Source organism: Onychostoma macrolepis, chromosome 06 (genome assembly GCF_012432095.1).
Source record: "Onychostoma macrolepis isolate SWU-2019 chromosome 06, ASM1243209v1, whole genome shotgun sequence".
Lineage (NCBI taxonomy): Eukaryota > Metazoa > Chordata > Actinopteri > Cypriniformes > Cyprinidae > Onychostoma > Onychostoma macrolepis.
In genome coordinates, this window is record NC_081160.1 from 22,050,916 (window position 1) to 22,339,273 (window position 288,358).

The following is a 288,358-nucleotide window of genomic DNA, read 5'->3' on the forward strand; positions in this document are numbered from 1 at the left end:
CAACTGATCCTCGACTGCCATTGAGTTCTAGCGGCTCTAGCGCGGATGAATCTAATGTTTTGAGGATTCTTCTTGAAGAGCTGTTAGTCACCGCGCCGGTGTGGATGTTTACTGTACTTCGCAATCACAAATTAGTCTATGTCTTGGAATATATGACCCAAATAAGAATTTTCACCGGATATCGTCAACTAAACAAATAAGTTACAAGTAGAGGTCGACTGATTCATCGGTTTTGGCGATTAATCGGCACCGATAGTTGATCTGCGGAACTATCAGTTATCGGCAAAAAACCATGTCGATATTTTTCCGTGTTGCGTCTGTTGCTGGACTGGCTGAGAATGGTCTGCTGTCATTATACAGTATGAGAGCGGCCTCTAGAGGCAAAAATCACTGACAGCACATGTTGTTTGTTTTGACATGTGACACTGCGCTTTGCACAGAGCGGGAAACTTCAAATGCGCATTTAAATGCAGCCGACAGAAAATTCTGCCACGGAACAGAGCGCCATTCACATAGCTTTCCATTAAATAATATTATATTTGTCCCAAATCATTGTTAATTTACATAATAACTTCACCCTAGGCTATAAATTATGTATTGTGCAATTTTCAGGAAAACGTTTGTCTTTCTGTGGCTCTAATACAGTCTGTATGCTTCATATAGAGCTGTAATACAGATTGCGCAGTCTCTTTCCGTTTGCACTGTTTTTTTTTTAAACACTGAACTTCAAATTCATTTATGCCACATTGTTCATTCTTGAAACAAACTTATGTCCGTTTGGTGATTAAATAAACAGTTTTAGACCGCTGCTTGAATTGAACGTGACGAGGCCGGTTGTGTGTGACACCTGGGACTTCTCCAAGACACAGCCCTGCGCTTTTGCACAGTGTGTCACTTGCATATTTTTTTTTTTTATATTTTGATTAGATAATCATGCAGTGTTCTAAAATAGCAGCAAATAAAATGTGAGAGTATACATACAATATCAATAACTTCTGCATGTAATTTTAATTGGCTATCTTTAAGCATGACTGTTGAAATTAAATGGTAATACTTAAGAGTCAATTTGTAACATTAATAAAAGCTGTAGAAGGTTTCGTGATTAGCAGTAAATCGCCATCACCTGCTTTCAGATGGAGCGGCAGTTAAAACACAGAGCTGTAGTTCACTGACAAGCTATGCTAAACCACGTTCAAACACAAAGGTGATTCATCTTTGATTATGGACGCGATATTGCCTAGCTTGTCAGTGAACTGCGGCTTTGTGTATTAACTGCCACTCCATCTGAAAGCAGGTGATGGCGATTTACTGCTAATCACAAAACCAGCTTTACTGACGAGATGCGCATGATAATCAAATACGATTAATTGCACAGCAATTAATCAAAATGTCTTCTGATTTTTCGAGAAATGTATTTAGTAACAGTAACAAAGATCTCACCTGGTGCACACAAATGTTACACTTGTCACAAAAGACCATGTCATTGCCCTCCTCGCTGTCAGGTGAGCGACATACATCACAGATGACATCCTCATCGTACTCTATTCCCAACCCTTCCTCAGTCTCGATGGCGTGGTTCATGTTGTCATGGCACTGTCTCTCCAGTGCCTCCATCACCCGCTCCATCGTCAGCTCATCCACCGGCCCGTCACCTGAATGTACCATACAAAAAGTATTTTATCGCCTGAAGCACATCATGAGACCAAATCTTATATGGAAGCATTTCTTCTCACTTACCCATCATCCCAAGTTCTGCATTGAGCTGCTGGAGCCAGTATAGGTCCATATCGTCCAGGTCGTATCTACACATAGCCTCCGCCAGCTCCTTGATGTTAACGTAACCCGTCTCCGTAGAGTCCTGACTCCAGCATTGAATATATTTCCTTGGTTTAGTGAAGAGAACCTCCTTTGGCTTCTCTGCTATTATCCTACACACACACAAAAAAAAACTTTAGTCACATGCAAGATGGTACATGTCCAAAAACCTGTTTTTATTCAAAGTGACATACCTCACAGAGGGCTGAGGGATAGTGTCTGGACTAGCGAGTACTTGTACACCCTTTTCCCATTCCTGCTTCCATGTATCCGCCAACAGGTAATAATCGTCAGGAGAAATATGGTGAGAGTCTGGAAGCTTCATGGCACTGATCAAGTCTTTTCTGAACACCTACAAGGGAGAAATAAACTTAATGAGAGATACAACCAATTTTATTGTAGAAATATGTCATTCATAGGGCTGGTGGTAAAAGTCGAGAAGGTGTTTTCTATTGCAATTACCTCTGCTGGTTTCTTCTGAGCAGAGGCGGGGGTACCTGGTTTGCTTCCATACTTGTTAGAGGAAAAGGATGTCGAGGGACCTTTATGATACAACAACAGAGTGAGAATCTTAAATGTAGATTTAGAATTTAAGTCGTCTCATTTTACTTACTCTCATTGTCTGAACTGTCACTGCTGCTTGAAGTCCTGAGTCGTTTCATCCTGACGTATCCTGCAGTGAAAGTCAGAGAAGTACAGCTTTAATATATCTTCGACTAAACCATGTTCCGCTTAAACCATTAGGTACAATGCCTTCACCTACACTGAAACAACAGAGCTGTTTTCACATAACAGAAAAAAAAGAAATATCAAAAAGCAGTGATTTGCAAGTACTACTAGCTAAATAGTAGGGAAAAGTTAGTAATGCATCTTGGCTGATACTAGACTCACCAAGACTACATTTATTTTATCAAAAATGGTCAAAACAGTAATATTGTGAAATAAATAAATAAATAAATAAATATATATATATATATATATATATATATATACACACACACACACATATATATAAAATATTCAATTTTATTAATTATATTAAACCTATTTTCTATTTTAATCATTTTAAAAACGTGGTTCTATGGTTCTATAATCCTATGGTGGAAAAACTGATTTTTTTTTTTTTTTTTTTTAAATCATCCATTACTCCAGTCTTCAGTGTCACATGATTCTTCAGAAATCATTTTAATATGCTGATTTGGTGATCAAGAAACATATCAACGTTGAGAACATTTGTGCTGTTACTTTTTTAGCTGGAAATTTTCTTTTAGGATTCTTTGATTAATAAAAAGTTCAAAAGAACAGCATTTATTTGTAGTAGTATGACAAAACATTTCTGCTTCCTTTCTGAATAAAGTATTAATTTCTTTAAAAAAATTCCTACTGACCCCAAACCTTTGAATGGTAGTATAGATATTGCTCTTTATTTCCATGCATTGTTATTTTGTTGTATATCAAAGAAAATAATATAAATCCAAGAAAATAATATAATTCTACTTTGCATTTTACTCTTTAAAAAAGAAAAGAAAAATTTATATAGATTTTTTGGATAGTTGTTAAAACGGTTACTATTGACCAATATAAAGCCCCTTTCACACTGCACGTCGGTCCCGGAAAATTGCCGGAGTGTCTTCTGCGTGAACGCAAACACGTGCCGGTGTTGTGCCCAATTTTGACCCCCGCCGGATTATTACCCCCCTAATATTGGTAGGTTTAGGGTTAGGTGTGGGGGAGGGGTTAGGATTAGGCAATCAGGTAGTGATTTCAACGAGAGGGGGTAATAATTTGGCAGGGGTCGAAAATGGGCACAACACTGGGATTAATTCCGGGATCGATCCTGGGTTGGGGACCTAGTAACATTGCCAGGTTCTGAGCGCTGTGTGAACAAAAGCTGGATCAATGCCGTAAAGGGTGTGTCGTAGTGATGACGCACTTTATCGTGCGACTGTTTTACCGGTTGTTTTGAAGGCAGATCAACAGTCACACGACGAAAAATGTGTAAACTGAAATGAAGCAGCGATCAGGGAGCTCCTCACTATTCGCGCTGAAGCTGAAATCGTTCGCCAATTTAGTGAAATGGTGCACGGCGCATTATACACGTCACGTGTCTTTACGGGTTGTGTGTGAACGCACGCACAGATTCCGGAAAATCACTGGCAGTGTGAAAGAACCAAAATCAGACCATCCCGGGACAAATCACGGGATATGTTTTCTGTGTATTTTCCGGAATGGCTGTGTGAAAGAGGCTTAAGATTATTAGAGGTTTATATTGCATATCATTACTAAATAGCAATGTGGCATTATAAATTTGATGGGTTTTAACATGTTCAAAGGTAAATTAAAGTACCATGCAAATACGACACATGAACATGGTAATCATTCAGCACCCTGAAATAGATGTTATTACCATAGAGGGCAGCTTTAACGGATTTCCTTTCACTGAGCAGTTTTTCACTCACCATAAATTCAAAGAGCATGCTACTGTTTTCCTCCACTGTGCTTCTTCTGCCTCTCGCTCATGCCTGAAAACAAAGAACAAGACTTGAAAAGTGAACACATACTCTTCACAATCTAAATAAAAATGTGGGGCGGTAAAACAGGCGGGGGAGGGTAAGAGTACTGATAGACAGCCAGCAAAGCCTGCACTGTGATTTATTATGCACCAATACCTGACTGAGAGGCCTCCTTAAATAAATATTAACCAAGCTCACTAGGTGCAATTGCAGCCAAACCACACATATGAAACTATGTACAGACACATCTTAAAAGGACAACTTATAAGCAAGGCAAATTATTACACGGGAGGATATTTCTGTTTAGATTAATTCACTCACTACCAATTCAAACAATACCTCCTTAGTGAGTTAGGGAAGAAGGATTCATGATTTGCATACACTATAGTTTAAAAGTTTGGGGTCAATGACTTGTTTTTGATAATTTATAGTTTCACTCCCAAAAAAACAAGAAAAAAAAAGCATGCAAATGATCTAAAGAGTGTGTAAACTTTTATTTTCAATATTACTAATAATATGAAATGTTTCTTGAGCACCCATTTTTTAAATTTATGCCATTTACAAAAAGTAAACTGGATGCGTGTAAATTCTGTGCAGATTCAACTATTAGACAACCAATGATTTGCTTTTGAGGAGCAGTTGTATTTTTGTCTAAACACTTCACTTGGTTAACAAAATTCTAGTGTGATCCTTTCATTATCATACTGGTACGGATCACTAGTACCGTACAAAACAAGTATTTTATAAATGAGATAAACTCTATAATTCAAGTTTTAGACTCCATGCTCATTATGCCTGCTGCAAACTGCAATGTCTCCAGACTAAGTAAACAGAAAAAGCACTCAGTGTGCCTCTTCAATGCTCCATGAAGGACTTTTGACGTGGATCTAAAGCCACATTTGTGACAGTAACAGACCGGCTTTCAAACCCACAGAGGAACATCTGCTTCTGACACACACACACTCTCCCATTCGCATAGTGCGAATGTTTTAAAAAGGAAGCACTGATGAGACTGAAAAGATTGGTGTGACTTGCTCACCACATTCTTAATTAGGAGTTTGGCGTATCTATCATAATATAAAAGAATTAGTAGTGTAGTGTCACAAAAGATGCACCAAATCCACTTAGAATGAGTCAGCATTGTATGATTGACTCCTGTCTGTAAATAAAACTGTCAATCATGACCAATTAAAAATGTAATAGAGGGCTTTTCTCAAATTTGCAAAATTTTAAGTCAAACGACACATTTGTTGAAAGGGGAGGCTATCTGATCTGGGTGGCCTTGCTTTGTGGTACAAAATGGCATGACAAAATGACAGTCCTAAAACCAACCCCCACTCCTACTGCGCCATAATAAAGCACAATGCTCTGCCCAGACAGACCACCCCACACCCCAACACTAACAGATCAGCGGCTGCTGAGAGCTACTTCAACCCCACACCCACCTCACACTGGCCTAGTGTGCCAACAACACATCCTATTTACTGACTCTATTAGAAATGCACTGCAGAAATCATCTTTGAAATTAAATTTCTCTCCTCTTTTGTGTTGAAATGACCATTAAGAATTATACAGATTAAAGTAGTGGTGCTTTGCTAGTGAACAAGCATTTTAGAAGATGTTGCTGTTGACTTTCATGCACTGACTTTTATTTTTCCTTCATTTCCTGCTTTCAAAGACTGACTGCACTGAACCAACAGTTGGAGTACAGACAGAGAAATATTTCATGGATCTGCTCAAAGCATACATCTCTTCACTAAACTAATCTGTATTATGAGACTGGGAGAAGCACTAAACAAAATATCTCTGCATGACCAAAATTAACTAGGCATCTTGTTTGTGAACAATATGAACAAATTGGGAGATTTTATTTGTGAATGAGAAAATGCTGACGGACCGGCTAAGAAAGAATATTTCATTTGTTCATTTTGTCAGTTGAGTCAGTCCATATGACCATACACAATAAAATTGTGATGCTACTTTCTTAAAAATAAAGGTTCCTTTCTTTTTCCTTTTTCTTTTTTTAGAAGAACTTGGGTTCCACAAAGACCCTTTCAGAGAACAGTTCTTAAAAGAATTTTTTTTTTCTTAAGATGCTTCCATGTTATCAAAATTTTACCGGCCAAAATGTCCGTTATCTTTTGTCAAAGTTTAGTGATTTATTATAGCACATCTCCTAAAGAAAAATCTTTTATACCAAGCAGCTTTCTGTTGGTTAACAGAATGAATCCAGCTGATTTTCCTGAACCTGTTGTAACATCAGCGTGGAGAAATCTTTCACTGGATTCAAATTGAAATGACTGAATTTCACTCACAAACATTTGTTGAACAACAGTAAATGTGACATCTTTAGTGTGTGGAGAGCGTTTTGATGAATCTAAATAACCTTTTTACCCATTGAACCATATTTAACTATTAATTTGTGAAAGTGAAAGAGTAAAACCCTTAATTAATTTAGGCTATTAATTTTTGTCTGTAACTTGATAAAAGTCCAGTTCAAAAGTTAACAAGAAAATGTTGTATTTGTATAACGATGACACCTACATAAATGTTCACTGAACGATTGTATAAACAAATCTTTTAGTAAAATAATTCAAAAGACTCGATTCACTGAAAGCAAAATCCCTCCATCTAGTGCCCAAACTACTTCACACTGGCCTAGTGTACTAGCAAACCTTTATTTACGGACTATTAGAAGCACTATATAACTGACCTATGCAAAGTTACGAAAACCCCAACATTTGATAATAAGTATCTTAAATATTCACAATTTATTCTATACTCCAATTAACCATACACTAAAAGCGTGCAGATTAAAGCCTGAGGCCAGGGATTTCGCGGGAAGCAGTGGGGGGGAACGGAAGCTCTAAGAGGGCATTCCCGCATTCCAACAACAGCACTTCCGCTCCAAACTTCGTTGCACTGTACTCCTACTGCTTCACAATTAAACTGATTTCGTGTCATTTATTCGTTTGCTTTTTTCACAGTACACACCACTTATACGTTTTGTCGGCTGAATCATTCCCTGCGCTAATGATTTTCCGAACGAGGAAGATTTCACAAAACAAAGTTGATTCATTACACGGCTAATATTCATAACACAAAAAGTGGGCGACAAAATCCAGCGAATAAATATCGAAGTGTAATTATGCAACAACCCAGTACCCATTCACCAAATGCTCATCGCCTCTTTGTAAAGCTAAAACATGATGCAACGAAAAGAAACGTTTAACGACCCCTTGTGTTGTTATGACGGTTTCCCACTCAGTTATTATTCCCATGCTGAGTGAACAGATGAACTCTGCAAGTTCACACAGCTAAATAAAGAACGGAAGGGTAAACAAAGCAATGCTTTACTGTAAAGTCTCACTAAACAGCACTAACGTTACCGTGTCTGTGTGCGAGCACGCTGGTGTCCTCCATTGCTGTACGCGCGAGGGTTTCTGACGGCCTTGGCGCCAAACTCGAGCCGCCCTACATGACGAACCCTCTCCAGTCACTACAATACCTTCTCCTGCTATAATAGCACTTCCTGTGGCTACATAACAACATTCTGTACGTGATCGCAAACTTTAACGCGAGGATAATGTGATCGCTGCTACCAATATTGTCCCAGTTGTCTAATATGAACGTAAACCCCTGCTCGTAAAGGATCTGTAGGAAGCAGGAGGCCTGGATAACTGGCACACTGAGCCCCGTGTGAGGAAGACACGAGCAGTATTGTTCGTGCTGCACCCTTAACGTTACCTCACATCCACAAATCCAGTGTTTCTGGACGATCGCACAAGGCGATAGACTCCGCAAGGCCGTCTTCAAGTCAGCAGTCCAGAGATGTTGTAAATATTCGTATTTTCGTTGTTTTTCTTTTCTGTCCCACTGTCAATATCCCAAAAGCAGAAATCACCCTCTCACCACGACACAACAGCTCTATTGTACTACCAGACCGCTGGGTCCTAAACTCCGCCCAATTCATGGCCTACTGAGCGCCAGTGGAAACTGGAGTATTTAGCATACTTCTTTTCAGTGGTGGTTAAATATTCTTTAGTTGCCACTATGGAGGGCTGTGATGTAGGCTAGTTAATTATTACGTTTTTATAGCATATGGGCCATTCTACAGAACTGGTGCAAACTGCTGTCCCATAACCAAAAAACACATTTAAAAAGCATTTAAGTATTAAAATCTTAGATGTTTACTAAGATAACTTATAAGGATGTGGAAATAATTTTTGTATTTTTTTCCATTGTTGTTTTTAAAAGTATCTTTTTGATTCTTTTAAAAAGTGAAGTTCAAAAAAATATTCATTTTATATTTTCTTCTAAATTGTGACCCTGGACCACAAAACCAGTCATAAGTGTCAATTTTTCAAAATTGAGATTTATACATCATCTGAAAGCTGAATAAATTGTTAGAATAGGACAATATTTGGCCAAGACACAACTATTTGAAAATCTGGAATCTGAGGGTGCAAAAAAATCAACACATTGAGAAAATCACCTTTAAATTGTTCCAAATGAAGTTCTTAGCAATGCATATTACTAATCAAAAATTAAGTTTGAATATATTTACGGTAAGAAATTTACAAAATATCTTCATGGAGAATGATCTTTACTTAACATTCTAATGATTTTTGGCATAAAAGAAAAATGGATCATTTTGACGCATACAATGTATTTTTGGCTATTGCTACAAATATACCCCAACGACTTAAGACTGGTTTTGTGGTCCAGGGTCACAATTATGAAACTTGAATGTGTGTTTTAATTTCACTACCAACACAGTCCATGTTTTAGTCCATTGGCTAAGACTGATTTTAACCACACGTTTATGGTCAGAAAATATTTATGTCACTCTCTCTCATAGCAACATGGTGAGTAGATAGGTCCCATCATTTTGAGGTAAATGTGTTAAAAATATGAAAAATCTGTGTGTAACTTTACGAACATCACTATCGAGCACCTTTTTTTCTGCAATTAAGCACACTTTTTTGTATTATTATACAGAATTTGTATGCATGAACAATTTGCTTGAAATGTCAAAATAATTAAATATAATATGCCTATGCATATATATATATATATATATATATATATATATATATATATATCTCATGTTTATTTACTCATTTGTGCACATTCATTGTACTTAATAAAATAAGGTCTGTGACAAGGGTCATATGACAAATATAAATGTTACTAGCAAGAATTACTACTTGTACTAGTTCTTAGTTAGCAACTTGTGTAATTCATGCTGTAGAACAAAACACCAAAGTCTTAAGTAATCCTCACTACATAACCAAGCCAAATTAGCCTTCCAGGTTGCCCTTCAAACTGTTGTCATGTTTCTGACATTATGTAACACTACGTAACCAGATTTTATAGTAATCTCTTTCTATAATCAAATATGTACTCAACTCACAAAACTATTTGCACCAGTTGATATTCGTCTTAATACATTAGTGTAGAAAGATGCAGTCTATCTTTGTGTCTATTTGCAGATAAAAAGAGATGACGCATAACTTTTGACTAAAATGAATGTATTGACAAATCACAGCTTATATTCAACTCTACAAAATTGTCTCGTACAAATCAGAACAATTTAGAAATAAAAAAAGTACACGGTGATTCTCTCAAATGTACAAACATTTTTTGGTCACAGGCAAGTTGTGCTCGCTAAAACGTTCCTACAAAAATAGAGCAGTGTAAAGGAGACAGCTAAAGCTCCTTTTAGTAGTACATTCAACATATCAGATGGAACTTTTTACATTCTTATTTGAACAGTGTTACCTTAAAAACTTATATGGATGACTAATGTTATTGTTTATAATAATAAAAAAAAAAAATACTGAAAAAACATAGAAAATACAATTTGGAGACAAGTCAAAAGCCATGTTAACAAGAAAAGAAATTAAACACATGGCTATATGAGTAAATATATATTTCTTTTAAATATAAAAACCTGATTCAACAGTTCATGTTTTCTGGCATTTGACAAATATTTTTTTTACAGCTATTATACACAAACTAAATGACTATACAATATGTAATAAAAACATGTATACAAGCAAAGGAGAATAAAACACAATTTCCAGCTATACATTTAGGGAAAAAACAATTCAATAAATATCTATATAATCAAATTCATTATTTTCAGCATAAGTGATAAATTGTCCACAGCAATGTTTGATTAGACTAAAGTTCCAGTTCTTGATTTTGTTCTCCATCTAAAGGCACTTGCCTTCATGACTGGTTCCAAATACCCTAACTGACTATATGCCATGTTTCATTGGCATGAAAATGTAAAATTTTTAGATCACAGAGCAAATCTGTCTGTTAAAATAGTGGTTATAAACCCCTAAAAGTGTTGAGATATCAGTGGCTTCGCATATGTAATTCCAATTCACTGAAATGACAAAACCAAACAAATATAAACCCACATTAATTTGAGGTGCTCCTCTGCGCCAGTTTCACAGTCCCATCTGCATGTCAGCAAAGTTGAAAAAGTTGTCGACATCACGCGAGGACGTATTTTTGCTCTCAGAAACAAACAGCTGCAGGAAAAGCAGCAGATAGAATGAGAAGCGTTAGATGATCAGAGCAAATCCTCAATAGATAGACTTGAGAAGTAATAGCTTCCTCTTATATTTACCTTAGTCCCATTGAACACTTCATCGGCAAAGGATCGACACGCCTCCACCACACCATCTCCATTCAGCTCGAGAGCTACCACTGGACCTGCAGGAACACAGATCAGTGTGTTATAAGAGACATAAATATTTGCAACTTTTTACAAGAGGCTGTACATGTTCTTATTTGGTATAACACAATGCATGACGGCACCTTTGGTGATCCACTCAGTGAGGTTTTCTGCGTTATTCTGGAACACTCGGTTCACATCCTCAGGGCGCATGGAAACCTCTTTGGTCTGAATGAGGACAAAGCCTTTGGTGGTCGCCTGCATTTAGGTGGATACAAAAAATGAATGTCACAAAATGAAAGGTTTTTGCAAATCAGCTTGGTTATGCACTGGTGAACAGACCGGAATTTATGTGTGTGTTTTAAATTGAGAACCATAAAAATAAAACTAAATTATCATCAATATAAAGTGATTGATTTCTATGTGAAGTCAGTAACAATAAGTTGAAACACATGGTACTTGTCTGTTTCTGTCACTCAATTTAAGAGATGCATACAAAATAAAACCAAGTTATGAGTAAGCCTGAGAAAAAAGGTATAGCTTTTAATTGATGCTTTAAAGATGCTTAATGTAGGAGAAGCTCAAGTAGTTAAGGGTAGTGTGTTCCAAAGTTTTGGAGCATAGACTGAAAAAGACCTGTCTCCTTTTGTTTTCAAACGAGATTTCGGGACATTTAATAATAGCTGGACTGAAGATCTAAGTGATCTCTGAGGAGAATAAAAACGTAAAAGTTCTGATATATAAATAGGGGCAAGTCCAAGTAGAGCTTTAAACACGTAAATTAAAACCTTAAAATCAATTCTTTGTTTCAAAGGGAGCCAATGGAGAGAAGCCTGTATAGGTGAAATACGTTCCCTCTTTTTTGTCCCAGTCAGGAAACGAGCTGCAGCATTTTGGACTATCTGTAATTGTGAAGTGATGACTGACTGATTCCAGCATACAAGGCGTTGCAGTAATCAAGCCTTGAGAAGATAAAAGCGTGAATAACGGTCTCCAAATCCCTAAAAGTAAGAAGGGGCTTTAACTTGCGAAGTCGCTTTAGCTGGAAAAAGCTGGCCCTGACCACTGAATTTATTTGTTTGTCAAACTTCAGATCAGAATCAAAGATGACCCCCAGATTTTTAACATAGGAGTGATTGTTTGACTGAAGATGTCTCAAGAAAGCACTGTATTTGTCAATCTGCGTTTTGGAGCCAAACAGGATAAACTCGGTCTTATTTTTATTCAACTGAAGAAAATTCTCATCCATCCATTCTTTAATATCCTTTAGACATGCTAGCAGAGAAAAAACAATCACTACTAGAATCTAAATGGTAAATATCATCTGCATAGATGTGATAGGAGATCTTATGACGCTCAAAGATTGAGCGCAGTGGAAGCATGTAAAGGCAAAATAAAACTGGACCCAGAATCGAACCCTGTGGCACCCCACAGGTGATTGGCACAGGGGATGATGAAAATTCTCCAATTTCTACAGATATACTCCTATTTGAAAGATAAGACTCAAACCAGTCTAAGGCAGCATCACAGATGCCTACCTCGTGATTTAATCTTTTTAAAAGAATGCAATGGTCCACAGTGTCAAAGGCTGTGCTTAAATCCAACAGAACAAGGACTGCACAGTTTCCAAGTCAACTGACAACAAGATATAATTTGTCACTCTTAATAGAGCAGACTCAGTACTGTGCTTAGCCTTAGCAAGATGTTGTCAGAAATAAAAATCGGTGGAAGTTGGTTTAAAACCACTTTTTCCAAAACTTTCAGCAAAAAAGGCAACTTAAAAATGGGTCTAGCAAGGGGTGAACCACAGCATGTTTTAAACAGGATGGAACAGTGCTGCTATGCAGAGAGGCATTTATAATGGAAAGTACACTAGATAAAACAACATCCAATACCTCCTTAAATAGGATAGCAGGAATAGTATCAAGAGAAAAAGTGGTTAATTTCATATTAGAAATCATAGCCAGGAAATCAGAGTGAGATATAGTCTGAAAAACAGACAGACTAGAAGAACTAATCTGTAAATTATAACAACTTTTGGATGAAGATAATAAAATCTGAGACCTAATACCAGAGAGCAAGGATAGTTTAGGTAAAATATATTGCTGTAGTTTAAAGCCACATGAAATCAGCATTTCTTTTTATTGCACATTGTTGTGTTAATGTGAATGATGTGCTATGATATTAATGTTTCCTGTTTTACCATTCTAAAATGATTTTAGAATATAATACTTCATGGATGTAAATGTTTTTAATAATGGGCTCTAAACAAAATGCAGGAATGAACACAAAATCAGTGGTTCTTTCAGGTACACGATTATTATAATTTTTCTTGCATTCTGCATAAAAGTGTTTCATATTTATAACATTTGGATTCATGGCAAGAAGCCACAGAGCAAATTCATTTGAATTGGATTTGTTAACTATGGCTGAAGCTATTATACTGTGAATTGTCAAATCAGACCCTTACAACCATGCACCCTTCCTGTTTAGCCCATCCTGCTTTTGGTAACAAAATAATAGAACAAACAATAAAGGTGCCCACAAACGAAGATATTTTCAGACAGTCAGTCACTTCCTTAACTTCTGCAAGTAAGTGCACTAGAACTGATATAGAGCCTTTTTTGGAGTCAAAAGGTTAATCATACGCAGGCAACATCTGTAGCGAAAAAAAAAAAAAAGATAAATGTTACAAATTTAAGTGAAGTTGGAAATAGTATGCATCCCCTTTTCTATTTATATAGGTGGAGAGACTGACGAAAGCTGATTTCATTTCCCAATTAACATGAAAAACTTGCTGTGAACAACGTTTTTCAATTAGACGCTAAACTGAGTAATAAACACACAGCTTTTCTTTAGAAATGCCACATTAGGAAATGCTGACTCATTCTGAATAACTTTCCTGGTTGAGAAACCTCAAGCTTGTAACACAAATAAGTTTCAGAGATGAGCAAATATGCTACACATGATCAGTTTCTGGATCACCCATTGTCGCAACCATGAATGACAATTCTACAGCATCAACTCTATCAAACGAGTTCTAACCTCATCAATAAGCTTGCGTGCGTTAGCAGTGGTGTAGTCTCCAGCGAAAAAGACAAACAGGCAGGACTCTTCGCTCTCGGTACGTCGCCCGCCTTTGGTCAGGGGCACTATGCTCCGACTTGCTTCAGTAGAGATTCTCACAGACTTGAATTCTGACTCGGGATCTGGTAGAGGCACACCCTCCAGGACAACTGCATCTTCTGGTAGGAGACTCCAATTGGTTTCTCCAGAGACAGGTGTGAAGTCATGAATATTGCTCCAGTTGTTGTTAAAGATGCTGAGGCCCGCATCTTTAAAGTGGAAAGCCAGCTCGGGGTAGTAATACTGGTAGCAGCCAAACTTCATACCCGTTGAAGACTCAATGATGGGTTGGGTGGCGCAGCACAAAAAGACATCCATTTTCTTGCAGTCTCTGGTGCGGAACTGCTGGCAGGCCACCACACACTTGATATCTTTGCAGTCCCTGAAGAACACGCTGCCTTTGATTGGACCTAACATAATGCGGCAGTTCACGCAGTCGTCAATGGTAATAGTCGCCGAATGGTCGAATACGTAGATGTTACAGTTCTCACAATCCTGAATGACAAACTGCTGGCCATTGAGTTTGCCTGGCAACCGGCCCACTGTCTCATTCTTGAGGCCTGTCAGCATGAAGTCTTTTGGGTCAACCTGAAAAAAAATGTGCAAACATGTTAATAAATGGAGAACTTATAAAAGCAAAAAAAAACATTATCAGCTATCTTTGCTCTCTGTCCACTCACACTCTTGTAACAGGACGTTCCCTCCCTCAAAATGTGTGTTTATTAGTTAGAGACATTATGCTTTTGTCCAAAAAAAAAAGCTAATTCTGTTGTAGTTAACTATACTTTAGAATAAACCTTAAGTATTAACACTATAAGCCTACTGTATCATATTTGATACAATAATTTCTAAGGCCTCTAAATGATCAGCATGATCAAAACTTTGCTAAAAAACACAATATTCTACATGCCTTCTGACCTCTCATTGATAGTTCACACTTTTTTACGGTGGCCGAGAGAGCTCAACATGCTGCAAATAGAAAAAAAACACCTGCAAATTAAGAAAACAACTATCAATTTGACAACATGCGCTGTAAATGCTCACAACACAACCAAACACGCTACAAATAAAATTCTTTAATTGGTTGTGTTGCAAGCATTTGCAGCACCTGCTGTCAAATTGATGAAGATGTTTTCTTGATTTGCTGGTGCCTTTGCTATTTGCACGTGTTTTCTGAAGTTGTACCGCATTGAGCTCTCTCGGCCCCCGTACTTTTTAGCAAGTAAAATAATTAATTTTTTAGTAATATTCTTAAATTCTCCACCTTCAGGTTGTGGTACATAAGTATTTTTGCTTTAAAATTTTTAATGATTTTTATAATGAAACATGAGAATAGCTTTTCTATTGTTATTAATGTTTCAAGATGAACATAAGGGACCGCAGCAACTTTGTTTACTTGATTATCAATACATCAAATTTTGAAAAAACTTGTTAAAATGTAAGTATCAAATGTGATACAACAGGCTTCTGAGGAACATTTTGTTTATCTTACAATCATCATTGTATTGCATTGCATTTTATGTTGCATTATATTATATTCCCACTAAAATTAAAACTACAGAGCTCTGAACATAAATCTAAGCATTTCAAAATTATCTTACTAAGACGTATTATTGGGAGATAAAGTGTATAAATATTAGTTGTCACTCTAAAAAATGCTGGGTTAAATACAACCCAGCGCTGGGTAAAATATGGACGAACCCAGCGATAAGGTTGTTTAGACCCAGCAGTTGGGTTACTGCCCAGAAGGTTGGGTTAAACATTTAACCCAACTGTTGGTTGAAAACAACCCAGCATGTGTTCTGTCCAATATTTCCCCAGCACTGGGTTGTATTTAACCCAGAATTTTTTAGAGTGTATGCATTTCATGTAAGTATTCTGTTATCTTGTTATAAAATTCTTGTTGATTTACATTACAAGCTATCAGAATTTCATCTTACTTTTTGGCCACATAAATAACAACATCTGCACCCAATTGCATAATTTTGCTAGTTTGGGTTTCCAAATAAAATGCTTTTTCCCCCTCCTCCTTGAGCTCCATATTTTCACTATACTATATGAGCCATAAAAGCCTGCTGTATCAAATATGGTACAAAACATAAAACACATCTGCAACCTTTTTGAGATTTTTCTTGTAAATTTTATATAGTTAAAAAACTAACTAAAAAAAAAAAAAATCTATTTTATATGTCAGGCTTTACAAGGTTACACTTCAACAAGAAACTCATTCTGCATTGTTTGAGACACAAATTATACCTCAAATCATGCAGCATGTTGTTAAATAAATTTTAATCAGGCAGAAGATAAAACACAGAATGGAAACAACAACATAGATTTAAACTGACGAAGGCACCTGTTCTGTATCTGGGGACAGACTATTACAGAAATCAAGAGCTCTTTTGACTTGGGTCAGTATGTAACCACCTAACAACCACTTAAAACACCCTAACAATCACACAGCAACTCCCTTACAAAAAAGAACTCTTGAGTTTACAGAATTTAAGTATTGTGATGAAATGGAAGTAGCAACAAATCTTTTCTACTGCATTGTGACATATTAGAGTGTAGAGGGTTGTAGAAAAAAATGTAAGGCAGGAGGCTTGTTCTATGCATCGCCTGTCATTCTAATAAAATCTATATCATGTATTTAGAAAACATATATGGCAAATTTTCACTTCAAGCCAAAATTTAACCACGGACCTAAAACAGTTATAGAAAATTCCCCAAGGAACACATTGTTTGAAAATACTAATTCCCAGTCAGGTTTTAGGACTAAAAACTGAACAGAGAGCTCTATCAATTTTGAGTAGTTTTATATAAATACTATATGTGACCCTGGACCACAAAACCAGTCATAAGGGTAAATTTTTTGAAACAGATTTATACATCAATGCTTAATAAATAAGCTTTCCATTGATGTATAACCATATATGTTAGGATAGGACAATATGTGGCCGAGACACAACTATTTAAAAAACTGGAATCTGAGGGTGCAAAGAAATTAAAATATTGAGAAAATTGCCTCAATGGAAACTATCCAAAATGAAGTTCTTAGCAATACATATTACTAATCAAAAATTAAGTTTTGATATATTTATAGTAGGAAATGTACAAAATATCTTTACTTAATATCCTAATGATTTTTGGCATAAAAGAAAAATTTATAATTTTGACCCATACAATGCATTGTTGGCTACTGCTACAAATATTCCCATGCTACTTATGACTGGTTTTGTGGTCCAGGGTTTCAAATAAAAATATTTTAAAATTGATCTTGTGGGGCCAATTGGAAGTTTGCTGAGGCCCTCTAGTGGGCCTTGACCCCTGCCGGTTGAGAACTACTATAGATCAGACACTGCCTTTGACAGACCATAAGGCAAAACACAAACTGACAAACTGTTGGACAGTGACTTGTCTCGTGAATTCATTGCCTTTCAATCTGCACTTGAAAGCATCGACCAGGGCAATATTTAAACATAAAATATTTATACTTCCGGACACTTAAATGCTCAAAGCTTTGTAATGGGGTTGCGGTCGGAGGGGCAGACAGACACTCCCACCCTTATTACTCACTCTCTTCCTCTCTCTGATACAGTGTCATACATGTTGATGGCGACACCACTTATGTGCTAATCCTTAACACAGCGTTATCTGTCCAAGCGCCAGGCAAACAAGTTACGTGCCCTGACATTAAGCCGATAATAAGCTCGGTCTATAATTTACCATAGCATTTGAAAACCTATAACGTTAACCGCCGAGACACTCGTATCGATGGTCAGTCGAAAGCAGCAGAGGAAAACACTGAGAAACACCACACAAGAGGGGCCAAACCCTTCGCTAGCGTGATTGCGCATGTTGTGAACTGCATAAAATGGGCTTAATGTGAATTGAGCTAACGCACATAACAATAGCTATTTCTGACTAGAGTTCATTCTGTATCATTCCTAAAACAATTATGCAACACAATACACTGTTTAGTACAGTCTAGTGCACAAAAACGGGTTTAATATACTGTTTAGTACAGTCTAGTGCACAAAAACGGGTTATAATGCAGCGTCGTACCTTTTCTCGTTTGTCCCAGCTGTATTGCTTGGGAGCCTCCTGGTTGCTGTTGCTGCCCAGCGCAGTGTTGTTGGTTTCTGGGAGGTCATTGCCCGTAGCGCTCTCGTCCCCATCGGGCAAAGCAGAGTCATTTTTAGGAGATTTTCTCCTCGATTTTTTGGAGAAGAAGCACCCCATTTATGGACGATGGGTCGTGATATGTCAGCGCGCCCCTCCTGTTGTAAATGCCACGCGTTTCTGAAATAGTCTCGATCGGCCGCAGTAGCGCTGCTTCTCTCTCGCCCTCCCCAGAGAGTAATCAAGAACACGCAACCTGCGCTCTTCCCGTTTCCTTGACCCTCGAGTCAGCCAATCACTACAGCGCACCGCGTTACCAGGGAACAGCGAAACAAAGCTGAGCCGTATATCCACGAAGTCAATCGAAGTAGTAGGTGGGGGATGTTAGTAATATTTGACCCCTTCCATTTGCAAATAAAGCATTTTGTTCGTGTGTTGTGTAAACTCATCTTGGCATGTGAATTATAATATAAGGAATTGCTATGATGTTTAAGTGCTTTTTTTAAAAAAAAAATAGAAAAAAAAGAAAAGAAAGGTAAGTTAACATTGCAGCTAGTTGAGTGAATTGTTCAGAAATGCAGTAAGAGGCTAAATGTTTGTGTGTGTTTCATATCATTTCCATTGAGGAATTCTACATTACATAATTAGCACTCGTTTAAAAAAAATCATATTACTGGGAAAATAAAATGTATGTGGAAGTAGCCTACAGATTTCAGTTACTCGCATATGTGTTAGCCAAGAAAAACTGAAAGATTTTAGTAAAGTTATGTAAACCAAAATTTTTTCTTCTGTGAAATGTGGTTTGACAGAGCAAAATTTTAATCTCACTTAAAAGATTAACATAAAAATCATTTGGGCTTTATGGTGTGTGTCTCATCACTTACACATATATTTTTATTAAAGATGTCATATGATGTTGCTAAAAAGAACGTTATTTGGTGTAATGCAATGTGTTTACGCGGTTTGAGGTTCAAAAAACACATTATTTTCCACATACTGTACATTGTTGCTACTCTATGCTCCGCCTTTCTGAAACGCGCCGATTTTTACAAAGCTCATCGTTCTGAGAAGCGAGGTGTGCTCTGATTGGCCAGCTATCCAGTGCGTTGTGATTGGCAGAATACCTCAAGCGTGTGACGGAAATGTTAAGCCCCTTACCATGTTGTGATGCCATGTCCCAGAAAACAACAAACCCCACTATAAACGAGGCATTTGTTGCATTCGGTTAACACGCTCAAAACTGTGGAGATGATCGTGGACTTCAGGAGAAACCCCCCCTGCTCTAACCCCACTCACCATCATGAACAGCACTGTGACTGCAGTGGAGTTATTCAGATTCCTGGGCACCACAATTTCTCAGGACCTGAAGTGGGACAATCACATTGAGTCCATTGTGAAAAAGGCCCAGCAGAGGTTGTATTTCCTTCGCCAACTGAGGAAGTTTAACCTGCCACAGGAGCTGCTGAAACAGTTCTACTCCGGCATCATTGAATCCACCCTCTGCATGTCAATAACTGTCTGGTTCAGCTCAGCTACCAAATCTGACCTCAGAAGACTACGGAGGGTAGTCCGGAGTGCTGAGCGAATCATTGGTACAACCCTCGTGATGGTCCTCACTGCAGAACACAAGATCCAGGGGGTGTGGTTGGATCTAGATCCAACTCCTCCCACCTTACATTTACCTAAACCTACCCGTCTCCACCCACTGATCCCTAAACCTACCCATCTCCACCCCTAAACCTACCCGTCTCCACCCCCTGATCCCTAAACCTACCCATCTCCACCCCTAAACCTACCAATCTCCACCCCCTGGATGTGGATCCAACCCCGCCCCCTGGATCTTTTGTTCTGCTGTGAGGGGCTACTTCAACCCTCCCCACTCTCCAAGAACTGTACTCATCCAGAGAGAGCAAAAGGGCTGGCAAAATCACTCTGGACCCCTCACATCCAGCACACTCTCTCTTTGAACTGTTGCAGTCTGGTCGACGCTACAGAGCTCTGAGCACCAGAACGACCAGACACAGAAATAGTTTCTGCCCTCAGGCAATCCATCTCATGAACACTTGATAATAAACATGGATCACACAACACTATTATACATTTTATATTTATTTAACACATACTTTTACATTTCAAATATCATACATAATTGTCTACATTATATATTGTGTTTTTGCCATTTTGTACATTGTCTATTTTGTATATTTGTATATTATTCTTTTTATTATCTGTCCTGTCACTGTCATTTTGTTGCACTGTGGAGCTCCTGTCACTATAACAAATTCCTCATATGTGTAAACATACCTGGCAATAAAGCTCATTCTCATAATTACTGATTATAATGACTCATACGGTCTTTTTAAGCATTGCGCCGCGTAAACATAACACCATGTCTGCATTTGTGATCATAGAAACGACAAACAAGCACTACACTGCTCAAAACTCGCAGTAGCAAATTCTTTAAATATCAAAACGTACTTACAGGCTGTGAGTCAGAAGCACCAGACTGTCCTTGCTACGTTGGAACTGCCCCACTTTATAGTGTTCACAGCTATACATAGTGTACATCGAGATATTCTTTTATAAAAGTTAAGACTCGACCATGCCTTCCTAAAATGGCTCATTCAAACACACCCCACATGTCTATGTAACAATGTGGAAATATTTGCTTAATGCCGCCCAAATGTTCACGCAAAGAAAAAGGGTGTGATTTCAGTAACCACTGTAGTGTTGATGCAGCCATGTCCAGTAGCCCCTCACTGCAGATAGAGCCCTGCACGGGCCTCAAATTTAGGCCCTAGCCAGGCCCTGGCCCGAGATGCTCAGGCCCTAGCCCTGCCCGTGTCCGACAGCTTATCAGAATTACCGGCCCGAGTCTGACCCGAGCTCGGCGAACAGTATCCAGTGGGCAAGGCAGAGAGATAATCCAGGGAACACGGGCTAGAATCCAATAGGGGTGCAAACAGTGTCCAAACGGCAAGGCAAGGGTTAATCCAGGGACATGGGCTAGAACAAACACGGGAAACCACAATCCAAAACAGGCAGGGGAAAACTAACAGGGGCTCTGTAGAGTTGCTACAGCTAGGGGAGCGGTAAACGCATACAATACTCAGCAGTGAAGGAAACAAAGTCCAGGGTTTATATAGAGTGTGTGATTAGTGAGAGCTGTGTGATCAGTGCCTTCAGCTGTGTGTGCAATCAGTGCAATGGATGATGGGAAATGAAGTCCAGTGTTATGTATGGTGTGAGTCAATGTGGTGAGCGAGTGACCTCTGGTGGAGGGTGAATGGAAGTGCAGACCAGATTCGTGACGGTAAGAGTAAGACATTTTCGGAACTGTAAAGGGTCTACTTCTATTTGTGTGCACTCACAATATCAACAAAACGTCTTGCTTTTAAGAAAACTATATGCTTTCTGCCGTCTCGTCTTGAACAGGAGCGCTTCACAAAAATGAACCGAAAGTCAGCGAATACATGCCTCACAGACATGATAAATATATCTATAGAAAGCTTTAAATTACTACTTAACGAAATAAATCAAATCGAAAACAAAAACTCATTCATTATAATCACAATCGGTGAAGATGCACTTCTCTCTAAAGGCGCGTCTAATGAGGAGATGAATCCACACTGATGCAACACTAACACAGAAAACACTAGTTTATTAGTAAATAATTCAAATATCTCCTTACTATTTCCCTCAGACACATTCATGGTAATTACTTTTGCTGGGGCTTTACGGCAAGCCTTATTGCTTTATTGCGCGATCGCTGCTGCGGGACATTAAACACCGTCGAGCCGCTCTTCACAGTCGAGGCACGGTCTCGTGTTGTTTCCACCAGCGCGGCAATTTCTTTTCATCACTAATTGATGATAATAATAATAATTCCTTACATTTATATAGCGCTTTTCTAAGCACTTGGCTTAGACATTGATGGATGTCTAAAATATAAAAATAAGGAGAAAACTAAAGCCCGGCCCTAGGGACCTAAAAAAGTCGAAATGCAGGGCTCTAACTGCAGAACAAAGATCCAGGGGGCGGAGTTGGATCCACATCTAGGGGGTGGTGATGGGTGGGTTTAGGGGTGGTGATGGGTAGGTTTAGGTAAATGTAAGGTGGGAGGAGTTGGATCTCGTGTGTGTGTGTGTGTGTGTGTGTGTGTGTGTGTGTGTGTGTGTGTGTGTGGGGAACAGGGTCACATCTCAGCGGAGTGTACAGCCCGTTAGAAATTGTCTTAATCGCGGCTTGTGTACTGCAAATACATACGAGCATCATCACTGGTGTCTGTCATGCGACTCTGTTCCCCTCTCGGGCTTGAACTGATGGTAAAACTAACTTGAAAGCTGAAGCTGGCAATTATGGTAAGGGGTATTACATTTCTGACACGTGCTTGTGGTGTTCGGCCAATCACAATGCACTGGGTCAGTTGGCCAATCAGAGCAGACTGCACTTGTTGGAAGGAGGGGCTTTGTAGAAAACGACTGAGAGAGGTGGGGCATAGAGGACCTACAATAATGTACAGTATTTGAAAAATAATGTGTTTTTTGAACATTAAAGCATGTCAACATATTCTGTTACACCAAATATACACAATAATAATCTTTAAAATAGCATCATATGACCCCTTTAACCACTGATTTCTAGAAAGTACTTTCGCTTTCACAACGAAACACACAGCGTTTCCACGACATGGCGGCGGCAACAACAATACTACAGCGAGAATAAAAGTTATGTCTTCTTTCATTACATGTATGTTTGGGCGGTGTTATGCAAATCTTCCCACACCGTGACGTAGACATGTGGGGGCGTGTTTGAATGAGCCGTTTTAGGAAGGCATGGCAGAGTCTTAACTTTTATAAAGAATATCTCTTTGGGTTTGAGACTTTAATCTTTGCAACTTCACAGATCTTATCTATGCACAAACAGCTTGTAACACTCCAAAGGAAAACATGAAATCGCATCATATGACCCCTTTACATATAGGCCTACATGTGACATACAAAGCAAGCGCATTAGTATTGCACTTGGCTGTTCAACTGTTGTGTAACAAGCAACATACATATAATGTTCTTTGGTAAACTGAATGCATGAACTCATCTGTGTGATGGAACATGTCAACTGATAACAAATTATAATTACTGATAATTAAATAAATAGCATTTGATAATACATAATAATATGCAGACTTTAGAAATAATAAAAAAAATTCAGGAAGCAGAAAGAAAGCTTTCAGAACTGATTGTCAAAAAGCTGCTGTCTAAAGCACTGTGACAAAATTCTGGAAACTTTTTCTAAACTGACCTACACTTGCAAACTCTGCGTAAGTGTAAATGACTTTTGAATCTAAAAAGTGTGATTCTTTTTGGGTTATATAATCATTACTGTACTACAAAGATAGTTTTAAACATGTACTTCTCAGAACCAGAAAATGATGACTTTCCATTTCTCATATAGCAAAGGAAGTGTGATAGTATGCAGAAGAGCAAAAAGGAAATCTAAAATTCCTGTTTGTTTCCATCAACATGACAGATAGACCTTTGGACTGCTAGACTGTAGGGTTTCACATTTTTCAAAACTCAGAAAACTTAGAAAATAACTACTTTGCTTCAAATGTTTGTATCCCCATTTAAATTTAAACACGTCAGATATCTACATCACCTCTTAAAATTGCCATGTCCACAAACTTGAGACAAACAAATATTTAATTAATTTAATTGTCAATAATTACAAACCAGACTATATCACATACTTAGTGACAGCTCATACATTTTGACCTCCTGGGGTATAAAATCAACATTTTCTATAGGTTAAGCACCTCCTTCACTGTTCATTTGTTGAAAATGTTTTTTTTTGAAACACATCATTAAAGAGCTGTTTTGTATGATATCCATGGAATGTACTAGTAGCAATAGAGTGAGAGTATTGGTGTGCGTGTCTCTTTAAGAGCTTGAGCCGCGGTCTGGTCTGATACCTCTCATTACTGCCTCCGACTCTACCTGACGCAGCTGAAGCAGTGAGTGAGGAAACCCGCCACCAGCATCCTGCACCATGGAGGCGGCCACAGCACCAAAGCCATGGACATCATATGCACTCGGAGGACACAGCTCAGTGTTTCCTATTTTAACATTCATTTTAAGCCAGTGTTGTCGGATAAGAGCAGATGACGGCGGCATGGAGGAACTTGCCACGGAGAAAGAGGCAGAGGAAAGTCACAGGCAGGACAGCGTGAATTTACTTACATTCATTTTGCTTTTGACACTCACTATCCTCACAATATGGCTCTTCAAACACAGAAGAGTGCGCTTCCTGCACGAAACGGGACTGGCTATGATATACGGTAAGATATGAGTCTCTTTAACATTGCGAAATGCGACCGCCGAGCTCGACAGCAGCATTTTTGGCCCGTAGTACCTTGTCATCAGAGCTGAATCATTTTTAGTCGCCTGTTTTTGCGCATTGTCTGTCTATATAGGCAGGTCATTAGGTATTGAGACACAGCCATCATGTAAACCCTTAGCTAAGCCTCATGTGAATGAGACCGTGTAGCATGCTAGCTTGAACGAGTGCTAATGCAAACCTTGTGCATCGAATGTCATTGTATTTCAGTGTGGTTTTTAAATGGCTGTTGTATAGATTGATATTCTTGGATGCACCGTAATAGCTGACACGTGTATTAGCCCATATGCAACCCACAGTTTTTATATTGCATAATGTCTTATGTGTGTGTGGAATTTTACACCATAACTCAGCCAATCATGCACTCAGACACTGGAGTTTCGTTTCTTATTGTGTTTCTGTTATTCCTCCTGTTGAGTTCCTCATACTAGCTTTGAATAGTGTGACAGCTTTTGTGTTTCAGGTTGGGCCAGTCTACTACAGTAACATGATGTTATGTCTTCTGCATCAAGAGTCCTCCTCAAACCGTTGATAAGCTCTACTTTAAAGGAATAGTTAAAAAAAAAATGCATTTACTCCTGCTGTGGAACACAACATTTTGAATAATTATACTGATTGCTTTCCAGTGCACTTGCAGTTAATGGCAACTTTTAAGCTTATAAAAAGCCCACTAAAGCATTTTAAAAATGTTAAATTGTATATTCACTGTATTCACTGTATTCCAGGTCTTTTGAAGCCATTTTTTCAAATTTAAGTCATTATTCACTGAAAACATTGACATCGTCCCTAGTGTTCATGAGGGAACGAGTGATCACTGCACTTTTGAATCTGAAGCATAAATTGCTCTTTTGAATCTTCAGTTGGTTTATCCAGTACAAACAATCTAGTTGCACTGTTCATCAGATTGTTGGAAGGAAAGGTTATCATTGCAACACTTATGACAATTATTTTTATGATACTTTTATGGCATTCTTTTTGAAGCTTTTACACCTCTCTCCACATTCATTGTAATTGCATGGACAAAAAGAGCAGTGCAATTAATCAAAATGTCTTCTTTTGTGTTACACAGAAGAAAAAACGTATGGGTTTGGAATAATATGAGGGCGATTAAATGATGACACAATGCCGTTTTTATTGATGTACTAATTCATTAAGTGTGAAAAATCAAAGGCCTTCAACAAGGTCAGCAAACATCTGTGTCTTCACATGTGTCATGTCTTCAGAGAAAATGAGAGCTCTCTCATCGGTGGTTGCTCTGAAGTTCAAAAGCATTGCTTGGACACGAGGAAAAGACTGGGTTGAAACAAGCTAGCTGCTATTTGGTTTCACACCGTTTCAGTAAATATTGATTAGATTAATATGACAGGCATCACCATGTTCATGCATCTAAATTGTTGACCCTGGGGTCTTTTTTGTGACTGAGCACATACCTGTTTGACATATTGAGCAGCAGGTATGGTTTAAAATGCATGGCTTAAAATGCAATGTTGGTGAAGAACCACATTCAGCAAGTTTACTTTTGCTATTAAATAACAGCATTTACAACAGTTCACCAAAAGTCTTGGGGACTTCCAATTCATTTTGCTGGATTCTGTGGAATTAATAATAGGGGATTTTATACTAAATACAGTAGACAGTGTTTTGTGGTCTGTGTGACGTTTAAACAGAAGTACATACACTACCATTTAACAGTTTGGAGTCAGTATGATTATTTTTAAGGAAATTAATACTTTTATTCAGCGGGGACACATTCGATTGATAATATGACAGTGAAGATGTTTAAAATGTTGCAAATGACTTCTATTTAAAATGAATGCTTCTCGTTTTTCGAACTTGATGTTCGAAAAAGAATCATGAAAAATTATCATGATTTCCTCAAAAATATTAAACTGCACACCTGGGGGGTATTCCAGAAAGCAGGTTATGTGACATACCTGGGTAAGTATGAGGATAAGTGAGAGGTTAACCTCAGCTTTCGGTTCCAAAATCGGAGGTTACTTTCAGGGTATGTAAGTAACCATAGAAACTTGCTCTCTGAAGATGTTTCAGGGTTAGTTCACTTCAGCACTATCAGCGCAAACGTGATCTATTAACAAGCCTTCAGTGGGTGTGACAGATAGCGCACAGCATTATATATTATTACAATATAGTTATGTAATATAGCCTACAAATTAATAAATATATAAATATATAAAAATAGCACGAATTCCGAGTATGTGTCACCATACTTGGCCGTATGTCACGTGTATAAATATATAAAATTATAGTTGTATGATATGTTAATTATAAAGCTCTAATATAAGTAATAAATAAGGTAATATTACTCTAATATGGTTATTATATTTATTTTATTGGCATAATATAACAGTTATCTGTATAGATTATAAAACACTTATGACAAGGTAATGTTTAATTTATTATATCGTATATATATATTTATTACATTTTATATGATCATCTCACACATGGATCGGCATTTTCTATAATGTATTTCTATAATAAAAATACATATCTGATATGACTTAATATATAATTATCATCAAACAAACAATATAATTCTCAAGAATTAAACAGGGAAAAAAAGACATGATTGCACAACCATCAATTAGTTGGCGATATGCACAAAGCATATAAACATCCATTGAACAAAAGAAGAAAGATACAGCATGGTGCGCTTTTTCTTAGCGTCTGTTTCCATAGTGACTCGTCGATTTGTCGCTCTGATGAGAATGGTCAAAACGAGAGGTGATTCACACCGCTCGTCTGTATGTTGCTCTGCATAAAATTGAACGATACACAACACAGTAACGATTTTATATATAAAATAAAATGGGGATGCACCGATAGGATTTTTTTTGGCCGTTGCCGATTTTAACAAACAGCTACTGGCCGATACTGATACCGATATTGGTCAGTTGCATAAAGCTGGGATTAAAAACAGAAAAAAAAAAAAATTAATCGACTGGTTCTCTCCAGGCGGAATCGGTATTTGAACATATCTGTTCCTGCTAGGGTGTGCGATAAAGATATCTCTATTTTCTGGGATTGTGTTATTGTGCTGATATCTTAATAGGACTACCGTGGACAGCTGACTCCTAAAGTTTTTGATATTTTTCATATTCTGTGTGGTGGTCAGTTCACCGCAGTGATGGAAATTAATTTTAATTTAACTTAACTTAAGTTTAAATTGATTTTTACCTTTTATGGGAATTTTACCTTTTATAAAGCCATTTCTTTCTTTTTTTTATAAATGTGTGCATCACCTTTTTAGTCAAATTCTTACATTTATTCAGTCAATTAGTATAATAAGACATTTGGGCTGTTACCAACAAATGAAATCAGTATCAACAAAAATCATCTTTGCAATGCATAGGAAACACAGAAGCTGCATCTGAAGTGGAATAGATATATTTACCCACTGTTTAGTGCAGCTCTGAGGGACATGGAATGCTTTAACCTGCAGTTATAAATGAATAAATCATGTTTTGACACCCAGAACGTTGAATACTGATATTTGAAATTATTTAAAAAATAAAAAGAATACTTTAAATGTGAAATTAAAACCGCCAGCAGGTGGCATCAAGTCACTGTTAATGAGTGAGTCATTGCGACTGAACCAAATCATTTGAACGGTTGATTCATTCAGGAAAGAAACTCCATCATGTTGCTCAGAGACACAAAACAGTGCTGTGGCTGTGTTTGGAGTTATTTTTGTTGGTGAAATAGAGCAAAAACAGGCAATATTGTGTCTTAAACGTAAGTCTCTTAATATGAACTTCTTTGAACTGTTCTAAAATCACATAATCATGATGATTTTTGGACCAAAAAAATCATGTGATATTAACTATACAAAATGATATAAATATATAGACTACATTTTCTGCCCCCATATCTTGAAGTTTCTGTTCATTCTTCATGCATTTTAATACTGAATCATGCAGTGAAAACGCACTCGCACGTGCAATAGTCTGGACTTCTTTACGTAATGTATGCGTGCACTCTGTGTCTTTTGTTTGATTTTTGCAATATAAGTTACTCGATAATGGCAAATCGCACATCGTATTATTATTACTGATATAGCCTATGTGAAGGTTGATGTTACGTATTAATCTGTTAATGAAGCAAAATATATTTCGTGTGTAACGTTAGGCCTCTTCCTTTTTTATGTAGCCTATTTTATTCTGTTTTGTCACAGACGCATTTCACATATATTTTGTACAGATTTTATTTTGTTTTGGCAAGTATTTAATTATCCTGCAACAGACATGCAGCTCATTGTCTCCATGCAGTTAATTAGTAGACCATCAGTATCGGCCCTTTTCATGCTATTTCCAATATGCCGATGGCTCTAAATTATTAAAAAATCTGCCGATACATCGGTGCATCCCTAACATAAATTGTACACAAACCTGTATTTTACCGAAGAAATGCATCAATTCAATGGCGCTTAGAAGTGCTCTCTCCAGAAGAGAAGGCAAAATCCCTGCGATAAATAACTCAAATGCTGGGTTACGTCTGAACCAGGATCTGAGTAACACAAAAACTGCCCAAACATTGGGTTGTTATGTCAGACGTAGGAGATGGGTAACACTAAAAAAACTACCCAAACATTGGGTTGTTACATTTGACCCAGGAGCTGGGTAACACAAAAACTACCCAAAAACCGAAAAATAACACCCCTAAAAAATAACCCAGTGCATATTAAAATGATTGCTGAAGGATCATGTGACACTGAAGACTGGAATAATGGCTGCTGACAGTTCAGCTTTGCCATCACAGGAATAAATGATATTTAAAGTATATTAAAACAGAAACTTTTTAAAATTGTAATAATACTTAACAGTATTTCTAGCTTTACTGTATTTTTCATCAAATAAATGCAGTCTTGGTTTGCATAAGAGACCTTTAATTCAAAAGCATTAAAAAATCTTACCAGATCCAAATTAGGGCTTGCAAAATTTCAAAATTGCTGGTAGCCCTTTGGGCAGGTACTCTTCAGGTTCTCTCTTTTTTTTTTTTAAAGAAAATCAGATAAGTCTAAATGCCAATCAAAAACATTTGCAATACACAAATATCAACAAATATCAATGAAATAATTTTATTTCACTATTTACAGGGTATCTGTAGAAATTTTTAAAAATCACTTTAAGGCAATTTATGAACCTTTTTAAGAGCTGCACAAGTAAAATGAACACTATATGGTTACAATATCTATGGTAACATTTTAAGCCATAAAATGACATGATTTACAGTTTAGATACAAGTTTTCACACAAACAAAATCTTATAAAATGGCATTTCAGCTTTTAAACCATTTTATGAAAAGGGAAAAGTCAAACATATTATTATATTAATTTAAAACATAAATATTATTGTCTTAATTGTTTAGATTTTTAGAAGGCACATTAACTTTTACATTTACAACTCTGTTTGCTGCATAAAAACATGGGTCTATATTCGCATTGATCTGAACATAACATAGGCACACTGGAAATGCAAATTCACTCTCTGCCACGAGGTGGCGCTTTAGGAGCAAATATAGCAGCTTCTCCGGTAACGGCTGTACACAAAGCAGCACCGCACTCATATACGCTTATCAGGCATTATAGGCAAGATGAAATTAAATTACCAACGACATTTCTGAGGACAGACGGTTCCCCTCAGAGACACATTCACATAAAGACATCTGTGCTGCGTTTTGACTTTGAATAAATATGAGCGCTGCACATTTCAATGACATTGCCTTTTGAAGTTTAATCCAGCTGTATCGCGGCTCTTGTCTTTTCGTCCCCAAATGTAGGACTTAAGTAAATTGAGAGTTTTTAAGGACCCGCGGGAGCCCTGTATTTAAGGTAGCCCGTCGGGCAGAGCAGTGATACATTTTGGTAGCCTGACTGGAAAACGCAAAAGTCCCGAGACGTCGGGCTAGCGATTTTGTGAGCCCTGCAAATGTTTGAATGGAATTGTCCTTAAAATTTTTTTATATTTGCTGATCCCCTTTTTAAGCAATACATGTATGACAAGGCTATTCTGTTTCTGCTAGTTTTTTTTTTTATTTGTTTGTTTGTTTTTTCCCCCAGAAAAAAATGCTTCTAAACCCTCTTGTTTCTGAATTAGATTATTTGTTTTCATTACACATTATTACTTTTGACAGCCTGGTCCAAGTCATGTCTGGTCTGTCTCTTTCCACACCCTCAAAAGGGATCTTTTATATTCCTATCCATCAAACGCTCCATCAGAGCTTTCTCTAGTGTGTAATTAGCTTTGATAGTATGCATTAGCTTCCTTCCTATTAATCTGCCCCATTCTACTCTTTGCACGTCTTTTTAGGATGAATTGCACTCAATCACAAAGCAGATTCGACTTCAGCTGTTGCATTGAACAAAATAGTTCTCAAAAATAGTAATTTGGCTCAAAATAGTATTTTTTTCTATGTTGAATCAAGGTAGACATGCTTTGGCTCTCAGAACAGAGACACCTGCTCACTGGCTGGACAGATGGTAACGTTACAGTTGTCTACTTGGGTGTGTTTGGTTTTCTAATCTGTATTTCCTACTGTGTATTACAGCATTTGGCTGTCAGGGGCTTTCTGCTCTCCTACCCCTCCTGGAGAACAGGAGAAGCTCCATGTAATGTGTTGTAATCGTATTTTGGTTTGGTGAACTGTGACACATGCAACAGTGCAGGGGAAGACAAACACTAAGCTGCATTAGCTGGATTCTGATTGGACGGGAGATATCCGAGGTCATTCATTGTCTTCGCCGAATTCTAAATGTAATGCTAACCCAATTACTAATGCCCTGCATATGCTCATTTAAGCTTTGCTACACTGCATGTGTGTGTTGTTTTGTCTTTCAATTGTAAACTCACTCTTCCGTATGTTGAGTTTAGTTCTGGAAGTCGTACTCTGGCTTGTCTACATGCCGATGGCCACTGTAGCTTTCGGGATTTATGTGTTGTTACATTGACTGACTGACACACGCACACACACGTTCTGAATTACCCCTCCCCTATGTGCATTCATGCCTCTCCCCTCTAATTCAGTTTCACTGCAGACATTAGGCTTGTTGACACTGAAATAGGAGATGCTTTAGGAGATGATTTCTTGCTTAAGAAAACATGATTGAACATCTTACACCAATATTAATTTCTTCTCTTTCCAGTCACCTGAGTTGTTAATGCCTTGTGACTTATGACTCTGAAACTACAAGAAAATGATGTCATGTGTATATTATTAATATTATTATTGTCATAAACCGATGCAGTTTTAACCAAAACATTTTTTTGTACTTTTGACAAAATATACAAGAATAAGGACGAATGACGTTTGTCTACACAGGTTTGCAACAGACATGTGAACTCTGGGTTAACATGGTTTAGCACCGTGAACTCTTCTTCTCATAAGTGCGCACAGTCAAATAAAACATTCGGGCAACGGGAAGTGGTGCAATTCTGAAAATAGTGTGAAAAATTTAGTTCTGAAAATTTATTTCATGAAGCTAAAGAATTTTTCAAAGTTACTTTAACTGTTTAGCAGCATTTAAAAAAAAATATTCTGGACCAAATAAACTGGATTTTGTTCCTGTTCCTTATATTGTTCAGCAAAGTAATGTTTTTACTATCCTTGAACTGTTTGAGGGGCAGTAGTGTCTACCACCAGCAGGGATAACTGCTAAGCTAACTGCATGCTAACCTGTCAACCCTTGACTCCCTGGATCCTGGCTCTGGATTGTGAATCTGTTTACATACAGAGTGTATTTTCTAATATGTCTGGTTTAGAGATTTGGGCACAGAATTGATTCTGTGTATCCTTGGATGTTAATTAATTGAAATTGTGACCAATTTAATTTTGCTTTGTACCATTTTTTTTTTTTTTCCCTTTTAGCTAAATCTGACGTTAAGATTTTTGCTGCCTGTGAACAAAGCCAAGTTATTATTAGCTTTACAGGTGCTGGTCATATAATTAGAATATCATCAAAAAGTTGATTTATTTAACTAATTCCATTCAAAAAGTGAAACCTGTATATTATATTCATTCATTACACACACAGACTGATATATTTCAAATGTTTATTTCTTTTAATTTTGATGATTAGAGCTTACAGCTCATGAAAGTCAAAAATCAGTATCTCAAAATATTAGAATATTTACATTTGAGTTTGAATAAATGACCATCCCTACAGTATAAATTCTGGGTATCTCTTGTTCTTTGAAACCACAATAATGGGGAAGACTGCTGACTTGGCAATGATCCAGAAGACGAACATTGACACCCTCCACAAAGAGGGTAAGTCACAGAAGGTCATTACTGAAAGGTGTGGCTGTTTACAGAGTGCTGTATCAAAGCATATTAAATGCAAAGTTGACTGGAAGGAAGAATTTGGGTAGGAAAAGGTGCACAAGCAACAGGGATGACCGCAAGCTTGAGAATACAGTCAAGCAAAACCGATTCAAACACTTGTGAGAGCTTCACAAGGAGTGAACTGAAGCTGGAGTCAGTGCATCAAGAGTCACCACGCTCAGACGTCTTCAGGAAAAGGGCTACCAAGCCACTTCTGAACCAGAGACAACGTCAGAAGCATCTCACCTGGGCTGTGGAGAAAAAGAACTGGACTGTTGCTCAGTGGTCCAAAGTCCTCTTTTCAGATGAAAGTAAATTTTACATTTCATTTGGAAATCAAGGTCCCAGAGTCTGAAGGAAGAGTGGAGAGGCACAGAATCCATGTTGCTTGAAGTCCAGTGTGAAGTTTCCACAGTCTGTGATGATTTGGGCTGCCATGTCATCTGCTGGTGTTGGTCCACTGTGTTTTCTGAAGTCCACAGTCAATCAGCAGGATCAGCAGATTTCTGTTGAATGTACTCAAATAAAGTTAAATATGTTAAATATGCTGCTGTCCACACACTCCCAGAATAAATGTGCAAAAACTTTGGGTGAATCCCATTTCTCTGTCGTACCCCTTCCCCTTCCCCTACCCCTTCGTCTTACCCCTAGCCCTTGTCCCTCGAAACCGAGTGGTAAGCGCTAGGGGTGAACACATACCCCTATGAAATGAGACACCACTTGGTTACGGTTACGTCATCATACACCGTCGCTAGCTGGCTGCTACGTCACCAGAGCCGACAAGTGTTGATCACAAACTTTGGATCGTTTTACAAACTTGTTAAAACTGTAGACATGCATGGAGTCCATTCAAGGCTAGTCTGCGGGACTGTTGTGCAACTCAGCAATGTAATGTTAGCGTAGCAAACTAGCGATTTTTTTTTTTTTTTTTTTTTTTTTTTAAACATTTCAATTAAGAACATGGTTGCAAATATATATGTACAGGACTGTCTAGAGCACAAAACAAGACTGTCGTAATTTTTAAATAAATTATTTAAGCCGAAAATACTTGAATACTTGATGATCTGGCCGCCATTGTTGCCGGTTGCGCAGTGTGTTCTGGGTACCCCTTGGTTTCAAGTAAGCTCGCGAAAATGCTTGGTTTTAAGGGGTATCTACCACTTCCCCTATGCCCTACCCCTCGATCAAAACGAGAAATGGGATAGCCCTTACTCTCACGTGAACGCGCAAAACTAAGGGGAAGGGCTAAGGGGTAAGACAGAGAAATGGGATTCACCCTTTATCTTTAGGGTATGTATTTGACTCCATAGAAATCTGCAGATTTTCCCTATGAAATCAGTACTGCCTAGACCTAGCGTTTATTTAAAGTAGCATCATTTACCTGATTTTAGCAGGAGGTTGTGCGATTATGGTGTTTTTTCCTCTGTTCTTGTTTCTGTAGCCCATGCTGTGTGTGCTGTTGACTTCCTCTGGCACTTCATTAGTATGGAAATACCCTCCAACAGATTTGACACAGCAGGCTCTCATCTCTACTCCTGTCATCACACAGAATCCAATCTGCTTATACTGTGTTTTTAAGGAAAGAAGTGTAATTTCTGTGCCACAGCAAAAATGGATTGTTTCCAAACAAGTTTCCGTTTTTCACAAAAGTGTATGTATTAAATGAGTATGTGACTGGTTTATCTTCTTTGTGTCGAACAGGTCTGTTGGTGGGTGTTATTTTGCGGTATGGCATTCCCTCCACCAGTTACCATAATAAAACTCCTCCGAGTTGCACCCTGCAGGAGGGTCCTGTCAGCACGGTGCTCCTCAACGTTAGCGGAAAGTTATTTGAGTACACACTCAAGGGGGAGATCAACCTTCAAGAAATCCACAGTGTGGAGCAGAATGACATGTTGCGCAAGGTATGTCAGCACCCGCATACATACACACACATATACAAACGCTTCTGATAAACCTGCAGCAGAGGTTTGTCAGAGAAAGACATTTCATTTTGAGGTGTAATTTCTGTCACCTGTTCAGCAGGGTTGTTGTTATCTAAAACTAAATCCAATACAATTATTTATGTTAGTTGACGTAAAATAAAATATTAATATTAAATTGAAACACCTAAGCTAAAAACTGGAATGAAAATGAATGAAAACTAAATAAAAAATATTTAAAGATAATAATAAAAATACACAAACAGCACATAAAATGACTAAAAAAAATATATATAAAAATAAATGCAACATCAAAATATCAATAAATACTATAATAATATAGTATTTTAGTAAATTAGTAGATGTTTTAGACTTTGCATTCCAAGGCAGTAGCAAGGTCCAGTCTTTAAGACTAAGAATATTTGTTTTAGATTTTTTTTGTCCTCATCCATTAACTTAAAGGGATAGTTCACCCAAAATTTTTAATTCTATTATCATTTACTCTCCTTCAAGTTGTTCCAAATCTGTATGAGCTTCTTTCTAGGGCTGCCCCCTAATAGTTGACTAACCGTTAGTCGACCAGAAGAGGCTTGGTCGACCAAAATTTAATTAGTCGCTTAGTCGCAGAAAAAAAAAATAAATAAATAAATTCCACAGGCGAAGTCATGCAGTCCATGATGGACAGATCTGTAATGGCTGGTCTATTTGGTAATACAATACGTCGGGCAGGACATCCGCTCGACTTTCATTCATCGACCTCAAATATGGCTTGTCATCTGAAATATGTAAGTATTAGCAACTTTACATGGCCGCTCAATCTAATGTTAACCTAGAGAACCTGTGCGCTGCTCAAGTGTCTGTGCGGAGTGTGGAAGCTGAACAGTAGTGCTCACTTAACTTGCTCTTAAAATACTCTGCCATTTTTGATCATACAGATAAGAATAATACATCTTTCGAATCTTTAAAGACTCTACGTTTATTTGTGTGCACTAACAATAACATCAAAACATTGTGCTTTTGTAAAATAATTAAAGCAAACAGGATGCGCTTTCTGCCGTCTCGGGGTCTATGAACTTGAGCGCAAAACTCTGTGTTAATCTTTACCGAAAACAAAAAAGCACTAGTTTATCAATGAATTATTAAAATGTTAATGCAGCCTCCTTACTGTTTTTCCCTGACACATTCATAATCATTACTTCTGTCGGTGTGCTGTGGCAAACTTTATGCGTGTGCTTGAGTGCTTTATAGGCTATGAAGGCAATTAAAGGCTTGATATTATGATTTAAATGGTTTATTATTAAACATGCGATTAGTTGACTAATGCTTAAAATGACCGACTACTAGTCGACCAGAAAAATCTTTAGTCGCTGCTACTTTCTTCTGTTGAGCACAATTTCTTTTGAAGAATGTGGGTAACTAAATAGTTTCTGGTCCCCATTGTCTTCCATAGTATTTTTTCTATAATATGGAAGTCAGTAGGAACCAAAAACATTTGTTGCCCACATTCTTCAAAATATCAGAAGAAACTCAGAAGTTATAAATTATGAAATTAAATTATAAATATCCCCTGCTACTGATCTGAACAGCAAACAGACAGCAAAGATAAAAACTGTAAATTAGTCATTTGAAAGCCTATCATTTGATTATGACACCTCATCCTCCTCCTAATTTTTGTTTAAACTAAAAAAGACAAGCCCCAACAATGTTTCACCACAACTTCCTTTTTTAATAGAAAATACATCAACACAGGATTAGACAGGAAACTATTCATGAGGTCTTTAACAAGATTAATAACATTTATTTTAAAAGATTTACACGTTTTGTCTATTACAAGCTTTTGTTTGTAACAATTAAATGTTTTTCTTCCAGTTGACCTTTGACCCAGAGGTGTTCTTCAACATTCTGCTACCTCCCATCATATTCCACGCCGGATATAGCCTCAAAAAGGTATTAATGATATTGTGAACTTGGATTTACCTTTACTCAGTTTTAGCTTTCATTTTGCTTGTTTAGTAGAGCGTTCATCCATAAAGGTGCTTCTTTACATTTATGTAATTTTGAGATATGATCTAGTCTGATGCAACCTGATCTCTGTTCTCATCGTTTTGCTTCAGTGGAAGGTTAACCGTAGAAGAGAGATGAGATGCAGACCAGATACACATGATCAAGAGTGTCTTAAGAGCTGATCAAACTTCACTTATATTACACTGCCACCTTTCAAATTGTGTTATAGTTAAGTTAATGTGTATTTAACATGGCAAGTCCGATTGTGACCTTTGGGTATAATTTATAAAGCCAGGTTTGATATTAGTGTTTACTAGCGTTATTGTTCCTCGTGACCTGTAATTCAGTTGCTTACAGTGTTACTTTGGGCTATTTTTAGAGGAATTACAGTGCATTTTGGCAGTAAACAGTATCGGCACAAATACAAACACATTGAAGTAGTGTACAGAGACATTGCTTATTATTCTGCTTATTGTTTTTACACTTATTTGAAATCTTTGAAGTCATAGTTTATCCAAAAAGAGATATTTTTGTTTTGTTGGCTGGGTGTTCGACACCCAAGTACACAATAGTATAACGTATTGAACACAGTGTACTTCTATTCTTCATCCTTTTCATTTGTGTCAAAATAACTAAAGTGTCAACTCTTTGATGTAATAAGGGCTTTTAGTCAAAGACATCACTGAAGTACTGTGCCATGTAGACTGCAATGCATAATTTCACCAGTTGCACAGAACAGAATCTAATGTAACAGAATGTCCATACATTATCTACTCAATACCCTTTTTTGGTTGATTTTACTGCAGTGTTTATCAGGTGGATATCATGTTTATCACTCCTGGATTCCAGATTGTGCTGAATGTGCAGGGAGGCCCTGAGGAAGTGAGAGGAACGGGTTTCTGCTAGCTGAGTGTGTTTGACACGCAAGGCTACGTTGTTTCCTCTCTTTGTACCACATTAGACTTTGTTTTGATGATCCTTACAGAATGAAGGAAAAGTATGCTGCTCAGAGATTGTATGAATTTTGGCAGTAATTCAAATTAAAATGTTTACTGCACCAAAATTTCACACCAAGCTTTCGTCTTGGATTGAACAGGCCTTATAGGGATAGTTCACCGAAAAAATACAATTTTGTCATAATTTTCTCACTTTCAAGTTTTATGACGGACAGACTTTCTTCTGTGGAGCATAAAACAACATATTCTGGGAAATGTCTGTGTTTTTTTTGTCCATACAATGGAAGACAGTGGTAACCAAAACTGTTTGGTTACCATTCAAAATATCTTGGGAAAACAGCATGAGGGTGAATAATGATGACATAATGTTAATTTTTGTCTAAACTAAATATTTTACCCTTTAAAACACCACAAAATCTGCGCCCAGAGAAAACTCCCTTGAATTTCCAAGAATTGCAATTTCTGTTTTTCATAAAATTCAACAAAACCTTCATACATTGTGTATTTATTATTTTACCAAAATTATTTGTTTTCTTCTGTCGATATAAGTATAATGCTCTGTTCCACTTAACAGAATAAAGTATTAAATACATTCTGCCAGTATGTATTTTAAAAAGACTTTTCCCCCCTTAAAATCAGCACAAAAATGTGGAAAAATAGATTAGATAGATAAACACATTGGAATGAAAGTGTAAACACAGGCTAAAAAACTCTCCGGGTTATGAACAACAATGTCTATAGTAGAGATGTCAACTAAAATACAAAACGGATGAGCACTTGCATTAGATTTATGACCATTTAAGAACACCTCTTCTTTACCTTTCTAAGTTTCATTTACCTCACAGTACTACTGATCTTCTCTTTCTCGGTATGATAATGGTTTCATTTCCTGAATATATGCAAAGAACTGCTTTCGTAATTTATTTCATATTTGCGTTCCCAAGCAGTTTATTTTGGGTAGTAACAAGGTTTCATTCTGTAAATTGACTGCATTTCTATCTTGGTGATTACTATCAGGTCCCATCTACTCCATGCACAGCCACAGAAAGGCCACAGTCAGAAAGCAGGGCAGGAGTTTACAAGAGCTGCAACAGAAGAAGCCCTTTTGACAGTGAAAGAGAGAGAGGTTTAACATCAAATCATTTTGTAGTTGCTGCGCTTTGTAGCAACAGAGTGACTCAGCATATTGCGACTGATACTCACATAGGAAAAAATCTCTGTCTTGCTCTGTAAGCAAGCAAGGATAGAAAAATAGAAGAATAAGAATGACAGTGTGTCAGGCCAAGTGTCAAGATGAAGACTAATAGTCTTATGACATTTTAAATCATGTGGAAGAAAGTCAGATTTATTTATTTAACCTTTGATTTCTCTGGATAATTTGTGTTCTATGAGTGCTGCTTTTGGGGGTCAGTAAGATATGTGTGTGGGTTTTTTCAATATATAATAAATTTTTTTCCTTCCAAATAAATGAATACTTTTATTCAGTAAGGAGTAAGGACACATTAAATTGACCTGAAGTCTCAGTAAAGACATTTATAATGTTACAAAATAAAACTCTATTTAATCTAAATTCCATTCTTTTTAACTTTCTATTCATTAAAGAATCCTGAAAGAAAATTGTATTACAGTTTCCACAAAAATATTAAGCACTACTGTTTTCAACATTGATAAGAAAAGTTTCTCGAGCACCAAATCATTACATCAGAATGATTTCTGAAGGATCATGTGACATGGAAGACTGCTAAAAATGTTAAGGTTTCACAATATTATCGTTTTTACTATTTCTTTAAATGCAGCTTTTGCTGATATAGTATTTATTATATAAAAATACATACAACAGAGACTGAAATGTTTTCTCAGTACAAGGATAGTTTTCCACTTCTTTGTTGTTTTGTTTAAAATGCTCTTAACATGCTCTTCCTTGTTCCTCCAGAGACACTTCTTCAGAAACCTAGGATCCATCATAACTTATGCGTTCCTGGGCACTGCCATTTCCTGTTTTGTCATTGGGTAAGTCCCTAAGGTTCATAATATTCCCACAGACCATGGAATATTTTACATACAGACAGTGGATCAGCCATGACATGCCTCAGAATCCTTTTACAAATTTTATAGAAGAAACAGAGCTATACTAAGGAGTGACTTTTGATTATGATTTAAGTGAACTTACGTGCTGTAACTGGCCACCTTTTTTTTTTTTTGTTGTAAGTCTATACGCTTTCTAACCTAAACTATTAAAAAAGTTATTTGTGTGCTAACCAATAACATACAAGAGCCTGGTTCAGGCACTTAGTGGAATTTATGGCACCAGTAATCAGCCACCATCAGATTCATTTCTTCATTTTCTGTCGTCTGAGCTCCACCTTCACACTTAGCACCTTGAGCACACATTTTGTCCGGTGATGCAAAAAGGTTTTTGAGTGTTAAAAGTCAAACATGTTTAAAAACTGGTTTAATATCAGCAGGTTCATTTGTCACATTACACAGTGAAAAGTCAACTTGCATTGCATTGTGGGATACAATATTCCAGCAGTGTGCTTTGTTGTATACTCCACATTTTGGAAAATGTAGTTGGATACCTGTTTGTTTCATACATACAAGGAAAATTTCAGTACCAAGCAAATAGTATGAATAGTATTGTAATGTGCCATTATAAACCTAGCTTCCCTTTGAGTTGTGGTCTTATAAGCCTATTTAAAAAATTTTTTTTTTTGTTTGTTTAAGAAACCTCATGTATGGCGTGGTGAAACTGATGCAGGTTTTGGGTCAACTCACTGACAAGTTCTACTACACAGACTGCCTCTTCTTTGGTGCCGTAATATCTGCCACGGATCCAGGTACTTCATCTCTCTCTTCCTCCATTTTTGTCTTTGTTCTCTTTTTAGGTAAAATAAACTTGCTGTTAAATCTTAGCATCTTTTATATGAACTGACTAGCAAGTTGTGCATTACCATTCATGATTTCAATACGCTATGTTGCTGATTTGTGTGTGTGTGATTTTTAGTCACAGTGCTTGCGATCTTTAATGAGCTTCATGCTGATGGTGATCTCTATGCACTGCTGTTTGGAGAGAGTGTCATGAACGATGCAGTCGCCATAGTCCTTTCATCGTAAGTTCCAATTTCAAACAGTATCACTTTCTTGTTCCCTTTCTGTTGCTGCAAAAAAAGGTTAAAATCACATGTTTTGTCAGCGGCAGTTGGCGGGATTTCCCTGGATGCACAGAGGGGGTGCTGGGGGCATTTTCACTGTAATGCTGAATAGTAAAAATTAATGATGCTGCAACTCCAGTTGTGTTTCAGAACAGCACTCTGACTCAGAACAGCACTCTTACTCCCCCTTTTGGACACAATGTGCTGATCGTTTCTGATTTTCATTTTCGGGAGCACTTACAAAATTTGTCAGTATAGTCAGATTATCACAGCAAACTGTATTGTTTAGTCTTTGGTTGGAAAAAAACAAACATGCATATAAAATTAAAAATAATAAATACATATAATGCATACATAATAAAATAAAATAAAATAATGTGCATTTTTAAGTAATCTGTGTAATCAGATCAGTCAGTTAATTTAATGATTTGGATTATTTTGTCTTTGGTTTGCAGATCTATTGTGGCGTATCAGCCTGCAGGAGCCAACACACACACATTTGATGCCTCTGCCTTCTTCAAATCGGTGGGCGTCTTCTTGGGCATCTTCAGTGGCTCTTTTGCTATGGGTGCAGTCACTGGAGTAGTCACTGCCCTCATATCCTTTTGCAGGTTGTCATGAAATCAGTCTAAATATATTTAGGTTTATGCAAATAAGTTGTGTTGATGCCCTTTTGGTTACATTGTGATGTTGATTCTTTTACCCATTTGTAAAATTAGTAATACTGTAGAATTATCCTCTAAACAGTGACTGATTTCTGTCAAGAGTGCCTAGTAAATACAGTTTGTATATACATTGTCTGTATATTCATTCACAGCTGTTTTCGATTTTGATAATATTTCTAGAGAACTAATTCGGCATATTTGAATTATTTCTGAAGAATCATGACGCCCAATAACTAGAGAAATGACTGTTGAAAATTCAGCTTTTTGTCATTCATTTTAAAATATATTAAAATAGAAAACAGCTATTTTAAATTGATAATTTTTCACAATATTACTGTTACTGTAATACCCCCCCCCTCTCCAAACCTTTAAGTGGTAGTGTATAGAGGTCTTCACTGGTCCACTTGGATCCGCAAACCCGAGGTCCGACCCGAGACCCGAACTGGTTCGGGTCCAAAACGTCTACGAGTGCCTCGGACACAGGTCGGGTTCAGTATTGGTAACCTCGGGTCTCGGGTAATTAAAATAAATATGCTTTTCCCAAATGGACCCTCAAAGATATAAAGTAATAGGCTAATAAATAAGTCAATAAATTGAATGAAAGTAATGGAGCAGTGGCCAAATCAGTCAGCAGTACACCGGTATTTTTCCGGACCAATGCGGGACTGCAGGCTATGCACACGTCAATGCCGTTCACGTTCGGGTCCAGTCGGATTCTAAAATAAATGCGGTCGGGTCGGACCTTGGTCTAATTTCACCGGGTCTGTCTCTGGTCGGGTTTATCTTTTAAAAAAAAATTATTTATGCACGTTGGGTTCGGGTTTTAGGACCCGAGAAGACCTCTAGTAGTGTACATCTTTAGTAATTTTTATCTTTTTTGATTAGCTATCTGATTATTTAGATATCAGATATCTGATTATCCGATATGTGGTTTAAATTCTTAACTTTATCCACGTGACAAAATTCACCAAGCTACACTGTTTCCCTCTGCTGGAGACGGCTCTGTTCTTCCTCATGTCTTGGAGTACTTTTCTACTGGCTGAAGCTTGTGGATTCACAGGTGGGTGTTTTGTGTGGGTTGGTAATGAAAGCATAGTGGACAATCTGCTGGGTAACCCAGAGGTCAAACTATAATATAATAAAGTATAATACGAAGCTGCAGCTGCTTCCTCTCTAGGAACAACACAACATTTCTTACTATTTAAATATTAACTGCAATAATAGTATCATTTTCTGATGTTTCGAAAATCATCTTTTAAGGTTTAATGTGCTTTATTAGCATGACAAAAATTTTACATTCATGTTCATGCCAAATCCTTTGCATACAAATATGCAAATAAAATTCAAAAACTTAAAACTTCCTCCATATTGCTGTACCTGGGTAGGCCATGTTGCTGAATGATAACATCCTTGATGTGTAAATGTGTTCAGTTATTTGCACTTACCATCTGGTTCTTTCAATAGTCACCTCCAACCTGTACTGAAATTGCATCCCATCCCCCACTTGAAAGAAAAAAGGCACATATGATGCTGATACCCTTTACTATTTTAGGTGTTGTCGCTGTGCTGTTTTGTGGAATCACACAGGCCCATTATACCTACAACAATCTCTCTGAGGAATCAACCAAACGCACTAAACAGGTAAAATATATGGACCTTTGTCTCTTAGTTGCTTTCAGAGCAGCTGGGGTAAAACCAGAGTGAAATGAACTGTGACGAAGTTTAGAAAAAGTAAGGTATATAGAAAAAAAGGATTTTTTCTTGGGGGTGGGAGGGGAGCTCTGCATATTCTACTTCAAAAGATGCTTTGATGCAGGGGGGCCACAAGTCGAGGGATAGCGCTAAGTGAATTCCCAGCACCCCTGTGGTGTCGTCAGAGCGGTGCAATGTGTGATAAAGTGAAGTGGGGTGCATACAGTAATTATGACACCCCTGTGGCACTGGATTTCTTTCCAGGGGGCCGGACTCGCTATTATCAAAGCTCCTCTGTCTGTAGAGAGAAGGGTTAGAAGTTATAGTCACAGGAATTGAATATATATCAGCCTAAGCCTTATATTTAACATATGTTACAGAAGCCGTTGTAGAGTATAGAGATGTGAAGCATGTATTTCTAGTACACTTCGGACTTGATTTTGAAAATGTGTCATTTTGCTTTTGTGAATGTTGTTTCAGCTGTTTTGTTGACCAAATGTGCTGTTGTCAGATGCATATGGCTTCATGTGTGGCATGTTTCTTTGCTGTTGCAGTTGTTTGAGGTGCTGCACTTCCTAGCAGAGAACTTCATCTTCTCATACATGGGCCTGGCGCTCTTCACCTTTCAGAATCACGTCTTCAGCCCCATTTTCATATTTGGAGCCTTTGTATCCTTGTATTTCAGTTGAAATGAAAGTTTCACATTGCAGCTTTTACAAGAGGAGGTGGTAATGTGCATTAACCTCGGTCAGATAGTAAGAGCTTGACAGCATTTTAGAGAAAATGTACCTGCGAGCCAAATCATTTTAAATGCACAAAAACATGGAAAAGTTCATGGCTGTTTTATCTTTTTGTTTTATGTCATTTATGACCACTAGGAGGCATTGTATTAGTTTTAAAGGAATAGCAAGTTACTATTCTGTTGTATTTTTTTAGATTCTGACACTCTTTCAAAAAGGATGAAAACACCATAAAAGTGGTCAATATGACTTGTGTGCCATGTTACAAGTTTTGTGAAAACCATACAACACTGTAATTTTAAATGCCAAATTCCAATGTAATTTTACATAATTGTCCTTCAGCATTATCTGTGGTTTGAAACTTTTAACCATCAATTTAAAGCAGCATAATCTACAATAATGTTTAAAAGTTTGAGGTCGGTAAGATTTTTTGATGTTTTTGACTGTCTCTTATGCTCAACAAGGCTGCTTTTATCTGATGAAAAATACAGTACAAACAGTAATATTGTGAAATATTATAACAATTTAAAAGAACTGTTTTTTTATTTTAGTATATTTTAAAATGTATTCATGTGATGACAGCTGAATTTCAGCAGCCATTACTCCAGTCTTCAGTGTAAGATGATCCTCCAGAAATCATAGAAGCTCAAGAAACTCGTTATCAATGTCGAAAATGGCTGTGCTGCTTAAAAATATTTTTTCTCAGGATTCGTTGAATAGTAAGTTCAAAAGAACAGTGTTTAGGTGAAATTTAAATCTTTACTGTCACTTGATTAAGTGTTAATGCATCCAACCCTTTTGAACATTAGTGTAGGTCTAAATTTCCATGAACTTAATATATCATATGTGAGAAGATTTTTCTTAAACATTTTGACTACTAGATATCCATCTTTATCGGCCGGGCCTTGAACATCTATCCTTTGTCTTTCCTGATTAACCTGGGCCGAAGACACAAAATCAGGGGAAACTTTCAGCACATGATGATGTTTGCAGGTATGGTGGTGAGCACACCTGGCTTACTTGCTCTTCTCTGATGCTTCCGTGACATTAAAGATACAGAACCATTTAATAAATACAATGAAGTAGAATATAAACCAGTGCAATCAGTTTTGTAGCGTCCTTTAGTGTCAGAGTCTTTGATGTGAACTCTCTGTAGATTTCAGCACCCTGCTGAAGCTTATCAAGATCTAAATTAAGAGTGAAATGAGGCATCAGAATCAGAACATCTCTAATAACAGCTCTTGATGTGGAGCAGCTCCCTCCAGACCAGCAACACCACCCAGTTAAAAGGGCAGCAAAGTGCAGAGCCCCTAAAACACAACTGATCAAGTGTGATGGCTGTTTGCCTGCTTAAGTGCACTTCCATTCTATTTGTAGCAGGGCTGTCATTCTTACTAAAATCTATTGTGACTGCTGTGTGTGTGTTTGTGCTCTGCAGGGCTGCGAGGGGCAATGGCATTTGCTCTGGCTATCCGTGACACCGCCACATACGCGCGGCAGATGATGTTCACCACGACCCTGCTCATTGTGTTCTTCACAGTTTGGGTGTTTGGAGGAGGCACCACGCCAATGCTGTCCTGGCTACATATCAGGTCAGAGTTCAAGAGACTTGATCAGTGCCCTATCTGACCCATTTTTAAGAGTGAGAGGGATTTTGGAACATTTTTCATGCACAGGAAGTTGTTTTGCAGGAACATTTAAGAATTTAGGGTCAGATTTACTTACAGCTTGCACCAGAGCAAACCGTCTTTTGGAGTTATAATAGTACTGTCAGGATTTACTAAAGACACAGTGAAGAATTAGCGCTGGAAAGGCGTGGACACAGTTATTTTTGCGCCTGACCTTAGTGAATATGCATTTGTAGGAGTTTCCCTTTCAGGCGCAAAATTTATGGGAGGAGAGTATTAAAATGAAACGTTTGCGCTCATCAGATTACTGGTATTTGCGCCAATATTTAACGCTCAAGCAGGCGGTAATTTGCGCTGCTCTTTGTAGATTGAGCTGCTGGTCCTTATGTCAGTAAATCATGCGCAGAATTTTCCCCTCCCATCGGCGCTTTTATGGAATTGTGCTCTAATGCTAATTTGCCCTGTTTAGTAAATCTGTCCCTTTGTGTTTGCATACAGGATGTTAAAGCCTACACTGTCCTTAGAGAAAAAATGGCAACTGTGGTTGCCAGAATATTTCTGTAAAAATACAGTGAAAATGTAAACAAAATGGACCAATAATGAAGAAAGTTTACAAAGAAAATTAAAATTTAAACCAGTAAATCCAACAGTCCTTTTCTGCTGAATTAGGCCACACTGCTACTAAAATCTGTTTTGTACTTTAAACATATACTGACAACCACCATGATCACACACATGGTAAAAAGAAAGCTACATGATGAATCAAAGTTCATCAGAAAAAGCTTTTCCACAAGTAAATACTAATGTAGAAGGTGCACACAGTGTCATAAACACAAATACAAAACACCATCATGGTAACAATAATGCAATAAACAGTAATTAGCATGTGTTGTAACACAAAACCCTAATATACATAACTGATAACAAACTATTAAGAAACAATTTATTTAAATGAAATACAATCAAATGTGAGAATCCTGGGAATGCTAGTTTATAGTTTTTAATTGTAAATTAGAAGATGACTTATTTTTTTTTAGTCCCAAAAACTGTATATTTAACAGTATTTTACTGTAAAATTGCATTAAATGCAAGGTTACATCTAATACAATTTCTCAACATATGTAGTAAGGGAACTACCTTTAACCAGTTAACAGGTTTTTACTTGTAGCATGTTTTTCAGTTTAATGTTAGATGGACTTGGATAACAGACTCTCCTGCAGGTGGCAGAAAAGCTCAGCATAAACATGCTTATTCATTTTATTAATCAAGCAGATTTTGACAAATGAGGTTGCATTTGATTTTCCTTAGTAAGACCGCTTATGACCGATTTGTGGCATCATAGAGGGTTTAAAAGGCATTAGAGTGGTGGCTGTTTTCACACGTTGTTTGTTTGTCAACAGTGCGCTCTTCCCTTTTGGCTTGTTCTGAGGTGAAATGTTCTCAGAAAATGAACCACTCAAAAGCAGATGGGAAAGGAGCTGGGCTTGTTTTTGTCGCCAAGAGCCAGTGTTTGTCTGGCTGTCCTCAGCAGGGGCTGGCTGATACAGCGCCATCAATAAGTGCTGCTAGTTTGTCAGAATAAAGAGGATTATTGAGGACCAATGCTGATGGCAGCTGCTGTAGAATGAGATTGAGAAGCTCAGGTTATTATCTGCAAAACTGCTGTGCACTCAGTGAATCGCAGATATGCGTAGGGTGACCACAGCAGGGTAAATAACACGAGGGCAAGAATCTAATCAGCGTTAAAAACAGTATTTCTGTAAATGAGTTGCTTTTGTCTGATAATGCCAACAAATCAGGGAGATATGGGTTTAATTTATTTTCCAAACTCTACCTAAATGGCTTTGAGAGCTAATGACTGGCCTTATGTAGGCTGACTGGAATTAAGACCGGATAGGAGTAAGAATAGATTGCGTTCATAACTGTAATTGTCTTGAGTCTCCTGCTGCTACATAACGCTCTTAATGGAGGCTTTTTTTTGATGCATCATGATCACAATGTACTAACACCTTTAAAAAAAAGATATCAGATATAAATGCATGAGGAAGTTTTTATAGTAGGATTTCTTTAAATGGATAGTTCTGCCTAATATTTAAATTCTGTCATTTATACGCTGCAAGAACATGATTGAGTGGTTGTTGTTGTTGTTTTTTTTTTTTGCATTGCATTGCATTGCAACCAGTGTTGTTATTGTTAACACACTATAAAGAATCACTTTTTAATGAAGCTGAAATAAAATATAAATATTAGATGGCCTGGCAATTAACCGAAATAAACTAATATTACTAAAACTATAAAATAACAATTCATTTAAAATATAAATAAATAAATAAATAAAACTTAAACTAAAATTAAATAAACTTTAAAATATAAAATTGAAAGAGTTTTAAAATCTTTATAAATATTGTATACTTACTGTAAATAAGTGTGAAAATAACACTGGTTGAGACATCTATAGGAGATACTTTACCCAAAGAAATGCTTCTCCTTGCACATGTACAGTATTTATCTGAAGCATTCGTATAGTTTGTATAGTTTGTATAGGTACTTTTTATAGATAGTATATTTATAGTCAAAATCTATCAGTAGGATAGCTGTGTATAGGTTTATATTGTCTTACTCCTTTGTTGTATGCCTGTATTTATGTAGCACCGTGGTCCTGTGAGGCACGACATTTCGTTCCACTGTATGCCCCCGCATGTAGCGGAATGACAATAAAGCTCAACTTGACTTGACTTGAAGTACATGGCAATAATCGGCAAAAATTAGAAAAGTGCAACATGAAAGTAGACCATATAGTCTACATCTCAAATCCCTATTTGTGTTTTTGCCACTTGAGAATGACTAGGTTTGTGTGGCATACCAGTAAACCAGCAAATATTTACAGAGAGAGTCATAATGTAACATCAAAAAAGAAAAGGTAACTAACTATCAGAGCTGTCTAATGAAAGCAAAAGCATGTAAAATTAATAATAATGCAAGCAAAAAAGTCTGTGTTTATGCATATTAGGCTGCTGCTAGACACGGCTGTCGAGGTTAAGTATGGCATTACTTTGCATACATGAATTTGACATCAAGGCACCAGATCTAGAACCGAACCAAAGCCAAAGTTTTACTGTCCAGCCAACCATAAAAAAAATGGAAGTTGTATAAACAGTCAAACATTTTAAACTGTTCATGTTCTGTGTTCAAACACTTTCATAAATAGCCTACTGTGAAACTGCTGAAGTGCTCAATACCACAATGATAGCATTAGCAAAAAGAGTGCATCCAGTGGTCCATCATGGTGACAGAACAGAGTAGCCTTGTTTGTGTGTGGTTTCTACAAATAATTGGGTTAGGGATTTGAATAAATTGCGATTATCATCAGACTTACTGATGATAAAATGGGTGAAAAATTCCATATACCTTTTATATATATATTATTATAAAATATTTGACACAGCATGCAAGTGGACATATGCAAAGCCGAGATGTAAGCGTTTCTTCAGTGCGAAAATGTAATGGATGCTGATATTGATCGTTTCCCGTTTCTTTCTGAAAGGCCTTTAATTTCCCTTTGTATGCATACAGTGGGTGGTTGCTGTACAGCAGTATAGTGGAATTAATTGTTAATTGGCACAGGTTGAGTAGCAAATGTATGTTGTTGCTTCATGTTAACTGACAATACAACACAACTGAACATTTTTACAAAGCGGCAATACAAAGTATTAAATCATCTTCACTTAGTGTAAGAGCATAGCAACTTTAGTTTCATGAATTTTGCATGTAGGACAATAATAAGACAATTAAACAGGCGGATCCAAGAGACAATTTGGGTTTCTCTTATTTTAAATTCTGCACAGCAAGAGTAACAATCCTTTGGTCACATGGTGCATTAGTGTATTAACAGTAGTGATTTTTCTGCCAGCTGTGTTTCCTGAGCATTTAGGGATTCCACCGCTGGCTTTTTGTTGTTCTACTTTTTAACTAAATTTGATGGAAGTTATTCTCTCTCATTCTCTGAAGGGTTACCATTTCCATAAATGCACTACAGTTGACCCCCTAGACTAGCTCACGCTACATTTTTCCATATTGAGTGAGGGCTGCTCTCCAATACACACTATTCTTAACTCAACTGTGGTTGTCTCCTGCTTTGGGCAAATGCAGACTAATCAATGTGCAATTAAAATAAGCAATCAGATAACTCATTGAAAACAAAATGTGCAAAGCTACTGTACTTAAGTGTGGATGAAAGAATAGGCTCATGTTTAGCTCAGAGAAACAGATGGGGTGCCACTGCTTTTATTCAAGCCAACCAGGTCACCTGAGATTAAAGAGAGGCTTTTGCATAGCTCCCTTTTGAAACTGGAATCGATGGTGTACTTTAGGCATTTGTCAATGTAATGTCTGAGTGCTAGGCAAAAAACACATCAGAATGCAAAGCATGGCTACTTTCACATCCACATTTAGTGCTGTTTTTCATAAAGGTATTCATGTGGACATTGTATTACTTTGCTATTGATTGATTGATTTATTTTAATATTTCAATTTTAATTATTTAATGTTTAATTCAACATTCAGTTCAATGTTCATTTATTTTTTGTATTTAATTTTTAATGTTATTTTAATTTTAGTTTTTTATAAACATTTTTTATTTAATGTTATTCTTATTTTAACAAACTGCTGTATGTACAGTTTTATGACAGTTTTGAAATGGCCTGACAGTGGTTGGAGGCTGTCTGTTGCTCAAGACCTAAGCCAGACGATTCTCTTCAGCATTGGTTTAGACTTTCTTCCTCTGTGCTGGCCATTTCTGCCTTTTCTAGAACAGTCCCGGGAGGTTCCACTTACTCTATAAACATTGAGCTCAGCGCACAGAGAGCCAATTCAGAGCAGGAACGTGAAGCCCCAAACATACTTTATGTATCAGAAAGGAAATGTCTGTTTTGCAGAAAGAGTTTAAATGTCTTTTGTCCTACATAATTTGACGACTTCTGTCTCTGTTCGGCAAATGCCTAGGAGGAGCATTTTAACCATTACATCACTCTTTTGTAAATGATAATTTCCTCTTTTAATTAATTTTTTATGTGTTTTCATATGTAGTTATGTATCAAGAAACACAAATACCAATACATAGACACACAGACCAATCTTTGCAGGCAGAGAAACCTCAGAGTTTGAAGTGTTTTCTCAGTAGAAGCTATGTATGCAGGGCTGGTCTCAAGAGTTCTGTGTTGTGCTCAGGGTTGGAGAGACGTCTGCTGCAGAGAAGGAGAGGCTGCGTAGACTGTGGAATTACGTCAGGTGATGATGGACTTTGAACTCTTGTACAGGTGGTGGTGACCTTTTGACTTCACCTGGTAAAATGCACTTTAAAAGCAGTTGTTTGCGTGGGTGTTTGACGCTGTAATGTCTGGGCTTCTGCTTTAATCAAGCACATATCTCTTGATTGCTTAAAGGTGCAATAGGAGATCTCGGAAAATGCTAACTTTAGCCTGATAGCACTGAAAGCGAACGTCCCACCCTCCCTGCAATTGCCGTCCAAAGCCACGCCCCCTGAACGCATATGCTCTCAAAGACCAGAATACCAGAGACGACACACTACAATAGGCTACATCAACGGTTTCCAATTACAGTCCTCGCGCCCTCCCCGCTCTGCACATTTCATATGTGTATCTTATCACGTCCGTCGGTTGTTCTATTCGACCGCCATAAGTGCCCTGCGAAGTGGACCTCACCGGATATTCTGCCATGATTCCAGTTCAAAGCGAGTGTATATGTTCCATACAAAGGGCATTAAAGTGTGCGAGACCTGAATTTAAATTGTATTTATTTACAGAGGTATATTATGTCAGACTTTACACTTCTCTAGTAAATTTAGTCTGTGTGTGGAGACGCTGCGCAGCGCAAATCCATGAGTGAATGTTCTGAAGTGAAATAAACTTCAACGGATTTCCCCTGCTCAGGCAGTAATGTTAGGGAGCAATGAACACTGTGTAGGGAGCATGTCAGTCGGAACACAGTCCTACACCTTCCACAGAGTATATAAATACATTTAGACCACTTAACTTAATGATTGCTATCAGGATGTGAAGAGACTTTCAACCAGAATAACAAAAAAAGACAATCACCTATTGCACCTTTAAGACTCTATTGTACTCCATTTCTACAGTATTCCTGCGAAATCTTTTCTGCTTCTGTTCCTATCCTGTTTTATTTTACAGTGATGTACACAAATTAATATTCCTATCTGATTTTGGACACAGTGGCCTGAAAATATAAATGAAAATATCTGAAGAAATTCTTTTTATTAGAATATTTTTTTTGTATTTGGTTACAGATTGTAGAAATGTATATTTTCTAATTGTAGCTTTTGTTTGTTTTTCTTCACAAGATTCTCTCCACACACAAAGGGTTTATACGGTATTTTTTTTTCTTTCTTCTTTTTAGGCCTGAAAACAAAAATGGTGGCTGGAATTTCAGTGCAAACTATTCTATTCTATTTCTTAATCTAATAGATTTTCTGCTTTATTTTATTTTATTTTATTTCTAATCCTTCACTGCTGTACTCCTGCAAAAATCATCTTCTCTACTCAGTATAAATCATTACAGCACCCCTTTATAGGCAGTTAACTTCCTTTGCACACTCAAATGTTTGTTCTCAGTGGTTAGTCTCCATGATGTGCCAGTGCATTTCTTCCAGGGCTGTATTTAAAACTGGTGGGAGTCACTTTGAAAGAATGTGTGTGCGCTGTCGCTCCTGTTTTCATATTGGGGGTGCTAAAGGAAATCTGTACACAAAGCTCACTGGCAAAGACTCGACATCCTCCTGGCTGAAGACTGCAGATGAGTAATACCAAGGCATCAAAAGAAAGATTAGTCTTTCGAAATTAATAAGCTTCCTCTTATTCCTGTATTCAAAACAGTCTGCTGCCCTTGGCTTGCTTGGCTTCAGTACATTTAGCAACCGCACACACAGGCTGACAGCGAGAGCTTCTATGTCCGTCTTACAGGAAGGAAATGTTCGGTATCCACCACGCTTATATGCTTTCTGCACAGGCTTGTGCATACTGTGTAGACTGTGGTTAGGAGTGACGCTTTGCACTCTTTTTCAATTTTTGCTTGGATTTTTTTGTCATAACTGGCTCCTCTGACCTCTGTGTGACCCTTTAATGTAGCCCGCCCTCCAGCTGCAGTAGCCTGATGTTTATATTATTTAACTCCAAGATATTCTTCGATTTCCTGGTTTGTTTTGTCTCTTGCCTTTCCTCCACTGAGCACCTCAATTTTATTCCTTTTCAGGTTGCAGGTCTTTAGCACAAATAAATAAATAAATAAATAAATACAGATCTTTAGCTTCAAACATTCCTTCAACAAAGTTCAAGCTCCTTCCTTCCCCACAGTTTCCCATTTCCCAGTGTAACAAGTGTGTAAGCAAATCTTCCCTGATCTGTAACCCAGAGCTGTAAGTCCTGTTTGGACAACTTGGGCACCCTTTCTATAAACCACTGGGGATGAAAACTCTCTTTTTTTTGGTTTGTTTTACAGACAGTTCTCCTCTAGACATGATAGAAACAACAGCAGTTTGTAAAGACACCCGGTCTGTCACCCAGAAATGAAACACTGGTATTGGCAGAATTATGTTCACTTTTTTTTTTTTTTTTTTTTTCACCCACGTTTTGAGAGAAAAATATTCCTCGCTGACTGTAAAAAGATAAGATGTTCAGTAAAGTTTTAACTGCTTGTCATTGCAAAGACCGATAAGTCAGCTCTTTCTGGTTTTCATTGGCACTTGTCCACATGGGCCGCACTAGAGGCTCAGAACGCCTGAGCATCTGCTAACCCTCAAGCTCTGTCTGACTTCACAATGAAGTCTCTGTTGATCCTTTGGGTTCAAAAGCCAGCGGCCGCATCATATCCACTGTTTTAATTGAGAGGGAGAATGAAAGACGAGCCATAGGATCAAAGATCAGTAATTGTACTTAAAGGCCAAAGTGAAAGTTCACCTAGTGTATCACTTATCTCAGCAAAATCTCACCCTCTGAGCTCTAAAGGTCTGCTGGGTTCTCCTCGTATTTCAGCCAGTCAAGCGAATGGGAGAACATGTCTGGCTCTCCACACAAGGTTGGTCTCGGATCCAGATGGAAGACTGATCCACTTTGCAGTTTTTTTTTCTGGCCAAGAACTATTCACTTACACAGGAAAAGACAGTTTTGATATTAAAGGGATAGTTCACCCAAAAATGAAAATTCTGTCATTAATAACTCACTCTCATGTTGTTCCAAACCCGTAAGACCTTCTTTCATCTTCAGAACAAAAATTAAGATATTATAGACATAGCTTTCTGACGTGACATCAATCTTTTATACTACATTCGACTTAAAAGTGTAAGTAAAAGTAACATCAGTCATAAAGTGCATTTAAACTTTATGTTGTGTATTCTGTATTATGTACATTCCTGCCATGTATTTAATGTGTCAAAGATATTTTCGGTATTTTGTTCATCTTTTGTTCATTTTGTTTTCTACGTGCTATTTTGTGGTCGTTTTATTTAAATTGGATAATGTCAAAAACTAGAAGTTTAGGCCTGTGACCAGCTGTAGAAGACAAATGAGTGGAATTGCCTTTAGACCTTATGATTTATTTCTGTATCTACTTCTCAGTGGAAACCTTGCCATGCTGCTGTAGGCATGTTGTGTGAAATGAGATTGTAACATGATCAATATAGCTCTGCTTGAGTCCATTTCGCCTGCTTATCTTTTCTTTGTGCTGCTGCCATTTGTGGTCTTTGCTAAAAGGTTGTGGTACATATTTGGCTGCATATGCACTGTGGGATAAAAGTTCATGTCATAGATGCACACAGGCAGACTGATGCGCAATTTCTCTCTTTCAGAGTTGGAGTGGACCCTGACCAAGATCTTCAGCCATGTGGGGACAGCTTCCAGGTTCTTCAGGGAGTAAGTCTCAATATGTTTCTGTCCTCCTGCCAATGAAGCTTTTACCAAGTATTCTATTTTTGCTACAGACATGAGTGATGCTTAAAACTGTACAACAAAGGAAAAGTGTGCTAGTACTTAAATGATCAGTCTTATAATGTTCTCTAGACATACATTAAAGGAAGAATTTTGCAATGCCTTAGAAACCACCCAGGAACACCCAAGTATCGTGCTTTTGCACTAACAATTATCAGTAACATTTCTTTCAGAAAATGTGAAACTCTTCTGAATTGCTGCTACATCATCCTGTTCCTTTCACTCTTAAGACCTCATATGTAGCTACCCAAAAACCACACACAAATTCATTCTTCCGGTTTTTGGCCTCTAAAAAAAGGTGCACGCTTGCCTAAGATTCATTTGTGGAGCGATCTTTCGCAAGATAAATTAGACCTCTTCAAAAGTGGCCATTTAAACGACCTTGATGCCTCTTAGCTGTTTGCATGTTGTTTGAAACCCGTGGGTGTGTTTTTGAAGTACGAATACATGCACCAATACGGAGATACAAGTTGCTTTTTATATCATGAATTGTTACTGAAATTAGAATGGCAAAGCTAATTAGGAACAGACACCTTGGAAACTAATGACATTTCTGCTCTGTTCATCCTGGTTTAAACTAGTTCCATTATAGGCCAACGACAGAAATCGGATCAGTAGGACTCAGTTTTAGAAGATAACGCAAACTTCATGCACTGGTGGTGATATGAGCACTAAGGACCTCAAAACTGTGCTAGTACTTTGGTACAGAGTTGATGCTGAAAAAATAAAGATGTTGACGAGTGCTTGTGCTTATGACTGACCATATATTGTCACAGTTGGTTTATAGATGTATGAAATAAACAATCTGGGCCAGATTCACAAGTCTTCCTAAAGGGATACAGGGCTCTAGACTCATTTTTCCCACTGCTCACTCTTTTGCGACTAACTTTCTCAGTTGGTCGCACGAGCACATAATTTGGTCGCTATTTTTATTTTTTTTTGCTACAACATTTGATTAATCAATGCATGCTGATTAACTTTTATCATAGTTTATAGTTATATGGTAACGAAAGGGTTCGACATTCAACCCTTTTTCATCAGTGTTATTTGTGATTTAAATTTTGTGAACAGGAATTCCTCTTCATGCGCTTTCACTTTCAAATTCGTGATCTTGGTGTCACGTTTTACAAGAAAAGATAATTGTCTGTTTTGCTTATATCTATACACCTTTCACATTTTAAGACTAAAACAAAAGATGGATTCATTGTTATTCTTAACTAAAAAGCGCAACAACAATAAAACAGTAGGCTACAATGACTAACTAGCTTACGTAACCTTTATTAACAAAAAAACGAATAAGACAATGCATGGCATAGGATACATCACATGCTGTATTATATAGGCTACCGACTAATAATTTACAGAATGCTTAAGCACTGAGGAGTCAAATAAATAATAATAATAATAAAAATTAAGGAAAGCCTCCATACCGTGATGTGAAGACTGGTTGTCGCTGACAGGACTTGGACAGCATGCTTTTTTCCACAAGAATACCAACATGTTCACCTTCTCTGGTTTAAGAAGCGGTCTTTCATTTTAGTTTGAAAACCAAATCCTCCGATGCGCTCCATCCATGGCGCGCACCTTCGCGCTTGTGCCAACGCAGCGAGTATAAACCAGGCTCTACACCTGAAGCGCTCGCGCTGAAAGCACCTCTCTTCACGTGATCAGTGAAATCTGACTGCTGCTACAATGTGCCGCGGCTCTGCAGCGCACGCTGTATGAAGCAGACGCTTTGGAGCAGCTTAGACCATGCACTCGCACAAGTGTGACCACGTCTAATATTTACTCGCACATTCTCAAAAATTGGTCGCTGTCAGATAGTAAATTGTTGAACAGCCATTAGTGTGTTTCTGGGAAGTCGTTATTACCTGAAGAGAACGTGCTTAGAAGGTGAGGGGATCCACCTGGTCTCTTAAAGGTCTCTCTCTCTCTCTCTCTCCCCCCCCCCTCCCTCTCTCCCTCTCTCTCTCTCTCTCTCTCTCCCTTTTGATAACTCGTTTCCATCTGGAACACAAGCATCTGATAGTTACAAGTGTACTAGATTAAAAAAGTAAAACTTGGTATAAGCAATATATAGTCTATGTAACTTGTAATGCTTAATGTTTGAAACAACCCAGTAAATTAAACTTGGTGCCCTTTGGAAAGTAAAACAGTAACTTTCAGAGGTTATTTACAATGATGTAAAAAAGAAAAAGAAAAAAAGAATTCATGAGTTTAAAATACATTAACCTAAGAGGACTACAGTATACTGCAAATATGCACACTATGCAATATATATCTATTATAAGTTAGAAAATTAGAAGAAAATAATTTAGAAGAATTTTATTTGTAGGAATTCTTAATGTTTCAAATCCAGACCCTGATTTGTTAAAAGCAAAATTTGTGCATGCAGTTAATAAAAATAGATTATTATATTAATCAACAATGTTGTGGAAGAAATTGTATGATTTATGTCTTTATTACATTCCATTTTTTGTATTTAATTAGTTAATATTTTTATTTTTTATCAAGTAGTGTATTCACTAGCATATTACTTGTTGCCTTCATATCAAAATTGTGCAAATTTACTGAATTTCTTTGGTATAATGACAACCCTAAATCACATGTGTACAGTTTTACTTTTGTTAAAGTACACTTCTTGTCTTTGTCACGCATCTTATCATATTAACAGTGGTCCACACTATAGTGTTAACGCTAAAGGAATATAGCAAGCTTAGGGTAGGTTGCAGTATAGTGTTACTGTGAGCTTGTTTGTGATGCCGTTAATCTGTAATCTCTTTAAGTGCATTGAAACTGATGTTGAAGCTGAACTCGTGAGATTAGATGAACTGGGATAAATGTACTGGCAAGAGGTTTTACTACATGTACAAAGTCAGTAGATAAATATGGATGAATATTGAGTGTGTGCACTGTTATTTATGATAAACGGTTAAGTATCATGTTCCGTTCCACCCATTCAAAAGTTTGCAGACCATTTCTCCATATTGCCTGGTATTTATGTGGCCAGTAGTGGATTAACATTTGATAACACTAAAGGTGCAAACAGTACACATTTCGTAATATAATATAATGTAATATATTATATTATAATATGATATAATACAATACGATAAAATAAGATAATATAAGATGCAGTATCTCACAGAAGTGAGTACACCCCTCACATTTTTGTAAATATTTTATGTCTTTTCATGTGACAACACTGAAGAAATGACACTTTGTTACAATGTAGTGCACAGCTTGTATAACAGTGTTAATTTGCCCTCCCCTAAAAATAACTCAACACACAGCCATTAATGACTAAACAGCTGGCCACAAAAGTGAGTACAGCCCTAAGTGAAAATGTCCAAATTGGGTCCAATTAGCCATTTTCTCTCCCCAGTGTCATGTGACTCGTTAGTGTTACAAGGTCTCAGGTGTGAATGCGGAGCAGGTGTGTTACATTTGGTGTTATCACTCTCACTCTCTCATACTGGTCACTGGAAGTTCAACATGGCACCTCATGGCAAAGAACTCTCTGAGGATCTGAAAAAAAAGAATTGTTGCTCTACATAAAGATGGCGTAGGCTATAAGAAGATTGCCAAGACCCTGAAACTGAGCTGCAGCACGGTGGCCAAGACCATACAGCGGTTTAAAAGGACAGGTTCCACTCAGAACAGGCCTCGCCATGGTCGACCAAAGAAGTTGAGTGCATGTGCTCAGCGTCATATCCAGAGGTTGTGTTTGGGAAATATATGTATGAGTGCTGCCAGCATTGCTGCAGAGGTTGAAGGGGTGGGGGGGTCAGCCTGTCAGTGCTCAGACCATACGACGCACACTGCATCAAATTGGTCTGCATGGCTGTTGTCCCAGAAGGAAGCCTCTTCCAAAGATGATGCACAAGAAAGCCCGCAAACAGTTTGCTGAAGACAAGCAGACTAAGGACATGGATTACTGGAACCATGTCCTGTGGTCTGATGAGACCAAGATAAACTTATTTGGTTCAGATGGTGTCAAGCGTGTGTGGCGGCAACCAGGTGAGGAGTACAAAGACAAGTGTGTCTTGCCTACAGTCAAGCATAGTGGTGGGAGTATCATGGTCTGGGGCTGCATGAGTGCTGCTGGCACTGGGGAGCTACAGTTCATTGAGGGAACCATGAATGCCAACATGTACTGTGACATACTGAAGCAGAGCATGATCCCCTCCCTTCGGAGATTGGGCCGCAGGGCAGTATTCCAACATGACCCCAAACACACCTCCAAGACGACCACTGCCTTGCTAAAGAAGCTGAGGGTAAAGGTGATGGACTGGCCAAGCATGAGCATCTGTGGGGCATCCTCAAACGAAAGGTGGAGGAGCGCAAGTGTCTAACCTCCACCAGCGTCGTCATGGAGGAGTGGAAGATGACTCCAGTGGCAACCTGTGAAGCTCTGGTGAACAGTGCAGTGCTGGAAAATAATGGTGGCCATACAAAATATTGACACTTTGGGCCCAATTTGGAGATTTTCACTTAGGGGTGTACTCACTTTTCTGGCCAGCGGTTTAGACATTAATGGCTGTGTGCTGAGTTATTTAGAGGGGACAGCAAATTTACACTGTTATACAAGCTGTACACTCACTACTTTACATTGTAGCAAAGTGTCATTTCTTCAGTGTTGTCACATGAAAAGATCTAAAATATTTATAAAAATGTGAGGGGTGTACTCACTTCTGTGAAAAAAAAAAATGACACAATGCATTGAGTAAAAGGCAGACTTTTGACATTTAAAGTATCAGGTTTTGACAAACTCCAAACTGACAAACTCGATTGCAACATGCATTGTTGTTTGCTGTTCGCTACTGATGGAGTGATGTTCAGTCATACTGACTTCTAATGTCATTTTTAACATCTGTTCAGTTATTTACTTGTCTGCCACAATAATGATTTGTGCTTTAAATTATCTTAATTATTCAATATTTGCTAAAGTATATTATTTATTTATATGTATGTATGTATATATGTATATGTGTATGTGAAAAAGTTTGCATAACCCTGCTGTAAATTAAACAAATCACACTTACTTCCTCTTTCTCTCCTCAGGATGGAACCCAGTCAGAAGGACAGAGCAAGACCAAGCAAGAGAGCGCCTGGCTTTTTAGACTTTGGTATACTTTTGACCACAAGTATCCTTTTCAGCATGCCATTCACAACAACATACACTTGCACACTTTTGTGGTTTCGTCATTAGGATCTCAAGCACGGTTGAGCATTACTTCTCTTTCACAGTTGCTCTTCCGTGAGCCTAGCCAGTGAGATTACTTAGGCTCCATGCAAATGACTAGGAAAAAACATCTGCTCCCACACCACAGACAATGCCAAAAGAGAGAGACACATTGATGAAACCCACTAAAGCGGATCTAGATGAATTTAAATGCGGAGTGAGAGTGAGGAAAGGATGAATAATTCTGAGATTTCATAGGATAGCTGGTTTTGATCAGTGTTTGAGTTCCTCTGAGGCCTTAACTGAGCCTCTAAACCCCAGAACTGACAAACATCACCCTCCTTATGCAACTCCCACTCCAAAAAAAGCTCCAGTCTGAGCTCTGCACCTCAATACGAGCCGCTGGAAATGTCATTACTGCACAGAAAGTCAAATGAAATGGCTGCAGTCCGTTTTCACAAAGCCTACAAGTCCTGAATGAAGCAATCAATGATTCTTGAGCTCTTAACAGGGCCTGTCCACTGCAATTATTTATTTATTTATTTTTTTTACTGTAGCCATACCTTTTCAGCGAGACGGTTGTGGGTGGTGAGAGAAACAGAATGGCAAAGAAAGGGGTTTTATTTAGCTCACGGATGCTAGAAATAATGCTTAAAGGTGAAAGTAGCAGACACACACACATTTTCACACACACTTCTCAGTCCGCTTCCTGCACAGCTGTGTCTAGCCAGCTCCACATGTGGTGACTCACAGGTCCTCAGAGCTTATGTCAGATGTTTATTAGGAATCTTAGCTTGCGATTTTTCTCTGCGCCCACAGCCATGCTTGTCAGCTTACAAGTGTGCTGCCTTATTGTCACAACAACCTACCCAACAACATTCACTTCCTTTTGCACAGGCCCTCGGGAGTGAATTAAAGTGTGCTTTCCAAAAGGCCAGCTGCCTGTTTTATTTCTCTTTGTGTGCCAGACCATGCTATTGGACATCCTACAGAGATATTTTCAGTCTATACCTCTCTCTAACTCTTCAGGGGACATCCATATTATACGCTTCCAAATCCATCACGGGGTGTTCTTGGTTTCAAGCCATCGACACTTTACTGCCTCCTTCTCTATTTTTATCCCTGTCTGTCAAAAATAAAAAACCTCAGTATTGCTGCCAAATGCGTACTAGCTGTCCTGCTTAGAACTGTGCGCTGGACACTGAGTGAACTATTTAAGGGGATGATGATCTGTTTACTCCATGATTATGTGGCTGAGACTCAATCATATCTGTTCCTAGATGAGCGCTTGCTGCTGCCATGCTGAATTTTTGGAGCTTCCATTATAAGCAATGCTATTTTTGAATGGTTTGAATTGATTGGCTGTTTTGAAATGTTTGACTTGGATGAATGTCGGAAGTCTTGCAGTCATTGTTGATTTGTGGCTGTTATGAATTAACTAGTTTAGCCATAAAAGATTTCATCATTTACTTTACCAGAGTGCTTTGAGACTGTCCAAGCTGCTCTTTTGCATACAGTTAAAGTTAATAGAACTGGGTCTATGAAAAGTTTTTGGAATTGGTAGAGAATATAGGGTATTATAGGGTATGATTGGCTAATGTGAGTACTGCATGACGTTGACTTTACCATACCTGCAAGATTTCAATTGTTTTTGGAATTGAAAGTAAATGTAGTAACATTTTTCAACCATATTTCAGTCCAGTGTGACGCATCTTCCTGGTTCACATCTGTTTCCCTTAACACAAGTACAGTTACCTAAAACCTATCCTGACCCATAGCGGTCCCCCTTTGACCTCTACTCTGCCGGCCTGCTGCGGTCCTCTGGCTCGTTGTCTGACCAGCCCCCAGGCCTATGAGGTAAGACCACATACGCACACGCAGTTATTAAATCAGTCAGTTTGCTAGATATATTAAAAAAAATAATAATAATTATCAAAAATATTAAAAAGGAATCAATGAAATTTGGGGAAATATTATATATTTATATAATTTATTTTTGTTTAATTGATTTTATTATGTTTTATATAAAATAAATTATTTTTGAACTATTTATTTATGAAATGGATGTTTATTCATCTTTTCAAATTGTAATATATCTGTTTATTTAGTATCTTTCAAATTTTAATAGATTTATATTAATTTATAAATTATTGTAATTATAATATATATAATATAATATAATTTTCTATATAAGATCAATTATATTTGAACAATTATTTATGAAATAGGTTTATATCTGTATTTATTATCTTTAAAATTTATTTATATATATATATAATAAAATGAAAATCAATTAAATATAAAATGAATATAAATATAATAATAATAATAATTTTAATTAATTGATTTTTAATATATACCGCCTTAATTCAAAATATCCACTAACAAGGTAGATCCAAACTGATACATTTTAGAATTAACCCAATGCCTATATTATCAAAACGGTCCCTTATTTGCTAGTAGATTGGTCATTACTTCAAACTGCACTTTGCCATGTTTCTAAGGAAGTAACTTATTCTGAGTTCCTCAACAGCTAGCTTTGGTTTCCATAGCTTGCTTTTTAATGTTGTTGCTGCTCTGTGAAACCCCGTTTGAAAAGAAAAGAGAGAAAGACAGACACACAAAAGCACTGAGGCTTTTAGACTGGACACAGACCCGAAGGAAGACGCATTCAGTGTGCGCCTGGTCACAAAAGGGCCTTTCATGATGCCACTCTGATGATGGTGAGCCCGAGAGGCGTTCCAGTATCTCAAGCATGGAGAACACAGTTATTCACAGCGGTCACAGGCCCATTCACTCCTGCAAATTCCCCTATTCATCACAATGTTAGTACTGTAGCTCAGCCTGCTTGGCTGTGCTCACAAACATCTTACAGTCTTACATTGTGCTGTTGGGTCACAATGAGCTAAATGTCCTGCAGAACTGCTTGACCGCCCACCTCTCTCCCATGTAACACAATTATGCCCCTCATAGCCGTAGCATATGGTATGGTGTGAATACGAGCAAAGAGTTTTTGTAGACCTATAATGAAAATGGTTCTTCCCTCAGAACATGAGTCATGATGTTTGTGTTACATACATCCTTTTAAACTGGGTCAGTTCATCTAAATACCCCGGTTTGTCTGTCTTTATATATTTCTATTCCTCTCTTTCTGTCTTGATTGTTTTCTCTAGGTCCTCCTAATACCCGCCATGTGTATCTAAGTTCACTGTCTCTTTTTTTTTTTTTTTTTAATTTGAATTGCATTTTTTTTGTTTTGTTTTGCTCTTTTTATTTCACCCCAGCTCTCCCTCTCTGTTCCACAGTCTATGTCTAGATTTCATTTTCATATTCACTTCCTCCATCAGTTTTATTAGTCGCTGGCTTGTTAAATCTGAAAAATATATATTTTTTTGTTGATTTATTGTCTTAACTTATGCTTAATTTTTTGCGTTTAATTTTGCTGCCAGTTTTTCTTTGGTTGTTATTTATTTCCTCTGGTTAAATCCATTTTGTATGGTTTCAAATGTGAATAACAGGTTTTTTCATTCGTGCAGTTTCCTCTGTTTAAAGGTCTTTTGTGTTGAACTTTTGTTTTGTTTGTTTTGTTCCTATATCACTTTATTTTGAAGAGCACTTGGGCAGAATAGTTCTCTTAATGATAATGGTTCATTTATGGAGGTTAAGTATGGGATAAAGTACTGTTTGCCAGTCATTGATGCAAAATATGCAACACTTACTGTTGTTCTGTTCCTGTGTTTTGATTAGGCAAGAATTGTTTCCAAGAGTGATTTTTACTGTTGATTTGGCTTCTTATGGAACAGTTTTCAGTGGTGAAGCAAAAATACACAGAATAATGGTCCATACTAGTGTAGGGTTCTTGCATGTTTTAAAAAGTACTAAAAAAGTCCAAAAAAATTTGCCCTTCCAAAAATTGAGGCTTTAAAACGTAAAGGTAAATTCGTAAAGTCAAGTATTAAATGTTCCAATATAAATATCTAAATATCCTTAAGTCAAGATACATTTACAGTTGCAAATTAAAGATATTAAGTTGTTTTGAGAAATTGAACAAAATTAAATGATTTTTCTCTTTGAATAATGCTCTTGTTTAATCAAATGTTTTGATCAATTTCTAATAAAACAAATAAATGTATGCTGATATAAGAATCTTTAGACATTTGTACTCAAATTAAAGTAAGGAATTAAAGTAATAAGAAATTAAAGTAGTTTTTTCAAATTAAAGTTGTATTTTCGAACTTTAAAGCGTTGCTAATACAAGACAAAACCTTTATAAAACCTGTAAAACCCTGTTTTATATATATATATATATATATATATATATATATATATATATATATATATATATATATAAAACAGGGTTTTACAGGTTTTATAAAGGTTTTGTCTATATATCTAGAGCCTTTGAGAGCTTAAACAGGTGATTTTCATGGGCTAAATCACACCACCTCAAACCATTAACATGGAACAGGCATTATTTAGATCCTTCTCAAAGGATTTAGCAGCAGCTATATGTGAAGCTAACTGTTGCGTAACAGAGTTTAGTTTGTTTGATCTGTTGGCACACAGTGTAATCCTCTGGTGTAATTGTGCCTCAGTGAAAACCCCCTTCAGTAGCACCCAGTGATTCTATGAAGTACCACTAAACCCAGTGATCTGTGAATGGCAAGCCTTGACTGTGGGAGATGCTTTATTGCAGAATGTTTGTCACATATGCATCGTGTGAACAGAGTTTTGCTTTTTTGCAGACATTGCTTATGCCGCCTTCAAGTCCACCTGGGAAGCTCCTACATTTGTGTTTTATTATTGCGATGACTCTGTTCAGATCAGAAATATATGGAAGCCCGTTTCCGCCACTGAATAAAAATTTAAAAAGATTATTGCGACTTTTTATCTCACAACACAACTTTTTTTCACATAATTGAGAGATATAAACTCACAATTGCAAGTTATAAAGTCAGAATTGCGAGAGAAACTCGCAATGTTTTTTTTCTCGCAATTGTGAGTTTATATCTTGCACTTCCGACTTTCCTTCTCAGAATTGTGAGATATAAACTCGCAATTGCGAGCTATAAAGTCCAATTTTGAGGGGGAAAAAAGACTATCTTCTCAGAATTGCGAGTTTGTATCATGCAATTCTGAGAAAAAAAGTACGAATTGTGAGAGAAAAAGTCGCAACTACTTTTTTAAAATGTATTATTATTTTTTTTTATTCAACGGTCTTCCATAGAAACAAGATAGTATAAACTTAAAAATTTTAAAAATCTACAGCAAAAGATCTTTTTTTTTTTTCTGCGCAGAAAGCTCAAGTAAATGTCAGTCACTTTTACAAAACTGACATGATTCATGCTTGATGTCTTATAAATAAATTATTTTCACGAAGCAAACCTAACATGTGAGTCATTAGCTTACTTAACATCAGTTGTTTATGAGCTCTGTTGTATATAGTAATTATTAATAATGCAGTAAATATAGCCAAAATGTAAAGGGTGTGTATTATTTTTCGACAATTAAACATTACACTTTTTTTTTTTTTTTTTAAATCTCAAGAAAATCTTAATTTTTCAATTTTTTCTTATTAATGTATCTAATCTATTTTAAGAAATTGTTTTTTTTTAACTAAAGACTTTTTCTTTCTTCTATTTTTGCACTTACATTACATTTACGAGGCTTTCTATCCCCCCCCCCCCTATTTTTTTAGATCTTTTTTTCTTTTGTTTCTAAATCTCAAGACATACCTTGTCAAAAATATTTGCTACCGTCTACACGGCCGTTCTAATATTACAGTTTTACCATTTGAATATTGTTGAGAATACTGTTTCTCCCTTTCTAATCATGACTTAGTTGGTCATTCATGTACACATAACTTGTCATACAATATTCCCATTGACACTTGAAGGCTGCATTACACACAGGTAAGTGTTAATTTTATCTTTGCACAAGGACATAAGTGTATTTTTCTTTTTATTCTGTCGTCTTGTGACTCCACAGTGTCCCTCATGAACCTTTGTGCTGAGCTTGAACAGTGTTTGTGCGTATGTGTGTGTTGAAGCATCCCGTCCTCCTCCCTTCATGTCCGACTTGTCACTGTGCTCCGCAGAACCATGAGCCGCTGCGAGACAATGACTCAGACCTCATCCTGAACGAAGGAGACCTGACGCTGACCTATGGTGACACAGCCATCACAGCCAATGGGGCCTCGTCCTCCTCTGGCCCCGAAGGATCAGGCGGCAGCTGGGGTGTGAACGGCAAACGCAGCGACAGCACGTCAGAGGATGCTCTGGAGCGAGAACTGGACACGCGTGAACATGAGCTCTTGAGCCGCGGCACACGTCTCGTTTTCCCCATGGAGGACCACGCTTGACCCCGCCTCCCAAACCTTAAACCACGCCTCCCTGCGCTCCATACCTCCACTTTTCTTGCACATTAATCCATCGGACCACCCACGACCCCTCCAAAGATCTCATGCAGGGGGTCTTAACACTCAAGGGAACCGAAAGATGGAGATCAGGAGGGTTTATTCTCAGAGAAACGGAGGCGACATAATTGATGCTGTGGCAGACTCGATTCTGAGTCTGCTCCTGAAAATGTGATTTGTGGAAGAAAAAATATAAAAAACTGTATATCAGACAGCTTTGGACACTGATTGTCCTTATGATGAGGGATTGATACTGAATGGTCTCTGCTGCCCTAAACATTCACATTCATACAGTCTCTCACACACACACACTGCCCGCCTCATATTAACATTTTAGCTTAATCATTTTTTGTTTTCTGTTAGCATTGCTGCTACAAACTGGAAATATGATTGACAAATATGATTGAGCCAGTATTTTAGTTTTGTATGAACAGCCAGTATTTAATTTGCATTTAAATGCTCGTCTTTCCCATCAGGCGAATAAGCAAGCAGCTCATAATGTTTGTAAATATTCCATGGCAGTGGTGCTTGTGAAAGCTCACAAACACAATGGCAACATTGACATGAGTGCATGCTCATCTCATGACTGCATACGGGAACCTTGTAATACTTAACTCTAGTGAGTTGGAGTTTACACTTCCTGCAGTATCTTGGTTGTATGAACGCCAAATTGACGTGCCGGTCGCTGTAAATATGAATGTTGATCTGCACAGCCGTGAGACTTTTTTTTTTTTTTTTTTGAACAGCTGGATGCAACCAGAGTGTATGAGCCGTGCACTTTAGCTGCAGCTGAGCTGCAGTCCTTGCATGTTTTGCTTTATTATATTAGCATATTAACCACTTGCACACTCGCAGCCAGAATTTGAGATGCAGAACGGTGTAATTATCAAGGAGTCTTCAGATCTGCATCAAACATTCCTTTTGCGCCTCCTCAAATTAGAATGTTCTTGAAGGTGGATTTTTCCACGTGTACGAGTTGCTGCTATATAGCAGTCGGCGATTCTGAAATCAGGAATCTGGTGTGTTGACCCGGCTGTTTGTGTGTTCATACAGTAACCGGGTGGCCTTGTGCCAGTAACCGCCAATGCGCATTCCTTCCATCCTCCATGTCTAGAAATGAATCATGTTAATGAATGCAAGTCTAAAGTCCGAGAGTTTAGTAAATAACTAACTTACAGATGTTGGAAATAAGTCATCATTCATTCCGATTTATACTCGACACAATAAACTAACTTTGCACTCTTTCCATTCAGTAACCTTTACAACGGTCTGCACTTGCGCCTGTCTGTTTGCTTGAGGTGTGCGAGGAAATGCATCACTTCAGCGTAAACTAGTTCAACATCTGATCAGAACATAAATGTGAATCAAGGAGATTTGCACTATTTATGTGGAGTTTCGGCTAGCACATGAGCCTTGCGGGCTTCATGGCAATCGCGGTTTGAGGTGCAGAACCTTAAACTGGCTGTAGCAAAAGACTGAATTCACATGTAATCCGGCTAAGAAGTCACTCCTCCTCTGAATGACTCTTTCAACCTGTCTGATAGCTTTTTTTTTTCTGAACATACTATGGTGGACTTGTGTGTACCTTCAGGATATGTATCTCCCTCCTGTAGCATTCATCTTTTACTTGCTGTTCTGCATGTCAGTATATAAACAAACAACAAAAATCCATAATCAAGCTGCTGTTTTTTTGTCTGTGATGTATGAAACACCAAAACACTCAGTTTTCCCATTTGAATCCCTATTAAGATTCACTCAGCCTGTTAAATAATGTGGGAAAAAAACTGTGGTATGGATTGTAGTTTATCAATTGTACGTTTACAAAAAAAAAAAGCCAATGTATCAGTGGGCTACAGTAGCAATACCCAAGTAAGGTATTTGATTTATTTTATATGTCATTAAATAATAAGAATAATAAAACGAGAAAACTAGTGTTTACAACAAAAAGTATACAAGCTTTATTTATAAATAACAGATTTGTTCATTTATTAATTAATTCTGATGGTAATTCTGATGGTAACTTTCGAGTAAATGTTGTTTAAAATGACAAAACAACGTTAACATAATGATAATAGTGTCAATGTTGTAAAAGCGCAAAAACACCTGTGTCCTCATGATTGTGTGTTTTAGTTTTAGATGAGGCGTTCTGCCTATTTAACTATTCAAATTGCAATCCTATCCTCTTCATACACAAATGACCACAACATTTTGCACAGTTTAACAGCCCAGTGCAGACTTCGTACGAAAAGAACAAACTGGTGATGTCCAGGGGAAACTGGGAAATCTCACACCAGTGGGAGTGTTCAGACTTGGGGAGAGAAATCAGGATTCTTTCTCCACCTTTTACTCTAGATCTTTAGTTCACTGAATTGCACTTTATGCTTCACAGAAGCTCTGCATTTGTGTTTTTTTTGGGCAGTACCACAGAAACTGGAGTGTCCTTGATGCATAATCCTCTTTTCATACATTGTTGATGAATACAGGAATACTTCATTATGAAATCCTCCCAGCGAACTGAACACTCAGTGGGATGTCTGTCTGTCTCCAGCATGTAAAGACTCGGTCTTGTATGTCTGATTATGGGCTGCTGGGGATTGGGCAGGGATTATTGCGGATGAAATCTGGAACGTGTTTCCACTCTTGTTATTGTTAGTCTTTTTTTTACAGGAGTCTTGTCAGTATCACTTGAGGTCGATGGGTTTGTGAGTGTTTCTCTTCTGTCGTCTACTCTGCACCCCGTGACGGCACTGTGAGGGAGATCTCGGGGTGCTGCCCCTCAGCTGCATCGGTGTCGTACCTTCTGGTGTAGCTTCATAGCAGGCTGTTCCCCCTCTGTCCTCCTGTTCCTCCAGCACATCAGGCTTCTACAGCAAAGAGGGAAACATAACTTAGTTTTTTTTTTTTTTTTTTAGCTTTGTTATTGATATGGACAGGAGATATTGGGATGTTTACTGAAAACAATGATTTTGTATAGAATGTCAACAAAGTGTAGTTATAAAAGTACAGTGTAATTTCTGCATTGCTAGTATTTGTCACAGTTTTTTAAATTGAAACAATGTGGTTCCTATAGGCCTACTCATACTGGAAGCAAATATTAGTTTAATAGTTATTAGTATAATATGAACAGCTATATTATTTTCTAGCATTTAAATTATTATAAATATATTTAAATATTTGTACATTTTTATTAACCCTCTAAGACAATGTATTATTATTATTATTATTATTATTGGTAGTATTATATTTTAAGTTACATTAATACAATAACGGTAATAATAATGTTAAATTATATAATTAATCTGATATTTATAATTAAATTAGATTAATTATATAATTAATAATATACTAATGTTGTTTCTATCACCCCCCCCAAAACAGATCAGAAGTCATTTTTGATTGTTATTATTGGATTAATAATTAATTAATTACAAGATTTTAGTTGTTGTGACACCCAAGCAATCAAAAGCTTTTCAAAAATATTATACAAGTCATATTTGAAAATAAGCTTGTGATGAGTCCTAGATCTCGGAGTTTCCCTTATCTGATATAATAATTAAATATTTTATTAATAATTAATTACTAGCTTTTTGTTGTCGTGACACCCAAGCAATCAAAAGCTTCTCAAAAATATACACAAGTCACATTTGAAAATAAGCCAGTGATGAGTTCTAGGTCTTGGAGGTTGCCTCATCTGGTACTGGGGGACACTTGAGGTCTGCACTGGTCAAGCCGTTTGCGTCTGCTGCAAACATGTCTAAGTGTAGTCATGGCAGAGCCCTCACAGATTGAGCTGGTCCCTCCAGGGACTAACCAAAACAAAGCAGTCCCTATTTAAGCCTGTTCCAACCACGTGTGGTAGGTCTGTTAGGTCACACCAGCCCCCCCCTCATCACATGACGCTGATAGCAATAACAAAGAAGCCTGTATCATGATCCATCGCTCTGTTATACAGCACCGTTTACATGAAATCAGACTCGAGCATGATGGCTAATTGATTTGATGCGTGCCGCTGTCGGATATTTTTACAGTACTGAGAGGATATTTATATGTTGTGCTGACTTGACTTACAGGATTTTTAACCATTATACCGGCTACAGCAAGAGTGAAACTGATCATTTTGCTGACCCAGGTCTGTTTGGAAATGACAAAATTGGGCCTCCATACAACTTCCACTTCCCTGAGTTGAAGAGGACAGTATTAACCCTATGACTTCACTGGCACCATGTACTATCGGTTTCAGACTGAATTGATGACACCGGCTAAACTCCTCTTCTATTGTCTCTAATTAATGTTCACAATCATTAAATGCTGAATATAGTGCACTGATTCTGCACTTTTGCCCTCGACAGTGTTTTTACAGTTACTGACTGAAATGGTACACTTTAATCCAAGGTCTTGTATGTTAACATTAGTTCTTAAAAATAGCTAATATAACAACAAACACTATATTTACAGCATTTATCTTGGTTAACATTTCTACATACACAAACATTAACACTAAACAATAGTATATTTATAAATGATCATTAATCTAGTTAAAACCTGTTGTTTATGATATATAATACATTACCTAATGTTAATAAATTGAACCACTGCTCAACAGTGTTCCCAATGGTAAAAAAATAAAATTTTGCACGTGAATCGATGATGTTGACACATTTTAGCTAAACGAGAAACTAACTGAAATCTATAACTTTCGTTGAACATTATAAAATCAAACTTGGTTCTCCGAAGAGAGATTGTATGTATCATTATACAGATCAGAAGTGACACCTTCAACCTTTGATATAAAGCTGTCAGTGACTCAGTGTATGTGCATGGCATTCACATATACTGCATAACAGCACACTGCCAATAAAATCAATTTAAATCTTTACAACTACAGTAGTTGCAGTGTTGCATAATCGATCTTGGACTCGCACTCCTCTTATCTAATGGGTAGAAGCATTAATGTATAGTCGTGCTAGATGAATGTAAAACTCACCCATCTAACAAATTTAAACTCGGAGCTAATCTAAAGCAGCCCGAACACATGCCCCATCTTATCATGGATCTGTTTGACCTAATAAAGAGTAGTAGAACACAGTGACCCTGTTACACATATTACATGTAAATATCATTAAATTATAATAAATGAAGGGCAATTCCCCTAAAAGTATATTATAAAGTATATATAATCCATAGTACTTTTCTTTTAGATTTAAAATCAGCTTTACAAAACAACACGTTAATTCTGTACTTATGTAACTGTATTTCCCTTAATAAAGTACTATATGCAGTACATCTTACAGTGATGGTATCAGATGTAATAGTATGGCACTTTAATATATATATATGGCTTTCAATGAATACTGTAATGCATATACTGATACTAATTCAGTTACCTTATAAAAATGTACAGTGGCAGTGCCATGATACAGTTCAAAAGTTTGGGGGTGGCAATTTTTTAAAAGAAGTCTCTTATGCTCATCAAAGCTGCATTTATTTGATCAAAATACAGTAAAAACAGTAATATTGTTAAGTATTATCACAATTTAAAAGCATTATTTTTCAGGAATAGGCATTAATCCAGTCCTTAGTGTCACACAATTCTTCAGAAATCATTCTGATTTGGTGCTCATGACACATTTATTATTATTATTATTATTATCAATGATTGAAACAGTTGTGCTGGGTAATACTTTTTTTAGAAAGTGTGATAGGTTTTTTTCAGGATTCTTTGATGAATAAAAAAGTTAAAAATAGCATTATAATAGCAAATAAGCATGAGTAGAAATACTTTTGTAACAATATAAATGCCTTTACTGTAACTTTTGATCAATTTAATTTGTCCTTGCTGAATAAAAGTAATTAATAATAATAAACTGACCCCAAACGTTTGACCAGAAATGCTATGGGGGTTACAATGGTTTCTTTGCCAAAAACCATATAACTTTTCTGTTGGTTTTAAAGGCATAGTTCACCAAAAAATAAAAATACTGCTATTTACTCAACTAAGTTCTGGGACCATAGTTAGTTGACACCAAGTCACATTTTTTGACCTTTTTGTTGACATTCAGACACGTACACATACCATAAACTCATGTTTTGGTGGTTTTAGGTCTTGTCCAGGTTCCTCTTCTGATAACCCAGCTGTCTCATGACCTCGCTGCAGTAGGCTTCAACCTGGTTCACCTGCTCCACGTTCAGCCTTTCCCTCCAGGCGTAAATAGCCTCTTTGGCATCTCTGGATGATATGAGGAAAGGTTTATCCGAGGAATAGCCGTGTCCGTGGGTCATGTTCACCACAAACTTCTCCATGGCCGGAGAAAGGGTGAGGTTGGAGAACCGATAGAGCCTCTGGAGCTCGCCAACGGGTCTGAGGACCAGGTCTTCGTATCTCAGCTGCATGTAGTTTCGCTTCACCCACGGAGGAGCGTTCATAACGAGCAACATGTCGTTGAGCCAGTTATCGCATATTAACTCCATCGCGCTCGAGACGTAGTTCTCTGCTCTATGGACCCTGTTGCTAGGCACCAGAAGGCGCTTGTATTTGTCGCTCTGCTTCTTGCTCCTCAGCACCTGTATGCTCTCCTTCACCAGAGCCAGTTTAGACTTCAGCCGAGAATTATGCACGGCTCGGGGGTCGCGAAACAACTGGACTATCTGGAGGTTGATGGCGGGGTCTCGCATGAGGGGAACCAGAACCGCCAAATCTAAAACCCGCACGTCTTTGATGACCATCACAGGGTACTTTTTGCACTCTTTCTCCAGCTCTTTGAGGTCTCTGGGGTGGCATTTGCTACACACGTCTCCTTGAACTAAACCAATTTCGTGTTTTTTATACGCTTTGCAGAGAGGCTCGGAGCAAATGACCTTGTTGGTTTTCCATCCGAAAATAAAAGAGGTGGTTACGTTGGACGAGCCTGCGTAGAGTTTTAACACTGAGAAATCACATCTAAACAGAGAGTTCATCATGTCTCTCACTGCACCTTGTAAACTGCCCGCATCCCCGGGATAAAGCGCCTGCCACATATTCCACATGGGCTCGTATAAATAAAACACATCAGGATGCTGATTAAATAATTCCCCTAAAAAAGAAGAGCCTGTCCTCCAGGTTGCGTGGAGGTATATGTGCGTTCTGGACTGACTCCTGTTGCCGGAGTCCTCCACCTCCGTTGAGTTGCCAGTCCTGGTGCTACTCCACAGGGCGATGGTGCTCTCCAGATCGGGACACTTTTGTTGCTGATATCCATCTTTAATGTGGGACGATTTGCTCCGGTAATCTAGTACGTAGGGAATTAAAAGAAGCGCCACGGAGTATCCTAGAATTAAGATGATGTATTTTTTCTGAAGCCTTCTCTTCATGGCCTCAGCGGAGTGAGAGACGCGGATCAAGGCGAACTGAGGCGCCTGCCTCGATGAATACTGTTAGATTACAGCAGTAAACTTTAGAGGGTGGAATCTTTTACAGCCGTAATGCCTCAAGTCCCGCCTCCTCTGCCAGGATTGGCTAGCGGGAATTGCTCACAAGAGGATTGTGATTGGATAGTTAGGAAGTCACTCATATAGCCTGAAGGGCGGGGGCGGGGGCGGGTGCGGGGAATTACGCCAACCTCGACTACCTACCAAAATATGAGCACAGTTTATTTTAATGTAAATTGCCCTTATGAAAAATAATCACTGTGCGATATAAATGTGCCATATTTTGATATTATCAAAAGGTAGGTTAACATACAGAAACACCAAACCATTGTTTGGGCAAGCTAAACAATGTAATTATTAAATAGATTAATTGTATAATAAATTGTATAAATATATAAACACATATGATAACTTGCCATTATAAAATGTGAACACAAGCAATAAAATCACTCTGCAGTGAGGTTCGAAAGTAGACCGAAAGGCACAGTTGAGATGAAGCGAGCATGCTATCTGATAATCTTTGCATTGCAGTTGCAAAATGTTACAGTTTTGTCCTGTCACATCAATTATATACATGTTTTATTTGTTTAGACTGTTCTATTAGTGCGTCTCTTCAGAACTTTTAGAAAATAATGCAATACTTTATGATAGAAAAAAAAAGTGCATGAAATATTTTTTGTTCACTGAATGTTTTTTCTGGACTTTTATGTGTAGGAAATTTGAAATGAGCACAAGTGTTTTGTCTGGCTTTGTTGTTTTGTTGTGTCTCGTCATGTTTGGAGAGGTTCGATAGGTGGCAGTAAAGCTCCCTCCGGCGTTATCATTGTTCACACGACACCACAAAAGTAGCATCCGAAGTGATGGAGGCGGCAACAGAGGAAATGATAATAAATGAATTAATGATAATAAAATAAACTCATTTAAACATTGCCCTAAATTCGACATCGGATTATATTCGACAGATATACGCATATTTTCGATTAATCTCTGACATGTAGCGAACACCCAAGTCATGGGTTTCTTGTTTTGCTAGCCGCAGCTGTTGAAACGGCTCGCCTCTGTCAGCATCACAAAAGCAGGTTTGTGCTTATATACAACTCTATCTATCTATCTATCTATCTATCTATCTATCTATCTATCTATCTATCTATCTATCTATCTATCTATCTATCTATCTATCTATCTATCTATCTATCTATCTATCTATCTATCTATCTATCTATCTGACTATCTATCTGACTATCTGTCTAACCTGTGACACAAAGCCAAGGCAGTCATTGTTTGCTTGTGTTTCAGTTGAACCTTGAATCATCAGAATGGCTCACTGGAGCAGGTTTGAGAAGGAGCTGGAGCTTGAGACCAGGAGACTCATCTCACATTATACTTCCATTCAGGATGAGGAAGATCAGAACTTCCAAATGGCTCTGAAATTTGCCTGGTCTAATTTCAAGTAAGTATTTTTCAAGTGAATTTATTCATCCATTTACTTATCACTTTAATGGCTAATGGTGGGGGAATGTGTATAAAAAATTTAAATGAGTTTGGAGCCCTATCATCGTTTTTCCTTTTGCAATTAATGTTTCATTTTTTGCACATAAAAACAAAAGAAAGCTGTCATATTTTCCCCCCTCTTGATAGGTTTCATCGTTTCCTTGATGCCAACAGACATAATGTACAGCGCTCCATTAATGGGTTAGTCTGAAGCTTTGAACAATTCTGGGCACTCTTTTGTGATATGCAGTTATTATAATATTTTTATTATAAATTATTCTGGTTTCTCTTTCTCCCAGGATTCATGAGAAACTTATGGTCCACTCTGACTTAAGTAAAGCAGAGAGTTGGTTACGGCTAACTGAAGAATTTCTCAGTTCTCCTCTTCCTAATACTGAGGGAACCAAGGTGGGATAACACTGACATCATTCAGACAATTCTTTGAACCCTACATGTGCTGAATGTCTCTATTACTCTGTCTGTTTTCAGACTGATGTCCACTATAGTGTGGTGGCTTTATTGCTCCATCTGTCTGACTCCCCATCCAACACAAACTACTGCGAAAGACCTAGACTGAAAGAAACGGGTTTGGCTTTTCTTTAGTGTCAACACAAGCATACTGTTGGATAATACTACTACTAATGTATCTACAAATTAATGTTTATTTCTACAGAGAAAGAAGACAAGTTTGATTGGGCCAAGTACCTTATGGAAGGAGAAGATATTGATACTGGACCCTTTCCAGACACTCCAGTGAGTGACCGATATCACACTATTAGAACAGATCTGGTCTAGCATCATATACTAAAAGGCTGGGCGATATGGCATATAAATGATTAGTTAATCATTTTCAGCTTATTAATCTAAATATTTATAATGGCTCTTTAATTAAATGGTTGATTTTTTTTTTTTTTAATCAGATGAGCCATGGTTTTGCCTTTTGAAGTAGATTTAAAATATTTAAAGCATACAAATTTTTGTATATTTATTTGAAGTAAAATACTGTCAAATTCTGCTTAAAATAACTAAGCCATTAAGTAAACATAAAGCAATGTTATTTTAGTATCACTGATATACTATTATAGTTTTTGATAACATTTTGAATGAGATTTATTTTATTTTAAACCTGTCTATAGTTTTTATTATTTTCTGTTTATTAGATTTAGTTTATTTTTAGTTGTTAAATGTAAAGTTAAACTAAACAAAAATGAGAAATGTTGCCTCGGCAACTCTTTTTATTTAACGTAACAAATTAAAAACAATGTTTTTAGTTAACTATAATAACTTAGAAAATTCTTCTGACAACGAAGAATTATATTTAATAATTTTAATTTATTTGCAGCAATGCAACAATACATAGTAATTACCAACAATATTCACCTGCATGTTTAATGAAATATTTTTACACAAATTTAAAAGGCCTGACTTGATCAATGTTATTCTATACTATATTGACTATAGTTAGCCATATTATCCATAACAGAGTACCACAGGTCATTTAATCTTTTGGCAGGAGTGGTCTGAGGATGAGAGTGAAGAAGAAGATAGCCAGCAGCCCCTGAGCAGAGAGGATTCTGGTATACAGGTGGACAGAACACCACAGGAGGACCACGAGCAGAATGACAAGACTGTCCAAGTCACCTGGACCGGTATGGGACAGTATCAGCACATTTTCTCATAGTAGCCCTCAGTTAATGAAGGTTGTTTTCAGGACTCCTACTTCTTACTGAGTCTTGTTTTTGTAGTGGGTGAGCCAGACTCCAGGGCTTGGTTGGAGCAGCATATTGTCACTTCGTATTGGGTTCCCAACTCTCCCCGCTTTCCACACAGCCTCCACCTGCACTCCAATCTCTACAATGTCTGGTAAGACATTTTTGCCTCTAATGTCTTGTTCGCTTTCTTCATCACAAGGCCATAAATTTGGACTTTTTGCCATGATTTTAGAAGCAAATACTGTTTAATTGAGAGTTCATTTGAGATTCGATGTTGTCATTTTGCATATCACTCTTTTTCTCTCCAGGGATCAGCACCTGTATAACACTGGGCCTCTCTACCTGCCTGAGGAGAAGTCTTTTGTTACTGAGACACAAGTGATTCGTGAAACTCTTTGGTATGATACATATACATATACATAAACACACACACACACACACACACACACACACACATATATATATATATATATATATATATATATATATATATATATAGATATAAAGAATTTAAAATGGGGGGGAAATATTATGAAATAAATATTTTTATCAAATACACATTGGACACAATTACTGGCACCCCTAGAAATTCTTATGAGTAAAATATCTCTGAAGTATATTCCCATTCATATTCACAATTTTGAGCACTCCAGGGTGATTATGAACATGAAATTATCCAGCCATGGCTTCCTGTTTCACAGAAATATAAATAGGAGGGAAAGCCCAAATTCCCTTAATCCATCCATCACAATGAGAAAAAACAAAGAATATACTTCTGATGTGCAGCAAAAGATAATTGAGCTTTACAAATTAGTGAAGTGGCTTTAAGAAAAGAGCTAGAGCAGTGAAAATGCCCATTTCCACCATCAGGGCAATAATTAAGAATTTCCAATCAACGTATAATGTTATGAAACTGCCTGGAAGAGAACGTGTCTATATTGTCCTGATGCATGGTGGGAAGGAGAATTTCAGTGGCTAAAGACTCTCCAAGGACCACAGCTGGAGAATTGCAGAAAGTAGTTGAATTTCTGGGTCAGAAAACCTTAAAAAAAAAATTGTCAAACAGCACCTACATCACATGTTGTTTGGGAGGGTTTCAAGAAAAATTCTCCGAGCTCATCCAAAATTAAACTCCGGCATATTCAGTTATCAGACACGACTGGAACTTCAAATGGGACTGGCTTCTCTGGTCAGATGAAACTAAAAAAATGAGCTTTTTAGCAGCAAACACTCAAGATGGGTTTGGTGAACACAGGGATAAAAAGTACCCCATGTGTACAATGAAATATAATGCTGTATTTTTGATGTTGTGGGCCTATATTTCTGCTGGAGGTCCTGGACATCTTGTTTAGACACATGGCATCATGGATTCTATGAAATACCAACAGATAAAACATCAATAAGTGACTGACTCTGTTAGACATCTTATAATGGGCCATGTTTGGATCTTCCAACCATACAATAATCCAAACACAAACCTCAAAAACAACACAAAATTTGGGTCACTGAGCACAAAACCAAGCTTCTGCTATGGCCAATCCAGTCCTCTGACCTGAACCCTATAGAAAATGAGTGGGGTGAACTGAAGAGAAGAAGCACCAACATGGAGCTGGGAATCTAAAGGGTCTGGAGTGATTCTGGATGAAGGAATGGTCTCTGATCTCTTGTCAGGTGTTCTCTAACCTCATCAGGCATTATAGGAGAAAATTTAGAGCTGTTAAACTGGCAAATGGAGGTTTCAAAAAGTATTGAATAAAAGGGTGCCGTTAATTGTGGCCAATGTGTATTAGAGAAAAACATTTATTTCATAATGATATTTCCCCCCATTTTAAATTCTTATTATCCAATGAAAGGTTAGATTTTTGTCAATTTTGTAAATAAAAGATCAAAAGGATTAACAATGCAGATTAATTTTCACAGCCTTCTTTGATCATATTTACCAAGGGTGCTGATATTTTTGGCCATGACTGTACATAAACACACACATACATACATACAAAAATGTTCTTACCAAAAGGAAAGTGCACTTGCTAAGTTTGTGAAGATTACATATGTGGATAGAGATTATAATGCAAGTTGAAACCTGCAGGGAATGAGCAGTTCTGGAATGGGTTTTGTTTTCTCAAGGTTACAGCTGCACTGGTTGCTAACACATGTATGTTTACTTACCCAGAAGAGAATGCATAACAAAGATGTTTGACTGCTCATATCAAGGTTTTTGCCGTAGGAAAGATCACGTGTTCTTTTCTGCCTCTCCTCAGGCTCTTCTCCGGTGTAAAGAAACTTTTCATTTTCCAGCACAATGATGGCAAGGTGACTGTGAGGAATGATGTGGTGGTCACACATCTAACTAATGTGAGTGGAGACTTTTTTTATGTCTGTATTTATAGGGATTAACTCAAACACAAACATTAATTAATAAAAATATTACAATACAAAAAAAAACAAATGACAAATATTGTGTGTGAGAGAATTTTTTTTTAACTTTACAATAAATCAGTTTTATTCAAAGATTTTATTATGAATACTTATGAAATTGTGCAACAGAGAACCAAATGATTGTTTCAAAGTGATTTTTTTTTTCTTTCTTTTTTTAATGAATGTATGTGTTTTTGTACAGAACTGTCTTCACTCTGTACTGGAGCACATAGCAGCCTATGGGCAGGCCGTTTCCCGACTGCAAAAGTTTATTGATGAAGTGACCGGCCACAGTGCAGAGCCCTGTCCTCCAGGTCTTAACTCTTCCTCCTCCTCATCCTCCAAGAAGAGCTCTGATCCTCCCTTTAGGACCTACCAAGCGTTTGTGTGGGCCCTGTATAAATACTTCACCAGCTTTAAAGAAGAGCTCAATAATATCGAGAAAGACATTATTGCCAAAGGTCGGTTTTTCTTTGTTCCTGCACTCTAAAAATATATATATATTTCAAAGTTGTAAATAAAACAAGTATGTATGTATGTTTCAAATGAACTGAAAGTATATGAAAGTATGTTTTACAAGAAAATACTATTTCAGTCTCTCGACTTCACAAATTCATGTTTAATTCAGTGTTACTTGGTGTTTCTTTGTAATTTTGTGAAATTTACTAGTGGTTTCTGAGTGAAGGTTGTTTTAAAATAAATCCTACACCATTTGTTTTCAATGTGTAAATGTATTCTCAGTTATGTTATAGTATTGATTCTGTGGTGATTCTTCATAGATGAGACAGTGACGCTGTCATCTGTGCTGGAACGGCTCAGTCCTCATCTGGCTCAGATCACCATGCTGCACAGGGTTTTCTGCACAGGAGTGGCTGATGTGCCGCCCGGAACGCCCAATGTATTACGAGCCTCACACTTACTCAACACGCTCTACAAGGCCATAATAGAGTATGACAGCGTGGGTGAGGCCTCTGAGCAGTCTGTAAGTGTGTCTGTTTTCAATGTTGAGCATTAGATGCATAAGTTTGTACATTTATCAATGTACCGCTCTTTTTTTTTTTTTTTTTTTTTTTATATATAAAAGATCACAAAATGATGCTGTTTTTTTCTCCTTCCTATCAGGTGGCACTCCTTTTCTCTCTCTGGGTAGAAACGGTCAGGCCATACCTTGAGATTGTAGATGAATGGATTGTTCACGGTCACTTATTTGACCCTGCTAAAGAGTTCATAATTCAAAGGTACCAAAAAAAAAAAAAAACTTAAATGTGTATGTACACTATTACTACACTTACCATTCAAAAGTTTAGGGTCACTTTTTGAAAAAAATAAACATTTTCTTAACGAAACCTAATACATTTATCCAGCAAAGATGAATGCTGTTTTGTTAACTAAATTTGTAAAATAAATAAAATAAATAATGGTTTCCACAAGAACTGTTTTCAACATTGATAAGAATAAGAAATGTTTCTTGATCACCAAGTATATATTATATAGCATATTAGAATGATTTCTGAAGGATCATGTGACACTGAAGACTAGAGTAATGGCTGCTGAAAATTCAGCTTTTCCATCACAGGAATAAATTACATTTTAAAATATATTAAAATAGAAAACGGTTATTAAGAATTGCAGTAATATTTAACTTGTATTACTATTTTTACTGTAGTGTTGATAAAATAAATGCAGCCTTGATAAGAATAAGATGATTCTTTTAAAAACATTTAAAAATCTTACTGACTCCAAACTTTTGAACGGTGAGGAATTACGTACAGTCAGCTGGTCATTATCGCAAAATAAACCACTTTTTAGGGTGATGCAAGACCCCTCAGTGTCGTGTCAGGGTGCTTTTCACTCTTCTGGGGTTTAATTTGCGCTAACCACTGTCTGCATCCACCTTATCCTGCTAAATACACACCTGCTTATCAAATGAATAAATATATGGACATGTTTACTAGGAACAAAGATGTACCAGTAAACCACAGGGACTTCTGGTACGCCACTTACACGCTGTATAGTGTGTCTGAGACGGTGGAGAGCGAGGAGAGGCTCAGCGACGCTGCCAGTGGAAGCTCTGGTGGAGAGCAGGCATCCAGCAGCAGACAGCACACCATGGTGTCCTTCCTCAAGCCTGTGCTCAAGCAGATCATCATGGCTGGCAAATCCATGCAGCTGCTGAAGAACCTGGACAGCAAGGAGACAGAGCAGCCGGATGGCTCCTCCAGAGGTCAGTGTCAGAGAGGAAAAGTTTCAATTAAGTTCATTTTTAGTAGTATTTAATTTTTATTTTAGTACAGTATTTTTTTTTCCAGTATTAGTTTCAGTGCTTGTCCTGTATAACAAGAAATTAGTTCCCTCTGCCTATGATGACACAGCGCTGTAGCATTTACTGACAATGACATGTGCTATAAATGTTCCAGTGCTGCTACATTTAGCAGTAACTTGGCATCCATGGACATGTATGATTCAGCATCATGAACTGCATCTACGTAGATCTAGCGTCAGCCGGAGGTTGCGTCAGAGAACAACCAGTCACCAGTCTGTGTTCATGGCACAGATTTAGAAATATAATCAAGGCCTTTGTAGATTAAATCTGACAGTATATATTTTTTTTATGTTGTTCTCTCTTGTTCCCTGTCATTTTTATTTAAGAACCAGAGTTCCCAAGGTCTTGGGAAAAAACTGAACTTTTAAACGTCATATTTCTAGAATTGTAGAAGTCAAGGAAATTAATACAATATAAAAAAGTCATGTGCATTTCTATAATGAATAAAATATTTCAGAGCTTGATATTAAAAATGTACGAGTAGAAATTGCTGAGAAATGGCCCGTTTAAAATAATTTAAAAACATTCAATGTTTTTGTGATATATTCCCATGATCAAAGGGAAAAGTCAAATAAATTCATGATTGAATCCTGAAGAACATTCAGTTCTTGAATCTACTGAAATTACGTAATGTAACTATTTTAATTTTAATTTAGTTATTTTATATTTATACTCCTAATTTCTTTAAATTAAAAAAAAAAAGAAAACAAGCAGCTGTCATTGAAGCAGATACAAGAAATGTCATGGCTTACGTGCCTGGGTGATAAAACAACATCGGTATTCATTGACGGTACACCTAAAAAAGGTTATAAAAATGTCAGTAATTATCGATACCGAACGATATGAAACATCATATGGTCATTTTGTAGCTATATCGCCCAGCCCTACATGCTGGTTCTTTAAATTTTGCCTTAGACAAAAGGGGCCTTGGAGTCAAAAAAGTTAAGAACCATCAAGTTAAATGAGAGTCTAATTTAATTTGTTACTTCTCAGTAATTCTATAATGTCTTCATCCATGTTGTTTTCTTGTTTGAGTTTGTTTGTTGCATGCTTACGTTTTTATATTAGTAACATTTTCATTAATAATTACCTTTTGTTTTTGTGTTTCAGTTTTACTTCATTTTTATAATGTTTCTTATAGCCTACTATGTCTTAAAATTTCTGACAATGAATAATGGTGAATGAATTCTGTCTCTCTGCAGATGCCGAAAGAAAGAGTCTGTACACACTCTTTTTGGAATCAGTGCAGACACGACTTCGGCATGGAGAAGACTCACCCACCAATACGGTTACCGAGCAACAAGCCACTAAGAAGAGTCTGATCAAGATGCAGTCCATTGTAGCACGTCATCTGGAGCTGGACGACATCCATGACCCCCTACTGGCCATTAATTTTGCAAGGTAACAGCAGAATACAGAATAAATGATTTGACGTCACTGAAGATCACACATAGTTGGCTATAGGTTAGGTTCGTGTTTTCAAAGATTTCAATTATATAAAGACACTAAACTGTGTTTGGTCAGTCACAATTTAATTAGCTTGTTTTCCATTGAGGTAATGTTTGTTATCTCTTGCAGGCTTTATTTAGAGCAGAATGACTTCCATGAGAAATTCTCTGGCGGCAATGTGATTTTGGACCGCTCCTCTGAGTCTGTGACATGTCAGACGTTTGAGCTTACTCTCCGTTCCTGTTTGTATCCACATATTGAGAGGAGATACATCGAATGCTGTGGGAACCTCATGAGAACCCTGAAAAAAGACTACAGGTGAGATTGAATCCTTTGTGCGTGAACTTTACAATGTTGCTTTGTAGCGCATTTATCCTTAACCCTCTCATTTCTATCTTAGGCTTCTTGGGTACTTGCAGGCCATGAGAAAATACTTCCTGTTGGAGGCTGGGGATACTATGTATGATTTCTACACAGCCATCTTTGACAAAGTTCTGGAGAAGGAGAGCTGGCAGCAGCTAGCATTTCTTAATGTGCAGCTTCAAGAGGCTGTTGGACAGCGCCACCCAGAGGACAGCAGCCGGTACTGCACACAAATCTCTAGAGATCCTGTGGTTTACCAATCAACCCTGCCTGATACCACTGTCTATCCTGTGGTTATTTATTTTTCTGACTCACATTCTTCTCATGATTCCAGGTTGTCTATATTTCTTGAAACTATTGACCCTGCAAGAAAAAAACAGCCAGTGAATAACCTTGATGGTCTTACGCTGAGTTATAAGGTTACATAACGTTTTTTTGCTTTTTATGGCTTGAAGAGTGTAATAACACAATATTTTTATCATAGTTTTTTGTATAAATTATGCAATTTATGTGAATGCCTTTTTATATTCTCTCACAAGGTTCCATGGCCTGTTGATATTGTTATCAGTTCAGAGTGTCAGAAAATCTACAATCAGGTCTTCCTACTACTGCTTCAGATCAAATGGGCCAAATATAGCCTGGACACATTACGATTCAGTGGTGATTTCTCTTCTGAAGTTTTCATTATTTCTGTTTATTTGTCATTAAAGGAGAGAAGTAAAGCTAGTGGATATTATTACAAAAAAGGATATGCTATTAAATGGCAGTAAGATATTGATGTACTTCATATTTATGTAACTTCATAGTTCCATTGTATCTCATTTTAGTTCAGCGATCACAGTACTTTCAAATCAGCATGGTTTCAATTCACTAGTTCATTATGAGATCTTAACACAAAGTCTTCCCACAGATTTGACAGTAGCTGCTAAGAGGCAAGAAGGAGGCCAGTCCGAGGAAAGCACAGCCAAAGAGCCCATTAACCAGCAGATTCACAGGATGTTTCTCCTGAGGGTCAAACTCATGCACTTTGTCAACAGCCTGCATAACTACATTATGACAAGGGTAGGTCTGAGATACATAAAATAGATTTAATTTATTTGCAGCAGAGTTCAGACTTTCTTACCTCGTAGACATAAACCTTGCTACATTTCATTCGCAGATCCTGCATAGTACAGGTTTAGAATTTCAACACCAAGTACAGGAGGCGAAGGATCTGGACCAGCTCATCAAAATCCACTACCGATACTTGTCCACCATTCATGACAGATGTCTGCTCAGAGAGAAAGTAAGCGGGACATATACAAGGCAAAAAATGTGTGTCAAAAAAAAAAAAAAAAAGAGAAATCTTTTTTCTTATTAATTTAGTAAGCTGTCTTCCCCATGATGGTTGGCCTAGTTTTTACTTTTAAACCGCTATAGACGTCTGTGTTATTTACGATCCATCAATTCAGGTTACTGTGTCTTTGCAGGTCAGTTTTGTCAAGGAGGCCATCATGAAAGTGCTGAATTTAGTTCTCATCTTCTCAGACAGATGGCAGGCTGGTTTTGGAGCCTGGAAGTAAGTTAAAACTCTTACATCATGTATGGAATCTCTTTAGATGTTTCAGTCTAGCTACTTGTCCTCATCTTGCAGCTTTCTCTTCATTATGATGAGGATGAGGATTTTACCATTCATTAAAAATGTTCCTTTTTTTCCTCAGAATCGAGTCGATTGACAAAATGGAGTCGGACTTTAAAAACTGTCACATGTTTCTGGTGACTATTTTAAACAAGGCCGTGTGCAGAGGCTCATTTCCTCATTGTAAGTCATACAGTGCTGTGCATTTTAAAATAACTGTGGATCTCACTAACCCTCTTCAGATGTCATCTGTATTTAACTCCAAACGATAATATATTGTAATGCAAACAAGAGCAGTACATTATGGAAATACTCTAAAGTATGTGTGCTATGTGTTGTATTTAATTGAATGATTATCACAGATTTACTAAACATTGCAGAATATTTACAGTTAACTATCACAGTTATAAAAATACAGTAAGAGTCATCGAGAATAAAAAACAAATGTCCCAATGCAAAAACAAATTACATTATAACATCTTTAAAATGATTTCTTTTTTTCCGTGATTAATGAGTGAAGCCAGAAATATTTTGTTTTACTCACTATATGTTTTCTTTTACAGTGGAGTCCCTGGCATTGTCGCTAATGGCTGGATTTGAACAGTGTTAACAGGTTGAACATGGATTCAATCCAGAGCACTGAACACAAGACATATTATTTATTGTACTACTGCATGATGGCTACTGTACTGTTCTTGTTTGTCTCTATCAGGATATCTGACGTCATAGCACATGAGACAGACAAAATCACAATAGCACTACATTGGTACAAAAGTAGCACTTTGTGTCTGTAAACAGTGAAACTTGTGTTAAATTGTCTACTCTGTCTACAGCACATTTGCTGCATCAAGATACTTAACGTAATGTTTTGTGGACAATCTGACTGTTTGTATTTCAGCGTTGTTGGCCTGTGTTAGGGCTCAATATGTCAGATGTAAACGTGAGTGTCCTCTACATGCAGTGGATATGTGAAGCGCACATGACAAAAGCAATTTCTTTTGCAGGTGATCTAATTATGTATATTACATGCAACAGTGAAAAGAAAACCTTAAAACTCAAGTTTAAATACTGTACATAATATAAACTAACTGAAAATTGTACGCTACCATTTGTATGCAGTTCAAGCCTATATTTGTATGTGTTGTGGTTGCTTAAGGCCTTTTTCATTGTGCTGAACGGATTGCATATTTTAAATTAAATTGCCATTACTTTGAGATACAATGCTGCCTCATAATTGTTTTTTTCTAATACGCGACTGTTCAAAAGTTTGAATTCAGTAGTTTAAAAAAAAATTAATTAATACTTTTATTTAGTGAGGATGCATTAAATTGAAAAACCTTTTACATTGTTTCAAATAAATTATATTTCAAATAAATACTGTTCTTTTGAACTTTCTATTCATCAAAAAATGCTGAAAAAATATATAATGATTTCCACAAAAATAATATAGATTATAAATTATTTCTAAAGCGACACTGAAGTAATGGCTGCTGAGAATTCAGTTTTGCCTTCACAAGAATAAATACTTTTAATCGTTGCAGTATTTCACAAAATTAGTATTTTAACTGTATTTTTGATCAAATAAATGTAGCCTTGGTGAGTGTAAGAGACTGCAGCAAAATGTTACAATGGCATGTTGCAATATTCTAACATGAAATATTGCACTGAAATACACAAAGCTGGAAAATAAGATGAGGTAAAGAAATAAATGAAATGGACGAAAATAGGAAAATGTAAGAGAAAAAAAATAGAATAGAGGTGATGTAGCATATCTACAATTTAAATATTTACATTTCACACGATGAAAACTATAATTACACATTTCTAAATCCTGGTTCTGCACGGATGTTTAGTGCGGATTATTCCTGAAGGGCTGTGATCCTGAACGCCCCCTGCCGGAAGTGCGCTGTACTGCGGCGCTGGAGTTTCCTGTTGAATTTCCCTGTAGAGCGCAACAGGAACTTCCAGCCCGAGCTGCGCTTGCGACAGCACTCACCGCGAGCAGGATTCCTCCGCAAACTCCCTCAACTACTCCAAACCGCCGCAGATTAACCTCCGAAAACGGCTTTACGAGTTACCTTCATCCTCTCAGCCACATCAGAACTGGACACCACAACGGAAAATGCATGAATGAATAGTTGAAGCGGATTGTTTGTCCTGGAAAACTCAAGTAAGGGTGGGTAGAGCGCAGTTTAGACTTACTTTCATTCTGGGTGTTGTCTTTTTTTCAGCCGCTGTCTCTGTAGTTAGTTAGTCAGTCGAACAGTCGCCGTTCGCGTAGTTTTGCTCTAAAATATGTTTTTGTCTTTTAGTATGTGCAAGACCGAATGGAAAGGTATTGTTAGGTTGAATTCCTTTGAGTTGTTTGAAGTTTTACGTCGTGGGTTAGGTGGGCCTGCACGCGACTGCGCGTATGAAGACGCGACGCGACAAATTAGAACGCTCCCATTAAAATAAACGAGGTTGTCTGAACTACAAACGCGAGAGAACGCTTCGGAGCTTGTAATGTGAGTTATGTCGCGTAGTTGGGGTGAAATATGTATAGATTTACTGAGTTGTTGTGTTTCTGTATGTTATCGAACAGTAAGTAAAGCAGTTATTTTGAAATCTTGATGCTATTTTGTGTCCTAACCTTTTAGATATTAGATGCACTCACCCATAAGAGCATTTCCCCCCCTGTATGTCTGTCTAATAAATCTGCACATCCTTTTGGGGCAAAATGACCCAGATATGTAAAATATAGGGCTGAAAATGTCGGTTTGACACCTCTATCTGTAGATATCTGTAGTTGTTGTCTTTGTTTTTCTTTTGTCAACTGTTGCTGAATGTGAAAATAATAAAAAGTAGTTGGTTGAAAAGTATGGTTTAAAGAAAAATGTCCCTGACAATGAGTTAAAGTATATGCAAATATTGCCCTTTAGTAATAAAATAAAATAAAAAAATGCAATAAATTTACATCCTAGAATGGTTAACATATATAATGTTCCTTACATATGTTTAATTGTGCTTTTTTACATTACATTATAAGATTAAGGTTTACAGAAACAATCCTGTTTGAGTAACCTTCTAGTCAGAGCAATCAACTTTAGTTAATCAGAGCACTGTAAACTTTCAGATTGTCTTTTAAAACCCTGTCAGTTTGTTTCTTCAATGCAGATTAAGACTAAACATGGATTAAACTGCTCTGTCAGGGATTGTTTCCATCGGAAATCCCTTTAGTCTAGAACTAGGCTTAGTCTACGTCTGTAAACCGATTCTATTGTGTCTGTTTTTAATCCACTTCTTTTTTGGCCTGAAAATGGCTTACAGACAGAAAAGAAAGGGAAATGTCTTCATTGGCTGGAGGTCAGTGGGATTGTTGGAAGTTCAGGCAGGCTGTTCATCAGCCCACACCCTTTTGAGATTCTGATAATGATGCTTTAGGAAGTCATTTGTTCCTCTGTGGCAGCCTGAGTGGGTTTTATGATTCAGCAGATCATATAGAGCAAATCATTTAGACCGAGCCATCAACAAACAAAGACCATAAGTCATTCATTTCTGCTAGTGAAATCTGCAGGGTGTTCTTCTGACCATATGCGTATGCAAAATTTTTGTTAAAACATGTGGACCCTTATTTTTTATTTTATTTTTTTACCATTTTTTAAAAGTGTACATGCATATAGCCTTATACTTTTGTGTTTTTTTTTTTTTTTTGTGTGTTGTGCATATTGAGAAGTGGCAAGTGTCAAAGTTGTGTGTTTTCAGTAAGAGAGCACACCAGGGTGTGCTGCAAGTTGTGAAGTTTTTTTGTACACGTGCCACCTCTGCTGCCACAAGAGGAAAATGTGAGTGTGAAGACGCAAACATTTCAAGGAGGAAGACACTGTGCAGCAGGTGTTAAATCTGCAGAAAATGTGGTGCAAAAAGGCTTTTTTTTGGCATGGTCAGATGTTATCTCTCAACACAGGTGGAAATCATCATTAGTGTGTAAGAGAGTCGCTGTTCTTTAATACTGAGTTAGAAGACGTCAGAGTAAAAGAGCTCAGGGCAGACTGCCAGACCAGGGCATATGGGGTGTCAACTGAACATGGCAGAATAAGTCTCAGGGAATGTTTAGCCTGGATGTTTTATGATGGTTTTGATATTTTTCGATTTTCATAGGACTTTGTGACTTCAGAAGAGACAGTTCACCTGAAATTGAAAATTCTATGATTTACTCCCCTTCGAGTTGTTCCAAATCTGTGTGTTTCTTTCTTCTGCTAAACACAAAAGAAGATATTTTAAATAATGTGGGTAATCCCATTGACTTCCATAGTATTTTTTCTCTTAATATGGAAGTCAGTATGTTCAACAGAAGAGAGAAGGTTTGGAATAACTTGATAGTGAGTAAAAGATAACAAAATCTCCATTTTTAGAAGAAGTATACCTTTAAGTGTTTTTCTTGCATTTCAGTTTGTGAATCATGTACATGTTCAGAATCAGTGTCTTATCTCCACCCTGCCTGTCAAACTAGAGACCAGTCCAGTGACAAGTGACATCCAAGTTCAACGTCGAATGTTGTTGTCGTTGAATTGGTTTAGCAGTCTCCCAAGTATTTTGTGTAGTCACAATCAGCATCAAGTCTGGTTCACTTTATAGCTCATTCTGACCTAGAAGCTCTGAGTTAGACAGTAAGAAATCATCTGATAAACCACTCCACCATATTTAGCAAAAGAAATCATATTTTACCAAAGTTGTGAATGTCTTTCTAAATTGTGATAAAACAAAGACAGTGTACTTCAAAATATTAGTGGGCTGCATGCAAATACAAACATTCAACCAGTTTAGTGTGATTTATGAATAAAGGATTATTATAATGAAATCAAAAGCATACAACGCATCCAGTTTAGTTTGATTCATGAACAAACAACTCTTAGGAGCTGGTAGTTTAAAGTGAATCAAAAATATGCAGCACAAACTGTGTATTCCGACTCAAAATGCATAATTTTTCATCGTCTTTTAACAGCTCCAAGGCTTTTGCTAAAACTACAGGTTGAACTTCTGCATTTTTGTATTTCCACCCTAAATCTGGTCATCCAAAAGAACAGAGAATTACAGATCAAATGTTTTAGCAAGTTTTCCAATACTGTCCCTATTTGTTTGACTGTGCTTGATCGTTACCTGATCCATTGAGAAATGTTCAGGTGTGTAGAACTTCAGCGACATGATGAGGCTTGAAAAGCCTGTGGAATGATTGTGGTCTCTAAACATCATTTCACTGCTTTATCTGCAGTGGTCTGATGGAGCTAAACATGTCATTCCCAAGGACCGGACCATTAGGCCTAATGATCTGGTTTACAGCCGTTGAGTAATAACAAAAGACAAGATTTCAGATTGCATGTCAGCATTTTTTTCGGAGAATGAGTCATCTGAAAAATGAGATCAGGGAACTACTGCAGTGTTAAAGAGGAACGATGTTCAGCTTACTTAAATCAACTTCCTTTTTGCCTCACAGCGATTAAGAAAGGTTGTTTAATCCCAAAAATTGGATTTATGGATTGTGATCATTTAGATCCGCATTATATTTGAAGCAAGTGAACCTAGAGTGAAATGTGTTAGACTGTTTAATCAGCTAGCCTACAGTGTTTGTTAAATTTTCACAGATAAACCACAATATTGAACTGACATGTTTTGTTGTCCACAACCTCTTACCCACTTCCTTTTTGATGAAAGATACTGACCTTCTCGGTTTAATGCCGTTAAGCTTACCAAAAAAACTAACCAAAAAAAGGCTTTTTTTTGTAAATTTAAGGCACAGTAGTTGGCGTCCTGCATGGATTAGCTGCTCGTTTATGAATATTCATAATATGTGTTTAATAATGGAGCCACCAGAAGTGGGTGTAACATGCCTTAGGAAATAATACCAGCTGCTGTTACAGCACCAGCTATCACTGTACATTCCTACACAGTAAGCGCGTAGTAATCGTGTGATGTCAGTTCTGAGTTACATCACTTTTATTTGTGTAGATCTCAGTTCATTGTCAAAGATCGGATTGTTGAGATGCATTTCTGTTTGGGTTTGATAGGCTCTGTTAGAACTGCGTTACGACAAGTTATAATTATTGATTTTAAAAAGGTACAAAAGCTCTCACTGGTGCAGGGCACTGGGACATTTTTTTACCCCTGTAACTGCAATGTTTTTACCTTTTTTTATTTTTGAAGGTTAAATTTAGATTAGGAGATGCGTGGGAGATATATCGTATATCAGCTGTTATACGGGGCTGCTGAATGCTTGAATCTGATTGGTTGCGGAATGTTCTAATGTGTGCAGTTATTTTCAGGCAAATGCATGGCAAAAGTAGTTCCAGGCAGGTCTTGATCGCATTACATGTCCAGATCGCTTCGCTAAATGATTTCAGTTTTTTTTTTCCAGCTAAAGAACCTAAACCCACAACAACACTGACCAAACAAATAAATATAGTAAACAATGTGGTGATAACTATGTACTGAGTATGTATGTGTTTATTTTTTTCGTAATAGACATTAATTCAGTTTAATCTCAATACTCAAAAGTAGTGTTCAATCTCAAATTTCACCACTAGTGATTTAAACACTGAATAGCAAAACTAATATTATCCGAACAGGTTTCCAGAATGCTATCCCTTCTGCCCCACCCCCGTCTGCCAAACAAGTAGTCCCTCACTGTTTACATTCTTCAGGAAGTCAGTCTACAGGTGGCTTATACTTCTAGTTTTCTCTGCATATTGCACAGAGAATGCTCTTCAGCTTCAATTGAGTGTGTACGATTTGCATTTTAAAGTACAGCTGCTCAGTCAAAAGCAGCTGTCAGTGTCAACCACAGCAGTGTGTGGCTGATAACATCACTGTGTCTCTCTAGAGACTCTCTGTTCTTCATGATAGACTGCAGCAGGCCCTACTCTCTTCTATTCGCTTGCTTCCTGATAATGTATCTCCTTCTGCTTTTTTCTCTGTTAAGTTCTCTTTTAACTCTAGAAGTGCACCACCATGATCAGGTACACTTTTCCTTTCTAAATATGTCTTGATGTGTGTCAGTAATAGCCACAGCTCACTAAGGATATCTGCAGTGTTTATCTGTAGGAATCTCTACAAGACCACAGCAGCCCATCTCCATTTCCTCTGGCTTGCATCGCGTTTCCACTTTTGATGTCCTTTAATTGTCTGTCAACCACTTCTGTATGCTTGTGGCCAGTATTAGTTTCAGCAACAAGCAATTTTATCTTTCCATGCTAAATGTGAAACTGCTGCAAAATATGACCCACAATCATAGCCAAGCCGATGTTTGTTTAATTTACAGATTCTGGACCCGTGAGAGAAAAACGATAATCTAAATCATTGTATCACAGTGATTCATTTTCAATGTAATATTAATTGGGAATTTCTAGGACTTTAATCACTGTCACAGCATGAACACTTCTATACAGGGAAGATGTGTTTTTTTTTTTTTTGCATCATGCCAGATTAGCACACAGAATGAGGTTTTGCCCCATAAGGGGAAGAGAGGAAGTAGGAGAGCACTTTCATTCTTACAGTTGATGCTGTGAGGTGTGAAAAAGTTGCCCGGTTGCAATGATAAGCGAGGGTTTTTTGGTGGTTTTGAGGTTTTATTTTTTTCCTGTCAGCTATAAACCTCTTGCTTGCCTTTGCTCTGTTGCTATAGTTTCCAAACATTTACTTTATGTTGATGTTTGCCATCTGTGATATCAAATATTTATACATCTTTGACAGTATGATCCAGTATTGCACCAAGAAACATTTCTGAATGGTACTGTTCTGATTCATTCATCACTTTTAAAATGGAAAGTATGTGTTTTGTTCTAGAGTGATGGCATCTACGGTGACTCTGGAAGATGCTCTGTCCAATGTGGACTTGCTGGAGGAGCTGCCACTTCCAGATCAGCAGCCCTGTATCGAGCCTCTGCCCTCCTCGCTCATTTACCAGGTAACAACTGACCTAGATCTTCAGTGTATTTATAAACCCAAAATACCTGAAGACAGTGCATAACCAGGCCTTTTCGTTTTACCACCCTTAGCCCAACTTCAACACCAACTTTGAGGACCGCAATGCTTTTGTGACGGGCATTGCCCGTTACATCGAGCAGGCCACTGTCCACTCCAGCATGGTAAGATCTTCTCTGCATTTCCACACAAACAGGCAGCTGTTCAACTCCACCTTCACTAGCTAACCTTCTTTAAATCACTAAACCTCGACTCCATCACAGCTCCGTTGAGCTGACCTTGACTGTCCGAACCAGTCCATCAAGCCAGCCCTCTGCAAGCCCTGCTAAAGGAGTCTGTCTGGGGCTTGAATGGATTTAAGAGAGCCCATTAGAGTCTCTCATTGTCCGAGTTCACAATGCCCATTTGAGGAGCCTGGCCAAGCGGAGTGGGCTGCTCTGAATGTTTTTTGTATTGAATGTGAACTGCTGTGGGCTTTATTAGTGAGAGGTAATAGCTGTCAGGGACTGTTTGGCATCATTGAGGAGTTGAAGAGTGTGTGTGGAAGTAGTGTGGAGACACACACACACACACACACACACACACAAAGTCTCAAAGTGTCTATGAAAGAGCGTTTTTGTTACTCTAGGGAAGATTTTCTCCAAAGTTTCTTTAGAGAGTTGTTAAGATCTTAAGATTAAGTGGGTTAATCTGTTCTTTGGCATTACATTCATCATGAGATAAAGGTTTATTGTAGAAGCTGCATTTGATGTATAAATTGGGCTTCACAATTCTGAGGTCACTATCTATTTATTTTGCATTATTGTAATTATTATTTAGTTATTATGTACTTATTATTTAATAGAAAGTGTTGAATTATAAAATAAATGATTAGCATCACAATTTAAAAATTGACAGTATTAAAATGAATTATCACTTATTTAGTATAGTTTAACAAAGTTTTAACATTAAATAGTGTAGATTAAATCCTAAATATTTCTGCATTTTACTTCATAATTAGTTTTTGTTCGTTATTCTAAAACTGTTTGGAGAAAAAATGTAAAACATTTTTAAATATAATCAATCAATCAAGTGATATAATAATTTATTTAGAAAAAAAAATCCAGATTTTCAGTGTGGCCATAAAGGGATAGTTCAACCAAAAATTTCCTCACCCTCATGTCGTTCCAAACCCATAGACCTTTGTTCGTATTATGAACACAAATTAAGATATTTTTTATTAAATCCGAGCACTTTCTGACCCTGCATAGACAGCAATGTAACAAAAATGTTCCCAGGCCCAGAAAGTAGGGCTGAACGATTAATTGCATTTGCGATAATATCGCGACATGAAAAAACACGATTTTTTTTCAACCGCAGAAGCTGCGATTTCACTCTTTCACGTGACACACGAGAGTAAAGAGGTCTGTTCGACTTGAAGATCGATCGGTGTATGACATCAAAGTACGGCGAGAGAAAGCATAAGGAGACGTCCGCTCTCTTATAGCTCTCTGGGTACTTTGATGACACACACCGATCGGTTTAAGCAGCGCTGCTTCAAGTCGAACACGTCTAAGCAGTCTTCAGAGGAAGCATCAAGTTGGTACGCTACAGTGTTGCCAGGGCTGCGATTTGCCTCCCAAAATGTGATATTTAGTCCCTGGAGTGCAAATCTTACCAGGGGAACCCCTCCAAAAACGACCCCCCTTGAAACGCGATTGGGCTAGTTTTGAGTAGCAATTGGCCGGGTTTTACATTTACATTTAGTCATTTTGCAGACGCTTTTATCCAAAGCGACTTACAATTGGGGAATACATAAAGCGATTCATCTTGAAGAGGCAATCAGACAGACGAAGTGCTTGCAACACCAAGTCTCAGGCATTGTTCAAATAAGTACAAACTACCAAAGGAAGGAGTAAGTAAACTTTTTTTTTTAAGTTTAGGATGAAGTCAAGTGCTGTCGAAAGAGATGACTTTTCAGTTGTTGCTTGAAGATTGACAGGGATCCAGCATTCCGGATAGGGGTGGGAAGATCATTCCACCAGCCAGGAATGGTGAACGAGAATGTTCTGGAGAGTGATTTTGAGCCTCTCTGTGATGGTATCACGAGGCGTCGCTCACTAGCAGATCTCAGATTTCTGGAGGGGATGTAGATTCTTAATAGAGAGTGCAAGTAAGCGGGTGCTGAGCCTGTGGTTGTTCTATATGCAAGCATCAGTGTCTTGAACTTGATGCGAGCCGCGACCGGTAGCCAGTGCAAGGAGATAAATAGAGGTGTGACATGGGCTCTTTTGGGCTCGTTGAAGACCAGTCGTGCTGCTGCATTCTGAATCATTTGTAGAGGTTTGACTGTGTTTGACGGAAGTCCAGCCAGAAGAGCATTGCAATAGTCCAGCCTAGAAATGACAAGGGCCTGGACAAGAAGTTGTGCAGCATGCTCTGTCAGAAAGGGCCTGATCTTTCTGATGTTGTATAGTGCAAACCTGCAAGATCGAGCAGTCTTTGCAATGTGGTCTTTGAAGGTCAGCTGATCATCAAAGATTACACCAAGATTTCTGACCGAAGTTGATGGGCTTATTGTTGATGAACCTAACTGGATCGTGAAGTCATGCTGTAGAGTCGGAGTGGCACGGAAGACAAGAAGCTCAGTCTTTGCCAGGTTGAGCTGCTGGTGATGTTCTTTCATCCATGCCGAGATGTCCGCCAGGCAGCCTGAGATCTGTGCAGCTACCGTTGGATCATCTGGTTGAAAAGAGAGATAGAGCTGTGTGTCATCAGCGTAGCAATGGTAGGAGAATCCATGTGCCTGTATGATGGGACCCAGTGATGTAGTGTATGTGGAGAAGAGGAGGGGTCCAAGAACCGATCCCTGAGGAACCCCAGTGACCAGTCGATGTGCTTTGGATAACTCCCCTCCCCAGGCCACCCTGAAAGAACTACCAGTGAGATAGGATTCAAACCAGCGAAGTGGAATGCCAGTGATGCCCAGTGATGAGAGGGTGGACAGGAGTATCTGATGATTGACAGTGTCAAAAGCGGCAGATAGATCGAGCAGAATGAGGACTGATGATTTGGAATGGGCTTTTGCAATTCGCAGGGCTTCAGTGACTGAGAGTAGCGCAGTCTCGGTTGAGTGGCCACTCCTGAAACCTGACTGTTTAGCGTCCAGTTTGTCGTTCTGTGAAAGAAACAGTGAGACCTGGTTGAAGACAACTCGTTCAAGTATTTTCGCTATGAACGGAAGGAGAGAGACAGGTCTGTAGTTTTCTATAAGAGAAGTGTTTAATGTAGGTTTTTTGAGCAGTGGGGTTACCCGAGCCTGCTTGAACGCAGTGGGGAAGATGCCTGTGAGGAGGGATGTGTTGATGATGTGTGTGAGTGCTGGTAAGAGTGTGGGTGAGATTGCTTGGAGAAGGTGTGAGGGGATTTGGTCAAGAGGACATGTTGTAGGATGGTTGGAGAGGAGAAGCTTGGATACTTCAGCCTCAGTGAGGGGACAGAAAGAGAAGATGGGAGTTTTAGCAGTGGATGTGGTAGGTTGAGGGTCCTGTGTGCGTGGAGGTGAAAACTGACCACTGATCGATCTAGTTTTGTCTGTAAAAAAAGTGGCAAAGTCATCAGCTGTAATAGAAGTGGTGGGAGGAGGTGGAGGGGGACAGAGCAGGGATTTAAATGTTCTGAAGAGATTACGCATGTCTGGAGCGCTGTCGATCTTGTTGTGGAAATGTGAGGATTTGGCAGTGTGGACTTTAGCAGAGAAGGATGTGAGCAAAGACTGGTACCTACTGAGGTTCGACAGATTGTTTGATTTGCGCCATTTTCTCTCTGCCGCTCTGAGTGTAGTCCGATGTTCACGAAGAACCTCGGATAACCAGGGGTTGGAAGGAGCAGCCCGTGCTGGCCTAGAGGAGAGAGGACAAATGTCGTCTAGACAAGAGGTTAAGGTAGAGCATAAAGTCTCAGTAGCTGCATTCACATCCAGAGATGAGAAATGGGTGGGTGATGGAAGAGAGGAGGATACTACAGAGGAGGTAGAGATAAGGCGCAGGTTAGCAGGGTTACGTTGCCGTCTGCATGTGACGTTAGAGCGTGGTTGAGAGAGAACCGGAATGGTTTGGAAACACATGATAGAGGTGGAAGGAAAGAGGATAGAAAAGGAGAGTGTGTAAGGGAAGGGGGAAAAAATGATACTTAAGTGTGTGGCTCGGTGTCGTTGCTCGGTTAAAGTCGCGCAGGAAAAGTCGTTGGTCTTTACCCTCGTCGGTCTTCACACGAGGAGGCTGAACGCTTCTGCTGAACGCTTCCGCTGATGCTTCCGCGTCAGTGCTCGGACCTCTGATATATACAGCCTAACACACTACAGTGAAAACAGCTGTGGCCGGCTTCTGATTGGCCCAGCCAATAGCCAAGTGCAAATAGCTCAAGACGAAACTAACACTTCGCTTGCAAGGAGCAATGAAAATTATCCAGGTTCCTTCTTAGCCGAGGTGCAAATTATTATAATTACCAGTAAGTGCAATCAAACATAAAAACCTCAACGAAAATGCAGAATAGAAATAGATAGGAAACGAAGTATTCCTTCCTAACAGCAAGTAAATAATTTAAACAACAGATCTATGACCAAGTTTTGCAACACTTACGCGCTGCTGTCCGTCTCTTCTGGTGACTATTCGGTTTTGTTGTTAAAACCTGGCAATCCTGGCACGCTACACGCGAAGTAACAGTGTTATGGTACATTTCATTACTGAAGACTTTGAACTTAAAGATAATATATATATTTCTATTTATTATATACATTAAGCCTGACAGTGTTTAAAAAGTGCAATCCACATGTTTATATAAGCTATATGTTTATTACAGTGACTTTGAATGACCTAAATAATGTGGTTCATGTTCTTAAGTAGATTTGTTTTTATATTTCTGCAATCTACTTCAGTTTGTGTGATTTGTTACTGACTTTCATATTAATGTTTACACCAGGCTTATTTGTCAGTGCTTTATGTTGTCATAATAATTATTAGCCTACATGCTTACAAGGCTGGAAGTTCAACAAATCGGTCAATATACTACTGTGATTGTAGTTGTTTAATAAAAATGTCATTCATATCAATTCATGCATCACCTAATTTCATCGTAACATATAGGCCTGGCCTACAGAAAATAACATTTGTTTAATCTGTCTAATATTGTGTTGGTCATACTATACAATGATTTATTGCTTGTCTTTATTGAATAATACAGAACATGAACGGCTTTAAAAAATAATTGCATATTAAATTGCAATCGCAATATTGGTAAAAAAAAAAAAATCGCAATTAGATTATTTTCCAAAATCGTTCAGCCCTACCAGAAAGGTAGTAAGGACATCGTTAAAATAGTCCATCCATGTGACATCACATCAGTGGTTCAACTATAATTTTATAAAGCGACGAAAATACTTTTTTGCGTACAAAGAACACAAAAATAACAACTTTATTGAACAATTCTTCAAAATATCATCAAAAATATCTTAATTTGTGTCCCGAAGGTGCATGAAGGTCTTACGGGCTTGGAATGACACGAGAGTGAGTAATTAATGACGCAATATTCATTTTTGGGTGCACTATCCCTTTAATGCTTTGGACCCCACTGTATGTAGAATATATTATGTATGTATTATAATTTCATGGGAACTTTTGCTGTGTTACAGAATGAGATGTTGGAGGAAGGACAGGAGTATGCCGTGATGCTGTATACCTGGAGGAGCTGTTCAAGAGCTATTCCTCAGGTAAATTAGTCAAGCCAAAAGCCGCTCTGAAAAACTCACAACATCATCAACACAGATTGGAAGTATGTTGTTTTGACCCTCTCCATCTGTCCCTCTCTCAGGTGAAGTGTAATGAACAGCCCAACAGAGTGGAGATCTATGAGAAGACAGTGGAGGTGCTCGAGCCTGAAGTCACTAAACTTATGAACTTCATGTACTTTCAGGTAAAGATCAACACTATTTTCTAGATTTTAATACAAGGTGTTTTAAGATACACTAATTCTTCTCTCATTTTACTTCATTCTCAGAGGACAGCAATAGATCGCTTCTGTGGGGAAGTGCGTCGACTGTGTCACGCCGAGCGGAGGAAGGACTTTGTGTCTGAAGCCTATCTGCTCACACTGGGGAAGTTCATCAACATGTTTGCGGTGCTGGACGAACTTAAGAACATGAAGTGCAGCGTCAAAAATGATCACTCCGCCTACAAGAGGTAACCACAGACTGCTCTCTGTGAGCCTCAGTTTTGCATCTAGTCTCATCATTAATACATTCATCCTCTAGATGGCAGTCATTCCACATCTGAATTCTTCTGGTCAGCGTTATCACTGTAGTATACCCACTTTTTGGTGCTGCTTAGGCATTTTACAGACATTTCAAACTAAGAAAATATTTTATGCATTGTATTTGCCAGTATGGCTTTTTTTTTTTTTTTTTTTTAAAGCAAATTAATACTTTTATTCAGCGAGGATGCATTAAATTGGTCAAAACTGACAGCAAATATATTTAAAATGTTACAAAATAAGTATTTCAGTTTTTTGATATTTATATTTCAATTTAATGCTGTTCTTTTGAACTTTCAGTTCATCAAAAATGATTATGGTTTCCACAAAAATTTCAACATTAATACTAATACGAAATAAAAGTTTCTTGCGCACTAAATCAGCATATGATTATTGAAGATGCTCAGCAATGATTTCTGAAATTGACTGAAATAATGGCTGCTGAAAATTTGTCTTTGCCATCACAGGAATAGATTACATTTCAAACTATAATAAAACAGAATCCACCTCATCCACCTCATTTATGACCCCTGTTCTTTCAAAGTGTTCGTGTGAGTTGGTGTATCTGCGTAGATTTGAGTTTGTTTTCAGAGCGCCCACCTGCTGAACACACTTTATGAAATGTCAGATTTGTCAGCCACCCCATCCAGTTTTTCCATCACATGTCTTCAAACGCTTTTCTTGTCATTCTCTTGCTGTCTCTCTCTATGTCACATTTACATTTACATTTAGTCATTTTGCAGACGCTTTTATCCAAAGCGACTTACAATTGGGGAATACATGAAGCGATTCATCTTGAAGAGGCAATCCGACAAACGAAGTGCTTGTAACACCAAGTCTCAGGCATTGTTTAAATAAGTACAAGCTAGCAAGGGAAGGAATAAATAAGGAAAAATATATATATATATATATAAGAAGTTATGCAGCATGCTCCGTCAGAAAGGGCCTGATCTTTCTGATGTTGTGTAGTGCAAACCTGCAAGATCGGGCAGTCTTTGCAATGTGGTCTTTGAAGGTCAGCTGATCATCAAAGATTACACCAAGATTTCTGACCGAAGTTGATGGGCTTATTGTTGATGAACCTAACTGGATCGTGATGTGATGCTGTAGAGTCGGAGTGGCGGGAAAGACAAGAAGCTCAGTCTTTGCCAGGTTGAGCTGAAGGTGATGTTCTTTCATCCATGCCGAGATGTCCGCCAGGCAACCTGAGATCCTTGCAGCTACCGTTGGATCATCTGGTTGAAAGGAGAGATAGAGCTGTGTGTCATCAGCATAGCAGTCGTAGGAGAATCCATGTGCCTGTATGATGGGACCCAGTGATGTAGTGTATGTGGAGAAGAGGAGGGGTCCAAGAACCGATCCCTGAGGAACTCCAGTGACCAGTGTATGTGCTTTGGATAACTCCCCTCCCCAGGCCACCCTGAAAGACCTACCAGTGAGATAGGATTCAAACCAGCGAAGTGGAATTCCAGCGATGCCCAGTGATGAGAGGGTGGAGAGGAGTATCTGATGATTGACAGTGTCAAACGCGGCAGATAGATCCAGCAGAATGAGGACTGATGATTTGGAATGTCTCTGTCTTTTTTTATTGTGTTTTTCTTTCTAGGGCTCAGCGTTACAGATTTTTTTTCATGCTGGCCAGTAGATCAGATTTACTGCCAGCATTTTCACTGTTCCCTCCATAAAAACAAAAGCAACATATTTTTATAAGTGTCAGACAATAATTGTATTTGTCTTATAAAAGTATCTACTGTATGTATAATTGTTTGTCATAGTGACATATAGTGTTTAAACTGGCTTGATTGTGATATGTTTTGTGTTGGTCTTTCTCTTCTTTGCTTATGTTTTTCTTTCTCTGTCCATCAGAGCTGCCCAGTTCCTGAGGAAAATGTCTGAGCCATCCTCCATCCAGGAATCTCAGAACTTATCCATGTTCCTGGCCAACCACAACAAGATCACTCAGGTACCCCACCATCTTCTGTAAACTAGCACTTAATACTGAGAACATGCATTGACTATAAAGTATCTAAACAAACAAGGTGTGTTAATTTGTTTTGACATATTTGTATTTTATGTAGACTAGCTCCTGAACACTGACATTCACTAAATTGACTTCAAGTCCCGGGATACAGCAGCATAATAAACACAAATACATGCAGCAGTGCTTTAGACAATGTTCTGTGTATGAGTTGCTGATATTGACAGGCATCTCTGCTTCAGTCCCTGCAGCAGCAGCTTGAAGTGATTAGCGGATATGATGAGCTGTTGGCAGACATCGTTAACCTGTGTGTGGACTACTATGAAAACAAGATGTACCTCACCCCCAGTGAGAAACACATGCTGCTCAAAGTAAGCATATATTTTGAATGTTTTTGAAAGAGATCATTTATGCTCACCAAGGCTGCATTTATTTGTTCACGAACACAGTAAAAATGGCAATATTGATTAATATTACGGTTGAAAATATATTTTCTATTTTAAAATGTAATTTAGTCCTCTGAAGGCAAAGCTGAATACTCAGCAGCCATTACTCCAGTCTTCAGATGATCCTTCAGAAAAATCATTCTAATACGTTGATTTAATGCTTTTTTAATTATTTTTTTATTTTTTAAATAAATATTGAAAACAGTGGCACTGCTTAATATTTTTGTTTGAACCATGCTACATTGTGTTCAGGATTCCTTAGTGAATAGAAAGTTTAAAAGAACAGCTGGGTCATTCCGTGTCAAATCAACCAAATTTCAGAAATTTCCCCAGCTCGAATTTTTGATTTTGCTAATATTTTTGCTAATATTTTCTGAAGGAAGATAAACATGTATAGTAATGATAGCCAAAATTGGATTAATATTTACTAAGTAATCCACTATTTTGTAGAGGGGGGGTCAAAATGGCCATTTTCACCTGCGATTCAGAGCCAAATTACAAGGGGGTAAAAATGACTTCAGAAAGATGGCAGCATTACAATGTTATTTTTTCACAGAGATTTGTAGATATGTTAGTAAAATCTGTTCACTTTAGCAGTCTTTGTTGCATTATGTGCCAATGGTGACCATTCAAAAATGGGGAAACGGCACTTTTCAAGTCTTTCTCCAAAGTTTGCATGCCTGTAACTCAAAAAGTATTAAAGATATCTTAATACCCTTTTAGATATTGGGTCTTAACAAACTTTCCTTTTGGCATCTTTATTTTTAAGGCCCTATATGGTTCGGTTCTAGAGATATTAGAATTTCAATATGGCTCCAAGAGTAAATTGTTAATGTACATATTTTTAGTGGTCAAAAATGTGGGTCAATTTGCAAAAATATGATACTACTTTTCTTTTAAAGAGGAATGGCTGAAGAACAAATAATGTTGAAGCTAGAGATGTATCTCGTTTAGTTCTGTCAAAACAACTGCATTGAACATACCTGCCTGAGGGCCATAAATATCCTTTTTCCAAAGTTTGCATGCCTATAACTCAAGAAGTATTGAAGATATCGCAATATGATTTTAGATTCTAGTTCTTAATAAACTTTTCTTTTGTAATCTTCATTTTCAAGGCCCTACATCGTTCAGTCACAGAGATATGGGGACCTCAATGAGGCTCCATTTTCAGATTGTTGAATATTACATTTCAGTGCTTGAAAACTAAATGGCCTCTGCAAAACAGTAAATACTCAACGGTGATATTTAATATTTTGGCTTTCATCAACTATACATGTGTCTTTCATCAGAAAAAATATTAGCAAAATCAAAAATTTGAGCCGGGGACCTCTGGTTGAGTTGGCACGGAATGACCCAGCATTTATTTGAAGCAGAGATATTTCGTATTATTAAAAATGTCTTCACTGTCACTTTTGATCAATTGAATGTGTCCTTGCTAAATGGATTTAAAAAATGTATTAAAGAAAATTACTCATGCAAGTTTTGACAATGTTAAATGTGAATCTTGATATTTATGTATCATAATCTTATCATCAAGTAGATTGCTGTTTAATGTAAAAATCAAGATATTAAGGATTTTACACCAGTTTTTCACATAGTTTGGTGTGACCATGTCTTGTAGGTGATGGGCTTTGGTCTCTATCTCATGGATGGAACCAACAGCAACGTCTACAAACTGGATGCCAAGAAGAGAATCAACCTCACGAAAATTGACAAGTTTTTCAAGGTACGTGTCTGTCTGTGTGGTTTTAGTAATATAAATGGTCATAAAATCTCTGACCTTAACAAATAGAGATGCATGTTAATACCTGGTGTAAACCACAATCTGTCTCATCTGGCCATTTATGTTGGGATCACGTGAGGAGGATTTTAATTTGATTTGACCTTCTGCCCTGTCCCTACAGCAATTGCAGGTAGTGCCTCTGTTTGGTGACATGCAGATTGAGCTGGCCCGCTATATCAAAACCAGTGCTCACTATGAGGAAAACAAATCCAGGTGGGTGTCCTAGGATGCCGTACTTCAATGTGCATGCTGTATATGCAGATAACCCAATCTTTTTAATAGATATTTTTAATAATGTACTGGTTGCTTTTCCACTGGTTGCTTTACTGGTTTTACTTTTCCAAGACACAGCAATAAATGGAGAATTGAGATTGCAAAAGCATCAATAAAGTTGTATAAAAGTCTTTGTCCACATACAGTTTTTTTTATTAAAGAAAATTTGGCAAGAAATGTTTTGCTTTTTGTAAAAGTTCACCAGAAATGAAAATAGCCAAATGTTCTATTTACTGGATGCTTCCGTTTTTTTTTTTTAATTGCCTGGCCTCCTCTATCCTCTAGGTGGTCATGCACATCTGCAGGCAGTAGCCCCCAATATAATATCTGTGAGCAGATGATTCAAATCCGTGAAGACCACATGCGCTTCATTTCTGAGCTGGCTCGCTACAGCAACAGTGAGGTGAGAGGTTTTTAAAAAACAAAACACTGTCTTTTCTTCACCGTCTTAATAAACAAATGCAGAGCAGACACCCCAGTTGCCATGCACTGACTCATGCTGCCAATGACGTTAGGGGATGAAATGTCTATTACCTAATATGCCAAATGACTTGCTATTTCTAAACATATGACCTCTGACGAAGTTTGTTTTCTGAGTAGTTCATTGAATCAGAAACTGGTAAAAACAAATGTGTTGTTTCGCATCACATTAAAGCAGTTGTTTGTTTATTAGGGTTGGAATAAAATCACAATTTTGGCTGCAGTAATGTTAATTATTTGATCAAGAAAACAGTAAACATTCATGTTGTGAAATATTACAATTTGAAATAACTGATTTCTGTAAAATAACTTTTTATTTTAATACATTTTATAATTAACTATTACTCCAGTCTTCAAAGTCATATCATCCTTCAGAAATCATTCTAATATGCTGATTTTTGGCTCAAGCAACATAGCTAACTATTATAAAATTTTTATATTTTTGTGGAAACCATGATACACTTTTTTTTTTTTTTTTGAGGATTCTTTGAATAGAAAGTTTGAAAGAATGGCATTCATTTAAAATAGGATTTATTTGTAGCAACGTGAAGCCGTTAGTATCACTTTTGATCAATTTAATGCATCCTTGCTACATAAAAATATTCATATGGTATATTCTACTAGTACTCTAGTTCTTATGGTAACTATGGTAAAAAATTGCTAATTAAACTGAATAAGCCTCAGCCTAGAGGGTGCTGAAAAATATCTTTTAGAAGTGCATTAATGGTGGGAATCATACAGATTGAGAATCAGAAGCTACAGTGGCTTACATTGCCCTTGTTGAGTTAGTTTTTGCTCATGTGAGTGGATTTTATAAATATTCATTAGCCATGAGAGGGTGAACAGCTCTCGCTTCATACATGATTCTCTTTTCCTTAGCTGAATGGATTCAAAGCTCAATCTCAGCAACTCAGAGTTTGCATTCAGAACCACGGGGGCTACTGTATATTCTTACAGATGAATATGGAAATGTGAGGGGAGGAGGCCAGCCTGGGATTGAATTAAGACATGGCAGCAGCACTATAATGAGAACGTATTGGCAGCCAGAGGACAACTGGGGTCTGCTATCAGTGACAGCAGCCCGGTGACAAGGAGAAACGGGGAGGAATTTGTTTGTTCGTTCCACAGCCCTGGTTGTCAGATGTCAGGGGTTTTGACATGCAGTGCTTGTTTCTTGTGCTGTCTTGGACTGCTGAAACAAGTGCACATATACAGGGTTTTGGCATTTCCTCCTGTGTTTGTTCATTTCGAATGCAGCCCCTGCTTCTGTAGATATGGCAGGGATCCTGGAGTTTTGTCATTAGCTTGTGAGAAGAGATTTCAGTGGTTCATTAATTTGCTCATTTTCTCTCTAATGATAGTAGTTGTGGTAGATGTTATGTTATCTTGTTTACTTGCTCTGTCATTGCCTTTTCTCATTTTTGCAGGTAGTGACCGGCTCAGGGCGTCAGGAGGCCCAGAAGACGGACTCTGAATACAGGAAGCTGTTTGATCTGGCTCTGCAGGGTCTGCAGCTGCTTTCTCAGTGGAGCGCTCAGGTCATGGAAGTGGTGAGTGGAATTGTGACACTCATATTTATGTATGTGAGCACCAACCAGGAAAAGCTGAACTCCAACTGATGAGCAGTAGTGATTAACACATGTGGGTAACGCATGGCTGGATCCCTGCTTTCATGCTGTTCTCTTATAAATCTGCTTGATTAAAAGACAAAGCCCCCGAAATCACTTAAATTTTGGAGCAATGGATACTTGTGCTTGCAGTAGACATTTAAAATCTGGGATTCAAATCTGGAAAAGTTTTGTATGTTTGTTATTTTTTTTAATGTTTTTTAATGTTAAAGGTTCATTTTTTTGAAGATTTCATTGTACGTTATGGTGTGCAATAACATATTAAGCAATTTTTAAATATTAAAGTATTCCAAATTTTCTATTATTAATGCATCAGCAATGAGCAATTTTTTTAAATTATGTCCTGGTTTCTTTCCCCTCTCTCTGTCTAGTTTCCAGTTACTCTCAACTGTTGTGTTTATTAATGACAAAATGGCAATAAAATCTAAACAAAAGCACACACATCACTGGGAAAAGTCTCAAACAGGGTGCTCAACAAAAAATATTAATAACAGAAATAGAAAAAAGTTTGCAAAAATACCAAAAAACTACATACAGTCTTCAGACTTACTGTGTCTTTTGTTTTAAGCATCATATCTTTACAAAAGTGCATCCCTTTCAGGCATTTAAGAGCAAGGAAGAAAAATAAACTATATTACATACACTTGAGATGTTTGTCGGTCAACTCTAAAGTATACAGTCCTCTAAAAGAAGATTAATGAACATGCCAAGTTCTTTGAAACGTCTATCAGCAGTAACAAACACCAGCCTGTCAAAAGCTCTTTTAATGAGTGCTGTCTGATAGAAGTGTCCAATTTCTGAGAGCTGCTTAATTGAGTTGTTCAAAACGGAAAGATGAATTTTCCCAGAAATTAATTTGCTCAGGTCCTGCTCTGTTTGAGGACAGTCATTCACACCACACACTTCATCAGGCAGAAAGACAACCTGTCGCACATACTAAAGACTAACTAACCTCTAATTTCCAGTATCAGCGACCCACCCATTCAAGACAGCTCTTGAACCTCATTCATTGAATAGATGGGGCCTGTCACTCCCCTGGTGTGCACTCCTTTTTGTTTCCACAAGGCCAGCGACGTTTTCACCTTTCATTTGAATCACTTTAATTGTCAGTTCTAGCTATACTTTTTTTTTTTTTTTTCTCTGAACAAAACATTTTATGCTGTCGGTCTTGTGAAATATTGTTGCCATGGAAACAGCCTGAAACAAGTCCATTCTTGGCAATTAGTCAAATGGATTTTGATATTTGTAGAAAATTAGGCTGGGGATGGAGATGAAGAACCATATTTTCTGAAATTTGTGAAGTAGCTTTGAAGATCACGTATTTGATTTTTCTTGCATCTCTTGCAGAATAATCATCACAAGCAATTATACATGAAAGATTGTAAAATGTTTTCCTTTTTGCAGTATTCCTGGAAGTTGGTGCACCCCACAGATAAATACTCCAACAAAGAATGTCCAGACAATGCTGAGGAGTATGAACGTGCCACCAGATACAACTACACCAGTGAGGAGAAATTTGCTCTGGTGGAGGTCAGTACAGCTCAGCTGTGTAGCATTGTAATTATAAACACAAAATAAATGCACAAACATTTTAAAAGTCATTGCACCTCATGACCTCCACTGAAAATAATTCTTTTTTGGTTGATGAACAACAATTTATTCAGGTTTTGAATTCATTAACTATACATTTTAATTCCTTTTAATTATTATATAATGACATTAATTTTAATTTGTATAATTATTTATTTGATTTTACTTTCTTCTTACATTTTTAATTTAATTTTATTATTTATTTAGAATGATTAAAATGTAGTATTAAACTCTGTGTGGGCCTGTATTTTGAATCAATCCTTCTCTGAATGAACTCACTGAATCATATCAGTGACTGAATTAACATTGATTTTTGATTACAAATCCTTTGTAAGTTTAATGTTCATAAAATGTAATTTAGTGTCATTAACTGACTGATTGTGTAGCGTGGCTGTGGTGAACTCAGAAGAGTTTGTGTCTGTGTTCTGGATGTGCTTCTGTCTACATGGGTTTAGGTCATCGCCATGATAAAGGGACTGCAGGTTCTGATGGGCCGTATGGAGAGCGTGTTCAACCACGCCATCCGTCACACCATCTACTCAGCTCTGCAAGACTTTGCCCAGGTGACGCTCAGAGAACCGCTGCGTCAGGCCATCAAGAGAAAGAAGAATGTCATCCAGAGGTACAACAGAGCACCAAACTGAATGATCTTTCTGTCTTACAGCTGTAGTTGTTTAAGTCCGTTTTGGCTGACTGTGACCTATTTGCAGCGTCCTCCAGGCCATCCGTAAGACCATCTGCGATTGGGAGACTGGCAGAGAGCCACATAATGACCCAGCACTGCGCGGCGAGAAGGACCCTAAAGGAGGATTTGATATCAAAGTTCCTCGTCGTGCCGTAGGACCCTCCAGCACTCAGGTATGCAACTCTGTAATTATCAATACATAGACAATGTAGTAACCCAATTGTACATACAGAACATGTATGATAGTAGCAAACCTCAGAACTCAGTTACCTTCAAATGTCTGTGGTTACAATTTGCTTTCTGAATGCCGCAACACATAATATTTTTCACTTTTCATTTTCACCTTATACAACTCTTTACCTGAAACAACCTAACCAGCCATACTGCTATAGGTTTTTTTTACCAGTTACACACACATACATACACACACACAGCTCCCCCAAGCTCAGAAGAGCTTGTAATCTTCCACTCGCTTCTGCTGCAGATGTTGCATGAAGCACGGTTGATCCGGTGTGCCGTGGAAGGCTGTCGTATTGAATGTCAATAGTGCCTCGGGGATTTGAGCTGTAATCGGTGCTGCCTCTCAACGTGATCTCAGTGCTTTACTGCGGGAATTTTTGTCAGTTTAATTTGATAAAGTATGTGTTGAGGATTGTTCCCATGCCGTGTTTATTTTTTGTTTTTATTCTTTACTCAATGTTTTTGTTTTAGTGTGGATTGATTTCAAGCTTTTCTGCCAATGCTTAGAGCTCTGTATGATTATGGTTGAATTTTGCCACAAGAGGTTTCTGTCAAGAAGCTTACGGCTCTGAACTACGGTTGCATAGATGCCTAAAATTTTGGCTTTATGTACGATGCCTCAGTGAGTAGTTTACTATTATATACCCGCTTGTTGATACAGACAGAATTTGATCCTCTCATGTCTCATTTCTTTCAAACCGGGGGACAAAAGGGAGAGAATGTTTTTTCTTTTGAATAGTCCACATTTCATTAATGAAATAAAGATAAAAGAAAATACTTTGTTCAAGACAATTTGACTTAAACAGTGACTGAGAACATAGCCTCTCAGTATTTGAATAGAGTGCCAAACGGACACACATACACACACACACACACACACACAATTCCAGATGGAATCCAAGGGGAGAGATCCAGACGAGCACTTTGATCTGTCTGACATCTCCAGGGAAGCTTTGACACCTGTGTGCCCTCTATCAGCACGTTAATGCAATCAGACCAGAATGCAAAAGAGATCCTTCCACCTGTGGCAAGATGACCAGAGCTGAATCTGTCTGTCGAGTGGTGGATAAATGTGCATGAGTGAAGAGTAAAGAAGTCCAACTTTGCACTGTCTTTCATCTGCTTCCTCTTTCTGTTTCTCTGTGTAGCTTTATATGGTCAGGACGATGCTGGAGTCTCTGGTTGCTGATAAGAGCGGCTCAAAGAAGACTTTGCGCAGTAGTTTGGAGGGTCCGACCATCCTGGACATCGAGAAGTTCCATCGCGAATCATTCTTCTACACTCACCTGCTCAACTTCAGTGGTAAAGAACAGGCTAAATGGCAGTTCACACCAATCTAGCCATTTGTTACAGCATTCACCATTTTAACAACAGTAAAATGATTACCAACTGTACAGCTATGCTTTTTGTTATTTAAAGGTCCCATGGCATGAAAATTTCACTTTGAGGTTTTTTAACATTAATATGAGTTCCCCTAGCCTGCCTACGGTCCCCCAGTGGCTAGAAATGGCGATAGGTGTAAACCGAGCCCTGGGTATCCTGCTTCGCTTAGAGAAAATGAAAACTCAGATGGCCCTTCCCTTTATGTCGTCATACGGGGAAAGGTTACCTCCCCTTTCTCTGCTTTGCCCGCCCATGAGAAAATGAGCTACTACCGTGTGAGGCGAGTGCAATATTTTTTTTTCCTCGAGAGACATCATGGCTTGCAAACAGCGAAGCATGACAGTTGCTCAGTGTTTGGATGTACAAATGAACACCGAAGTATTTTTTTAGTTCCTTCATCCGAGCCTATGGCTAGCATTAGCTACATGATAATAACTGTAACAGCATACATAAACAAACCAACTAAAGTACCGTATCCAGACACAATATTTTAAACCAACCATTCGGAGACGTCCTGCTGTAGCCGCTGAGTTGCAACTTCTTCATCCGGTGCTTCTCCGTCCGGATCAGATTCTGGGTCAAACTGAAAAGCTTGAAGGACTGTGTGTCTACGAGCCATTGCGATACATCCACTGTCTACATTAGCGCATGGTAGCGCAAGCTGGTTAAGGCCACACACCCACCCTCCACCTTGCCCCGCCTCTCTCCTCCTCATTAGCATTTCAAGCTACAGACACAGAAATGGCACATCCTAAGGAAAGCTCATTGTGGGACTGGCTCGTAGTGGCTGAAATTCTGCAAAAAGGCTGAATTTCGGGAAAGAGACATCAGATACAGTACTAGGGACCACTTAGGCCTATATAAAAGCATCCAAAAAGCAGCATGTCATGGGACCTTTAACATTTTTTAATACCATAATGCATCAATACCCATTACTGAGCTTTTCTGTGTCCACAGAGGCCTCAAAAAAGTATATAGATACTTAAGCTACATTTAAAAATGTATGAATGTCATTCCTTAATTAAAAGGCATTTATTTTAAAGATAAATAACAAAAATACACGTTCACTCTGTAATGAACAGTAAAAGTATTTAACAATTAAAAAAAAAAAATTAAGTTAGTTAAATTTTAGATTATATAAGATTATTTAATGCAAATTGAATATATTTGCAAATTGTATTAGATTGTTATTTGTAATCAACATGGCAGTGTTCCATTAAAAAAAAAAAAAAAAGGTCATTGTATTTGGTTGAATGTGGATGGTGTTAAGAATCCCAGCAGGCACAGGACTTCAGTATAACGTCAGGTTGACGTTGGACATGATGTCGGACAGACATTGCATTTTGGTTGAGAATGAAAATCGGGTTGACGTCAGTATTTGACGCCATTTTGACGTTGACTTAACTTTAGAATTTTGGTTACACAACCTAAAAACAATAAATAACGTCATTTGACGTCGGTATTGGACATCAAATTAACATTGACATTAGACGTTGAATTGACATTGAATTTTGGTCACCCGACATCACAACCGAAATTTAAACGAATATCAATGTCTTCTGATGTTGTGTGCCTGCTGGGATGTTTTGTCTCTTACACGTGTGTGATGTGTTGCAGAGACGCTGCAGCAGTGCTGTGATTTGTCCCAGCTCTGGTTCCGTGAGTTCTTTCTGGAGCTCACAATGGGTCGCCGCATCCAGTTTCCAATTGAGATGTCCGTGCCCTGGATCCTCACCGACCACATCCTGGAAACTAAAGAGGCCTCTATGATGGAGTGAGAACCAAAAATACAATTAATACATGAATTGCCATAGTACATGTGCAAAAAAGAATGCTTTTATGAAATATGCTTCTAAGTAAGTCTGATCTCTTCAGGTATGTGTTGTATTCATTGGATCTGTACAATGACAGCGCACACTATGCTCTCACAAAGTTTAAAAAGCAGTTCCTTTATGATGAGATTGAAGCTGAGGTAAAAACACTCTTGACCTTCTACATTCTACAGTCCTTTGAAGCAGTTATTGCATTGCTAATTTCATTTCTTTAACTCAAGTTGAAGTGTTCTTGAAGTTGAAGTGATTGCATGTCTGGATTTTTCTTCTCTTTCCCCCAGGTGAACCTTTGCTTTGACCAGTTTGTCTACAAACTTGCTGATCAGATTTTTGCCTACTACAAGATTCTTGCCGGAAGGTCTGTTAAGTCTGTTTGTAGCCTTATTCAGACCAGAAAAAATATGTAACACAATTTTTCAGTAGTACTGCAAGTTGCTTTGGGGACTTAAAAAATGTGTTTTATTTTCAGTCTCCTTCTGGATAAGAGACTAAGAGCTGAATGTAAGAATCAGGGCGCCAATATCTCATGGCCTTCCTCCAATCGTTACGAGACGCTGCTCAAACAGAGACATGTCCAGGTAAGGACTGCTGCTCTTCTGTTTACATTTTCATTACTGTTTATTAATGCTGTTTTTAAGTTCACTCATCCTGTTTTGTCCTTTTCTCTTGCAGCTCCTTGGACGATCAATCGACTTGAACCGTCTGATCACCCAGCGAGTGTCCTCGGCGCTGTACAAATCCCTAGAGCTCGCCATCAACCGCTTTGAGAGCGAGGACCTCACTTCCATCATGGTGCCTTATACTTTAAAATCTCTGTTTTTATGGAAATTTGCAGTTTTCATTTGCTCATATGGAGACCCTGAATTTTCTCAGCTTGTTTAGCTGTGTAAATTTGATAGATATTTTCCGGTTCAGGATTTTTCATAAAAAAGAGGCCATCTCTCATAGCAAAATTGAAATTCAGTGCTGCAGAAATAATTAAGCCTAGTGAATCGTTTTATTCATGTTTGCTTCCTGTATGTGTGTGCGTGTTAATGTATATACATTTGAAGAGACATCTGACCGTGATGCGTGCAAAGAGCCATGAAATTGTTCCAAAGCTCATTATCGGTATTCATACAAATTGTTGTTGGAGGTCTGTGTGTGCTTCTGAATAGAAATGCGTTGTTAAATGTTATTGTTGTGTCAGAAAGTGAGAGGGTGTTTTTTTTGTTCCAATTGCTCTTCTTTTCTCTGTCATTGATCAGGAGTTGGAGGGATTGTTGGAGATAAACCGGATGACCCATAAACTCCTCAGTAAGTTTTTGACACTGGACAGTATCGACGCCATGTTCCGTGAGGCAAACCACAATGTATCTGCGCCCTATGGCAGAATCACTCTCCATGTCTTCTGGGAACTCAACTATGACTTCTTGCCCAACTACTGCTACAATGGCTCCACGAACAGGTGGGTAGGGAGTGCCCAAGGTTTATTTAGGAGTTACTTACTTATTTATTTTAAATATAAATAATAATAATGTTTATTTTTTTTAAAGCCCAGTTTGGACAGGATGTATTTTAGGACATCTGGATTATTATTTTTATCCTGTAATAAATTGGAACATCTGTAAGTGATTGACATGGCAATTCATACAGGATTAAAATCACAGATAATTAATTCTGGTAATTAATACCTTTTAATATAAAATATAAAATATTTAAATTTAAAAATAATTGTGCAGGCTCTGCTAATTTTAAATGACAGGGTTGTGCAATAATAACATTTATAATGTCATAAATAGGCAGCATTTTAACAGCTATATTAGTGTAGACATGACTTTCAGGCTTCAGCTGATGTAATATGTATTCATTCATCCATATTTCAGTTAAACAGACATGATTGAGATCAAAAGTCAAATTGCATAGAAAATTTCTTTCATCACTTGTCAGAAAGCCAGATGCATGAGACACTTAAATGAAGATGAAGCATTGCTTTCGTCTTTAATTTTTTAGAGAATGGTTAATTATTAAGTTAATTCATTAGATATTTATAGTCAGTCTATGCTTAAAGTCTATGCTTATTCCAACCAGGAAAAGACTGTTATGTTTCAGATACATTTGACACATTGTTGTACACAGATTCTTGTTTGCAGATTTTAAGAAGCATGTGTTCTGCAGCAAGTGGAGGCAAATCAGTTACATTTTATCAATTTTTCTCCTGTGAATTGAGTGTTTGTCTACCTTCTGCAGTTGGATCCATCTCTTTTTCATTTTGTCTTTTTTTACTGTCAAATAGCACAATACAATCTTTTTTTCTGAGCATAAGGTACAATCTGACCCATATATCAAGTATGACAGCAAGTGAGAAAAAGAAAGTGAGCTTTGTAAGGAACCATAGTGAGGTGAGAAATAGAGGTATATAACAGACATGAAGGTGGGCCATGAAAGAATCTGAATGTGGTATGAAAAGACGACAAGTTGTCTTTCCACTGTCAGGTTAAGATGGCTTCAACATTTCATGGCCTCCATGGGGAAGATAGATATGTTGATGGCAAGTTTATCATAAAGGTACCCATTTAGTATCAAAGTGAACTAATGCCATCAGGGTTCAGCTGTGGTCTCAATACAGCTCATAAATGGTAGAATGATGCCATCTCTGAAGGTTACATCACTGTTTCAGGTTCGAGAAACTGAGATGCACTATTGGCTTTAGACCAGCTATCCCCGTGTATTTCAGTCATTGTGTGCTTGATTCTCAGTAGACTCTCAGAGTGATGGATTGGATACACAGAACACAGTGATTCCACTTCTCACCTGCTCCTGTTGTATTAAGCCCGGAACACACCAAGCGTGTGTTCCACACCGTCGGCTGAAGTTGGTCCTCGTCTGCTTTTTTTTTTCAGCCGATTCGACATGTTGAATCGGCGTTGGAGCTCGTTGGTCAGCCGGGCCATCTGATCATTCTGATTGGCTGTTCAGCTGATGATCTGGTGCACGAGAAAGGCGCAGAACGGATGTGCTACTTGGCTGTCGGGTGTTGAGCGTCGGCTTGGTGTTTCAGGGCAACTTTTGACCCAGACGCTGCTGACGTGAGCCAACCCCGCAGTCTGTTTTCGTCACCACTAGTTAGTCGGCTTCGGCTTGGTGTGATCCGGGCTTTACACTCACACCCACAAGTCACAAGTGACTTTAACCAGCATACTGAGAACAACACCTTAAAGTTGGTCATGTCACAGCAGATATTTTTAGCTTTTTTGTCATTTTTCCTTAGAAACATGTTCCTTTGAAAGCTGCGGTCTGACTTGTGTGATGAGTTTTTTCAATGTATTGTTACCTGTGAATGGGTCCAGAGTGGACATGCTGAGCACAGCCTTATTAAACAGAATTGACAATAACTGTGCGGCAAACCCAATAATACAGATTTTTTAAAAACAATTTTCCCCTTCCTTTAGGTTTGTTCGCACTGTGCTGCCGTTTTCACAAGAGTTTCAGCGAGACAAGCCTCCCAATGCCCAGCCACAGTACCTGTATGGCTCAAAGGTGGGTTTGCATGAGTTTAAATGTCACACCGACATCTATTACAACTCCAGAATTAACTGGACCATTAACTCTCACAAACCATAACATACAGGGAAATGTTTTTTTTTTTTATTAAGCAAGATAGATAGGTAGGCAAAGTACATTTCAAGCATAGTAGGATTTCAATGCAACTAACACAAAACAGATAGAGTATCAACTCACAAAGACATTAAAATCAACACTTCTATATCCATTGAAGGTAAAGCTGCACTAAGCAATTTAATGTTTTGGTGGTTCTTTTTTTGCCTTGCAAAACCAATATGGCAGTGGTGTTCAACTTTATACTGACACTGTACTCTACAGACACGATTCCAACATTGTAGGTTGATGGGTGACCCACATTATGTAGAATGTGGGTCACTTTCCTGTAGCTCAAATAGTAGAGCATGGCGCTAGCAACGCCAAGATCATGGGTTCGATTCCCAGGGAAAGCAAGAGCTGATAAAATGTAAAAACTGTAACTTGAATGCAATGTAAGTCGCTTTGGATAAAAGCGTCTGCTAAATGAATAAATGCAAATGCAAATGTAGAAATATAAGTAAATATATAAAATAAATTATGCTTCTGATGTGAATCTTGTGTGTATTGGAACATTTGGTACTATTAGTTGCTTTAACTCATGTCAACAAATTGAACCATTGTAAAGGCATACCAAAAAATAAGCCAAGTGGCCTCCTTTAGTTTTCTTGTTTAATATGTTAGTTATGTTTTCATCTGACATTTAAATGCTAATTTAACCCCGTCAGCCCAGTTCGACTGTCAGAGTCTCCTTTCCTCAAACTTGTTTCAACCCCGGCGATTTGTCCTCATTGTGTAAGTTCTAATTGTTTGAATTTTGGGGGTCAGTGCATCAAAGTAATAATCTGGTGTCCTAGTTATTCTGACCCGGGGCCAAATTTCTGTTTATTACTTGGTGTTCAAAGTTCACGACCCTGCCCATTCGCCATTTCTCTGCTGTGCTCGGCTCGGAAAGGATTCTCAATCACCGTTGCGTTCTGAGAGTCTTCCCCACCAAAACCGGGCGTGTACAGACTTTTTCTTCCTTCGCTTCCCATGTTCCCACCCATGGGGGTCAGAGCCAGGTGTGGAGGGTTCGAACCTGACTGGCTGCCTCTTTCTGGGTCCCTCTTCGCTGGACACATGGTGTGGAGACATCCCCAAAGGAGAGCCACAGCAATGATCAGCAACAGGATGCTGCTGGCCAGCCAGACACCCATCGCCAGCTCCCTGCCGCTCTCTCCGAGCTCAGTGCCCTCATCTAGGGTACTGAAGACCTGGCACTGCTCTCTGGTGGGGTTGGCAGACTGGCAGGTGACGCAGAGGATGTAAGTGGTCTGTGGACTGAGGTTGCCCAGACTGGTGGACGTCTGGCTCACGGGAACCCTGTCCTCCCGCAGGAAGCTCTTGCGCGTGTAACCCATCAGCAGGCTGTTCCAGTTAGGGTGATACATGACGCTGTAGAACGTGTCCACGCAGCCTGGAGATGACGGCCAGCTGACGATGGCAGAGGTGGTTGTGATGTTCTGAATGGTGATAGTCATGTTGAGTTTGTTTTTTAGGTTGAAGCTCAGGCCCTTATGCATGCACAGTTTGAAGATGTAGGCTGGTGTGAGACAACATGCAATGGTTTTGAAGGATCTGGAAGCATAGAGAGGGGAGGGGGGCATTCATTTAGATCAATTCTGACCTTGAATGTAGTACAACAAGGACTTAATAGATTAGTAATGGGCTTGCTTCTGGCATAAAAGCATGTTTTTAAAGAAATGGGAAAACTTCAGGTGATGGTTTCTGAGATTGAGATTTTGAGATTGATTTTGAATTGAAGTGCTTTGTCAAAAGGATTTAATCAGAAAACACTGGCTGAGGACAGGTGTGTGAGATATATATATAAAACAGCTTTGATTTGAACGTGTTCTATGCTGTTCCTTTCTGTCTAATTTGTCTTTCATATTGTAGTAATTAACATTTGAGAATGGTTTTGTAGGTAACACACAAGGTGGCTTTTTTATGGTTATATTCTCTTTTGTAATTTCAGTTATCTTTTGTATTCAAGTACAATTGCCCTGCTTTATCATGGTGTTAGGAAAAGCAGATTTATCTAGAGGGGAAAAGCACCAGGTTATTGAGTGCAAGAACAGCTTTTTATTTATCCGCCTTGATTGCTTTGTATCTATTTTTTTCTCTTCAAAACTAGGTATCTAAAGCAGGATTATGTGAATGAGTTGAAGAGAAATTTCCAATTGACATTACATCCATATATCTGCTTGCCAAGAAAAAAGTTCTTAGATTCTCTCAAGTTATTATAAATGAACAGCATTACAGCCCAATGGATATAATTTTGAGGTAATAAACAATTATTTATTCAGTCTTCACTGTTTTGATATCTGCCATGATCAAACAGTGCTGCATGATTATTTTGCACTTTTATTTTATTTATTTTCTGTATTTTTAAACATTTATTTATTTTTAGTTTCTTTATAATAGATGCCTTTTTTTGACCTTGGTTTGTTTGAAGACCATTAACTCACTCAATCAATATCACCACATTGGACTTGTGTGGATGAGTGGTGACCCTGTACGCTACACATGCACGCTGTAATTACTCGGCAGTCAGCACCATACGAAAGCTTGAACGCTAATCATTTTGATCTTCCAGAAGCACACTGTCAATAACGCTCAGAGAAGTCTGAGGAAAACAGGACATGTATTCTCTCTCCCTACAGACTTGTTGCTCTTTCCAATCTTTTTCAAATCCACACAGCTGCTAAAGATTTAGTTGTATTTTCAGACAGCACTTGTCTGCATTTTACCAGTCTTTAAAGGTAATCTACACAACAGAGACACAGGTGTCACAGGAAAACTGAGGAAAACAGGTGACACAGGAAAACTGAGATTAAGAGGTAAAGGAGGAAAAATCTTACCGTAAAAGATAAGAGAGTCACTTCATACACTGATCGTCTCTCCGTTGCAGACTGATTCCCCCTGAAGCATTCAGAGAGTGTGACCTGTAGCTGTCTGTGTTTGGCATGGCTCAGGTCTCCTGCAGAAAGAGCTCCACTTCCACACCGCTGCACAGAAAAGCTCTTCTGTCTGATTAGAACAGCAGATGGCAAATAAAGCAGAGAGAGAGAGAGAGTGCAGTAGGGAGGGGGAGACGACACATCATTGTTTTGCGTAGAATATATTTTAAACATAATTACAGTTGGGAGAGCTTGAACTCTCTCGTTCATCCTCGATCTCTTACACATCCTTGCTCTCTAAAGCATTGGAAAAACACATGGCATTTTCCACCCCCCGCCCGCTCTCAATTACTCCCTCAGACCGGTGACCTGTCTCCCCTGACTCACTGCCACAACACATGTATGCTCATGAATCGGTCAACTTGCAAGTACTGCATTCTTACTAAAAGAACAGAGAGGAGCTTATTTGTTTTGTTACTATTCTAAAGTATTTTACACTGTCAGCCATTGTTTAAAAACTAATTATTGATATAATAATATAAAAGTGTGTTTGTGTGTATACACACACACAATGGCTTTCAAAAGTGTGGGGATCACTAAGGTTTTTAAAGAATTTTCTTATGCTCGTCTTTATTTATATTATTTACTTTCATTACATGTACAAATGACTAAGTGACAAACAAATCAAACTCTGCCTCAACAAGAAATCTTGAGTTTTGTTCCAAGCATTCCATAACTTGCTTTTTTTCTTTTTCATGAAAATTCAGGCCTTGAATTTGGCGTACAGTAGCATATACAGCCTCTACCGGAACTTCCTGGGACCTCCACATGTTAAGGCTATTTGCAGACTTCTAGGATACCAGGGCATCGCTGTGGTGATGGAAGAGCTGTTAAAGGTCGTCAAAAGCCTGGTACGTGCATAGGCATGCTAATTGAAGTTTATGGAGATTTGCTTTTGCAAGACCCTAGACATTTTTTTTTGTTTTATTTTCTTCCCTCTAATCTGCAGCTCTCAAACATGTGAGAAGAAATGCATTGTGTATTTAGTATTTATGTTCAGCCACATTCCCACTAGAACTTCTCAAATGATGCCTTAATTATAGTGGTTTCAGATAGCGGAGAATGGTTCTAGCAACACCAAAGTCATGGGTTTGGTTCCCAGGAATGCATGCACTGATATGGTTTATACCAAATTTTAGTTTTCATGATGCAGCAGACCATTTACAAGGATCTTAAAGGATCTTTTATACCACTAATCCTAACATTAAAGAATAAAAGGTAAAGTTCAGGATGTGTGGGCATTAGTAACATTTCTGCTGAAATCACCTTGTAATCTTGTTTTTTTTCTGGTGCAGCTTCAGGGCACCATTCTGCAGTATGTGAGGACCCTGATGGAAGTGATGCCCAAGATATGCCGTCTGCCTCGCCATGAGTATGGCTCGCCAGGTGAAAATTGCACTTTTTTTGGACACTCCTCAGCAATCCTTTTGTTTTCTGACTCAAGAGAGCAACTTTGACCCTGTGTAAATATGAGCTCCCACTATCACCAAATAGAAGATAAGCACTGAATTATTAAGCTTTCGTGAATCTAACTGTGCTTGGCTGTCTGCAGTGTGTCAATCACACAGTGGTGCTTTTAGCAGAGCATACGCAGCTGACGCTGGGTATTTTATAAGACTTAATCAGACCCCTCTTGACTTGAGAAGATTTGGTAATTGCCTCTTGCTCTCTTTCTTCCTTCCTTCCTTTCTTTGTTTGTTATTTCTTTCCGGGTGACTATGTAGAGGGTGCACTCCACACTGAAATCATAGCTGTATCTGATTATGTGGGCTTCAGTCAGCCTGGAAAAAAATGAAATGAAGTGGGTGGAGGAGAGAGTGGCAGAGGGTAGAAAAACAGCAAAGGGTCTGTATATGTAGTTGAAGGCTTCTGCTTGTAAGAGGAATAACAAAAGAGAGTAAACTTGAGGACAGTCAGCCGCTGTAGATTCCCACCGTTCTTCAGAAATGTGCATGTGTATACATATACATATGCATAAACATATACAAGCGTGTCTTGTTGTTAGATCAAGGAAATTGAAGTGATTTTATGCTTAAGGGAAGAACAAAATGTCAGTTGGATATAAAAACGTGTTTTTCCTTTGAATTAAGTAGATTTTTCTGAGACCATTGGCAGATAATTGTCTCTTTATGTTTTAATCATTAACTCTCTTGATTTTGATAAACCTCTCATTAAATAAATGTATTTTCTTAGAATTGAGACAACTGCACTGGAAAACAAGACTATTATTGAGGAAGAACATGACTTTTTTTACAGTGTGATCATAAGGTTCAGAATACATATTGATGTTCCCTTGAACTTATTTCTTGAATTTCTTCACTTGATCTTAAAGAGGTCTTAAAATTTTTAAATTACCTTTTATAAAACTTGCAGAAACCCTGTGCTGGTTGAGTCGAGGTTAGTTTTAGGGCCTGGAACAATATTATTATAAACTAGACATCCTGATTTTAGTCATTAATTAGGGCATGTTGATCCAGGAATGAGATCTATTTTTGTTAATCACTGAGGAATAGAATAGAGGAATACGTATGCTTCAACATTTCCTAAAACAACCAAAATGTGGCATTACAGTGAAAGAATGGTTTTGTCTGCTGAATGCAGGTATTCTGGAGTTCTTCCACCACCAGTTGAAGGACATTGTGGAGTATGCTGAGCTGAAGACTGTGTGCTTCCAGAACCTGAGGGAAGTTGGAAACGCTTTGCTCTTCTGCCTGCTGAGTGAACAGAGCTTGGTATGACCACTGAGCATTCACACTATACTACAGAAAGTTGCCTTAAAAATGGTACTGACCAATCCTACCTTAGCAACTGTTGCCACCTGCCATAATCTTTTCTTTAAAGAAGATGTAAGAATATCCAATCTTTTTATTACCACTTTCAGTACATAAGCTAAGCAGAGGGTCAATGTCATCACTAAACAGATCTTCTTCAGTATATTGATATAGTGTGGTTTTGAAATATTTGTCTTAGAGTAAAGAGTGTAGTAGTGAGCTTTACTAATTAACTTCTTCCTTTGTGGTTGGGCTGCTTTCAAATTCTCTTATTTGTCCTGTGACGAGTGACACACAAGACGCATAACTTAATTGTAGTCTTCAATCATGAATGAATCTCTTCATGTTTAAATTAATAAATTATTCATGAGTCCATGACAGGATAGAGCAACATATATGTACTGTTGCGCGTTAATTAGGTGCGATTTAATTATGGGGGAAAAAACATGTTAAAATTATTAACACATTTAATGCACACTGGCCCTTCGCAAACATTATGCAGGGCAATGACTGACTGTGTATTTAACACAAAGACTTATCAGTTTGGGCTGAGAAATTACACCCCAAAAGACAGTGTGATTTAATTGGATTAATCAGCACAGCATGTAATTAGATTAAATTAATGACATGCACATATGTACACACACACATGCATTCACACATATACTTGTTTTATATTTGTGAATATACATTTTGTATAGAGTACACAACACAGGTGACTTCCATTATTTAGTCTGCCACCTGCTCAGTGTTTTTATGTCTGACTCTGACACACTGTTGTCATGGGAACACATCTGCAGTTGTGTTGCATGTGGCAGCACTGTCCGTTTCTCCATGTCATATTTCAACCCTTTTAAAATGCAGATCAGCTTCACATCTTTTTTGTTATGTTTTGTTTATTGTTTTTGAACCAGCCTCTAAAACTGTTTCTGTATAGCTCTTCTGAGTTCCTCTGATCTAGCTGTTGCCTTGCTTATACACCGCATTGACTTTGCTTCTCATTTTCTGTTCTTTTTAAAGTCTGAATGGTGACCGATCACTTCAATCAAAAGTGATGAATTATCACATACTTGCAGACCTTTTTTTAAAGGATCATTAAGTCTAAGAAATGTTTGTCCCCCCCAAAGACAGGCCATTTGGTAAATTTTCACTGTTCCACAGCTCTTAATGTGATTAGTTTGATTTATAATTTGTCAAGGGTTTATTCCCTTTAAGGCACAAATAAATCCAAAGCACAGCTTGCTACTCGCAATAAATAACAGTCAGGATAGCGGAGTCTAAAGACTAACATCATAGCCACAGGTTTACTTTTTATTGGGGTAGTTAACAGCTTTAACTTTCAACATCAAGATTTTAGGTTACAATTAATTTATATAAAAAAAGATAAGAGTGTATATTTAGGTGCTTCAGCTAATGTTTCTTTTTTTTTTTTTACAAATATATGTAATACAAATCCTTCTTCTCAAACTTGGGTTTTCACTGCATAATGGAACATCACTGCAGCATTGGTTGAAAATATCTGACATTTATCCAGACACTTGAGACTCTTCACAGATGTGACAAGCTGCTGTTTAATTGTCAACCATTAGTCACAATTATGAAAGTTACCCAGGGAGATGCTGTCTTCCAGCACCCTACACATTGAACTTCAAATTATATGGTGTCAAATTAAGGGTTGTCTGGTAAAATAAAGTCACACAAAAGAAAATCTCTGTGCCTGTGTGCAAGTACCTGCTCTGCCTGATGGCAAGGTCAATGCAATCAGAGCCGTCGGCTGTAATTCTCTGCATTTTAATTTAAATGTCAACAGCCTCATCTGTAATGGCTCCTGTCAGTGGTGTGTGTGACTGCATGGCTCCATCTGCTGGAAACGTACCTGGTTACCATCAAATTCTTTTGTAACATTATACACTATACCATTCAAAAGCTTGGAGTCAAATCTTTTGACTGGTAGTGTAGTTTGGCATGAGGATATACATAATGTTTATGGTTAATGTTCGATGTTAATTTCTACATATACTCCTATATTTTTAACATCTCAAGTTACATAAATAATCAACATTAATGTATTTTGAATATTAGTATATTTTAGAAAATAAAATGTTAGTTATTTCATGATACCAACATTGAGACAACATTATTGTCAAGTGTTACCAAAAACCGCCAACAAACATTAAGCTAATGACTAATGGTTTCTGTGATTTTACTAGTTATGTGTCAATGTTGGCTTGTCTCAGACTGCTTATTTGAATTTAATTCATGCTTTGAACCCACTGTTCTGTTGATTACTTCAGCTTTTGCCTCTTAAGATTGTTTCAGTTTCTGAAATGAGTGTTTCTTTTCCTGCAGTCTCAAGAGGAGGTGTGTGACTTGCTGCATGCAGCGCCCTTCCAGAACATCTTGCCAAGAGTTCACGTTAAAGGTAAGCTCATGTTTATGTATGCTTGCCGTTGAGGGTATGCAGTATTTTTAGCATGCTTTATTTAAGCAGTTCCTCATACATATCCTCTACAACCCACACTTGAGCAGAAGGTGAGCGTCTGGATGCGAAGATGAAGCGTTTGGAGGCCAAATACACAGCACTGCATATGGTGCCTCTAATTGAGCGTCTGGGAACCCCTCAGGTGGGTGAAACATCACTGCGCTGACAGCCGCTTTAGTGCTCTGCTGCTTTGCCGCCTCCAGTACACACATCTACTTATTGTCATTAGCATCTTCAATTACACACCTAACTGCTGGTTTGAGCTCATCCCTGAGCCTTCCACATTCACTTTTTTTATTTGTGGCAGTGGAAATGGGCAAATAGATTATTTTCAAAGAAAAAATGGTGATTTCTAAAGTTTGCTTGAGGAAATGAGTATTACTTTATCCTGGTGTAACCGCTATTTTCTGTCACTTTTTGTTACATTAATTGGCATTTCTACAAAGGGAATCAGTAACCACACTTGTGTTTTTTATGATTTGATTCTGTGCTTAAAATGTTTTATTTATTTTTTATTTTTTTTTATTTTTTTAGTCCCAGACCACTGTTATATATGTAATAAGTCTGATATTCAGAGATACAAAGCCATAATTAAGTTGAAATTGACCAAAAATTTAAATTATGAGATAAAATCATAACTATGACAAGTCATAATGATCATGCTTTGGTAAATCATGCTTTTTGAGATAATCTAAAATTATGAGATAAAAAGCCATAATTAAATTGAAATTGTTATAAAAAGTTGAAATTAAGAGATAAAAATTAATACTTAAAATGAAATTGACGTTGAAATTGAGATAAAAAGTTGATAGTCAATCTTGACTCATAATTTCAACTTTTTATATCATAATTATGAGAGAAAAAGTCAGAATTAGACATGCCATAATTGACAAATATGACATTGAGATACTTCATAATTGAGAATTGTGAGATGAAAAATTCTAAATTGTCACATCTTAGTGGTGACTTTTTATCCCATCATTATTCATTGTTAGAAGTGTCACAGTACAAAGTAATTGTGGTGACATTGCCATCTACTGTTCAAATTTGATAAATAACTAATATGCTTTGAAGGTCAAATCATATGCTTTGACAAAACAAATAACCCTAGTCAATCTTGATGCAGACTTGACTGATTTTAATCAATCTCTCATCAGCAAATTGCCATCGCCCGTGAGGGTGACCTGCTGACTAAAGAGCGGCTGTGCTGCGGTCTCTCCATATTCGAGGTCATTCTGACTCGCGTCCGCGGTTATCTGGACGACCCAATCTGGCGCGGCCCATTGCCCAGCAACGGCGTGATGCACGTGGACGAGTGCGTGGAGTTCCACAGGTTGTGGAGCGCCATGCAGTTTGTGTACTGCATCCCGGTGGGAGCGCATGAGTTCACTGTTGAGTGAGTGCAAACTAATCACCTGTTTTTCTCGTCATGTAGAATGGCTGTTTACAGTGAGATGAGGATATTTGTGCTTTATAAAGCATTTTGATCTTCTTCTAGGCAATGTTTTGGAGATGGTCTGAACTGGGCCGGTTGCATGATTATCACATTGCTTGGACAGCACAGACGCTTTGATATCCTGGACTTCAGCTACCATCTCCTTAAGGTGCAGAAACATGACGGCAAAGATGAGATCATCAAGAGTGTGGTGAGTTTGTCCTCAATGAGAAGTTTTTATTTAACTTCTGCAGTCAAGACATCAGCTAAACCATCTTTTTCTCTCTCACTTTAGCCTCTAAAGAAAATGGTTGACCGAATTCGCAAGTTCCAGGTTCTGAATGATGAAATCTTCGCCATTTTGAACAAGTACCTGAAGTCTGGGGATGGAGAGAACATGCCAGTCGAACATGTCCGTTGCTTTCAGCCTCCGATCCATCAGTCATTGGCCAGTAACTAGGATTGGCGTACATTTGCACCAATTAGAAGTGGAAGAGATGGTAGAGGGGAACAAATTTAGCAACAAGTTTAGGACCAGTTTCACTGTCACATTCTACTTAGAGACGCCTTTCATACGCCAGCCTGTAGTGTTCACAGAGCCAGTAAGTCGCCTTGTGATAAGTCAAGTGTTTTGTAAGCATCAATCAATTGTACCGTTATTGGTTTTGCACACGTCTCAGGCTTTGGTAAATTAGGCCAAAATATGTTTTAAAATGATACAGACAAACACGGCCCAGTTTTACTTAGTGTATTTCAGGTTGATTTTATTTTGTACACACTCGTGCCTTATTATAGATAAATGACCATTGTATGTTAATGATAGCACAGCACTACTCATTTTCATGTTTTATACCAAGGGAAAGGGTTGGAAAATGGCCAAGTGGGTTTTATCAACTGATTATTTAAGCTTTTGCTGTGGTGAGAGACCAGCGGTATATTTCTGTGTGGTGTTTTTGAATGATTGCATGCAAGATTCTTTTTCTTCTATTATCCTGAATAGAACTTTAAGCGTAACCAAGTTCTTACTCTCAATAAACGTGCCTTTTTGTATTTGAATTATGTAATCAGATTTTAATTCAATAAATATCAAACTCTGGTTTCCTGGGCTATTTTTCCCCCACCAAATTAAACAAGTGAAAGGACTAGTTCACACAAAATAAAAAGTAATTGTTTACTCAATATAGTTTTTATAGCTCTCATATTAAGTCTTCTGTGAGTCTCCTGAAGGGCTTAACTCCATCCCTGATCAAACGCACCTGAACCAATCAAAATCTTCAGGACAGGACTGCTTGAAAGGCATCTTTGGAGATATATTTTGCAGGACAGTGGGTCTCCAGGAAGATCTTTGGTCGATGCGAATCTGAAGGTATCGGTGTGCAGTGTTAATCTTTTCAACAAATTTACTGACAAAAGTTACGTTTATTTCATTGATAACATAAAAAAAACTCAAAAGATATTGTTTTTGAATAAATAAAAACTAGTTTCAGGAGATGATCAGCTGAACAATGAATGAACACCGGTCAATTAAAGCGCTTTGTTGGCGGGTTAATTAATTAACTCACAAACGTATCCTGTCCTTATTAGATTAATCAGAAAACGTTACACACTCACACAATACGAATGTAATATTACAAGCTTGCATACACACAAAATTAAACTGAACTAATAAACGTGCTAATCAAAATTTCCGTAACGTTATCACGAATAACGTTAAGCTCTTTATGTAGCAACACAATGAAACCAACGAATAACTAGCAAAGCAAAATTATATTGCAAAAGTGTACAAGTATAATGTTCAGGAGCTCAGATTGTCACAACGAGTAGACTATATTTTAATTTTTGTTAAACGTTGATCCAATGTTTGGATTAATTTAGCGCGCGTCGACTATAATTAGATGCGATTGTAGCCAGTATAAGTCCCTTGGGAAAATTCTATAGGAAATTAAGAGTATTGTAGTCTTTGGTATAATGGACAAAATTTGATAAATATATGACCAAAATATTAATCGAATTTAAAAGGTTTTCGTGAAAACAAAAATAAGACAAAAAATAAAATAACACTGGCTGCGTGAGAAACGTGCCTTATATATATATTTTTCTTAAACAAGTTTGGAATGTTTGGAACGCCATGAGGGTGAGTAAATGATGATTCATATTTGGGTCAACAACCCCTCAAAAATAATCACAGCACTGCTGATGAACCGTGAAGGCCTTCTCATCATTCCACTTGAATGTCTTTATTATAAAGTCAAAGCAACTACCGATTTTGTAGAAAGAAACTCAGTGCATGTAAATACAGATATCTGTACATAAAATATAACAAAAGTCTCTTAAAAACGTACAGTTGTATATTTACAGTGCTACATGAGGAATGAGATGAAGCTTACCATGTAGTCTAGTTTGAAACAAACAAAACAAAACAAAAATGAGCCAAACAAAACCCTTAGTACAATCGATTGGTCCATCTTTTTTGTATTTTTGTTTTTTGCGTTGGGAGTTGATTGTCTTAGGTTTTATCTCATATCTGAAAAGGAAAGAAAAAAGCTAAATGTCCAAAGAGCAGCCAAAACATTTTTATAGACGAACTGCTGCATACCGGTTCCTCTTTGAACCTAAGAGACTGTCATAGTGCCGTTTCTTCTGGAGATGCTGTCAAAAGGCAACACTGACTCTCTGTCGTCAAAGTCCTCCGTGACGTCGTTATGTAGCAGCTCGTAATTGGAGTGGTTGTGAGCTGCCATGCCGTTTAATACAGGGCCGTTCCTCTCGTCCTTCCTGATGGACACGGCCAATGTCGCCAAGCTAATGCTAACGTCCTTAAAGGCGTGCAGCAGGAAGATGCCCACGATAATCGTAACAAAGCCGCTCAGTGTGCCGATGATGTCGTCGGTGCCCATGTGTTCCCATTCTTTGAACAATATGGCAGAGCAGGAGAGCACTGAGGTGGTGAAGAAGACGTAATAGATGGGCGTCACCAGGGATGTGTTAAAGATGTCCAGTGCTTTGTTCAGGTAGTTGATCTGTGTGCTAACACAAGCTATCAGGCTCAGCAGCAGCAGCCAGGCCAAAGGGTTTCGCAACACTGGCTTCCCGGCGATGGCCTCCTTAATGGTGATGCCCAATCCCTTCACGCAGGAGACGGACAGAGCACCAATCACAGAGCAGATGGTGATGTAGACTAGGATGTTGGTTTGCCCGTGGCGTGGGCCCAATACGAAGATGAAGATGAGTGCTATGATGATGACAGCTGTCGCGAAGACCATGAAGCCTGGAGACAGATGGAGGAAAAGATGAGAATTAGGATGAGTTATATAAAGCAGTCAAAAGACTTTCAGAAGAATCCCTGAAGAAACACATTTTTAGCATCGATATAAATATGTACACAACTGTTTAAAAGTTTGGGGAAAAAAGAAACTAATACTTGATCAGAAGCGATAAAGACTTTAACACCGTTACAAAAAACTATTTTTCAAATAAACGCTGTTCTTTCATTTTTCACAATCCTGAAAAAACTTATGACCATTCCCACCGAACTATTCAACATTAACAAAAAAAAAAAAATGCCTTGAACACCAAATCAGCATATTAGAATGATTTCTGAAGGATCACGTGACACTGAAGACTGGAGTAATAGCTGCTGAAAATTCATATTAAATTAGAAAAAAAAAAAACATTTTAAATTTGTAATAATATTTTTAAAAATATTACTGTTTTTAATGTATTTTTTTAAACAGTGTTCTTGCTACACATTAAATGCACTTACTATAGTAATAGCAATAAGTTATGCATAATTACATGCAAGTAACCCTACTCCTAATTTTTCTGATCCCAAACTTTTGAAAGGTTGTGTAACTGCAATATTTCCCTTATCAAGACCACAATAATGCATACTGATATTAAAGAAGCCAAAATACTCAGCAACACTGCTGAATAAAAACATTCTAAGGGCCAGTTGCATAAATACAGCCACTGTATGTTAAGACTGTCTTAAAAACTAGTTTGACCAATCACCAGTTAGCCCAGGAGTAACCAGTCTTACTTTTCAATTCAAATTAGAGCAGTCTATCTTTTTGTAACCGATTTTAAAAAGTTATGACCAGTCGAGACGAAACAATGACATGACTAACTTTCTAAGACTAGTCTAAGCAGTTTATGCAACTGACCCCAGGAGGTCCTTCATTGTCTTTACATGTCATAGCTTACCTGGATCAACCAGTTTTTTGGCCATGTCTTCCAGGCTGTCCATCTCCTCCTCTTGAGGCGCATGTATCACCATGGTAGTGGAGCCCAGGATACTGAGCAGACAGCCAAGCTTCCCGTGCAGGTTTAGCCTCTCTGTCAGGAAGTACGAGGACAGAACCGCACTGCAAAAACAGACACAAATATATTTTACATTTTACATTATGCATTTAGCAGACGCTTTTATCCAAAGCGACTTACATTGCATTCAAGTTACAGTTTTTACATTTTATCAGCTCTTGCTTTCCCTGGGAATCGAACCCATGATCTTGGCATTGCTAGCGCCATGCTCTACTATTTGAGCTACAGGAAAATATAAAAAACATTGTCTTTATTTACTCACCCTTAATTAAAAGTACTGTAGTTTTTTGTAAAATCAATCATAAAAAAGCTTGCCATACATTAGAGAGTGCATATTTACCATCTATATCACCTTTTTATCACCTCCATTATTCATGAAAATTGTCCAGGTGTTCATGGTTTACTGAATAGTTGTTGTTGTTTTTTTTTGCTATTATTTTACTCAAACAATCTACCAAATAAAATATTTTAGAGTTTGGCATGCCTAGAAAAATGTATTTTCATAAAACATATCAAATGTGATTCATTTCATGACTTTTCCAGGTTTAGAAATCCCACAAAAATTATGCAGAATTTTTAAGAAAGTTGCAACCCTGGTTCCCTGTTTTTGAGCGGGTGAATTTATATTTTTTATATTTGTATTTGAGTTGTTTTAATGTTAGGTTTGTTGTGAATATAAAGTAGGTTAGCTGAGACTTCGTGAACTACGTTGAAGCTTGTTTTTGTCCTTTTGAGAATATACAGGTGCTGGTCATATAATTAGAATATCATCAAAAAGTTGACAACACAACACAGACTGATATATTTCAAATGTTTATTTCTTTTAATTTTGATGATTAGAGCTTACAGCTCATGAAAGTCAAAAATCAGTATCTCAAAATATTAGAATATTACTTAAGACCAATACAAAGAAAGGATTTTTAGAAATCTTGGCCAACTGAAAAGTATGAAAATGAAAAGTATGAGCATGTACAGCACTCAATACTTAGTTGGGGCTCCTTTTGCCTGAATTACTGCAGCAATGCGGCGTGGCATGGAGTCGATCAGTCTGTGGCACTGCTCAGGTGTTATGAGAGCCCAGGTTGCTCTGATAGTGGCCTTCAGCTCTTCTGCATTGCTGGGTCTGGTGTCTCTCATCTTCCTCTTGACAATAAAGAGAATCTATGGGGTTCAGGTCAGGCGAGTTTGCTGGCCAATCAAGCACAGTAACACTATGGTCATTGAACCAGCTTTTGGTACCTTTGGCAGTGTGGGCAGGTGCCAAGTCCTGCTGGAAAATGAAATCAGCATCTCCATAAAGCTTGTCAACAGAAGGAAGCATGAAGTGCTCTAAAATTTCCTGGTAGATGGCTGCGTTGACTGTGGACTTCAGAAAACACAGTGGACCAACACCAGCAGATGACATGGCAGTCCAAATCATCACTGACTGTGGAAACTTCACACTGGACTTCAAGCAACATGGATTCTGTGCCTCTCCACTCTTCCTTCAGACTCTGGGACCTTGATTTCCAAATGATATGTAAAATTTACTTTCATCTGAAAAGAGGACTTTGGACCACTGAGCAACAGTCCAGTTCTTTTTCTCCACAGCCCAGTTAAGATGCTTCTGACGTTGTCTCTGGTTCAGAAGTGGCTTGGTAGCCCTTTTCCTGAAGACATCTGAGCGTGGTGACTCTTGATGCACTGACTCTAGCTTCAGTTCTCTCCTTGTGAAGCTCTCCCAAGTGTTTGAATCGGCTTTGCTTGACTGTATTCTCAAGCTTGCGGTCATCCCTGTTGCTTGTGCACCTTTTCCTACCCAAATTCTTCCTTCCAGTCAACTTTGCATTTAATATGCTTTGATACAGCACTCTGTAAACAGCCACACCTTTCAGTAATGACCTTCTGTGACTTACCCTCTTTGTGGAGGGTGTCAATGTTTGTCTTCTGGATCATTGCCAAGTCAGCAGTCTTCCCCATTATTGTGGTTTCAAATAACAAGAGATACCCAGAATTTATACTGTAGGGATGGTCATTTATTCAAACTCAAATGTAAATATTCTAATATTTTGAGATACTGATTTTTGACTTTCATGAGCTGTAAGCTCTAATCATCAAAATTAAAAGAAATAAACATTTTAAATATATCAGCCTGTGTGTAATGAATGAATATAATATACAAGTTTCACTTTTTGAATGGAATTAGTGAAATAAATCAACTTTTTGATGATATTCTAATTATATGACCAGCACCTGTAATACCTTTAACACTTTGGCATTGAGCATTACAAAATGCAACACTTTGTGAAGCTGATACTTGCAACGACTAAGATTAAGGTCGTACTTGGTTTAAAAACAACAAAAAAGGAAACCACAACAATTACTGCTAGACCACCCACATGAATCACTATGGTTCTGAGCGCAAGACTGTAACATTTTCCCAAGCAAAGCTGCATTTCATACGTTCCACCTGCTGTCCCATTAAAATGTATTTGCACATTAACAACAAACAGGTTTTTATAATTCTGAGAAATTCACCAAAGGTTTACAGACCTGACTAGCACGCTGAGAGCCCCGAGAGGAGTGACGAGGGTGGCAGGAGCGAAGGCGTATGCAGCGAAATTGGCGGCTTCGCCAGCCCCCACTGTCAAAGCAGACAGAATTCAAATAGTTGCTTCCAAGAAGCTGAGCCACAAACATGATAAATGTATATTGTACTTGAACAGCTGCTTTGAGTTTGTCTTTAAGATGAAAATGAGTTGTTTAATCTGTGTTACTCACTTGATAACAAGCCAGCCCACCAAAGCCATTCTTTTAAGTATGCGTGACCTCCTTGGCCTGGAAAGAGAGAGGATTCATTTTTCCACATTGTTCACAATATTGCTGACATATTGTTGTATGACACATGACATTTGCTATAATTAAATTGCACTGCATATCATATATTGGCCAACCTGCACTCTAGATGTCAAAAAACTCATTGATGACTACTTGGTACAAACATTGTAATCCCTCAGAAATTATTGTAAATGTCAACAGTTAAACAACTAAATTGCTACAAGGTTAAAGGTAAATGACATCACAGTTTGCCAACACTGAACTTTGTATCAACGCTAAACAGAGGATCAGTATTTGCTCTACAGGTCGCATTTTGAAACACACTACTGTTCAAACGTTTGTATTTATGTTTTATTACAATTAAAAAAAAAAAAAAAAAATTCCCTGAATCGGCAAAGCTGAATTTTCGGCATCATTACTCCAGTCTTCAGTGTCGCATGATTCTTCAGAAATCATTCTAATATGCTGATTTGCTGCTCAAGATGCATTTATCATTATTGTCAATGTTGAATACTTGAAATAGAAATACTTGAAATAGAAATTGTTTGTTACATTAAGTCTTCACGGTCACTTTTAATCAATTTCATGCATCCTTGCTGAATAAAAGTATTAATTTCTTTTTTTTAAAATGATGGTAGTGCAAGTTTTAAAAAAATTCAATGGGCCGTTTTCTACATATCCATGACAAATTACGCATGTTTTAACAATTAAACACTTTTAAGCAAAATTAAACTCTGTTTTGAAATCAAATTGAATGATTTAGATGTCAAAAATAGAAGTCTTAAAAAGACTTGTATTGCTTATGTTTATTATCTGACAACCAAATAATGCCATCACATAACTGGAATGAATAAAACAGAGACCTGACACTTTATAAAAGCGAAAAGCAATTAGTTATAGTTTTCTTTTTTAACAGTAAGACTTACGTTTGTTGTCTTTAATAAATGACACGAGTTCATACAGGGTTAAATATCTCAGTACGGTGATGTCAATGATATGGTAACAGAGTTAGTTAATCATTTATAAAAAGTGTGCAGCAAGTGATCTGTACAGTGCTGCACCTTTACATTTAAACAATGACGGCTACAGAACAGGTGTGTCTGAATAAAACATCTCAATCATTTTCCCACCCATACCAGTTAAACCTCTCTGACAGAGCTAGCTGTGTATGTTTTCTAGACACGACTAGAACAAAAGCGTACAAAAAGAAACATACCTGCCCGCATAGAGCCCTTCCTGGCCAATCGAAGGAGTCCTTTCTTCTTTAAGATGAAACTACCGCCAATAAATATACTGGAACTTATAGCCAAAGCGAGGCCTATATAGAAATCGTACTTTCCTCTGTCTTGCCCCATAGTGTCGTTGGTAGAGTTTCCTCTCGTCACATTGACGTACACACACCAAATATTCAGTCCAGAGGAACAATCCTGGCCTACTGCAAAACCTAGCAAGAAAAATCAAACATTACAAATCACAATCTTGGAATTAAGTTCCAGTAAGTTCCTAGTTGGAAAAAAAAATAAGCTTATACCATTTTTATAAGAAACACCACACACATTGCAGCTCATAAAATCTGAGGTTACATTCATGACAACACACACACACAGCTCAGAGGGAGAATGAAGAATGATAATGTGTGTAATGCACAATAAATGATATGTCATAAGCAGTACAGGAAATGACACTATAAACCACGGCGGTTCGAAGTCCTACTAGCTACATGTGTTGACATTAGGAAAATATTATCAGCAACCTAGTGATAAAGACTCACTTTGTTCAAAACCTCCATGACTTCCGTCTATTCCGTTCAAGGAAAATAAACGGTGACTGAGATTGACATTGTGCATCTCTATGTGTGTGTTCACGGAAGTTAAGCATTTAGGTTTGAATCAATGGTGAGCGAATAATGACAGAATTATCATTTTGGGTGAACTAGCCCTTTAAGTCGCGAGACACGAGCATACAGCTGATCCAGCAAACTTTACAGTACAATTAAGAGCGATTACTGACTCGTATAAAACCCCATGTCCATTTTACCCAAGTATAAAGCAGTTATCTTAGAAGAGTCAGCGTTTGGATGTCGCGACAGTAGGCGAGATCTTCTTGACATGATGACAATTACCTTATTCATACAGCCAAACCCAGCCGGATAGCCTAGCCAATTAGCTCTATAATTTACAGCAAAACACACGCGTGGCTAACGGAGGTTATGAAATCATTCCCAGTACCTAGCTGTTTTCCTGTGATCAGCTCGACATCGTGTCCGGTCACAGAGGTTTCACGGTTTTGACTTTCACATTTTCTCGCGACCATTAAATTCAGACGCGATGTTGACGCGAACCCATGTAGATCCACCTACACTGTAACGATGTCTGATTCGTGAGAATCGTTCTTTTGAGTCGGATCTTTTCAACCGAATCAATCGTTCACCAAACAGTCTGAATAATTCTTTCATAAATTCGATTGAATCTTTTTTTTATTATTATTGCCAAAGTGAAAATATACAAGAAAAATTGCAAATGCACTGACTTAGAATATTACATTTAACTAGAAATTAAAAGCACAAATTATTCAATTGACAAATAATAAATCAATAACATGAAATCAAAATAAAATATCGCATCTCGACAAAATATACTGCATCCTTTAACATTAATTAAAAACGCAGCACATGTTTACCGTAATTACGTAAAAGAATCACTGAATTGTTCAAAAGAGCCGAAGAGCGGCAGTGAGTCGAATCAGTACAGTGAAAGAGGAAGCAGGGGGGCGCATGCGCGGAATCTCTCTTTTGATTGGTATTTTGTCATCTTACGTCTTGTTAGTCTTCTTTTCATGCGTTTAAACATTGTAACCAAATGTAAACCGCATTTTGATCATCAATGTGAACATTTGTTTTAGTTATAAATATAATAAATCTGAAAAGGTCCCCTTCTCACCTAATATCAAAGTGTAAATAAAAGTGCTTTATGTTGAGCTAGTGACGTAGATGCACATAGGTAAACGTCAGGTGCAGTAACCAGAGATAAACTACAGAAATCACTCTTGACACTGAAACAGCTTATATTCTACAGCTAATCAAAACAAATATACAAGGCAATGTTGTAAATTATAAACATACGTGAAGTATGTTTTTAATATACAGTATGTGAAAATATAGGGGTGAACATCGAGTACAAGCACACTCGAACTCTTTCGGGTCTGTTTTCATCCGGAAAACATTCGCATCGTTTATTAAACAATAACATCGCTTACAATAAAACGTTAAAGATATTAAAATGGTAAACTGTAAATACAACATAAATGCACTTAAGTGAATACATAAAATAACGCACAACTTACTCTGGGATTGAACTGATTTTAGTTCTTTGGTGGGAATGGATCAGCATGTAGAAAAGTCCTTCGACTAGGAAGCCAACTGTTGTGTGCAAAGGTAAGGAAAACAGCCCCTGCTGGCCGTCATCTTGCAATGCTTTCAATTACATTAAATTATTGATGGTAGACTGACCAAAACTGTCACCATAGAGTTATTCCAGACGGAAATCTTGCCAGTGTTTATTTTTATATAACATGGAAATCATATATATTTTTATTTTATATTCACCAGGTTAAGTTAATATTTTTTTCAACAAATGTTACGTTTTAAAATGTGGGCATTAAAACCAAGATAACTTGATTATATTAGCAAAAATTCAAGATAAAAATGAATAAAACATGTTTATATATACAGTATGTTGGAGAATTTGTTTTATCCATGGCTGACTGCACAAAAAATTATATATATATATATATATATATATATGAAGAGTTTTCATCTAAAATGAGCATTTTTATCAGGCTCCTATATTTAGGTTCAGTAATTTTACTCTAATGGCAATATATAGGTCCTTTTCTATGCAATTAAAGTGAAATAACTGAACATAAATATAGGACTCTGATAAAATTGCTCATTTTAGAAGAAAATTCAGATGGCATTTAGAGGTTTTTGCATTTGAACTCTTCATATATATATACACGAGCAATAAATAAGCAATTAACCACTTTATTCCATTTACAAAATTCTATTTACACTAAAAATTACAAAAGGCCCTTATTATATATTAAACTATTCATGAATTTATTATATCATTAAAAGTAAATCAATAATTTATTGTAATCAATAGTCAATTAATGAGTTAATACCGATTCATAATAATATTAAAATACAATTATATAAAAAGTTATAGGACCTCTCCCTTATTTGAATCTGCAATGGTTAATTACTATTAACAACTAACTCTGTCAGTTATTCATAAAAAAATGATGCCCTCATGAGTTAGTCCTCTTTAGCTTTGGTTTGGCTCCAAGAAAGTTTAGCTTCTTGAGAGATGCGTAATAAGGCAACACCCACAGATACTGTGACAAAACCACACAGGATACCCAAACAGTCCACAATGCTGAGTGCTGTCCATTCCCTGAAGAGAATAGCAGAGGCCAGGATGACACAGGAGGTGAACGTCACATAGTACATGGCCTCAAACATGTTAGAGCTGAAGCTCTCCAAGGCTTTGTTGATGTAGGTGAACTGGATCAGAATACTGACTATGAGAATTCCCAGCAACCCCAGGAAGAGGTGAAGTGCTCTGCTATCACTTGCAGATGTTTCACTGAAGGCCTCCTGAGCAGCCAGTCCCAGAGCTTTGCTGCTGGGCACAGTGAAACTCCCAAGGAGAGAACAGATGCCCACATACACCATAATGTTGGATTTTCCGTGAGCTGGAGAAAGCCAGCCGATCAGAATGATCAGTGATAGGACCACCAGTGAGATGTAGACCAGGAACACTGAAACATGAATGGAAAGATCAGAAACAATGTTTGATAATGTTTGTTTTTGAGAGCGAGTTAAGGATATTCCTCCACATGTGATGATGAAGCAGCAGGACTAAGAGATTTCAGACAAAACAAATGGAGCTTTAAATAGTAAGTGTCATCACTGCTGTTCAAAAGCATTATTGATATATTGTTTTTGATTTGAAATGGACCAATGCTAAACTGACTTCATCTGAACAATGACACTGTTGTCATTTAGAGCTGCTTTACAGCAGAATCTGAACGGTCTCTATAGTTGAGTTTTCATAATTGATTCTGCTATTTTTCACTTGGGTAAAGTTGGTTTTATATTCGCACATTCACAACATTCACACATTTCCGCGTTCAATAACCTTCTAATTATATGTGCAATAAAGTTATTTTTTATTATTGCGAAGCTGCTTTAACACAATCTGTACTATAAAAAGCACTAAACAAAGAAAGGTGACTTGACTTGATACAAAAACAGATCAGAAAAGAGTTGCAGATGCTCTTATTCAAAACAACCTACTTGACACTATTTGTCGGAATAGCCCTTTTCAAAAAAATTTGCCGTTAAGTGAGTTATGAGTGTTGTGTTATCAGTCCTACTTCCTATAATAGGGATAGTTCACCTCAAAAAGAAATATTTGTCATGATTTGCTCATCCTTGTATCATTTCAAACCTGTATGATTTTTTACTTCAGCAGTGCATGAAAGAAGATATTTTAAATACTGTTGGTAAGAAAACAGTTTTGGTTTCCATTAACTTTAATTGTATGTCTTGTGCATAAAATAGAAGTCAATGTGAACTGAAACCGTTTGGTATGCCAACATTCTTTCGCAACCGTTAAACCACTGGGCTACCACTAAGAATAGATGAATTATGGCTCCACTAGACATGTTTTTCATACCTGGGTCCATCAGTCTCTCCTCTAGTTCTGCTCTTGATGTGACATTTTCAGACTTGGGTGAGTGAATGATGAGCACAACCGAACCACAACAGCACAAAGCGCAGCCAAGTTTGCCTATGAGATTGAGATGTTCCTGAAGAAGCCATGATGCCAGAACAGCCCTGATTAATGATGAGAAAACAAAATCACATAAATCACTTCATTTCACAGTAAAGGTGTCCTGATATGCTAATATAAACATGAATGTCAAATGTTGTTGTTGATGTAATAATTATTTTGAGATTGCTCAGACCACTGCATCAAATACATTTAAATTAGAACATCTTGAATATAATATAATATAGAAATTCACCCAAATAAGACACCAAGGGCTCCAAGGGGAGTGACCACAACTGCGGGGGCAACATTGTACGCCAGAAAATTTCCTATTTGTCCTACAATCACTATAAAAAGGCATTAATACACACTTTAAAACAACCATTATTAATTTGAATTTAATTTATTTGCAGTAGTAGATGAATGACTCACTTGCAAGGGTACCACACCACCACACACAGTCAGCCAGGTAAGTCCCACCTGTAGTAACATACATAATACATAAGGATCATTCATTAAATATTAAATAGGGGCAGTTTTTTTTTCTGGACAGGAAGTGAAACCTTGGGACAAAATATGGGGGATAATGGTCCTCTGATGTGAAATACCTGATTTGCGGGCTCGCAGTATCCCCTTTTTCTGAAGCACAAACGTGGATCCATTGATAAAACTGGACACGACAGCAATCACAACACCAACGACTGGGAATGAAGCCTCGTCCATAAATGTATGCGATTTTATGGACGGTCAATGTCAGTCTTTATATCACTCTTTGATTTTACTGAGCTGATGAAGCCTTCATAGGCCTGTTATGTTGTGGGCTTTGTTATTAGACTAGAAAGGCACACAAACATACGAACCGATGTACATTACATCCCGGAAGTTCATTCCCTAGAGTTACTTGCCGAACTAACGACCTCTACTGGTTAAGGTAGAGAGAGGACTAAACAATATCTAGAGTAATTCAACAGATAAAGTTATACGCGTTTTAACACAAATAAAAAGTTATAAACAATTATATTTTAATATGTTATATTCTTTGCATCATCTGAGTTTCACCATGCCTGTAACGTGAGGTGGAAGTTTTAAGCTGTTTACAGCATCATTTACAGCAGGTGGCGTTGTAATATCAAGAGAGACTTAACGTACATGAACTAATGACATTTTAAATGCAATGAAAGTGAATTGTGACTGAGGCTGTGAGTAAATGATGACAGAATTTTCATTAAATAGACTTTGGAACATTTATTTTATTCATGCTAATTTACTAAAAAAATCCGGGGTCATCTTTATATTTGGTTAATTAAAAAAAAAAAAAAAAATGTAATACTTTACTTTGACTTTAAAACTATGGTAATGGTAATATGAAAAATATGGATAATAACACTACTGTTTTGGCAAATTAAAGTAATTGATTGAATTTTTTAGAGGTGTACTTTAATGGTTTTGATTTGATATTATTGTCTTCTTTTTGTTTTCATTTTCAGTGCTATTTGGAATTGTATTACGTTTTTTGGGGGTTTATTAAGGTTTGTATTTCATTTAAGCAATAATAAAAAATAATTTTCATTATAAATTCTTTCTTTAAATTATTTTAACCAAAACAAGATCATTTTAAACATGATTTCATGAGTTAGTCTAACATGTACAAAACACTGCAATAATGCTAAATTAATTTACCACCCTTTAAAAAATACAAAAATCAAACTTTTCGCCCTTATTCTTGTATAATGTTACTCGTGTTATTTTATGAGCTCATATTAATTATGAAACTATATTGAATAGTTAATTATTTTTTCAAACATCATGATCATAAAAAGGACCCTAGTGTAATAAAAAAGGAAATAAAATGGTTAAAAACTCTAAAAATCGTGACCAGTCATAGAAAATTTAACCCTAAAAATGATCAAATATAGGTAAGTCCTAGCAAAAATACATATTTGTATATTACAGTTTATGCGTTAAAACGAAATTTACATCATATGATACATTTTCATTTTAGTGAACGTCATGCTCCATGTGTGTCCATCCCAGCCTGTGATTGGCCCTTGCGGCGTCCCGCCCCCCTTTTGTTGTACGTCATCTGATTCTTCTTCATTTGTTTGGCTGCCGATACTGTCAGTCAACCCACGACATGGCCGACATTAAAGTGCAGTAAAGCTGGTGGTAGGACCGAAGAAGCAAGGATTCAATAAGACATCCAAACAGGTAAAAGATGCGTTGATTCCATAATGACTTCTAGGACAGGAAAAGATAGCTGGTTTGCGATATTAATAAGCTGTGGTGTGTTCAAGAATAGTAGCTCAAAGCGCTGTCAGTATTTAGAAACGTCCTGTCTTTTAGCTGCTAGCGGCTGACAGCCTGAGTTCAGTCAACAACACACCGATCACAGATAGCAACCTGCAGCATTACAGCAACATCTGTTGATTAAAAAAACAACAACTATATTTTACTGACATCTACATGTTGACTCAGATGATTTGGATATGGATAGGAGAATATGACCAAGCCAACACCCAGTTTGTTTTAATAAATTATTTCAGTGATGCTTTCCTGTTCGATCAGGTGTGGATGCATTAACACAGTACCACGATCATATTTTAATCATTTTGAATAATGCTATGTTCATATTTTATTGCTAAAAGGGCTCATTTGTTCATTTTATGAACTGTGGAAAGAGGTGGAAGACGCATTTTAACATTTCAAGGTTGATTTACGCTTGAAGGTAAAGGGACAGTTCGTACAAAAAATTAAACATATGCCAGTATCTACAGATCCTTATGCCATTCCAAAGCCATATGACTTTATGGAAGACAAAAGGGGAGATTTTGAAGAATGCGTTGAGCAGTGACAACTAAATATGTCAAACCTCATTAAAGACACAAAATCATAATGATTGTCCATACTGTTTGTGAAGTTCTATTTTGAGAATTTTTATTCAAGTCACAGAATCAGTGACTCTATCTCAGTGGTTAACAGCTAACTTGAGGGTAAGATTGTCAATGAATAACAACTTAAATTGCAGTGTTTTTTCTCCATCAAATAAAATCATATGACTTGAAAAGACTTGGTACCGAACTATTTTGAATTTAGGTATGTTGTGAGGCATAACATTTTCAGGCACCGTTCATTTAATGGGAAACATTCTTCAAAAACTTTTAAAATTTATATGAATTTAGCAAAGAGCAGATTTTGTACATGGAGTGAATTATCCCTTTAATTTCTAGATGTTTAAGAAAAACTTTAAACACTGTATTATACTTGATGTGGAATGAATGGATAGTTCTGAATTTGGCTATGAAGATGTTTCCCAATTATCTGAAACTGCCAGATTGCACCATGAACTAGAGACTTTGCTGCACTGAACAACTGCGCCTTTGGGAAAATCCAAATGCACATAATCAATATAAACTGGGGGGGATAGTTGTTTTAATGAGATATAGATAGCATGACGTGATTTGTTTTGCTGGTCAGAGCTTCACAGTGTTAACTTGTCGTTTGATCCATGAATGCGTCTCTTTAGGGAAGGCTGCATCTGCAGCCTGGACAGCCGAGGGAAGGATGCCGTCTCCATCTTTTTCCCTTGATGCCCAGCTGCGCTTCCACGACAAATGGCTGAAGATAGACTTGCAGGTAAATTTTGGAATGAATTTGGTCGTTGGTTCAAATATAGTCCTTGATGCTAAATATAGAGTGTTGATGTTTTTTAGAGGGCAGGGATTTATTGAAGTGCCTATCCGAAAGCTATTTGGTTGCACTGTTGGTCAACATTTACATCTATTTAGCTGTGTTCAGAGACACTGGCAGCATGCTACCTAAGCTTCAGCAGAAACAGGAATTGTTTTTTTGACACTGGAAATCTTTTGAGTCTTGTTTCTCGGTGAGTACTGATGCTGAGTGGAAATAGATAGATAATTTTTCTGGTCCGTAGCATATTAAAAGTATTGCTTAAGGTCTTAAACTGTTGAAAAGCTTGTATTGTGTGCGTTTTTAAACACTGTTCCCTTAGCAATGGGGTAACAGCATTTCAGTCAATGTGCCTTGCTGTCAGAGCTCTTAAAGTGAACAGAAGTCTCTTTATGCTTATTTTTCTGGCCTCCTGTTGGTGTTTACAGGGAAACTTCTCATGCGGCCTGATTTTTGATTATTATGAGGTTGCCAGAAGCTGTGTGTGTCCCTTTTTGTTTGAGAAGTATAAAAATTATATTCATATAATCTAATATAATGTGTATATACGTGTGCGTGTGTGTATATACGTGTGCGTGTATACGTGTGTGTGTGTATACGTGTGCGTGTGTGTGTATACGTGTGTGTGTATACGTGTGTGTGTATACGTGTGCGTGTATACGCAGCGTGTGTGTGTGTGTGCGTGTGCGTGTATACGTATACGTGTGCGTGTATACGCAGCGTGTGTGTGTGTGTGTGTGTATACGTGTGCGTGTGTGTGTGTATACGTGTGTGTGTGTGTGTGTGTATATATATATATATATATATATATATATATATATATATATATATATATATATATATATATATATATATATATATATATATATATATATATATATATATATATATATATATATATATATATAATATTGATTTAAAGACAAAAGTATAGGTGTGTGTGGATATAAAGTTAAGCTTGTTTTTTTTTTTTTTAGGACTGCGGAATTTGACCAAAGATTTAGTGATTGTATATGATTAGTGTTATTTTTGTTGATTAATATTACTGAATAAAATAGGAAATATTACTATTGTATTATTCACTGAATATTACTGTTGTAATATTCACTGTAAAGTAATGTATGGAAAATATTATAATAATAATAATAATAATAATAATACAATTATTTAAACCATACAGCTGTGCAATCATAAGGAGCAGAATCCAGCCAAGCCATTTCTGAGACACTGAAAACACCAGATCGTGCGCTGTTTGTGTATAAAAGAACACAAAGCAGTGCTTCACTATGAAACACGCAGTGTATATATTTATTTTAAAAAACGCAGACTTTTATGATTTATTTACTTATGTTTTAATTAAAAAAAAAAAATTGCAGTAAGTAGGGCTGGGTATTAAGACAAATTTCACGATTCATTTAAATTTCGATTCACAAGTTTGTGATTTGTTTCAGTTACAATCTCGATTCAGTACGATTTAATATTGATTTACTTGACAATCAGATAGTACCTTTTTTTTTTTTTTTAAGAAAAAAAATCTCTCTCAGCTAAGGTTCAGAAATGTACAATAACGCTTTTTAGCTAGTACATTACTATATTAAAGTGATTAGACAGCAATTTTATTTCTCTCCTGCCTGCCCAATTCTCTGAAAATTATGGTTTCCCATTATATGTCCTTTTTACTTTTTTTCATTTGTCACATCAAGCAGATTGGCCTATAAAAATTTGACATTTGCTAAATTAAGATGTAGGTAAATGTGCTATACTGCTATATTATTATTATTATTATTATTGACATCTTGTTTGCAAAAAATATCCCTTCTTGTTTTGAAGGGAAAATGCATGTGCTGTGAATAATTGTACAACAGATTAAGTTTCAATACACTGGATGAATTTAGTACTGATTCCTGGTAGTAGTGAAGTGATGACTAAAGAAATCAGCACCCAAAATGCTGTTTGTGTGTATCTGTGTGTGTTTGGGTCCCTGTGACATCTGTCTGGAGTATTGCTCAAGGTGCTGTAGCTGTTATTAGTATCCACTCTGTGGTTGTGTAAGTGTCTCTACTTTTTACAGTTTGAAGTCTGGTGTCTCGATTAATTTTTGACATTTGAAACTTGAGTCTGAGCTCTGAATTTCAGTAATTATTGCTAAGTCCTCAGTGAGCCTTTGGTGGCATTTTAATGGGCTGAAAAATAGTTGGCCAAAATAGAAATGTTACAGATGCTAACGGTCAGATACAAATGGTTGTTAGCAACATACAGTACTTTATATGTATTATAAATGAATGTTTTTAGTTAAATGTTAGGTCTGTAATTAATTGAAAAAGATTATACGGCTATAATATTATCTCTTCTGTTTTACAGCGAGCCTTCTCTCCTGAAGGACTGAGCGAGATGTGGAACGAGATGGTGAAGGATGGAGAGATTGTCTTTGACAGAGAAGAATCGGCCCATCCAGGTAAAAAGCCACGTTAACCTTGAATTCTAATGTATTACAATATATTATTGAAGTTAGCTTCTTTTCTTAAAGCTTTTTAGTTTTCTAAAATTTCTAAAATGTATCAACTTCTCAGAGGACTGTGCTGATTGCACCCAGAAGAAAGATGATACAAACGATAAGGAAAAGAAGGAAGAGGAGGAGGTGGCGGCGGCTTCATCTTTCCATCACTCCATCATTGAGATGTGGGACTGGGGGAGGCAGCCAGGTGGGTGGTGATATTTAATGACATGCTCTGGGTTCAAATGGAGAGTGCTGAACTCAACATGCTGATTACTGCATCTACTGACTGTCATCTTGCACGGTCATCCCACTCACACATCATCGGCTTAATCTGCATAGGATTTCCCACGTGCACAAAAACATGTGCAGAAATACTTTTTGAAACGTATTTCAACATCTTGTTCTCTATTTTATTTACTTGCATGCTGTCTAGATGTTTTAAAAAGGAGGACCATGTCCTGTGTTTTAGGGATGTTTAGTGTCGGAAAAAAATGACTTCTGTAACCAATGACAAAATTGAAAAGAAGACCAATTTTTGAGTTCAACACTCGCGTCTTAAAACCAATGCATAGAACCAAGAACCAAGTAAGTAGTTTTTTTTTTAATAATCTAAAGATTTCTTACTACTTCCGTTTCATCTTTAAGTATTAAACTTCAGCAAGTCATCCTGCATCTAATCATACACAACACCCCCAATTTCACACATTCTTCTCCCTCCTCAGCACATGACATCTAAGTGCAAACCCTTGAGCAGTTTCCATTGGCCGAGTTTCTCATCAGCAAAGTGCTGTAATGTAGGATAGCAGATGGATTTGCCACATCTAAATGTGGCCCAGTTATTCAGCCCTGTCACCACACAGGTGACCTACTCCTCCTCTGGCAGACACGCACACAGTGTGTGTTACACTGCATGTGTTTCGGTTTGTGTGTGTGTGTGTGTTTTCTGGTTGGCGCATGAGGTGTTTGGGGCTCGGGTGACTGTACATACTGTCTGTGAGGTTATTTTTGCCCTGTGTGTGGTTGTAGGCCCTGTTCGTGTTTACAGACAGGTCTAGGTGGAGCAGCTTTCTGGTGGGTGGTGATAAGAACATGTTGATGGAAAGCCATACAAGCCCCCTATGAACATCACATGATAGTAGAGCGGGTGCAGTCCAACACACCACCTCAGTAGGATTTCCTATAACATCCTATTGCAAAATACTATGTCGATAATAGTGTTTGCAGCAGAATGTTGTTTTCGCGTTGAGGGAGCCCATCCAATCTACATTAAGTTGCTGTAAACGCTAAGTTATACCATGGTATTTTAAGAGATTTGAATTTATATACAAGGTTTTTGCTTAATACTCCAAGTTAAACTACTGTTCAAATGTTTGGGATCAGTAAGATTATGCTTTTGAAAGAAGTATTTTCTGTTCACCACCAAGGTTGCATTTATTTGATCAAAAATACTGTAAAACAGTACTATTGTGAAATATTATTACAATTGTAATATACTTTGATGGCAAAACTATATTTTCTGCAGGCATTACTCCAGTCTTCAGTGTCACATGACCGTTCAGAAATCATTCTGATTTGCTAATTTCATGCACAAGAAACATTTCTTATTTTTACCAATGTTGAAAACAGTTTCTCAGCTTAAAAATATTTTTCGACCTTGTAATTTTTCATCAAAATGTCATAATTTGGTTTTCTGATGAAAACAGCAGACAACTGAATTACTTTTGTTTCAGGATTCTATTGATAGATAGAGAGTTGAAATAAATAGCATTTAAAAAAAATAGCGATATTTTGTAGCGTTACTGTCACTTTTGATCAATTTATTGCATTCTCACTGAATAAAAGTATTAATAAATTTTTAAAAAACCCCAAACCTTTAAAGCGTAGATTAATTCAGTGAATAATGTGAAGGACAAAGAAAGTATTCATTTATTTAAAAAACAAACAAACAAAAAACAGTTCTGACCCCAAACTTTTGAACTGTAGAGTAATTCAATGAATAATGTGAAGGACAAAGAAAGCCTAATTTTTTCACTGAATGGCAGGATTATAGAGAAATGTATAGACGCATTTTCTTTTTTAAAATTGATTCCTCATATAAAATAAAAGCACTGAATCACATGGCAATTTTATTTTTTTCACACAGATTGAAAGTCAAAGATATGAATTTTCAGTTTTTTTTTTTTTTTTTTTTTTTTTTAGCTTTCCTTTTGTAAAATAGCATGTAAATGTTAAAGTGAGTTTTGATCTGGATCATCTGGCCCCTGAAAGAGAGCAGTAGAAGAGTCCTATCATTTCCTGTCATCCATCCATTGTTGGAGCAATAAAAGTGGTGGTGAAAAAGAGGACATTTACTGATAACAGCACCAACTGCTATACTAGAAGCATAATATTGAATTGCAGGAAATGAACAAGTGCTTTTTAGGTTCTGTGGGAGCCTGTTTAAAGCTAAATAAATCGTCAAATAGCTATGTGGAAGTAAAAGCTGTTCCTTTACTTATCGTTGTGTGACACACTCAAACGCTTTCTTTTTCTCACAGTATCATGCACTATAACCTCTTAGTGCTGCTGTACAGACTGCACTGCTTCAGGGCCTGTGAGGGTTAGGCAGCTTGGCTTACATAAGGCTTAAGTGGATTTCAGATCGGCTATTTTAATTCACCCTGTCTGCCTGCATGAGGCTTTTATCCAGAGGCTGTGAAGAGCAGAATGCATGCACATCCGTAACAACAGTCCAGTGGAGCCAGGCAGACAGTTTCAGGCAAGCATAATGAAGGCTTTAGACTGGAATGCACTTCAAGGACTCAAATTGCAGCGAACATTGTTATACAGCATCATTATTACTAGATCCAATTCCATATAGACTTGCATTTTGTGGACTTTGCAACTTGAGATTGTATTTCACATAAGCAAAACATAGTTCTTAGTTAATTAGTACAACACTGAGATACAATTAGTGCTATCATAATATCAGGAACTTGATGAAATGTTAATGCATTATGCCATTAATCACACAGACTATTTATAACCTTTGCGTAGTCAGGGATAGGAGTAGCAAAAGTTTAAAAAGCCCACTTGAGCTGGGACCTGTACCATGAAGCCGGATTAGCTGGCTAGCCAGCTAAGTTTCAGTTTAGTTTGCACCAATCCTGGGTTTTAGGTACCATGAAAGTGGCTTGGCTTTTAGCTGCGTTCATTGCCATAGTAACTTACACTCCACGGCTAACCTGCTCTGGGGCAGGTTATGTTCTGAGTTAGAGATCTCAAACTGAAATTGGACCAATCAGATGTGAGCAAAGTGACACATGTCTGACACAAAAAAAGTCACTCCCCGGTTTCTCTTGCTCCAAATTAAAGGTCACTAGTACTAAAAAAAAATTGTCTGGCCAGAACCAAAAATGAGTTATTTTATATGATTCATATTATTATTAATCCATTACACACAAGCAAATTTAGTTTAAAGGTGCCATAGAATGAAAAACTGTATTTACCTTGGCATAGTTGAATAATAAGAGTTCTGTACATGGAAATGACATACCGTGAGCCTCAAACAGCATTGTTTCCTCCTCCTTATGTAAATCTCGTGAATAAAAAAAGCCCACTGAAAAATAGGCAAATCAGAACATAACACCGAGTGTGACGAACAGTTGGGATCTCTAATACTTACGCCCCCAACATTTGCATAACGTATACCTGCCCATGTTCTATGCCAGACGCCAGCCGAACCATCAGAAGTTCTGCAGGTATTGTGAAGAAATAAGTGAGGACAACAGCGAAAATGGCAGATCATGGAAATAAATGTTATGTTCCAGGCTGTGCAGGGGATGTGAAGTGCAGGGATGGGTTGGTGTCTGTATTCAGAAAGGCATGGAAAGCAAATTAACGCGTTCTAATAAAATAACGCGAGCCACTAAAGGGACATGGTTAGCTCCTTGCTAGCGGTAGCCTGTTACATTACTATATATCCACATAAACAGGGTAAGGAGAGATGACTGAGGATGATGGCGAATGATTTACAGATCCTGAGCACCACTGACAAGCATCTGATCTTGTGAAATGTGTTAAGTGCTGCCACTCCATAGTGTAAGCATAGTACGTGCGATCTCGAAAACGAAAGTGAAAGTAAAAAGCAATCATGCATTTGAAAGCAGTTTCCGTGCCCCGCATATAAATAGCGGCTCCCTGATGCCCAAATTTTATATACAGTATAATTACCCAACGATATAACTGCGAGAGAAAGTATTGAAATATATATTTTCCTCCCTGTGTTTCCTTCCTGTGAGCTAATGAAATGAGCTGCACTGTGAAACAGCCAATCAGAGCAGAGCTCAACATTATTATTCATGACCCTTCCAAATAAGCCAATAGCAGACCATTTAATTCTAGGGAGAAATCCTAGGGTTGTAAATTACCTAAGCCACATACCTTCTATGTAGATATCGGAGAACAATTTAAAATATTGTATCAATGCATTCTATGGCACTTTTTTAACAGTTATTATAAATCATTTATTTTAAATGAATTTTAATATATACAGATCGTATATAATATAAATAAGCTGTAGAATCAATAGATAACGCTTTAAAAATGACCTTACATGTTCGAGTCTCTATCGTTGTATATTTCCAACTATATGAACTAACTTAAGTTACACTTGTGACTGCACTGATAAAGCAAGATCATTTCTTTTATTTGTCCTCTTTTATAACAAAATAAAATGGTATTCCAAGGTTAATATATAATATAATGACATATTTTGGATATTTTTATATGGTATGAATTTAAAATAACAGGTGATATAAAATAATATAATCCAATTTGCTTATATTTGCCATCGTATTGTATCTAATTATATGACATAAATATGTAATATTGTACACTATAATGACATCCACATTATATTATTATTTTTATTTTATATTAAATCAACTTTTTTATTTTATTTATTATATTGACTATATCAAATGTTATATTTTTATGTGTTATATAAAAAATCTTTTGATGAAGAAAAACAATTATAACACGGATATTTTGTCATTTGTTTTACTACATTAAAATAATAGTAAGAAATTAATTTTGTATAGCGCCTTTAAAAATTGCTTTTTCAAAACACTTCACAACAAAATACAGAGAAACACATAAAAAAAGAAACCTGAATGACACTAAATAATAAAAAAAAGAAATCAAAAACTAATTTAATTAAGTAATAGCATTCCTGAAGTAAAAAGTTATAGTTATTTCATTTATTTGCATATCTCATCTGTTTTTTCTTTTTACACAGAAACTGTAGAGATGAAGGACTGTCTGATGGCACTGGTAGACGACCAACAGAAGCTGTCTTCACAGACGTCTAAGAGCACACTCTCTGCTCTGCGCCTGAGCCAGAGACTGGTGATCCTGGAGCGCTACCTCATCTCACTCACCCACAGTATGATGGAGGAAAAGTACAAAGTGCGCTGGAAGAGTCCCCCCAGCCCTCCGCTCTCTGCCGTCGACAACAAAAGGTATGAGGAACAGAGATTTGATTGAAATTGGATTACGTTTGAAACTGCTTTGTATAGAAGCAATGAAAATAATAGGCCAAAATGTTTTTGCCTGTTTCCTCAGTGCTCGGCCTGTCAGTAAAGGAGTGGAGGGTTTGGCCAGGGTGGGATCAAGAGCAGCTCTTTCCTTTGCCTTTGCCTTTCTTCGCCGAGCCTGGAGATCTGGTAAGCCATTTCCAGCATGGTTTGGCTAGCCATGAAAGTTACTTGCACATTACCCAGCATCCATTGCCCAAAATGGGCTGTTATCAGGGGCGGACTTAGCCATTAGGCAAAGGTAGGCGACTGCCTTGGGCCCCCAAAAGCCAGGGTCCCCCTAAAATGCTTTTCATATACGAGATGCGCATTAGGCATGGACACGCGAAAGGTTGCTGTTTACGGTGTTTATTACCACGACAATGGTCTGCGTGTCAGAGTTGAACGTGCTTCTTGTGTATCCTACTTGTAGCAAATGAAAATATTATGCATCTAAAGCTGACTGCTGCACGAGCGCGAGGTCTCTCTTTCCCAGCGCGCACACCTCTCTCTCTGCGTCTGCTCTGTTCAGCGAGCGGCTGAAAGGAGCTGCGCTTTCAGTTAAAACACACATATGTTGCTTCTCTAATTTTACGTGCAAGTATAGCCGAAATCACAGCACAGCTATTGTCTTTATGTGTAGTACGGATGGCTCGGCACACATATCGGTACTGTTCGGTATTTGGACAAATTCCAAATGGAAGTGATCATCCCTATCCCCTTGGAGTGGGGACTTTGGAGTGAGCAGGGCACATGCGTGCCATTATGTAGTCGTTTGGAATGCACTTGGCGAAGGGAGCGATGAAATTTCCTCATTATCATCAGCTGGCATGTTCCCATGACAACGCAGCACGGTGTCAGTCAGCAGATTCGCTGATGGACTCCGGCATAAAAAAATATACATTTTATATTTTAACAGGTTTTATACATATTAGTTTTGATAGATTAGCATATTTTAAGAACTTTTTAACATAAAAATGTATGTTTATTTGCAACAGTTATGCTAACAACAATAAAAAGACATTTATGACATTAAAACAGCGATATCTGCTAATTGACACCATGCTGCGTTGTCACGGGCATACGCCAGCTGATGATAATGAGGAAATTTCATCGCTCCCTTCACCAAGTGCATTCCAAATGACTACATAATGGCACGCACATGCCCTGTTCACTCCAAAGTCCCTGCTCCGAGGGGATAGGGATGATTACTACCATTTGGAATTTGTCCGAGAACCGGATGGTACCGATACGCGTACCGAGCCATCCGTACTACACATAAAGACAATAGCTGTGCTGTGATTTCGGCTATACTTGCACGTAAAATTAGAGAAAAATCATACTGTATACACAGAAACTTCACGGCAACCTGTCAAAATAAAAGTGCGGTGTAACAGAAATATATTACTCTTGTATTACTTTTATACAGTATAATGTGCGTCTTTATATATTCCATTTACTGACAAATTTAAATAAAACAATTAAATGATAAAAAATAATTGGTAACACTTTAGAATAGGGAACACTTATTCACTATTAACAATGACTTTTCCCTCAATAAATTCCTAATTGGCTGCTTATTAATAGTTAGTAAGGTAGTTGTTAAGTTTAGTTATTGGGTAGGATTAGGGATGTAGAATAAGACATTAATATGTGCTTAATTAGTACTAATAAATGGCTAATATTGTAGTAATATGCATGCTAATAAGCAACTAGCTAAGAGACCCTAAAATAAAGTGTTACCAAATAATTATTACAACCACATTAACCACTTAATTGTAGAAAAAATACAATTATTATTATTAAAAAATTTTTAAAGGAATATTCACACAATTTTTCTACCATGTATTAATATTAACAGTAAACCTCTGTTTGTTTGCCAAAAAATAAAAGGGTTTCATTTTCATTTGATTTTAAAAATAAATAAATGTTTCATGCCTTCATTTGATCATCAGAAAAAATAAAACAAGAATTTCTGGAAGAAATTGTAGGGCCCTATTGTTCAAAATGTTGAAATTAAAATGTTTTTGTTATTACACAGAGAGTAAAGTACCGAAAAAAGGTACCGTTGGGTACCGGTACCGATACCGGTACCGTACCGGTTCAAATGTGAACGGTACCCAACCCTATACCTGAGTCTCCAATTGTTCTGTGACTGATATGAGGTTACAGATCACCTGTTCAGAAATCCTTCCATTTAATGTGTAGGTCACTTTGAATTTTACTGCTTAATCCCCTTTTAGGATTCCAATATCATACCAATCTGCGTGTGAAATGACATCCAAAGACAGACTATTGTCTTTAATAACCAGAACGCATCTCTCCAGAACCAGGTTCTTGGAAATATTGACACAAACATTAATAAACATTAAGCATATGGAGGCAGGCAATCATATAATTGACTCATGTATTGATCTAGTGTGACATATTGGTGACTTTTAATGAATTTCTGTCAAACCTTTCTATGTGACCTAGGTGTACAACAGTTGTTGGATCAAATAATTGCTCGGCTTCTAGATTTTATGTGCTTAATTTTAAGCACATGAAATAGTTTTACTGTTGGGCTGTTCATTAATCTTCACTTCAGGTAGGAAGTGGTGATACAAAAGGTTGACTCTGCAGTTAAACCCAGGGTTGAGGGCAAACGTAAGCAGAATTTTCTGTTCTGCTTGTAGCTGAAACCCTGAGTTTGAGCAAAAGGTTAGAGACTGGTGGGAGATCTAGTTGTGATCTGTTTAGATATCGAAAACGGTGCAGCACGGTGTCCACAGGGAATGGGTGGAAGCAGCCTCTCTGGCCCGGGATATAAAGCCGCCCTGAAACCTGAGCCATATGCACATTCCATTGAACAACCGAGAGCTGGATTTGAGCTGAACAGACATAGTTGTGAGAATTTGAGAGAAAATATGCGGATTGGAATGGGAGGAGGCAGATGTATGAGAGGAAGGGTGAATGATTATCTTGTGATAAAGTTTATAGTGGTCAGGTTTTCCTGTTTTTGGTGGGAAAGAGACATCAGAGATCATACATGGAGCTGAATGGTATCATGGTCTATTGAAGGCCTGCTTTACAATATTTACACTCCAACCTCAGAGGTTCAATTAAGAATAAAGCAGTGAGCCGCTTAAAAGGTCATGGACTGTGTTTATTTGTACTGCTGGAATGACCTGATTTATAATGCTAGTTGTGTTTTTTTTTGAGCCTGTTGTTTTTTTGTTATAGTTGTTGTTGTTGTTTCCAGTTGTTACAATACATAATGTATAATCAAATGAGATAAAGTTCCTTAGATTAATTTAGACATTATTTAATATATATATAAATATAAATGTTATATTTAAAATATCTAAATCTGATTGGCTGAGAGCCTTTTTCAGCAGTGCGATACTCGCGTAGTATCAGCACTCGAACCGTTTCACCGTTTGTCTCGATCCGACAGAAAGTGGAGTTGTGCTAGCAGCATTTGTCTCAGTGAGCATCAATGGCAGAAGAACGATATATAAAGATAGCACCTATTTGACAATTTAAGATGTTTTCGGAGCTTGTGAGTTCCAGGCTGACAGCGGTCATTCAGTGCTCATGTACCCACCAAGAACAGCTTTATGTCAGCCAGTCCTTCGGGAATACTTTATGTAGATGATGTCAAACAAGGTATAGGCCTAATTCATTTTGGTAATAATTAAATGGGCAATCTTTGGTCTTATTAATCTATTACTTATTCCAGAGGAAGTCGATTTGGCTTTAGGGCAAAGTTAAGTTTCATATCTTTTTATTGTCTTTTTGTAATTAAATCCTATATTAATTTGAGTGCTGTATATGCCGTATTTGGTATTGTGAAAGGGTCCGTTAGTGATTATAATTTCATCTTCAGAGAAAGTTACATTATTGCGACTGTCCTCAGGAGTGAGTCGCAAGGACTTTTATATTGAAAGGGACTGAAACTGAAAGGGAGATTATGGAGGACTGATCCTGTCATAAAGTCACCTGGACTAACTCTGAGTGAGAAAAGGAAGTAAAAATGTGTCCCAATCAGGCACAGCTTGACTATTTTTAACTTGATACGACATCAAGTGTAATATTGAGGGCATTGTGTTAAAAAGAAACGGCATGAGACGTGATGCAGAAGCCAAATACGTCTTGCCTGAATGTGGCTGTAAAGACAGTGCTTTTGATGAGAATGAATTTAAAGATGCAACTTCATTATAAACTTCTTTTGACAGTGCAGACTGTCTGTTAGCCAAAACACTGCATGATGATGGCAGCCTTAAAATGTATACTGTATGAAGAAGTCTTATACTCACACACATTAATTGTTTGTGGTGTCTCAGGTGATGATGCAGACCTGTGCAGTGAGTTACTGCAGGAGTCTCTGGATGCTCTGCGGGCTCTCCCAGAAGCTACCCTGTTTGATGAGGGCACAGTGTCACCCGTCTGGCTGGAGGTGGTCGAGAGGGCTACCAAATTCCTCAGGTTTGCCAGTCATTCAGCTATTCCCAAATGCAGAAATAATACTTTATACTTAAATACTTAAAATTACTATGTTTTTATCTTCTAACTAGAAAACTTGGATCAAGATACAGCAAGATTGCATATATTTAATAAAAAATACAGTAAATAACAAATTTTATTGCAATTAATTTTAATTTAATTTAAGAAGAAAATGTAATACATTTTTAAAATGTATTTTATTCCTGTGATGCAAAGCTGAATTTTCAGCAGCCTTTACTCCAGTCTTCAGTGTCACATGATCCTTCAGAAATCATTCTAATATGCTGATTTGTTGCTCAAGTAACATTTCTTATATTTATCAGTTGAAAACAGTTGTAATGATTAATATTTTATTATTATAAATGTATTTTCTGCAACTTTTGATCAATTTAAAGCGTCCTTGCTAAATAAAATGATTAATTTCCTTTTAAAAATGATGGTCTTTCTGACCTCAACTTTATTGATCATGAATCTACACATTCCTAAAGCTCATTGCTATTTAAAGGTGCAGTCTGTAACTTTTTTTTTTTGTGTTCAAGATTTACAAAATTTATATAATAAGGGAGTACACCATGAATCCATTTTCCAACCGTGTTTTTGGCTTGTCCTGAATCACTACGGTACACCTATAATAAGTGTTTATATTTGGACTATTTCAGACTGGTTCGGGTAGGTACCGCTGCGGAGTAGCCCAGTACGTGCGTGATTCGTCATAGACATAAACGGAGAAAAGTAGCTCCAGCTACAATGTTCTGTTTATTAACTGCTAGTGCGCCAAAAGTTACAGACTGCCGCTTTAAGCTCATTTTATAATGTTGTTTTCAGTGACATCCATGGAAGTGTCAGTGGAAAAGCGCCCAGTAACATTCCCCTGCAGGATCAGCACTTGGCCCTGGCCATCCTGCTGGAGCTTGCAGTGCAGCGAGGAACTCTCAGGTATTCAGCATTATGTTACATATGACCGCTGTCCAAAATTCCTTTTGATAAAATGACTAAAATTACTCTCAGTTGGCCCTTACCTAGTGTTAAATTTGGACCTTGCATGTGCGTTTTCTGAGAACATCGGGTCCTTATAAGAACTCCCTTTTGCACGTGTTTATATTGTAGTCAGCTGCTGTCTGCGGTTCTGTTGCTGCTGAGGCTCTGGGACAGTGGAACCAGAGAGATGGACAATGAGCGCTCGACCCAGGGCACCAGCGCCCCCTTACTCCCCCTCCTGCAGCGCTTCCAGAACATCCACAGCAGTAAGGAGGAGCCTGTTCCTGAAGAGGAAATTGAGGTGAGATTGAATCCCTGAATCATTTTTATTATTGCACGGTTCTTCCAGGTTTTATATCTCGCTACTTGCGTTCTCAGATCCTTTCTGCCCCTCTGAGCCCAAATGAGAGTTTTCTGCGCTACCTTACACTGCCTCAAGATAATGACCTGGCCATTGATCTGCGGCAGACAGCTGTAGTCATCATGGCACACTTGGACCGCCTGGTAGCCCCATGCAGCCCCCCGCAGTGCAGCTCACCAACCTCTAACAAGGTACTGCATGCAACACGCTCAACCGTGTCTTGACATTTTATTTGCGTCATACAGGACGTAACAGTGGCTCAGCTTTGTGTCATCTTAATCATGCTACATGGTTGCCTGGAGTCCCGTTTTTTTATTGTTTGCGTTGAAGCAGTTTATTGACTCTAGAACACAATGAATCTTTAGGAAGCACCAGGGAACTCTTGTTTTTGATTATGATCTGTAATCCCTCTATGAGGAAATCAGAATCATTCTTCACAGAGCTCAATCTCTTCATGTCTTTCCTCTTCCAGGGTACCCTGCAGGAGGTAATTGGTTGGGGTCTGCTTGGATGGAAGCCTTATGCTAATGTGAATGGACCAATTCAATGCAAGGCACTGTCAAACCTGGGCGTCACACAGATTGTCTGCTCAGAGAAGGGTTTCCTCATCCTGACCATCACTGGTGCTGTCTACACACAAAACTACAAAAGCACTACGCTAGTGAGTCCCTCATTTTGTTAGCTGTATGCTATGTTGTAGTTTTTGTTTTGTTTTTTCTCACATGCTTTAGAGATTAATGTAAGTGTGTGTGTGTGTGTGTGTGTGTGTGTATATAGCTGTTGCTGACCCAGAATTGTCTCTTTATTTTTCTACTTTGGATTTGCACACTAAACTAACTTGTGACTTCCTGTCAGGCCCCTATGCTAGTCCATGCGTTGTCATCCAGGAAAATAATGAAGCTTGCAGCTCACCCGGATGGGCAGCACTACTTGGCACTTTCAGTCAATGGGGAGGTGTTCTCCTGGGGATGTGGAGATGGAGGCAGGCTGGGACACGGAGACACTACGTAAGGGCACACCAGCATCATCAAACTTCCAATATTATCTTTCAGACCAATATACAGTATATACACAATAGTTCAGGAGTTTTGGGTAGATACGATTTTTAAAATGTTTATAATGCTTAATGAGGCTGCATTTATTTGTTAAAAAATACAGTAAATGGGTAATATTGTGAAATATTAAAATAAAAAATTTCCTGTTTTTCTTTATATTAAATTTGATTTATTTTAAAACCTATCTTTGACATTACAGAAATAAACAGATTTTTGATACTTCAGAAGTTGTTCTAATATGCTGATTTCTTGTTGTTATCAGTGTGCTGATAAATATTTTTGTGGAATCTGCATTTTTTTCAGGGTTTTTCTATTAATATAATATTTTTTTTATAGAACAATTTACTTTGAATAGAAATATTTTATTTATATTTTTGTTTAGACAGGAACAGCAAAGTTGGCACACCACAGCAAAAGTAGACAAATATTTATGCTCTCACCACAGGTGGCGTTTCGAGCCTACAAGCTCTTCATCAGACAATGAACACATCCATAGTTCAGCCCTTAAATATAGCACAAACCTAAATCACATGGTCACCCACATGACCAAAAAAACAAACAAAAAAACACTAACAAGGGCAATAAAAAAAAATCACCTCTTATAAGGGCAATAAACATAAAACATAAGTGAAAACAAAAATTTACTACAAATGCTAAACCTAAACATATCAAAAGATACCTGACTGCAAAAAAATATGAATGAACAATATCTCTAAATGAAATATTGAATTCTAAATGAATGAAAATATTTCAATAAGTACCTAATATTAAGAAAACGTATATCCTATATCATATTTTTGTTTAGAAATATAAGTGACTTTACTCTGACTTTTGATCAATTTAATGTATCACTGCTGAATAAAAATCATTTATTTGAAAAAGAAAACTCTTGAGTGGTAAAAATGCATGTCATGTTTAAGGGAAAAACAAATTAATATCAAAGTCATCTAAGGCTAAGCACAAATATGTTGTCATTAACAACTTTTTAAATTAACAGTTTAGCAGTTATTATAAAAAAATACTTAACCGTTCAATGCTGTGATTTGACCAGTCAGAACCAACCATTCCAGACAGCCAAAAACAGTATGTAATTTAAAAACAATATATAGTTCTTTGTATGCAAAGAATCACATAACATACATTTTGTTTACTTTTTGTGCTTCTACAGGTATTTAGAGGAACCCACCATGATTGCAGTATTCTCAGGGAGGCCGGCAGGGAAGCAAGTTATTCACATCGCATGTGGCAGCACGTACAGCGCCGCAATCACAGCAGATGGAGAGCTGTACACATGGGGCCGAGGAAACTACGGCAGGCTGGGCCACGGTAACATCTCCAGTATAAATCCAGCTAAAATCCACTGCTGCTTATAACAAGATGTATATAGAATCTTACCTCAGGACACAGTTAAATGATGTGTGTGTGTTTTTCTGAAGGCTCTAGTGAGGACCAGACCACTCCCATGCTGGTAACTGCTCTAAAGGGGCTTAAGGTGATTGATGTGGCCTGTGGAAGTGGAGATGCTCAGACCCTCGCTGTGACTGAGAATGGTACGACATCTAATAAGGGCACATTCAGAAAGATAATGTGTGGATGGTATGATAATTTCTCTCGCATGCTCTTTACAGGTCAGGTGTGGTCATGGGGTGATGGGGACTATGGTAAACTTGGTCGTGGGGGCAGTGATGGATGCAAAACGCCAAAACTTGTGGAGAAGTTACAGGATTTGGATATCATGAAGGTGTGCTGTGGGAGCCAGTTCTCCGTAGCTCTTACTAAAGATGGACAAGTGTACACCTGGGGCAAAGGAGACAATCAAAGACTTGGCCACGGCACTGACGAACATGTCCGCTATCCCAAACTGCTTGACAGTCTACAAGGTTCAGTGTTTTCCATTGTTTTCACAAAATACTCATTTCAGGTTTAAGTCAACATGACATATATATATATATATATATATATAATTTATATTTATTTATTTATTTTAATTTTATTTATTTTTTTTAACATGTTCCTGATCTAATTTTGAAAAATTCCTCATTGTGAATGTTTGCTTAGTTCACACATTATTACAAAGAAGAATTATTATTTTTTTTGTAGTCTTCCATTGAAATATAACAGTGTTATTGTTAACTAAAACAATTAAAATAAATTCTGTTAATTTAAATAAAGCTGGTATGAAATATTAGATGGAAAAAGTAAAATTACTAAAAAATACGACATACGGCAAATTTATTTAGGCATTTTCACAATCCAGGTTTAATCTGTTCCAGATGGATCAAATCAAGTCTTTGCCCATTAAATATTCACTTGTAAATGGTACATTATGGAAGCAAAATGCCATATCATGTTGACTTTATCAGCAAATACTTTTCAAAATATGGTTTATTTCAACTCGATCACCAGATTTCATCTCTTTCCTTTTTTTTTTTTTTTTTTTTTAATCTGAAGTCTGCTTTTAACATTTAATTCTTTGTCAATTCAGGTAAGAGGGTGGTGGATGTAGCAGTTGGCTCTACACACTGCCTGGCTCTCACAGAAGAAGGGGAGGTGCACAGCTGGGGCAGTAATGATAAACTACAGCACTTTGACACGCTTTTCTCCAATAAGAAGCAGCCTAAAGCCCTGCCGGGCCTTAATTCCAAACACATAGTAGGCATCTCCTGCGGCCCTGGCCAGGTATAACCTGTCTTTCACCAGAATGTAATTCATTTTATACTGCTTTCGACTGCATATTTCTTATCTTTCATATATTCTGTTTCTCAAGAGTTTTGCATGGTCGTCATGCTCTGAGTGGTCAGTGGGGCTCCGCGTACCATTCGTGGTGGATGTGTGCACAATGACCTTCGACCAGCTGGACCTGCTGCTTCGGCAGGTCAGCGACGGCATGGACGGCAGCTCTGATTGGCCACCCCCGCAGGAGAAAGAGTGCATGGTTGTGGCCGCTCTCAACCTGCTCAGACTACAGGTCAGTTGTCTAACATTTTTAGGCTACTGCCATATAAATGACAGAATGTACATTGATTTATTCCAAAATACCTGTTTGAATGATAGAGATGGTATGTCCTCCTAAAAGCATAGTTCACCTTGAATATTATCATTGTATTTTATCTCTTCCAGCTCCATGCAGCCATCAGTAACCAGGTGGACCCTGAGGAGCTGGGTCTGGGCCTGGGAAGTGGGCTGCTTAACAACCTCAAGCAAACGGTGGTGACGCTGGCCAGCAACGCTGGGGTTTTAAATACTGTGCAGGCGGCCGCCCAGGCCGTGCTCCAGAGTGGCTGGTCAGTGCTACTGCCCACTGCGGAGGAAAGAGCAAGAGCACTGTCCTCACTGCTGCCCAATGCAGGTCAGTTCATAAACAACTAAGTGCTAGTACTACCTTTATCATTAGTCAGTGTTGTCTTTCATGATGCTGCATTGTCTCTCGTAATTTAAATGCAATTGGCTGGTTTACATGTGGCAGCATCTGTGGATAAATCATCTTAGCACCACATAGAATCTGCTGTGATGTGCAAAAAAAATAAAAAATAAGCAGGCTAGGTCATGTTTGTTTCTATCACAATGTTGATGGTCAAATGCATTTCTGTGTTTTTTAGCATCTGCTAATGAGATGAGTGTAAGTCCTGGCCGTCGCTTCATGATTGACCTCCTGGTTAGTAGTCTGATGGCGGACGGAGGGCTGGAGTCCGCTTTGAACGCTGCCATCACGGCCGAGATCCAGGTCAGCATGTTTTATTCATCAGTCACTTCATCATTTATTCACCCTACATGCCTTATATCTCCAACATTCAACAGAGCGCTGCCAAAAACCAGACAGAGGAAACTGATTCATGACCCCTGAGGGAAAAGTGTCAAAAATCATTTAAATTTTAAATGATTGTGTAATGTGTTATCTGAAACGTGTATATACTCAGTTATTTATTTATCTTTTTGTTTAATTTTTGTTTTTTTTTAGTTTTTTTGACATTCCAGTTAACTACTTTCTCTGTGTTTCTTCTATTAGGATATCGAGGCTAAAAAAGAGGCACAGAAAGAGAAGGAAATTGATGAGCAGGAAGCCAGTGCCTCCTCTCTGCATCGCTGTCGCACCACACTGGACAAAGACCTGATCAACACTGGCATCTATGAGTCAACAAACAAGCAGAGCCTTCCATTGGTCCAGCTGGTCCAACAGCTGCTCAGGTACTGCAGTGATTCACTTTTCAATGCATGAAACATTTGTAATCTTAAAGTTTTTATTAATTAATTTTTTTTTTTTTAGCAAAAGTAACATTCTTAATCAACTGAACTTCATAGCCTTTAGTAACACTCGTCCTTGTGTTTTATTCTATAGAAACATTGCTTCACAGACTATAGCTCGTCTTAAGGATGTGGCACGACGAATCTCAAACTGCCAAGACACGGAGCAGGTCAGCAAGGAGCGCTCTGCCTCTCTGGATCTACTGCTGCGCTTTCAGAGGCTGTTGGTCTGCAAGCTGTACGTGGGGGTCAGTGGCACTGTGGGTGTAGGAGGATACAGTAAGTAGAAGAACTTAATTTTTCAGGGATTTTGTTAAGGAAGCCACCTTTTGAGCATCCAGTCAACAGTATCTCTTATTGTCACAGCTTTGAGTCACTCAGAGATTCTTGGAGTGGGATCTCTTTTGAAGAAGTACATGGCTTTGCTGTGCACACACATTGGAGATATTCTGCCTGTGGCCACCAGCATCGCCCTCAACAGTCATCGTCACTTTGCAGAGGTGGCACGTGTCCTTGAGGGAGATCTCACAGGTAAAACTGCCATGTTACTATATACAATTCACCAAATTTAAATGATAGCTTTAGAATGATTCTAGCATTGAAGGAATAATTCAACTTAAAATGACAATTGTTTATTTAAATTTGGAAAATTATTTACATTCATGTCATTTCAAAGTCTCTGAAGGCATTTTCAATTGCAAAGCATCCCGTTTCTTTATCCTCCAGGTGTTTTGCTACCAGAGTTGATTGTCTCCATCGTGCTATTGCTGACCCGTGATCCTGGCCTGATGCAGGAGACTGGATCCATTCCTCTCCTTGCTGCTCTTCTGGAGCACGTGGACCGTTTTAACCAGCTATCTCCTGGTATGGAGAGAGATGATAATGAGGATCTCGCCTGGCCTGGACTCATGGGTATGTGAAAGATCAATCCACACACTTCCTTCATAACCAAGATGGTCTGATTGCTTAATTTAGTAATGCTTTAATCCAGTATGAATATATTTATGTATTAAAAAAAAAAAATCTTATAGTAAATGATAAAATCAAAACTTGACATGTAAAGAACACAATATTAAGTTTACTAAAGATAACTGAAAGCAGAAAAGTGCAGTAGAGTAAATGAAGAGCAGTAAAGCACAAATCTTTCTTTGCAGGATTCTTTTTCAATGGGTCGAGCTCAAAGAACAATGAGGAAGTGTCGCTTATCCGCAAAGCTGACCTGGAGAATCATAACAAAGATGGCGGTTTCTGGACTGTCATTGATGGGAAGGTCTATGACATTAAAGATTTCCAGACTCAAACTTTAACTGGGAACAGCATCCTCGGTATAACATGACTAAAATGACTAAAACCTTTTACTTGAAATTTGTTTTTAAAAAAAGTTTTATAAATTTATTGACATCTATCCCCCCCCACAGCCCAGTTTGCTGGAGAAGATCCTGTGGTAGCTTTAGAGGCCGCTCTCCAGGTTGAAGACACCAGGGAGTTCATGCAAGCTTTCTGTGTGGGACAATACATGGAGGTCTGCATGACTTTGTATTATAGATTCAACCGGCTTTATTCTCAGAATATTTGGACTTCATGTTTCTTTTTTTTTGGCTATGTCTTTCTCTAGCCCAACCAGGAAATGGTGACAACGCCTGACCTAAGCAGTCTGTCCTCACCTCTGATAGATGCTGAGAGGAACCTTGGTCTGCTACTGGGGCTACATGCCTCATATCTGGCTATGAGCACCCCTCTCTCCCGCATAGAGTTAGAATGTGCCAGTGAGTCTATTTATTTAGCTTATAATATTGCAAACGTTTCAGTTGTATATCAAAAATCAATACAAAAAAAATTGTAAAAGTCCAAGAAACATTTAAAAATTATGTAAAACATGATTAATACAGTGTATTACAATATTATTATTTTTTTATACACAATTAAAAACAAACCAATTAATCACCTTTATTCTTGTACCTTCCAGAATGGCTCCAGTCATCGATTTTCTTCGGTGGTCTTCAGACCAGTCAGATCCACTATAATTATAATGAGGAAAAGGATGAGGACCACTGCAGCTCTCCTGGGACCACCACACCAGACAAAGCCAAACTCTACTGCCGCAGAATCACCCTAAGTGATCATGCCCAACCCTTCCTGCAGGCCATCGCTGACAACAACACCCAGGACCACACTGTGAAGGTCATACACAGAGATAGACTATACTAAATACGGAGACAAATAAGTGATAATTTATTATGCAGTCCATTTCCCAATATTTGACTGTCAAATTGATTAATACAGATAATGTATAATTGTTGGATTCTTTCTTATTTGCTGCAGGACTTTCTATGCCAAATCGAGCGGTGCTGTAAACAGTACCATCTCATCACTCCTATCACTTTTCCGCCAGAACATCCTGTAGAGGAAGTGGGCCGCCTGCTGCTCTGCTGCCTTCTCAAGCACCAGGACATTGGTAACTTAAAAAGTGCTTGTTTTATTGAAATCCTGCTCTGTGAACTAGCCAAAAACTCTAAACACAGTTGTCAATATTACTGTTGATTTCTGTTTTCTTATACAGGTCATGTCGCCCTCTCACTTGTTGATCAATGTGCCTTGGGTGTGGACCAGGGGAAACAGAGGTCCCTCCCTAAATCTGTGATTGATGTGTGTCGAATGGTGTACCAGGCCAAGTGTTCTTTGATAAAAGTGAGCTAAATAGTGGGAATATTCTTGATGCAGCTCAAGCTGTCATATTTGTGATTTAAATGTAAATTAGTAATTACAAACACTTTAGCACCTTAGCTTTACATGTTAATGCATGGTTATGCCAGGTGTAAATGGGGTTGGTGTGTAATGATGATTTCTTTGACCCCCTCCTCTCGGATCTTTCCCCCGTCTGCTACAGACGCACCAGGAGCAAGGCCGCTCTTATAAGGAGGTGTGCGCCCCAGTGATCGAGAGGCTGCGTTTCCTGTTTAATGAGCTCAGGCCTGCCGTCAGTAACGACCTGTCTATTGTGTCCAAACTGAAGCTCCTGAGCTCTCAGCCTCGCTGGAAAAGGATCACGCAGAAACTGATCAGAGACCGCCGCAAAAAGAGAGGTGACAAGTCTAACAGTTCATTTAAATGTTCAGTGTAAAAGGATGTTCAGTTTATAATTATAGCATGTTTTGCTTATTCTCTCAGTGCCTAAGAAGTCAGAGTCAGCTGATTTGGAGGAGGGTAAGATGGAGAGGGAAGGGACCAATGAGGAGCTGCCTGCTCCAATCAGTCCCGCCCCTGCAGACAAGAAACAAACCACTGTCAAATCCCCAAAGGTTTGCTGTTCTCCATTTACCTTCAGTATTTTCTTTCTCTCTCCCTCTCTCTTGTGCTTTCTCTAATTGAATGATGCATATCTTAGTAAGATCTGATGAGACTATCACAGCTGTGGTGTGTGTGTCTATAAATAACTCTTGCATGTCTGGCTCTGACATCTCGGTGTTATCTGCATGTGTTACAGCTACAGGACAGTTCCTTTCAAAGTTGCTTTTAATACCTTCCCCTTCAACATCATTTTTTAGTTGAAATTACTGCTTGATTTGGAGATTTACTTATGCGTTCTATATATTTCAGAGTATTTATGCTTTGTTCACTTATTCTTTTTGTTTGGCATACACTTGTCTTTACTAATTTAATTAATTAGCTTATTTTACTATTTTTACAAATTTACTTGCTAGTTGGTCATTGACTTGGTTGATTTAACGTATGGGTCTCTTTGCATTAATAATTTTGTCTTAAATCATCTTTATTGTGGAGCCTTTCTTTACAAATATGATTGTAAAATTAATTTGAATTAAAACATATCATGTAATCCATTCTATTAAAATTATGTAATTGACAGCCTTATTAATTTTCTTCTCTTTTATCTTGTAGCAGGATAAGTGGCAGCCACTGCTAAACACCATAGGCAGTGTTCAGAAGTACCGTTGGTTAAAGCATAGCGTTCAGGGCTCCTTCTCTCAGTCCAGCCTCATGAGCGCCATCGTTGAGTTCGCTCTGAAAGAGGAACCACTTGATGTGGAAAAGATGAGGAAGTGCCTCCTTAAACAGGTAGTTAAATTGAAGTTCAACCGCCACCATCTGTTTTGCCTGAAAAGGTAGTTCTGAACATAAAATAGAACTGTAAATGACTGTATTTAACTCCTAACAATAATACTTGTGTACAGCTGGAGCGAGCTGAGGTCCGATTGGAAGGTATAGACACTATGTTGAAGTTGGCATCCAAAAACTTCCTCCTGCCTTCCGTACAGTACGCCATGCTCTGTGGCTGGCAGAGAGTCATACCTGAAGGGACCAATTTTGGGCAAGTTTAAAGAGATAAACAATCTTCAAGCAGGGCGTTTGCTTTTCATGTTTTGTTTTTGGTAGATTCTTTTGTGTTTTGCAGCATATTTTAGTATGGCAGTTCAACAGTATTTTGCATTGGTTTGTATTTACATTAATATCTGTTTTGCCCTGATAGAGAGCCCCTGGCTGACTGCCTAAAGGATGTAGATCTCATTCCTCCATTTAACCGCATGTTGCTGGAGGTGACGTTCGGTAAGCTTTATGCCTGGGCCATCCAGAATGTCCGCAACATCTTGTTGGAGGCCAGCGTCAAGTTCAAGGAGCTGGGTATGTGTGAAGTCATTACAATGATTATAAAACACATGTAATTAATGTATTGATGTACACTACCCCTTTAAAAGTTTGGGGTCAGTAAGATTGTTTTAATTTGTTTGAAAGAAGCCTGTTATGCTCACCAAGGCCACATTTATTTTATAGAAAATACAGTAAAAGACATAATATTGTGAAATATTATTACAATTTAAAATAACACTTTTCTAGCCAAATATATTTTAAAATGTAAATTATTAAAATACTACATTTTCAGCATCCATTTCCCCAGTCTTCAGTTTCACATGATCCTTCAAAATCATTCGTACTAATTTGGTGCGCAGTTAACAGTTAACATTTTTTATTATTATCAATGCTGAAAACCGTTTTGCTACTTAGTATGTTTGTGAAAGATTTATTGAAAAGAAAGTTCAAAAGAGCAGCATTTACTTCTAAATATGGATCCTCTGTCACCTTATAAATGTGTATTCTGTCACTTTGTATCTATATAATACACCCTTGCTGAATAATAATAATAATTTCACAAATATTTTATAAAAAAAATAAATAAATAATTACTGTCCCCAACTATTTGAATGGTATGGTGTTTTGTGTTACTGAATGTTGTTTCCTCTCCTCCAGGTGTGCAGCCAGTGCCTTTGCAGACCATCACTAATGAGAACCCAGCAGGCCCCAGTTTGGGTACCATTCCTCAGGCACGCTTCTTGCTGGCCATGCTCCACATGCTCACTCTCAAACATGGAGCCAACAGCCTTAGTCTCCTGCTGAACTCTGGTATCCTCGCCCTCACCCAGAGTGTTCTTCGACTCATTGGTCAGGACCTTCTCTCGACTTGCTTTCTCTTAAATCAGATGGGTTTTATTTTATAGGGCCAGTTGTATACTGTCAGATTGGTTAATACTATGGGGTCAGATGGACTTTATTGTATAGGGTAATTTTCAACAGGGACAGATTGGTCTCTTCTATACTGTTAATGTGTATGTCTGCATTGTATTGCACAGGTCCCAGCTCTGATAGCAGTGATGAGGAGCTGAGCTCTGTAGCTCATGGAGGCTCTGCTACAGTTCTTGAGGAGTCCAGGAAGGAGACGGCCCCCACCCCTCTCCCTGCCTCTGGCCCTGAGTTGGCAGCTATGATGAAGATTGGCACTAGGGTGATGAGAGGACCTGATTGGAAATGGGGAGATCAGGTAAGTTAAAGCTGATGTGTTTGCGTTTCTGCACACTTGTATGAATTCTACACTGCAAGTGTAGATAACAAGGCATTGTCAGGTCAGTTTATTCACGTTTCTGTTTGGTGTGTGTTAGGACGGACCACCACCAGGCCTGGGCCGTGTGATTGGGGAGTTGGGAGAAGATGGCTGGATTCGTGTCCAGTGGGACACCAGCAGCACCAATTCTTACAGGATGGGCAAAGAGGGCAAGTATGACCTTAAACTGGCCGAGCCGCCACCTGCCACCCAACCGGCCACAGAAGACTCTGACACGGAGGACGACACCGGTTTGTGTCATTGCAGAAAACAAAGCATATACTACCTAGCCTTTGTGCTTTACTGTATTTGAAATTGCCATGTTGATTTATACAACCTCTCCATCTTTGTCTCAGAAGGGGAGGTGATGGAGAAGAGTGTTCACCCAACTGCAATCATGTTGACCAGTACAGTTAATCTGTTGAAGACACTGTCACTAGCCTCTGGGATTCACGCTGAGGTGATGCAGGCTGACGCTATTAGCACTCTGTGCGGTCTACTCAGGATACTGGTGGAGAGTGGAGCCAATGACAAGACTGGTAACAGCCCAGAGTTTATTTGTTAATTTTTTTAAAATTATATAATAGTGTTTAAATTTATATTTGAACCACATTCCTCCCTTTCTTCTTTAGGTTGTCCATCTCACAAGCTGGTGTCCCGCGAGCAGCACAGGAGCTGGTGCACGCTGGGATTTATTCGCAGTATAGCTCTCATGCCCCAGATGTGCAGTACCCTGAGCTCCTCTGCATGGATCAATCTGCTCATACGCATCGTGGAGGGCCACCAGTCCTTCACTGCAGTCACGCTACAGAGACAGGTGCCAGCATTGCATCCTGGTTTCATTTAACACTTATTACTGGATTTACCAAGAAGATGAGAGATTTTCTTGTCTCATTACTGTATAATTGTCATTTTTACACCTTCATGAGCACCACAGGGTTAAAATGAGTGCATTTAGTGCTACGTCTTAATCCATCTTTCCTCACTCCCTGGCAGATTCTTGCCCTGCGGCTTCTACAGGCTGTTTTACCCTCCTGGGATAAGACAGTGCGCTCGCAGGATATGAAGTTTCTGGTGGAGAAACTCTTTGGGTTCCTCGGCAGCTTGCTCAGCACTTGTTCCTCTGATCTGCCCCTCCTCAGGGGTAATGTACATTTTATTAACTCTTGTGAGGTAGTACAAATGCTAATATCAGAATGCCACTTTAACATAATGTTTTGTGCTTTACAGAAGGTTCGATGCGTAGGAGAAAGTCCCGCCCTCAAGCCTCTCTGACAGCCACTCACAGCAGTACCCTAGCAGAGGAAATTGTGGCCGTACTGCGTACACTTCACTCCCTTGGCCAATGGAATGGCCTTGTTAATGAATACATTAACTCCCAGCTCAGTGGTATCAGTGATGTCATGGCAGGCAGACACACTGAAGCGGTACAAGTCCAATTTTAATGTCATTAGCCAACTAATATTAGTGTTGTAAAATAACGGAAGTATTTTACTGAAGGTACCATATATTGGTTTTCAGCCCTGGTGAGATGATATTGAATTTTTCTACATTGTGTTTCTGTCAGGCTGTGCTTGAAGACTACCTTCCCAATGCAGAAGCCCCGGCGGTGGGCAGTCTGATGGCAGTTTTGGCAGTCATTGGTGGGATTGATGACCGTCTGCGTCTGGGAGGACCTGTGGTTCACGAGGAATATGGGGAGGGCACTGTGACTCGCATTACACCTAAAGGACGAATCACTGTTCAGTTCCATGAGACGAGGAACTGCAAAGTCTGCCTGCTCAGTCAGCTCAAACCGGTACATATGCATCAACACACAGGATTACTTCCCAAGTTGACCATGTTGCATTGTGGGATACAGTGTTCTACTCAGTGTTTTCTGTTGTCTATTGTATGTATACTACTGTTCAAATGTTTGGGTCAGTAAAAAAAAAAAAAAAGAGAAATTTATACATTTATTCAGCAAGTATGCATTTCTATTCAAAATAGCTGTTATTTGTAACTTTCCTTTAATCAAAGCGTCTTTAAAAATTTAATTTCACAATACTTCTCTTTTAATGTATTTTTGATTTAAATGCAGCCTCGAGTATAAGAGAACTACTTTCAAAAACACTAAAGAAATATTGTTGACCCCAAACTTTTAAATGTTTATGTATAATATAATGTGCAATATACATGCATACATACAGTACTGTATACTGCAGATATATCAAGAGTAGTGCATTCTTATGAACATAGCCATTGTTTTTCTCTATGGTTGATATCGTTGTTTGTTTTCTGTCTGTCTGGATATCTTTGCAGCTTCATATGGTTCCATTCAGTGTTCAGAACCTGCCCTTCACTGAGCCAATGCTGACAGTGTGGGCCCAGCTAGTCAACTTGGCAGGAAGCAAGCTAGAGAAACAACGCATGAAGAAATCCCTCAGCAGAGGACTTACGGGTAAGCCACATGCAGAAATTACAAATCAAATGCAATTTTGGTGATCTGATGGGGAAAGAAATAAACTGTTCATGCAACCATCCACGCAAAAACTTCTGCTCCACACAAGCTAATCTACATATGATAAATATTCTGGTTTTTGTGTTTGTCATTGCAGCGGATCAGGTGGATGTGCATTTGTTGCGGTGTCAACAGCTCAGACTGTACATCCTGAAGGCAGCGCGTGCTCTGCTCTCCCACCAGGACAAACTCCGACAGATCCTTTCTCAGCCAGCTGTCATAGACGTCAGCCCCAATCCTACAGGTGAGACCAGAATGTCACCCTTGATCTCACTTCTAGTTTCAATCTGCATGCATTTTCTGATTCACTTATTTGCTCTTGCCTTTATCTGTGCGCAGTTATCTTTAAATCCTGTGGTGCCATAAGTTATACAATTTTCTCACAGCTCACACACCAACCAGAACATGCAGGAGTCATGAGGAGTGAATTTATCTGTTAACTGTTTATAATGCACTGGGAACGACTGAATCGTGTTCAGTTGTATCACATCACTACCCCCTGGTGGTCACATGTAGATTTTTTTTTTTTTTTGGTGACTGCTTTTAAATGTGGTGTCTTCTCTGACAATTTTCTAATGTGCTTATGTTATGATTTTGTGTGTTTGTGTTCAGAGGATCAGTGTGCGTCGTCTCCTGATGTGGCAGATTTGTCTCCTGAGGGTCCTCAGCCTCCCCTCATCCTCCTCCAGCAGCTGCTGTCAGCATCCACTCAACCATCCCCCATCAAAGCCATATTCCACCGCCAGGAGTTGGAGGTCAGAGATCGTATTTGCACTTCCTTAACATTTTATTCTACCTATGGCAAATTTAATGGCTAACAATCCGGAACATTGACCCAAAAACTTGAATTATAGCTATAGCTGTAATTTTTGTTTTATTATAATATATGGTGTATACAAATATTTTATATAATAATTTGTATAATTTACATTTCCTTTCAAATGTTTGGGCTCAGTAAGATATTTTTTCCAGCAAGGACTCAATAAATTGATCAAAAGTGAAAGTAAAGATTTAAATCACAAAATCAATGCTCCGATCAGGATCAGGATTTTTGAGCCCGATCACGATTGCTGATCACAGAAAGCAGTATCTGCCGATCCGATCACCGATACCGAAAATGCCACTGAAAATGGTTTTTCAGCATTGTGATTATTTTTTTACACAGTACAGTAATACAATCTTTCATAGACGTGTTTAAACACAATAAATATAAGCAAAGCAACACATTATTCAATGCTTTTTACTTTTGATTCTAGATTTATATATTAAGTTGCTCAAGTGGCAAAACATTTACCCCCGGTTTCACAGACAAGGCTTAAGCCTAGTCCTAGACTAAAATGTAATTCTGAGATGTTTCAACTGAAAAAAACTTGCACTGACTTATCATAAAATATATCAGTGCCTTTGTTTTGTCTCAAGATGCACACCAGTAATGTTTTTCTTTCCTAAGCATGTTTATAAAAATTACTTGAATGTCCTAATTGAACTATGGCCTAATCCTGGCTTAGTCTAAGCCCTGTCCGTGAAACCGGGCCTTAAACTACTTTTCTTATGTTATCACAAACTTACCATTGACAGAAACAGTCAGCTCTACTGCCTTTCCTTTTGCATTTAAATCTTTATTACAAGCAATCCTGCGGTTCATAAAGAACTTTGTTTTTCTACCTCCACGAGTGCCATCTGTTATTGCCTTGTTTATCTAAAAGTGCTGTTTTCCTTTAAACCTAGCCAAAAAGCCCTATGTGTTGACTGTGAAACACAGTAGACTTTAATTATATACATTTATGATGTTATTACTACATTGTCGTGCCAATCCGTGTTCATATTTACTGCAAACAATGCGCTGTTACTTTAATTCAGCGCATGCAGTGGAAACAATCTCTGCTCTGCTGCAGACATTTGTAAGGTTGAAAATAGTCAAAGACTTCTGCTTTCCTGTCCCAAACCTATCTTGAGTAACAAAAGGGCCATTTGGCATTCCTAAAGGCACAGGGGGTGCAGATAGTGATCAAGGCCTGTAGGCCAACATGTCGCTCGTTCACACCTCCACCAGCGAGAGCGTCAAAGTGGCCGGAAGTCATTCATTTTCAATGTGAGCCGGCGGCGAGCTCCGGCGAGAATGGCGTGGCGCATCTTGGACGGCGTCGAGGAGAGTTGAAGTCAAGTCAACTTTATGGTAATGAGCTATGACGTGGTTGGGCGGCAACCAATCGGAATGTAGAAGTCCTCCGCTTGAGAGGAGTCCAGAGAACGCAGTCCTGTAAACTTTGGTTCCGACCACATTAGTTCCTAAGCATTTTCACGCTAGAATGCTTGTTTTTCAGCGGGAATGCAATTAATTTGCTCAAAACAACACTGATTTGACCAACTGCATTTAGGCTACACTTGTAGGCTGCACACAAATGAATGTTAATTAATTAAAGACCTAGACGTCTCCTGTAAACTGCATGTTGAAATTAGACTAGCACTTAACCATGAACGCAAAAAACACCACACAAATGGCTTTTATTGGTTTATTTTGTTAGCAAACATGTAACTATAATTGTTACGTTCTTTCCATTGATCACTTTCTTACTTTCACAATTAAAATATTTTATGAGGTTAACTTATACCCTACTTGTGGTCCGTCTGCACAAGATCAACATACTTGTTTCCTTTTCGGCTCCTTTAAATACAAGACCAAGCGTTCGATCATCAGAGTGTCAATGAATCTTTCTACAGCGTTGTTGGTAGGGCGGCCAGAGCGAATTTTGACGCTCTCGCCGACGGCGGTGTGAACGCACAGTGAGACAGTGCGCTGCATGTCGTGCCAAATCTCTCACAGCAGGCGCGTCTTCAGCTAGAGATCGGTTTGTGAGATCGGACTTTTTAGAGACATCCGATCAAACTTCCCCAAGTGATTATTTGCCGATAGTGATCGGTAACCGATCAATCGGAGCACCCCTATTTAAAATATATTAAAACAGATAACACTTATTTTAATTTGTACTAATATTTCACCGTCTTACTGTTTTTACTTTTCAACAAATAAATGCAATGTGGGTGAGCATAAAATACTTTATTTTAAATGCATAAAAAACAATCATGGTTTACTTAGTTATTATAATATATTTTTCATAATATATTATTTTTCTGTGGTAATCAACATTATGCCTCAGATGCTGTTGATTGTGAGCCTTTCAGTTACCAGCTCAGATGTTACATCACCCAGTTCTCTTTTTTTTCTTCTTTTTTTTTTCTCTCCCTGAATTTCAAATGACGTTGTGCCTGTGTGTGTGTGTGTGTGTGTGTTTAGGCAGCAGCTCTGGCGGTGTGTCAGTACCTAGCAGTTGAATCCACACACCCGTCCTCCCCCCTATTTGAGGACAGCAGCTCCAGCGAGGCCACCACACCGGTCACTGTGCAACATATGCGCCCGCCCAAGCAGAAGAAACACAAGACTTCACCTGTGCCCCCTGCTCCCATTGTCCTGCAGCTGATGGAGATGGGCTTTCAAAGGAAAAACATTGAATTTGCCCTTAAATCACTGGCTGGAACCACAGGCGCTTCTGGAGTGCCAGGTACTGCACCACTAGCTCAAGTTTATGAAATGTTAAATTGAATTCTGTCTGTACTACATGCTTGAGTACTCAATGTTCCTACCCTTAGAAGAAAGTACCATTGCTTACATGGTAACTTAGTAATGCCATGGTCATTTGGGCACCATTGTTTTCCATTTTTTACATGGAGCATTTTTGCTAGAAGCTGATTCATTATGTTTGGGTTTTAGGTGTAGAGGCATTAGTGGGCTGGTTGTTGGACCATCCAGATGTTCACATTACAGATCTGTCGGATGCAGATACTGTATCAGATGAATTCTCTGATGAAGAGGTGCTGAAGAGCTAGAGGAGCCTGAGCCAGCCTTCCCTGTGGTGCGTATAATTACACATACACACAATGATCCGTGACACACGAGGACGAGGTTCAGATTCACTTGTAATGTCATTTAAATGCGTAACAAACGCTCTTTCCCTTACATGTCAGCCTCCTGGGGTTGTGGTGACTGAGAGTCAAACGTTTAAAAAGAGGTCGGATTTTCAGAGCAACGATGATTATGCTGTATATGTGAGAGAGAACATTCAGGTGAGGAGCTATGCTTGTTTATTTATGGTTTTGGGTGTTAATGGATGAGATGAGCTGATAAGGTCTGTGTGTGCACAGGTGGGCATGATGGTACGGTGCTGCAGGACATATGAGGAGGTATATGAGGGAGACGTGGGGAAAGTGATCAAGCTGGACAGAGACGGCCTGCATGATCTGAATGTGCAGTGTGACTGGCAGCAGAAAGGAGGAACTTACTGGGTCCGTTACATCCACACTGAGCTGCTGGGTAAATCCTCTTTATGTTCTGCTCTTAAACACTTTATATGGACTGAAGTCCTAATTGTGTTTTGCCGTTACTTATATTGGTTTTGTGTTTATTTATTTATATACAGCATTTGTTTAAACTAAATAAATGTTATTCTCTATTATCCAGGATTTCCTCCCCAGAGTTCTCCGTCTCATATAAAGATAGGTGATAAAGTGCGAGTGAAGCCCTCGGTCACAACACCAAAGTACAAGTGGGGATCTGTCACTCACAGGAGTGTGGGTGTTGTCAAAGGTAACACGATTGTTTAAACGGGTTTAAACACATTTTTCACCTTAAAACTAACTGCTTGCCCTCATGTTTTCCAGTTTTTGTTGAGCTATACTTTTATGCAAATTGTTTTGCTGTATATCTTAAACCTGTAACACAGCGCATTCTCTTCAGGTAATAATGAAAACTGTTGTTGTTGGGTTTGATCCTACTGTGTAATTATTTAACGTTTGTGTCCAGCTTTCAGTGCCAACGGGAAAGATGTGATAGTGGACTTTCCTCAGCAGTCACACTGGACTGGGCTGCTATCAGAGATGGAACTTGTTCCCAGTGTACATCCTGGTGTCAGGTACATAGAGTACAAGTGAAAATCACCTCTTGACAACAAATAAATAAATGAACTAAATAAAATGATACTGTTTCTACACTTTCCTTAGGTGTGACGGATGTCAGATGTTCCCTATAAATGGCTCCAGGTTTAAGTGTCGGAGCTGTGATGACTTTGACTTTTGCGAGAGCTGCTTTAAGACCCGTAAACACAATCCTAGACATTCATTCGGACGAATAAATGAACCAGGTTTGGGAATATTATTCAATAGCTGCTTTGTCATTTAGCATTACAACAATATAACCTAATCATTTCCCTTTAGGTCAATCACCCACCTTCAGTGGGCGTTCAGGAAAGCAGCTAAAGAGGCATCACAACAGTCAGCGTGGCATGCTGATTGATGAGTGGTCCAGAGTGGTGAAGAACCTCAGCGTTTCATCCTCTGTTAACCAGGCGTCTCGGCTCATAGACTGTGGAGAGCAATGCTGGCAGTCCTCAGGCTCTCAGGGCAAGGTCAGTCCAATTATAGGCATACACTACTATTCAAACATTTGGGGTCAGTAATATTTTTTATTTGTGTGTACTTTTACTTTACTCATGCATTAAATTGATTAAAAGTGACATTTACAATGTTACAAAAATTATTTTTCAAATAAATGCTTTTTTAATCAAAGAATTCTGAAAGAAATGCATCACGGTTTCCACAAAAATATTAGGAAACGCAACTGTTTTCAACATTGATAATAAACACTTTTTTCTTGTGCGCTAAATTTTATGCACTTTTAATGCACTTCTTTTATTCACATGAATAATTTTTTTTTTTTTTTATGTATTAAATAGAAAACAGTTTGAATTTGAATTTTACTTTATATGTGAACAAATAAATGCAGCCTTGCAGAGCATATTTTTTTCATTAAAAAAACTTAAACTGACCCCAAAGTTTTCAATAGTACTGCATATTTGCTTGTTTACGTAGCAAAGATCAATTGGAAACACTTGATAGTAAGTTTAATTGAGAGGGAGGGAAAAATCTATGCTGTTTTGTTTTGTTGGTTTTCAATAGCACTGGATTAGGTTGGAGCTTTTCCCGGACATCCTGGTCCACAGACTGAAAATGATTGTAGATCCAGCTGACAGCAGCTACATGCCCTCACTGGTGGTGGTATCAGGTAAAGAACCATGAAGCCTTTCAGGTCATTCTTAGTGAAACCTTTTATGGGTGACCTGATCAACTATGTTTATTCTCCAGGTGGAAGCTCTCTCAACAATTTGATCGAATTGAAGGCCATCAACATCAATCCCACAGACACCGCTGTCTCTCTGCTCAGTGACTGCACAGAGGTTGGTTTGAATTTCCTCACAAGTATTAGAGAGAATGTTCTGCAGAGCTGTTTCTTTAGGAATGTTGAGCAGTCTTGTATTTTTGTGTTCAGTATCACAGGTACATCGAGATTGCCATAAAACAGTGCCGGAGTTCAGGGATTGACTGTAAGATCCACGGCTTGAGCATTGCGGGGCGTGTCCGCGCAGAGGATGAAGATCTGGCTACTGTGCCTTTCTTGGCATCTGACAATGAGGAAGAGGAGGATGAGAAGACAACAACTGGAAGGTGTGTGTTTTGGTGCGTTTGGTAAAGCAGAAAAAACATGAACTGATATGTTATTTAGTTTCTCTTTCTATCTCCTTTGCAGTCTGACTCGAAAGAGGTTGTCGGGGCTGGAGTCCGCTGCCACCATCAGAACCAAAGTCTTTGTCTGGGGTCTCAACGATAAGGACCAACTTGGTGGACTTAAGGGGTCTAAGGTCAGTAATGTGTAAAAACTAGTGCTGTCAATCGATTAAAAAAAAAATCAACTAATTAATTGCAAATTTTTTCTGAAATGAATCGCGATTAATCCCATCTAACAATAAAGTTTTTAAATATACTTTATATTGCAATAATTTCACATTCAATCTTCAAATTAATGTACAAACAACATTTTTTTTATATCTGTTTAATGGCATCTTTTTTATGACTGGAGGCTAGTATCACTGATACCAAGTAATACTGATTTCCCTAATATTTAACCATTGACTATAGCCATTAAACATTACATTATAATTAAGAGCTATCAATTTTAACATTTATTAGACTTTAAAAATAACTTCTAATTTAAGTGAACTTAAAACAATCTTCACATAAATCCATTATAATAAATGTTATATTTAACTAGGCTACATGTGCCCCTCAGCAGAAATATATAGAAATTGAATAAAGTTATCAAACACAAAATTCTAAACTAAATACAGATAAATACTTACAGCTATATAAAAGTTATTGATTTCCTCTTTTTTTTCTTTTATTCTTGATGAACAGACATCACAGCAGCTGGTTATTAGGTTGTTTTAGTTGCTATTTCTTTAAGAGCTGTCACTGCTGAACTTGACGTGGATCTGACACGCATCGTATTTTCTCTCAACTCTACCTTTTCTGACACATTTCAGTCTCTTCTAATGAGCTGACGAGTTGAATTGAGTGTGTTAGATGAGGGAGACGGTGCTGGGCTGCTCCAGGACAGTTTTGAAAACCATTTCAGAGACATGTTCTTAATGTAACTTATATATAACATATTACATGCACGCACAGTTTTAAGGCAGCTTTAATCGCCTTTTTGGTAACTTAATGCCTTAACTGACCACGACATCGCATGCACGTAGTTTATTTCGCGCTTTGATATGAATTGATACAGGCTACAGCGCGCGCCGGTTTTCGCACTTGTTTGACTCGCGCCTGATGCTGAAATGAAGCTGGAGCACGCGTCTGAAACGTCTCCGGATTGATGTGATTGTAAAGACATTCTGCGACTGAATAAATGCACTTCTTGTCAAGAAAAAACAGACAGAAACAGCAATTATGAGTGGGGTGGCTAGCCCTAGGCTCCGCTCCTGCGTTACCGGCGTTAAATAATTTTAATGCGTTAAACTGAAAAAATTAATCACCTGCGTTAACGTGCTAATTTTGACAGCACTAGTAAAAACACATTTAAATTATTCTTTTTTTTTAATATTATTCATTTAATATAAAATTATATTTTCTATAGAGGTGTTGATTATATGATAGCATAACTTTCATAGCTATAGCTGGCAATGAAAAATCTTAGTGTCTTGTTTTCTCTTTCAGATCAAAGTCCCATCATTCTCAGAGACCCTGTCTGCTCTGAATGTGGTGCAGGTGGCTGGAGGCTCTAAAAGTCTTTTTGCTGGTAAGTTGTTTTAAAAAAACAAAACAAAAGAAGTCCTTTATGCCTTTGCTGCTTAATGCCATGCTTTACATTGATTGATTGCACCACCAGTTAAGTGGTCTATGAAATTTCAGTTCCAACCCTGGGTGTATGATGCAAGGTGGTAAAAATCACTGTAACGCATGGCCTTGTGTATCATTTTGCTTTTTGCAAAATAGCAGCAACAGCAATGTGATACAAGATACCAGTGTGTCTTTCTAGTTGTTTTTTTTTATATCTAAAATAAATGTTTTATTAGTGTTGGATGCTTATTATTTTGCAGTTTGATACCAAAGTATTACATTATACTCTTAACCAAATGAATGATTGATTCTTTGTCTTTACAGTGACTGCTGAAGGTAAAGTATATGCTTGTGGAGAGGCCACTAATGGAAGACTTGGTTTAGGATTGTCCAGTGGAACCATCCCTATACCAAGACAGATATCTGCCCTCAGCAACTATGTGGTCAAGAAAGTTGCTGTACATTCAGGTATGCCCTTTTTCTGTTTCATGGAAAAGATCCTTTGTTGTCAGAACGTGTTGTTTTAAAGTGGGTAAACTGTTTGTGTTCAGGTGGTAGGCATGCCATGGCGTTGACTGTGGATGGAAAAGTATTTTCTTGGGGTGAAGGAGATGATGGCAAGCTTGGGCACTTCAGTCGAATGTAGGTCATTTATAAATCTTCCAGTAGGAATGTAGAATATGTGGAAGGTTTCTAGAGGGATCACAATTTTTTTTCCCCACCAGGAACTGTGATAAGCCACGGCTAATTGAGGCATTGAAAACCAAGCGCATACGAGATATTGCCTGCGGCAGCTCTCACAGTGCTGCCATCACCTCAAGTGGCGAACTGTACAGCTGGGGTCTGGGTGAATATGGCCGTCTGGGCCACGGAGACAACACTACTCAGCTCAGACCCAAACTGGTATTTGTTTTACTTGCAGTATATCATTAAACTCAGAGCTCTCTGTTCTAAACTGCAGGTTTACCATATATTTTTGCAGAGGAATCCCTATAAGGTGCAGGTGATGGACAACGGAATCTCATTTTATATCATATACTATTTTTAATATGTAATTGAAAATAAATTTTGGCAGAATATTTGAAGATTTAAGCCTTGCCCCATTTATGTACAGTGATGGCCAAAAATATCGGCACCCTTGGTAAATCTGATCAAAGAAGACTGTGAAAATGTATCTGCATTGTTAATCCTTTTGATCTTTTATTTTCAAAATTCACAGAAATATAACCTTTCTTTGGATAATAAGAATTTAAAATGGGGTGGAAATATCATTATGAAATAAATGTTTTTCTCTAATACACATTGGCCACAATTAACGGCACCCTTTTATTCAATACTTTTTGAAACCTCCATTTGCCAGTTTAACCTCATTGCCTGATGAGGTTAGAGAACACCTGACAAGAGATCAGAGATCATTCCTTCATCCAGAATCACTCCAGACCCTTTAGATTCCCAGCTCCATGTTGGTGCTTCTTCTCTTCAGTTCACCCCACTTTTTGTCTATAGGGTTCAGGTCAGAGGACTGGAATGGCCATAGCAGAAGCTTGGTTTTGTGCTCAGTGACCCATTTTTGTGTTGTTTTTGAGGTTTGTGTTTGGATTGGAAGATCCAAATATGGCCCATTATAAGATGTCTAACAGAGTCAGTCACTTTATTGATGTTTTATCTGTTGGTATTTGATAGAATCCATGATGCCATGTGTCTAAACAAGATGTCCAGGACCTCCAGCAGAAATATAGGCCCACAACATCAAAAATACAGCAGTATATTTCATTCTCATACACATGGGGTACTTTTTATCCCTGTGTTCACCAAACCCATCTTGAGTGTTTGCTGCTAAAAAGCTCATTTTTTTAGTTTAATCTGACCATAGAAGCCAGTTCCAGTCGTGTCTGATAACTGAATATGCTGGAGATTGTTTTTGGATGAGTGAGGAGAATTTTTCTTGAAACCCTCCAAAACAACATGTGGTGATGTAGGTGCTGTTTGACAATTTTTTTTTTAAGGTTTTCTGACCCTGAGACTCAACTACTTTCTGCAATTCTCCAGCTGTGGTCCCTGGAGAGTCTTTAGCCACTGAAACTCTCCTTCTCATCGTGCATTAGGACGATATAGACACACGTCCTCTTCCAGGCAGTTTCGTAACATTTTCTGTTGATTTGAAATTCTTAATTATTGCCCTGATGGTGGAAATGGGAATTTTCACTGCTCTAGCTCTTCTTTTTTTTAAAGCCACTTTTGCTGCACATCAGAAATATATTCTTTGTTTTTTCTCATTGTGATGGATGATTAAGGGAATTTGTGCTTTGTTTTCCCTCCTATTTATATTTCTGTGAAACAGGAAGCCATGGCTGGATAATTTCATGTTCATAATCACCCTGGAGTGCTCAAAATTATATATGAATATGAATGGGAATATACTTCAGGGATATTTTACTCATAAGAATTTCTAGGGGTGACAATAATTGTGTCCAACTTGTATTTGAGAAAAACATTTATTTCATAATGATATTTTCCCCCATTTTAAATTATTATTATCCAATGAAAGGTTAGATTTTTGTGAATTAAAAAAAAATAAAAGATCAAAACGATTAACAATGCAGATTAATTTTCACAGCCTTCTTTGATCATATTTACCAAGGGTGCCGATATTTTTGCCCATGAATACTATTTAGATAGTAGCTGCACTTGTATGCCTATTGATACAATAAAAAAGAAAATGTCAATTTACCAAGATGGCTGCAGAGTGGACTGACTAGCTTTAAACTTGCTTATTCTCATTGTGCAGTTTAAATTCAATGGATGCTGTGTGTATCCCTCATTGCACTAGATTAAACTTGTTTCTGTGTATGTTGCAGGTCAAGGTGCTTTTAGGCCATCGTGTTGTCCAGGTGGCTTGTGGAAGTCGAGATGCACAGACCCTTGCCCTTACAGATGAAGGTATCATCCTGCTTTTTGTTTTGTGGATTTAATGTAAGGTTCGTTTGTTGTGTTTTGTTTGCTTTGGTTTTGTTTGGTTTCATTTGATTCAGTTTTGTTTGGTTCAGTTTAGTTTGATTTAGTTGTTTTGCTTTTTCACCTGGTTTCGTTTAGTTCCATTTAGTTTTATTTAGTTTGTCTACGTTTAGTTTCATTTAGTTTTGTTTAGTTTGTCTTCATTTAGTTTTGATCAGTTCTGTCTGGTTCTGTTTGTTTTATTTTTGTTTGCCTTGGTTTGGTTTGATTTAGTTTTTTTGTTGTTGTTGTTTGGTTTGGTTTCGATTAGTTTCATTTGGTTTTGTTTTGTTTTTTTAGTTCCGTTTCGTTGTTGCAGGCATATGAATGTATGTTTTTTTTAGTTTTTTTTTTTTTTACATTTTTTATATGGTTTTTAGGACTGGTGTTCTCATGGGGAGATGGAGACTTTGGAAAGCTGGGCCGTGGTGGAAGCGAAGGCTGTAACATTCCTCAAAACATAGAGCGTCTGAATGGGCAGGGGGTGTGTCAGATTGAATGTGGAGCTCAATTTTCCCTTGCCCTCACTAAATCTGGAGTTGTCTGGACCTGGTATGAATATTAGAGTAGATTTGGATATTTTTTTTTTAGATGCATTACAGTACAATTCATGATTGAATTGTATAAAAAGTGAAGCGTTTTAACATGCTACTGTTGCATTGTGCAGGGGTAAGGGGGATTACTTCCGACTGGGTCATGGCACAGACGTTCACGTGCGCAAACCCCAGATGGTTGAAGGACTGAGGGGGAAGAAGATAGTTCATGTGGCCGTAGGGGCCCTGCACTGCCTTGCTGTCACAGAAACTGGACAGGTGCACTACAGGATTGTTTTTTTACATTTAGATGCTTGGTGGTATAGAGGAGTAGCATAACTACTACTTCCTCCTACTTTGTTTTGGTACATTAAACAGCTCATGGTGCATGGTAAACAAAACCCACCTTTTGTTGACAAGTTATTGACTTTAGTGCTGGTGTAAGATGAAGTGTTGTTTGGGTAGGTATACGCTTGGGGGGATAATGACCATGGGCAGCAGGGGAACGGCACAACCACAGTCAACAGAAAGCCTACGCTGGTGCAGGGTCTAGAAGGGCAGAAAATTACCCGTGTGGCCTGCGGCTCCTCTCACAGCGTGGCCTGGACCACCGTAGATGTCACCACACCCTCAGTCCACGAGCCTGTCCTCTTCCAGACTGCTAGAGACTCTCTGGGAGCCTCTTACCTTGGTAATTTCCACCCAATCTCCATTTATTTTCTGTTGTTGTATGCCTGTTGCTTAAAGTTAAAGTTTTGTGGGTGTTTCTTTATAGGTGTACCATCAGACAGTGACCCATCTTTACTAAGTAATAAGCTGAATGGCGTGAGCAGTGTGAAGCCCAACAGGCCATCTCTGGCAAAGATCCTGCTTTCTCTAGATGGTAATCTGGCCAAACAGCAGGCCCTGTCCCATGTGCTCTCTGCCCTGCAGATAATGTATGCCAGGTATGACCTTAATGCATATATTTAGGGTGTTAGAACTACTCTGCATTCCAGATTGATTGTTTTATACTCCATAAAATAAATTCTCTGGCATCACTTGTCACACAGGGATGCAGTGGTGGGAGCATTAATGCCTGCCTCTATGATTCCTCTGGAGTGTCCCTCCAGCTCTCCGGTGCCCCCTTCAGATTGTTCATCAGCATCCAGCCCTTGTGAGGCTGAGGGTCCAGCCCTGCCCTCAGAAATAGAGGAAAGAGTCAGTCCACACCCCTGGATGGACAGCAAACGAGGAGAGGTGAGGAGTGCTGGCTATGCATGACTGCCTTCACATTTGCTGTCCTTTTTTTTTTTTTTTTGGTGTTTGTTTGTTTTCAGTAGTCAATATTCTGCACCATTCGCCTCTTATTCAAATGTCCAAAACAACAGTACATGCTGTGCATTTACAAGCTCGTGCTGTCATATGGTATTGTGTGGTCTAGGTGACCACATCTGAGGATGCCACTACCCCTTCTTCAGCGGTGACCCCTTCCGCTGCCTCTGCTTCATCTCGGCCCTTTATCCCAGTCACAGATGACCCTGGTGCTGCCAGCATCATTGCTGAGACCATGACCAAAACCAAAGAGGTCAGTAACACATGCTTTCATGCAGTGGTTTAATAAAGTTAATAAAGATAAAAGATTGATTGATTTATTGATCAATTTATTTTATTAGTTTTATTTTTAATAATTTTTTTAATTATTGTAATTCACTTTTCTTTTTCTTTTTTTTTTGTTTATGGTGACATCAGCTTTTTGAATTTTTGTCTTAAATTAAAACACTTTTTTTAAACTTCTATAATGTAATTATGGATGCATGTCTCAATTTATGTTTGTGTGTTTCTTGTTTTGTTTACCATAAGGGTCTTACCAAGTTAGCGTTCATTTATGTATTTTTAATTTTTTGTTTAGAGAACACTGTTCATATAAATGCATGGTTCTTTGACTCTGCATTATAGAGGAAAAATAACAGAATGGCCCAAGTGAATTCTAGCCTGCCGGTCATAGAAATGTTCCTGTTAATCATACTTTGGAGATGTTTGTTCCTGATAATTAAAATAAAATGCATGCATTTTAAGTCTGTTTAAAAAGGATTACATTTGTATGTTGACTTTGATTCAATCCCTTGTATAAACTGAAGTGATATTTACAGTGGCACGGTTTGATTTATTGGAACAGGACTCTGAGAGCCAGAGTAAAGCAGTGGGCCTAGAGCCACAATATCTGGATGAGTTCACCAGTCTGCTGGTTCCCGATGACACACGTGTGTTGGTAGACCTGTTAAAACTGGCTGTGTCTCTGCGCTCGGGCGATAAAGGCAAGGAAGTGCTGTCTGCCGTGCTGTCTGGCATGGGTACAGCCTTCCCACAGGTAAAAACCAACCTCTTGACTAATTCACTGCATGTTTTTCTAACTAAAGTGGTATCATTTCATCTTTGAGATTTTTGTACTCGTATCTAAATGTGTTTGTTGGCACACAGGTGGCAGATATGCTGCTGGAGTTGTGTGTGACTGAGTTAGAGGACGTAGCCACTGACTCTCAAAGCGGACGGCTGTCATCGCAGCCTGTGGTGGTGGAGAGCAGTCACCCATACACTGATGACACTTCCACCAGCGGAACTGTGAAAATACCAGGTCACCTTGTGTTTTAGCAGCCATAACAACCTGATTGCTGGAGCTTGCCAAAGCATCGTTATTTTTATTTAAACAAATCCCTATACACTCCCTATCCATAGTTACTGTAGGAGTTTTGCACAAGCCACTCATATTTTCTTCAGAATGTATAAAAATCTATTATTTTATTGTTGATGGAAATCAACCAGTGCCATTTGTTTGATCAAAAATGCAGTAAAAACAGTAATATTTGTGAAATAATATTTTTCAAGATTTTCAGGACCAAACCAAAAGAACAGCATTTATTTGAAATGGATTTTTTCTAACATACTGTAAATGTTACTGTAAATCAAATGTTAACTTTTGATTAGTTTAACACATGCTTATTGAAAAGTATTCATTTTTCAAAACATTTTTGAACTGTAGTGCAGATGCTTTATGAAGCTCTGTGCTGTAAGAATTAGCAGATTTGAATACATTACAATTTTATCTTGCGTGTGGTTATTTTAGGTGCTGAAGGGTTGAGGGTGGAGTTTGATCGCCAGTGTTCAACAGAAAGGAGACATGACCCTCTTACCATCATGGACGGAGCCAATAGGATTGTGTCTGTTCGATCAGGTCACATTCTTTTTACTTTTTAACACTATTCAAAAAGTTGTTTGATCATTGGCCACATGACCTTACTTGTCCCCACCCCTTTAGGTCGTGAGTGGTCTGATTGGTCCAGTGAATTGAGGATTCAAGGAGATGAGCTGAAATGGAAGTTCACCAGTGATGGCTCTGTTAACGGCTGGGGCTGGCGCTTCACTGTCTATCCCATCATGCCTGCTGCTGGTACATCAGTTTAATATGAAATCACTTCATTGTACATACTTCATATGTAACATGATATTCTGAAGTGCTTGACCTTTTTATTGAATTACCTTCAGGTCCTAAAGACCTCCTGTCAGACCGTTGCATTCTGTCCTGCCCTTCGATGGATCTAGTAACATGTCTGCTAGACTTTCGCCTGAACTTTGCTTCAAACCGCAGCATTGTGCCAAGGTTGGCAGCCTCACTTGCTGCTTGTGCCCAGCTCAGTGCCTTGGGTAAGAGAAGAACCTTTGAAAGAATTATTATATTATATTATCGTATAGTATAATTTTAAAGGTGCCATAGAATGGAAAACTGTACCTTGGCATAGTTGAATAATAAGAGTTCTGTACATGGAAATGACATACCGTGAGCCTCAAACACCATTGTTTCCTCATGTAAATCTCATGAATAAAAAAGACCACTGAAAAATAGGCGAATCAGGATGATGGCGAATGATTTACAGATCCTGAGCACCAATGACAAGCATCTGATCTTGTAAAATGTATGGTAAGTACTGCCGCTCCATAGTGTAAGCAGAGTATGTGCGATCGCAAATCTCCAAAGTGAATGTGAAACTAAAAAGCGATCGTGCATTTGAAAGCAGTTTCAGTGCCCCGCATTCCCTGATGCCCGCATTTTATATACAGTATAATTACCCGATGATATAACTGCGAGAGAAAGTATTGAAATGTATATTTTCCTCCCTTGTGTCTCCTTCTTGTGAGCTGATGAAATGAGCTGCACTGTGAAACAGCCAATCAGAGCAGAGCTCAACATTATTATTCATGACCCTTCCAAATAAGTCAATAACAGACCATTTCATTCTAGGGAGAAATCCTAGGGTTGTAAATGCACATGTAAAACTGTTTGTGGAGAATGTTTGCCCTTTCCTAAGCCACATACCTTCTATGTAGATATAAGAGAACGATTTAAAATATTGTATCAATGCATTCTATAGCACCTTTCATTTTTATATGTGTATGTATAATTACCACAATTATGTTTTGTTTTATTATAATTAATACTAGTCCATGTTTTGGAGATATTGTTGATGTGAAATATTTAGATTTCTCTAAGTGTCTTGGGCTTTTAGCAAAAAAGCTTATTTAATACTTGAAATATTGAAATCTCAGATTTACTATTGAAATCGCAAATTGAAGGTTTTAGAATCAATATACTATTTTGTCTTTTGTCTCTGTGCTTGCTCAGCGGCTGGTCATCGTATGTGGGCCCTGCAGAGGCTACGCAAGCTCCTAACCACTGAATATGGCCAATCCATAAACATCAACCGCCTCTTAGGAGACAGTGAAGGAGAGGCTCGCTCTATGGTTAGACTATGTTCTATGTAATTAATTAATGTATTCATTTATTTATTATATAATTAACTTAACATGTATTGAATGTTGTGTAGAGTTTTACAGGAAGTGCACTAGCCGCTCTAGTGAAAGGACTTCCTGAGGCTTTACAGAGGCAGTATGAGTACGAGGAGCCCATAGTCAGAGGTGGCAAACAGCTGCTCCACAGTCCTTTCTTCAAGGTTTGTTTGTCTCCATAACAAATGGACATGGTAAGAATGCCATATGAGTTTTCCAAAAATATTTTTTTCTTGTCCTGTGTAGGTATTGGTGGCACTTGCATGTGATCTGGAGTTGGACACTCTTCCATGCTGTGCTGAGACACACAAATGGGCTTGGTTCCGCCGGTATTGTACTGCATCCAGAGTGTTAGTAGCTCTGGACAAGAGGACACCTTTGCCCCGCCCTTTCCTGGATGAGGTAGGGATTTCTAATATTGGTTGGAAATGAGAGAATCTCTTACTTAATAGAGAGCTATTTTATTTATGTTCTGTGAATTATTTTCATTTTTTCCACTAGGTGGCAAAGAAAATCCGTGAGCTCATGGCAGACCATGAGAACATGAACACACTCCATGAGAGTCATGACCTGTTTAAGAGGGAGCAGGATGAGCAGTTAGTTCAGTGGATGAACAGGTAAATCAACTAAACAAAGCTGAAACCAGTGTTGTTTAGCTAGTGAAACAAAACCAAAAATGACTTGGTGCTCTTTATGTATCATTTTAAATGGATGGAATTTTATTATAAACATTTTTTATATGTTTTCTGTTCACTAGACGGCCAGATGATTGGACGCTCTCAGCAGGCGGCAGTGGGACCATCTACGGCTGGGGGCACAATCACCGGGGTCAGTTAGGTGGTATTGAAGGAGCAAAAGTCAAGGTTCCCACACCAACAGAAGCTCTAGCCACATTGCGACCCGTTCAGCTGATCGGTGGAGAGCAGACCCTGTTCGCCGTAACCGCTGATGGGAAAGTAAGGCTTTTCACATTTTAAAAATGTTTAAAAATTCAAAGCCTGCAAAGGTTCCTTTAAAATCTTCAGTACAAATCTCATTTGTATTTTTTATTTTTTTTTCCTTCAATGCCCAGATGATACAGTTTTTTTATTAAGTACAGACCCATGTTGTATATTCAGCAGTCGTTCTAATATCTTTGTCAGCTGAATAATGTCCTTAGTAACTTGTCTTTGCTGTCCTCAGCTGTATGCTACAGGATATGGTGCCGGTGGTCGACTGGGAATAGGAGGCACAGAGTCCGTCTCCACTCCGACCCTGCTGGAGTCAATCCAGCATGTTTTCATCCGGAAGGTGGCTGTGAACTCTGGCGGGAAGCACTGCTTGGCTCTCTCCTCTGAAGGAGAATTGTACTCTTGGGGAGAGGCTGAAGATGGAAAACTGGGACATGGAAACAGAAGGTCAGCCCCATACTGTGGTTACTACTGTTGTCCTTTCACATGGGCACCTTTGGTTCATCTCATGTAGTGACCTTCTATATACTTAACTTTCAGTATTTAACAGTTTCCCATTTTCAGAGTAATGCTTACAGAAAAGTAAATTTTGGACATGATACCATCTTATTCTTTGGTGTCTTTGAGTACCATTGAAATTCTGAATACTGCACTATGGGATATGTCAGAATAGCATCATATTACCGCCTGATACCATGACTGGATCATACCACAGTACTTCATGTAATTACTTAAAGAAGCAAAAGTCATTACCCACTCCAATATGTGCGCTAGGCTATCACTGATTCGGTTTAGCAGCTTATACTAAGAGGTACAGTATGTGTGACTGGTAGTGCTGTCTTTTTCCCAGCCCATGTGACCGTCCACGCGTGATCGAGTCTCTCAGAGGGGTGGAAGTGGTGGACATTGCGGCCGGTGGGGCCCATAGCGCCTGCATTACAGCCAGTGGAGAGCTCTACACGTGGGGCAAAGGTCGTTATGGTCGCCTGGGTCATGGAGACAGTGAGGACCAGCTTAAACCAAAACTGGTGCGTTCATTACGTGTTATGCATATTTATCTGGCACGAACACAAAAAGATTGCAAATAGAAAATAACACACATTTACGTTATAGAACTATTTTTCTAAAACAAACCCATGGTACATGACATTGTTTAATGAAATGTGCATTACTAAATATCGTTAAGACTTTTGTAATATAATAATTGTTATATTATATCTTATAGAATTTTGTTACACTTGTATAACATTTTATGTTTCACTCTAAAATGGTGAATCAGAAATTGTTGTGCAAGTACAATCTGTCATTTATTTATATATATATATATATGGAAATTCATTGAAGATGGTGTGGGAACAACAATAATAATAATGATAATTTAATAATATTATATTTTAATATGATAAATAGTTTTTTATTAGTATTATAATAAACTAACCAAACAAAATTAGTCAGTGGTAGTTTTTTTTTTTTTTTTTTTTTTTTTTTAAACGGCTGCTAAGTTTGTTTTAGTTTGTATCATCTCTACTCTAACACTGTATATTCTGTGAATTGCCTGTGCATGTTTATAGGTGGAGGCACTGCAGGGTCACCGGGTGATAGACGTTGCATGTGGCAGTGGGGACGCCCAGACCCTGTGTCTGACTGATGATGACATGGTGTGGTCATGGGGAGATGGAGACTATGGCAAACTGGGCCGAGGAGGAAGTGATGGATGTAAAGTGCCTATGAAGGTAGGACTGCTGCTGTAGTTACTTAAGCTTCAAAGGCTTTCTTGTTAGTGATTCCTGTATGAATCTTCATATATCATTCTCTCTTTCTCTGCTTAGATTGACTCATTAACTGGATTGGGTGTTGTGAAAGTGGAATGTGGCTCTCAGTTCTCTGTGGCTCTCACCAAGTCTGGAGCAGTTTACACATGGTAATCAATCCCACTATGCAGTGATATTTTATTTAGTGAGAACATATGTAGAGATTTTATGTTTGTGTTTATTTTAGGGGGAAAGGCGACTACCACAGACTGGGACATGGCTCGGATGATCATGTTCGCAGACCCCGGCAGGTCCAGGGTTTGCAAGGCAAGAAGGTCATAGCCATAGCAACTGGTTCTCTTCACTGTGTATGCTGCACAGAGGATGGTAGGTCATCTTGTAGCATGTTTGTATAAAATAGATATCAGGTTTTCTCGTGTCTGGCATAGTCTATACCTATTTGTATTTGGAGTTTTTGCTGAAGACATGATTTTAAACACACAGGTGAAGTGTACACATGGGGTGACAATGATGAGGGTCAGCTCGGTGATGGGACCACCAATGCTATTCAGCGGCCCAGGCTGGTGGCGGCACTGCAAGGCAAGAAGATCAACCGTGTGGCTTGTGGCTCGGCACACACACTTGCCTGGTCCACTAGTAAACCTACCAATGCTGGAAAACTGCCTGCTCAGGTACTGTACCACCAAATATAGCTGAATCACACTGGACTACCAAAAAATCTCAAAGAACTTTGTGTTTAATGTCATGTTTAAGTAATTAGATGTTTGTCTGTAGGTTCCTATGGAGTACAACCATCTGCAGGAGATCGCCATCATAGGCCTGAGGAACCGATTACTGCTCCTGCACCACATCTCTGAGCTCTTCTGTCCCTGTATCCCAATGTTTGACCTAGAAGGTCGACTGGGTGAAACTGGACACGGCGTCTCCGTTGGCTTTGACACACTGCGTGGAATCCTTATTTCGCAGGGCAAGGTAGGAATATTTTTGTGGATAATACTTGCATGATTTTTTCCAAATTACAAGTCCTAATTATATTTATTAATATTTGTTTTCAATATCTCTAGGAAGCAGCATTCCGTAAAGTGGTTCAAGCCACTATGGTTAGAGACAGACAACATGGGCCAGTGGTGGAGCTAAACAGGATACAGGTACACTTGTTTAAACTGCACATGTAGTTTGAGATTTGCATTCAACTCTATCCTAATTAGTCCAAATGTAATATTTTGCATAAAATAATGTATTTATTTTTTGCGTGTTTGAAATGGCAAACAGATTTTTATTTCAGTATATTGAATAGTAACCCATTGTGTTGTTTCAACCTTATAAGAAAAAATACAATTGATTTGCTGAATCAGAAAGAGTCAGACAGTTATTCTTTGTTGCATTTTTTAACCATGTATTTTATGTTTCAAATTTGAAAAATTATGACCAAATATTTATTCACCAAAGTAAATTTTTGCTTGCATTTCCCATTTGGTTTGAGAGTTCATTAGAGTGGTAAACCGAATCCAAAATGAACAATTACTTTTAATGGGCAAAAATAGCTAGCGGGCCCTCCATAAAATTATCTCCCTTTCCCTAATCACCGTAATTATTGTTGCATTTCCTGCTCCTTCCTGTCAGCATGGACATGCGAGTACTACACCATATGATTATTATCATCTGTTTTATTTTTGTTAGAATTTTGAGGGAGTTAGCAGCACTAAATCTTAATATTTTAAGAGATTTGGTCATTAAACATCATATAAATGTGTGATTTGTTTTTGGATCTGCTCATCATGAGGTTCTTCATGAGATTTACCCCCAAATATGTTTATTCATGGACCAGTGGCCCTCTAATAGGGCCCCTAGAGCCTGGCACTGATCTGGCAAGTCTCACAGCCGGAAAGCATAACAATGGAGTTTATACATCAGAGAAGAAATACTGTATATGGAGAAGCCTGTAATAACTTATCCTCATTCTCTCAACCAGGTCAAGCGTTCCCGCAGTAAAGGAGGACTGGCAGGGCCGGATGGCACCAAGTCAGTATTTGGGCAGATGTGTGCTAAGATGAGCTCTTTCAGCCCTGACAGTCTGCTGCTGCCACACCGGGTCTGGAAGGTCAAGTTTGTGGGTGAGTTTATATTTAGAGAGAGATGAAAGATGGGAAAAGGCCCTTAGATCATATCTTTAACATGTTTCTTACCCTTTGTGTTTGTTTTTAGGTGAGTCAGTTGATGACTGTGGTGGTGGATACAGTGAATCCATCGCAGAAATGTGTGAGGAACTACAGAACGGTCTCACTCCTCTCCTCATCGTCACTCCTAACGGCCGAGACGAGTCAGGAGCGAACAGAGATTGCTTCCTGCTCAACCCAGCTGCCAAGTCCCCTCTACACATCAGCATGTTCCGCTTCCTAGGTACCGTCTGCTTGTGTTTCCCACACTGAAAATGCTTTCAAGGCTTGATGAAACAGTCTAAAGTACTTCCCTCCATTAGATCTGTTGATCTACCATGCTGTCTTTTATTTGTGTATAGGAGTACTCCTGGGCATAGCAATCCGTACAGGAAGTCCTCTAAGTCTCTACCTGGCTGAACCTGTGTGGAAACAGCTGGCAGGCATGAACCTGACCATTGCAGATCTCAGTGAGGTAGGACCGTGTGTGTGTGTGTGCATGAGTGTGAATCCAAGATTTTTATCGCTAACTAAAACTTTCACTAAACTAAACCCCAAATGTTAAAAAGAAAAATTTTCAATTTAAAAATAAAACCATGTTTGTTTGTTTTTTGTTTGTTTGCTGCTTTTTTGGTATTTTGTTTACAATGAACACTTCAGGGGGTATTTCAGAAAGCAGGTTATGCTAAATACCTGGGCAAAAATATACATTTGTTACAGTATATAGTTATATAATAATAAAAATGCATATGACACATCTTACTGCAAAAACAAACGTGGAACCAAAATGTTTTTTTTTTCCCCCAATAAGTCTTTCTTTAATTTTCTGTTTAGAATTATTTGTTTTTATTTGTTTTTATTTTGTTTATTTTATTTATTTTGTGGGGTTTTTTTTTAAATTTTATTATTTGATTTGATTTGATTTTGATAATTAGATCTATAGGGCTTTGATTTGACGACAAATTGTGACGTCAACACGATGTAGTTTTTAAACCCGAAAGATGAAAATAGCGCAGAAAGGCTTAAAATTAACCAGTTTTCTTCAAGAGTTAATATGATCGGATGCTAACAATGTCTTCTATGGCCACGTACACACTACAGCTAAATTCGGTTGTTAGTTCACCTTTTACTCCTTAATTCTGTATACACATAATTCACTAAAATACAGGAGTGACAACCACATTTACAGAAATTCTACGCAGTGTAGAACTGAGCAACTTGAAGAGCATTGTCCATTCTACGGAACTGAACTGAACAACTAGTTGTCAATGACGTATTTAAACGCTCATCAGAAATGTGTCTTCGTCTGTATGTGAGATGCAAGAAATTAACAGTGATAGAAGTCTTAACCTTAGCACATGTTGACACGGCCGGGGCTAGTTGCGCTCATGAGCCCTGTGGTAAAGTGTCAGTGTTGCCAGATCTTCACAGAAAAAAAACAACAACAAAGGACAAACACTAAAACACCCAAATGCTTTGTTTTATAAAAAAATCTGCAACAGACCACTTTACACTTTATAAAGTGCCTAGCTTTATGAGCTAAGGCCAAACAACATGCCTAAAAGCGTTTGTAAATATGAGGACGTGGCAACACTGAAAGACAGCGCACTCTAAGGCAGCCTCCCGATCAGAAACAAAACACAGCACGTCTATCAGCGGTAGTTCAGTTAAAATCAACGGAGAAAAAGTGTCTTTAGCCAAAAAATGGCAGATACCAAACTGCTCAATTCTTCTTCACTCCTGCAAGAAGCCAAAATGTTGCTATGGTTACAAATGCGCGAGTGCCTGTTGTTCCGTACACACATGGAACAATAATTTACGGGACTCACTCCCACATTTAAATGCAGTTATCACTCCTGAAACTTGCAGTGTGTACGTGGCCTATGATGTGCAACACAAACACCTCTGCTAAAATCTCAGAAAAAGTAGTCTGGGGTTTCATGACCATTTAAAAATTAAAGATTGATTGATCTAAAAGAAGACTGATCAGTCTTTTTTAATTTTCATTTTTAGTGACCGAATGAACTTCCAGCCACATTTTGCAACCGATAACCATGAGTAATAAGGTTTAGATTAATCAACCAAGAGTTATCCCTGCTTTCTGGAATACCCCCCAGCATTACATTGATTACATGACATGGTAAGTCTGTCTGTAGTTGGAGCTTATGGCAAGCCCTTTTGAATTTGTTTATGGAAAGGAAAGGAAAGAGAGTACATACCAGAGTACATGCATTCTGTACATTTGTCTTTAATTTGCCATAAACCTGCCACCTCTAATTCGTACTGTATGTACTGTAAGCAGCTTTCTCTAAATCTGTGGTATGTTTGTGCTCCAGTAAGACTGCATTTCCCAGCAGTTGTTCAGATATCATTTTTTCTTTTTTGATCTCTGAGATGTGCTGTTTGAGATGTACAGTAAAGTGTGTGGGTGAGTGTGCGCACATGCACGTGTGATGTGTAAAAATGAATGTGAGTGTATGCATCTCCTGCATTCATGCTGAGATCATGGGTTGCTGAGACGTCTGCAGTGATGGCGTTTCTCAGTGCAGGACCTCTCTTGCTCACAGAGCAGCTGTTGTTTGTTGCTTTTGCCTGGAGATATTAGAAAGGTTAAAGAGAAAGATTACCGAGCACAAGACAGTGAGACACTGACCGTGATGCACTCAAAAACACCCACACGTTCTTTTCATTCCTTTTTCTATAGCCATTTGCGCAGGTTTGGACGATCTTCAGTCATTTTTGTTGAATGAAACTAGGTCATGGAGACGGTCTCCTCCACAAAATATACTCCTGCTTGATCACTCAGATCATCCAATTGCAATTTGAAGATTTACTGGTGGTACCTGATTCTGGAAGTGGCAAACTTTTATTTAAATATGCTCAAGTCATTCAAAATACTAGTGATACTTACTTATATTTTGTGTTTTACTTATGTTTTGAATGAAGTCTTGTATGCTCACCAATGCTGTTTATTTTATCAACAAAAAAATCAGTAAAACCAGAAATATTGGGAAATGCTACTACAATTTAAAAATAACAATACTTTAAAATGTAATTTATTCCTGTGATGGCAAAGCTGAATTTTTAGCAGCCGTTACTTCAGTCTTCAGTGTCTCATGATAATTCAGAAATCATTCTAAAATGATGTGGTGCTCAAGAAACATTTCTTGTCTGCGCCAATGGTCTCGTGGGCAGCGTGCCGACATACAGCGCTGTTGCGCCTCGGGTGTCGCGAGTTTGAGTCCCAGCTCGCAGACCTTTCTCAATCCCGTCCCCCCTCTCTCTCTCCCACTTTGCTTCCTGTCAACTTTGATTTGTCCTATCAAAATTAAAGGCAAAAAATGCCAAAAACCAAAAAAAAAGAAATATTATAAAAATTATAAATTCTGAAAAAAGTTGTGCTGCTTAATATTTTGTGTAAATTTGAATTTTTTTGGTTATAAAGATGAAAAGAACTGCATTTATTTTAAATATAAATATTTTGAAACAACATAAATTTCTTTAATTGTTGCTGTTGATCACTTCAGTGGGTACTAGTTCATTTTTTCATTTCAAAAAAATTCTCACTCCAAACTTTTGAACAATGGTGCATATATAGTATATTTATTTAAAGTTTTACTTGCTTGCTTTTTTTAGGTGGACAAGGACTTTATTCCCGGTCTGATGTATATCAGAGATAATGAGTCGTCTGCAGAGGAGTTTGAAGCTATGCCTCTGCCCTTCACTGTGCCCAGTGCCTGTGGACAGGAAGTCCAGCTCAGCTCCAAACATTCCCACATCAGCCTAGAGAACCGCAGCGAATATGTGCGGCTAGCAATAAATTACAGGTGTGAATAATATGCTGAAAATATGTTACCAACCAATTTTCTGGAATAAAAAGTGTTGATGAATAAAATGGATATGTTGTGGTTTTGTTTCTCCAGGCTGCATGAGTTCGATGAGCAGGTGTCTGCAGTAAGGGAAGGTATGGCACGTGTGGTACCGGTGCCTCTGCTCTCTCTCTTTACTGGCTATGAGCTGGAGACCATGGTTAGTGCGTCTTCAACATACAAACATAGACTGAGCAAATGTCATCATGAATTCGTATTAGACTGCAGATCATTTGTTTGTGTTGTTTAGGTGTGTGGCAGTCCGGACATCCCCCTGCACCTGCTCAAATCAGTGGCCACTTATAAGGGGGTGGAACCAACTTCTCCTCTCATCCAGTGGTTCTGGGAGGTGATGGAGTCTTTCTCCAACACGGAACGCTCGCTCTTCCTCAGGTTTGTCTGGGGTCGCACACGCCTCCCCAGGACCATCGCAGACTTCCGTGGACGAGACTTTGTGGTGCAGGTAACTTGTAGCTCTGAAAAGTGTCACTTAAATGGACCGTTCCCCAAAAATGAATATCTGCTTATCCGCATATATGTAAGGGATAATCAACGGCTAGCTGTGCTTCGCGGAGGCTGCGCGTCGGGTGGTTCTTCACCTCCATGTCGTGCATTCAAATCGTTTAATGCACAGCTAGCCGTTTATTATCCCGTTTATGCCATGGTCATTTGCTAGCATTCACATATTAAAGATGTTAATAATATTTGCACTGCAATATTTGACCGGAACAATAAAAATGACGGTTATTTTCGTCTGTATTACTATTCAACTGTAACTGTATGTTACTATGGTTACCAGTGTTTATAGGAAGCGCATTAATATAGAATGTGATTAAACTGACCTGGAACTACCTGTGCGGTTCAACGAATTTAATCAACACCTGCCAGCCAATCAGAATCGAGTATTCAGACAGACCATGGCATAAACGTGTATATGTACACTACCATTCTCACCAAGGCTGCATTTATTTAACCAGAAATATAGTAAAAACTGTAAAGCCGTAATGTTGGGAATTTTTATATGAATTTAAAAAACTTCTAGTTTAAAATATAATTTGTGTGATGGTAAAGCTGAATTTTCAGTAGTCATTACTACAGTCTTCAGTGTCACATGATCCTTCAGAAATCATTCTAAAGGCCTTTCCACACTGAGCGTGATGCGAAAGAGTGAGACGAATCATCTGCGAATGTTGCTTTCACCCTTTCACGAAACGATTGCTCGCCTTCTGCTAATTCACGCTTGCACGCTAGGTGGCGCCGACCAACAATGCATTTTTTTCTTCACGTAGCATATGTATCTCGTGTGGTTTACATCGTCTGCTGCTCAATATACAGCATTAAATTAAGATAAATAACTTTTGTTTCTTCATCAGAAACACAAAATATCCATAATGCTTACAAGAATACATCTGAAATAATTAGAGGTACAATTAGCATCAAGCTACATTGAAAATGTATGTATTAACGTTTTTGCTCAAAACCCACTTTAAATCGTCACCGATTGTGATCTAAAATGGATTTTGATTCTATAATAGGCAGACATGCACACTTTGTATGTTTTATAATGGACTGATCGATACCTGCTTCTCATGTGTCATAAACATCCTTTATTGTAAAAAAAAAAAAAATACCATGAGCTGCATAAAAACATATGCAGAAAATATATCTTCATAATTAGATCTATAGGTCTTTTTACTTTCATATTTCATGTGTAGAAAAATATTTCTCTTTTTTTTATATACGGAAGGGCAAGAGATATGATTACATGATTGACAGGTCTAGAGTGCACGAGCTCTGACTCATAAACACTTGTGCTCGTGGAAGAAAATGGACGATGCTCTTCAGATCACATAATTATCACATAATTGGAGAATTAATAGAAATGTTATTCTGTATAAAGAACGTGTGAGAATAGTCTGCTCTTAAATACCAACAATAACAAGAACTCAGCATTCACACTCTCCTCTCTTGCGGAAAAAAGTCCTCTACTTCGGTGTTTTTATGCTCGTGTAGTCTTCTGAGCTTTTAGTGCCACTGTGTCGACCTTTTGGGTAACAGCAGTTGCTCTGGCCATGTGATGTAATGATCAAATCTTATTGGACGGCCCGTGTTTTCGCTTTGCGAAAAAAAACAACAAAAAAAACATTGAAAAAAAACAGTGAATGTTCGCAGTCTATGTGGAAGCATCCATAGGAATCTGTTTTATTCCAGCGAGTCATCGTGTCCGATATTCGTTTCGCTTTTTCGCGCTCAATGTGGAAAGGCCTTAATATGCTGATTGGTTGATCAAGAAACATTTCATGTTGTTATCAGAAATAAAATTAATTTTTTTTTTTGCAGAGACTGTAAAACATTATTTGAGTAAAAAGTTCAAAAGAACAGCATTTATTTTAAATGTAATTTTTTTGTTACAAAAGTTGATTTTATTTCATTTTTAAATTGCATAATTATACTTGTTTTGAGCAATTCTGCATTTATATCATAATTCTGACTTTTTCTCATAATTGTCTGAATTGTACAATATAAAATCAGAATTGCAATATATAAAATCTTGAGAAAAAAAGAGTTGTGAGATGTCACTGTTACTTTTTAATCAAAAAAATAAAATAAACTGAATTGCAAGATGTAAACTCAGAATTGCAGAGGAAAAATTCTAAGAAAGTCAATTTCGAATTTGTCAAAAACATTTTTTCTCAGATTTGTGAGTTTATATTTTTGCAATTTCATATTTATATCATACAATTTTGAGAAAGTCTGAATTGAGATTAAAAGGTGCAATTATCTTTTTTTATTATTCCATGGCAGAAACAAGCTTGTGTGTGTATATATGTATATATATGTGTATATGAATATTAGATAAATTATGTGTACAAATAATTATTAGTGCTCATTTTTAGAGTATTTGTCCTATTTGAACAGGTGCTGGACAAATACAATCCCCCCGATCACTTCCTCCCAGAGTCCTACACCTGCTTCTTCCTGCTCAAGCTGCCTCGCTACTCCTGTAAGTTAGTCTTGGAGGAGAAACTAAAATACGCCATTCACTTCTGCAAGTCCATTGACACGGATGACTACGCACGAATTGCTTTGACCGGTGAGCCAGCCGCAGATGACAGCAGCGACGACTCTGACAATGAGGATGCGGACTCCTTTGCTTCCGACTCCACGCAGGATTACCTGACAGGCCACTGAACTCTTAACCCCTGGTTAAACTCCATCACACATACACACACACACACACAGACAGACATGAGTGTAGGAAGCCTTGAAAATAAGCTGACAAAAAGAAGTTTAAATGAAAACTGAACCGAAGGTGTCTGTTTTAACCTCACTTATTAATATGTGCATAGACACAAATACAACTAAATGAAGAGAAAAAAAGTGTATATCATTGTGCAATTAGCTTTAAAGCACTATTAAGCTGGTGAAAAGCAAGATAGAGATTTTTTTTTTTTTTTTTTTTATCTTTGTTGTGAAGAGAACCAGGAAGACGGGAGAAACTACACAACTTTGTTAAACATTGTGTTCACGTTTTATTACAGAGGACAGACCGTTTAGCCTAGCACTGTGGTAGACGACTCCTGACAGACTCCTGATCGATTTTGTGTTAAATGGGTAGTATTATGAACTGTAGCTTTGCCTCTTTGTTTGAAAACAGCAGTGTTTCTTTAAGAACCTTTTTAACTTTGAACAGCACATTTTGTTTTCTCATTTGGTCAGTGGAAGCCTGGTCAGGGGTTGTTTTTAGGTCGTCGGTCACTGTATTCTCTCCTCCTACTATATGTGTCTGCACTGTTCTCCTAATGGAATGTATATAATTTGATTGTGCCATGTGTTTGAGAGGTCTCATTCCCATGTTATAAATAAATGTTAATTTCTGTTAATAAATTTAAACCAAATTTCTCTTGTAAGTTTTATTTTCTGGTTTTGAAACCTGTTTTCTTAAATTTCCTTTGAATTTATATAATTATAAATTTTTGTGTCTTTTATAGAGTATATATTACTTGTTTGAATTGGGGAAAAATTCAATAGATTTATAAAAAGGAAATACTAGCTGATAGTATATAGTTGCCAATATATCGGTCAAAATATTGATCGATATATCTTAAATGCATAGATAGATGGATAGATATTTTTATTTATTTTATTTTTTACTTATTTTCTAAATTACATAATGCTTTAATACTTTTTTTTTTTTTTGCCGACTGTATGTTTGGTGTTTTATTCCCAATGGCAAACTGTAAATATCACATTTTAAGCAAAAATATGCTTTGATTATGCCTGATATTTAATATGATCGCTGCTTATATACAAATCCATATTCACTATGGTAGAAAAGAGTGGTAACAGTTTATTCTAAAATTCTAATTTGTTGTTTGTATTTGAAAATGCAAGCTTCTGGTATCAATACTGGAAATAATAATAATGAAATCAAATGCATTCTAAAAGTGCATATATAAATATTATTATTATTATTTGAAATACCCAAATATGTAGTCAGTTTGCCATTGTTTCAGGTTAACATGGTTTAGGTTCATCTACTTTGTCTTTAGTCTCGTGTGGAATTTCCAGACCCTTTAAGACACATTCCTCTCGAACACTAACCTAAACGGTTTAATAAAATCCTCATAATGACCTGCACGACTCGCATTGGCTTATGTGGTAGAAAGTGAGCACTTCCACTCCCTTACAGCTCTCACGTGCAGCCAGAGGATAGTCAAGTGATGTTTATACGTGAACGGGCTGAGCCATCGAGCTCCACATATATTGCTTTTGGTTCACAGGCTTTGTTGTTAAAGGGCCACAGTAGTAACCCACCTCCTCTATCCTCTGTCTACTTCAAAGTGTGACGTAGGCCGTGGAGATAAAAGGGTATTAGGGGTACATGACGGAGAGGAAAGAGGAGGGGAAAGTGTTTTATGATGGCTTAATTTGGCTTAGAAAGCAGGAGCATTCTTCACCGTCTTAATGCTTTTTTTCTTTCTTTCATAAGCAGAAATCACAGAGCGCATTATGCTGGAATGGGTCAGGTGCTCTACTCATGTCGGGTTGGCTCCAGGCTGGCAGAAGAAAGGAACGAGAGCTGTAAAACTGTAGTACTATAAGAATTCAGCAGCAAGGTCTGACTTTACAGTACATTCATAAATGGTTCAAACAGCCTGAGAAAACAAAAACGCTTGTTTTAAGCAAGTCAGGCTTCATTAAACTTTATTTGTATTTGTAATGAAAAATTCAATCCGAATTCTGGAAATGTTGGGACGTTTTTTAAATTTGAATAAAATGAAAACAAAGAATTTCAAATCACATGGGCCAATATTTTATTCACAATAGAACATAGATAACATAACAAATGTTTAAACTGACAAATTTTACAATTTTATGCTCAAAGTGAGCTCATTTAAAATTTGATGCCTTCTACAGGTCTCAAAATAGTTGGGACAGGGGCATGTTTACCATGGTGTAGCGTCTCCTCTTCTTTTCAAAACAATTTGAAGATGTCTGGGTATCAAGGTTATGAGTTTCTGGAGTTTTGGTGTTGGAATTTGGTCCCATTCTTGCCTGATATAGGTTTCTAGCTGCTGAACAGTTTGTGGTCGTCTTGGACGTATTTTTTTGTTTAATGATGCACCAAATGTTCTCTATAGGTGAAAGATCTGGACTACGGGCAGGCCAATTCAGCACCCAGACTCCTCTACTATGAAGCCATGCTGTTGTAATAGCTGCAGTATGTGGTTTTGCATTGTCCTGCTGAAATACACAAGGCCTTCCCTGAAATAGACGTCGTCTGGAGAGGAGCATATGTTGCTCTAAACCCTTTATATACCTTTCAGCATTCATAGTGCCTTCCAAAACATGCAAGCTGCCCATACCGTATGCACTTATGCACCCCCATACCATCAGAGATGCTGGCTTTTGATCTGAACGCTGATAACACGCTGGAAGGTCTCCCTCCTCTTTAGCCTGGAGGATACGGTGTCCGTGATTTCCAACAAGAATGTCAAATTTGGACTTGACTGACCATAGAACACTTTAGAAACAGTCCATTTTAAATGAGCCTTGGCCCACAGGACACGACGGCGCTTCTGGGCCATGTTCTTATATGGCTTCCTTTTTGCATGATAAAGCTTTAGTTCTGCAGATGGCATGGCGGATTGTGTTTACCGACAGTGGTTTCTGGAAGTATTCCTGGGCCCATTTAGTAATGTCAATGACAGAATCATGCAGATGAGTGATGCAGTGTCATCTGAGGGCCCGAAGAGGTCTTCGGCCTTGTCCCTTATGCACAAAGATTTCTCCAGTTTCTCTGAATCTTTTGATGATGTTTTGCACTGTAGATGATGAGATTTGCAAAGCCTTTGCAATTTGATGTTGAGGAACGTTGTTTTTAAAGTATTCCACAATCTTTTTACGCACTCTTTCACAGATTGGAGAGCCTCTGCCCATCTTTACTTCTGAGAGACTGCCTCTCTAAGACATCCCTTTTATAGCTAATCATGTTACAGACCTGATGTCAATTAACTTATTTAGTTGCAAGATGTTCTCCCAGCTGAATATTTTTTTACATTTCTTGCTTTTTCAGCCCTTTGTTGCCCCTGTGCCAACTTTTTTGAGACCTGTAGCAGGCATCAAATTTGAAATGAGCTCATTTAGTGGATAAAAGTGTAACATTTCTCTGTTTAAACATTTATTATGTTCTATTGTGAATAAAATATTGGCTCATGTGATTTGAAAGTCTTTTAGTTTTCATTTTATTCAAATTTAAAAAACGTCCTAACATTTCTGGAATTCGGGTTGTAAATAAGTAGCCTATGCATGCATACCTATGCATACCTATGCATGCATATACAGTGAGGAAAATAAGTATTTGAACACCCTGTTATTTTGCAAGTTCTCCCACTTAGAAATCATGGAGGGGTCTGAAATTGTCATCGTAGGTGCATGTCCACTGTGAGAGACATAATCTAAAAAAAAAAATCCAGAAATCACAATGTATGATTTTTTTAACTATTTATTTGTATGATGCAGCTGCAAATAAGTATTTGAACACCTGAGAAAATCAATGTTAATATTTGGTACAGTAGCCTTTGTTTGCAATTACAGAGGTCAAACGTTTCCTGTAGTTTTTCACCAGGTTTGCACACACTGCAGGAGGGATTTTGGCCTCCTCCACACAGATCTTCTCTAGATCAGTCAGGTTTCTGGCTTTGAGCTCCCTCAAAGATTCTCTATTGGGTTTAGGTCTGGAGACTGGCTAGGCCACGCCAGAACCTTGATATGCTTCTTACAGAGCCACTCCTTGGTTATCCTGGCTGTGTGCTTGGTCATTGTCATGTTGGAAGACCCAGCCTCGACCCATCTTCAATGCTCTAACTGAGGGAAGGAGGTTGTTCCCCAAAATCTCGCAATACATGGCCCCGGTCATCCTCTCCTTAATACAGTGCAGTCGCCCTGTCCCATGTGCAGAAAAACACCCCAAAGCATGATGCTACCACCCCATGCTTCACAGTAGGGATGGTATTCTTGGGATGGTACTCATCATTCTTCTTCCTCCAAACACGTTTAGTGGAATTATGACCAAAAGTTCTATTTTGGTCTCATCTGACCACATGACTTTCTCCCATGACTCCTCTGGATCATCCAAATGGTCATTGGGAAACTTAAGTCGGGCCTGGACATGTGCTGGTTTAAGCAGGGGAACCTTCCGTGCCATGCATGATTTCAAACCATGACGTCTTAGTGTATTACCAACAGTAACCTTGGAAGCGGTGGTCCCAGCTCTTTTCAGGTCATTGACCAGCTCCTCCCGTGTAGTTCTGGGCTGATTTCTCACCTTTCTTAGGATCATTGAGACCCCACGAGGTGAGATCTTGCATGGAGCCCCAGTCCGAGGGAGATTGACAGTCATGTTTAGCTTCTTCCATTTTCTAATGATTGCTCCAACAGTGGACCTTTTTCACCAAGCTGCTTGGCAATTTCCCGTAGCCCTTTCCAGCCTTGTGGAGGTGTACAATTTTGTGTCTAGTGTCTTTGGACAGCTCTTTGGTCTTGGCCATGTTAGTAGTTGGATTCTTACTGATTGTATGGGGTGGACAGGTGTCTTTATGCAGCTAACGACCTCAAACAGGTGCATCTAATTTAGGATAATAAATGGAGTGGAGGTGGACATTTTAAATGCAGACTAACAGGTCTTTGAGGGTCAGAATTCTAGCTGATAGACAGGTGTTCAAATACTTATTTGCAGCTGTATCATACAAATAAATAGTTAAAAAATCATACATTGTGATTTCTGGATTTTTTTTTAGATTATGTCTCTCACAGTGGACATGCACCTACGATGACAATTTCAGACCCCTCCATGATTTCTAAGTGGGAGAACTTGCAAAATAGCAGGGTGTTCAAATACTTATTTTCCTCACTGTATATATGTATAAAAACACACACACACACACACACACATATATACACACACAAAATACAATACATATATGAGACAATATTTTTCAGTAGTGGACCCCACTGTATATTTGGTTATGAAATTCAGCTTTAATTAATCTTAAAAATTGAAGAGTTCCTGTACCCTTCTTGCTTTTCCTGTCGATTGAGGAAATGACATGTTATGTAAGAAGAGTTGAATTAATTCAGTTGGGTTGCATAAGCGGGCATCACTGTAGAAGGGCATGTGTGTGGTCAGTGTGGACTTTTTTGCGATTAGGAGATCTCAGACAGCCGGGATCCTTTGATGGCTGGATCCACTGGATGTTCTATAGGATCTCAATAGCCACATACTGGTTAATGCACACTTATCTTTACCTCTTTGTGTCTCCTTTCCTCGTTATTATCCGAAGACTCTGTTTGACCTTGCAAAGTCCAATTATGCACTTGAGTGGGTTTCATAGTCTCTCCCATTTTTACACCAGTATAAATGGGTTCCCACAGGATCACTCTGAGCTGATACTACATCACATCAAGGCTTTTTTTCTTTAAGTAATGTGCAGGAAGCGCTTAGGAAATATAAATTAATCCAAACAGCTGTCTGATTGAAGGAGTTGTCTATCTTAATAATTCTCAAATCAATTCCCTCTTATCAGTATTGTACCATCATCAGTGCATGTTAAAATGAGTAAGAAGTTCCCCATTTGCCTTAATGACAGCAGCACTTGAGTATGATCTCTACATGTTTGTGTAAAACTTTTATCCAGCATGATCCAGCTTGTGTATAAATTCTGTGGCTATTGTGTATTGGCTATAACCCTCCTGATACGAGTGAAGACCTCAGACTGTGTGCAGTGGGCCAAAATCCAGAATCTACTAGAAGTCACATGAAAGTCTCTCTCACTCTTTCCTCTTCCCCACAGCGATCAACAGCGCTTTTTCCAACCCATGTGATACACCACATCACCTCCATGATCACTCAGCGCTCTCCTGCTTTCCATCTGGCTGCTTAATGACACTTTCACATGCATTCTATTCTGAAATGTGATTCACAATGGAAAGAAAGACGGGTAAGTTTGGGTCCAATGCAGAACTGTGTGTTAAAAGTTGCCCACCCAGAATCAGCTTGGACAATTCATGTCTGTTCTGCTTTGTTAGTTCCTTTAAAACAAATAGGATGTTGTCACATGATCTCTGAAGTTGTATTTCGTGGGTTAATTTGACACCTGACCTCTGACCCCTGCCAATAATCTGCTTGCTATGTCTCCTCATTAGTGCTGACACCCGTTTTTTTTTTTTTTTTTTTCATGATGCTTGTGAAGACTTTAAATCATCTCAGATTGTAGAAAATGTGGAAATACCGTGTTAGTAATGCTGGTAAAAAAAAAAATAAAATAAAAAATATTGCTCATTAAATCTCATTTTGCATTTCAAGGGACTGATTCTTTTGTGTGTCAACTTTGCCTCAGATGTTTCTCTTAAATTGTGTTTGGCAAAATAACAGCAGGTGCAAACAAGTCAACTGATAAAATACAGTGAATTAATGGAGCTATAATATTAATGTTAAGAGCACTGCATAGATAATTTGTATATGGAATTATCCGATGACAAATATTTGCATTCATAATGAAATATCTGCAGTCTTCCAGAGCAAAGTTTGTGATTATTGATAAAGATTTTCAAATCAACTCTTCAAAGAAATCTCTTCTAGTATTTTAGAGAAGACATACAAAAGAGTCTCTTTAATTGCACCAATCGTTTTGTGTGTGTTTGTGTGTTTTATTTTTGCTTTGTTTTTTGTTTTGTTTTGTTTGACTGCTCTTTGTAAAAGCAGGTCTTGGTCAGTAAGACGGATGCAAAGTAGGGCAGTGAAATTCCTTTAGCTCTTGTAAATAGGAGAAGTTTTAAGCAATAACGTCATGCGTAGTAATTTGCTAGTGAGTAATACTTGAGTGTGTGTGCAAGAAACAATCATTTTTTCATTGTGTGTACTGTTTTGGTCTGAAAAGGGGGTGGGTGTCTTAAGGCATTTGGGGGAAGTTGGGCATGCCTTAAACACTACCAGTGTTAATGAGTGTCCACTTCCACAAGGTATCAGAGGGAAGAGGGAGGGCTGTGAATTCACTCTCTTCTGTCTGTGTGCAGAGTTTGCTGTGGATCACTCCCTCCATCTCCTAGAAGAAGTCTACAACTTCCATTTAAGACTGAGCATCTTCCTCCTCCTCCTGAGCTCATAAAAACCTGCAGCCTGCGTGCGGCACTCGTGAGCCAGCCAAACCAGTTCGGACCCACTGGATTTCTTTTTTGACTTTTTAATTTTTGTTTTAATGTTATAATATCATCATCATCATCATCATCGTTGTCATCATCATCTTGCCTACTTCACCATTTCATTCTCTGAATTAGCAGGTAAGGAGTTTAGTTAAAAAAAATAATAAAAATAAAAAAAGGCAGAAAATGGGATCTTCTTGGTTACTAAACTGCAACAGTGAAGTGAATTCAATTATAATTTGCATATAAAGTACATTTGAACTAGTTGACTTTGAATACAATTTCAATATTGAATATAATTTCGGACCATGTCTATTTAATATTATCTTTTATGTAAATGTTGGATGCACTTTGCCTTTTGTATTCACAAAAACTAAACAAAAACAACAAAATCTCTGCAATTTTTTATTTGAGATGGTCTCATTTTCACATACGGTATTTGTACTAAATGCATTTTTCAATGGATTAATTTTTCTTCCCACACTGGGAGAGAGGAGAGAGGGGGCAAAGAGGAATGTACAGTAATGTTTGGAGAGTGTGTGACAGCTTTGTGTGTGTTAAGATTCTTTACGGATTAATATTTCTTTGATTCAGAGGTAAAGGGTAAAGCCTTTAGCTTTTACTTTGAAGTACAGTTTTATGTACACACACACACATATGTATATTATATGTATATATATTAGTGCTGTCAAACAATTAATCACCTTTAATCACATCCAAAATAAAAGTTTTGTTTACATAATATGTGCGTGTACACAGTGTATATTTATGTATATATAAAGTAGGAATGCACGATATTGGATTTTTGCCGATATCCGATATGCTGATATTTTTCAACTCATTTTGGCCGATACCGATATATTTCCTTTTGGTTTGGAAACAACACCAAGTCTCTCCTGTGCAGAAATTGTATGCAAAATATTTTGAATTTTGGGTAGTTTTTAACAAGAACTTATTTGTTAGAATTAAATAAACCATAATTAAGTTTTTTTGACAGCACACTGAAGCTTTGAAAATAACTATAAATAAACTATATATCTATCACTGCATCCCCCCCACCCCCCCAGAAAGATACAGTGTTAACCCTAACATTGTATTTTATTTATAAGATTTAACATCTGTAAATGGTCTAAAGCAAAAGAGTTGTAAAAATTCTGAAAATCTTTTATAGCTTATGATTTGTTTAAAAAATAAAACATTACACATTGAATAAATCGGTATATATAAAATTATTTAATTTGCGAGTGTCGTGTTTGTGATTTTTTTTTTTCATGCAAGCTATAGCTTCTGACCTTTAAATAAAAATATACTCATTATTTTATGACATCAATTACTGCTTTATTTAATCAGAGAAACAGTCTAAATGTTACTTGTGTAGGCTATTTTACTTTTAATTTAATTAGAAGTTGGCCAACAGCGCCCCCTACAGATTAAAACTCCTTACCTAATGGGCGTTAGGACCCGGGGGAGGCTGTCGCTGTTGCTGCTGCAGGTGCTGTTACTGTTTACTCTCTCATACACCTAACGCTTCATTCTGTACATGCTTTCACAGATTAAATGCAGTGACCCAAAAGAGTGAATCTAATCATCATTCAGATAAAACTTTGCTTCAAGAATGAGCCACACTGCTGACATGATCTAATCACTAGCACACCCTGAGCACAATTGAGTTAATGTATTCCTCTTATTGGCAAGACATATCGGCATAATTTTTCATATCGGGCCGATGCCGATATTTACATTTAAAGCCATTATCAGCCGATTCCGATATCAGTCCGATAATATCATGCATATACAGCATATATTTTGAAAATATTTACATGTATTTACCTGTATATATTTATATTAGGGGTGTCAACGTTAATGTTAAGGCATGCGAATAATCAAAAATTTTTTAACGCAAATTAATTGTTTGATGAGGTTTGACCCCAACTTCCCAACAGGTCATCTATCATTGTGTGATGAGGTTGCAGCAAACCAGTGTTGCCAGGGTAATGGCACAAGTCGGCTATTTTGAAAATACAGTCAGGAAAAATTACAGAGCCGTGGGTTGCAGTTTTTGTACCACGGCCACCCAAAGTGTATATAGACAAATTAAAATAGATTTTACATGTGTATTACTTTTACTAATGTGTATTATACTTGGAATTCCTGGCAACTTAAGAACGGAGAGGCAGTCGTAACATCACAAACAATGTGAGTTTCAGCAGAGCATACATGTTAAGGCTTTTACACCGCAGAAATAAACATGACAACAGCCACTATAGATTATATAAGATAATAAACACACGATTACGATAGGATATTTGCATGTGATTTTCTTGAGTTGAATGTGTACATCTGAAATGCTAATTTGTGCAGAGATATAAAAGGCTATAAATGGCATATTTTAACAACAGTAAATGACCAAATTCCACATGTGATCGTAAAAGGAAGTTATTACAAACACTCGATGGTGGTTTGAAGTGAGTTCTGAGTAAAAGTGTACTATTAATCTCATAAATTGTTTTATGAAGCATATGCTAATATTAGCTCTAATGCACCTGCAGAACAGGTCAATTCTTCTTCATAATGCATTTTGTCATAATACGTCATGTAAGGTCGCAAGAAAATGTTTTGTTGTATTTATTTAGAAATAATTTTGATAATAGTTGAGTAAATGTATACTGGGATTGAAGCGATGTGGCTTGGTAAACGTTTTATTGCCAGTAAAAGGCTGATAATGACTGAATAAAAATAAAAGAATAATAAATAAGGATTATGTCTCATACCTGGCGGAAGTGTGAAAGGTTCTGTTTCCTTAAACTAGTTTGTCATGCATTTCTTTATTTCAACACATTTACAGGTAAATCATAGTGTTTTAAACTTGTGATTAATCATGATTAATCAGTCCATGACTGTGATTAACGCGATTCAATTTGTTTTATCGATTTACAGCACTAAATTCATATAAATTCTATCATATATAAATATATTTAATATATAAATATATAAATATATTTAACATATAAATATATTTATATTATATTTAATTATATATATATATTTATATATATTTAATATATAAATATATTTAACATATTTAACATATGTAAAATTTCTCTTAAATATATACATGCATGTGTGTATATTTATGTATACATAATATGTGTGTACTGTGTATATTTATTATGTAAACAAAAACTCTTATTTTGGATGCGATTAATCGCGATTGAAAATTTGCAAAAAATTTAGTTAATAAAAAATACAGTTAATAAATAATTGAATATTATTTTTTATGTTTGACCACCCCCATCTCTCTCTCTCTCTCTAAGCTGCAAATATTTGTAGAATGACTAAGGTACTAATAAAATTAGTCCCACCCTGAGACTTGTACAGTACGGCCCACCATCCATATCTGAGCTGGAGTTAGGGCTAATTTGAACATGGATAGAAAGAGAAATATTCCTGATGTGTTGCATTTACAGTGTGACACTAACTCTTGATACAACAGATGACATGTTTCTGCAGACTGTGTTAACACACTGACAGTGAGCACTTTGTATTGACCACTGGCACAATAGAGCTTCTCACTGTTGCCGAATCAAACAAGCACCGGTCACTAGTCATTGGTCACAGGTCACTGATATGTCCAAGCGTCTATTCAGGCAGACCTTGAGCTTTCAACACAATGACGCTCCTCTGTGTCTGAAATGTTGCACAGTTTGAGAAAAGAGTGACCTCTAGTCCTAATCCAATTACCCTGGACACTCTAGAAAGAGGTTTATGATTCCTGAAGCATTATTGTTTGGCTTTTCATTGATTAGTCATGCCACTTCTGGTGTTTTTTTGTTGTTTTTTTCCTCACTCCTGTGGTTTTTAGGGGCTACAAACAATTGGTGGTGGTCTCAAGGACATAATGGCTTTCTTTTATGTACAATTAATTCAAAAGGAAGAATATAGGCAGAAATAGCCCTAAAATCTCATAGGGCTGTCAGTGGGATGTGGTTTTTGTTGTCCTGCCTTGATTTTTATTTTCATAATGTCCAGTAGGGGGAGCTGTTTAATAAAACCTCCTTAAAAGAATGAGTAAAGCTAGTACCATTGCTCAGTCTTAGGGTTAGGGATTTCAATATTGAATAGAAAATTGAATTCATGGAATTAGTAAGCTTATTTTATTGTTTTTAATTCTGTATGTTTAATGCCATAACATTTAACACCTTTAACTATTTTGACTTTATAATGGCTTAAAATATCTATGTAATAGTTTAATTATGTAGTGTTATATTAATATTGTAACCACTGATCTCTCTCTGTTTCTGTATTTTAGATTTAGGGTAGGGCAGTGCTGTTTTAGTATTAGTTATGTAGTATTATAGCTTTCGAATTAGCTTTAATTTTATTTTTTCAGTTTTCATTTTAAGTTTTAGTAATTTCATGTGTTTTTGTCTTTTATTATTTTCTGTTTTATTTATTTATTTAGACCTTATTTATTTTAATTTAAGCAGTTTGAGTACTTTTACTTAAACGTATTGTATTTCTTTTGTCAATGCAATATTTCTATTTTTAGAATGTTTTAGATCTAATCTTTTTATATTTTATTTTAGCTTTATTTTACTTAATAATTTTTCTTAAATAATGAATTCATTTTATTTTTATCTAACAATAACAACATTGGAGTATAGGGGTAAAAATATAAATAGTTTAAAAATATCTTTGCAATAGTAAACTATACAAATATATTTATGATATAAAGGATTTCTGTTTCTAAAGCTGTGCATATGTAAATAAATGCAACTCTAAAAATAGTGGTCATTAAGATTAGTAAACCATTTTCTACAATGTTCTTCTGCTCAAAACACACACACGCACGCACGCACGCACGCACACACACAGACGGGAAATCGTGGCCTAGTGGTTAGAGAGTCTGACTCGTAATCCAAAGGTTGAGAGTTCGAGTCTTGGGCCAGCAGGGATTGTAGGTGGGGGGAGTGAATGTACAGCACTCTCTCCACCTCAAAACCACGACTGAGGTGCCCTTGAGCAAGACCCTGAACCCCCAGTTGCTCCCCGGGTGCCGCAGCATAAATGGCTGCCCACTGCTCCGGGTGCGTGTTCACTGTGTGTGTGCACTTTGGATGGGTTAAAATGCAGAGCACGAATTCTGAGTATGGGTCACCATACTTGGCCGTAAGTCACGTCACTTTCACTTTCACACACACGTTTGTTTTCGTGAAAAGTGGGGACATCCCATCCGTAATGGTTTTTATACTGTACAAACTGTATGTGCTATTGCCCTACACCAACCCTACACCTAACCCTACCCCTTACAGGAAATTTTCCGCTATTTCAGATTTTCAGTACACTCCATTCTGTGTGATTTCTAAGCGTTTTGAAAAGTGGGGACATGGGGTAATGTCCTGAAAAGGCACCTTCTCCTTGTAATACCTATGTCATACCCTTGTCATTATACAAATTTATGTCCTCATTTGTCACAAAAACATGTGCGCACACACACACACACACAAAAAAAACTCTTGTTTTACCATCATAGTTAGACTCTATCTACAGCTGTGAGTTCATAGAGGTCTATGTGTGAAGGAGGGTGTGTAGAAAAGTAATACCAGGGTCAAAAGGGTGAAGTCAGTTCTTAATTAGGATGCTTCTGTGTCTGTGACTCTCAGACTGGAACCTTACAGTCTAGCTGTCAATCACAGATTGAGAGGTTAACTCTTTAAGTGCCTGTTTTTCCTTAAAGGGATAGTTCACCCAAAAAATTCTGTCATTAGGGCCTTTCGCACCGTAGGAACCTTTTTATAGTACCCGAACTAATTGTGGAACTACCCACTTTTTGGCGTGTTCGCACTGCAGGAACTAAGAACGGTTTTAGTTCCGGGAACTCCGTTTGGAGGAACTAAATTAGCTCCTACTTCAGAGTAGGGTCTAAAACAATTCTAGGAACTATCCGTGACGTAAGTGTACGCCGATTGGCTAAACGCGTACGAAAACGCCCTCACCCTCCATGATTTAATACACCATGTAAACATATACTGTGTAAACATTGTATCATACTGAGAGTATTTATAAACGGCATTTACCTGAAGACTTCGTCTATGGCGTTTTGTGCTTCTATCAGCCTCAATGAAATGTAGCACTGCAAGTTGTCGTTGGAGATTCGACATCCTCCTTTCCGTTCTTTCAATCACTTGACGTATATGTAGAATTATTGTGAAACCCGCGAGACAAAACAAAAACACAGCTCCGATCACAGCGTCCTCCATCCTCCTGTTGTTAACGTTGTTCTTCTTTAATTGTTTTTGTTGTTGAACGCCGTGCACAAATGACGTCGCTATCGACCGGCTTACGTCACTTCTTAGTACCCACTGTCAGTGCAAATGCAACCCTTTAAATGGTACTGGGAAATAGTTCGCGCAAAATCATTCCAGTACTTTAGTACTGTACTTTTAGTTCTGGAACTAAAGCAGTGCGAAAGGCCCTATAAATTACTCACCCTCATGTCGTTCCAAACCCGTAAGACCGAACGAAAACAATGGGTCTGCATTGTGCAGCATACGCTGTTTACGTTCAGTGGATACTCTCCAAAATGGCGCCAGGGTGGCGCGGAGGAGACAAATTGTTGAATTAAGTTGTTATTTTTGTTTTCTTTGCATACAAAAATAATTAATCCAAAATATCTTAATTTGTGTTCCGAAGATGAACAGAGGTCTTAAGGGTTTAGAACGACATGAGGGTAAGTAATTAATGACAGAATTTTCATTTTTAGGTGAACTATCCCTTTAAGTGCCTGAGACTTTGAAATAACAAAGGGATTGTTGCTATAATATGTGACTTACAGTAGTGTTTGTCGCATTAATACTTATTATTCCATATATCTAAAGTGTCTTGATAATTATAATGAGTCTTGATGGAAAAAATACGAGTGTTATTTGACTGTATTTGCTATATGCATGGGAAGCACTAGAGGGGGCAGGTGCATCCTTATGGAATAAAATCATACGCAATGCAGTTCTGTATCTCTAATTATTTCTGTCTATACATCATTGTTCTGTAAATGGCTTACAAAAGTCCTTTTAAACTAGAAATGTAAGTTTCAAAAGAACTCATCTGATGCTAGTTACCATAAATATGAAACCTATGCCGCATTAAAAGATCATTTGACCTGTGTTCCCCTTCTCCTCCAGTTGCGGTCCAGTGTGCCTGAGTGAAGATGTACCTGGAGAATAAGAGTAATATTGAGGTGGAGATGTCTCAAACCGGAGGCCAGGGTCACTCCAGCAGGGTAGGCTGCAGAAAGTCTGACAATGTGGCTGGGAACTTTGATGAGCTTCGTCTGCTGGAGGGATTCTCTGGGAAGAGAGAGACACAGAAATTGCTGCAGGCTGCAGCCATGCCCTCGGGACACTGCATAATCTACACTGACGTCCATCAAGATGATAGGTAGGACAGCCAAATAGTTAATCAAGAATCAATTCCGTTAAAGGGATATTTCACCCCAAAATTCAAATTCAAATTCAAAATTCATCCATAATCATATACTAATTCTCCAAACTTGCATTACTGACATTCTTCTTTTAGGAATGTTTTTGTCCATAAAATGAAAGTCAGTGGAGTCCAAAACAACTTTGAATCCTACTGACTTTCATTATATGGAACAAACAAACAAACAGAAATGAAGTTGAGTTATTTTAATTTTAAATTTTCATATTGAAATTAATTAGTTATTATTAAGTTTAATTAGTTTACTAGTGCATTCAAGTTAATAATTACAAGTCGGAATTACAAGTGGGGAAACTCACAACTTTATTTGAGTTGCAGCATCTGTATTGATTGTCAATTCTTTATGAATTAAATTATTTTTTATTGTTTTTATATTTATATTTAAATCTAGCTAAGTTGCATGTAAAAATATGATAGTATTGTACAATTATGATAACTAATATATAAAAACAATATTTAACAATTTACTTTATAGCATCTTCATAAATTTAATAAAAACATAAAAAGCAAACCAGTATTCTTTATTTGCCATTTTGTAGTAGTTAAAATAGATTTATTTGTTTGTTTTATAGAAAGGTACCTTCAGTGTTAATTTAGTATCATTGAGATTAATATTTTGAATCTTCCCCCATTTTAATTTTAGTTTAAGTATTAGTTGTTATTTGTGTTTTTATTTTTGTTTTGTTTTTTAGTAATTTTTGGTTTTGGAAGTTTTATTTATTTATTTTTTAATGTTTTAAAACCATTTTTTAAATGGTTTTAGTTTAGTTTTAGTTAATAACCATGGGAATGTCGCCATCTTTCTCCAACCAATGTTACGTGTCTTGAACACACCTATAAAGTCATAATCACGACTTACCAAATTGTAAATATGAACTTTCCTGGAGGACTTGAATGCACCATATGCATAAACAGGTTGTCCTGCCCCAAACACATTCAACCAGACTTTCGAGCACAAACAAACAGAACAATAGTTTTGATAATGCCACAGTGTTTACACTCTTCTGAGAGATCAGTCTATGAATGACTTATATTTATATTTATGACTTATGTTGACTTATCAGTCTATGAATGGCACTATTTGTGTTTGCACGTTAAACTTTGGTAAGAGAAAGTATTTTAACAAAGTAACACGTCACCTTTGAGATATTTTAAAGAAACCTCATGCTAGGAAAGGAATCTTAATGCAAAATGTGCTTTACGAATTCATTGTAACATTCCACTAATATGGCTGACATTCAGCAGAACACATTTGGCAGATAAGGTCTCCAGAACCCTTAGTGAGAGCTTTTCTGTGTGAAACAGCTGCTAATCGACTCTAAAGAGGATTGGTGCTCACGTGTGTAGTCACATTACTGTAGTAACTTCAAATGTGTGTCTTTGTGAGAGAAACAATGTGTGTGAGATGATACTGTAGACTATGACGATGGGGGTCTTAATCTCAAACTTGTGGTTGTAACGCTTTTCGGATTAGACAGTACAGTTTTAGATCAGTCATCACGTGACTAATTGTTAGTCATGCGTGAGATGTGGTCTGCTTCTGCTCTCATGACTGTTCTCTCCTGCAGGAATGATAACCACTCTCAATGAAATCAGCTGATCACATCACATGTATTATTTTACAAAATATGCATTTCAATAGTTGTTTGTTTATCTTTCTGTCGTATGGGAAATATGCCACAGTTATATATAAATAATGCCATATATAATTGCACCCATTTTATTATTTAAAAGGTTGGTCTTCAGTCTCTTATGCTAACCAAGACTGCACTTATTTGATCAAAAGTACTTTAAAAACACATATAGATATATAATGTGTGTAACACATTATATAATGTAACACACACACACACACATTTGTAAAACTATAAATGTTTTTTACTGTCACCTTTGTGCCGTTTAATGCATCCTTGCTTAATAAAAGACTGGTATTCTAGGCCGGATCTAAGAGGATGGTAGGTGTCCCACTGGGTTATGTACTCCCCCCTCTTTGGTTTCATTCTCATCTGGACCTCACACACTTGGATTCAGGCACAATAAGAGAAGGCTTTACTTCATTTATAAATCCTGCATTCGGTGAGCTAACATTTCAAATCTCCTCTCCGTTGTGTAACTGCAGGGAGAGGGATTAAAGGCCTTGAAATATCCTGTCTAATCTCCCTTTTGCCCAAACTCAACACCAGGATATATCCTGGAGGCCATGGCTATTATGTCTTGTCTGGAGCCCACAGACACACTCTCTCTCACACATACACCCCCTATCCCAGCTGTTTGCAGTGAGCAGAGGCATCGGTAGGGGGTGGGTGAGTTGTTTGAGTCCTCTGTAATGCTAAACAGCTGAGGTTTGGGATTTGCCCAATGATGTGTTAGAATTGGACTAGGGTTGACTCTATAGTCTGGCCTGTGCTGAGCTGCATTGATCTATTCTGGCATTCTGCAAAAGGCTCTCCATAACTCACACACAAACTCAGAGCCAATTGAAGAGATAAGAGGGACTTTACCCATTTAAACTGTCATTAATTATGACAAACAGAGAATTTTTCACAATTATTAGATTACTGAAGAGGCTCCAGTAATTAGCCCACAGAGTTCTCAGGATTTCCATCTGTTCTATTCACACAGGCCGAAAAATAACAACACTGCTGGTGTCTCTGAGCAATAGCTCAGAACCCATCCTTTCTCTTCCCCCTCTTCTTCTGGAGACTTCTATTGATTTTTTTGTTTTGTTTTGTTGTTATTGAGTATATGAGATGTGAAATATTTGCTTTATGACTACAGTAAATAAAGCTGTCCTTGTCTGAGGAAGTTTAGAGGATAAAGTGTGATTACTGAATGAAGCAATGCTAGTGGCCTTTTTCAATTATATTGAAATATATTAATGAGGTACTACAGTATGCATTTAGTACCATATTAATATATTTACATACCTTTTATGATGCTTACATTACAAAGCCATTAAAATAATTATTATTGATGCATACCAGGGTTTCCCAAACAGGGCTTCACAAGGAAATTGCAGGGGGTTAATGAGTTAATGAAAAGCTAACAATGAAATAAATCAAATGTATTAAATTAAAAAACCCAATTGTGCTCACAGAAATCACAATATATTTTATAAATTAACACCTACTAAAAAAGAATTGATATATGTGTACTTGCATGCTATGTGACAATTAACCAGCATCAGAGGGCATGCAAATGTGTTCTTAAATTATTGAAATAATAGCTTAAATTTTCAGGCGGTATTTCAAATAAATATTTTTTACATCTGAGGGTTTCGGCTGACAAAATAGTTTGGGAACCCGTCTTATAGAATACAATTTATTTTGGGAGGAACAATAAAATATATACTTTAGCTTCTTTAGTTTTAGTTGACATTTTGTTTTGATCGTTTTTTTAATGGAGAAAAAAAAAAATCCACAAAAAAGTTTGATCCCCTGCTGTACTGCCATGGAGCCCCCATTGAAAACACCTGATCCAGGCCCAAGAGAAATGCAACTTCTAAATGTGGCACATGCCACTAAAACAACTTATTTCCTGTGTCAGGATTTCAGTTTTATATGTACATTATAGTCCTGATTTCTTTGAATGATACTCTAAACTTGGATATCTGTTATATGACATGTTGAAAGATAAATATTTTAAAATCATGAGATTGTGTCATTGACTTTTGTTGGGGATTCATGCATTACATGAGCCTTTCAGTGGCACAAAATAAAGTCCCAAAGCAATTGTTTGATTTATTTCATTGTGTCACTGTATTTTATAGCATCAAAACCAAGGCCAGAACATTATTCTAGTATTCAAGGCCTGAATAAGCAGGATGCTGTTGTCCTTAAACCTGTCATAACCGTATCACTTTCATGCCTCTGTAAATCTGCAAACCACCTGATGCCCATCCACCCTGACAAGTTACGAGGTGTCAGTTAAATCATCAAGACAGCTGTTGGAGGACACAATGGACCAGAAGGATAACTTATGTAATTGTCGTTAAACTTTTGGACGTGTAACTTGCTAATGACTGAAAATCTACATTTATTTTATGATCATGGAGTTAGACCTTAGACACACCTTAGACACACCTTAGACACACTAGACCAGGATGTTTTTTCATAGTGGTGTAAAGATGACTAAACAGAGACCAAAAGGAAAAATGACTTTCAGTTCTGATCAAAGACTTTTAGTTCCATTTTATTTCAGCTGCCAGAGTCATTAAAAATGGATGCCAAGAATTGATTTCTAAATGTGGCTGAGATGTTATTTATGACAGACATCATGCTCGGATTTAATTCGTTTTCTCCTTGTTCCCAGGCACAGCTTCAGCATGGTAAACCTCCTCAAAGGCAAATCCAACCAAGCCAACCACACAGAACGGTCACCCCTTCTCAAGTTCCCCCAAAATGACAGGTGAGTTTATATACAGTGGTGTGAAAAAGTGTTGGCCCCCTTCCTGATTTTTTATTTTTTGCATGTTTGTCACACTTTGTTTTAGATCAATACAAAAAATTTAAATATTAATCAAAGATAACAAGTAAACACAACATGCAGTTTTTAAATGAAGTTTTTTATTATGAAAGGAAAACAAAATCCAAACCCACATGGCCCTGTGTGAAAAAGTGCTTGCCCCCTAAACCTAATAACTGGTTGTGCCACCCTTTGCAGCAACAACTGCAATCAAGCGTTTGCGATAACTGGCAATGAGTCTTTCACATCGCTGTGGAGGAATTTTGGCCCACTCTTCTTTGCAGAATTGTTTTAATTCAGCCACATTGGAGGGTTTTGGAGCATGAATGGACTGTTTAAGGTCATGCCACAGCATTTCAATTGGATTTAAGTCCAGACTTTGATTTGGCCACTCCAAAACCTTAATTTTGTTTTTCTTGAGACATTCAGAGGTGGACTTGCTGCTGTGTTTGGAATCATTGTCATGCTGCAGAACCCAAGTTCGCTTCAGCTTGAGGTCACAAACAGATGGCCGGACATTCTCCTTCAGGATTTTCTGATAGAGTGCAGAATTCCTGGTTCCATCAATTATGGCAAGTCATCCAGGTTCTGAAGCTGCAAAGCAGCCTCAGACCATCACACTACCACCACCATGTTTGACTGTTGGTATGATGTTCTTTTTATGAAATGCTGTGTTGGTTTTACGCCAGATGTAACAGGACACACACCTTCCAAAAAGTTCAACTTTTGTCGCATCAGTCCACAGAATATTTGCCCAGAAGTCTTGGGAATAATCAAGATATTTTTTGGCAAATGTGAGACGAGCCTTTGTGTTCTTTTTGGTCAGCAATGGATTTTGCCTTGGAACTCTCCCATGGATGCTGTTTTTGCTCAGTCTCTTTCTTATTGTTGAATCATGAACACTGACCTTAATTGAGGCAAGTGAGGCCTGCAGTTCTTTAGATGTTGTTCTGGGTTCTTTTATGATCTCCTGGATGATTCGTCTTTGTGCTCTTGGAGTAATTTTGGTAGGCCGGCCACTCCTGGGAAAGTTCACCACTGTTCCAAGTTTTCTCCATTTGTGGATAATGGCTCTGACCATGGTTTGCTGGAGTCCCAAAGCCTTAGAAATGGCTTTATAACCCTTTCCAGACTGATACATGTAAACTATTTTGTTTCTCATCTGTTTATGAATTTCTTAAGATCGAGGAATGATGTGTTGCTCTTTAAACATGCTTCACTTTGTCAGACAGGTTCTATTTAAGTGATTTCTTGATTCAACAGGTCTGGCAGTAATCAGGCCTGGGTTTGGCTAGTGAAATTTAACTCAGCTTTCTAAAATAATGTGGTTAATCACAGTTCTTTCATGATTTAATAGGAGGGGGCAAGCACTTTTTCACACAGGGCCATGTGGGTTTGGATTTTGTTTTCCCTTCATAATAAAAAACTTCATTTAAAAACTGCATGTTGTGTTTACTTGTGTTATCTTTGATTAATATTTAAATTTGTTTGATCTGAAACATTAAAGTGTGACAAACATGCAAAAAATAAAAAAATCAGGAAGGGGGCCAACAATTTTTCACACCATGTATTTATTTACCAATAACAATAAAATCCAATGGTACTCCTGCTTTACAATAACCTTTTTCAGAAATCATCTGCGAGCAAATTAGAGCTTGATATGCAATCAGGTATAATTATATATACCAAACTATACAAATCAAAGTTTTATGACTATTTAATTAATCGTCTGTTAAGCATAATAGAATATCATTTTAGTTTGCAAGTTGTTGCAAGCGTTAACCACTCGTTTCTTTTAAAGTCTTTAGTCTTGGCTTTAGTCAAGAAAGCTCCTGCAGAACAGCTGTAGGTATATTACCTGAGGTCTGTAATTACCGACCTCATTCTCATTCAGTAATGAGAAAAAGTGGCTTTGTGACCTTCATTTCCAAAAATTACTTTGTATATTACCAGGTTGAAGGCAAACAGAGTTCCTCATATAATGTATGGCATTTTGATATCTTGAAGTGGTCTTGACCCCTATGTATTTCTTAATTAAACCAAACACTGCCTGCAGTACAGTATCTGAACTTTCAGTTGTCAGGCTCTATAATAATCAGGAATGATTCCAACACATTGAATATGATACTAGACTGGAGCGCATTCCAGTTCGCTGAACCGGTGAGGAATATGTTCTGACTAGCCATATTATTTGCATAATGTTTGTATTTTTGTATACAAATCAATAATTTTATGTGGGGAACCAACTATGTAGTTCTTAGTTTGTCAATGTTTTTGAGGCATGAGTTATTTTGTTTAATACATTTCCTGTTTTCCCCAGAATGAGTCCTTGATTCACCCCTGTATCCCTACCAGAACTCTAAAGCCAGTGATTTTATGTAACAAGAAGAGTTATAGTCATAAGGATTACACCTGTATTAATTTTGTTTGGATGATATTATGTCCTCTTCAATGCTGAAAAATCTCATGAAAAGTAGGATAAGTTTTCTTATGGAAATTGCAAACTGAATGAAAATTCAAATGGAATCAAACACAGGATTTTAATGTATTAAATTTTTGTCTTATTGCAGTGTTAGCAAACAGTGTTGGCAAACAATTTTTAAAATAGCTAAAAATAAAATAATTTCGAACAACAAAAAATAAGATATTTATTATTTTGATTCAACCCCTCAATAACCCACTCAATATCTGAAGAAGCCTCATTTAAAAAATATAATTTCTAGATATGGAAAAATCTGAGCATTTTTATTATGAACATACATTTTTGTTGTTATGCCAAACTAATTCAAATTAAATTAAATACAATTTTTTAATTAAATTAAATTCTATAACGGATTTTTATTTACAACATAAGATACCATATTGATGTATTTACATACTTTGTCATGATTGCAGATGTATAGAGTATAACAGTCATATAAGTGACATTACATTTTAATAATGAAACACTGCTAAATTTTAGCTTCTAGATGTATTTGAAGTTAAATTAAAATTTGTGTTTTGTTTATCAGTTTTTCACAAATTAGTTTAATACCAAACAATTGGTGGGCCCCCTGCAGTACCACCACGGGCACTCTATTGAAGACCCCTGGTTATCACGACAGCCCTCTGAGATCAAGGGTCCTGCATGGAGTAAACTGTTGTCATAGTGCTAATATGGCTGGTTGCTATCTGCTGCCCTCAGTAATACATTTTTCATTCCCTCTGTAAGGCAGTGAGCTGAATGCTAATGCTGCTAGCGATTATATTATGCTCTCAGTCAGAATAATGTATCTTGCTGCCTATAATCAACACAAAAGCCTCTAGTTATGTCTAGGCACTTAGGTGTATCCTCTCTTAGCATGAATTTGTCAAAGCATAACAGGCTTTTAACACCTTTCGTTGGTTTTAATCTCTGTTGTGTGGCTGCAATTAGCATTTAGATGACTGATCGCTTCGTAGCTGCAGAAGTGATGTTTTACTTTGGATGATAGTAAAAGTTAGCCAAGAGGGATTGGATTTTCACAACTCAATTTAAAGGTGAAGTGCTTTGGTTCCATGAGTCTAGTGGCAACAAATGCGAGTGCAAAAATAATGATTATTGTAAACAGGTTTCCCAGGTCATGCTAATTAATTTTACTACTAAATGGATAGTCCCGCCCCAAACTCACGCCATTGGTTGAGTCAGAAGTCAATCTCTTGGACTGCTTTTGTAAGCACCATAGTGTCTAACCCACTGTTTTTACACTGTTTTGTGTAGTATAACCTACATGACATTGCATGAGTCCAGTCTGGGGTCTGGAGAGGAATCATGGGAGGCCAGCTCTGCTGAATTGGAGAGGAGGTGCAGGCTGGGCAGTGAGGTGACCAGTCTCTCCCACATCACATCCATGGAGAAATGTGAACATTACTTCAAACTGTCATCCCCCATCAGGTACGGCATACATACACTACTGTTCAAAATTTGGGGTTAGTATGATTTTTTTTGTGGAAGAAAATAGGCCTAATACTTTTATTCAGCAAGGATGCATTAAATTGATTAAAATGAACACTAAAGACATTTCTGATGTTACAAAAGAGTTCTACTTCAAATAAACACTGCTCTATTGAACATATTATTTTTTAAAAATACCCTGAAATTTCACAAAAAAATATTAAGCAGCAACGTTTTCAACATTGAGCAGCAATATAGAGTAGTGGCTGATGAAAATTTAGCTTCACCATCACATAAATAAATTAAATGTAAAAAATATATTAAGATAAAAACTTATATTGTATTTTTGATCAAATAATTGCAGCTTTGGTAAGCACAGATCACTTCTATATATAAATACACACACTACCAGTCAAAAGTTTTTGAACAGTAAGATTTTTAATGTTTTTAAAGAATTCTCTTCTGCTCACCAAGCCTGCATTTATTTGATCCAAAATACAGCAAAGGCAGTAATATTGTGAAATATTTTTACTATTTAAATTTACTGCTTTCTATTTGAATACATTTTAAAATGTAATTTATTCCTGTGATTTCAAAGCTGAATTTCCAGCATCATTACTCCAGTCTTCAGTGTCACATGATCCTTAAGAAATCATTCTAATATGCTGATTTGCTGTTCAAGAAACATTTTTATTATTATTATTATTATTATCAATATTTAAACCAGCTGAGTACATTTTTTCAGGATTATTTGATGAATAGAAAGATCCAAAGATCAGCATTTATCTAATACATTTATATAATATTATATAAATTAATTAATTTACCAAGGATGCATTAAATTGATCAAAAGTGATGATAAAGACATTTATAATGTTACAAAAGATTTCTATTTCAGATAAATGCTGTTCTTCTGAACTTTCTATTCATCAAAGAAACCTGAAAAAATCTACTCGGCTATTTTCAACGTAATAATATTAGAATGATTTCTGATGGATCATATGACTGGAGTAATGATGCTAAAAATTCAGCTTTGAAATCACAGGAATAAATTACATTTTAAAATATATTCAAATACAAACAGTTATTTTAAATAGTAAAAATATTACACAATATTATGGATTTTGCTGTATTTTGGATCAAATAAATGCAGGCTTGGTGAGCAGAAGAGACGTCTTTAAAAAACATTAAAAGTCTTACTGTTCAAAAACTTTTGACTGGTAGTGTACATACATACATACATAATACTCTTACCGACCCCAAAATTCTAAATTTAGAAACATTAAATAGTGAAAATTGTGGAAAGCTTTTTACTGTAATTCCATAACTCAAAATTCTGGGACAATAATTGTATTTCTTACATAACAAGTGCCTACGTTTGTTTTTATAGGTATTGCTTAAGGACAACGAAACTCATCACCATCTTCATCATTGTTGTTCTGTGTTCAGTAAGTTTTCTAGTCATATAGAATAATATCCATATGTGATTGTTTTACTTACAAAAGCTCAATTTATTTATTTGTCTGCCACTCTGAAATAACTATATTTATTTGAATCATCAGCTGCTTTTCAGCATGTATCCTGATAGGGAAAGCCCCTGGAGGATGCTTGCAGTCTCATCCACCGAGAGCTTCTGTATCCTCCCCCATTTGTGTACTTTAGAGAATCTGCATTGTTTGGGTTTGCATTGACTAGATAAATAAGAATCATTAATGCACAAGTCAAATATTGTGATAATGCATGCCACTGCGCTAACTCCTCAGACCCTGCGGGGATTTTATGTTTGGTTCGGAGATTGCACTGAAGGGCTGCGCTAATTCATTTCCGTTTCTGTGACAATCTCACCATCTGCTATTTACAGCGGCCTGTGTCATGGTAACAGTCTTGCCTATGACTTCGTGCATAACAACAGATCTGCCTGATACTTGCAGCAATCTGCGGATCCTGCAGAGCTGGAGAGATGAATGTGAAGAGTGAACAATGCACTGAAGTGCTTCAAAGTACCTTCTGCTGGTGGGAGGGGATTGTCTGTCCAGAATGAAACTGTGGCCAGCTGACATCTGTTTGCAAAACTTTTCCAAAACGCTCAGGTTAAAGCTTGATGGATATTTTGTGTTATGTGTTTTCATTTGTAATGTGTTTCCTAGTTCGTGGACATTTTTCTTAACCTAACCGATCTCTGTAGCTATGAATCTTACTGATTTTCGTGACAACTCCCTGCTGAAGCTGCAGGTTGGTGGGCCGTTTTTGGGAGGAATGGAGGCAGTACAAGAGGCCCAGGAGTATATTCTGATCCAGGTGGAGCAGACTGAAGAGGCGGGGTCTCGCCGGAGAAGAACCCAGCAGGTTAGAGTTGTTTCAACAGAGCCAAATGGAACAGTAATGTTCTTCACACTACCAGCAGATTAAACTAATGTTAAATATAGTTAGACAGTCAATTTAGTTGCCTTAACCTCTGGTTACTATAGACATTTAGCTTGAAAAGTGTGTTTATGCGTTCATGCTTTAATAAAAATAGTTTGGGGTCAGAATTGTTTTTTTAATGTTTTTGAAAAATCTCTAATGCTGGCCAAGACTACATTAATTTAATCAAAATTACAGTAAAAACAATAATATTGTGAGTTTTATTCCCGTAATGGCAAAGCTGAATTTTCAACAGCCATTACTCTAGTCTTCAGCATCACGCAGTCCTTCAAAAATCATTTTTATATGCTGAATTGGTGCTCAAGAAACATTTCTTATTATTGTCATTTCTTATCATATCAGAAAATTCTCTCATTTCTTGTTGAAAACAGGTGTGCTACTTCATATTTTTTGATGAGTAGAAAGTACATAAGCTCTTTCTTTAAAAAAAAAAAGAAACTTACTGACCACAAACTTTTGAATGGTACTGTATTATTTATAATATAATATAATATAATATAATGATAAAATATGTCTTTAAATTGCCTTATAGTTTGATATTTTTTGTATATAATGTAAAGGCATTTATTTTAAGGAGTCACTTATGAGTAACCAAATACTTTTTGAGGATGCTGTATGATATATATATATATATCATATATACATATATATATAATTCAAATGAGAAGTTTAAAAGAGATTATTCTATACATTCAGAATATAAATTCTAGTATTTTTCTAACAGGTGCTTTATAACTGGACTATACCATTGCATTCCCAACGAAGTGACCAAATTCTGAGAACAAGGACATTTGAAATGGTTAGCAGGTATGATCAAACAATGACATTTCATGATATTTAATGTGCATTATTGCATCTGTTGCTCCATATTTTAAAAAGCAGAATATTGTCATACTACTGTCATCAGATTTTTAAATTGTGTTAATAGTTCAGTAAATGTGATCATGTGATAATGTGGGTTTTGCAGTAGTTCCTGTCACGGTGTATGCATTATGTCTCCAGTCCATCTCTCTAATCTGTCTCTTTCTCTTGCCCTCCAGCGCTCCTATTCTGATCAGTGTGCAGGCCTTTCTGTTAGACAGTCAGGTGGTTCCTCTGTCCATGACTCACCAGTCTCTCTATGTAACCGTGGAAACACAGGTGCTTATCGCCGGATTGATCCTTGCAGGAGTCTATGTGCTCATCATCTTTGAGGTAAAATATGAGGTGTCGGTGTGAAGACATTATTTTCACACTGCACGGTAATCCATTCAATGGTCTTTCATGACTCATCCCATATTTCATCCCCATAAACAAGATCATCTCGGTTGTTTTGCTACATTGACTCTGTGTGGCTTCGTCTGAGATTTGCATGCACACATCTGTAGTCTTTTGTAACTCCTCAGGAAGAGTAGATGCCATGCTGGGTATGTTATTCATAAACTTTCTAAAGTTGTGCTTGTAGATCCAGCACTACAGTGAGATGTCCTTGGCAGTAGCTATTCATAAACCCGGATTTTATTTATTTATTTTTATTTGTACCTGTACCGCTGTTGAGCACTAGAGGTCACTAGGCTCTACTAATGCTAACAGGAAGCGCTTTCTACTGGCCCACACTGACTGCATTTCCACAAAAGTATGTCAAATTGTTTGAATACCTGAAGCTAACTATGAATCAAAGTGGATAGAGTGCTTGAATTTTATTGCAAGAGCAAATTGTATTAGTGCAAATGAAAATACACAATGTTTTAAGCCTCTGAAACATTGTAAATGAAATATTTTTGAGGTAAATTCAAGAAGAACATTGTGACCATATGTTCCTGTACAAAATGTTGGATGTCCCTTGGATGTCCTACTTCAAATCCTGCTGAATAACATGGATGTCAATCATGTTGTGTCAATCAGTGCTGCTGTCAATCAAATCAATAAGGGAAATACTAAATACTAAGACATTCTGAAATTCATGTTAAATTTTTCAATTGAACTGTTCATTCAAACGTGATCATATCATTTGATATAAAAATGTAAATGATAAAAGAATGCAAAATAGGTGCAATTTCACTAGTGGTCTCTTTTGGACTGTAAAAACATACTTTTCTGGTCTTTTTTGCTTATTACACCAATTCACCTTAAAAATGATTCATTTCTGATTTTTTATATATATATATATATATATTTAATTTTTTTTTTTTTTTTGTACACTGTCATACTCTGTTAGAGCCTAACTCTTAGAGCCTCACAGCAAAACACTCCTCCACATTTTTTACTTCCTCTTCTCCCTGTAGTGCACACTTTTTAGAGTTTTGTGAGAAAGCGGCGCTTTAGCATGGCTCCAGGGGGACATGAGGGCAGAGGGGACCTCCCTTCCTAATTACATTTATTTCTTCAGGAGGGACAGCATGCTGCGTGTCGAAGAGTTTAATTAGACCTTTGTGAGAATGCTAATGGAGACTTTGGGGGCCTATGTTTCCACTTTTACTGTTAATACTAATGCTTCATAACTATGGCTACACTGTCATCAAGCAGCTGAGAAAACTAAAAATTATGTTTTTAAAAGTGAACTAATGAACAAATTTTATGTTTATTGGGTGAGTCATCGTAATTTTATTTATTGTGCTTTTAAAATAGGGTTACCTCTGTGATCATCTTCTTATGGGAAATTTCCCCAAACCCCTTCCCAGTTAGAACATATCCAGTATTTGAGAAATGCTTACAGGTGAAGTTCATCAGACATTGTTGAAGACTGCATTATTATATATATATATATATATTTTTTTTTTCTGGCCATTTGTACTCATTACAACTTTAATTAAGAGAAAATAGTACAACTTCAGTCAAATATGTATATGAACTAGTTCCCAGGATTTTTAGAAATCATCAAAAAGTGTTAGAAAAACACAGTGGCTTTGCTGTCCAACTGAGTGCAGTCTGTTCATTTTTAATGATGAATATCTCACACATAACACAGCATGACATTTCAGTAGAAGTAACATAACACCTAAACAACACTTGCTCATACAGCCTATCTTAGTCTAAACGTGTCTCTACCTTTTTGATCTTGATTTTTAATGCTAGGAAATACAGCCACCATTACTCAGTCCAATTATAATTCAAATATTGCTGCTTCTCATGTATTGATCTAAATGGCAAATAATGTAGCCAAATGTATGTGTGCCAGAAGGAAGGTGCAGCTGCCCAGACTGTGCCTTCATAATCAGCTTTTAATAGACTGGTAAATCAGATGATATACTACAGCACTAGACATTAAAGTTCAGAAGTCCTAGACCACTGGTAAAAAAAAAAAAAAACATAGAATTTTTCAAAATTGATTTACAAATTATATTATCAGCATACCAATTGTGTGTGTGTGTGTGTGTGTGTGTGTGGGGTGGGGGGTAAACTTTTAATTTTTTTAAATTAAATGTTTCTTGACAGCAGCACCAGAGATTTTGTATAAAACCTAATGCTTTTTACACAGTAGTTCACACGGCTGGTTTAATCAGTGACCAAAGTGCAGAATCTTAAATATTTCTTCATTTTATGTTGGTTTAAAATCTTTCCAAATTCTAAAACTTTGTTTATTTCCAAGTTAAAATAGACTTGATTAGCATTACAGATTCCACAGAAGTTTGTTTTTCTCAGACATTTGGACTACATTGTAAATAAGGAAGCATTTGTTGTATTGACCTAGGCCTGTTCTTCCTATCTGCATTGCACAGCAGCTTAGTGATAATCCTCCGAACTGATCTAGAATCAGCACTCTGAAAAGTACTTTGATTAAAAGGGCTCAGATGGTGAGTTTCATCAGCAGCTCTGATAGCTAAAACTCATTTGCCCCGAGAGAGGGCAAAACCTAAAATCTGAGATATATAACAGTATGATATGCTTATAAATATTAATATGCCTTAAAAGATTCATGAATAATGTATTTTCACAATCTAATTGCAGATATCTTGTAAACATTTTAATAATGGCTGATAGATAATTCTTAAATTAGATTAGAGTTGCAGTTTCTCAGTTACTGGGGGGCTTTGAGTATAAAACTAACATTACATCTCACAGAGGCACATTCTGACATTTCATTTAGCCACAAACTGTTTCTTACCCTATAATTGAGAGTAATTGGTTTAAACCACAAAACAGAGAAACATTAGTCTCAGAGGATACTTTCTTATGCAAAGCAGCACAATGTATATCCATGTTGCTGATTAATTCTGCTCAGAAAGCAGTGTTCAACAATTTATCTTAATGACCTGTTTTAGACTTACAATCACAACATTGCACCAAGTGTTCCTCCCCCTCAGGGAAGTTGTCGGACTGACACAGATTACTTGCTCCTTCGAGACTGGAGTCATTAGCTGTTAGCCTGCATGTTATGTACTCATTGCCCTTCTTTGGCTCTTCTAGCTGATTACACGCTCTTGTAATGACTGCTCCATCTTGGCACATGACACAGAAAGAGGTGCATCAGACAAAGTTTGATTCAGGTGTTCCAGTCAAGTGCTCTCGCCAGGAAAACAGATGCTGAAGATGTTGATATCCGACAGTGCACTTTAAGGCTGCGCTTTTAGTCCAGAGGCTGATTGAAGAGCAGAAAACCAAAGATGTTGTCGACTGACGCATATATCCTTGGGAATCTGTATTTGTCATTTGATTGTAAGAGTGCATAAAAGGGTCAGAATGAATTTAATGTAAGAAATTAGGTGGATCAAACATAAATGAAGTGTGGGGAAGAGGGTTAATTGGCATTTTGAATGAGCAGATTTGTTTGGTTGTCCAAAGTCTGTTACACAGCCTTATATTTTACATATTTAATAGTGTTTGCTAAGGAAAGCATCGCTATTACTTGTACTGAAGCAAAGGGTTTGGGATTTGAACACACCCCTAATCCCAAGTATTACAATTTTGTGCTACTGGCGAGAATGATACCTCATATCATCATGCAGCTTGTTGAGATGAGTTGTGCTATTACTTTTCTAAGCAATCAGACTTATGATTTTTGCCTGGCGGGTGACAAAATGGTGAGAAAACCACACTAGCTTTCAATGTAAGAAGGACCATAACATAATAAAGACATGGGGCAGTAAGCATCCACTTACAACATCCTGGCAACAGCATAGCAACATGCCAAAAACACTCAGAACATCTTAGTGACCCCATAGCATAAATCTAGTTTGTGTTACTTTGTGCCCATTAATATATGACCAGGTTTATAATAAAATTGCCAAAATATATAGTATTCCAATCGTGAGTAAAAATGTTGTGTCTGTGTTTGCAGATTGTTCACCGCACTCTGGCTGCTATGTTAGGATCCCTGGCTGCTCTGGCAGCACTGGCTTTCATTGGAGATGTAAGTTTTAGAGAATGTTATTTATTCTATTCTGATGAAGATAGCTTACATTGTGTCAATTGTTGGACTCTGGGACTTTATTAATGTTGAGAACTGCAGTGATGGTCTTTAGATTTATTAGCTTAAGAGCAAAGCAACATTCTGTCATGTGCAGAAGTCTGTATAAATAATAAATCGTGGCAAATTCAAATTACGAGCTTCAGAATATTGAGTTCACAAGCTTCAGAATATTATATATACTGTATATGATAAAAGACACCGACATTTACACAATTAACTAACCGGGCTATTTCACATAAATGGGATATCAGTGGTAATTGCACTGATTTACCCTAATGTGCTAAAATCTTGCTTTCTCATTATGGCTCTATGTATTAGTTATTGTATTCCAGAAATTGGAGATAAGTACGTTATTTGAGCGCAAGTAAAATTACTCAGTGCACTTCTGTCCGTTTGATAGATGGAGTGCCCTTTAAAAAAACCCATAACTCTGTAGTCTCAAATGTCTTTTTTTTTTTTTTAACTAAAAACTTTATGAACTTTTAACTTGGTTGATTGGTAAATACCCCAGTAAACAGAATACAGTGTGTAGACTAGGATGTGAAAATGTTCTTTTGTATCTGAGGAAGGAGATGATGACTATTTTATCCCAATGTCTTTTTACTGTAGAGGCCGAGTCTGAAGACTGTTGTAGAATGGATTGACTATGAAACTCTTGCATTGCTGTTTGGAATGGTAAGCATAATTCTAACAGGTCTAGAAGCTCTCCAGCTTTTTTACTCAGTCAACCTGAGTCGCAGGGTTCCAGACAAATATATTAAATATAAACTCACAGCAGGGCTTTTTCAACTGAAAACTAATTTATTAGTGGTGCTTGCTATTTTAGCACTATTATTGTTATTCATAAAAAACGGTACTCTGTTTGTGCCATGAACATTTATCTCAGATCGTGTGACTTGTTAAAAAGATGTGTGCAGTTACATTTAGATGAAACTGGACCTGTAACTTTGTGATAAAATGATGGAATTACCCAAGCCAAATCTCATGTTTTCTTCAGATAAAACCTAGTTGTTTAATTCTTTCAGACAGCATTAAACCTGGTGTAATGAGATGCTTTAACCTGCCTGTTGGAGAAAGTTGCCCTGCTAAATGCTTGACAGTCTGACAAAGCCCCTAATCTAACCCTTAACCCCAACCCATATCAGTCTCCCAGGCTGGTCAGCCTGCCAGGCACTTAGTGGGGCACCTTTCTTTAATGTGCTGTTAACCTAGAGCTTCTTTTAGAAAGAATTCTTGCGTTGCACTTACTTTGCAGCAGCACACTCGGTTGAAAGGTTTGCTAGGTGTGGCTGGTGGTCTGCATATGTCATTAGTCCGTATTTTACATGTTAATGCAACACAGTGTGACCAAAAAGTATGAATACACATTAAAAACACACAGCCTCTCTAATATTATTGCTGAAGTGCCACCCTTTTCAAGATCTCTGTTTGTTCAGTGTCTGTCTCCATGGAAACAAATACATTCAATCAGCCCTCATGCAGAAGACTACATGTAGGAGTATTTGAGGAAAAGCATAAAAGAAAATCAGAGACTGATGATAGAAAATGAATCACAGCATCTGCCAATTTTAAAGACTGACTATGAAAGAGACTGAGAGCCATTTTACATTAGAAGCGTTAGCTTTAATAAACCCAGAAATATTGATGTTTCAGTTTATTGATTTTCTATATTTCGAATATGTCTGTTTCTGTATCCCAGGGCAAGAAAAAAAAAAAAAATCAGAGAAGGATATATGTGGCATGAAATTAAGTGAGAGACCGTGTGGTATTTGAGACATAATGTGATTTTGTAGTGACACATGTGGCAGTAAGCGCTAAAAATAGAAACCATGAAATGTTCAAGTCTTATAACCCTTCCTGTTTACTTTCAGATGATAATGGTGGCAATATTCTCTGAGACCGGTTTCTTTGATTACTGTGCAGTGAAGGTGAGTTTTCTCAATCATTATGTTGCATATGCTTGTTTGTGATTTGTTTAGCAGAGGTCTGCTTAAGTCTTGGTTTCTGATAGTTATTTCATTATATTCTCTCTAAAATTAGTCCACTCAATCTATCCCACCCACCTTAACGTATAATATTATATACATTTATACCTTACATACTTACAGATACAAATAACTACTAATATTTAGTCAGCAACAACAAGGTAGTGTGTGAACTGCTACTATTGATTCAGTCTGATATGCTTTCATTTTACATTATTGATGTCCCTATTTTTGATTCAGTCAATGTAATCCCATCATGCTACTTTTCCCAGTAAGCTTTGGGGCAAAGGAACAGAGCTATTATGATAGCTGCTCTGAAAATCCCTATCATTCACTCTCACACAAAGTGATGAGAACCCCACAAATGTTTTATATATGAAATTTATGGGGAAATATCAAGCCCCAATAGAGATGTGAAAAGGAATCAGATGGAACAAATCTTTGTAAAATGATGCAAACGTTTATAAATCGTGAAGAAAATGGGTTAGATTTAATGAAAGCCTAAAAATAAATCTTAGGATGAGCTTCATTGGATAAATATCCCGTTCCTTATTTTCAGGGATTCTGTGGACTGTTGTAAAAGACCTGTTGGAACATTATAGATGTGCTCTGGACATTATGAGGGCACACGCTTATGTCCTCTCATCCCATTCATGAATATTAAGAGGGTTCTGGACGAGGACATGTTCCACAAATTAAAATATTGCCATAGAAACAACCCTTTTGATTGAACATCATCTCAAGACAGCATAAAGCATTTTCCCTTGAAATAAAAAATCAAGCTTATTCTATCCGTGTGTGTAGTCTTGTGTGGTTAAGACCCGTTCACATGAAAAACGATAACTATAACGATAACAATATTAGTGTCCCCACCAATGCACAGTAATATTCTGTTTATTATAAACGTGCACTGCAGTTATGTCATCTGCCACTTTAAAGGTGACATATCATGATAATCTGACCTTTTCTGTGTTTAAGTGCTATAAGCAGGTCCCTGGTGCATCTACCAACCTAGAAAACTTGAAAAAGAACAACCCAGTAATTTTTTTTGAAGCCTTTCTCTGCAAGCTGAAAAAACGAGCCCTTTATTAATAATATTACCGCCCCTTAATTTGCACATTTTCACCCACGGCTAACGCCATGTCGAAAGTTCGAGCAAAGCATGCTAATTGTTCTGTCTTTAGCTGCACTGATGAGCACAGAATACTATTTAGAGTTCCAGCCTCAGAGGAGACAAGAGACCAGTGGATTTATGGATTTATTTACTATATATTACGCTGCTGCCACACAGATCTAATATAAACATGCAATTTCTTTCCGGCTGTTTACCTTCACAGACATAACCAACAGTTTTTGTAACTCATGTGTTTTTAATGTAAACATTTGTGTATTTGACAGTTTAAGTGCAATAAGACATGAAAGAGAACTTAGTTTAGTACTCGTGCTGTGTGACAGATGCTTTCTGTGCATGTGCCTCGGATGCGTGTGATCAGAAAACCGTATATCAGAAGTTTAAACTAATATGGTTTAACATGCATGATTTCAGCGCGATAGACATGATAATCAAAGCCAAACATATGTTTTTTAGCAGAGTATCTGAGGAACAAGCTGTAAAGGCACAGCCCTATTCTGGAAAAGGGGGTGGGGAGCAGCAGCTCATTTGCATTTAAAGAGACATGCATGAAAACAGCGAGTTTCTGCTTCCACTCAAAAAGGCATTTTCAAATTATATAATAAATGATCTGTAGGGTATTTTGAGCTGAAACTTCACAGACACATTCAACAGCTGTCAATGTTTTCAACATTCATCGGCTGGAAGAAAAAATGCTATCGTTCCTTTGTGCCATTCACAGTTGTGATATATAATCCCCTATTCTTTCTTTATCGTTAGCATTATAGTTATCACCCTTGGTGTGAACGGGCCTTTACTCTTTGTTTATTTGTCAGTTAGCATCTTTTTTTAGCCAGGGAGCAGTGACATAATGGGTGGGTTACAACACCCATGCATTACCACTTGATTAGAATGATTCCAGACAGCCTGATAATGTCTCCATAGCGACAGGCTCTTAAAGTGGAGGTCTTTTGTTTTTTTTGATTCTTTTCTTTTCAGGCATGAACATTCTTTTAGCGCTAAACCCTGAATGAGCAAAAACACTATAGATCCATGTCAGTTTTTAGACTGAATTCCTCATTAAAGTTCACTTTTGAACATTGTGTTCTGAGACCCTCTCAGAGGACTGCTCTTGATTCTCTGTCTTTGAGGCGCTGTTAAATCTATCTCTCCTTTCCACTGGAGAATGTTTTGAACACATGATTTTGTTCATAAACAAAGGCAAGTGATTTTTGGGTTTAATTTATTTTTGACCCAGTTAGTTTTCATTAATGTGAAGTTACGAGAAAAATCTAACTTTGTAAACCAATAATGAATTATTCCCAACAGTGTTCTGTATGTCTCCCCACAGGCGTATCAGTTATCACGAGGAAGAGTGTGGCCCATGATTATCATTCTGTGCCTGATTGCAGCCGTCCTGTCAGCCTTTCTTGATAATGTAACAACCATGATGCTCTTCACCCCTGTTACAATCAGGTAATGGTCTCTCTTCCTGAAACAGAGTCTCTTTCTCTCTTAATATCTCTTTTGACTACTTTGACAAGTAATCACACTGGAATAAACATTAAAATACAATGTTCTGAGGCTGAAGCCACAATATTTATACAATCTACATGTGAGACTCCTCAGAAAACCTCCAGAATGCCTTTCCCCATAGACATTCATTGTAAGTGCTTTGCTGTAAAACTTGACTTTCTTTTATTTTTATGAACTGACGGACAAATCTATTTCTTTGGTAAGTGGCAGCATGCCACAGATGCTATCAATAGAGCTTAACTTGCATTGAACTTCATGAACATTTCTCTAATATAGGTGCATCTCAATAAATTAGAATGTCGTGGAAAAGTTCATTTATTTCAGTAATTCAACTCAAATTGTGAAACTCCTGTATTAAATAAATTCAGTGCACACAGACTGAAGTAGTTTAAGTCTTTGGTTCTTTTAATTGTGATGATTTTGGGTCACATTTAACAAAAACCCACCAATTCACTATCTCAACAAATTAGAATATGGTGACATGCCAATCAGCTAATCAACTCAAAACACCTGCAAAGGTTTCCTGAGCCTTCAAAATGGTCTCTCAGTTTGGTTCACTAGGCTACACAATAATGGGGAAGACTGCTGATCTGACAGTTGTCCAGAAGACAATCATTGACACCCTTCACAAGGAGGGTAAGCCACAAACATTCATTGCCAAAGAAGCTGGCTGTTCACAGAGTGCTGTATCCAAGCATGTTAACAGAAAGTTGAGTGGAAGGAAAAAGTGTGGAAGAAAAAGATGCACAACCAACCGAGAGAACCGCAGCCTTATGAGGATTGTCAAGCAAAATCGATTCAAGAATTTGGGTGAACTTCACAAGGAATGGACTGAGGCTGGGGTCAAGGCATCAAGAGCCACCACACACAGACGTGTCAAGGAATTTGGCTACAGTTGTCGTATTCCTCTTGTTAAGCCACTCCTGAACCACAGACAACGTCAAAGGCGTCTTACCTGGGCTAAGGAGAAGAAGAACTGGACTGTTGCCCAGTGGTCCAAAGTCCTCTTTTCAGATGAGAGCAAGTTTAGTATTTCATTTGGAAACCAAGGTCCTAGAGTATGGAGGAAGGGTGGAGAAGCTCATAGCCCAAGTTGCTTGAAGTCCAGTGTTAAGTTTCCACAGTCTGTGATGATTTGGTGTGCAATGTCATCTGCTGGTGTTGGTCCATTGTGTTTTTTGAACGCCAAAGTCACTGTACCTGTTTACCAAGAAATCTTGGATCACTTCATGCTTCTGCTGACCAGCTTTTTGAAGATGCTGATTTCATTTTCCAGCAGGATTTAGCACCTGCCCACACTGCCAAAAGCACCAAAAGTTGGTTAAATGACCATGGTGTTGGTGTGCTTGACTGGCCAGCAAACTCACCAGACCTGAACCCCATAGAGAATCTATGGGGTATTGTCAAGAGGAAAATGAGAAACAAGAGACCCAAAAATGTGGATGAGCTGAAGGCCACTGTCAAAGAAACCTGGGCTTCCATACCACCTCAGCAGTGCCACAAACTGATCACCTTCATGCCACGCCGAATTGAGGCAGTAATTAAAGCAAAAGGAGCCCCTACCAAGTATTGAGTACATATACAGTAAATGAACATACTTTCCAGAAGGCCAAAAATTCACTAAAAAAATTTTTTTTATTGGTCTTATGAAGTATTCTAATTTGTTGAGATAGTGAATTGGTGGGTTTTTGTTAAATGTGAGCCAAAATCATCACAATTAAAAGAACCAAAGACTTAAACTACTTCAGTCTGTGTGCATTGAATTTATTTAATACACGAGTTTCACAATTTGAGTTGAATTACTGAAATGAATGAACTTTTCCATGACATTCTAATTTATTGAGATGCACCTGTAGGTCTTTGTAAAGCAGTTTGTTCAGCTGAACCACTACAAAAAGTAAATTTAAAAAAAAAATGAATAAAGAAATAAAGAATATTTCAAAAAGCCTTGGCTTTTCTCTGGACAAGAATTTCTCTGTCAGTCTGTGCTTAGATTTATATGAGGATTCAATAAGTCATGTCTCCACACCATGAACGTCCTACCTCATTGCTCTTTTCAGCTCCATTTGAGCTTAATTTCTTCCATCTTTTCACCGTTACACGTTGTCTCTCAGTGTGATTCATTGGTGCCTGTGCAAAGTATTTTATATGTTTTGTATCCTGATGTACAGAATCATTCATATATAATTTATTTAGCAACTCTGTTCTTTCAAAGGACACATGCTATGAAGCAATTAGGTTATATATATTATATATATATATATTTGTTTTAGCAAGGAAACTTTTATTTGTATTTTCATCCTTCTGCAAAATTCATCTGTCAAATTCTTATCATCTTATGTAGACATTAAAAAAAATCTTGTGTAGTAGGATAAAATAAATGTATATTTCACACAGGCATTAAAATGTTAGGCGCAGCCTCAGCATTTTCATGACACTGCTGGTGAGAAATTCCTTTTTTTTGATTATGCATCACCAATTGCATCTTCAAACACCTTCGGGGCTTCTGGGTTCAGAGACACAGTACACACACACTCGACTTGTTACAGAACGAATTTGAGAAATTAGAGAGTTCAGCTTTTCGTTAACAGGCAATTTGCTTGTGCAAGAGTTTTTTAATGCCAATTTAGCAGGGTAATTGATTTGCTTATCTTTAGATTTGCTTGAAATTCAGTGTTAATAACTAAACTTGAGCACAAACCTGGAATTTTTTTGCATCTCAGCTTAAAGTTTTGCTGCTGAAGAATCATGTCCTCCCCTCGCCATGTTTTATGGTAAAACATATGAGTCTGTGTAAAACTACAAAAGCTACAATGCTAGGATATTGTAGTGGTTGCCATGTTGTTGCAATGTGGTTGTTAACCCTAAAATATGTATACTAAAATGTATTTGATATGCGTTTATTTCATGCTAAGTATACAAAAAATGCCTTTGCATATTTAAAATTACCCAGCAACTGAACTGGTATACTTAAAGTCTGCTAAATTGGAACAACTAATTTTGAACTTAATCGACTTTAATTGTGCAGAAGTAGTGCTGAAGTCCAACTAAAGATACACTGAAGTATATTTGATTGTGCTAAAGTGGAACTATTGCAAGTATACTTCAGGTACACTTTAAATATCTTGCATTCAAAGAACAATACATTATATATTATTCGATATATATTAATATGTTATTCAAAGGTCATGCAATCCTCATCAATAGTGACATTAAAACACATTTTAGGCTTAATATTAAAAAAAAATATTAAGCATTGTGCATTAATGCATTGTGTTCTAGTACTCCAAATACCAAGTTGATTAAAACTTTTATAGTCTATCAGTAAGTCTCGAGTGATATGTCAGTAAATATGTTAATAGATTTTATCTATACTTAGTATGAAATAAATGTATTTTAAATATAGTACTTTTTTTTTTACTAGGGGGAAGGTATTCTGTGTGTATTTTTGTATGTTCTACCAGACAAAAAATCATGAAAGTTTGATGGATTAGTAAGATAATAGGACTCCTTTTCTCAAAAAATTACTTGTGAGCATTTAACTTTCTTGGAGACCACTCTATGTAGCATTGATGTTCCAGGAGCATCAGTCCTAATCAGTTTTTGTGATGTCTTCTGTACATTAGGTTATGTGAAGTGCTCAATCTGGACCCCAGGCATGTCCTGATTGCCGAGGTCATCTTCACCAACATCGGAGGAGCTGCCACTGCTGTTGGAGATCCACCCAATGTCATCATCGTATCCAATCAGGATCTGCGTAAAAAAGTATGTAATTAATTCCCACTGTTCTTATTTGATGCTGGGTTATTCACGGGTGAAAGGGTATTGTGTTGCTGTCGTGTGCCTTTTGAGAATGTCTCGGGGAACTTGTTGGACAAATTATACATGACTGCACAAATAAACAAAAACACACACACACAAGCATGTGACCGAGCATTTTTCTGGCATAGAATGATAGCCTTGTGCCAAAACACGTTGTCACTATCTACTCAAGGCTAAAACACCATGGCATCCTGTCTTACACCTCAGACTATTAATTATGTAGGAATACTTCTTGCCAGCTTTAGTTACGCTCTGCCAAATTCTCTCTCTCTGTCTCTCTCTCGCTCTCTTTCTCTCAGCAGAGTTGAAATCTTTTAACTTAAGTAAAAACTAAACTGCAAATCTGTTACAGTCATTGTGTACAAACCCTGTATTTCACAGTATTACTCACAGTATCTCCCCTGTTTCACATACTTTGTGATAACAGCAGGCAAGGTATTCACACATTGCACATCAGTAAATCTGACTAAATCAACATCATCAATTAAAAAATTCTGTAGGTTACACTTTATTTTAAGGTGTCCTTGTTACATTGTAATTAGGGTTTGGCTTAAGGCATGTAATTATGAATAATTTATTGTTAGGTTTATTATAATAGTAAGTACATGTAACATGTGTAACAAGGACACCTTAAAATAAAGTTTTACCATTCAATATATTTAATATATAATGCAAATTCATCTTTACCTTTTGTTTATTTTGGGCTCTCGCTTGTTTGGCAAATTAATCACTTTAAAATGCAAGTGTAAGAAGGCAAAGAGAGAGAGAGAGAGAGAGAGAGAGAGAGATAGTTTGTAACCATAAAAGTGAACAAAAATCTGCATTTCTTACAGACTTGGGTGTCTTTTTTCTGGAATCCAAAAAACTCCCACACTGGCGAGCTAACTTTTTTGGGATGCGAGTAGAATGTCTTTCTTTCATCTGTTTTCTCAGACATGTTTTTTTGTGGTAGTAGTAACTACACACAGTGTTGTTGTCTTTTCCCCCCACTCTGTGATAAGTGGCAACTAGTGTTGAGTTGCAATACCGCCACCCACTATGTTGGAGTGTCAACCAGTTATTGGCACTGGATTATTTATGACATTATGTACGTGTACTAATAACATGTTATCAGTATTTCATTTTGAAATGGTTATCATTGATATCAGTATATTGTAACACCCCTACTTAAGTATGCACTGTGAAACAGGTCTTATTGTGTGTTACTTGATGCTATTGAAGGTACAACGAAGCAATGCCTGTGGATGCAAGTGATTACAAAATATAAGGTCTGCAACATCGGCGTGTACTTTCCTGACATAATCACAGAACAGTATCACAAGGACTTTCTTTTTTCGTTGTACAACTTCAGAGACTATGAGCAAACTCTTTCCATCAAACCCTAACTCGCAGGAAAACACAATTTAAAGTTCCGTCCTGCCAATTGGACAAGGTCATGGGCAGGCTGAATAATCCCCGGGTTTATGATGTGACCTCAAAGCAGAGACTCTTGTGTGGTTCCGTCTTCATTGAGGCTTGTGTAATATTGGTTTGATTGAAAAGGTGAGAGAACATTTTGTGATTTATTATTCACTTTAATGGAGGAGACGGAACAGTGTGACCCAGGTTTGTGGTTGTGATTAAAATGTTCATGTTCATATTCAGACAGAGATCAATGCGTGACCTCATCGGTGGTATGACTAAATTCACAGTAGGGTACAATGGGGTAAAAGGCGCCTTTGATATTATTTTCATCTAAACCACTAGATGGCACAAAAACATGGCTTAGCACTTTCCAAAATATTCGCTTTTCAAGATGCACTTGTATCTGATCTTTGGCGCGATCGCGCGCAGCAGCGCAAAGTTGATTCTGTGCTTGCTTGATCTATAATTTTATGTTTTTTAAAATGTTGTAGATTTAAGTAGCAAATGAGAATCGCTAAAATTAATGCATATATTTTGAGACAAAGGTCTTCTTTATGATTTTCAATTCTGTTTAAGATAATTAAAGCAACAGTTTTTAAATAACGAAAGAATATGTACAAATATGGTATTTGGGGTAAAAAGCGCCCCTGCTGTTGGGGCTCAAGGCGCGCAGTAATTAACACGATAATTAATAGATCACTGACTTTTCCATTTGTTGACATGACATGATGGTAAATATCATATATTATGTTGGGTGTCCATATTAAAGATAATCACCGTGTTTAGAACGAAACCATCATATTTAAAAACATGATATTAATCATATCATATCATATAATAGAATATAATTTATTGTCACTGCTGTAAATATATATTCAATTATTATTGGATGTCCTTCAATACTTTCAGAATCTTTACTTATTAAAATGATTTTTTTTCTGTATTTTCAAATATTTTTTTTTATATTAACATTTATATTTATTGAAGAAAATAGTACAAACTTTGCTAAAGTGATTGTTTTGAACAAGTATTAACTTAGACATTATTTTAAAAAACATTATTTTAGCTGACGTATTTGTATCAATACCGTGTGCCTTTTACCCCATGCTGGTGGGCCTTTTACCCCGTGTGTGCGGTAAAATGCCCCCCTTGCCACCTCATACATTTATAATATTTTTAAACAAAATAAACACCTTGAATGATTTATTTTCACACAAAATCTGTTGCTCCATTAATGTTCAATACAATGTATTTTTTTTTTCCTGCACTTATACATTTTAGGCTAACCGTTTGAGTGCACTTCATAACACAACTCAAGTATACGTTGCGTTCTCTGCATTGCCGCAAGCTGGCATTAGCATAAACTGTCTGCTTCTACAGCTAGTTTTCTCTTTTAAATCAGAGGAGGGGCAGTTTGAAGAGAATGTTTCTGAGCAAGTTAGATCTCATAAGTATGTTTACCTGAATAATAACAAATCAGATTCAATAGCAAAGACATTTGAAGCTGGCTCTATCATCCCATGAGATTTGTTATTGTCTCCATAGCATAAGAACACACATTTAATATGTTCAACAGGGCTGTGCTTGCAATGCTTTAGCTGAGCATTTGCATAAAGTATACTTCTGGCCTAAATCGTGCAGCTTGTTGAGGTGTTCTATTACCTGATGATTTACAATACAACAGACAATGCAAATCCCTTAGACGTGCATTGAAATTGCATTGGCACTAGACTGAGGAAACAGAACATTATACAGACTTGCTCTACATTCCGAATATGCGTACTTCCATACTGTATAGTAGGCAGTGATGGGTAGATTACTTTCAAATTGTAGTCCATTACTGATTACAGATTACATGATGAATACTGTAGTTAGTAATGTAATCTACTGTAAGGTTACTCATTTTAGATAGCTTTTCTGATTACAATTTATCTGACTTGTTTTAAACTTACCATTAACCATACCATATTGGTATAAAAAAAGAGAATATATATTTTTTATATAAACACCGTAAAATGCATTAAACATTATGTTACACCATGGTTTCCCAAGCTGGGCTTAATGTAATAAATGCAGTGGGTTTGTGAGTTGATAAAAAAAGCTAAAATAAAACTAATTTTAAACACTTGGACACTAAAAGTATAAATATTTATTTGTTTACCTGCATGTCATTGTGTCCATTAACTGATATCAGAGAACTGTTTGGGAATCCCTGCATTTCATAAACGAACATTAATAAAAATGAAAACAACAAAGACATTACACAAATATTTTTGTCCATCAATAGTTACAGAAGGTCATTGGATATGATGATGACATAATGTTTCACAGCTAAACATCACCAGTGTTTAGTAGCTTGCATAATTATTTGTTTCATGTAATTGCTTAAGAGATGTTTTCCCCTCAAATTCAGAAGCATGGTGTGCACATTTATATACATGCCATTTGTGAATATAGTCAGAGCTAAATGGTATGAAACACAGTAGGATTTTTAGAAAGGAAAAATTAAGAGAGAAAAGAATTAGGGAGAACCAATAAATTATGAATCATTTATGATGGCAAGTTCTTCTTCCGTGAAAGCATGTATACTAGTGTATGTGTTGGTGTATATGGTCAAAGCGTGTGTCAGTAAGTACGCGTAAGTGTCCAGCTAAATCCCTGAATGAGACACAGAGGACGAGATAGAGCTCTTTCATCTCCAGCTCCGGATGCTGATTAAAGATGCTCTCTTTGGAGCCACTCTACCCTGCAGCTCTTCTGTCACACACTACCACAGACACAATGACTAAGACACAAAACCCTATGTGTGTGTGTGTGTGAGTATCAGTGCAAAAAAGTAAGGGAGCGGAAAAAGGGTGGCTATAAAAGTATAGGAGATCCATCTTTTTCTGACAGTCTATTTAAAAGGCTACACGCCAAAAGAACAACTATGTGCCTAAAAACCTCAATCTATTTGGAGCCATAAATTTTGATGTCATATAAACATCTTGTCAGCGAAACTGATTTCCAACACCATCACACTCTCCGACAGAGATGGATGAATACGTGTGTGAAGCACATTAAATTAGCTGTTTTAATCAAGTGCTGCTTTACGATTTAAGTGTGTTTTAAAGAGAGAATCTCTAGGGTGACTTGAAGGGTCATGCAGAGGTAAAGAGAGGAGTTTTGTAATACGCGTTATTTTTTATGCTTTTATTGTAGGTAGGATAGGACTTTTGGGTGGCCTGAACACTGTTTAGATCAGAAGCCATCATAGCAAAAGATTAACAGTTAAAAATTAAAAAAAGGGTCGGGACTATATTTTACTTTTTAAATTAGCCCATAAATTCTGTCACTGAAATGTTGTCAGAATTATTGTGAAAAACTAGTTAGAAAACACATTTTGGAGACTCCGATTTCTGAGGTCTAACTCCATTGAAAAGCTTTCCGCTGTCTGGGGGTCATTTCTTGGATATTTAGACAAACTAGCTGCCCAACCAACGTCTTAATGTTTCCTATGTGGGTTGAGTTGTACATTACCTTTGTTCATTCCTGATGATTGACTATTTTGCAGCTCTTTAGTTACTGAACCTGTATTTATTTAGGTCTAAGGTATTGCACATATGTGTATTTTTATTTCTTATTTTCATTTTTATTTGTTTTTATATATTTATTTATTTATTTATTTTTAATTTCTTTTCTTTGTGAGTGCATGTGAAGTCTGAGACAGTGTTGTTTGTTTGTTCTGTGTTGTACTCTGAAAAATCCTTAAAAATAAAAGAAAAGAAAAAAAAACTGTAATTTAAAAAAAAAAAAAATGTTTAGAACAAACTATCATTTTTTTTTCATATTTCATAGCTTTTTAGTCATGTCAAACTGCAGCCGGCTTGGCATTTCAGTGTTGTCTTCTGATATTTCATAGTTTAATAATATTAAATTATTTGGGAAATTAGTAAGCAGTAAGCTAGCCATTTTCAATTGTCTTGCACACTTTACATTTCACAAAGATTTGTAGAAATCTGGGATATGAACAATACAAAATTCATGATACACACAAAATTACAGACATTTAATTAGTAAAAGGGATGAAAGGGAAAAGGATTTTATTAGTAAAAAAAATTGGATGAAAACCACCTGATATTTCACAAACTTTAAAAAAAAAGTTAAACTTTTTCATTAATATATCTAGTGCAAAAAATGAATGGAAAGCAGTCTTAGAACATTTATTATTGTATGTAATAGTTAAAGAACAGTGTATTCACTGTCAATTCATGTTTGTTAATAAACTAATGTTATTTGGTAACACTTTAGTATAGGAACCAATTCTCACAAGTTGCTTATTAGCATGCCCATTGTTAACCTATTGGCTGGTTATTAGTACTTACAGAGCACATATTCTGCATGACCATAATCCCACCCAATACCTAAACTTAACAACTACCTAACTATTAATAAGCAGAAAATTAGGAGTTTGAGGCAAAAATGTTAGTTAATGGTTTGTTAATAGTGATAAAGTGTGACCCATTATTCTAGATCTAGAATGCTGTAAAAGTATTTTTCATTAATTTTTAAGCCATTATACAGACATGGCCAAAAATATCAGCTCTCTTGGTAAATATGATCAAAGAAGGCTGTGAAAATTAATCTGCATTGTTAATCCTTTTGATATTTTATTTAAAAAATCCACAAAACTCTAAACTTTCATTGGATAATAAGAATTTAAAATGGGGGGAAATATCATGTAATAAATGTTTTTCTCAAATACACGTTGGACACAATTACTGGCACCCCTAGAAATTCTTATGAGTAAAATATCTCTGAAGTATATTCCCATTCATATTCACAATTCTGAGCACTCCAGGGTGATTATGAACATGCAATTATCCAGCCATGGCTTCCTGTCACGTAACGCTGGGGACGAAGGAGCAAGGAGACGCGGATACTCTTGAATAACACGGTCTTTAATAATAATCCAATAGAACAAACGATGTAGCGAACACAGGAGACCAAACACAGGATGACATATAACAGCGAACAAAGGACCGGGAAGAACACAGGACTTATAAACAGGGAACGTAATCAGGAAGAACTGAAACAGGTGCATGGAATAATCAATCAAGTTAACAAGAACAGGAAAATAACCAAATAAGGGCAAGATGGAAACTAAACAGGAACACACACACGTGACACTTCCTGTTTCAAAGAAATATAAATAGGACGGAAAACAAAGCCCAAATTTCCTTAATCATCCATCACAATGAGAAAAACCAAAGAATATATTTCTGATGTGCAGCAAAAGATAATTGAGCTTCACAAATTAGTGAAGTGGCTTTAAGAAAAGAGCTAGAGCAGTGAAAATTCCCATTTCCACCATCAGGGCAATAATTAAGAATTTCCAATCAACAGAAAATGTTACGAAACTGCCTGGAAAAGGACGTGTGTCTATATCGTCCTAATGCACGGTGAGAAGGAGAGTTTCAGTGGCTAAAGACTCTCCAAGGACCATAGCTGGAGAATTGCAGAAAATAGTTGAGTCTCGGGGTCAGAAAACCTTACAAAAAAAAAAATTTCAAACAGCACCTACATCACCACATGTTGTTTGGGAGGGTTTCAAGAAAAATTATCCTAGCTCATCCAAAAACAAACTCCAGCATATTCAGTTATCAGACACGACTGGAACTTCAAATGGGACTGGCTTCTATGGTCAGATGAAATTAAAAAAATGAGCTTTTTAGCAGCAAACACTCAAAATGGGTTTGGTGAACACAGGGATAAAAAGTACCCCATGTGTACAATGTATATATAATATACTGCTGTATTTTTGATGTTGTGGGCCTATATTTCTGCTGGAGGTCCTGGACATCTTGTTTAGACACATGGCTTCATGGATTCTATCAAATACCAACAGATAAAAAATCAATAAGTGACTGACTCTGTTAGACATCTTATAATGGGCCATGTTTGGATCTTCCAACCGTACAATAATCCAAACACAAACCTCAAAAACAACACAAAAATGGGTCACTGAGCATAAAACCAAGCTTCTGCTATGGCCATTCCAGTCCTCTGACCTGAACCCTGTAGAAAATGAGTGGGGTGAACTGAAGAGAAGAAGCACCAACATGGAGCTGAGAATCTAAAGGGTCTGGAGTGATTCTGGATGAAGGAATGGTCTCTGATCTCTTGTCAGGTGTTCTCTAACCTCATCAGGCATTACAGGAGAAAATTTAGAGCTGTGGCCATTAATTGTGGCCAATATATATTATAGAAAAACATTTATTTCATAATGATGTTTCCTGCCATTTTAAATTGTAATTATCCAATGAAAGGTTAGATTTTTGTGAATTTTTTAAATAAAAAATCAAAAGGATTAACAATGCAGATTAATTTTCACAGCCTCCTTTGATCATATTTACCAAGGGTGCCGATATTTTTGGCCATGACTGTACTTAGTACATTTAACTAATGTTAACTAACTGAACTTTATAGTAAAGTCTTACTGTCTTGTAAGAAAGGTAATTAAACTCATTAAAACCCATCAACGAGGGCGACTTAAATATTTAATGAGAAGTTCAATAGTTGCCATCACAGTCTTTAATTTAGTTATTCCTCACACTCTACCATCGGCGACAGAAAGGTGCCCGGTTTAAATTGTTGTTTCTTCAGCTGGCTTTCAGAGCTGAAATCGCTGTGGGGTTTGAGTTAATTTGTGGCTCAGTAGAAACATCGTCCTTGCCTGTCAAACCGGCAGTTGCACAGGATGATGCAGCGGTAATCATGCTCAAGTTATATTTTCCACATCAAGGTCACTTCCTGCTGGGCTACAATTGACAGTGGGAAGTTTCTGAAAAACCCAATATCCATAAACTTGCATTTCTGACAGGCCTAAATCTCTGGAGGGTGGAACCCATCAAACGTACTGAAGCCCCCCTGCTCTAAATTTACTACTTTATAAACATAATTTTTTGCTTTCCGTCAGGACGTTCAGTGATAAATATGCTCCTGTAGTGGATACACGGAGGAGTGTGTGAAGTGCTGGACAGATTCATCCATTCTGTTCCGCAGGGAGAGATTGCATCTGCTGTAATTATTGACATGGATGCAGTGGTTTGTGTTATCTCTGTGTTACACGGGCCAGATTTGTTTATATTTGAGAGGGCTTCTGTTTGTGTTGACAACATGCAGATGATGAATGGAGATACAACTTCATGTGCAAAAAATCACACACAAACACACACACACACATACACGTATGCAGTTCAATACTTCCTCATTTGTTGATCGCTGTGTGCACTGATTTGGCACCTATTTAGCTGGGTCTTAAAGTTAGTCACCTAAAATACCACTTTTATAGCATTGCTAAGAGATTCCCTGTATTATGAAACACTTTTCTCCTTTACACATGTCTATGCATGCGTCTGAGAACTCGGGTTCCTGATGCAATAGAGGTAGGAGTCGATGAAACTCTGGGCTCTCTGTGAATGACTGATCCAAAACTATTTTTAAGCTGGTTCAAACAGGTGCTTTTACAGTGTGTGTGCGCATAAGGTGGTGTAATGTAGTTTACTGATTCTTTGTATAAACTTAAAAGTTCTTTAGGCGATTTTTCTAAAAATGTAAATGTATTTCTGTACCTGACATTGATATTAGAGTCTTGAGGTATAATTTTATTTTATTTTATTTTGTTTTATTTTGTTTTGTTTTGTTATTATACATTTTATTTTATTATTATTATTATTTTTTATTATTTTTTTCTATTTGAACACCAAAAAATATTACTTGCAGACTTTAAACTAGCTTGAAACATTCTGCATATACTGTTGTTTTCTGATCTATATGTAAATGTGTGAGTGTTTGCATTTTTGAGTGACTCATGTCTGTTTGCTTGTATATAGCCGAGGATTTAATTTGAGTCTAGTGAAGCCACCACCTTCTCCAGCAGTCACTTAATCCGTTTATTAAGCTCCAATCAGCCTCAAGATCTTTAGAGCCTCTGGATTCAGAATGGAAGCTCTGCCATACAAATAGATGGATGACATGGCGCCATACAGCTTAATAAAAAGCACTGTGCTTTACTAATCCACAACTTCAAAAGATTTTATACACTACCTTGATTTACAAAAAGCAAATAATGTAATCTGTAAGATGGTTTTGAAAGAAGTCTTTTATGCTCACCGAGGCTGCATTTACTTGATTATAAATACAGAAAAGATATATTGTAAAATATTATTGCAATTTAAAATAATTGTAATTAAAATAAAATGTATTCCTGTCATGGCAAAGCAGAATATTCAAACAATTTTACTCCAGTCTTCAATATCAAACCATAATACGTCTTTTTTTGGTAAAAAACATTTATTTGTAACACTAAAAATGTATGCTATCACTTTTTTTTCATAAACAAAAGTCACAATTTCAATGATCAAATTCTCACTTTTTCATTTGGTATTTCAATAGTTTTATCAAATGATTGTTAGAGAGCGAATGAATGGTAGATTGATTGTCAGAAAATTGTCAGAAATGATTCATGATTTTATTAATTTCCCTGCCTAGAAATCACAATTTTTAAAACCTCCAAAGTTTCCAGGTTTTCCATGACTGTGCGAACCCTGTCTATCCCACATTTCTCCGGCAGCAGTCAGTCATGACAGAACATCTTGTACTTGTGGCCTCTTTGTTTATTTGTTTGTGTTTCTCTGTTTGTTTGGGCTGTGCGAGTCGAAATGGGCCCCCCTTCGGTCTCGACAGGATCACTACAGCAGGGATGTTGCCATTTGGTCAGTCAAGCATCCATCTGTGGAGCTCTCTGTAGATCAGACATTTGAGCCTGGGTGGAAGGAGTGTTTCAGGGTCGCTGAGGAGACATCTCATATACCCTGTGTTCTCTCTCTCTCTCTGGCATCTGCTGGGCCATCAGTCACACTCCCAGAAATCTCAGCTGCCAATCAGTGCTTCTCCAGGCTCCAGGCCCCAGGCAGACAGACTTTGGCGGACTCTGGTTTGACCGTGGCCCCTGACTGCTCACTAATCAGCTAGCGCCAACAGTGAAGGTCTTTTTGCATAGCGATTTCTCATTCCCTCTTCTCATTGCTTTTTGAAGTTGCTTTCTTGGCTGATAAAAGTGGGACAGTGACAACAGAAATGGAGTAAGGGGAGGTCTTATTTACACCCTATGTCTAAGTCATTATCTCAACATGATAAAACATGACAAAAAGTAAGAGAATCTACAAAGGAAAATCCCCAAACACTGCCTATTGTCTGCAGCTGCATTACTGACAAAGTAATGAGGACTTATGCATCTACTCTATATGATAGGGCATACAGCTCAACAGCGCAGGAAATCCGTGAGGAATAAAGCAGAGGACCGCTTTAATGAAATGTTATCGACAGATCCCCACTAACCCAGCTTGCCCCAATGATTCTGTATAAGGCTATCTCTTATTTTCAGTAGGATCAGATATTGGAGTGAAGCTCTTGGCTTTTAGGTGCACTGCACTATTCCTAAATGATTTTTAAATCAAATGATCCCAAAAAGCTTGTGATAGAATATGTTCAGTTAAGAAAGGCTGGTTCATTTTAAAGTAATATTAATATTTTATTTTCCTGAATCTTTCAATATATCAGTCTTTACTTGAATCTTAAAGTGATAGTTCACCCAAAAATGTCATTCACTCACCCTCATGTTGTTCCAAACCTCTACATTTGAGTCAGTGAGTTGAATTCAAAAACCTGATCAGGTTGATTTGTGATTCATTGAAAAGGTCAGATTGATTTGTTCACAAATCAGACATCACTTTTTGCAATGAGGGTGAATAAATGAAGGAAGAATTAGATTTTTGAGTGAACTTTTTCTTTATATCCAAAGGGTTTCTCTCTTTCTAATGAGGTTAAATAATAATTCCTTATAATAATAATAATAATAAATGTTCTTTCCTTTAAAACCCCATTACAATTCTAATTTATAGAGTACACAAATGGATGTGTGTTCTTCTGAATGCCCCCTCTCTCTCTCTCTCTTTCACTCACTCTTTTTTTCCTGATCTCCTGTAGAGGTCACTGTATACCAGTCTTCACATCTCTTTGTCTCCATTCGCATTTGTCTCATGCTGGCATCTGAGATTGGACATGTTGTTTGTTTGTTTGTTATTTGCTTACTCACATCTTAATGTTTTATTTTTCCAAATAATACAAGACCATGTTTATCCTTTCAATCATGGTTTTGTTTTATGGGTGGAGGATTTAGTACCTTGAGCTGCTTTAGGGAGGTTATACTGCCAAAAGCCAGCATCAGTGTTTTTTCCCCATTTTTACCAGCCTTTTGTTTCATTTCTAAGAAGTACCTCTAAGTCCTGGGTTTTTGCCAAGCCTGAGCAATGTGGGGAGCCGAACTACAACAGGGATGCAATTATCTTTTACTGTATCTTGCCAGTTCCTTTACAAAATAGAAGAGGCTGGGTCTAGTTGTCACATTTTTAAACTCATTTTTCATTTCTCAGGGTCCATTTCTGTATAGGTACAAAAATAAAGTCTTGGCTACAATAAAACATTTTTTATTTACATTTTTATACAATTTTATTATTATAAACATTTTTTAAATTATTATTGCCCAAGAAAAAAAGCACAGTTCATTTAACACCTGTTAACCTTTTGTTAAAATTATATTGCTGCTAAGTTGTCACAATGGTAGCTTGCCATTAAATAGCCTGTTATAGACTTCTCACTAAGCACAATTTAAACATTAAAGCAAATTATGAAATGCAGAATTCTTTGTACTACTTATGTACACACGTCACCATGTAAACAAGCAAAGATACCTCATGGGTTATACACCAGCGATATATTGGAAGATAAGTCGTCGGATTAGATTTCAGGCCATACGGATCTATTTTACACATCTCTATCAGTGGTGCCATTTGAAAATGTAATGCCATCTGGTTATGATGGAAGATGGGGTGGGCTGCACAGGCAAGAAAATATCATCTGAAGCTAGATGTTCAGCCGAGAGGGCTGTGTGCTCTTGATATAAATGAAAATTAATAAATAGTCAAGAGCATTTTAAGAGGATTTGTGCCACATGCAGGTGCTCATTTAAATCTTATATAAGTGTTTAAATGCATCAAGATGCAAGCATTAAAATGCTGAATATGATTCTGTTGATGAAATCTAATCAAGGCCTCCATCCACATTATATGGAGAGCCAGTAAAGTGGATGTGATCTCTACTTAATGCTTAGAATAGATTTCATGAAATACCGCAGCAAATTAATTGCACAATTTTTAAAAGGGTGAAAATTAACCCGCCCTCTTCTTCCTCTAGGGGATTGACTTCGCGGCCTTTACGGGTTACATGTTCCTGGGAATCTGTCTGGTGCTGCTGACCTCATTTCCTTTTTTGAGAATGCTGTACTGGAATAAGAAACTTTACAACAAGGAATCCAGCGAAATCGTGGGTGAGTATTCATTTATTCTGCTCTGTTCCTACGCACCAGGTTTCCCAAAATCACACGGAACTACCCTCAAGTGAATGCACAGCCACTCTGCTTTCCTTCCTTTTTGATTCAAGCTCTTTTGTTCTGACATGTGCAATGAAAAAATAATTCATAATCGCATTGACCTAGATCTTAAAGAATGAGCAATCATTTCTAAAAACCATAGAGTGGTTGAGGGCACACTTGACCTTCCCTTATTGACAGCAGTTCTTCCTATATGAGTATGTGAATGGGTGTCATACACCATTCTATGCTCTTTACACCAAATCTCATATCCTATCCAAAGCTCTTTACATTTGGCCTTTGAGCCCCAGTGACTGGGATAGGCACAGCCTACCCTTTCATGAATGATTAGAACCCACCTCTGACGATCACATTGATGCATTTAGTCTCTCTGTACCCTTCTGGCTGTTTTCCGTGATATTTCCATTATTCTTATCGGATGAGCCTGTGCTGAAAGACATAACGTGTCTGTATTAAATACATAAATCCTGTCATAGATGACCTCTCTCAAGACCTAGACCTATACGCAGTTTTCAGACAGGACATGTTTGAGGGGTCAGTGTTTGGCTGGTTAGAATGGCCTGTTTTGCCCTTGCTGGTAGATTTTGTAACTACACCATCTGGAACCACAAAGCCACTGTGCATTTTGAAGAAATTATATATTATTATTTTAAGAAAAATGTTATATATGAGCAATATCACACGAGTAGACATAAGATATGGCTGTATATCAGCATGGCTGATGATCACAGCGTGCCAATATACAGCCATAACTCATAGCTATGAGTGTGATATTGCGTTTATACAATAGCTCGACGGCGCAAGTGTGTAAATACATAAGAAACAACAACGTGTCTTTAAAAACCCGCTTTTGTGCAGAACTACTTCCTTCTGCCTTGGATTCAAATCTAAAGTTGACAGTTTAACATCTGAGCCCAAGCCTCTGCTACTAATTCGAAAACATCACAATAGAACTAATAACGAAAGAACGATGAGTTGCTTCATTGAAAGCTTATTGTGTTTGTAACACAGTTCGTAGATCGGGAAGAAGGAGGCGGGAACCGGCGAACATTCAAACAAAGTTTTAATAAAATAAACAAACATCAAAGTAAAGCGGCAGCCCCTCACGGACGACTGCCGCACATAAAATACAAAATAAAAGTCCAGGCCTGGTCCTCTCTCGTCTTCCACTGTCGTCACTCCTCCTTTTATCCTTCCGGAGCTCCTCCGTGGGACTCGAGACCGGCGAGTGGTGCAGGTGTCGCTCATTATCATTAACTCCACCGGCCTCGCTCCGTTCCCACGGCTCTCGGCCCCGCCCCACTCGCCACAGTGTTATTGTATTAAAAGGTGTATTATTTAGAGTTGAGTATTATGAGAGAGAGATTGAATGTGTGATTACCTGCATTTGATACGGAATTCATTCTTTAGCTCAATCTCATATTCACAATAAAACATTAGTTTGAATGTCTGCCAAGGAAAGCTCAGGCACTTTGTCGTACTATCCTTTTATCTGTTAATGGTGATTTCCGATGACAGCTCTGCTCAGTGCATTTATTGCCTGCGTCTTACAAGTTGTTGTAAAAAAAGTAAAAATAACTTTGCTCTGGAACAAATAATAGATTAATGAGACTAAAGACTGGCCGTTATATTTACCCAAAACGAATTATATCTCACGTTTAAACACTATAGAGACATCAGAGCCAGCGGATCTGGCCGAGGTGAGGCTGCTCTCAGCAGGTTCATGAGCGCTGAATGGATGCTGACGCTCTGGAGCTCACATGTCTGAAAACGTTGAAGCAAATTTTCAAACAGACGTTATCTTTATTAACAAACTGCATATTTGAACTATAAACAAGTACAGTCTCACCTGGAAACCTCTTAAAATTACCTTCTGTGACACAAAAACAGTAATTTTTAAAATTATAGTGGGTTTGTGTATCTGCCATGACACTTGCTGTGAGAAGTAGCACAAGCGGAGTGATACAATTGCAAACAGTGAAACAGTCACTCTAATATTACACTTTTATCAGCCAATCAGATTCGAGGACCAGAAAGAAGTATAGATACATACATATATACATACACACACACACACACAGTCTGGTTTGCTATCCTTGTGGGGACTCTCCATAGGCGTAATGGTTTTTATACTGTACAGACTGTATATACTATTGCCCTACACCAACCCTACACCTAAACCTACCCCTTACAGGAAACTTTTTGCATTTTTAGATTTTCAGATAAACATAATTTACTATTTTTAATAATTTTTTTCCCATTTTTATCCACAATGTCAAAAATTTCAGGTTTTACTATCCTTACGGGGACATTTGGTCCCCACAATGTAGCATAAACAAGTACACACACACACACACACACACACACACACACAGATACACATACACACATACACATACATGTATTTATATTTATATTTTAATTACTTATTTAGAATGCTCCTATTTTTCCTTTCACGCCACAGCTCTAATGAAGGGTTTGGAACAGTGCGTTCTTGTATAATTAGTCAAATTTACAGTTCAGCTGATTAACTCATAAAACTCTGCCCAGAGCTTCCTATGAGCAAAGATAGCACATTTTAAATTGTACTTTCAGGTATCAAGTGTTTTAAATTTACAATATTAAACATTTTCTTGCTATCTGCAAAAATACATCTTAACAGGGTGTGTTAGACTAGAGCATGGTTATTGTTGTACTGTTAACAGCCTGTCAGAATGTATGTTGTACTTGTATCTTGATATCCACCATAGTGTAACGCTTGCTTAAAATGGGTGATGTGTCAAAGAATTGCATATTTATGACATTTTGAAGGAACAGGGGACATTTAGCCCAAGTGTGAAGGTGCTAACACAGCTAGAAAGGCCATTAAAGCTTCAAAATAGGATGCGTAAGTAAGTAAATTAATATTTAAATGTAGTGATAGCCTTTTTTTTCTGAATTACAATCCCTTTTTGAGTGAATTATTCAGTTATTACAATCACATTTTAATATATACATTTCATTTGCTTGGTTTGATCATTTTGAACCTCAGTCAAATGGTTTTTGGTCTTTTTATTCCATTATTTTTGTGTAAATAAATAGGCAAAATAATCAGATGAGTCTTCTTCCTCCAGTTGTCAACTTCTCTCTACAGATGGCCATTAGCCTCTTGAGCAGCTGCTCCCTCTGCTCCACAGAGACCAACTCCTCACATCTCCTGTACACCTCCACACCTGAGCTCTCCTTCACACACCTGACAGTATGACAATAGCTTCTTTATAACAAACCACTCATTTTAGCCATTCACAGGCTGAAATCAGGCTCTGGGGTTCCCAGAGAGGCTTTCACCATACCCATAAATCAGAATAAGAGGAAAACACAAGCCTTTTCTAACACCAAGTTGTGCTCTTTTTGAAAGTTCTAAGAGTCACACAGTGGTTGATCATTCAAGTTAAACCAGGTCTTTTGAGTCATTCTTTGATTCTGTGAAATATCATGACTGTGTATGAGAACTGCTTGTTGATCAGCCCAGTGTCACAGCAGTTTTATGTCCTTAGTAACCTGCAGATCTGGCCTAGAAAGTAGCAGGTATGTGATATAGAGCAATGTAAGCAGGAGTTCAGTCTAACTTTCATTCATCATGTAACACTGCTTGAATGGACCTTTATGTCATAAGGTTGTGTGGAAAACAGTGGAGATTTTGAGAACTTTAGATTAAACAGCCATCGGTTGACCTCGTTAATATGTCAAATAGATAAGCAAGGGTTTTCCATTCTTGTTTTTGGTTGACTGTAAAAATGATTTTTGTAAATAAAACAAAGATTATTGGAGTACGTTTTCCAAAAATAAATAAATACAATTTCAGACTTACTGCTTCAAAATGTCATGTTTAATTCAGTGTGTTACTTGCCGTTTCTTTGTAATTATTTGTGAAATTTACAAGCAATTTCTAAGTGAAAATTATTTCTCATTTTTCTTTCAGCAAAGTACTACTGCTATAGGCTGCATGGATGCTGCACAACTAGAGCCTTAATTACATATATGAATGTTTTTTTTTTTTGATGAGATGTGAGACACGCAAATAAAAAAATAAAATAAATTCTTTCTCAGAAGGCAGGAGGGCACACTTTATATGTTCTCATACACCATTGGCCTTTGCCCACTGTGAGGACTGTCTTCCCTTTGAGACATCATCAGCATGGGACTAGCACCATCCAAAATGCCAATATTCCCCTCCGTTCGGTGTTTATTGGGCTTTCGGGTGGCTAACACAATGAGAAAGTGCTAGTCAGTGTTGAGCTGATGCAAAGTCTTAGAACTCTGCTCTATAAGGAACAGGAACATAAATGATCTGCTTGTCGGTTCCCCAAGTGCATGCTGCGTCTGGAACGAAAGACCTTCACAAGGCCTGATGGTGACCACTCAATGCCAGTCCAATTTCTAATTCTGTAAAGCCTTAAGTCCCCACAGTGCCTCACTTTTTCAAAAAATCAAACCTGCTGTGTGGCTGAAACAGTTTTCCAGGCCCTCGGCATGATGCATTACTGTGTCGATTGTGATCAGCATGTTTTTCCTGTGTCAATTAGCTTCTGGGAAGCTTTCCTAGCAGCCTCCCCATCACATGGTGAGAAGTCATGCTGAAGGACTAGTGCGAAACCTGGCCTCTCCTATCTCTTGCTTTCTTCCCTTCTCAATATTTTCTCTTTCCTTACCTTTCCCATTTATTTAGTAATTGCCTAGCATGTGCTTCATCTATCTATCATCTATCTAATATTATTTTTTTATTTATCTGTCTATTTTCTTGATTGCTTTTTTGCCTACTTTATTTGACTAGTGATTTATTGCACATTTTGAAACAATTGTTTGGACTTAGTGTGAATCTGTGTTATTACATAATTACAATCATAGTGAGATAGCACTGTTTTATATACTTAATTGGCGGTTAAAGCTACAGTCCGTAGCTTTTTCTGGTTAAAAATGATCCGAAATCAATATTTGAGCAAGTACATAACCAGCCTGTGTTCAAAACTATCACCTTACTTTAGCCCAATTCACAACGTTTAGTTTATAATAATGTTTTCTAATTTGAGTGGTACGGGTAGGTTTTCACGGGAAATTCGAGCATGGCCCTGCGTCATTACGTCACGTCTGTAAACATAAAGAACTTTTCCCTGCTACTAGGCTATCACATGTGAGGGTCCTGCAGGTGGCGGATCATTTAGCTTTTTCTCACAGCAGCTAGAATAATTAAATTTATCATTTTGATGGCGGATTGTAATCCAGAAAGGATTATGTGTTTATGAAACACATGTGAATGAAATTAAATTATATTACAGTTTTAAATGTGCTTCTGATTACAGATAGACTGGACACAAGATTTATATTTTAAAGAAAACCAGTTCGAAGGGAGAATAATTTGCTTTTTGGGTTAAAAGAATTTCTTAATATGAAATTCGAATGGCATGACGATTAGATTAGACTGTACAGAAATTGAAATCTACAGGCTAAAACACACTATACTCATAGTCACGCAATGCTGATGTTGTGAACATTAATAATTTGAGAATAAAGTATAACAATAATAATACTTTGCACAGTTTGATGTGACATGAGCTAACCGATCTTTAGATTAAATCACCATTGGTAGTGTGATTTATGGTAATGCTTTTTTCCTCAGTTGGTCAGAACAAACGTGGCAGACTTGTTACTTACTTTTTCAGATGGCAATATATTTGGGTCATATATTCCAAAACTTATGGACTGCAGCTTTAATTCAGCTATTAGCTTTAAGTCAGCTACAAGAAATATAAAGGTTTTTAAGTCAAACTTAAGTCTTACATATTTTTGGCTTTTTAATCAAACCTTTATCTTTTTTTTTTTTATTGTTTTTTGGTCTGATTTGGTCACAGAATTAAAAAACAAATTCCTGAGATTGGCCTGTCTGCGTTCTATGTCTACTAAATTAAGTTATACAATTAATGGGCATTCGTAGTGACTACAGACATTTCAAAGATGTTTGAGGTCAAATTTCAAAGCTTTAGGCTAAAAATATTCTGAATAAATGAGCGAACAAAAGTGTTACAATTATCCCTCCTTTATTATTATTATTTTTTCTGGATTCACTCTGTTTGACCATAAATCTCTATCTTTAATAGTTCTTGTTATCTGTTTCTTCCCGGTTTTTTGGAATAGATTTGAAAATCTTATCTTAACTCGTATGTCTGTTCTACAGCTGAACCCTTTATCTTGTCCCGATTTGTGTCGCCCTGCAGAACTGAAGCATGAGATTCTGGTGTGGAGGCAGACAGCCCATCGCATTAACCCTGCCAGCCGAGAGGAGACTGCCGTCAAGTGTCTTCTTATGCAGAAGGTGCTCAATCTGGAAAGCCTCCTGCGCAAGAAGCTCAAGACCTTCCAGAGGTGCCACACTCATGCTCAATCCATTCTTTTCCTTGTCTGCAAGCAGTCTGTCTACACCGTGCATGGTGTTTAAAACCATGGATGTATGCTGAATATAAGTGGGTTTTGTTGCACTTTTTTTCCAGTTGTGTTGTCTATATTCGACGAGGATAAAAGTGGCTACACTTAAAAGATGTGATCTCAAGCCTTAAAATCTTTCATGATTTTGATATTGCGTAAAGTATTAAGATGAGTGTCTTTCTTGTTATGAGGTCACTTGAAAAAACCCTATTAGGTCCAAAATATATCCATTCCCACTGCATGACACCTGTTGTGTCTGATGGCAGCACATACCCAGAAGCCCAGGATGATAAATGAGAAATAATTAACCTGTAGAAAAGTAGGTAATTGTTCTCAATTGTGTCGGCTCTCTAAAGCTCTCGTAGAGAGCTGAAATTTTAATCATGCAGAATAATTTTGTTCTCAACAGTAGCCTGTTTTTATTTTTTTATTATTATTATAAATGCTTCTTAACTAAAGAAATTCGATTAGTTCTGCTTGTGGTTTTGTGGAGCTTGTGGTTTGCTTTGATGACAGATAAAAAAATCACAGAAGCCATTTACAGCCTCACATGCTGAGTAGAAAAGGTTCGGGGTGACCACATGAAATCACCACTCCTACTCATTTGCAGGTGTCCATGCTGGCTGAAAGGATGTATTAACACACTCTATTGTATTTTATTCCTTTATTTTCGTAGGCAAATATCACAGGAAGACAAAAACTGGGAGCACAATATTCAAGAGCTGCAGAAAAAGGTGAAACAAAGCTGCATTAACATGGCTTTGGTTGATTAAGTATTGTACCTCACTGCTAACCCTGCCTTTATCTTTCTGATGTTATCTTATTATATGATAAGAAACTTGACCAATTTCTTTGATTCCAGTGGAGTCAGCATTTACAGTAGAACACCCAGGACCCTGATAATAATAATATTTTTTTTTTACGTATGCAGCTGACACTGAATAGAAAAATTGGCAATTTTGAGATCATATAAACATCAGAAGTATTTAAATTTACATTTATTCATTAAGCAGATGCTTTTATCCAAAGTCACTTACAATTGAAAGTGTTTATAGTTTGCTTTCTAAACATCAGTTGAAATTTGATGGTTTTATTCACTTGGCAGCCAATAATTCACTACAAAAACACTTTGTGGTTGGCACACACCATCTTTAGCCTTGTTGCAGTTGAATCTGTATGTAATGTACTCTGGGTTATGTTTTTGATAAAATACTATTTTATGTTTCTACTTTCTTGTAATGTTGACCTGTAAAGCTAACCGTACTGTATATGATTAGCATTGAAATATTAGCAATTTTGCTTTTTTTTTTTCACAGATATAAATGACTCGGAATAGGCTTGTGGATTGCAACTCAACAGCTGAGAAACACTGTTTAGAGGGAATAATATGTATTTGGCGTGTTTCTTTCTCTCCTGTATCTAAACATGTCTTTCTTGGTCTTTTACAGCACAGAATAACTGACAAAATCCTCCTGGTCAAGTGTCTGACTGTCCTTGGGGTGGTCATCTTTATGTTCTTCCTGAACTCCTTTGTCCCTGCCATACATCTGGATCTGGGTAAGTGAGAGACAAACAAGGACACAAATAATCAGGATTCATCCGTTTCTATTGCTGAACTGGCCCTGCTGTTTACATGCCTCACTGTATAATTATGAGGGCTTGTTTCCTCTCTGTTTGAGCAGAGGAAATGGAATCACAAGAATATCTCGCTATTTTTGAAATGATCAAAAATGTGCCAATTCCTCTACCATGGAGCAAACATTTCATTTTATATGCATTATATTAGGGTTCATAGAATACAATTAGAGAAACGAATGTTATTTGGCTAACCATTTTCTCCCATGACCTAATTGGTGTGTATATGAATCCGTCAATGTGTTGATGTTGTAATTGTTTGCAGCTGGGCTTTAAATGCAGAAAGAGACACAAACGCAAAACCATAACAATGGAGTAGCGTGAGATTAAATAAGACAGCTAGTATTACTCAACCCAAAATTAGTCTGTTTTATTTTTTTCTGTATTTTTTCTTTCCGCCACACAGCCTTTCATTTTGTGCTTTGTCGAACTGGTTTATGGATGTGTTTATTATACAGTGAATGAGATGTCAATTACAGATGGAAATGAGATCGAGAACTTCACCAAACAATATTAGTGAGAACGAGTTGGTCAATTAGAGAAAGCCAGCCTTGCAGCTCGCTGAGGTTGTATTGTTTGGGTCTGATTGTGTATTGAAAATCAATTCTCATTTGTGGACAGCTTGATCTTGTGGAAAGATGACACATGAATATTATTTTCTAAGTGATCATGTCTCATCTATTCATACATACGAAATCATGTTTTTTTTTTGTTGCCTTCCACAGCTGTGTACTTAATTAATTGGCAATGATCGCAAAAAATAATCACTGTACAATACCATATGCAAAAAACAGTGTGGTTCTGCTTTTAAATTCTCCTCAGTGCCTCGTTCTGATCAAAACCAGGGTCGGCCAGTATGGGCTGCAAATGACTGTCATTAGACTTTCATTAGGTTGACACACCACCACTCCATTTGACCTTTGATATTGATTATTTAATCATGGGCGAGGATACAGTGCGCCTGCTGGAGGGCAATGAAGCACACAGGATGCGCTGCACTCCACATGTCTTTCCAACGAAAAGCACATTCATGACAATTAAGTGATTCTTAAGCCCCAAGGCCATCCATTTCCCAGAAAAATTATGCAATTACAGTTTGATTCTGCTATAAATGACTGGTAAACATTTAGCGCATTTCTGTGAGCAATATGAGCAGTAACAGTGCATCCGGCAATTTTCTTTCTTTTTTTTAGGTCACTGAAAAGCTGTTAAGAGATTAAAAAGAAAAAAGGCTCTGAAAGGTCATTTCTATAGGTCCATTAAAACATTTCACGTGTAGGTCATAATGGATTTCCAAGGAAATATCAATAATTTTCTCAGTGTGAGAAATTACTCTGAAGATATTTTCCTGCTCAAAAAATCCAAAGAGGTTGATAGAAAACAAGCAACATTTAACATTTGACTTAAGAAACTTGCAGTACTTGGTGGTTGTGCCGAAATATACAGACACCTATTGGCATGGATACTGATAGAATAAAGCATGAACAAAAATGTTCATTACGCATTATAAAAAATACTCTATTCATATAGTAAGCCATGATTAATTTATTCCACAAGCGAAATGTTCGATAACAGGAAGTTTCAGAGAAAATGAAAACATTTTAACCCCCATGAGGTGATGCTCCATGTGAATTAAGCAGCTTTATTATCTTTATTATTATGGATATGTCTTTATGAGTCACAAGTCTTTATCTCATGGGAATGTGTTTTAAACCATTTTCTTTTAAAGATGCGCTATGAAACTTTGGCCTCTTCTCTGTTTGAAACATAAAATAGCAAAATTATTTCTTTACATGGGTTATGCTTTGGCACTGCTCCACTGCAGAACAGTTTGAGGTATACATGTTGATTTGTTCATTTTTAACCAAAATCTCTTCTGTAGTGCAACTTTAAAACAACAATCATTTAGTTAGGGGTTAAACGTTTTAAACGAGGAAACAATTACATTTAAGATGTGGACCACATGCATATTAAATATTGCTAATGTAACTCATCTCTTGATATGGTTATTTATTTATGAATAAATAAGTTAAAATCCAGACATAATTTATCTCCTGGGCAGCACAAAAGCTGTACCACCAAATAATAAATGAGGAAACAGAGGAAGATTAATCAAAGTAGAACATTCACAACAGCTCATTTCTTCTCAGAACATCCTGAGAGAGACAGAGTTCTTTATAAATAAGGTGCTTGTGGAAACACATTTGCTTTAAAATGAAGAACATGATGAGGTGGTGTTTGTGTCTCACTCAACGGGCCAGAATGCCTGTGTTGTTTTGGGTATGATGAATGAGCCTCCCAGGCTTCTCAGCAAACTACTTTTAATTGCAGAGCCTTCTTTCTCTCTCGGTCTCTCTCATTTTTCTGCTCTGTTTGTGCTGCACACTGCTGAAGGCCCCCAAGTCCTCCTCCGTCTTCAGTTGGATGCCGTGGGGGAATATTGAAGCGGAAAGCAAATCAAAAGTTACTTTTTTGGACTAGTGTTGTGACAAAACTGTCCCAGTGCCAGTGTGGAAGAAGTCTGGGATTCATTTCACACCATGCATGAACTACAGTGCTAGAGTTTGTATGTGTGTGTGTTTGTGCCATCCAAATTGGTGAATATGCTTCACTTTTTGAGAAAAGATGCACAGTATATATATATATATATATATATATACATATACTGTATATACAGGGCCTAAAACTAACTTTTTGCCACACCTGCCAATGGCCAGTGACGTGATCAAATTTACCGGCCAAAATTTTTTTACCAGCCATGAAACTCTTTTTGCAAAAACAGGCAGTTATTGCTATAGGCTACTACAATGACTAAACATATTTACAATGTTTTTAATTTGTCCTTTACTTTCCTTACAAGAAAAAAACAACAAACAGATTTATTGATTTATCTTTTTTTTGTCCCTAAAAAACATTGAGGTTCTTGTCCTTGCCCATGTTTTCAGCAAATGGAGCAGGCCATTGTGTTATGCCTGTTTCACACATACTCAGTTTGCAGTGCGTATTTTTTCCCGCACACACGTTAATGGATTAGAGCAGGGCTATTCAGTTAGCTTCATTTGAGGGCCAGATTATCGAACTGAAAATCTGAAGGGGGCCAAGGGGGTGGGGGCCGTCCTGATCTCTTTCTGGGGGGACCTATAAAATTTGAAATTAAAAATTTGAAATCTAAAATCTATAAAAGGTTAACATTAGTGCTGTCTGTCAGTCGATTAAAAAATAATTATTAATCACTTGTCGCTTATGACAGAACAGCTAACCAATCACGATGAACTCGTCTTCGGAAAAGATCATTTTATTCGCTTACGTCAGAAACAGGGAATCCCTTCTGAAACTGTCTGTTGTTGCCACTACATTGCATTGTTATATTTCGGAAAAGTTTTACCCGCCAACTGGCGACTGACACTGTTACATATACTCGCCAACGCCGATTTTTACTCGCATTTAGCGCTTGGCGAGTGTTAATTTTAATTTTAATCTTTAGGACAATTAGATAAAGATCGCGTTCCATGAAGATATTTTGTAAATTTCCTATTGTAAATATATAAAAACTTAATTTTTGATTATAAATATGCATTGCTAAGAACTTCATTTGGACAAATTTAAAGGCGATTTTCTCAATATTTTGGAGTTTTTTGCACCCTCAGATTCCAGATTTTCAAATAGTTGTATCTCAGCCAAATATTGTCATAACAAACCATACATCAATGGAAAGCTTATTTATTCCTGTATAAATCTCAATTTTGAAAAACACTTATGACTGGTTTTGTGGTCCAGGGTCACACACACACACACACACACACATATATATATATATATATATGTATATGTGTGTGTAATATTTTGTTGTATATGTAATGTTTTGTTGCACCCTAAAGCCCCTTTAATATCTCAAAAAATGCTTATAATTTAAGTATCAGACTGATACTTCTTGACTTCTAATCTTATGAGAAGCAAAACAAACTTTATAATCACAGTTTTAAAGAGATTTAAGCTTTATTATTTTCTTTCTCATGGGTTTTCATTAGATCTGAGGATATTCAAAGACTCTGAAGGGAAAACAGGAGCTTAATTTTGGTATTACTTTATAATTTTTGTAATTATGTTTACATATACATCTTTAGGGTATCAACCAAACAAGAGGGACATAACAGATATTTGAATTACATCACTTATATTAGTGAGTCACACTCTGATTTTTACTATTAAATTTCAACTTCCGTCAATAAATTTCCACCAACTCCATCCTGATTTGCGAAAATTCACTTTTTTTTTATTAATAGACTTCCTAGGATGTAATAGACATCCTGTTATATAATTTTGTCTTCCATCATTCAGCTATTCTGAACACCATTGCCTTTAAGATCTTTACCTTGTTTAAACCATATATTCTCTTCCACAATTACAGTACATCTGTGTCCTCTGTGTGACTGCAGCTGATTCTTGCTCTGTCTTCTTCTGTTCTTTCTCTTCCTGTCCTTGGCTCTTCTTCTGTTCTTCCTTCTCATTCCTTATTAAATGATTTCCCACAGGCAATCTTCAGCACTCACCTGTTTAATCAAATTTTGCTAGAATTGGAAGCATACTGTCACCCCCTCTGCTATGATTTATAGTGTATCTGTTTGTTGCAGCATTTACTGACCAGCGTTGGTTATAATCCCCAAAGTATGTGTGCATGCATATGTTGTGTTTTGTGCTAAATTTGGGAAGCTTTAATAGTAGCTGTTTGACCATTGTCCAGCTTATTTTAATGGAGGCACTTCACTCACTGGCATCGCTGGCTGAAGTCCAAAGTTCCTGATGGCTAACAGGAAATAGTCAGGTGGAAGTGGGGTCTTTAGATAATTGCTCAGTAATTCGTTATCCTGCTTTGAGTGGGTTAGATTTTTGACATTTGTGACTATTTCTGCTGTCAAAATAATAGTGAGTATGTTGAGCCTTTCATGATTGTGAAGTTTATGCAGGCTAATAATTAAATAAAATAAAAAAAACAAGAGAAGTCTCTTCCCAACTCTTCCTTCATTTTTGGAGGAAAGTTGTCACTCACAATTGTTCTTTCTGGCTTAAATTCACAGAGCCCTGGGACAAAATGTTTATGGAAGACCCCACTTTACTGGGCCCAAGCACTGGTTTTGGGAAATGATTCTACATCAAGCTGGCGAACCAAAACCGTTGTTTTGCTTAAATACAATGCTTAAATACAACAATTAATTTTAAATAACCCAATAAATGCACTAAATCATTCTTACTATTTGGGATTTAAGAGAGGTCTGGGGCTGTCCTAACTTTAGGAAGTTATTTACGATGATTTTTAAGAAGAAAAAAAGAAGAATTTTTGGGAATATAACATGTTTTTAACTTTTTTCTTAAGTTAAAAAATAAGAAGAAAATGGCAGGTAAGAAAACTTGTTCACGAAAGAATGTTTTGTGAATCTGGACCATGGTTCCTGATAGTGCACTCCAGAGGAAAGCACTGTTATTATATGAAAACTAAATATAATTTCGACCCCAAAGCTTTGATAGTGTGGGGTGTACAGTACGTGACCATCTGCTCAACACATGCTGCTTCAAAGACTGAACTCACTAAGTCCTCACTATATGTTCCCGCTTTTAACTCAAGACCCATCTACGGCAACTAAACATCATCCACTCTCCCTTTCCCTCTCATATTTGTTTTCTGAGTACACTGAGGATTAATATTCAAAGATTAATATTGCAAAAACATAAAAAGCAAAATAACAAGAAATAAATTTTTCCCTTTCACTGTTTTGTTTTGTTAAATGATGACAATCACAATACTAGGAAATATTATTTTTTTAGGAAACATTTTATCTCGATGCTACGATGAATGTCCATTTAATGGTGCTCCGGTAAAACACAACCTAGAGAAGATAATCCACTACCTGCACTTATGTATGCTTCTAACTCTGATTTTACTGCTTGTAAATGTTTCTCCCAGCATACACAAGTATACATTAAGTGGGCTAATGGCTTCTGTTTGTTTGTTGTAATATTTGCAGGCGGTCATTTATGTTTTTTGTTCTTTTTTGAAATTGTCAATGTCAGTTGCATGTGATACGCAGGTCCAGAATAAATCCTGTTTTTCTGTGGCTATTATAGTAAAGGTCAAAGGCTGAGATGTGACGCATGTTGTGCACGGTCTTGATGTCTAAATGGCACACTCATTATGATGGACTTCTACCACCGCATGTGATGGAGCAGTGTAACGCTGGTCTGCTTCCTGCTGTATTATCTGCCTCACTTTAGTGACTCGTACATTTTGTTCCTGACATGCTGCGTATGTTTTTAATCCCAGAGGCTTCTGGGAAACAATACATCACCTAATCAGCAGTAAAATGTCTGGCAATATTTCTTGACAGCATGTTCACACCAGCTAATGTCCTTTTATATTTCACCTCCATTTTTCAGAGATATTTTAGATTGATATCACAATAACATCTGAGTGGATTAAAATAAACTGCAGGACAGGTTGACTTTTATTTTGCTAATATTTATTGAACAGAATTTAATGGAATGTTCACATAAAATGGAAGATTCAGGCATCATTTACTTAGCAAGCCTGCATTAAATTGAACAAAAAATGACATTAAAGACTCAAATAAATGCTGTTCTTTTGAATTGAATTTTGAAAAAGAAAAGTTTTTGAAAGTGAAGTGACATACGGCCAAGTATGGTGACCCATACTCTGAATTTGTGCTCTGCATTTAACCCATCCAATGTGCACACACACAGCAGTGAACACACACACACCGTGAACACACACCCGGAGCAGTGGGCAGCCATTTATGCTGCGGCGCCCGGGGAGTAGTTGGGGGTTCGGTGCCTTGCTCAAGGGCACCTCAGTCGTGGTATTGAGGGTGGAGAGAGCGCTGGACATTCACTCCCCCCACCTACAATTCCTGCCGGTCCGAGACTCGAATTCGCAACCTTTGGATTACGAGTCCGACTCTCTAACCATTAGGCCACAACTTCCCCTCAAGTAATACAATTTTGAAAAATGTATTACCATTTTTCCACAAAAATATTAAGCAGCACAATTATTTTCAACACTAATAATAATTACAAATGTTTCTGAAGACTGGAGAAATGGCTGCTGAAAATTCAGTTTTTCCATCACAAGAATAAATACCATTAAAAATATATATTTGACAACAGTTATTTAAAATCATCAATAATATTTCACAATGCTACTGTTTTTACTTTGTTTTTGATCAAATAAATGCAGCCTTGTTGAGCATAAGAGACTTTTCAAACATAAAAAAGCATACAAAATTAATTATAAAAGCATACAGAATTAATTACTATGATCTCCTCTCTCAGGGAAACTGGCACTTTTATGTTCTGTTATCTCTGTTGTAGTTGCGATTCCCATCATTTATTCAGACTGAGGTTCTTAGATCAGTGTCGGACACATCACAGAAGCCTTTAATGAAGACTATCCAGTAACTGGCTTATTATTCTTACACCCTGACAACCTGTAGTCCATTGTGGCGTTGCAGACTACCTGTGGTGTCAGTGTATCGATGTGCAGAGCGATTATGAGTCTGTTTGTGGGGTGGCTGTACTGTGTTTCTAATTGAATGCCGCTGTTTGTTCTCTCTCCCACTGAATGTTTTTTTGTGTGAGTGGAATGCCAGATTTAGGACCACTGATGAGAAAGTGTTTGTGGTCATGGGAAGGCAAGATAGATAGAGACATAACATATGATTGATGCATTGCATTAACCACCGGTCGGCTGTTTTCCAGGATTCCATTATCTTAAAACCTCTTTACGTGCAACAACAGGAAATAAAATGTTTGTGTGAACAGTGTTCTTGGTTGTTTTCCAGTGATCTCCAGTGATGTACTGTTTTGTCCCTCAGGTTGGATCGCTATCTTGGGGGCTCTGTGGTTACTGGTGCTGGCTGACATTCAGGACTTCGAGATCATACTTCACAGAGTGGAATGGGCCACCCTGTTGTTCTTTGCTGCTCTGTTTGTGCTTATGGAGGTATCCTAATGCTCAACAAACGCCCACATATCCCAATGTTCTGGCATCTTTTACATCACAGTGATGGCTAGTCATTGTTTACCAAGATCAGTTTAGCTGGTCACCGGTCTATATCGTGTTTTGGAAGCTGGTTCGGAGCCTGTCACGCCTCAAACGCGCCCCCTCAAATTATTATTTTTTAATGCAATGCAATGCAATTCAATGCAATTCAATGCAATAAAAAAAAAAAATTAAAAATCCCCTAAAATATGATTTAAAAATTAGTGCTGTCAAATGATTAATCACATCCAAAATAAAGTTTTTATTTACACAGTGTGCACTGTGTATATTTATTATGTATATATCAATACACACACATACAGTATATATTTTGAAAATATTTACATGTATATATTTATATTAATATAATTTATATATATATATATATATATATATGAATATATTTAATGCATAAAAGTAAAATATTTTTCTTAAATGTATACATGCATGGGTGTGTATTTAAATATACACAGTACACACACATATACTATGTGAACAAAAACTATTATTTTGGATGCGATTAATTGTTTGACAACACTATTAAAAAGATTTATATTAGACTTGTATTATTATTATACATGCGTGTATAATAAAATTTTATACACGCATGCATTCACGTATGTATCTGGTTTTTTATATATTTACACACTCTTTTTTTAAGTGTGAAAAAGGGAGAAAAATGCATTGTTATAGAAGACAAAATATTTAAAGTGCATTGTCATGAAAGATATATAATAGTGTATTATTATGTATAAGCTTAATACATTTTTATTGTGTATCTGTATCTGTTTTTGTTATTTTCCCCCTAAAACCTGAGGGAAAAATCGCATTATTATAGAGAACAAAATATTTAAAGTGCATTGTCATGAAAGATAAAATATTAATGGTGTATATAATAGTGCAGTGTTATGTTTATTTTTATTTATCACATTCATAAATAAAGAAGGAGAAAGAGGGCGACTTAGAGACTGGGAGTCTAAGTAAGGAGAAAGTGAGCATGTCAGCAGCAGAAATGCTGGGTTTGCTGTTTGTGTTGGTTTAATCCTTTGTTTTGTTAGGAGGACAGTATTCACACAGGGAAGCCCACCCCTTGGGCCCAGTGGGGAGCTTAATGCTGCTCCAAGATAAACTGTTTGCCCTCTATAGCAGAGCCAACATTCACAATCACTCATACCAGTGTGCACCGCAAGCGGCGAGACAAAAATAGATGAATACTGATATTCCACTTCCATTGTTTAAAAGTTGGAAAATCAGAGCTGTCAGGTTAAATGTCTGTTGTTTTGGTTTCTGGTCTATGGCTTGATTTTCTCTTTGGTGTGTTTTTAAGGCCCTAGCACAGCTGCAACTCATCGACTACATCGGGGAGCAGACAGCAGTGTTGATAAAAGTGAGTATTTGCTCCAGAAGTATTTGAGACAGTCTTTGGGGGGATTTCACTAGGAATTTATATTAGTATGGGCTGTCTGTGTTGCTTTGGTGCTCGACTCACTAAAGGTGTTATGCAATCAGCACAAAATCTATCCCAAAAAGTGGTGTTAAATCTTGGGTGATACGATCACAAGTGGGAAGGCGACACATGCTGTTTACACCTTGATGTAACATTTCTCAGATGTATCTCCTGTGACCACTTGTGATCAGATTTTGAGGGGAAGGTCTGTTTCTGCCTCAGCGTAAAAGCAGATTATAAAAATAAAAATAAGAAGATAGTCATTGTAAGTCACATGGTAAGATATGATGTTTAAACAGCAAAATATAGTTTGAAATTTGTGAAATATAAGGTCATTGTGAGATAAAAATTACTTTTTGAGATATAAAATCACATTTTTAAATATAAAGTTGCAATTACCTTTTTATTTACATAGTCCTTCACTGTTGTCTGAGGTCTGTATGTTATGTAAATATCCCATTCATTTTAGGGTTCATTTTTTCACGCTAACTTATACTGTGAGCTACAGTACACGGTTGTTAACTGATAACTGAGTCGCAATAAGTGTGAGAAAGGAATTCTTTATTGCCTGCCCACTGCCCATGAACCACTGCAAATGACACAGAATCTGTATGCCTACTCTTTAACTACTGTGCACTCTTAAAAATAAAAGTTCCAAAAGGGGGTTGGATGCAATAGAAGAGCTATTTTGGGTCCCAAAGAACCTTTTTGTGAACCGGTCCTAAAAGAACCATTTTTTTCAGAAGTAACATTTTTCACTAAAAAGAACATTTGGTGCAATGGAAGGGTTCCATGGGACCATCAATGCAAAGAAAGAACCTTTATTTTTAAGAATGTGTTTGTCTATATATGCATATTCCATTTTTTCTATTATCATTATCTTTAAGTTGTTTTATATTTCTTCATTGTTTTTCAAATATGTCTTGGCTTCATGGAGATGTAGTTAGAGCTGTTACACTAAAAAAAAAAAAAAAAAATGCTGGGTTAAATACAACCCAGCACTGGGTAAAATATGGACAAACCCAGCGATTTGGTTCTTTTGACCCAGCGGTTGGGTGAAATGGGTCAAAACAACCCAATCGCTGGGTTTGCCCATATTTAACCCAACACTGGGTTGTAATTAACCCAACATTTTTTAGAGTATAGAATTCTATAGAATTACAGTCCATGTGTGAAAAAACATAGAGCAAAACCGCGCCCGTCCACTTTTTCAGGAGCCTTGGTTTTTCCCATAGAGATTTTTTGAAGTCTTTGTTCAAGAGTTATAAACCATGAACCAAATCAACCACCAATGAGGTCAATCACATCATTACACACTTTAATTTAAAGGAAAAATGTATTTGAAAATTAATCAAAATGACAATTGTCTCTAAAAAATGCTGGGTTAAATATGAACAAACCCAGCAACTGGGTTGTTTTCAACCAACAGTTGGGTTAAATGTTTAACCCAATCGCTGGGTTTGTTCATATTTTACCCGGCGCTGGGTTGTATTTAACCCAGCATTTTTTAGAGTGTAAGAACATGCATTTCCACACTTAAAATAAACAATGTAAACCAGCCAAATGAACCTCATTAAATAGTGTGGCTGGCTGAAATTATTATTATCTTTGATCCAATAGTAGGTCCATGTGGGCCATAAATACAGAGATTTCCACAGGCCTGGAAGTGTCCAGCTCTGCCTGGCTGGCGATCACACTCTGATAGACCCGTCAGCTTGTGTTTGGTGTGTGGGGCTTTTACAATCACAGTAATTATTCATGACAGGTGCTGCTGTGAAACTCACAGGCATTCAATCCAATCAGCAGCACCAGGACCCCCAAAATCTGACCATTAGATAAACAACCAAAAAGAGAAATAGTGTGGAAATGACTGAAATAAAAAGATGTTCTAATAAACAGCATTCCTACATGCTAATAAAAAGGCTATGGTGCATTTTCACATACGTTATAGCTGGATTGAAAACAGCCATTTGGTGAGTGTGTGTTTATTTCTGTTTGTGTACATGTATTGTGTTGTGTTTCGGTTTATGAAAGCAACAGAGCGTGACATAATGAATCCAATGTGACTGTGTCATGAACACATTGTCTGCGAAGCCTCCCACCTTTGTGTTGGCATCTACGTGCCTTTATGAGACTGACAGAGAGAGAGGGTTTGTGAGCATGTGTGTGTGTGTGTTTGGTTGTGACATTTTATTGTTATCTTCTCTCCCAGGCAGTGCCAGAGGAAGAACGGTTGGCCATCGCCATCATTTTGGTCATGTGGGTCTCAGCACTGGCCTCCTCTCTTATAGACAACATTCCCTTCACTGCCGCTATGGTAAAGGAACTCACTTACTCTCATTTGTACTCAAACACAAAGATATGGTTAAAAAAGAGAAAAAATAGCTCTAAATCACACTCTAGTTTGTCTGACATCTTTCATACACAGACCTTTTATTAGTACTTGGCCTTTTTTATAATAATAAAGGTTGCATCAAGATATTCGATTGAAACAGAATGTAATCAATGCTATTTTTTTATATTTTAAACTTAATTTTACTACCATTTAGAAGTCTAAAGTTTAAAGTTAAAAAAAATTAAAGATTAAACTTTTTTTTTAAAAACAACTATTTTCTATACTAATATATATCATTTAAGTCATTATAATGAACCTTTAATTGCCTACATAGCCTAATAAGCACTCAAATACAGGCTTGCTACGATGCACCGGCAGAAGTAATGCTGATGAATGTGTCAGGGAAAAACAGTAAGGAGGCTGCATTAACATTTTAATAATTTATTGATAAACTTTCTTTGTTTTCAGATTAAGAGATAAAGTCGGCAACACTAACTCGTCATCGCTGCAGCAGTGAGAATTTTTAATCTGAGAATTTGTTTTCCATTTGAATTGGTTCATTTGACAGTAGACATTTCACTCTATCGATATATTTTTATTGTCTGTAAGGCAAAGATATACATGGAGTTTTGCGCTCAAGTTCACAGAGACCGAGACGGCAGAAAGCGTATCATGTTTGCTTTCATTATTTTACAAAAGCGCGGTATTGTGAATGCACACAAATAAACGTAGAATCTATTACAGATTTGAAAGATGTATTAATCTTATCTGTATGACCAAAAATGACAGAGTTTAAGAGCAAGTGAGCACACCGGCGCCTTCATCTGTCCTGCAGTGAGCACTACTGTTCATCTTCCGCACTCCGCACAGACACTTGAATAGCGCAGGTTTTTCTTGGTTAACATTAGATTGAGCGGCCATGTAAAGTTGCGAATACTTATATATTTCAGATGATAACCCATATTTGAGGTTGATGAATGATAGGCGAGCATTTGGATGCTGTATTACCATAGACCAGCCGTTAACAATCTGTTAGTCACGGACAGCGTGACTTCGCCTGTGGATTTTTCTTTTCTGTGACTTATAAAAGTTTGGTCCACTATCAGGGGGCAGCCCTATTATATATTTATATTTATATGATATTTGATTAAAAATGCAGAAAAAACACTGTAATTTTGTGAAATATTATTGCAATTTAAAATAACAGCTTTTATTTTAATGTACTTTAAAATATAATTTAGCAAAGCAAAGCTGAATTTTCATTAGCCATTACTCCAGTCTTCAGCGTCACATGATCCTTCAGAAATCATTCTGATATGCTTATTTATTATCATTGTTGGACACAGTTGTGCTGCTTAATATTTTTTATAACCCATGATATTTTTTTCAGGATTCTTTTATGAATAAAAAATGTAAAAGAAGCGCGTTTACTCAAAATATAAATCTTGTGTTACAATATGCACTACCGTTAAAAAAGAATGTAATATACAGTATATTGCGTATTTTAAGCATTATGTAATTTTTTTCTGTAGTTTCCTGATTTGGTGCCCAAGAATGATTTATTTTTATAAATTTTAAAGATCGTTGTGCTGCTTAATATTTATGTGGGTACCATGATGCATTTTTTTCAGGATTTTAAAAGGTTTTGTTGCAATTAAAATGATATTCAATTAAATTATTAATTTAAATTAAATTATTTTTATAAAAATAAACATAGTGTAAATATAGTATAAAGTATATATTATTAGAAGCTGAAATTGCTCTTCATTTTGTTTAATTTTCACTTTATTTAATCCTCTTTTGGCCTAAACAAAGTCTTTTATAAAATAGTTCTGCGAATAAGAAGTTATGTAAGATGTAATATCAGTCACCTGATCTTTATCACAAAATAAGACAGGTGAGCAGGCCTCTGATGTCAACCAGGAGGGTCTTGGATGTACCTGAAGCGATTTATGTAATGATAAGGACTGAAGTCCCTTACTTAACTTGAGGGATTGTCATATCTTGCCTAGGGACCCTGAATCACTGCCAGATTCTGGAGTTCTTTCAGTTTAACCCCTGTGAAAAAGTAAAACGTGAAATATCCCAGTACTCTTTTAACATTATTTATCCAAAGTAGAACACTGGAGCTGTTTTATGATTATAAATTAATTAGAAATATGCTTTTTAAAAAAAAAAATACTTTCAGTATGGCATGTCACATTGCAGGACACTGCCGTCACTGCTTGCCATGTCCTGTCAACTGCCCACGTTCAGTTGACAAATAGGTGAAAACAGTGCATCTCATCCTCTGTAGTCAGCTGAACCGTGTGAGAAACAGTAGTGAGTGATGATGTGCTATCAGAGCAGCGCCTGAATCATGTGCATCATGAAGGAACACGTGCTGTGAGCTGATATGATGAACATGGCACCAAACAGACAGAGCTGTGCTGCCAATCGCTCACTGCCAAATGAGCAGAAGGGAAGAATGCAGGGCAGATCAAGAGACAAGTCACTCCAGAAATCACTTAGCATTTCAAAAGCCTTTTCATTTCCTCCTTCTCCAGCGTTTTCCCCACGTTTCATTTGATCTGTCTATTTTGACCTCTTTTTTTACTTCCTTTCGCTTCCTTTCTCGCTTTGTGTGTAGTAGGGATGGACAGAACTACATTAGTTGTTAGGTTAGGCAACTAGCTATGTGAACATCTAGCTGAATACTAGTCCAGTATAATTAGCCAGTCAAACTGACCACGATTATATATATTTCATAGGATGCATTTACATAAATTCGATTGTTGGATGACTACTAGTTAGCCACTGGGATCTGCAACTCTGTCCTATTTGTGACCCTGGAGCACAAATCCAGTCATAAGTCACAAAGGTATTTTTGTAGCAATAGCCAAAAATACAGTATATGGGTCAAAATTATTGATTTTTCTTTTATGCCAAAATTTTCTTTTAGCCAAATATTGTTCTATCCTAACAAACCATACATCAATGGAAAGCTTATTTATTCAGCGTTCAGATGCTGTATGAATCTGAATTTAAAGAATGACTGGTTTTGTGGTCCAGGGTCACATATAGTCTTATTCTTGCTCGCTGTCTGTCTCTTTCACTTGCTCTGTCAAAAAATGAGAGATAAACAGAGTGAAATGTACTTGAGCTCAGCGTACACCTGTGGTGGTAATGGATCGCATTGATTTTGCAAGCCCCATCACTGTATAAATACAGAAAAGACTTCTCAGCAGTGCCATCTCACAATCTGAAGCTGGACTAGAAAGACCATGCAGTTAAACACACACTTCATTTCTGTAGAGTTTTTGAGTCCACTAACATCAAAAATCAGCATGTGTTCAGTTATTTTTAACCACCTCCTTGAAAAGTGATTTGAATTCTGGTATGCTGGTGTCCTCATCGGACCTCATAACTAACTTAACCCTCAAGCCTCATTTGGTTAACAAGCTTAATTAGAAAGACCATTTACTTAACCAAAATATTCCGCCATGGAAATTCATAATGGTCTAAGCAGCAAGTTTCTGTGTTTAGACATTTGAATTGCTTTAAGTATTGACTCCATATCACACCATGCATAAAGCAATTTTAAATTGTGCTGACCCTGTTTAGGTTCACGTATCAGGCTCAGCGTGTTCGATTTGAGTTTCTATACCTTTTCGAACATGACACAATCACTGACATCCACATGGAGCATTAAGCATCTGATCTGAAGATCAATACAGAAGCTGTTTACTTCTGTCCCTGGTCTCATCTGTAAGGGATTATATATGACATACATGGCGGCAGACATGTCCCTGCTCTCCCTCAACATGTTTGTAGATCTCCTTTGTGACCCTGGCCATTTGATGGGTGACTTGCCAAGGATTGTTCTGTAATTGCAATAAGTAAACTGGATCAAAGTGCTTGTGGGATTTAATGAAGGTGATCATTTAACATGAACATTATTGACCATTCTTAACCTGTTTAATCTCAGGTTCTGTCTTTGTGGTAAACCTTTAAGCCACAATTGATATTATATTTTCAGGAACCCCAAGTGGTTATCCTGAAATAGATCTACAAGAAAATCCCAAAAGAACAACCTGGTGAGAACCAGAATCTGAAATTGACTGACAACAATTACATTTTCCATTTTTTTTTCTATTAAAATATTTTAGAATGTAATTTATTCCTATGATGGCAAAGCTGAGTTTTCAGCAGCCATAACCCTAGCATTCAGTGTCACACGATCCTTCAAAAAAGAATTTTAATATGCTGATTTGTTAATCCGCATTAATTATCAAACAGCCATTTTATTTGTAATAAATATACTAATATTTATGACTGCAGAGTTATGATTACAGAGACCATGTGTGATAGCTGTAAAAATGTTTCCATGTCACCTGTGTCAAGTTAGGATCTTTCACACAGATTAAAAATGTGCTATTTGCGCTCCACTGCAAACATAAAACTGCTATTTTCTTGTCAGCACAAGTGTACGGTTGCTTTGGCTCCTGGTGCCCTCCCATCCACGTTGGCGATGCCACAGCTGAATGAACCGGATGGCAAATGTAGTAGAAAATGTAATCACAGTTGTGCTGTGTAATTTATTCAAGTCGATTGCAGCTGAAGCCGATGTTAGCTGGGAGGCCAGCGTGTAGCGGACAAGTGGCTACACACAGAAATCTTCGAGGCAGAAGACATTTTCTGCAAATATGCAATCTTTAAATTACACTACACTGGTGGGAAGATCGAATGCTTATGTGCCTTGAGAAACAGATGCATGCATATTTGTTGTTGTCGCCACAGGGATGCATTCTCTGCTTCTCACCATTATATGCTCATGCTAAGTACTGATGGCTATAGCCATTGTGGAGTGTTTTTGTCTCGTTTATATCCATGTAGATTTCATGCCTGGGTCAAAGTGGTGATGCTTGGATCATGAGATTTTCATTTGCTGTTTATTCAAGCTCTCTGTCTGTGCAAAAAGAGAGAAATATGATGGATAAAGAAATCTAATGTCATCAACTATTGATTTTCTTGTTCTTGACTTGTGGAGCAGAAGAATATGACTCAGTCTGCTAATAAGTTGGAGGGCTGTCAGAATTATTGAATATAACACTCTTTGTGACCCTGACATCCACAATGTGTAGTTCTTGACAGATGGTTGTATATCTATCTATCTATCTATCTATCTATAACCCTTTTCTTAACCCTAGGGGTTAATTTAATTATTTCTCTAACACAAGTCAAGGAGTGGCTCTGTAAGAAGCATATCAAGGTTCTGGCGTGGCCTAGCCAGTCTCCAGACCTAAACCCAATAGAGAATCTTTGGAGGGAGCTCAAAGCCAGAAACCTGACTGATCTAGAGAAGATCTGTGTGGAGGAGTGGGCCAAAATCCCTCCTGCAGTGTGTGCAAACCTGGTGAAAAACTACAGGAAACGTTTGACCTCTGTAATTGCAAACAAAGGCTACTGTACCAAATATTAACATTGATTTTCTCAGGTGTTCAAATACTTATTTGCAGCTGTATCATACAAATAAATAGTTAAAAAATCATACATTGTGATTTCTGGATTTTTTTTTTTAGATTATGTCTCTCACAGTGGACATGCACCTACAATGACAATTTCAATATATATATATATCTCTGATGTGTTTCTTTCACAGATTCCTGTGCTTATAAACCTCAGTCAAGATGCCGATGTCAACCTACCAGTCAAACCTCTCATTTTTGCATTGGCTATGGGAGCTTGCCTTGGAGGTCAGTTGCATTATTATCTCTCTTATATATCATATAAGTGTTTTTTTTTAACAAACATGCCATTACAGCAACCTTGGTTCAAATGGATTGACGAACTGAAATGAATTATATGCTTTTAAAAAACATAATTTGTCACGTTTCCTTTGAATGGCAAAACACCTCCTATTAGAAGCGAGAAGTAATTACTTTGCCTAAATGTATCTGTGATGTATAACTACCAATTCATACTAGTAATTCAAAAAAAGGTCTCTTTTTATTACATTGTGTGTTTTTTTTAATGCCACAAACATCTTCCTCACTGGCTTTGAAAGCACCACAGTGCACAATAGATCGCTCTACATTTAGGAATGTATTGTGCTTACAAGGACATCTGAAAATGCCTCATTGCCTTTTTGGCTCTAAGGGCATGGAGAGATATGTGGCAGTCCTATGGCCTAATCATAGAAGATGTGTTAGCTGTAGTATCGATCCATGAAATGCTAAGGCAGACTTCTGGTTTTGTTGTCACGCTGACACCTTTCAAGATGTGAACCTTTCATGTGAAGACATTCTTCTACAAGGCCAAACAACATGCTTTAAGAAATATGTCTTTTAGGAAATGACAAATTGATGGGTGCAAACTGCCTTTAGAGTTTAAATGGTTCAAAATCAGAAAATTCATCCCCTATATGTATTACCAATAAATGTGGTGTTGACAATACGTTTGTGAAGGAATCAAGATATATATCTTCATATATATATATCACAAGAGTGAGTACACCCCTCACATTTCAGCAACATTTTAGTATATTTTCTCAAGGGACAATACTATAGAAATGAAAATTGGATATATTTTAGAGTAGTCAATGTGCAGCTCGTATAGCAGTATACATTTACTGTCCTTTGAAAATAACTCAACATACAGCCATTATTGTCAAAATAGCTGGCAACAAAAGTGAGTACACCATAAGTGATAAGCGCTATATGCCATTTAACCATGCAAAGCCACATCCTATTCATCATGTTCATGTTCTTGTCTGCTTGACAGGACTATACAAATTTGTGTATCTTGTATTAGAGCAGTTAAAATTTGGTGCTTTGAGTACAATTCTCTCATACTGACCACTGGATGTTCAACATGGCACCTCATGGCAAAGAACTCTCTGAGGATTTGAGAATTAGAATTGTTGCTCTCCACAAAGATGGCCGAGGCTATAAGAAGTTCGGTAACACCCTGAAACTGAGTTAAAGTACAGTGGCCAGTGGCATACAGAGGTTTTCTAAGACAGTTTCCACTTGGGACAGACCTCACAGGGGTCGATCAAAGAAGTTAGGTCCTCGTGCTGTGCATCAGGTGCAGAAGCTGGCTTCAAAAAACAGACGCATGAGTGCTGCCAGCTTGTCAGTGCTCAGACCATACACCGCACACTGCAACAAGTCGGTTTGCATCCCCGTCGTCCCAGAAGGAAGCCTCTTCTGAAGCTGGCTCACAAGAAAGCCCGCAAACAGTTTGCTGAAGACAACCTGGCCAAGAGCAAGAATTACTGGAACCATGTCCTGTGGTCTGATGAGACTAAGATAAACTTGTTTGGCTCAGATGGTGTCCAGCATGTGTGGTGACGCCCTGGTGAGGAGTACCAAGAAAATTGTGTCTTGCCTACAGTCAAGCATGGTGGTGGTAGCTTCATGGTCTGGGGCTGCATGAGTGCTGCTGGTACTGGGGAGCTGCGGTTCATTGAGGGAAACATGGAGTCCAACATGTACTGAGACATTCTGAAGCAGAACATGAAGCCCTCCCTTCAGAAACTGGGCCGAATGGCAGTTTTCCAACATAATAACGACCCCAAACACACTATAGAATCATTTATATAGTATTGTCCCTTGAGAAGATATACTAAAATGGTTGCTGTAATGTGAGGAGTGTACTCAGTTTTGTGAGATACTGTGTGTATATATATATATATGTATATGTGTGTGTGTGTGTTTTTATAAAAAATAAATAAATAAACATATTGATATGGAATATCATTGTTCATGGTACGGTATGGTGTGGTAAACAGTCTAAAATAGAAATTTCTGACATGCTAAAGACACATTACACTGGTTTCATGCCAGTTTTGGAAGTCTTATGAGATTGAGGTGTGGAGTGAGATTAAATCCTACAATTGATGAAGTCACTTGGATCAGAGGTGGGATAATAAATTGAAGAACACATCTAGATGCTCCAGAGTAAATTTTACTAGACATGCTATTGATGAAGTGATGACCTCTGTCCTTCATCAGAAAGCTATCATGCTTGTGATTTGAGATGGGACAGAAGTCCCTCTTCGTGTTGTGCATTACCAAAGCAGGTGATACAAAAAAAAAAAAACCTTGCTAAATCACCTCTGCAATTTAGCACTGAAGGTCATTTCATTGCTGGTGCTCTAACAGAAGTGATTGCACAGTGTAGAACTTTAAATTGCAATCAGCATAACAAAATCTGCTGTGCACATTGGCACCAAATCAATTCTAATATTCATTTATAAAGATCCGTGTTTGTACAGTGCTGTATTTGTAGAGGACGTATAGTTCTATTTAAACATTTACAAATTCTCAGTTCCTCTCTCTCAAGGCAGACTCAAGTGATTGGTTAGTGTATATATGGAAGAATTCACTAGGCAAACATTTATTTATTTTTTTCATTAAAAATAAATGAATGTCTACGTTTATTCAAGCTGTCAGAGTTATCCAAGATAGTCATTCATTTTTTTCTTCTTCTCTTTCTATTCCCAAAGGAAATGGAACACTGATTGGAGCATCTGCAAATGTGGTGTGTGCTGGGATTGCTGAACAGCATGGCTATGGATTTTCCTTCATGGAGTTTTTCAGGTATTTGTGTTGGGTACAAATTTATTTATTTTGGTTAGGTGGTCTCTTCTTAAGTGGGCTGTTCTGAGCCAGAATAAGCTGCAATGAGCACCAGGCTCATTGAGGGGAAAAAAAATTCCTCTATGTCAAAGCTAATGCTAACAGCAAAATTACCCAAGAGTGCCCTGGTGCAAGAGTCAATCCCCTAGTTTATGTCCAGATGTTTATAGCTTTTCATGTACTCTCACTCTTCAGGCAAAGCTGTGGTCATTCCAGCCAGATCTGTTGGCCAATGGTAGTTTACTCTGCTCCTGCAATCTGCTGCTTCCGGTCATGTTCTCCCTTTTCTTCACATTATAAAATACACCATTTAAAGCTGAAGCAATATTGCAATCAAAAAGGGAACACAACCAAATGCCACTCAACTCGAGCTTGTTTAATATTGGTATCCGTTATGTCTTACAATGTCCTGTATGTATGTCCTCTGTATTTATATAAGATGTTTTGTTGTAAACATATTTGTCTTGCACGCTCCGTGTAAAATCAATGTAAACTGGTCATGTTCATCATGTTCCAAAAATATCCCTAAGTGTTTCTCTCTTTTTAAGAAGTGACAGACCTAGTTTTAGAGAGACTCTTAAGACAGCTTGATTTCAAGCACTCTCTAGCATATCAACAAATAGATCTGAATGTGGAAAAGGAGCTGCTCGCTGATTACCTCTTGGTGAGAGGCTTGCGGAGATATTCACCGTCTCTTTTGATTCGGTTCTCCCTGCTTGTTACCACCTGCTCGATGGAAGTGCTTTCCATGCAAATACAGATGCATGCAGATATCTGGCTTTCTCCCAGTTGGTGGGGTGTTGGTGGTCAATGGTGAAAAAGAGGAAGTTGAATGCACATCTGATTGGACTGTGAAATGATCCCAGTGGGAGACAGTGGGGTCTTTCAATCCCAGTATATAGAATCCGAAAAGGACGTGCAGACATGCCTAGCACAGAGCCAGACATGAAGGCACTTCACACTTTCACTTTTACCTTAGGGATTTTTGTCTTTGGATTTACTTGTAAATGAATAAATCTGGCTCATTCTCCATTCATTTCCAATTTATATGGAGGGGTCGTCATGGGGCACGGGGCACGATTGTCTGCGATTATTCGCATTGTTATGCACAAAATTCAATAATGAATTCAAAATAGGGGTGGGCGATATGACCAAAATCTTATATCACGATATGACCAATTTTATATCACGATAACAATATATATCACAATATAGTAATTTTTTTTCTTTTAAAAAGGTTTTTATGATATTGAAATCTTTGATACCATAGAATTTTCATAATCCTTGTCACCAATGTCAATATCAAACTAATACAAAAACAAAAAAACTCAAGCTCACTGAAAATAAATAAACAGTCAGTGATGAAATAAGTATAAGAAACTAATTGCTAGCAATAATACAAAAAACTACAATAAATGAGAAAACACTACATACATTGTGTAAATGAATTAGTCTTCACTGTGTTAATTATATCTATCTATGATAGATATAATTAACACGTGTATTATGTATAGATTCTATACACATATATACAGTGAGGAAAATAAGTATTTGAACACCCTGCTATTTTGCAAGTTCTCCCACTTAGAAATCATGGAGGGGTCTGAAATTGTCATCGTAGGTGCATGTCCACCGTGAGAGACAATCTAAAAAGAAAAATCCAGAAATCACAATGTATGATTTTTTAACTATTTATTTGTATGATACAGCTGCAAATAAGTATTTGAACACCTGTCTATCAGCTAGAATTCTGACCCTCAAAGACCTGTTAGTCTGCCTTTAAAATGTCCACCTCCACTCCATTTATTATCCTAAATAAGATGCACCTGTTTGAGGTCGTTAGCTGCATAAAGACACCTGTCCACCCCATACAATCAGTAAGAATCCAACTACTAACATGGCCAAGACCAAAGAGCTGTCCAAAGACACTAGAGACAAAATTGTACACCTCCACAAGGCTGGAAAGGGCTACGGGAAATTGCCAAGCAGCTTGGTGAAAAAGGTCCACTGTTGGAGCAATCATTAGAAAATGGAAGAAGCTAAACATGACTGTCAATCTCCCTCGGACTGGGGCTCCATGCAAGATCTCACCTCGTGGGGTCTCAATGATCCTAAGAAAGGTGAGAAATCAGCCCAGAACTACACGGGAGGAGCTGGTCAATGACCTGAAAAGAGCTGGGACCACCGTTTCCAAGGTTACTGTTGGTAATACACTAAGACGTCATGGTTTGAAATCATGCATGGCACGGAAGGTTCCCCTGCTTAAACCAGCACATGTCCAGGCCCGACTTAAGTTTGCCAATGACCATTTGGTTCTGGCGTGGCCTAGCCAGTCTCCAGACCTAAACCCAATAGAGAATCTTTGGAGGGAGCTCAAACTCCGTGTTTCTCAGCGACAGGCCAGAAACCTGACTGATCTAGAGAAGATCTGTGTGGAGGAGTGGGCCAAAATCCCTCCTGCAGTGTGTGCAAACCTGGTGAAAAACTACAGGAAACGTTTGACCTCTGTAATTGCAAACAAAGGCTACTGTACCAAATATTAACATTGATTTTCTCAGGTGTTCAAATACTTATTTGCAGCTGTATCATACAAATAAATAGTTAAAAAATCATACATTGTGATTTCTGGATTTTTTTTTTAGATTATGTCTCTCACAGTGGACATGCACCTACGATGACAATTTCAGACCCCTCCATGATTCCTAAGTGGGAGAACTTGCAAAATAGCAGGGTGTTCAAACACTTATTTTCCTCACTGTATATATATATATATATATATATATATATATATATAATAATTTTTTATTATTATTTCTTCTTATTAAAGTTACAAAAGTGATTTAGTCAAGAGCAGTGAGAGATTTTCTAGCAATGTGCTATGATTAATATGAATGGCAGACAAAACTTCCCCTTTAAGACCGAAGTCCGGATCCAATATACTGTTACATATGCGTTTTCTCTTTCAGCTGTTTCCTCTCTCTTAAGACCTAAATCGCTGTCTTTATGAGGATACTTGCCAAGGCAGGGATTCTGACGCATATAAGTGTTTATGTAATCGTTCAAAGCCAATAAAGTGGCCAAAAAATAAAAATAAAAATGTGCGGTCCTCTCACACAGAAACGGAGATGACGCACGCATATAGCTCTGTTGTTTGTGTTTTGTTGTTTTAAAACTGCAGTGCTTAAAAACGCGTGCTTGTGCTACAGATGTAGTCCCTCGTTTAGGAAGGAGCTCCTCGTTTTGTTCTGGTCGTTCTCCACCTGGTTCTGTCTCCCCTTCGCACCCCGTGGTGGTGTGTAAAGATCTCAGTCATCCAAATGATTAAAAAGTATTACCGTAAACAATGTATTTTGCGACACCACGAAATAGACGATAGAACATAATATGAAACGGTAGACTTTTTATTTCGTCCATCCGATATATATCGTCATATCGCACAGCCCTAATTCAAAAGTAGTGTATTGTGCACTTTTTTCATTTAAAAGTACTGCAATATGAACAAAAGTGCAATAAAATTTGGTTTGCAAACACTTTAAACAAATAAGGTGCTTTTTACCGCAGTATTCCTTTTACATAGCCTAGGGATTTTTTGTTGTAAATCTCAACTTAAACATTAATGTAATCAAATTAAATATAAAACCAAAGCTATTTGCCACTGCCAGGGCATTAACATTATTATATAAAATATTTTATAATTTGTTATAGAAAAACAAGTTATGCTCAGAGTCCAGAGCCTTGATCATAACAATATAACAGACGTTTAGCCGTCCCTGGCTCGGTTGGAAGAGGTGGGCCAGAGCGTGGTTCAGTTGGGCTCGGGCGCAGTACGCATGTAGTGTGAGCGCTAACCGCACCGGAGCGTGGAACTTCTGTTCTGATATGTGCAGCATGATTGCGTATATATTTTGTGAGAGGGCCATGTGTCACCGCGTCCCAAACGACTCAAAACTATAAACCACAAAGTTAACAAAATGATGCACTCCACTGTGCTGAGTGAGAGCACTTCTCTGCTGTCTTCACGTGCTGTTGGAAACTTCCTATTTCCCATTTATGAAGTCGTGATTACGAGCTCATTGCATTCTTTTCTGTTAAAAATAACAGTGGACAGTGGTTTGTGAATGTTGATACTTAGTCTTAATCATTTTATCGGGGCGTTCATGTGAGCGCTGCTACAGTCCCACTCCACCCACCCCAAATGCTCTCATTGGTTGAGACGCATGATGACACCCATCCCAAGCCAGTATGATCAACATCCCCTATATATATATTCTTAGGCCTCCTATGTTTATGTTCAGTTGTTTCACTTTAATGCCAATGAAAATAACCTATTCATTGCCATTAAAGTGAAATTACTGAACCCACACATAGGAGTCTAATAAAAATGCTAATTTTAGAAGACAATTTCAAATGGCACTTAGAGGCTTTTGCATCTGAACTCTTCATATATAATTTTATTTTTTATTTATTCAATGCTTTCATCTGCCTTTAATGTAATTTACTTGTAATATATTTTAAATATATAATAGCATTTTTATGCTATTAATTGCAATTAATTTTGTTAATTAATTGGCATATTGTGTTTTTATTCAGATTAAAAACACAATGTGCCAATTAATTAACAGAATTATATGAAATACTTGGTTCAGTAAGGTTCAATTGGTATCAATTAGGTATCATGAACTTCCATTTATCTATACTTTTACAGCATTTGTTTTATAAATTACAAGTTTTATGAATTAACATTAGTCAGTGTATTTTGAACAAGCATGAATTAAGTAAGGAATAATTGACGACGGGCCGTTGAATTCTTAGAAAATAATGCACACCCGAGGTATAGTAATTGATAAAAGATTATTTCTTCCGCATCTCATCCAACGCCTCCGTTGCTAATTCCAAAACATCATTTTAAACCTAGTAACGAAGGCTTGAGCCGTTGATAGTAGACAAATGCAGTTAATACAGTTAAAATTAAGTTATGAGAGAGAGAGAGAGAGAGAGAGAGAGAGAGATTATCTCTGTGAGTCTGTGCATCTCTCAATAGTCTTCGGCAGCAATATTATAGTGAATATTATAGTTATATTATAGTTATATATAGCAATATTATAGTTATAGTGAAACTTAAAGTTCATTTTCTTCACGAACAGCGCCGTTGTTGTTACCTTGCTTGTGAGAATTCATGAAGTTTTTAAGTTGTTAAGCTATGCTACTGATAAAATCATCAGAGTAGCGTTAACAACATTAGCGCATATGTTGATGTGTGTGCAAACTGTATGTGCATGCGTCTGTGCGGGATGAAAAGTATGTGCTTTCCGTACATATTAAAACGTAATTTTGTGGCAAAAACATGAATATGATCTGTTGTTTTTATCCTTTTGTTTAATATATTTATTTGTTTGGCCAGTGTCATTGTGGGTTTTGGTTCTTTTGCTGTTTTAGGCTGAAAGGACCTTTGAAATAACTCAAATCGTTTGGCGAAATGATACATACCGTAATGTGGTCAAGACCTGCCTGGAACTATGTTTGCCGTGCGTTTCCCTGAAAATAATTGCACACCTTAGAACGTTCGTCAGCCAAACAGATTCAAGCATTCAGCGGCCCCGTAGTATAACATGAATTAATATATTATATAAAATAATTGTATTGTTAGTTCATGATACCTAAATTATATCTAATGTATGAACTAATAAATGCAACTTTATTATAAAGTATTACAAAAAAATAAATATATACCGTTTTATTTATAAATATAATTAACATTTTAATATTTTTTCCATGACCTAACAATCCATCTTCATTGACAAGCAATCACGTACCATTTTGTAGTTCCTTTGCTTGTCTGTCTAAGTGGCCATGGCACTTTTAAACCCTGAAACAGGAGAAATCAATGGCATTAGACAGAGCCCAAGGCCCTCGGTTCAACACAGGTAAGGAACAGAAGCTCAGTCTAAACGGCACATCAGACAGGGAGATAAGGCAGATCAATTCAGGCTAATCTTAGGAGTGAATCCAATCCGTCCTAGCATTAGCAAGAACCCCAGATTCTGCCTCACTCTTCACTTTTAGTTGAATGGCTGCCAATTGCTTCCGATTCTGTTTCAGTAATGAAGTACCTCTGCTAAGCCAAAGACCTGCTCGCTGTGTGCACTCATGAGACACATTCTTGGATTCCCTCCTTCCTCGTTCTGGTGCCCATAGGACTGTCCAGAGGCAGGTAGAGCAGCTGGGCGACTCCGGGCTGAGCCAAATGGGAATGGGCTGGTGGCAGCGGGGTGGGTGAGGGAGGAGGCAATCGCCTGTGGGATCTTATTTTTTTGGCAGTGCTAGGAAAACAAACAGGGTGGCAGCAGATGTTTGAGTAATTGCTCATTCATCATTAACCTCCCTCCTGCCTGATACTCACGGAGAATTCAAGTCATCCTTATCAACCTCTGGATGTCATCTGAACCACTTCTGTAGCTCTTCAGGTAGAGTATCAGAAGTAGATAAATTGCGATGTAATTCTGAACTTCTGTGTATTTGCTTTTTGTGTTTTGGGGCCTCATTTGTATGCCCTGTGATGGGTAGAACTTTGTGATGAATGGGCAAGTCCTCAGCTCAGCCTGTAATTGGCTGATTGGTTGGTTGCTATGGGGATGAAGGGGGGACTGAGACTTTCTCTGGCGCTCTGGTTAGAAACTAGTGATGGAGTACCACTGAGCTTCACCATGAGGGTTTCACAAAGCAGCCGACATTTTTAAAATAACAAGATCACCTGAGCAGCAGACTGACTTATTTTATTCACAATTTAAGCCATACTTTTTTGTAGAACTGTAGGGGTCAGATGATGCAGAGATTGCAGTCTTTGTGATCATGTTACATTTTTCTCCAACTCAACAATCAACTACTGATGTGCACAGCTAAGCTAGTAATTCGGTCACACTTTAGGTTGGGGACCAATTCTCAGTATAAATGAACTAAGTATGACTTTTGCCTCAATAAACTATTTGTTAAATTTAGGCTTGAGTAGAATTAAGGGATCTAAAATATGGTCATGCAGAATAAGAAATTAATATGTGCTTTATAAGTGCTAGTAATCCAATATTCTAGTAATATGCATACTAGTGAAAATAGGTGGGTCCCCAAACTAAAGTGTTACCAGAAATTCTTACTATTTAGTTAATCAGAATCCATTTATGTTGGTTTATCTTGATTAATGACAGGTCAGGATACTCATCTAGTCTTCCATCTAAATGAATAGTTGTTTAGTGAGGTCAAATAGTTTAATCTTTGGGTCACGCTTTGTTTTAAGGTCCAATTCTCACTATTAACAAATCATGATTTTTTCCTCAATAAACTACTTATTTGCTGCTTATTAATAGTTTGTAAGGTAGTTGTTACGTTTAGGTATTTGATTAAGTATGTGCTTTATAAGTACTAATAAACAGCTAAGAAGTTATCAGTAGGCATGCTAATAAGCAACTGATTAATAGTGAGAATTGGTCCCTACACTGAAGTGTTACCAATTTTTGTTTTAGCTTTAGTTTTTAGCCACTTTAGTTTAAAAGTTATCAACAGGGCTGTCACTGTGGTAAACTCCCTCCAAGAAGTTTCCCTCAAATTTATTCACAGAATTTTTGTTACTTTTAAAAGCAAAAACGGTTGAAAATATATTAGGCAACAGAAAATTAGCATGCATATTTGTTGAATATTTTTAAGTTACCTTATTGAAAACTTTTTTTGGGGGGTCTGCTGCATACATGCAGATGGGTGCATTTTTATAGTTCAGTTTTTAAAAACTCTAATACATAGTTCAGACATCTCACTGACTGGCTGATAAAAATATCTAGAATATTTACAAAGATAGCATGTCATTACTGTACTTTTCAGTGACAGTTTGAAAAGTATCCTCACTGCATTCTGTGTTGTTCTCTGACAATGAATTTAATCTAAACTTTCTGCTTGCTCCAAAAGTCTTGGGCTGATCTGTCCAATTGTAAGTGGCAGGAAGTCTTCCACTGGTGTTCGGATGAGTCCAGATTTTATTAAACCGTGCATCACTCTCTTTTCCTGTCAATCTCCTGCCCTTTTCCACTCACCCTAGCCTATCCCAATAGTGGCGATATTGGGTTGTGACAACTCGCTTGGCTTTGCAGCCTTGCCCCTCTGACCTCCATATATACTTTTTCTTGGAAAACCATCGCTGATTGTCTTCGGCATAAGGAGGTTAGTCTGAATGACCAAGGCTTTGGGGACCTGCTCTTAAATGGAGCTTGTTTACCACACCAGGGCAAGTTGCCTATATTGAGCACTTGTTTTTTTTTTCTCTCTCTCCAACATCCATCTTCTGCTGCCATTTTTCGTCTGTGGCCAAGCCCTCTGAGTGAACTGCAGAATTAATGAAGTGACATAAGGAGACGTAGCCTGACCAGCTGTAAAACTTTAATGATGCAGAGCTTGGGAATCCATGGTATACACAGTTACCTCACATTATGGGTAGACTATATGCCTGACATCTTTACACATACTGTAAGTGTGACCTGAGCAGCCCTGAAGGAAACAGCCTAAATAGAGAAATGAAATATAAAAGTTTTATTGTATATTGTGTATTTCGTACATTTGTTTGGCTTTTTGATAATATGAGTGATATATGAGTGTGAGTAGTTAAGGACTCTCAGATAGCCAAAATGATTAGTGCACTAGTAAATAGTTATATTGTAAAAACTGTAATATTATTTCATTTCATATTACAATACTTTGATAGCCTAAGTCTGAATATAATATAATATAATATAATATAATATAATATAATATAATATAATATAATATAATATAATATAATATAATATAATATAATATAATATAATATAATATAATAATCATATAATAATATAATGTTTGGTGGTTCTACTACTGTAAAATTACACACTTCAACTTTATTATTATTATTATTATTATTATTATTATTATTATTATATTCTCTTCTTAGGAACTATTATCAGTGTTGGGAATGTTACTTTGGAAATATAATAGGTAACAGATAACAAGTTACTTTAAAATTAAAATTTAAAATTTAATAAGTAGTGTTACTATTTCAATTACTTTATTATGTAACTGATTACATTTGATTACTTTTCAAAATTTCTAACAAATGTTTTCAACTGTTAATCAGTTAATCAACTTTTAGACAGGTTGTAGCCTAAAGCTTCAGCAGTGTGGATTGATGTAATTGGCGGATGTGGTGCATTGCAAATTTAAACAAAAGAACCAATCAAAAGCATCAGAATACCATTATTATTATTATTATTCAACATATCCTAGCTTTTTACAGAAAATATGTGACCTTGGATCACAAAACCAGTCATAAGTAGCACAGGTATATTTGTAGCAATAGCCAACAATACATTGTATTGGTCAAAATTATAGATTTTTATTTTATGCCAAAAATCATTAGGATATTAAATATAGATCATGTTCCATGAAGATATTTTGTAAATTTTCTTGTTTTTGTAACTTTAAAGGTGATTTTCTCACTATTTAGATTTTTTTGCACCCTCAGATTCCA

The 288,358-nt window shown here is 37.4% G+C and overlaps 10 protein-coding genes across 21 annotated transcripts in view; 5 read left to right on the forward strand and 5 right to left on the reverse strand.

The window, feature by feature from the left end:
* Positions 1-8,301, reverse strand: part of jade3 (jade family PHD finger 3) — a 14,087-nt gene extending 5,786 nt beyond the window's left edge. Inside the window, exons 1-7 of one of the 2 annotated variants that reach the window (XM_058779419.1) lie at positions 8,076-8,301; positions 4,275-4,337; positions 2,429-2,488; positions 2,278-2,357; positions 2,010-2,167; positions 1,738-1,928; positions 1,441-1,652 (exon numbers count right to left, since the gene is read on the reverse strand). In XM_058779419.1, coding sequence (XP_058635402.1) covers positions 1,441-1,652; positions 1,738-1,928; positions 2,010-2,167; positions 2,278-2,357; positions 2,429-2,477 — 690 coding nt within the window. In that variant the 5' untranslated portion in view covers positions 2,478-2,488; positions 4,275-4,337; positions 8,076-8,301. Of the gene's footprint in view, positions 1-1,440; positions 1,653-1,737; positions 1,929-2,009; positions 2,168-2,277; positions 2,358-2,428; positions 2,489-4,274; positions 4,338-7,717; positions 8,027-8,075 lie in introns of those variants that run through there. The other variant, XM_058779421.1, reaches the window with a different exon arrangement.
* A 1,558-nt stretch (positions 8,302-9,859) lies between these two features.
* rp2 (RP2 activator of ARL3 GTPase) lies at positions 9,860-18,542 on the reverse strand. The gene is made up of 5 exons (XM_058778935.1): positions 18,211-18,542; positions 14,068-14,736; positions 11,166-11,280; positions 10,975-11,060; positions 9,860-10,876 (listed from the first exon to the last, which is right to left on the reverse strand). Exons 1-5 carry the CDS (start codon positions 18,385-18,387, stop codon positions 10,793-10,795), a joined length of 1,131 nt encoding a protein of 376 aa, XP_058634918.1. The 5' UTR covers positions 18,388-18,542; the 3' UTR covers positions 9,860-10,792.
* A 5,674-nt stretch (positions 18,543-24,216) lies between these two features.
* On the forward strand, positions 24,217-68,303 carry slc9a7 (solute carrier family 9 member 7). Of its 2 annotated transcripts, XM_058777956.1 has the most exons (17): positions 24,217-24,604; positions 34,705-34,907; positions 36,795-36,872; positions 39,819-39,895; positions 40,610-40,722; positions 40,890-40,995; positions 41,493-41,634; positions 42,657-42,762; positions 43,255-43,343; positions 43,949-44,062; positions 45,016-45,127; positions 45,573-45,726; positions 50,989-51,048; positions 54,638-54,701; positions 59,841-59,923; positions 61,713-61,818; positions 66,059-68,303. In XM_058777956.1, the coding sequence occupies exons 1-17, from the start codon at positions 24,316-24,318 to the stop codon at positions 66,320-66,322; spliced, it is 2,160 nt and encodes a 719-aa protein (XP_058633939.1). In that variant the 5' UTR covers positions 24,217-24,315; the 3' UTR covers positions 66,323-68,303. The 2 variants fall into 2 exon arrangements, with proteins under 2 accessions (XP_058633939.1, XP_058633940.1); XM_058777957.1 differs by lacking the exon at positions 50,989-51,048 and having other exon boundaries at positions 24,219-24,604; positions 66,059-68,301.
* On the reverse strand, positions 67,074-73,907 carry chst7 (carbohydrate (N-acetylglucosamine 6-O) sulfotransferase 7). The gene is made up of 2 exons (XM_058777955.1): positions 72,450-73,907; positions 67,074-69,240 (listed from the first exon to the last, which is right to left on the reverse strand). Exon 1 carries the CDS (start codon positions 73,721-73,723, stop codon positions 72,473-72,475), a length of 1,251 nt encoding a protein of 416 aa, XP_058633938.1. The 5' UTR covers positions 73,724-73,907; the 3' UTR covers positions 67,074-69,240; positions 72,450-72,472.
* A 531-nt stretch (positions 73,908-74,438) lies between these two features.
* Positions 74,439-86,375, forward strand: tubgcp5 (tubulin gamma complex component 5). Of its 2 annotated transcripts, none has more exons than XM_058777954.1 (24): positions 74,439-74,859; positions 75,096-75,230; positions 75,419-75,472; positions 75,571-75,679; positions 75,761-75,857; positions 75,945-76,024; positions 76,785-76,920; positions 77,017-77,134; positions 77,292-77,381; positions 79,245-79,338; positions 79,604-79,862; positions 80,181-80,383; positions 80,524-80,639; positions 81,357-81,625; positions 82,927-83,125; positions 83,303-83,491; positions 83,574-83,756; positions 83,871-83,955; positions 84,076-84,196; positions 84,447-84,598; positions 84,696-84,821; positions 85,006-85,094; positions 85,237-85,337; positions 85,718-86,375. In XM_058777954.1, exons 2-24 carry the CDS (start codon positions 75,097-75,099, stop codon positions 85,762-85,764), a joined length of 3,051 nt encoding a protein of 1,016 aa, XP_058633937.1. In that variant the 5' UTR covers positions 74,439-74,859; position 75,096; the 3' UTR covers positions 85,765-86,375. The 2 variants fall into 2 exon arrangements, with proteins under 2 accessions (XP_058633937.1, XP_058633936.1); XM_058777953.1 differs by having other exon boundaries at positions 74,440-74,859; positions 75,077-75,230.
* A 661-nt stretch (positions 86,376-87,036) lies between these two features.
* Positions 87,037-126,075, forward strand: cyfip1 (cytoplasmic FMR1 interacting protein 1). 2 transcript variants are annotated; one of them, XM_058778074.1, is made up of 31 exons: positions 87,037-87,330; positions 92,973-93,093; positions 93,185-93,274; positions 98,779-98,856; positions 98,958-99,059; positions 99,144-99,325; positions 101,262-101,358; positions 101,616-101,744; positions 103,441-103,545; positions 103,724-103,815; positions 104,161-104,278; positions 105,783-105,905; positions 107,388-107,513; positions 108,029-108,195; positions 108,284-108,431; positions 109,647-109,800; positions 111,499-111,655; positions 111,757-111,853; positions 111,995-112,071; positions 112,183-112,291; positions 112,386-112,505; positions 112,961-113,160; positions 115,145-115,232; positions 118,999-119,142; positions 119,587-119,677; positions 120,893-121,023; positions 123,412-123,484; positions 123,592-123,686; positions 124,702-124,940; positions 125,043-125,190; positions 125,275-126,075. In XM_058778074.1, the coding sequence occupies exons 2-31, from the start codon at positions 92,977-92,979 to the stop codon at positions 125,437-125,439; spliced, it is 3,762 nt and encodes a 1,253-aa protein (XP_058634057.1). In that variant the 5' UTR covers positions 87,037-87,330; positions 92,973-92,976; the 3' UTR covers positions 125,440-126,075. The 2 variants fall into 2 exon arrangements, with proteins under 2 accessions (XP_058634057.1, XP_058634058.1); XM_058778075.1 differs by having other exon boundaries at positions 87,037-87,324.
* On the reverse strand, positions 115,243-118,987 carry LOC131541966 (fibronectin type III domain-containing protein 9). Of its 2 annotated transcripts, XM_058778085.1 has the most exons (2): positions 118,193-118,987; positions 115,243-116,909 (listed from the first exon to the last, which is right to left on the reverse strand). In XM_058778085.1, exon 2 carries the CDS (start codon positions 116,852-116,854, stop codon positions 116,189-116,191), a length of 666 nt encoding a protein of 221 aa, XP_058634068.1. In that variant the 5' UTR covers positions 116,855-116,909; positions 118,193-118,987; the 3' UTR covers positions 115,243-116,188. The 2 variants fall into 2 exon arrangements, with proteins under 2 accessions (XP_058634068.1, XP_058634066.1); XM_058778083.1 differs by having other exon boundaries at positions 115,243-118,987.
* Positions 126,076-127,200: 1,125 nt separating the features above from the next.
* On the reverse strand, positions 127,201-138,871 carry LOC131541964 (magnesium transporter NIPA2-like). 7 transcript variants are annotated; one of them, XM_058778076.1, is made up of 9 exons: positions 138,562-138,849; positions 138,386-138,433; positions 138,210-138,300; positions 137,858-138,018; positions 133,333-133,560; positions 132,060-132,116; positions 131,832-131,922; positions 129,183-129,343; positions 127,201-128,247 (listed from the first exon to the last, which is right to left on the reverse strand). In XM_058778076.1, the coding sequence occupies exons 1-9, from the start codon at positions 138,674-138,676 to the stop codon at positions 127,592-127,594; spliced, it is 1,608 nt and encodes a 535-aa protein (XP_058634059.1). In that variant the 5' UTR covers positions 138,677-138,849; the 3' UTR covers positions 127,201-127,591. The 7 variants fall into 7 exon arrangements, with proteins under 7 accessions (XP_058634059.1, XP_058634062.1, XP_058634063.1 ...); XM_058778079.1 differs by lacking the exons at positions 138,210-138,300; positions 138,562-138,849 and having other exon boundaries at positions 138,386-138,427; XM_058778080.1 differs by lacking the exons at positions 137,858-138,018; positions 138,210-138,300; positions 138,386-138,433; positions 138,562-138,849 and adding an exon at positions 135,459-135,915.
* Positions 138,872-140,043: 1,172 nt separating this feature from the next.
* herc2 (HECT and RLD domain containing E3 ubiquitin protein ligase 2) lies at positions 140,044-198,430 on the forward strand. Its single transcript, XM_058778193.1, is given in 94 exon segments — positions 140,044-140,161; positions 141,477-141,586; positions 144,002-144,095; positions 144,211-144,342; positions 149,416-149,638; positions 149,742-149,842; positions 154,018-154,159; positions 155,003-155,113; positions 155,285-155,456; positions 155,534-155,707; positions 155,989-156,177; positions 156,372-156,523; positions 157,740-157,897; positions 158,008-158,121; positions 158,200-158,451; positions 159,057-159,250; positions 159,339-159,539; positions 159,692-159,920; positions 160,171-160,295; positions 160,578-160,756; positions 160,908-161,092; positions 161,180-161,344; positions 161,540-161,725; positions 161,968-162,138; positions 162,232-162,335; positions 162,429-162,579; positions 162,780-162,994; positions 163,136-163,268; positions 163,374-163,501; positions 163,701-163,896; positions 163,982-164,112; positions 164,711-164,887; positions 165,004-165,144; positions 165,304-165,451; positions 166,076-166,267; positions 166,456-166,643; positions 166,762-166,954; positions 167,060-167,242; positions 167,336-167,520; positions 167,700-167,847; positions 167,934-168,130; positions 168,271-168,501; positions 169,005-169,143; positions 169,301-169,447; positions 169,816-169,958; positions 172,499-172,763; positions 172,973-173,074; positions 173,077-173,114; positions 173,227-173,325; positions 173,404-173,572; positions 173,720-173,845; positions 174,062-174,170; positions 174,259-174,398; positions 174,472-174,662; positions 175,213-175,318; positions 175,399-175,490; positions 175,583-175,758; positions 175,841-175,952; positions 177,310-177,391; positions 177,757-177,900; positions 177,984-178,074; positions 178,158-178,335; positions 180,291-180,372; positions 180,807-180,978; positions 181,094-181,238; positions 181,425-181,650; positions 181,735-181,906; positions 182,012-182,198; positions 182,383-182,526; positions 183,118-183,309; positions 183,420-183,573; positions 184,063-184,170; positions 184,255-184,386; positions 184,482-184,640; positions 185,617-185,735; positions 185,819-185,944; positions 186,027-186,182; positions 186,282-186,397; positions 186,538-186,736; positions 186,963-187,177; positions 187,581-187,758; positions 188,302-188,463; positions 188,560-188,651; positions 188,729-188,868; positions 188,986-189,173; positions 189,277-189,474; positions 189,567-189,650; positions 190,475-190,616; positions 190,708-190,902; positions 191,021-191,133; positions 194,295-194,485; positions 194,582-194,687; positions 194,778-194,990; positions 197,447-198,430. Coding segments are annotated over 93 exon segments (14,490 nt in total). The 5' UTR covers positions 140,044-140,161; positions 141,477-141,514; the 3' UTR covers positions 197,720-198,430.
* A 14,008-nt stretch (positions 198,431-212,438) lies between these two features.
* The window catches only part of oca2 (oculocutaneous albinism II), an 86,743-nt gene continuing 10,823 nt past the window's right edge, over positions 212,439-288,358 (forward strand). Inside the window, exons 1-22 of the mRNA XM_058779267.1 lie at positions 212,439-212,668; positions 217,040-217,135; positions 220,932-221,105; positions 222,496-222,553; positions 222,668-222,740; positions 223,291-223,451; positions 224,254-224,336; positions 224,570-224,723; positions 228,787-228,858; positions 229,528-229,593; positions 230,790-230,846; positions 233,366-233,490; positions 237,177-237,315; positions 250,072-250,204; positions 256,519-256,666; positions 257,403-257,460; positions 258,175-258,283; positions 266,245-266,372; positions 267,739-267,798; positions 270,071-270,175; positions 275,835-275,928; positions 278,685-278,778. Of these exons, the coding sequence (XP_058635250.1) occupies positions 212,439-212,668; positions 217,040-217,135; positions 220,932-221,105; positions 222,496-222,553; positions 222,668-222,740; positions 223,291-223,451; positions 224,254-224,336; positions 224,570-224,723; positions 228,787-228,858; positions 229,528-229,593; positions 230,790-230,846; positions 233,366-233,490; positions 237,177-237,315; positions 250,072-250,204; positions 256,519-256,666; positions 257,403-257,460; positions 258,175-258,283; positions 266,245-266,372; positions 267,739-267,798; positions 270,071-270,175; positions 275,835-275,928; positions 278,685-278,778 (2,417 nt within the window). The remainder of the gene's footprint in view (positions 212,669-217,039; positions 217,136-220,931; positions 221,106-222,495; positions 222,554-222,667; positions 222,741-223,290; positions 223,452-224,253; positions 224,337-224,569; positions 224,724-228,786; positions 228,859-229,527; positions 229,594-230,789; positions 230,847-233,365; positions 233,491-237,176; positions 237,316-250,071; positions 250,205-256,518; positions 256,667-257,402; positions 257,461-258,174; positions 258,284-266,244; positions 266,373-267,738; positions 267,799-270,070; positions 270,176-275,834; positions 275,929-278,684; positions 278,779-288,358) is intronic.

Excerpts from the sequence above, each read along its gene's own strand:
- tubgcp5 (XM_058777954.1), top strand. The coding sequence starts at position 75,097 with ATGGCTCACTGGAGCAGGTTTGAGAAGGAGCTGGAGCTTGAGACCAGG. Across the intron at positions 75,473-75,570 it reads GTACAGCGCTCCATTAATGG|GATTCATGAGAAACTTATGG; the intron begins GTTAGTCTGAAG and ends TCTTTCTCCCAG. Across the intron at positions 80,640-81,356 it reads AAAGAGTTCATAATTCAAAG|GAACAAAGATGTACCAGTAA; the intron begins GTACCAAAAAAA and ends CATGTTTACTAG.
- slc9a7 (XM_058777956.1), top strand. The coding sequence starts at position 24,316 with ATGGAGGCGGCCACAGCACCAAAGCCATGGACATCATATGCACTCGGA. Across the intron at positions 34,908-36,794 it reads AGAATGACATGTTGCGCAAG|TTGACCTTTGACCCAGAGGT; the intron begins GTATGTCAGCAC and ends TTTTTCTTCCAG. Across the intron at positions 41,635-42,656 it reads CTGGAGTAGTCACTGCCCTC|GTGACAAAATTCACCAAGCT; the intron begins ATATCCTTTTGC and ends AACTTTATCCAC.
- LOC131541966 (XM_058778083.1), bottom strand. The coding sequence starts at position 116,938 with ATGCCCCCCTCCCCTCTCTATGCTTCCAGATCCTTCAAAACCATTGCA.
- cyfip1 (XM_058778074.1), top strand. The coding sequence starts at position 92,977 with ATGGCATCTACGGTGACTCTGGAAGATGCTCTGTCCAATGTGGACTTG. Across the intron at positions 119,678-120,892 it reads CCATGAGTATGGCTCGCCAG|GTATTCTGGAGTTCTTCCAC; the intron begins GTGAAAATTGCA and ends TGCTGAATGCAG. Across the intron at positions 124,941-125,042 it reads GCGCATGAGTTCACTGTTGA|GCAATGTTTTGGAGATGGTC; the intron begins GTGAGTGCAAAC and ends ATCTTCTTCTAG.
- rp2 (XM_058778935.1), bottom strand. The coding sequence starts at position 18,387 with ATGGGGTGCTTCTTCTCCAAAAAATCGAGGAGAAAATCTCCTAAAAAT. Across the intron at positions 11,281-14,067 it reads CACGCAAGCTTATTGATGAG|GCGACCACCAAAGGCTTTGT; the intron begins GTTAGAACTCGT and ends ACCTAAATGCAG. Across the intron at positions 10,877-10,974 it reads AAGTGTTCAATGGGACTAAG|CTGTTTGTTTCTGAGAGCAA; the intron begins GTAAATATAAGA and ends CTTTTCCTGCAG.
- LOC131541964 (XM_058778076.1), bottom strand. The coding sequence starts at position 138,676 with ATGGACGAGGCTTCATTCCCAGTCGTTGGTGTTGTGATTGCTGTCGTG. Across the intron at positions 138,301-138,385 it reads GTGGTGTGGTACCCTTGCAA|TGATTGTAGGACAAATAGGA; the intron begins GTGAGTCATTCA and ends GCCTTTTTATAG. Across the intron at positions 133,561-137,857 it reads GGAGAGACTGATGGACCCAG|GTTTTGCAGTAGGCCAGGAT; the intron begins GTATGAAAAACA and ends TTTTCTTGCTAG.
- chst7 (XM_058777955.1), bottom strand. The coding sequence starts at position 73,723 with ATGAAGAGAAGGCTTCAGAAAAAATACATCATCTTAATTCTAGGATAC.